The sequence below is a fragment of the Patiria miniata genome, unplaced genomic scaffold, assembly GCF_015706575.1.
Source record: "Patiria miniata isolate m_02_andy unplaced genomic scaffold, ASM1570657v1 HiC_scaffold_29, whole genome shotgun sequence".
Lineage (NCBI taxonomy): Eukaryota > Metazoa > Echinodermata > Asteroidea > Valvatida > Asterinidae > Patiria > Patiria miniata.
In genome coordinates, this window is record NW_024037068.1 from 20,669,616 (window position 1) to 20,957,973 (window position 288,358).

The following is a 288,358-nucleotide window of genomic DNA, read 5'->3' on the forward strand; positions in this document are numbered from 1 at the left end:
GGTCTTTAGGGGCACATCATCCTGAAATCGGCGACATTTTATGTTTCAGTTTGTTTACGTATCCTATTTCAAAGGTCTGGCTGAAAGGAAAATAGCCTTTTGTCGCACTGTTCCTGAACAAAAGTTTACAACGCGTTTTGAGCTAAATTGGCCGCTTTGGAGGACGCAGTATCTCTTTAAGTCGCCATAATTTTGTTCCGCATTATGCCGCAAAACCACGCCAAACTAAACATTACAACAGCAGACGTCGTGCATGGCGGTGCAAACATTAATATGACAGCGGGAACAAGAGTTCAAATGCATGAGTCGGACTTTTTGTAGAGGGTCCAGGAAACAAAGTTTTAAATCTTTATGTCATGTTCAGTAAACCTTCACATTATCACGTGTCTATCACATAAAACGACCCTGGTAAAAGTCCTAAAGGCAAGTGAGACATAGGAGCAAAGGTATACCGAATAGCCAACTTTGAATAAAAATAGACTGTAGTTGTTTACACTATAGTGATGCAATAATGCGGTGTTATAATTTCTCATTTTTTCAGCTCTGGCAGGAGTTTCTACATGTCACTTGGTGGTATGCCTGTCTGTCTGTACGTCCTTAAAATTTGACAAAAGTATGGTGTTCCATAATTATGTGCCATCGGCGTTGCATTTTTCGGCGTCGTATTTTTAAGCTCTGGCAGGGATCATCCTGATCGATTGTATGTAAGACTATCATGCAAGACTTCTTGCAACACGGCCAGCCTGAGCTTACTGTGCACTCGCACTTGCACTGTACAACATTTTTCTCGAACAAGCGGGACGCCGTTTTGTGTAGCGGTTGGACGGTATCCAGAAGGGGAAAATGTCCCCAAAAAGTGGGCAATGTGCGATCTTTGAGCTCTGGCAGGAGCTTCTAAATGTCACTTGGTCATCGGTCGGTCGGATGGTCTGTCTGTCTGTCTCAAAAATTTACCAAAAGTACGGTGTTCCATATGCACCATCGGCGTCGCATTTTTCGCCAGAGCTTATTCTGCACTCGCACTTATTTTCAGCTTCCCTCAAACCCTGACGTTTCCTCCCAATCCTACGTTACCTTTAGGCCAATTTGGGTACCTACGCCTAAACTGATTATTCAAAGGAAATTCATGGAAATATACTTGATTGCATGCATTATAAGTATTATCGCTTGTTCGTCGTTTATGACCCGTGGGCTTAATTTGGTAGTAATATTAGGTTTCCCTAATGACCGTTATATTCATGACCACAATGCTGCTGCACTACGTTGTGTATTCAGGCGGTTAGGTATTCCCATAGAGCAAGGACCCAAGGAGTTCGTACTCCAAGACTTCAAAAGTAAAATGATGGTCGCCGCGCTCGAAAGCTACAATAGAAAGCACCTGGCGCCAGCTTGCTCAGTTGCTCACTACGCTAATCTCGACACAATATAGACCCCGTTCCCACTTGATCCACCAATTGGTGGATCTGATCCACCTTTTGCCAAATTGCCGGATCAGATCCCCCAATTGGTGGATCAGATCCGGCAATTGTGTGTAGTGGGAACGCTAACCGTTATAAGGTGGATCAGGATCAGATCCACCTTTTCTGATCCACCTCTGGACCAGGATACAGATCCCCCAATTGGTGGATCAGATCCGGCAATTGCCGGATCACGATCAGATGGGAACGCAAAAGGTGGATCTGATCCGGCAATTTGACCTGTTAACATCCGCCCGGTGCACGAGTGGCGCGAAAATGTTGCGGTCTCATGAACGAAGAAACACGTTTTCAGGCGTGTAGCTCATGTGAACATTTCCAGCGTATACAACATGCACAATAAACAACCGCTGAACTACGGGCTAGCACCGCGCATGCAAAAGCGCACGTGGTATCCTAAAACTACACTATAGGCCTTATTTTTGTTGCGTGTTCGTCCATTACTAAACCTTTTTCATTCCTGAAATTTTACTTATTTTTCCATCCATAAATGACTCTGAGTCCGCACTCACCAAAAGACTTCACTTTGGCACAGAATCATGGAAAAGCTTACGAGTATGCGATGAGAATAGTGCCGATAACGCGGTACGTACGGAGGTGACAAATCTGAAGTATTGATTATAGAAAATTGGAAAATGATGTCGTAGTACATCATGTGACCGTTTCTAACCAATGAGAAGCTTCAGAACCAGGGAATCCCTTATCGATGCATTGGTTTCTGCCGTGATGTCACACAATGAGCGGCTCTGTTGGATTTCACCTGTTAATTTATGCACGCACGGATCCTCTACGGATCCGTGATTTATGTTGGTGAATTCGCGTAATTTTTGTCTGTGAATTCTGATAGTGCTGTTTGAAAACTGACCCATCCTGGCCTAGCATGCAACCATGCAACAATGGCACTCCCACAGAGCGCGCGTAATTCCGAACTCAGTGACCTTTCGGACCCAACATTTCCGTACGAAAAGGTGGATCAAGCATAAGTGGGAATGCGACTTGCGGTTTCGTTGCGGTAAGATAACGATCACACCAAAATGCCGGATCTTGATCCACCTTTTTCCAATTCAAGTGGGAACGCGGTGTATGATCCGCGCTCACTAATGCCAAAAAAGGAGTTTGCATGGCTTCGTAGACAGTACCATGGTAAATACGTATGCGCAGTTGTCATACATCGCTAAAAATGAATGATTTTGAAGTGTTTGTTCGGAGTTGGCTAATACTGGCTAACAATGTGGTCAACATCACTGAAACAATCATTTCATGAAGAACAAAATGCTCTGTACCTTTAGTGTGAAAACTTGTGAAATTTTCCAAAAAAACACATTTCATCAATGATATATTGCCAATTAAAATGTCTGAAAATACATGAAAACTTATCTGAAAGAAATCCAATTTATCTCCAAATTACAGGGACAGATAACGCTTTTAAGCACCAACAACTGCACATTGCTAACTTGAGTTCATAACTCACATCTAACAACTGCGCAGTTGTAAAAACCTATCTTGTTGTAAAATATATTTTTCAAAAAAGAGCAGCGACGTGACATGACTTATTATGCAGCATATAGGGAGGTTGTTGGTTACCAACTAAAAAGGCGGCGATGATCATCGTGTTCAAAGGCCGCTGGCATTCACGCTTTGAATGGTCGAGGCTTGCGGTCACAGTGCTGTAGCTATAGACATTCCCGAGGGATTGGTATGTTAATGGTCAAAATGTAAATCGCCCAAGAGTTCTGACTCCTTGGGTCCTTGCTCTATGGTATTCCCATACACACCGAACACAAGTGAAACAGTTTCAAACAGCACAGCATCTCCAAGAATGGTTCATTGTTACATTTCTTTGCACTGACATCCTTTTCAGCAAAACAAGAAGACTTCACTTCCATAGAGTCAACGTCTGAAATATTTGTTCAGAATATCTATGCAGCAGCTGACAAATCTCAATGCTTGTAAAGTATAGACTTCATTCACGAATCAGCCATATTAAATTGAAAGCAAGGCGCTAGGTATCAAGTCGTCATTTTTTGGAACTTCCATGTAGAAATGAAACAATGAAACAAACGTTCATTGATTCAAATTAAGACCAGTCTGCTGTGAAGCATCATTAAAAAATGCAGTTAAACATATCCTTACGTTTTTTGTCTCATTTAAAAAAACTGAAAGGGGTTTATATTACGCACGCTTATCATAAAAAAGTCTGGCACCATCCCATTCAATAGTTTACAAATTCTAAATAGATTCAGGGAACACGATCGAAAATAGCTTCTTCATGAATAAGGTATATTACTCCAGTGCCATTACTTTGTGCATGTTATCCACTTCCCGTGCGTAGCATATCGGCTTATATTTTAGTGTTAACAAACACAACGACATTGTCCCGAAAGCTCGCTACTATATATAGAATTATGCTGGAGGGCCCTATATATGCCATAGTATAATGTTTAAAACTACCACATCGATCGCCATGCTGTAGTGTCATGGATACCACATTGGATTACAAATCCGATGGTGTGAGTTCGATTCCCGTTGGATTTTTTTTTAATTTCTTCTTCTTTACTACTTTTTTTTTCTCTTAAACAATTTTGTTAGTCATTTGGAACATTTTTCTTCTACCAATATGTGGTTTGGAGGATATTTTTTCAACGGAAAATAAAGTCCGAGAACCTGACTTGCAACTCAACGTACTTCGAAATACGCCCATGTGTACTGAAAAAAAAAGGCGTACGGAAAAAAATATCGCGTCCCAAATACCCTCTTAAAAAACCATAGCCGGCCTTTAAAGAAATTTAAGGAGCCAAATAATCTGGTTAAATTTACTAGCCGAGCCCCGTAAAATAACCCATCACCATTATTAGCGATCAACCATAGTCCCATAGCCATGCTCATCTCTATATCAATACGTGTGTATATGATGAGTGTCTTTTCTGTTACTTAGCGGCATGCGCATGTAACTCCTCGAAAAATCGTGCGTTAATCGTTTGTATGCATCATGCTTACTTTAGCTTATTCCAACGTCTGCAAAAGCCGGTTTAAGGCACGGCAGAATACAATGAACTACTACAAAATGAACACATCATTCACTGCCATATCACAACCCATGCAAGTAATGTTCTAGGTTTTCTCTGACTCCTCGCCCTTTACCAGTTGTGTAGCTAAGGTGTGTGTGTGTGTGGGGGGGGGGGGAGGCACGTGTGCCCCCACCCACAAATTCCCAGTGCCCCTAGGTTCACCCACAAAAAAACTGAAATTTGTCCTTTTCCTAAGAAGTCTTTTAAAAGTATTTGTTTTTAGATAGAAAAAAGAGAGCCCTTCAGCAACAAAAGAGGTCCAGCCCCCCCCCCCCCCCCCCCGACTTTTCTGGTTAAATTGTTTAGGTCCAAATGCGTGACTTTGTTGATTGCGGTAGACGTGTACGTACACAATGTGCCTGCATTGATTAACAAATACTTCCCGAATTCCGGGCTCCTTTAACTAGAAAACTGTGATAGAAGTTGTTGGCACTCACCAGCGCCAACTGGGGCCAAGTTCGCGCAAGGACTATAGTTGACCAATGGTTAACTAACGTTTGCCCGAACTCTGTCTAGTCGACTGTGGTTGACTACGCTAGTCGACTATTTGGAACCAGCCTACTGGGGTTGGTTGCTTCGCTGGCAACCCATAGCCGCGCGCATTCACAACGCTAGCAGAGAGCCAGGATCCAGAAGTTTTGCGATGACATTTTGACCAGCGTTTGACTAGAGACGTTCGCACTTGGCTCTTAGTGCGCAGGCGTAAGGTACGTCACAAATCAACCACTATAGTCGACTTATGGTCCTTGGCCGAACTTGGCCTGGGCGGTACGGTGTGAAGTGCGCCACCTGTTTGCGAAACCAATTTTTTTTTCAGAATGAACTTCAACTTTTATCAGCAGAGTATTAGTGGTTAAAAGATACATTGTAACTAATACGCGCCCATCCCATCATACTGACTTATATAAGTGTTGTTTGCGAGGATGAGGTTGGGGGAGAATATGGACCGTGGTTGGTTATTCAGAAGGTGTGCATAGTAACCATATCGTTCTCAGGATCAGCATTGCCCCTACCAAGGCAGACCCAACGGTACATGCCGTCACGGAATTCTCGGATACGCCACCAGTAGATGAATGGGTTAATGAGAGAGTTGAGCATCAGTAGGAGGACGGAGAGCTGGTAGAAAACCTTGAGGCTTTGGGGCTGAACGGAATATCTCTTGCGACTGACGTAAAGCATGAAGTTGGCGATGCAGTACGGGATCCAACAAGCGAAGCACGTGACTAAGATAATAGCGAAGGTGATCATCAATCGACGCGTCTGGCTGAGGCGCGCACGGGCCACAGCGTCGTCGGCCCGGACGCCTGTGGTGGATGCGAGCGGTGGAGTGTACCGGGCGATTTGACGGAACACGGCGCAGTAAAATACAGCGGTGATAAGCAGGATGACCAGCGCGATCGACGGTCGCAGCATCCGGGTCACCAGCGGGGTGTGTACCTGAGTGGTGGGGACATAGAGGGCGGCAGAGATGACCCAAATCAGCAGGCAAGCTGCCAGCATGCGACCGCGTGTCACCATGGCATCATAGCGAGCTGGGGGCGTGATGGTCAGAGCTAGGAGTCGATTCACAGCAATCGCTAGGATGCTCAACTCAACGGCACACAGGGACGTGCGCACCAACGACTGCACCACAGGGACCTGGAAATACACTGTGACCTTGTGCAGAAAGATGAAGGTCGGAGCCGCAATGTCGCCGAGCACGAGGTTGAAAGCGAAACCGTAGTACTTGATGCGGAGCTGCTTGGTGGATGCAAATAGCACCACGGCAAGGATGTTACTAACTATGGCTGCGACGCAGACTACCAGCAAAGCAGTGTTGATGGCTTGCAAAGTGTCAACCATGTTGGGGTCTGGTAATCTATAGGCATCCAAAACAAAAAGTAAACGAATGATTGTGAGTATGATTCATAGAATTAGTTTATAGATGAGCAAAAATTACTGATTGGGCATTTTTTTTTCATTCAGAGCGAACGTTAATACTGTGGCGGGGATCTCCCCGGGCCAAACCTAAGTTCGTTGGGATCAAGTCTGACACCTATTAGAGTGTAGCTGATCTTCCCGAACCAAAGCTTTCCCAAGACGACAGACCACTCAAAGCGACCTCAAGGCTGAGGGAGCAGGTCTGTTTTGGAGGGATTATACCGCCGATTACAATGATGATTACTCCCTTAATTGCACAATAAACCAGCAAGAAATACACCTTGACAACAGGATTGTCGGCACAACAAATATGATTGTAATTTATTATACAATAACAAAGAAATATGCACTAATAACTGGGACCTAATTGCGCTGTTCTATTACCAGGGTCACCTAATTATAGTTGGAAGACTACCCACTACTCATATCAGCAGCAACACGGACAGCATCGACAATGCACAATGATGTAAGCAATGCGCTACTAAGTCGGCAACAAGCAACAGTGTAAGCAGTAAACCACAATGTACGTATGCACCAATGTTAACAATACACATCAATGTAAGCAATGCACACCAATGTCTCTCTACAATTCCTTACCGTATAAGGAGATTGACGCGCGCGTCGCGCAGAATGCACCTGGGGCGTTGCGTTGTGAATTTAGAACTATAAAATACTGACTCACTGGTAGTATTGCGCATGCCTACGTGAGTATTATGAACGTTCAACGAATAAAACGGTAAGAGGCACTGGATTTCATGTCCAAATTTCATGTGACATTGGAAAAGTGTTTAAGACCAGCTAGCCATGTCTCAACCTCGTCCCCAGTGCTTACTTTATTTCCAACCACGTTTCCAATAGTAAACCCTGGATAGGAAACTTTCTTGCTGTATCCTAATTGGATACCGCAATTGGCTAGTAATGGATTTTTATCGTGTACTTGGTGCTATATATTCACAACGTGCAGTACGTGTTTTCGCGATCATTCGTCCACGCCCTCTCGAAAATACTAATTTCCTTTCCAATTTGCTCATATTAATATGAAATATGATACTGCATGTTGTCTCGATAAGATCGTAACAGTTTGATTTCAAAAATCGTGTTTTCGTAACTCACGCCGTGCTCGCGCTGCTACGAATTGACTCTGTTTTTACCCCAGACACCGCATACAAAAACAAACGCTAATGTGTAACGCATATCCAGGCACCAGACTGTTTCTCATTTGCATACGTGTGCAAAAATCTTGCACATGCAAATGATCCAATACCAGGGTGAGAGAGCAGGAAGTGGTGGGCGCGTACTGCTCGACACCCTGGGGACGAGGTTGGCCATGTCTTTATCATCCGTTTAAGATCGGCCACGTGACGGGCCCTCGACCAATAGGAATGGGTAAACTGTCTTAGGTAATTATGAATAAACGTTAAAACATTATTGGTTTGAAGTTCCATGCATATTAATAAGCTACTTTATGATGATAGCATACACTTGACGATGGCTGGCCCCACAAGATGCAAGTCAACAGTTTTTGATATATTAAATAATGCAACAGCTATCAGGAGTCAGGTTTGCGTAGCGGTGTACCGGTACTTTCCACGCCCGGGTTCGATTCCTGCCTTTAGGTTCGATTCCTGCCTTTGAGTTGTTAGTCCCTATTTGCTTCCGTGGGTCCTCAGAATATTCTTCTGGGGTTTTCCTCCCAATGTTCCCACATCTAAAACTCTAATTTCTTCACAATGTATTTCTCTTTACTGGGCCTCATGGAAGACCAGTGGATTCCCATGAGTTGGCTACCCAGTTAAAATAACAATTAAAATAAAATAAATAAATAAATATATTTCCATCCGCTGACAAGGATATTGAGACAAAGTGACCAGCGCTTGATTCGCCCCATAACAAGCATACCCCCCCTCAAAACCCCCCAAGAAAAACACATCAAACAAAAACAAAAGCATGGTAAACACTAAAGCTCACACATGATTGTAGTTTGCAGTGACGTCCCACAATGCTACAGCAGTGGCGGATCTAGAGCGGGTTAGGGCTGCAACCTCCGGTTCAGTCACTGACTAATGTCATGATACTCAAATGGGGCCAAAAGTAATACACGCTTTTGGTTCCTAGATACATTCTCCAATTGCCTTAAAATACAGGAAGAGAGCAAAGTAGATTTCAGCCTTTCCCGGGGAAAGTCCTCGGACCCCCATAGCAGGGCTATGATATTTATCCCTTAAAGCAAAACAAAAAAGGGGGACAAGTGTCCGTAAATTGGGCTATAAAGTAGGTGAAGGGTTGCCTAATGTGGGAGACTTCAACGAGTTCAAGGAAATTCCCAAAATTATTGGTAAGAAGACGTTGTGACGTAGACATAATTTGTAAACAACAAATAAATATACCCAAATATGGGAATAAATATATTACACAGCAGGTATTAAAGATTTATGCAAATTAGGCCCCCTTCACAAAAGAATTGTAGGTGTCACCTCTTCTAAACATCTTATCTAGGGCTATACGAATCTATCTGCCAAGTTTGGTGCTTTGGACCGGGGGACGATCTTGTCGAAAATTGGGTCTAAGCTGACTATTAGATTCATTGTAAAGAACCCCACAATATAACACATATCATATAGCGTACAACCTGATCATCGACGTGTACTTGCAAACCTATATGGAGGCATTGGAATTTCTATTCTTACATCAGTGTTTTAAGGCAAATCGCCAAATCGTGGCTACGACGTTTTTAGCGTGCTATTCATGGTGTTAATTTCTACTTACGGTCTTCGTAAAAATGACGGACTTTCTATTAGCAGAACACGCAGCAAAGGATGGTATCTTCGTCTTCGGTGTCGCTGATAATAAATCGACAAACGCTGAGTTTTGATATCAAAAATGTAATCACGGTAGCATAAATAGGTCTAGAATATTTATCATGCACAAAATAATTTATTCTTTAAACAAAATAATGATCAATAATAATAACTTCAAAAATTCAAAGCATAAATTAATTGAAATATTTTAATATATAAATTAATTGATATATTTGTAATATATAATATATTAATGCCCCATCTGGGCATAGGGTACTCTATGTAATAGCCGTATGAAACAAGTACGCTTAAAACAGGCTTGGGGCTTGTTGAGGATAATGTCCCTCGCCTTTGGCTAGGGCTATTGTGAGCGGTGTAAACGTACTTGTTTAAAACTGGCCAACCACAGTTTCATTCCGTCAGTGTATAACATCTTGTTTCTGCGAGTTTCTCTGTCAGAAATTTGTCTGTGCGGTGTACTCATGTCCACGCAGGCCTGCTCATGGTCATAACATGCACATTACGTGCCGTAGGGCCATAGCATAAAATATTTTAAAATACAATGATATTAGAAAATTTATAATGCCTCAGATTTACCTTAAAGGGACACTGCGTCCTGGAACATCCCAATGGGCAACGAATACGCGCTTTGAACGATATGATGTTGATTGGAATTTCGATGGAAAAAAAAAATAAAATTTGGATATAAACATCCACACAACCATATATCCTTTAAAAACAGGGCGTTTTTGTGTGATTCCTGTATTATGCGTGCGAGAACGAATTTCGGGGTCCACTTTTGCGACCCAAAAAAAGTCCAGCGGTTTGGATGCACGGTTCTGTATCACTGGTCTATATTATACTGACTTGATAGTGCTTCGGGCCGTTGGGTTGAAGTGACTTGGCCAAGTAAAAGTATATGCAAAGTCGTGAAATAAAATTTTGTATTTGAACAAATATTAATGTAGTGAGACGTCTTTTACGAGGCACCGTACGATTGGCAAACAGCCCAGAAAAAAATGTATACAAACGCGCACTCAGTGCCGTGAACGCGCGAATATCAACCCTTTTCTGCCTGCGCACCAAAGTGTGCAATTTGGAGGCCTAGTTCACTACACAGCCGTACACTGGCCAGGCGTTCGGGGAACCTGATTAAAATATTAGAACCAAGAATATTAGGAACCTGGATATCTTAGGAACCGGGGCAACTTTAGAAATACAAACTATGTGATTATAATTTATCATTGGCAACGTTATTACAATTTATAGAGCTGGAAGTTGAATCTATAGTTATAAGATTTTTGTAACACTTGTTTTGTGAGTTAGATTGAGATTCAGATCCAGAACTATTGTAATTGATTTTGTAAACAAGTAATCTGTAACAAGTTCATGAGACCAAGCATAATTTGACTCCTCCTGGTGTTTTGATTTTGTCTGTTTGTCTTGGGTTGTTCTTGGCGTCCTTAAATCTAATCAGTTGAGCGGAGACGACCTCCTTAATGGCGTACCGCTACATTAACATGACGTCACTATCCTACACAACATTTGCACCCGTATGTACACCTCATTGACATAAACATCAGATTTAAATTCTTGGGTAGGGGAAATCCCCCCTTTGCTTCCATTTCCAATTAGGGAAGGGTGTCATTGGCATTGGAGTAGCCAGCAGGGGTAAGGGGGAGGGGGTATTTACCCTCCCCAAATATTTTATAAAAACAGCCCTGTTGCATGGAAGTAACCAATTTGTATTAGCGTTTACCCCCTCCCCTCCCCAATAATAGTAAAGAGTGCCCTCTTTGTTAAAAAGAAGGTCCTAAAAATAAAGCGGCCTATTACCAGCGGCCTTTTACGAGTGCCCTTATTGAAATTTCGCACCACCGTTGGCAGTTTTCCACCCTGAAAAGCACCACCTATTGTCTGATAGTGTCTTTTTGATTTTGCGGAGACCAAGTGTCCGCAAAACCGAACTGTTTACCCCTTCATACATATTTGACCTTGGTACGCCTCTGGGTGTCATTGGGCAACACGTTCAGATATTTCACTCTGTCGTTACGCATGTGCAAACATAAAATGACGGCACCATGTGAAGAAAATAGTCCATTTAAAAAGAAAATCACTCTTTGAACGAATTTCAAGAAAATGGAATTATTTCAATAGAAAAAAAACATGACAATACGTCAGCTATACTGTAGGATCATTATTTATTATCCTTTTGATAATTGAACTGCTTTTTGCGAAACCCACCACCTGTGTACATTCAAGCACAATAACATTTCATTTCAGACGGTTACATTTCAAGTGAGTCCGTAAACTTTGTAGTTTGATAATTTGGAGGAAAAACAAAGTGGCTGCTTTTTATGAAAGCGCAGAAAAATATGCGTTATTGACGTTCGTGTATTCAGCCAGAATGGCGGTTCTGTGACGAGTTTTTCTTCCCTATGAAGGCCATCAGGAACGAAATAAAACAAACTATCATTATTCCGAACATCATTTTCCATATGCCACCACCCTTCAATAACCCATGAGTGGGGTGCAGTGGATCGTGGTGCAAAATAGGGACAACTGAAAGATGAACTAAAATGTAGCATCTCTGAATTCAAGTATGAGTCGGGTACTGGCCTGCATGTGGAAATTCTTCATGTGATGAAACCTCTGTATTACTCCCGTGACCATTCAGCCCCGGTATGAAAAGGGCCCCCCGTTGAGCTTGTCCCCTCCCAAGAAGTCCTTTCGTATACCGTCCCAGCTACCGGCCCAGGAGCTGGTCCGGTTGCTAATCAGGAACTCCTCTATCCTGGGGTCTATTGTTTGCAAGTATTGACACATGTAGTATATCCCAGAAGAAACCTGCGTGTGGTTTTCATCTCTCAGCGCGAAACAATAGAACACTTTTGTCGGCACAGATCAAAACCCCTGCCATGTGGTTTCGCGCACAATGGGACCGTAAATTACAAAAAAGTTTGGAAGGATTTTATCTTTAATCCGATAAGTCTGCTATTGTTCTGTTCAGAACGTTCTCCGAAGGGCAATAAATTGATGCGCCTGACTGACTTCAAAACTTCTGGTCAGACAGGACCATGTACTGGACGAGACAGGGCTGAATGGTCACAAATAATGTGTCCGGTAAAATGTCCCGCAAAATGTGTCAAGTCAATTAAAAAGAAAAAAAAGCTATATCAGCTAGGGATTGCCAACCCAGGAAAAGATAGTTATATTGAGTTAACCATGCATCTTTCCACCCGACCCCCCCAACACCGGGTCCCTTTTCTTGACAGTCGTCCTTGGCGTCTGCTGTCACGATGATTGTCACTGGATATCTCTCGTGGCGAAGGTTGGTGGGAAATTGCGCGATGAACTGCCGCCTGTGAAAAAAAGAACAGACAGTTTGAACCATAAGGATACGTCAGACCGATCGGCAACAGAAGTTTAGACTGAAATGTGTGTTAATCAGGTGCTTAGTCATATATGTGCATTCATAAATGCACTAAGAAGCTTGTTTACGTGTTACCTTGAAGAACAAAACACAAGAGGACCTGGGCCCAAGTCCTCGGAGGTGTTCGTGTACAAACCACATGTAAACATGCAAAGTCCAAAGGATTGAATCAAAGAGGACACGGTCCAGGTCTTCGGTAGGGAAATGAATTAACATGTGTGTTAATTCATGTCGCAGTCATGTGCTCTATTAGTTGCTCAGAGGCAGTACCTACTGTAAAGCAGCTCGTATTTGTGTCCATTATATTTGTTGGTCGAACCAGTTATCGAAAGATTCTTCAGAGTTTTATTTGCAAACGTTTGATGCTTGATGTTGATGTCCCGAGGCAAAACCCATTCCCGCGAATTCCCACGTTCCCACAATTCCAAAATAAATGATTTACTTACTCGGAGGGCTCTTAGATTCACGTTTTCCTCGGGAGAAAGGCCAGGGTCGTTGTCAGTATCAGAACAGACTACCAGACCGGCAACCAGGAGGAAAATGATCAGAAATTTCAGGCAGGGCGGTCCCATCGTGGCCGAGCCAATTGTTAGCTGTTTCAAATTCAGAAAGCGTGTTTATTTTCAAAGTCGCGATGTCTGTACCGGTTTGCAGAAAGGCACTGTTGATGCGGCCGTCCAAAAGCGACTAGTAGTATGGAGGCTTTGAAGATGAACTTATATTGGGAAAGAAATTTCATTGTTTGATCGTCGTTTGAATACGTGAGCTCAGTAACCATAAAACAATCAGCTGACATCAGACCGTGCATAATGAGGATGACAGTGGCGCCTTGTTTGACTTGGTTGACATCGGCTTGGCTCGGCTTGGTTCAGGTCGGCTCGGATGTTTTCTTCTCCATTGCTCTCCTTTGGATGTCCAAATTGCATTTTCTGTCTTATCGTTCGAAATGGTATAACGTGTCAGTAACGCCTTACTCACAGAGTATTCTTAGTTTCTAGAGAAATGTGATTGATTAAACAAAATGCGATTCAAATGTCTTTGTTAATCATGATTATACAAATTATACTACCTTTAAAAGGAAACAACTATTTGCTGTGCAATCCAAGCGACATTTTGAGAAATGGTTTTAAAAAAAGTCATAATTCTTTAACGTGCGTCTTTTAATTATTAAGTCATCATGATAACACCGGAAGTATTAAGGTCAATCGTTTTTGTGGGTGGGTTGGGATTAAAGATGTTGCCCAATGTAATATCTACGACCTCACAAAAAAATGTACACGTTCAATTAAGTTCTCGAAAAATCGAAGCATTTTGTCAATTTGTGATCCTTTATTGCCAGTAATTTAACAAACGATGACGATATGGTGACGCTACCAAAAAAATGTTTGTACAAGGTTTCATCTTCATCCCTCGAATCGTTTCTAAGAAATTCCATTGATTTTTTAATTATCACACTTCTTTTGGCGTTTTGAAATCTATTGACATGACCGCCCAGTAACCCTGGAAATAAAGGCCAGCTGCTACCTCACGTGCCCGCCAAAACGATTTCACCGAGGCAAGATTGATCAGAACACAAAATGTGAAATGATTCTTCATTTTTGTGCATCGGCTATGATTGAAACAGACGGGTCACTTTTAAAATTGAAATCACTTATAATTTGATATATGGTGACGTCATGTAAGTCTCGGGATCGGGGTGGATATTCACACCAGGTTTCAAGTAGGAAATGAGAGGGTGAAGTGTCCAAAGGTCGTAGCTGGAAAATGTTTCAATGAATTGTTCTTCCTGCTTTATACTCATGAATATTAATTTACAATGATAAATTGTTCTCAAAATTCAGCAGGTCAACCAAATTATAAAAAGCCCCCCCTAAAAAAAATACAAAAGGGGCGGGGGTTGATCCCTTTTGTATTTTATTCCATTTGAACTTTGTTGCTGCCTTGAAAAACGAAGGACTACATAACTATGAATCTAGTTTTTTGAGGCGTATTTCCTGTGCTGCACATGACTACTCAAAAACAGTATCAGTAGCGATAGTTGTATAATGAAGATTGACGGAGCGTTGGACGTCCTTGCAGTTGATGTAACATATGCTGAACTAAAAATAAACGTTTTGATGTTTTTTGGTCTTTCATAGGCATGATAAACTCTGCATTCAGCTAACAAAAAACAAAAAACACAGTACGTAGCTACACATTATGAAATATAATGATCAGCTGATGCATTTTATAATTTGACCATAGGTAGGCAAACGTCAAAGCAGTCGCTTGACCAACATAAACAAATGTCATGCTACCACCATTTGTTCGACAGTCATGGCTTTTAGGTACTTCCGGTCGAATGACGTCATCATTCTGACATTTTAGAAAGTTATTTATTATATTCCAAAAACTGCGTTGTGGACAATTGTTTCAAAATTTGACAAATGGATTTGAAACTTGAGGAAAAAAGTTGAAATTTGTTGATGCCTCGGCCAAATGTAGTCCTTTAAATTTAAATGGACGACACGGTCTAACTTTTGACGCGTATTTCAGGTGCTACAGATACGGCTGGGGAGTGGATATTAAATCCCGAACGCGGCGTAATCCAGAACACCTAAATTACAGAGAAAAGTACCGATTTCACACCAACATGTATTAATGCGTACTTGTACACTGCCTTCAAGGCATGTAGACATCCTTTTTGAAATCTTCAAAAAAAAATGCGTTTGTGTCGCTTCCGACTTTTCGTTGTCCGTATCTTTGAATGGTTTGAATTTACGGACGCAGTGTCGAGAATAGCTGCCTTATACTTTTCTGTAATTTCGTTCCTTATTGTAAAGGTTTTGTGTGCACATTTTCGTAATGTGGGAAGAAGCCACAGGGGATGAAATATCTTAGTGCGCTCGCGGGGTCATCTCGAACAGTCATTTCGAATTACCGTGCGCCATTTTAAAGATGTGTGCCCGGTGCACTTCAATAAACAAGTTTTTTCTTCTGAAGAATTTATTTTAATGCTTTGTTTTATCAGGCTTTGTTTTATCGAGCCGCTACTTCTAATTTTGTGGAAAAATAATTCAAGAACAAAACGTCAGTGATTATTTTTCGTTTGATTTCTTATTCAAGGGGAAATAACTGTTGCATTGCTATGGAAAATAATACTTGAAACAGAAACATACTTTTTTTGGTTGAGTCTCGATAGTCTTAAGTCCCACTGGTCCGAAGTCCCACTGGTCCGAAGTCCCACTGGTCCGAAGTCCCACTGGTCCGAAGTCCCTCTGGTCCGAAGTCCCACTGGTCCGAAGTCCCACTGGTCCGAAGTCCCACTGGTCCGAAGTCCCACTGGTCCGAAGTCCCACTGGTCCGAAGTCCCACTGGTCCGAAGTCCCACTGGTCCGAAGTCCCACTGGTCCGAAGTCCCACTGGTCCGAAGTCCCATTGGTCCGAAACATACTACTGTGTAGTTCCACTTGTTCAAGTTGACTGACCCTAACCCTAACCCTAACCACCCTAACCCTAATCCTATGGGGTGTCAGACCAATAGGATTTCGGACCAATAGGACTTTGGACCAATGGGACTTCGGACCAATGGGACTTCGGACTATAGAATTAAAATGAGAAAATTACCATTAAAATGAATATTACCGCGTTCTTCGACCAAATTTATTTCTTGAAAGTAGTTACGTTATACGTTCTTTATAACTGGAACGAGTTTAAAAAAAAATGTATGGTGCTTTTCTAGCCTAAATTGGAATATTCCTACTTTGATAGCTTTTGTCAGATGATCTTTCCTCCTTCCGAAATATTCTTCCCGTCAAATTCTCCACGAATTCCAGACAAATTCTCAACGATTCATAATGAAATTCCAAAGAAAGCTAGTTTCATTTCAGATTGCATACTTTTTTTTGTAATTATGTTAGTGTACGAATGCACACGAGGCAATGTTTATGTGTATTTACATTGTTATAACGTTCGAGATCACACAAAGAGTGCGGAGTAATCCCCCAAAAAGCTTTTTTTTTTCTGAAGCCATTACGACCTAAAGTAATGTTGAAAAGATGATAACAAATATGCTTATTGTTTGGACTTGACTTGTACTTATTTTGACATATTAATTTTAGAAACACACTCAGTTTGTTGTTAGAAAACCAAAAGGAAAAGATGTTCGGGATAACTCACTCTCTCCTACTCAAAAATAGAATCAGTATCGATAGACTTCAATATGGAGTTCTACAGTGCTTCTTATGTCCTTGGAGTTAATGCAACGTATTATGCTGGTCTGAAAATAAATGCGTTTTACGGCTTTGTGTCTCTGTGTGTGGGTAATAATAAAATTCTGCTCTGAGCTCTGAGCTTACGAAAGAAGGTTTGTGGCTACACTGTACAAAAAATGGATTTTCTGCATTTTGATACAAGCGAAAAATGGAGAGGTACAATTGCAATCAGTTTGAACGACTGTTCACGACCATTATGTCCGTTTGGCCGATTACGTCCGACAACAGATTTTGACTAGCAATGGCCGATTATGTCCGACGGACGATTATGTCCGACCCATTGTGTCCGACGTCCGATTATGTCCGACCCATTATGTCTGACGGCCGATTTTGTCCGATCCATGATGTCTGACGGCCGATTATGTCCGACCCATTGTGTCCGACGTCCGATTATGTCCGACCCATTATGTCTGACGGCAAATTATGTCCGACCCATTATGTTCGACGGCCGATTATGTCCGACCCATTGTGTCCGACGTCCGATTATGTCCGACCCGTTATGTCCGACGGCCGATTATGTCCGACCCATTGTGTCCGACGATGGGATACGTCCGACCTAATGTATTTAGATGGTCGATTACGCCGGATTCATTCATTTGTGTTCTTACATGATTCAATTATCTTTGGATTGTAACTGCGGATATTTGGCCATAGGGCCATCGCAGATTTGTAATTTGAAAAACTATGAGGTAGAATAGTAATTTATAACTTTTCAAAATGGCTGCCCTTGCTTTCTATAACACCTTTATTTTGTTCATACGACAAAATATGGCCCTATAGCCAAATATCTTTCAAAAGACATACGCTGACTGTGTGCCAAATTCCCTACTTTGATCATCAAATGAACAATTCTATCAGTGTTCCCATTTTGATATTTAATAATTTTCACGTTTTTAAGTTTGATTTTAATACTTCAAACTCTGGTTATTGACATGATTATTATGTAGTTCTTGTTATGTAGTTAAAACCTATTATGTAGTTAGTATGTATTGAAATCTTTAAATACTTCTTGTAGTTGGTGAGATTCTTTGTTTACTTCATCGTCATTCTTTGATAGCTTTCGTCAGATGATCTTTCCTCCTTCCGAAATATTCTTCCCATCAAATTCTCCACAAATTCCAGCCAAATTCACAACAGTTCATAATGAAAATTCCAAAGTCAGCTAGTTTTATTTCAGATTGCATATTTTATTTGCAATTGTGTTAGTGTAAGGATGCACACGAGGCAATGTTTATGTGTATTTACATTGTTATAACGTTCGAGATCACACAAAGAGTGCGGAGTAATCCCAAACAAAAGCTGTTTTTTTTTTCTGAAGCCATAACGACCTAAAGTAATGTTGAAAAGATGATTAAAAATATCCTTATTGTTTGGACTTGACTTGTACTTATTTTGACATATAAATCTTAGAAACACACTCTGTTTGTAGTAAGAACTCCAAAAGGAAAGGCTGTTCGGGATAACTCACTCTCTCCTACTCAAAAATAGAATCAGTATCCATAGACTTCAATATGGAGTTCTACAGTGCTTCTTATGTCCTTGGAGTTAATGCAACAAATTATGCTGGTCTGAAAATAAATGCGTTTTACGGCTTTGTGTCTCTGTGTGTGGGTAATAATAATAAAATTCTGCTCTGAGCTCTGAGCTTACGAAAGAAGGTTTGTGGCTACACTTTACAAAAAATAGATTTTCTGCATTTTGATAGGAGCGAAAAATGGAGAAGTAATTCAGTTTGAACGACTGTTCACGACCATTATGTCCGTTTGGCCGATTACGTCCGACAACAGATTTTGACTAGCAATGGCCGATTATGTCCGACGGACGATTATGTCCGACCCATTGTTTCCGACGGCCGATTATGTCCGACCCATTATGTCTGACGGCCGATTATGTCTGACCCATTATGTCTGACGGCCGATTATGTCCGACCCATTATGTCCGACGGCCGATTATGCCCGACCAATTGTGTCCGACGTCCGATTATGCCCGACCCGTTATGTCCGACGGCCGATTATGTCCGATCCATTGTGTCCGACGATGGGATACGTCCGACCCAATGTATTTAGATGGTCGATTACGCCGGATTCATTCAGTTGTGTTCTTACATGATTCAATTATCTTTGGATTGTAACTGTGGATATTTGGCCATAGTGCCATCGCAGATTTGTTATTTGAAAAACTATGAGGTAGAAGAGAAATTTATAACTTTCAAAATGGCTGCCCTTGTTTTCTATAACACCTTTATTTTTTTCATAGGACAAATGTGCAATGGCCCTATAGCCAAATATCTTTCTCAAGACATACGCTGATTGTGTGCCAAATTCCCTGCTTTGATCATCAAATGAACAGTTCTATCAGTGTTCCCATTTTGATATTTAATAATTTTCACGTTTTTAAGTTTGATTTTAATACTTCAAACCCTGGTTATTGACATGATTATTATGTAGTTCTTGTTATGTAGTTAAAACCTATTATGTAGTTAGTATGTATTGAAGTCTTTAAATACTTCTTGTAGTTGGTGAGATTCTTTGTTTACTTCATCGTCATTCTTTGATAGCTTTTGTCAGATGATCTTTCCTCCTTCCGAAATATTCTTCCCATCAAATTCTCCACAAATTCCAGCCAAATTCACAACAGTTCATAATGAAAATTCCAAAGTCAGCTAGTTTTATTTCAGATTGCATATTTTATTTGCAATTGTGTTAGTGTAAGGATGCACACGAGGCAATGTTTATGTGTATTTACATTGTGATAACGTTCGAGATCACACAAAGAGTGCGGAGTAATCCCAAACAAAAGCTGTTTTTTTTTCTGAAGCCATAACGACCTAAAGTAATGTTGAAAAGATGATAACAAATATGCTTATTGTTTGGACATGAATTGTACTTATTTTGACATATAAATCTTAGAAACACACTCAGTGTGTTGTTAGAAAACCAAAAGGAAAAGATGTTCGGGATAACTCACTGTCTCCTACTCAAAAATAGAATCAGTATCCATAGACTTCAATATGGAGTTCTACAGTGCTTCTTATGTCCTTGGAGTTAATGCAACGTATTATGCTGGTCTGAAAATAAATGCGTTTTACGGCTTTGTGTCTCTGTGTGTGGGTAATAATAATAAAATTCTGCTCTGAGCTCTGAGCTTACGAAAGAAGGTTTGTGGCTACACTGTACAAAAAATAGATTTTCTGCATTTTGATAGGAGCGAATAATGGAGAAGTAATTCAGTTTGAACGACTGTTCACGACCATTATGTCCGTTTGGCCGATTACGTCCGACAACAGATTTTGACTAGCAATGGCCGATTATGTCCGACGGACGATTATGTCCGACCCATTGTTTCCGACGGCCGATTATGTCCGACCCATTATGTCTGACGGCCGATTATGTCTGACCCATTATGTCTGACGGCCGATTATGTCCGACCCATTATGTCCGACGGCCGATTATGCCCGACCAATTGTGTCCGACGTCCGATTATGCCCGACCCGTTATGTCCGACGGCCGATTATGTCCGATCCATTGTGTCCGACGATGGGATACGTCCGACCCAATGTATTTAGATGGTCGATTACGCCGGATTCATTCAGTTGTGTTCTTACATGATTCAATTATCTTTGGATTGTAACTGTGGATATTTGGCCATAGTGCCATCGCAGATTTGTTATTTGAAAAACTATGAGGTAGAAGAGAAATTTATAACTTTCAAAATGGCTGCCCTTGTTTTCTATAACACCTTTATTTTTTTCATAGGACAAATGTGCAATGGCCCTATAGCCAAATATCTTTCTCAAGACATACGCTGATTGTGTGCCAAATTCCCTGCTTTGATCATCAAATGAACAGTTCTATCAGTGTTCCCATTTTGATATTTAATAATTTTCACGTTTTTAAGTTTGATTTTAATACTTCAAACCCTGGTTATTGACATGATTATTATGTAGTTCTTGTTATGTAGTTAAAACCTATTATGTAGTTAGTATGTATTGAAGTCTTTAAATACTTCTTGTAGTTGGTGAGATTCTTTGTTTACTTCATCGTCATTCTTTGATAGCTTTTGTCAGATGATCTTTCCTCCTTCCGAAATATTCTTCCCATCAAATTCTCCACAAATTCCAGCCAAATTCACAACAGTTCATAATGAAAATTCCAAAGTCAGCTAGTTTTATTTCAGATTGCATATTTTATTTGCAATTGTGTTAGTGTAAGGATGCACACGAGACAATATTTATGTGTATTTACATTGTTATAACGTTCGAGATCACACAAAGAGTGCGGAGTAATCCCAAACAAAAGCTGTTTTTTTTTTCTGAAGCCATAACGACCTAAAGTAATGTTGAAAAGATGATAAAAAATATCCTTATTGTTTGGACTTGACTTGTACTTATTTTGACATATAAATCTTAGAAACACACTCTGTTTGTAGTAAGAACTCCAAAAAGAAAGGCTGTTCGGGATAACTCACTCTCTCCTACTCAAATATAGAATCAGTATCGGTAGACTTCAATATGGAGTTGTATACGGTGCTTCTTGGAGTTAATGCAACATATGCTGGTCTAATAATAAATGCATTTTACGGCTTTGTGTCTCGGTGTGGGTAATAATAAAATTCTGCTCTGAGCTCTGAGCTTACGAAAGAATGGTTTGTGGCTACACTGTACAAAAAAATGGATTTTCTGCATTTAGATATGAGCGAAAAATGGAGAGGTACAATTGCAATCAGTTGTAACGACCAAAACAACTCAGAAATTCTTCTAGGGTAATATTGCATGCTTCGTGTGATTAAGTTCAAATGAACAATTAGTCTTCCGAAGTGCTTTAATCAAGATCTATTGGCAAAACAGAAGAATTCCCTGGCCCACATTTGTATTTTACCCCGTGTCAGTAACACCTCACACACATTCTTCTTAGTTTCTAGAGAAATCTGACTGATTAAACAAAATGCAATTCCAATATGTTAGTAAATCATAACAAATATTCTACCAAAGGCATTTAAACGGAAACTATTTGCTGTAAAAATGAGAATTACACGAACATTTCTTTGTGTGCATCGGAGTCGACTTTGCTTAATCGTGACGTCATTTCATTCCCAAATCGGGACTAAATGTCTGATTGGTCAAATGCAGTGTTTTGTAATACAACAACAACGGGACGCGTATCGTGTAACATGATACAGAGCGCGTGACTACAGCCTTTGTTGTTGTGCCTAGGTTGTTTTTATCCATGTCTATGACGCGACAACGAATGAATGACCGAAGACCCGGTATAGAAAGTGCCCGCTGATTGGTGAAAATCTAGAGGTCAAGATGCGGTTATCTTGCATAAATAATCAGCGAATCAGCTCAACAATTATAGACCACGGCTCTGCCTTAAAGGGCTATGCGTTGTGATTCTTTTAAATGCAATCCTTGAAAATGCACTTTACGAATACGTAAAAGGCGATGCTGACCGGCTATATACAAGGGCGTACTGCGCGCGTATTTCATTGGTATTTTGCTGCCATTTTAGTTTTTTATGCCAATTCCAAATTCCATATTCATGAACAAAACTGTGATTTTATTTCAAGCAGAACTCTCTATGTTACGGCTATTTCGGCACACAAAAGTACCAGAACATTTGATTTGTTGCTGTTGTAAAGTTTCTTTTCTTTGGTGATTTGTTGTTGTGTTGGAATATGGCAGTAAGCCAATTAGCAAACATTTCTTACAAATGTTTTCACTGAGCAGATTGGCGGAACACAATTGAACTGAAAACCCCTAAACCGAGAAGTGTCTTCCTGAAATGACATTCATTATCAGTAATGACATTCAGCAACCTCGTCCCCAGGGTGTCGAGCAGTACGCGACCACCACTACCTGCTCTCTGACCCTGGTATTGGATCATTTGCATACATTTTTGCACACGTATGCAAATGAGGAATAGTCTGGTGCCTGCCTGTACGTTACATTAGCGCTTGTTTTTGTATGCGGTGTCTGGGGTGAAAAGACATTAAATTCGTCGCGCCGTAAGTTACGAAAACACGATTGTTCAAGTTCAAATTTTACAGTCTTATCCCGCCAACATGCAATATCACATTTCATACCAATATAAGTAAATTGGAAAGGAAAATAGTATTTTTTTTAGAAGGCGTGGACGTTATAATTACAATGATCGTGAAAACACGTAATGCACGTTGGAAATAACAACACCAACTACACGATATAAATCCATTACTAACTAATTGCGGTATCGAATCAGGATACAGGAAGAAAGTTTCCTATCCAGGGCTTACTATTGGAAACGAAAGGATGCCAGACCTTGTTTAAGTACATTAGAGGATGACGTAAGGTCTTTTTTTCTAGACATGGCCATTTGCATTAGTGTTCATGATGTCATTACTGATGAAATTGAATAGGTATCGAGCAAACTACTGAATAGTTTCAAAGGTGCATCCAACCCCCTTCATGAGTTTTCATCGGCCTGAAATTTTGCAGATTTTGCCGTAAACCTTCCTGAACGATTTTGTGTGTGTGTGATGCTACTGGTTTTGGACATACATGTATTCCATTGTGTGTTAATTCGTGTGTTCTACTAATTTGGGATGGGGGCCGACATAGGCCACCGCCTGCAGGTTCAAACAATTAGTAAATAAGGTTTAATCGGTCATTTTTTTTGCGGCGATTGGATGAGAGCAGCTCAGTTAACCCAGAATTATATCGTATAGCCAACAGTGCAAGACATACTATGCTGTCTTTTAGGAGAGACCCAAAAGGGAAGGGTACATAAACATTACCCTGCTCATTGGGCCAATATGTCATTCCGAATACCATTTCAGCTCCCTGGGGAGTTTATATTTGTTTCACGCATGCGTATGAAGTTAAATGACGTCACTATCCTACAAAATATTTGCACCCGTATGTACACTTCATTAAAATCAACTTCAGATTTAAATTCTTGGGTAGGGGAATCCCCCCTTTGTTCCATTTCTAATTTGGTAAGGGTATCATTGACATATAAGGTATTTACCCTCCCTAAATATTTTGAAGAATCTGCCCTTTTGTATCAAAGTACCCAATTTTCATCAGCGTTTACCCCCTCCCCAAACCCAATATTAGTAAAGAGTTCCCTTGTTTTTAAACAAGTTTCCTTAAAAAAGAAAAGAAAAAAATAAGTGCCGCTTTTTTTTAACCAGCGGCCTTTTAAGAATGCCCTTTTTGGAATTTCGCGCCTACCGTTGACAGTGTTCCACTCTAAAAAACGCCACCTATTGTCTGAAAGTGTACATGATCGACTGTTTGAACAGCGCCCTCATAGGAATATAGTACTGCCCCCACACTTTTTGATTTTGCGGAGACCAAGTGTCCGCAAAAACGAACTTTTAACCCTTAATGGGCCGGGGGCGAAATCCGCCCACCCCCGAGTTTTTCCGCGATAGCCTTTAAACAATTTTTTTCCGCGACCCCTGCTGTTAGGACTTTTTAGCCTCGAGCCTTGCGCATTTTTTGACACCAAAAATATAAAAATCGGACCAGGGGTTGTTGCGCAGTGAAACATTTTTCGGCGCTACGCGCCGTAAAAACTGAATTTTCCCATAGACGTCGTGTACACAGACCAGAATTACCATTCGTGCATATGAATAATTAATTAGCCATAATTCCAAAACACTTTGACCTATAGTCATGACATTTCTTGGGTATGTTCATGAAGAGTTGCTCTATGCATGTACCGAGTTTCAAAATTGTTCGTCACTCGATGGCCAAGATCTTACGGGGGGGGGGATCCGCCCCCCCGGCTGAGAGATGGTCAAAATAACCCGACCCTTTTAGGGTTAACCCCCCCCCCCCCATGACCTCGCTACGGCACTGGGTGTCATTGGGCCACACGCTCTATCGCTACGCATGTGCAAACATAAACTGACGCCACCATTTGAAGAAAATGGTCCATTAACAAAGAAAATCACTCTCAGGACGAATTTCAACAAAACTGAATTCTTTCAATAGAAAACAAAATGACGATACGCCAGCTACACTGTGGAAATAGTTTATCATTATTTATTATCGTTTTGATAATTGAACTGCTTTTCGCGTTACCCACCACCTGTGTACATGCAAGCACAATAACATTTCATTTCAAGTGTGTCCGTAAGCTTTGTAGTTTGATAATTTGGAGGAAAAACATAGTGGCTGCTTTTTATGAAAGCGCAGAAAAATATGCGTTATTGACGTTCGCGTATTCAGCCAGAATGGCGGTTCTGTGACGAGTTTTTCTTCCCTATAAAGGCCATCAGGAACGAAATAAAAATAAAAAAAATTATTCCGAACATCATTTTCCATATGCCACTACCCTTCAATAACCCATGAGTGGGGTGCAGTGGATCGTGGTGCAAAATAGGGACAACTGAAAGATGAACTAAAATGTAGCATCTCTGAATTCAAGTATGAGTCGGGTACTGGCCTGCATGTGGAAATTCTTCATGTGATGAAACCTCTGTATTACTCCCGTGACCATTCAGCCCCGGTATGAAAAGGGCCCCCCGTTGAGCTTGTCCCCTCCCAAGAAGTCCTTTTGTATACTGTCCCAGCTACCGGCCCAGGAGCTGGTCCGGTTGCTAATCAGGAACTCCTCTATCCTGGGGTCTATTGTTTGCAAGTATTGACACATGTAGTATATCCCAGAAGAAACCTGCGTGTGGTTTTCATCTCTCAGCGCGAAACAATAGAACACTTTTGTCGGCACAGATCAAAACCCCTGCCATGTGGTTTCGCGCACAATGGGAGCGTAAATTACAAAAGAGTTTGGAAGGATTTTATCTTTAATCCGATAAGTCTGCTATTGTTCTGTTCAGAACGTTCTCCGAAGGGCAATAAATTGATGCGCCTGACTGACTTCAAAACTTCTGGTCAGACAGGACCATGTACCGGACGAGACAGGGCTGAATGGTCACGAATAATGTGTCCGGTAAAATGTCCCGCAAAATGTGTCAAGTCAATTAAAAAGAAAAAAAAAGCTATATCAGCTAGGGATTGCCAACCAAGGAAAAGATAGTTATATTGAGTTAACAATGCATCTTTCCATCCGAGCGCCACCAACACGGGGCCCCTTTTTTTGGCAGTCGTCCTTGGCGTCTGCTGTCACGATGATTGTCACTGGATGACATCTCTCGTGGCGAAGGTTGGTGGGAAATTGCGCGATGAACTGCCGCCTGTGAAAAAAAGAACAGACAGTTTGAACCATAAGGATACGTCAGACCGATCGGCAACAGAAGTTTAGACTGAAATGTGTGTTAATCAGGTGCTTAGTCATATATGTGCATTCATCAACGCACTAAGAAGCTTGTTTACGTGTTACCTTGAAGAACAAAACACAAGAGGACCTGGGCCCAAGTCCTCGGAAGTGTTCGTGTACAAACCACATGTAAACATGCAAAGTCCAAAGGATTGAATCAAAGAGGACAACCAGTCCAGGTCCTCGGTAGAGAAATGAATTAACATGTGTGTTAATTCATGTCGCAGTCATGTGCTCTATTAGTTGCTCAGAGGCAGTACCTACTGTAAAGCAGCTCGTATGTTTGTGTCCATTATATCTGTTGGTCGAACCAGTTATCGAAAGATTCTTCAGAGTTTTATTTGCGAAAGTTTGATGTTTGATGTTGATGTCCCGAGGCAAAACCCATTCCCGCGAATTCCCACGTTCCCACAATTCCAAAATAAATGATTTACTTACTCGGAGGGCTCTTAGATTCACGTTTTCCTCGGGAGAAAGGCCAGGGTCGTTGTCAGTATCAGAACAGACTACCAGACCGGCAACCAGGAGGAAAATGATCAGAAATTTCAGGCAGGGCGGTCCCATTGTGGCCGTGCCAATTGTTAGCTGTTTCAAATTCAGAAAGCGTTTTTATTTTCAAAGTCGCGATGTCTGTACCGGTTTGCAGAAAGGCACTGTTGATGCGGCCGTCCAAAAGCGACTAGTAGTATGGAGGCTTTGAAGATGAACTTATATTGGGAAAGAAATTTCATTGTTTGATCGTCGTTTGAATACGTGAGCTCAGTGACCATAAAACAATCAGCTGACATCAGACCATGCATAATGAGGATGACAGTGGCGCCTTGTTTGACTTGGTTGACATCGGCTTGGCTTGGCTTGGTTCGGCTCGGCTCCGATGTTTTCTTCTCCATTGCTCTCCTTTGGATGTCCAAATTGTATTTTCCGTCTTATCGTTCGAAATGGTATCCCGTGTCAGTAACGCGTTACTCACAGAGTATTCTTAGTTTCTAGAGAAATGTGATTGATTACACAAAATGCAATTCAAATGACTTTGTTAATCATGATTATACAAATTATACTACCTTTAGAAGGAAACTATTTGCTGTGCAATCCAAGCGACATTTTAAGAAATGGTTTAAAAAAAAACATCTTTCTTTAACGTGAGTCTTGGGCGCCTTGTAATTATAAAGTCATCATGATAACACCGGAAGTATTAAGGTCAATCGTTTTTGTGCTTTGGTTGGGATTAAAGATGTTGCCAAAGATAATATTTACGACCTCATAAAAAATGTACACGTTCAATTCAGTTCTCGAAAAATCGAGGCATTTTGTCAATTTGTGATCCTTTATTGCCTGTAATATAACAAACGTTGACGATATGGTGACGCTACCAAAAAAAATGTTTGTACAAGATTTCATCTTCATCCCTCGAATCGTTTCTAAGAAATGCCATTTATTTTTCCATTATCACACTTCTTTCGGCGTTTTGAAATCTATTGACATGACCGCCCAGTAACCCTGGAAATAAAGGCCAGCTGCTACCTCACGTGCCCGCCAAAATGATTTCACCGAGGTAAAATGTATCAGAACACAAAATGTGAAATGATTCTTCATTTTTGTGCATCGGCTATGATTGAAACAGACGGGTCACTTTTAAAATTGAAATCACTTATAATTTGATATATGGTGACGTCATGTAAGTCTCGGGATCGGGGTTGATATTCACACCAGGTTTTAAGTAGGAAATGTGAGGGTGAGGTGTCCAAAGGTGGTAGCTGGAAAATGTTTCAATGAATCGTTCTTCCTGCTTTATTCTCATGAATATTAATTTGCAATGATAAATTGTTCTCAAAATTCAGCAGGTCAACCAAATTATAAAATGCCCCCCCCCCCAAAAAAAAGGGGGCGGGGGTTGATCCCTTTTGTATTTTATTCCATTTGAACTTTGTTGCTGACTTGAAAAACGAAGGACTACATAACTATGAATCTAGTTTTTTGAGGCGTATTTCCTGTGCTGCACATGACTACTCAAAAATAGTATCAGTAGCGATAGTTGTATAATGAAGTTTGACGGAGCGTTGGACGACCTTGCAGTTGATGTTACATATGCTGATCTAAAAATAAACGTTTTGATGTTTTTTGGTCTTTCATAGGCATAATAAACTCTGCATTCAGCTAACAAAAAACAAAAAACATGGTACGTTGCTACACATTATGAAATATTCATTTTCTGCAAGACGAGAAACATAAAATGTCTGCCAGCCTGATAATAAAAAAACCTGGAGAGTTCGGCCGACAGCATGAATGGAAACCAGGCGGGAAATCCCGGAGGAAGAACGATTTTTTTGTTTTACCGTCAAATGTATAATGTACCGGTAACTATATGTTGGCGTTTTTTGTGACAAACGTAGGGTGACGGGGCACAATACTAGTTTTGTTATAACTTTTTTCAACTAGATTAATTGATCAGCTGATGCATTTTATAATTTGACCATAGGTAGGCAAACGTCAAAGCAGTAGCTTGACTAACATAAACAAATGTCATGATACCACAATTTTGTTGACAGTAATGGATTTTAGGCACTTCCGGTCGAATGACGTCATCATTCTGAAATTAAAGAAAGTTATTTGTTATTTTCCAAAGACTGCATTGTGGACAATTGTTTCAAAATTTGACAGTGGGATTTGAAACTTGAAGAAAAATGTTGAAATTTGTTGATGCCTCGGCCAAATGTAGGCCTTTAAAATTAAATGGACGACATTGTCTAACTTTTGACGCGTATTTCAGGTGCTACAGATACGGCTGGGGAGTGGATATTAAATCCCGAACGCGGCGTAATCCAGAACACCTAAATTACAAAGAAAAGTACCGCTTTAACACCAACATGTATTAATGCGTACTTGTGCACTGACTTCAAGGCATGTAGACATCCTTCTTAAAATCTTTTTAAAAATGCGTCGGTGTCGCTTCCGACTTTTCGTTGTCCGTATCTTTGAATGGTTTGTATTTACGGACGCAGTGTCGAGAATAGCTGCCTTATACTTTTCTGGCAGTTCGTTTCTGATTGTAAAGGTTTTGTATGCACATTATCGAAATGTAAGAAGAAGCCACAGGGGATGAAATATCTTAGTGCTGTCGCGGGGTCATCTCGAACAGTCATTTCGAATTACCGTGCGCCACTTTAAAGATGTGTGCCCGGTGCTCTTCAAAAAACAATTTTGTTCTTCTCTAGAATTTGTTTGAATGTTTTGTTTTATCAGGCTTTGTTTTATCGAGCCGCTAATTCTAATTTTGTGGAAAAATAATTCAAGAACAAAACGCCAGTGTTTATTTTTCGTTAGATGTCTTATTCAAGGGAAAATACCTGTTGCATTGCTATGGAAAATAACACTTAAAACAGAAACATACTTTTGGGGGGGGGGGGGTCAACTCGAATTGGTAAGCGGAGTACATCTGCAAAAATTAAAATGAGAAAATTACCGTTAAAATTAATATTTACCGCGTTTGTGGACCAAAATTCGTCTCGTTAAAGTAGTTACGTTATACGCTCTTTATAACTGGAACGAGTTTTAAAAAAAGGTATGGTGGTTTTCTTAGCCTTACTTATACTATACCTTCTTTGATAGCTTTTGTCAAATGATCATAATGAAAATTCCAAAGTCAGCTAGTTTCATTTCAGATTGCATACTTTTTTTATAAGATGGAATTTTGCTTCGAGGTGATATACATGTAAATCAAACTAGGTTTTGCCCTTCAGCGACGTTTAAACACTGTATACTCAGTGTATACAGATTCAGATTCAGGAGGTCGTGGGTTCGAGTCCCACCCGAGTGATTTTTCAATCTGTCACTCGGGAGGTAACACACTATGAGTATACAGTGTTTAAACGTCGCTGAAGGGCAAAACCTAATACTTTTTTGAAATACTTTTTTATATTTTTTTTTTGCAATAATGTTAGTTTACGAATGCACACGAGGCACTGTTAATGTGAATTACATTGTTATAACGTTCGAGATCACACAAAGAGTGCGGAGTTATCCCGAACAAAGCTGTTTTTGCTGAAGCCATAACGACCTAAAGTAATGTTGAAAAAAAATATGCTTATTGTTTGGACTTGACTTGTACTTATTTTGACATAATCTTAGAAACACATTCAGTTTGAACACCAAAAAGGAAAAGATGTTCGGGATAACTCACTCTCTCCCACTCAAAAATAGAATCCGTATCGGTAGACTTCAATATGGAGTTGTATACGGTGCTTCTTCTACCAAAGGCATTTAAAAGGAAACTATTTGCTGTAAAAATGAGAATTACACGAAAATTTCTTTGTGTGCATCGGAGTCGACTTTGCTTAATCGTGACGTCATTTCATTCCCAAATCAGGACTAAATGTGTGAATGGTCAAATGCAGTGTTTTGTAATACAACAACAACCGGACGCGTATCGTGTAACATGATACAGAGCGCGTGACCACAGACTTTGTTGTTGTGTCTAGGTTGTTTTTATCCATGTCTATGACGCGACAACGAATGAATGACCGAAGACCCGATATAGAAAGTGCCCGCTGATTGGTGAAAATCTAGAGGTCAAGATGCGGTTATCTTGCATAAATAATCAGCGAATCAGCTCAACAATTATAGACCATGGCTCCGCCTTAAAGGGCTATGCGTTGTGATTCTTTTAAATGCAATCCTTGAAAATGCACTTTACGAATACGTAAAAGGTGATTCTGACCGGCTATATACAAGGGCGTACTGCGCTCGTATTTCATTGGTATTTTGCTGCCATTTTAGTTTTTTATGCCAATTCCAAATTCCATATTCATGAGCAAAACTGTGATGTTATTTCAAGCAGAACCCTCTATGTTACGGCTATTTCGGCACAAAAAAGTACCAGAACATTTGATTTGTTGCTGTTGTAAAGTTTCTTTTCTTTGGTGATTTGTTGTTGTGTTGGAATATGGCAGTAAGCCAATTAGCAAACATTTCTCACAAATGTTTTCACTAAGCAGATTGGCGGTACACAATTGAACTGAAAACCCCTCAAAACCGAGCAGTGTCTTCCTGAAATGACATTCATTATTAATGACATTCAGCAACCTCGTCCCAGGGTGTCGAGCAGTACGCGCCCACCACTACTTGCTCTCTGACCCTGGTATTGGATCATTTGCATACATTTTTGCACACGTATGCAAATGAGGAATAGTCTGGTGCTTGCCTGTACGTTACATTAGCGTTTGTTTTTGTATGCGGTGTCTGGGGTGAAAAGACATTAAATTCGTCGCGCCGTAAGTTACGAAAACACGATTGCTTTGGAAGTTCAAATTTTACAGTCTTATCCCGCCAACATGCAATATCACATTTCATACCAATATAAGAAATTGGAAAGGAAAATAGTATTTTTTTAGAAGGCGTGGACGTTATAATTACAATGATCGTGAAAACACGTAATGCACGTTGGAAATAACAACACCAACTACACGATATAAATCCATTACTAACTAATTGCGGTATCGAATCAGGATACAGGAAGAAAGTTTCCTATCCATGGCTTACTATTGGAAACGAGGTTGGAAATAAAGTAAACACTGGGGACGAGGTTGCTAGAACTATGACGCCAGAGTGAATCAACTGTGTGCACGAGAAAGGATGCCAGACCTTGTTTAATTACATTAGAGGATGACGAATGTGGACATGTTCACGATGGAGCTACTTATCACAATGACATTTGAACGGATTCCTTTCTTTCCGTTTTGACGTAAGGTCTTTTTTTTTCTAGACATGGCCATTTGCATTGGTGTTAATGATGTCATTACTGATGAAATTGAATGGGTATTGAGCAAACTACTGAATAGTTTCAAAGGTGTATCCAACCCGCTTCATGAGTTTTCATCGGCCTGAAATTTTGCAGATTTTGCCGTAAACCTCCCTGAACGATTGTGTGTGTGTGTGATGCTACTGGTTTTGGACATACATGTATTCCATTGTGTGTTAATTCGAGTGTTCAACTAATTTGGGATGGGGGCCGACATAGGCCACCGCCTGCAGGTTCAAACAACTAGTAAATAAGGTTTAATCTGTCATTTTTTTTGCGGCGATTGGATGAGAGCAGCTCAGTTAACCCAGAATTATATCGTATAGCCAACAGTGCAAGACATACTATGCTGTCTTTTAGGAGAGATCCTAAAGGGAAGGGTACATAAACATTGCCCTGCTCATTGGGCCAATATGTCATTCCGAATACCATTTCAGCTTCCTGGGGAGTATATATTTGTTTCACGCATGCGTATGAAGTTAAATGACGTCACTATCCCACAAAATATTTGCACCCGTATGTACACTCCATTCAAATCAACTTCAGATTTAAATTCTTGGGTAGGGGAATCCCCCATTTGTTCCATTTCCAATTTGGTAAGGGTATCATTGACATAATAAGGTATTTACCCTCCCTAAATGTTTTGAGGAATCTGCCCTTTTGTATGATAGTACCCAATTTTCATCAGCGTTTACCCCCTCCCCCAACCCAATATTAGTAAAGAGTGCCCTTGTTTTTAAACAAGTATCCTTAAAAAAAAAGGAAAACAATACGTGCCGTTTTTTTTTTACCAGAGGCCTTTTACGAGTGCCCTTTTTGGAATTTCGCGCCTACCGTTGACAGTGTTCCACTCTAAAAAACGCCACCTATTGTCTGAAAGTGTACATGATCGACTGTTTGAACAGCGCCCTCATAGGAATATAGTACTCACCCCCCCCCCCCCCCCCCCCCCCCCCACACACACACACACACACACCCACACACACACTTTTTGATTTTGCGGAGACCAAGTGTCCGGAAAAACGAACTTTTAACCATAAATGGGCGGGGGCGGAATCTGCCCCCCCCCCCTCGACTTTTTCCACGATTGCCTTTAAAAAAATTTTCCGCGACCCGAGCTGTTATGACTTTTTAGCCTCGAGCCTTGCGCATCTTTTGACACCAAAAATATAAAAATCGGACCAGGGGTTGTCGCGCAGCAAAACATTTTTCGGCGCTACGCGCCGTGAAAATTGAATTTTCCCATAGACGTCGTGTACACAGACCAGAAATAACATTCGTACATATGAATAATTAATTAGCCATAATTCCAAAACACTTTGACCTATAGTCATGACATTTCTTGGGTATGTTTATGAAGAGTTGCTCTATGCATGTACCGAGTTTCAAGATTTTTCGTCACTCGATGGCCGAGATCTTAGGGGGGGGGCGAATCCGCCCCCCCCCCGGCTGAGAGATGGTCAAAATAACCCGACCCTTTTAGGGTTCCCCCCCCCCCCATGACCTCGCTACGGCACTGGGTGTCATTGGGCCACACGCTCTATCGCTACGCATGTGCAAACATAAACTGACGCCATCATTTGAAGAAAATGGTCCATTAAAAAAGAAAATCACTCTCAGGACGAATTTCAACAAAACTGAATTCTTTCAACAGAAAACAAAATGACGATACGTCGGCTACACTGTGGAAATAGTTTATCATTATTTATTATCGTTTTTGATAATTGAACTGCTTTTCGCGAAACCCACCACCTGTGTACATGCAAGCACAATAGCATTTCATTTCAAATGAGTCCGTAAGCTTTGTAGTTTGAGGAGGAAAAACATAGTGGCTGCTTTTTATGAAAACGCAGAAAAATATGCGTTATTGACGTTCGTGTATTCAGCCAGAATGCAGGTTCTGTGACGAGTTTTTCTTCCCTATAAAGGCCATCAGGAACGAAATAAAAAAACTATCATTATTCCGAACATCATTTTGCATATGCCACTACCCTTCCATAACCCATGAGTGGGGTGCAGTGGATCGTGTTGCAAAATAGGGACAACTGAAAGATGAACTAAAATGTAGCATCTCTGAATTCCAGTTGAGTCGGGTACTGGCCTGCATGTGGAAATTCTTCATGTGATGAAACCTCTATATTACTTATGTGTCCGGTGAAAAGCAACCAACCCACACCCAACACCGTCTTCTTGACAGTCGTCCTTGGCGTCTGCTGTCACGGTGATTGTCACTGGATATCTCTCGTGGCGAAGGTTGGTGGGAAATTGCGCGATGAACTGCCGCCTGTGAAAAAAAGAACAGACAGTTTGAACCATAAGGATACGTCAGACCGATCGGCAACAGAAGTTTAGACTGAAATGTGTGTTAATCAGGTGCTTAGTCATATATGTGCATTCATAAATGCACTAAGAAGCTTGTTTACGTGTTACCTTGAAGAACAAAACACAAGAGGACCTGGGCCCAAGTCCTCGGAGGTGTTCGTGTACAAACCACATGTAAACATGCAAAGTCCAAAGGATTGAATCAAAGAGGACACGGTCCAGGTCTTCGGTAGGGAAATGAATTAACATGTGTGTTAATTCATGTCGCAGTCATGTGCTCTATTAGTTGCTCAGAGGCAGTACCTACTGTAAAGCAGCTCGTATTTGTGTCCATTATATTTGTTGGTCGAACCAGTTATCGAAAGATTCTTCAGAGTTTTATTTGCAAACGTTTGATGCTTGATGTTGATGTCCCGAGGCAAAACCCATTCCCGCGAATTCCCACGTTCCCACAATTCCAAAATATATGATTTACTTACTCGGAGGCCTCTTAGATTCACGTTTTCCTCGGGAGAATGGCCAGGGTCGTTGTCAGTATCAGAACAGACTACCAGACCGGCAACCAGGAGGAAAATGATCAGAAATTTCAGGCAGGGCGGTCCCATCGTGGCCGAGCCAATTGTTAGCTGTTTCAAATTCAGAAAGCGTGTTTATTTTCAAAGTCGCGATGTCTGTACCGGTTTGCAGAAAGGCACTGTTGATGCGGCCGTCCAAAAGCGACTAGTAGTATGGAGGCTTTGAAGATGAACTTATATTGGAAAGAAATTTCATTGTTTGATCGTCGTTTGAATACGTGAGCTCAGTAACCATAAAACAATCAGCTGACATCAGACCGTGCATAATGAGGATGACAGTGGCGCCTTGTTTGACTTGGTTGACATCGGCTTGGCTCGGCTTGGTTCAGGTCGGCTCGGATGTTTTCTTCTCCATTGCTCTCCTTTGGATGTCCAAATTGTATTTTCTGTCTTATCGTTCGAAATGGTATAACGTGTCAGTAACGCCTTACTCACAGAGTATTCTTAGTTTCTAGAGAAATGTGATTGATTAAACAAAATGCGATTCAAATGTCTTTGTTAATCATGATTATACAAATTATACTACCTTTAAAAGGAAACAACTATTTGCTGTGCAATCCAAGCGACATTTTGAGAAATGGTTTTAAAAAAAGTCATAATTCTTTAACGTGCGTCTTTTAATTATTAAGTCATCATGATAACACCGGAAGTATTAAGGTCAATCGTTTTTGTGGGTGGGTTGGGATTAAAGATGTTGCCCAATGTAATATCTACGACCTCACAAAAAAATGTACACGTTCAATTAAGTTCTCGAAAAATCGAAGCATTTTGTCAATTTGTGATCCTTTATTGCCAGTAATTTAACAAACGATGACGATATGGTGACGCTACCAAAAAAATGTTTGTACAAGGTTTCATCTTCATCCCTCGAATCGTTTCTAAGAAATTCCATTGATTTTTTAATTATCACACTTCTTTTGGCGTTTTGAAATCTATTGACATGACCGCCCAGTAACCCTGGAAATAAAGGCCAGCTGCTACCTCACGTGCCTGATTTCACCGAGGCAAGATTGATCAGAACACAAAATGTGAAATGATTCTTCATTTTTGTGCATCGGCTATGATTGAAACAGACGGGTCACTTTTAAAATTGAAATCACTTATAATTTGATACATGGTGACGTCATGTAAGACTCGGGATCGGGGTTAATATTCACACCAGGTTTCAAGTAGGAAATGAGAGGGTGAAGTGTCCAAAGGTCGTAGCTGGAAAATGTTTCAATGAATTGTTCTTCCTGCTTTATACTCATGAATATTAATTTGCAATGATAAATTGTTCTCAAAATTAAGCAGGTCAACCAAATTATAAAAAGACCCCGCCCCCAAAAAAATATAAAGGGGGCGGGGGTTGATCCCTTTTGTATTTTATTCCATTTGAACTTTGTTGCTGCCTTGAAAAACGAAGGCCTACATAACTATGAATCTAGTTTTTTGAGGCGTATTTCCTGTGCTGCACATGATTACTCAAAAATAGTATCAGTAGCGATAGTTGTATAATGAAGTTTGACGGAGCGTTGGACGTCCTTGCAGTTGATGTAACATATGCTGAACTAAAAAAAAAACGTTTTGATGTTTTTTGGTCTTTCATAGGCATGATAAACTCTGCATTCAGCTAACAAGAAACAAAAAACATGGTACGTAGCTACACATTATGAAATATTCATTTTCTGCGAGACGAGAAACATAAAATGTCTGCCAGCCTGATAATAAAAAAACCCTGGAGAGTTCGGCCGACAGCATGAATGGAAACCAGGCGGGAAATCCCGGGAGGAAGAACGATTTTTTTTTGTTTTACCGTCAAATGTATAATGTAACAATATGTTGGCGTTTTTTGTGACAAACGTAGGGTGACGGGGCACAATACTAGTTTGGTTATAACTTTTTTCAACTAGATTAATTGATCAGCTGATGCATTTTATAATTTGACCATAGGTAGGCAAACGTCAAAACAGTCGCTTGACTAACATAAACAAATGTCATGATACCACCATTTGTTCGACAGTCATGGATTTTAGGCACTTCCGGTCGAATGACGTCATCATTCTGAAATTTTAGAAAGTTAGTTGTTATTTTCCAAAGACTGCGTTGTGGACAATTTTTTTCAAAATTTGACAAATGGATTTTAAACTTGAAGAAAAAGTTGAAATTTGTTGATACCTCGGCCAAATGTAGGCCTTTAAAATTAAATGGAAGACATGGTCTAACTTTTGACGCGTATTTCAGGTGCTACAAATACGGCTGGGGAGTATGCGGCGTAATATAGAACACCTAAATTAAAGAGAAAAATGCACTGACTTCAAGGCACGTAGACATCCTTTTTGAAATCTGAAAAAAAAAATGCGTTCGTGTCGCTTCCGACTTTTCGTTGTCCGTATCTTTGAATGGTTTGTATTAACGGACGAAGTGTCGAGAATAGCTGCCTTATACTTTTCTGTAAGTTCGTTCCTTATTGTAAAGGTTTTGTATGCACATTATCGAAATGTGGGAAGAAAGTCACAGGGGATGAAATATCTGAGTGCGCTAGCGGGGTCATCTTGAACAGTCATTTCGAATTACCGTGCGCCACTTTAAAGATGTGTGCCCAGTGCTCTTCAAAAAACAAATTTGTTGTTCTGAAGAATTTGTTTTAATGCTTTGTTTTACCGCTAATTCTAATTTTGTGAAAAAAAATATTCAAGAACAAAACGTCAGTGATTATTTTTCGTTTGATGTCTTATTCAAGGGGAAATAACTGTTGCATTGCTATGGAAAATAACACTTGAAACAGAAACATACTTTTGGGGGGGGGGTCAAACTCGAATTGGCAAGCGGAGTACATCTTTAGAAATTAAAATGAGAAAATTACCGTTAAAATGCAATTATGTTAGTCCAAGGGCGGATCCAGGGGGGGCCAAAGGGGGCCATGGCCCCCCCCCCCCCCAAAACGAAACCAATTTTTTTTTTTTTATGTGACGTCGCAATAAGGGCAGGCAAAGAGTACACCACCATCTTTTCCTCAAAAAACATAGGTTAAAGTGGTCAGAAATTGCCTCAGATCGCACCACAGAGCATCTAGAATCCAAATTTTTTTCGGGGCCCTTAAGCGGGCCCCGAACCCCACGCCGTAATTGTTTGACCCACTTTTTGGGGGGACCCAAAATTTTTTTTGCCCCCCCAAAATTGTGTTCTGGATCCGCCCTTGTCGAGATCCCACACAGAGTGCTGAGTAATCCCGAACAAAGCTGGTTTTTTTCTGAAGCCATAACGACCTAAAGTAATGTTGAACAGATGATTAAAAAATATGCTTATTGTTTGGACTTGACTTGTACCTATTTTGACATATAGATCCTAGAAACACACTCAGTTTGAACACCAAAAAGGAAAAGATGTTCGGGATAACTCACTCTCTCCTACTCAAAAATAGAATCAGTATCGGTAGACTTCAATATGGAGTTGTATACGGTGCTTCTTGGAGTTAATGCAACATATGCTGGTCTAAAAATAAATGCGTTTTACGGCTTTGTGTCTCTGTGTGGGTAATAATAAAATTCTGCTCTGAGCTCGGAGCTTACGAAAGAATGGTTTGTGCCTACACTTTACAAAAAATGGATTTTCTGCATTTAGATATGAGCGAAAAATGGAGAGGTACAATTGCAATCAGTTTTAACGACCAAAACAACTCAGAAATTCTTCTAAGGTAATATTGCATGCTTCGTGTGATTAAGTTCAAATGAACAATTAGTCTTCCGAAGTGCTTTAATCAAGATCTATTGGCAAAACAGAAGAATTCCCTGGCCCATATTTGTATTTTACCTCGTGTCAGTAACACCTCACACACATTCGTCTTAGTTTCTAGAGCTGAATAAACAAAATGCATTTCCAATTTATTAGTAAATCATAACAAATATTCTACCAAAGGCATTTCAAAGGAAACTATTTTGCTGTAAAAATGAGAATTACACGAACATTTCTTTGCGTGCATCGAAGTCGACTTTGCTTAATCGTGACGTCATTTCATTCCCAAATCAGGACTAAATGTTTGATTGGTCAAATGCTGTGTTTTGTAATACGATGTGGTGACGCTACCAAAAAAATGTTTGTACAAGGTTTCATCTTCATCCCTCGAATCGTTTCTAAGAAATTCCATTTATTTTTTAATTATCACACTTCTTTTGGCGTTTTGAAATCTATTGACATGACCGCCCAGTAACCCTGGAAATAAAGGCCAGCTGCTACCTCACGTGCCCGCCAAAACGATTTCACCGAGGCAAGATTTATCAGAACACAAAATGTGAAATGATTCTTCATTTTTGTGCATCGGCTATGATTGAAACAGACGGGTCACTTTTAAAATTGAAATCACTTATAATTTGATATATGGTGACGTCATGTAAGTCTCGGGATCGGGGTGGATATTCACACCGGGTTTCAAGTAGGAAATGAGAGGGTGAAGTGTCCAAAGATCGTAGCTGAAAAGGTTTCAACGAATTGTTCTTCCTGCTTTATTCTCATGAATATTAATTTGCAATGATAAATTGTTCTCAAAATTCACCAGGTCAACCAAATTATAAAAGCCGCCCCCCCCCATAAAAAAAAGGGGGAGGGGTTGATCCCTTTTGTATTTTACTCCATTTGAACTTTGTTGCTGCCTTGAAAAACGAAGGCCCACAAAACTATGAATCTAGTTTTTTTGAGGCGTATTTCCTGTGCTGCACATGACTACTCAAAAATAGTATCAGTAGCGATAGTTGTATAATGAAGATTGACGGAGCGTTGGACGTCCTTGCAGTTGATGTAACATATGCTGAACTAAAAATAAACGTTTTGATATTTTTTTGGTCTTTCATAGGCATAATAAACTCTGCATTCAGCTAACAAGAAAACCCCCAAAAACATGGTACGTAGCTACACATTATGAAATATTCTTTTTCTGCGAGACGAGAAACATAAAATGTCTGCCAGCCTGATAATAAAAAAAACCTGGAGAGTTCGGCCGACAGCATGAATGGAAACCAGGCGGGACAGCCCGGGAGGAAGAACGATTTTTTTGTTTTACCGTCAAATGTATAATGTAACAATATGTTAGCGTTTTTTGTGACAAACGTAGGGTGACGGGGCACAATACTAGTTTGGTTATAACTTTTTTCAACTAGATTAATTGATCAGCTGATGCATTTTATAATTAAACCATAGGTAGGCAAACGTCACAGCAGTCGCTTGACTAACATAAACAAATGTCATGATACCACCATTTGTTCGACAGTCATGGCTTTTAGGCACTTCCGGTCGAATGACGTCATTATTCTGAAATTTTAGAAAGTTATTTGTTATTTTCCAAAGACTGCGTTGTGGACAATTTTTTTCAAAATTTGACAAATGGATTTTAAACTTGAAGAAAAAGTTGAAATTTGTTGATACCTCGGCCAAATGTAGGCCTTTAAAATTAAATGGACGACATGGTCTAACTTTTGACGCGTATTTCAGGTGCTACAAATACGGCTGGGGAGTATGCGGCGTAATATAGAACACCTAAATTAAAGAGAAAAATGCACTGACTTCAAGGCACGTAGACATCCTTTTTGAAATCTGAAAAAAAAATGCGTTCGTGTCGCTTCCGACTTTCCGTTGTCCGTATCTTTGAATGGTTTGTATTAACGGACGAAGTGTCGAGAATAGCTGCCTTATACTTTTCAGTAAGTTCGTTCCTTATTGTAAAGGTTTTGTATGCACATTATCGAAATGTGGGAAGAAAGTCACAGGGGATGAAATATCTGAGTGCGCTAGCGGGGTCATCTCGAACAGTCATTTCGAATTACCGTGCGCCACTTTAAAGATGTGTGCCCGGTGCTCTTCAAAAACAAATTTGTTGTTCTGAAGAATTTGTTTTAATGCTTTGTTTTACCGCTAATTCTAATTTTGTGAAAAAATTATTCAAGAACAAAACGTCAGTGATTATTTTTCGTTTGATGTCTTATTCAAGGGGAAATAACTGTTGCATTGCTATGGAAAATAACACTTGAAACAGAAACATACTTTTTGGGGGGGGGGGGTCAAACTCGAATTGGCAAGCGGAGTACATCTTTAGAAATTAAAATGAGAAAATTACCGTTAAAATGAATATTTACCGCGTTTTTCGACCAAAATCCATCTCGTTAAAGTAGTTACGTTATACGCTCTTTATAACTGGAACGAGTTTTAAAAAAAAGGTATGGTGGTTTTTTTAGCCTAAATTGGAATGAACCTACTTTGATAGCTTTTGTCAAATGATCTTTCCTCCTTCCGAAATATTCTTCCCGTCAAATTCTCCACAAATTCCCGACAAATTCACAACAGTTCATAATGAAAATTCCAAAGTCAGCTAGTTTCATTTCAGATTGCATACTTTTTTTATAAGATGGAATTTTGCGTCGGGGTGATTTACATGTAAATCAAATTAGGTTTTGCCCTTCAGTGACGTTTAAACACTGTATACTCAGTGTATACAGATTCAGATTCATGAGGTCGTGGGTTCCAATCCCACCCGAGTGATTTTTCCATCTTTCTCTCGGGAGGTAACACACTATGAGTATACAGTGTTTAAACGTCGCTGAAGGGCAAATCCTAATACTTTTTTTATTACTTTTTTATACTTTTGTTTTGCAATTATGTTAGTGTACGAATGCACACGAGGCAATGTTTATGTGTATTGACATTATTATAACGTTCGAGATCCCACACAGAGTGCTGAGTAATCCCGAACAAAGCTTTTTTTTATCTGAAGCCATAACGACCTAAAGTAATGTTGAAAAGATGATAAAAAATATGCTTATTGTTTGGACTTGACTTGTTCTTATTTTGACATATAAATCCTAGAAACACACTCAGTTTGAACACCAAAAAGGAAAAGATGTTCGGGATAACTCACTCTCTCCTACTCAAAAATAGAATCGGTATCGGTAGACTTCAATATGGAGTTGTATACGGTGCTTCTTGGAGTTAATGCAACATGTGCTGGTCTGAAAATAAATGCGTTTTACGGCTTTGTGTCTCTGCGTGGGTAATAATAAAATTCTGCTCTGAGCTCTGAGCTTACGAAAAAATAGTTTGTGGCTACACTGTACAAAAAAATGGATTTTCTGCATTTAGATATGCGCGAAAAATGGAGAGGTACAATTGCAATCAGTTTTAACGACCAAAACAACTCAGAAATTCTTCTAGGGTATTATTGCATGCATCGTGTGATTAAGTTCAAATGAACAATTTGTCTTTCGAAGTTCCTTAATCAAGATCTATTGGCAAAACAGAAGGGTTCCCTGGACCGCATTTGTATTTTACCCCGTGTCAGTAACACCTCACACACATTCGTCTTAGTTTCTAGAGAAATCTGACTGATTAAACAAAATGCAATTCCAATATGTTAGTAAATCATCACAAATATTCTACCAAAGGCATTTAAAAGGAAACTAATTTGATGTAAAAATGAGAATTACACGAACATTTCTTTGTGAGCATCGAAGTCGACTTTGCTTAATCGTGACGTCATTTCATTCCCAAATCAGGACTAAATGTTTGATTGGTCAAATGCTGTGTTTTGTAATACGATATGGTGACGCTACCAAAAAAATGTTTGTACAAGGTTTCATCTTCATCCCTCGAATCGTTTCTAAGAAATTCCATTTATTTTTTAATTATCACACTTCTTTCAGCGTTTTGAAATCTATTGACATGACCGCCCAGTAACCCTGGAAAAAAAGGCCAGATGCTACCTCACGTGCCCGCCAAAACGATTTCACCGAGGCAAGATTTATCAGAACACAAAATGTGAAATGATTCTTCATTTTTGTGCATCGGCTATGATTGAAACAGACGGGTCACTTTTAAAATTGAAATCACTTATAATTTGATATATGGTGACGTCATGTAAGTCTCGGGATCGGGGTGGATATTCACACCAGGTTTCAAGTAGGAAATGAGAGGGTGAAGTGTCCAAATGTCGTAGCTGGAAAATGTTTCAATGAATTGTTCTTCCTGCTTTATACTCATGAATATTAATTTACAATGATAAATTGTTCTCAAAATTCAGCAGGTCAACCAAATTATAAAAAGCCCCCAACCCCAAATATAAAGGGGGCGGGGGTTGATCCCTTTTGTATTTTATTCCATTTGAACTTTGTTGCTGCCTTGAAAAACGAAGGACTACATAACTATGAATCTAGTTTTTTGAGGCGTTTTTCCTGTGCGAAATTCCAAAGAAAGCTAGTTTCATTTCAGATTGCATACTTTTTTTTTGTAATTATGTTAGTGTACGAATGCACACGAGGCAATGTTTATGTGTATTTACATTGTTATAACGTTCGAGATCACACAAAGAGTGCGGAGTAATCCCCCAAAAAGCTTTTTTTTCTGAAGCCATAACGACCTAAAGTAATGTTGAAAAGATGATAACAAATATGCTTATTGTTTGGACTTGACTTGTACTTATTTTGACATATTAATTTTAGAAACACACTCAGTTTGTTGTTAGAAAACCAAAAGGAAAAGATGTTCGGGATAACTCACTCTCTCCTACTCAAAAATAGAATCAGTATCGATAGACTTCAATATGGAGTTCTACAGTGCTTCTTATGTCCTTGGAGTTAATGCAACGTATTATGCTGGTCTGAAAATAAATGCGTTTTACGGCTTTGTGTCTCTGTGTGTGGGTAATAATAAAATTCTGCTCTGAGCTCTGAGCTTACGAAAGAAGGTTTGTGGCTACACTGTACAAAAAATGGATTTTCTGCATTTTGATACAAGCGAAAAATGGAGAGGTACAATTGCAATCAGTTTGAACGACTGTTCACGACCATTATGTCCGTTTGGCCGATTACGTCCGACAACAGATTTTGACTAGCACTGGCCGATTATGTCCGACGGACGATTATGTCCGACCCATTGTGTCCGACGGCCGATTATGTCCGACCCATTGTGTCCGACGTCCGATTATGTCTGACCCATTATGTCTGACGGCCGATTATGTCCGACCCATTATGTCCGACGGCCGATTATGCCCGACCAATTGTGTCCGACGTCCGATTATGCCCGACCCGTTATGTCCGACGTCCGATTATGCCCGACCCGTTATGTCCGACGGCCGATTATGTCCGATCCATTGTGTCCGACGATGGGATATGTCCGACCCAATGTATTTAGATGGTCGATTACGCCGGATTCATTCAGTTGTGTTCTTACATGATTCAATTATCTTTGGATTGTAACTGCGGATATTTGGCCATAGTGCCATCGCAGATTTGTTATTTGAAAAACTATGAGGTAGAAGAGAAATTTATAACTTTCAAAATGGCTGCCCTTGCTTTCTATAACACCTTTATTTTTTTCATAGGACAAATGTGCAATGGCCCTATAGCCAAATATCTTTCTCAAGACATACGCTGATTGTGTGCCAAATTCCCTGCTTTGATCATCAAATGAACAGTTCTATCAGTGTTCCCATTTTGATATTTAATAATTTTCACGTTTTTAAGTTTGATTTTAATACTTCAAACCCTGGTTATTGACATGATTATTATGTAGTTCTTGTTATGTAGTTAAAACCTATTATGTAGTTAGTATGTATTGAAGTCTTTAAATACTTCTTGTAGTTGGTGAGATTCTTTGTTTACTTCATCGTCATTCTTTGATAGCTTTTGTCAGATGATCTTTCCTCCTTCCGAAATATTCTTCCCATCAAATTCTCCACAAATTCCAGCCAAATTCACAACAGTTCATAATGAAAATTCCAAAGTCAGCTAGTTTCATTTCAGATTGCATACCTTTTTTTGCAATTATGTTAGTGTACGAATGCACACGAGGCAATATTTATGTGTATTTACATTGTTATAACGTTCGAGATCACACAAAGAGTGCGGAGTAATCCCAAACAAAAGCTGTTTTTTTTTTCTGAAGCCATAACGACCTAAAGTAATGTTGAAAAGATGATTAAAAATATCCTTATTGTTTGGACTTGACTTGTACTTATTTTGACATATAAATCTTAGAAACACACTCTGTTTGTAGTAAGAACTCCAAAAGGAAAGGCTGTTCGGGATAACTCACTCTCTCCTACTCAAAAATAGAATCAGTATCGGTAGACTTCAATATGGAGTTCTACGGTGCTTCTTACGTCCTTGGAGTTAATGCAACATATGCTGGTCTGAAAATAAATGCGTTTTACGGCTTTGTGTCTCTGTGTGGGTAATAATAAAATTCTGCTCTGAGCTCGGAGCTTACGAAAGAATGGTTTGTGGCTACACACTGTAAAAAGAGGATTTTCTGCAATTAGATATGAGCGAAAAATGGAGAAGTACAATTGCAATCAGTTTGAACGACTGTTCACGACCATTATGTCCGTTTGGCCGATTACGTCCGACAACAGATTTTGACTAGCAATGGCCGATTATGTCCGACGGACGATTGTGTCCGACCCAATGTGTCCGACGTCCGATTATGTCCGACCCATTATGTCTGACGGCCGATTATGTCCGACCCATTATGTCCGACAGCCGATTTTGTCTGACCCATTGTGTCCGACGGCCGATTTTGTCCGACCCATGATGTCTGACGGCCGATTATGTCCGACCCATTATGTCCGACTGCCGATTATGTCTGACCCATTGTGTCCGACGGCCGATTTTGTCCGACCCATGATGTCTGACGGCCGATTATGTCCGACCCATTATGTCCGACTGCCGATTATGTCCGACCCATTGTGTCCGACGTCCGATTATGCCCGACCCGTTATGTCCGACGGCCGATTATGTCCGACCCATTTTGTCCGACGATGGGATACGTCCGACCTAATGTATTTGGATGGTCGATTACGCCGGATTCATTCAGTTGTGTTCTTACATGATTCAATTATCTTTGGATTGTAACTGTGGATATTTGGCCATAGTGCCATCGCAGATTTGTAATTTGAAAAACTATGAGGTAGAATAGTAATTGATAACTCTTCAAAATGGCTGCCCTTGCTTTCTATAACACCTGTATTTTTTTCATACGACAAATGTGCAATGGCCCTAAAGCCAAATATCTTTCTCAAGACATACGCTGACTGTGTGCCAAATTCCCTGCTTTGATCATCAAATGAACAATTCTATCAGTGTTCCCATTTTGATATTTAATTGTTTTGACGTTTTTAAGTTTGATTTTAATACTTCAAACTCTGGTTATTGACATGATTATTATGTAGTTCTTGTTATGTAGTTAAAACCTATTATGTAGTTAGTATGTATTGAAGTCTTTAAATACTTCTTGTAGTTGGTGAGATTCTTTGTTTACTTCATCGTCATTCTTTGATAGCTTTTGTCAGATGATCTTTCCTCCTTCCGAAATATTCTTCCCATCAAATTCTCCACAAATTCCAGGCAAATTCACAACAGTTCATAATGAAAATTCGAAAGTCAGCTAGTTTTATTTCAGATTGCATATTTTTTTTTGCAATTGTGTTAGTGTAAGAATGCACACGAGGCAATGTTTATGTGTATTTACATTGTGATAACGTTCGGGATCACACAAAGAGTGCGGAGTAATCCCAAACAAAAGCTGTTTTTTTCTGAAGCCATAACGACCTAAAGTAATGTTGAAAAGATGATAAAAAAATATGCTTATTGTTTGGACTTGACTTGTACTTATTTTGACATAAATCTTAGAAACACACTCATTTTGTTGTAAGAACACCACAAGGACAAGATGTTCGGGATAACTCACTCTCTGCTACTCAAAAATAGAATCAGTATCGGTAGACTTCAATATGGAGTTGAATACTGTGCTTCTCGGAGTTAATGCAACATATGCTGGACTAAAAATAAATGCGTTTTACGGCTTTGTGTCTCTGTGTGGGTAATAAAAAAATTCTGCTCTGAGCTCTGAGCTAACAAAGGAATGGTTTGTGGCTACACTGTACAAAAAAATGGATTTTTTGCATTAGATATGAGCGACAAATGGAGAGGTACAATTGCAATCAGTTTTAACGACCAAAACAACTCAGAAATTCTTCTAGGGTAATATTGCATGCTTCGTGTGATTAAGTTCAAATGAACAATTAGTCTACCGAAGTGCTTTAATCAAGATCTATTGGCAAAACGGAAGGGTTCCCTGGCCCATATTTGTATTTTACCCCGTGTCAGTAACACCTCACACACATTCTTCTTAGTTTCTAGAGAAATCTGACTGATTAAACAAACTGCAATTCCAATATATTAGTAAATCATAACAAATATTCTACCAAAGGCATTTAAAAGGAAACTATTTGCTGTACAAATGAGAATTACACGAACATTTCTTTGTGTGCATCGAAGTCGACTTTGCTTAATCGTGACGTCATTTTATTCCCAAATCAGGACTAAATGTTTGATTGGTCAAATGCAGTGTTTTGTAATACGATATGGTGACGCTACCAAAAAAATGTTTGTACAAGGTTTCATCTTCATCCCTCGAATCGTTTCTAAGAAATTCCATTTATTTTTTAATTATCACACTTCTTTCGGCGTTTTGAAATCTATTGACATGACCGCCCAGTAACCCTGGAAATAAAGGCCAGCTGCTACCTCACGTGCCCGCCAAAACGATTTCACCGAGGCAAGATTTATCAGAACACAAAATGTGAAATGATTCTTCATTTTTGTGCATCGGCTATGATTGAAACAGACGGGTCACTTTTAAAATTGAAATCACTTATAATTTGATATATGGTGACGTCATGTAAGTCTCGGGATCGGGGTGGAAATTCACACAAGGTTTCAAGTAGGAAATGAGAGGGTGAAGTGTCCAAAGGTCGTAGCTGGAAAATGTTTCAATGAATTGTTCTTCCTGCTTTATACTCATGAATATTAATTTACAATGATAAATTGTTCTCAAAATTCAGCAGGTCAACCAAATTATAAAATTTGGCATGTAGACATCCTTTTTGAAATCCTAAAAAAAATGCGTTCGTGTCGCTTCCGACTTTTCGTTGTCCGTATCTTTGAATGGTTTGTATTTACGGACGTAGTGTCGAGAATAGCTGCCTTATACTTTTCTGTAAGTTCGTTCCTTATTGTAAAGGTTTTGTATGCACATTATCGAAATGTGGGAAGAAGCCACAGGGGATGAAATATCTGAGTGCGCTAGCGGGGTCATCTCGAACAGTCATTTCGAATTACCGTGCGCCACTTTGAAGATGTGTGCCCGGTGCTCTTCAAAAACAATTTTGTTCTTCTGAAGAATTCAGGCTTTATTTTATCGAGCCGCTCATTCTAATTTTGTGGAAAAATAATTCAAGAACAAAATGTCCGTGATTATTTTTCATTTGATGTCTTATTCAAGGGGAAATACCTGTTGCATTGCTATGGAAAATAACACTTTAAACAGAAACATGTTTTTTTGGGCGGGGGGGGGGTCAACTCGAATTGGTAAGCGGAGTACATCTGCAAAAATAAAAATGAGAAAATTACCGTTAAAAATAATATTTACCGCGTTTTTCGACAAAAATTCGTCTCGTTAAAGTAGTTACGTTATACGCTCTTTATAACTGGAACGAGTTTAAAAAAAGGTACGGTGGTTTTCTTAGCCTTACTTGGACTATACCTACTTTGATAGCTTTTGTCAAATGATCTTTCCTCCTTCCGAAATATTCTTTCAAATTCTTTCAATATATATTCAAATTCTCCACAAATTCCGGACAAATTTACAGCAGTTCATAATGAAAATTCCAAAGTCAGCCAGTTTCATTTCAGATTGCATACTTTTTGATAAGATGGAATTTTGCGTCGGAGCGATATACATGTAAATCAAATTAGGTTTTGCCCTTCAGCGACGTTTAAACACTGTATACTCAGTGTATACAGATTCAGATTCAGGAGGTCGTGGGTTCAAGTCCCACCCGAGTGATGTTTCCATCTTTCACTCGGGAGGTAACACACTATGAGTATACAGTGTTTAAACGTCGCTGAAGGACAAAACCTAATACTTTTTAAAAATACTTTTTTATACTTTTTTTGGCAATAATGTTAGTGTACGAATGCACACGAGGCAATATTTATGTGTATTTACATTGTTATAACGTTCGAGATCACACAAAGAGTGCGGAGTAATCCCAAACAAAAGCTGTTTTTTTTTCTGAAGCCATAACGACCTAAAGTAATGTTGAAAAGATGATAAAAAATATCCTTATTGTTTGGACTTGACTTGTACTTATTTTGACATATAAATCTTAGAAACACACTCTGTTTGTAGTAAGAACTCCAAAAGGAAAAGCTGTTCGGGATAACTCACTCTCTCCTACTCAAAAATAGAATCAGTATCGATAGACTTCAATATGGAGTTCTACGGTGCTTCTTACGTCCTTGGAGTTAATGCAACATATGCTGGTTTAAAAATAAATACGTTTTACGGCTTTGTGTCTCTGTGTGGGTAATAATAAAATTCTGCTCTGAGCTCGGAGCTTACGAAAGAATGGTTCGTGGCTACACACTGTAAAAAAAAAAGATTTTCTGCAATTTGATATGAGCGAAAAATGGAGAAGTACAATTGCAATCAGTTTGAACGACTGTTCACGACCATTATGTCCGTTTGGCCGATTACGTCCGACAACAGATTTTGACTAGCACTGGCCGATTATGTCCGACCCATTATGTCCGACGACCGATTATGTCCGACCCATTGTGTCCAACGTCTGATTATATCCGACCCATTTTGTCTGACGGCCGATTATGTCCGACCCATTATGTCCGACGGCCGATTATGTCCGACCCATTGTGTCCGACGACCGATTATGTCCGACCCATTGTGTCTGACTGCCGATTATGTCCGACCCATTGTGTCCGACTGCCGATTATGTCCGACCCATTGTCCGACGGCCGAGAATGCCCGACCTGTTATGTCCGACGGCCGATTATGTCCGATCCATTGTGTCTGACGATGGGATACGCTCAACCTAATGTATTTAGATGGTCGATTACGCCGGATTCATTCAGTTGTGTTCTGACATGATTCAATTATCTTTGGATTGTAACTGCGGATATTTGGGTATAGGGCCATCGCAGATTTGTAATTTGAAAAATAATGAGGTAGAATAGTAAATTATGACTTTTCAAAATGGCTGCCATTGCTTGTTATAACACCTTTTTTCCATATGACAAATGTGCAATGGCCCTATAGCCAAATATCTTTCTCAAGACATTCGCTGACTTTGTGCCAAATTCCCTGCTTTTATCATCAAATGAACAATTCCATCACTCTTCCCATTTTGATATCTAAGTGTTTTCACGTTTTTAAGTTTGATTTTAATACTTCAAACTCTGGTTATTGACATGATTATTATGTAGTTCTTGTTATGTAGTTAAAACCTATTATGTAGTTAGTATGTATTGAAGTCTTTAAATACTTCTTGTAGTTGGTGAGATTCTTTGTTTACTTCATCGTCATTCTTTGATAGCTTTTGTCAGATGATCTTTTCGAAAGTCAGCTAGTTTTATTTCGGATTGCATATTTTTTTGATTAGATAAGATAAATGATGGCTCTATCATATTCAGAGACGCCTCTTCTATAGATTGGCTTGTGAATAAAAAATGTGCGTAAGAACAACACATTGAGTTATTCGATGGTGTCATATTGTGTGGTTTATTTCTTCAATTGAGACGCATGAAAGGGGTCTCAAAAATTGGGTAGAAATAAGAGGGAGAAAACAAGGGAAGTTTCGACCGTAGCCAAGTTTACCCAGGCAGTGGGGTAGGTTAGGTTTTACCTGAGGGCAATAGCGGGAATGCGTTTTCGTCCCTTCGGGGACTTATCAGCCGCTGGATTCAAAAGAATCCGTAGGTATGGGTCAGTGAGTTAAAAGGAACTCACTTGGAAGAAAATGTTCCGTCAAAATTTATCTGATATGTGACACTAATAACATCATTTGGATGAGATTGGTACATCCAAGAGTGACATTAGGATGTCAAAGGTATTGTCGTTCTCAGATAAGTGGGAGACGGGTTGGTATAGCCGAGTTGGGAACAAAGTTTAATCTTTTACTTCAAGCTATTTTTTCGGTAAATTGTTCATTTTGGTGTGCTAATTCTTTCCGTTGGTTAGCTTGGGACAGCCGATGGGGATTTGAGCATGAGTGGGCAAATCGTTTGGCTTTAATTCTTAGTTTTCCCTTTGTGGAAGGAACTAATGGTTTCCCTAGTCATGGTTATTATGATAATAATAATAATTATTATTATTTATAATAAATGGTAAACACAATGAACAAATCTCTTTTTGGAAGAGGTGATGGCTCTGAAAAGAGCCGTTTGTGTTTGATGGAGACCAGAGGTGGTTTAGCGGTGCCGCTTGGCTGAGCAGTTTACGAGCAGTGACGAAATTTTTTGAAACTCGGTACATGCATAGAGCAACTCATCATAAACATACCCAAGAAATTTCATGACTATAGGTTCAAGGGTTAGGGAATAATGGCTAATTAACTATTCATGTATACGAATGGTAATTGTGCTCTGTGTACACGACGTATATGGGAAAGTTAAGTTTTCACTGCGCGTAAGCTATTTTCATGTTTTTGGTATCAACAGATGCGCAAGGCTCGAGCTTAAAAATTCATAAACAGCTCGGGTCGCGGAAAAAAAATTCAAGGCGAATTTCCACCCCCCCCCCGGCCCTTTTAGGGTTAACAGGGTCCTGATTCCGTGTTGCAATCGCACTCAGTGTGGAAATAGAGATTCCTTCATAAAGTGCAAAACATAATAAGGACATTAAAAAGTCACTAACTCCAAAATATTATAACAGCAAACTTTCAGAGTTTACTGGACAACATTTCAAGAAATTTCATGACTAAAGGTTAAAGGGTTTTGGAATTATGGCTAATAGAACGTATGGTAATTGTGCTCTGTGTACACGACGTATATGGGAAAAGTTCAGTTTTCACGGCGCGTAGAAAAATGCCCTAAATTGCTGTAAAAAAAAAATTAAGGGAAAGAAATTAAACAATGAATGAAATGAAAACCAATGACTGTTCATATAGTATCCATTAGACTACATCAGTGACTCCTTCCACTGAGTTGTTATATTCATTATATTATTGCATGTACATGTATTGCCCCATACGCAACAATCATCCACGTGTAGAACCGACTCTGTGGTATAGAAAAAGCTTGCCTCTGGTCAATGCAGTCCTTAGCACGCCCTGGGGATAGGGCGCCCTCATTCGAGCGGTGCTTCACTGGATTTTTTTTTCACTTTCACCCACCGCCCTTTATAACATTAACAGGGTCCTGATTCCGATAAGTGTCGCAATTGCACTCAGTGAGGCAATTGCACTCTATGAAGAGATTTCTTCATAGAGTGCAAAACAAAATAAGGACATTAAAAAGTCACATGTTAGAGTAATTAGAGCCCAAAATAGAGGATGAAATAAATCAGATTTCATAGGACGCCAAAATGTTATGACAGCAAACTTTCAGTGCAGAGTTTACCGGACAAAATTGGGTCAGGGAAAATCAGATTCCTGGTATCCAATTCTGTTCAAATCCAATCTTACTTTTATGAATGAGTGTTTCTATTAAAATACGGCCGCATTGTCACATTATGGGGTAAAGTTAAGATTTGTCTTCTACATTATCAGCAATGTAGACCTACATGAAATTTAAGCAAAATCCTCGATCGGCCGTCGGACACAATGGGTCGGACATAAACGGCCGTCGGACACAATAGGTCGGACATAATCGGCCGTCGGACATAATGGGTCGGACATAATCGGCCGTCGGACACAATGGGTCGGACATAATCGGACGTCGGACACAATTGGTCGGACATACTTGGCCGTCGGACACAATGGGTCGGACATAATCGGCCGTCGGACACAATGGGTCGGACATAATCGCCGTCGGACACAATGGGTCGGACATAATCGGCCGTCGGACACAATGGGTCGGACATAATCGGGCATTGCTCGTCAAAATGTGTTGTCGGACCTAATCGACCAAACGGACATAATGGTCGTGAACATAGTCGTGTGAGTGTCTTTTTTGCTGTTGGTTTGTTTTGACTTCGAAAGCAACTTTCCCGATAATAAGTGTTGCGTTTCTCTAATACTTACGTTCCGCTCCCATTGAGGCATAAATCCGTGCTCGCTATAGTTGGGGTCATGGGTGGACCAGTGGCGTAAATCTGTGCCGGGAACCGGTGGTGGTGGGGGGGGGGGGGTTACCAATATCCAAAGTTTACCCGGCCGTGAAAATTCGAAAAGCAGGGAGGGGGGAGGGGGGCTTGCTGGACACCACTACGTTAGATGGCGCTGTTCATGTTTTACTTTACGCCCCATATCCCTACAACAAAACGGCGCATTTAAAGCTTTTGTACTTTAATTGTCTCCCTTTTTGCAGTACTATTAAAAACATTTTGGTTGTTGGGAAGTTACCAAATACCTCCAAATCAGCCTTTTTTGTTTCTCTCCACGAAAAAGTGGGGGTTGATCGAATATCCCATCCCCCTGGTCAAAAAGTTGGGAGACATATACCCCGGATTTACGCCCCTGCGGATGACCGTACGGCAAAATCTCAAAATTGCCCCGGCCGTGAAAATTCGAAAAGCCGGGTTGGGGGAGGGGGAGAGAATGGCTGGACAACACGTGACAATGTCCATTGTAGAAATGTTCATGAATTACAAACTTGCGCGATAACGTCCCTTTACCTACTGAACATTGACTTTTGTACTGTTTCCTTTTAAAAAAAAAAATTGCAATTTTATTAAAAGAATTATTTATAAATTTGGACCGTTGGAAAGTTACACAAGATAACCTCAAAATTGCCATTTTTTTAAGTTTCTCAACACAAATATCTGAGGGATGATCCAATGCCCCCGGGCAAAATAAGGGGGATATATCCTCCCACCCCGCCCTCCTGGATTTACGCCCATGAGGGTGCAGATCAGTAAATACATTGCCATAGAAACCAAACATTAATACTCTCACTTAAAGAGAGGAATACTCCCAGAAATAATCCAATGAACACTTGATTAAGCCTACCCCCCCCCTTTCGCACAGTTCCATTTTTTGCAATCGCCTGATGGTCATTGGGGGATATTCCCTACAAATATGATCACTCCTTAAAGTAGTCCCGCAGCCCGTTGCCATTTTGAAAAGGATCCCTTCGCCCCATTGCAAACTTGAGCGACTTTCGTGTTCAATCTCATCGCATATTTCTAAGAAATGCAATTCGAAACACCGATTCGGAGCTTGGACCCTGTGGCCTTTTAGGATTTTAGGTCCCTGGACCAAACAGTGATTATTGTAAGAAATTAAACGTCGGTTGTTTTTTTTTCTAATGATGATTTTTTTGGTCTCATTTATTGAATGAGATTCTTTATTTTGTTAATGAGGGTTGCCTTTTCTTTCAGAATGCAATATATTCCTTGACAAGTTGTATTTCTTTTTTCAATGGTCACAATTGCTAAGCAACCCAATTTTGAAAAGCAAAATATTATTCGAAACACTTTCATGTGATGTGTGGCGCGGCCCCACCACCGTATCATTTCTTCTGGCAAGCGGCTTTGACGTTTGTTGTCATGTTGTATTGCCCAAGTCCTCGGTATTTTTCGTGTAATAACTCTTTGGGATAATATCAAAGAAAGGTCCAAACGACAGAATGAAAGAGGACAACATTGGAGGTCCTCGGTAGATCAGACTGATTCGGTGCTTATTAGATGTTTGGTCCTGTGTGTGCATACATACAAGCAGCTTTTTTTCTGCCTGTTACCTTGAGGAACAAAACACAAGAGGACCTCAGCCCAAGTCCTCGGACGTTTTCGTGTACAAACCCCGAGTAGAAAGTGCTGAGTGGATTCAATCACAGAGGGCATCCAGTCCAGGTCCTCGGTAGTAACATGGATTTAACATGTGTTCAGTCATGTGAAGGTTTAACCCTATTAGTTGCTCAGATGCAGTTTTCGTTTAATAACTTGATCAAACCAGTTATCGAACGATTCTCCAGAGTTTTATTTGCAAACTTTTGTCGTTAGATGTTGATGTCCCCGAGGCAAACCCAATCCAGCGAACCCCCAATCTCCCACAATTCCGAAAGAAATGATTTATTTAATTGGAGGGTTCTTAGATTCAAGTTATCTCGGGAGAAAGCCCAGGGCCGTTGTCAGTATCAGAACAGACTACCAGACCGGCAACCAGGAGGAAAATGATCAGAAATTTCAGGCAAGGACTTCCCATCATCATGGCCGTTAATAGTTACCACCATTGTCACATGGACGGAAAAAGGGACGTGTGAGGTTATAAATGGATAGCTTGAATTAGACAAGTTAGGATGAACTGGCGAAAAGACCATAATCATATTGGCAAGGAAGTTATGAAGTTATGTCCTGATGGAATACATTTAGTTCGTTCGGTTTATCTCGCGATTCGCCTCGGTTAGCATCGGTTCGGCTCGGCCCCTTTTAGTATTGGTTCGGCTCGCCCCCCCCCCCCCCCCTCCAAAATAGGATTCTTTCAGTTAAAAAAAAAAGACGACAGCTAGTTTACAGTTCATCATTATTTAATATCCTTTTTTTTTAATAATTAACCTGCTTATCTCAGAACCCAGCACCTTAAGCGTTTAGTGCTACAGTAGTATTTAAGCACATTTTATTTCAGACGAATACATTGCAAATCACTCCGTAAGCTTTGTAATTGTTATCAATTGGAAGAAAAACAAAGCGGCTGCATATAATTATGAAAGCGTATTATATGTTGAAGAGGGTTGAGTATTCTGTCAGAATACAATGCTGTGAGTATTTCTTTTCATTACTGGCCATAAATTACGAGTAGTAGTACTGCCATAAGATGAGTACCAATACTAGTACGGAGATGAATTAATAACACTGGTTTACAGTATGGCCTGCATGTGGAAACTCTTAATGATTGCGATGACACTTATATATTACTCATGTATCTGGAAACACGTTCCACTAAGTCAAGTCAATTAGGAAAGAAAAGTTATATCAGCTAGGAATTGCCGACCCTGTTAAAAGACCGTCGTATTGAATTTGTAATATATCATCAACAGCTGGGAGGTATGCACCATGACCATCTCTTTCCTTCGGTGGGTGCCCTTGACGTTTGTTGTCGTGATGCTTGTCACTGGACATATCTCGTGCCTGTTGGTGCTTGTCTTCCGACTCGGACATCTCTCGTGGCGAAGGTTGGCTGGAAATTGCGCCATGAACTGCCGCCTGTGAAAAGGGGACAAATAGTTTGAACCATTAACTTACGTGAGATATCAATAGGGCCCAAAGGAGCTGTTTTTTTTTATTTCTCGGCAAGTTCCGTGTAAAAACTGTTTTGGATAAAATTATCTAACCCGTCCATTCCAATACCCCTTGTTCCCACGATTCAAAGCAAATGAATAACTTACTTGGCGATTTTTTAGATTCACGTTTTCCTCGGGAGAAAGCCTACGATTGTTGTCAGTATCAGAACAGACTGACAGACGGGCAACCAGGAGGAAAACGATCAGACCTTCCAACCAGGGCCGTCCCATCATGGCCGATCAAATTGTTAGTTGTTTTCAATTTGGAAAGCGTGTATATTTTCAAATTCGCAATGTCTGTATAGCGGTTTACAGAATGGGACTGTTGAGGCGGCCGTCCAAAAAGCGATTAGTAGTATGGAGGCTTTAAAGATGACCTTACGATGGGAATGAAATTTTATTGCTCGAATACAAAGTGACCTCAGTGACCCTAAAACAATTAACTGACATTAGAATATGCATAATCAGGATGACCAGTGAGTTTAGGTTATCCCCTGCCTGTACACGTGGTTGGGCTGTGGTTTATTTCTTCTCAAGCTTTCTGTCATTGTTCCATTCGGAACTATGTTACCATCACTTTCACGGACTGAATTTGTATTTGTATTATTCGGAATGGTTTATTATCATTTGACCATAGCTGCCAAAATCTGAATGGCGGTCAAAGGTACATTAACCCTAACGCTCCTCAATCCTCCTGCCGGTTTTGGATGATTTTAGAGGATTGAGGATGAATGGCAAAAATGTATCGCTTTTTTTGTGGAGGATGCATTACGTCAAGCCAATAGGCCATATCCTGCATTGGTTATGTTCAGTCATGCATAAATCAGCCCTGTGTTTTTCTCGTATTTCATCCGCACTGCTTCTAAACGCCAGTCGCACTGTCTCAAACCATAGCAGTAATTGGCAGAGGATTTTGGAGGATTTTTGAGGCAGTGGTCACCCTCCACAGACTAAATTCAAGAAATAACGGATGATTTTGGAGGATTGAGGCTGAATCCAATTTTTCTTGGTAGCAATTGGAGGATTTTGCAGGATTGAAGTTGCATCCTAGCCAGAGGGCCTAGAGGGTTAGGGTTTTAATTAAAAACATCAAAAAAAATTGAACATGCTTTCCAAAAAGGGGACATGCTCGCTTTTGGATACACTCGTTCGACTCTTCCAGTATCGTATCCAGCTTTGGATGTCAGTGGGCAACCGCAAATCCGCGCCGAAATGTAGACAAGCCGGGGGGGGGGGGGGGCGCATTTTCCAAATGGGGGCGCTCTTCAAAAATGTCCATTATTATACATACTGCAAATTATTTATCCATTTTTACGGCGCATTGTAATGCTTTGAGGGGGGTTTCGTTTTGGGGATTGATGTTACAACTCTTTAACGGTTTATGGAAATAATTGCTGAACAAAAAATTTGTGACAAAAATCAGCCGGGGGGGGGAGCAGAATGCCCCCTCTGCCCCCATTGGATACGACACTGGACTCTTCCTGTTTCTAAGTGATCTGCCCTGATATTCCTACAACAATAGTATGAACAATCAAATGAGTACCAGCAGAATGGATTGGAAGGTGAAATTATCATGGCAGTTTCATTATATTTAAATACAAATGAGCTCAGTCAATATAAAACAATCAAGACCATGAGACCATGCATAATCAGGATGACAATGGCGTTGAGGTTGTTCCAGGCCCGGACTCGGCCACGATGGGACCGCACAGCCTGAAATTTGTGATTGTTGTCCTCCTAGCTGCCGGTCTGGTAGTCTGTTCTGATGCTGACAACAACCATGGTCCTTTTTTTTTTCGAGGAAAACGTGAATCGAAGAAACCTCCAAGTAAATAAATCGTTTAGTTTTGAATTGTGGAATTTTGAAATACGGAAAATCAACATCAAACAACAAATGTTTTCAAATAAAACTCAGGCTGGAGAATCTTTTGATACACATACAAGCTGGTTTACAGCATGGCGCTGCAGCTGAGCAACTGATAGGGCGTGACCATTTCTACCGAGGACCCTGGTTGCCTTATATGATTCAATCCTTTAGACTTTAGACTTATACATGGGATTTGTACACGAAAACTTCCGAAGAATTGGGCCCAGGTCCTCTTTTGTTTTGTTCTTCAGCGTAAAACGAATACAAACTGTGGGGTACTTCTATGAATGCACATACATGACTGATTGGCACTACCGAGGACCTCCAATATTGCCCTCTTTTACTCCCCGTCGTTGGTAATTTGCTTAGATATATCCCATACAGTTTTCACACGGAAAATACCGAGGAATTGGACACAGCTCCTTGGTCCTATTGATATCTCAAGTAACTTTATGGTTCAAACTTTGTGGCCCCTTTTCACAGGGAGCAGTTCATGGCGCAATTTCCAACCAACCTTCGCCACGAGAGATGTCGGAAGACAGGCACCAAACGGCACGAGATATGTCCAGTTTCACGTCCGAATTCGTGAGGTATGAATATGCATTTCAAAACCTGACTGCATAATGAACCCTTCTCAAAAAAAATATATGTCAATTGAGGGCGCACTGATCATTATTAAGATTCACCCTGCTGGCGGGTGACGCACGAAGCGCGGCATCCTGCTAGTGAATATAATATTTTGGTTAGTTCCAGTGAATTATTGTTCTTCTTCTTTTGGCACAGTTGAGCTAAGTAATTCTAACTTCAGACTTCATTCATTTTGTCTGTGACAATGTGCGAGAAAAAAAAAGAATGAAAAGAAAGTATATCACAGCCTCAAAATTACAGCCGATTTGGACCATGATTCGAAGCAGGAGGCAAATTTGACTGCCATTGCAATCCTTATTGTGCATTTCATCATCATGCCAGTTCACGTACTTTATGTATCATTGAACTCACTCTAATATTCCGATGACCTTCAAACGATAACCGTTAATTCCCTTAAATATTATATTTTAATTTATCTAAGTTCATCTCAAAACGCCTCCGTAATATAAATCCCTTTGGAAATCGGATTTATTCACTTTCTGCATAATATAGTTGGACACACACCACGAATTTGAGAACGAATACGTTCACCTTTGTGGTGGAATCTTGCATTGGTTGGCCGCATTATTGAAAGGTCCGACTGAAAATTAAAGCGGTTCCCAAGATGGCGATGGGACGACCCTGCCTGAAAATTCTGATCGTATGCTTCGTGGTTGCCGGTCTGGCAGTCGGTACGGATGCTGACGACGACATATACAACGATGGCATTTTACACGAGGTAAGCGTGAATCTGAAACGCTGTCATTAGCGGCTTAGCAAAAAAAGATACACGTTTTGGTAGATGTTTCCTTAAAAAAAATACACAACTATTTCCCCATTTCTTCATTTGCTTTTACTTTTTCAGAATGCCGTCTACCAACCTGCCGCACGAGAGACGTCTAACGACAACCATCCTGCGGCACGAAAGACGTCTAATGACAATCAACCTGCGGCACGAGAGACGTCTAATGGCCGCCAACGTGAACCTTTAAGTCAAAGACCTGGAAAGAATCGGCCGACAGCAGGAAAAGAAATAAACACGGGCAACCCTGACTTGAGATGGGGATAGGGGTGTTGATAACTGCATCTTGAGATATCAGCAAAAATAGACCCTTTGTCTAACTTTTTTCTTTTCAAACGTCAACTGAATTCTTTTTGCAACTCGGTGCCCAACTTATTCTGTAAACTGTATTCATGTTTGTAGCTCGTAGTTTTTCGACATTGACCAATGGGAAATTCTCAAGAAAATAAGATGACATCAAACATTTTTTTTTAAATCTTGCAAGGTATCAGTTGTAATAAACAATAAAAGCTTCGTCATGGAACCATGCTCTGGGCAAATAGCTCCCTCGATTTGGGTAGCTCCCTCGATTTGGGTAGCTTGGTACTAGATATTTGTCAATGACTCTAAAGCACCTCTTGGTGCATGTTCAAACATAACCTGACACAATTTTGAAGAAAATGGTCCATTAACAAAGAAAATCACTCTCTGGACGAATATCAACAAAACGGAATTATTTGCATATTCTGCTTGACAGAATCATTTTTTTCACCGCCGCCGCCCAGTCCACTCACAAACGTTGCTACATTCAAGCCTCACCCGGGGTAAGAGTTATAATTAAGCAGTAAACAAGTTGTAGATTTAAAACAAGTATAGCAAAGTAGAGAGTAGAGAGTAGATGAAAAATTAGAAAGATCATAATTGCAAAACTGTTGAACAAAATTGCTAGTAATTTATATTTTGTTGACTTGTTTTGACTTTTTGATCCAAAAGTGCTTATGAACGGAATACATGTGCATAGCCTATGCTTTGTCAGTATTAAACAAGTTCGTTTAAAACCAGCTCGGGACCTGGTTGCCGATAATGTCCCTCGCCTTGGGCTGGAGCTATTATCGGCGTCCATTCCCCAACCGGTTTGAAACGGACTTGTTTAAAGCTGGCCAAGTCATTATTCCCTTCATAAACCTTTAAAAAAAACATTGACAGATGACAGAATGTAGAACTCTTGTTAACGTATACCTACCATACGCTTTTGTTTATGTAATCGTAAACCTTATGAACTCATTTGCAATTTAATTGTCTAGAAATAAATGTTTTTATTATGCTCTGTCATCACACGCTCCTACATATGGAGTGCTGAATTCCGAGTTAAGAAGTTCAATTATCAACAGGAACATTTTAAAAAATTAAACAAAAAATACCCAGCGCATGACTGCTGTACGTGTCTTGTGTTATGGCTTGTCCCTGTGTACGATCTAGTGTCATCTTTGTATCTATGTCACTAACTTAATGTCGCGCTGTCACTTGAGAATTAGACCCCTCAGACCAAATTGGGCCGGTACAGATTCACTGACATTGCCTTGTTTTTTTGTTGTTGTTTTTTTTTTCGAGAGAAGAGATTTTTATTCTGTTCTGTTCTGATCGGAATTGATCCGACTTCTTGAACTTATGATTTACTGTGTACGTTTGATAATTAGTTTTAATCTCTGACAGGAGCTTCTAAATGTCACTTGGTGGTCGGTCGGTCAGTCGGATGGTCAGTCTGTCGTCTGTCTGTCTGTGTGGGCGCACTAATTATTTTTAAGATTCACGAAGCGCGGCATCTCGCTAGTGAATATAATATTTTGGTTAGTTCCAGTGAATTATTGTTCTTCTTCTTTTGGCACAGTTGAGCTAAGTAATTCTAACTTCAGACTTCATTCATTTTGTCTGTGACAGTGTGCGAGAAAAAAAAAGAATGAAAAGAAAGTATATCACAGCCTCAAAATTACAGCCGATTTAGACCATGATTCGAAGCAGGAGGCAAATTTGACTGCCATTGCAATCCTTATTGTGCATTTCATCATCATGCCAGTTCACGTACTTTATGTATCATTGAACTCACTCTAATATTCCGATGACCTTCAAACGATAACCGTTAATTCCCTTAAATATTATATTTTAATTTATCTAAGTTCATCTCAAAACGCCTCCGTAATATAAATCCCTTTGGAAATCGGATTTATTCACTTTCTGCATAATAGTTGGAGAGACACCACGAATTTGAGAACGAATACGTTCACCTTTGTTGTGGAATCTTGCATAGGTTGGCCGCATTATTGAAAGGACCGACTGAAAATTAAAGCGGTGACCAAGATGGCGATGGGACGGCCCTGCCTGAAAATTCTGATCGTTTGCTTCGTGGTTGCCGGTCTGGCAGTCGGTACGGATGCTGACGACGACATATACAACGATGGCATTTCGCACGAGGTAAGCGTGAATCTGAAACGCTTCAAATTTCATTCATATCGTGGATTTTTGGTTGGGATTTTGAACCCAATAACAATTTGCTAATGAAAACAAATTGAGCATTGGCTAAGTGTCATGTACTGAACCTTTTGTACAAACACATATCCACCGTCATTTGTGGCAACTTTTGGTATTGAAGTTATTGTGATACTAAGATTTTTGTCAACAGTTTGGCTCATAGCGTGGACATTTGCAATAGCATTAAATATGCCATAATGCACCAAATCACTCTTGAAAATGGCCATGCTGATTGAAAACATAAAGTTAAATGTGACACGAAGGTGGATTTGCAAAGATTTTATACACAATATATCACAGGGGTCCTTTACATGTAATATCAGCAGGTCCAAAACCTTGAGAGTGTTCTCTAAAGTTGTCCTCTAAACTTTGGCCTGTGGCCCTTAATTATTTCTTACAGAAATGTCACATCTAAACTGTATGCCTTTTTGTCCGTGTCCAGCAAAAACAAAGCAAAGCAAAGAAACCACCGCTGATTTTCTTGTTTGCTATTAAGTTAATTTTTCTTCGAAGGAGGAACCTACAACGTCATATACTATTTTGTACCTACTATTAAGTGTTCAGTAATCTGCAGATGATCAGCATAGATATATCAGACTACCATTTCTTGTTCAATGATGCTATAAATTAAACACAAGCAAAGTACATGTCATGTTTCCATGGCTGTGTTCGCGTCTGCTGTCCATTAGCGGCTTAGCAAAAAAAAGAATACACGGTTTTGTAGATGTTTCCTTAAAAAAATGCACATCTATTTTCCTATTTCTTCATTTGCTTTTACTTTATCAGAATGCCGTCTACCAACCTGCCGCACGAGAGACGTCTAACGACAACCATCCTGCGGCAGGAGAGACGTCTAGGCCTAACGATAACCAACATGCAGCAAGAGACAAGTCTAATGGTCGCCTGTGGCACGGGAGACGTCTAATGACAACCAACCTGCCGCACAACTTGCACAAGAGACGTCTAATGGCCGCCAACGTGAACATTTAAGTCAAAGACCTGGAAAAAAATCAGCCAACAGCGGGAATAGGAATAAACATAGGCAGCCCTGACTTGAGATTTAGATGCTGTTAACTGCATACAGAAAAGGCCCCTTGGTGCCCCCCCCCCCACCCTCCTGAAAATTGGACTTCTGTGACGCCATTGCTTAAATTGTAAACAGTATGCGTTGTACCTGCATAATGTTATTGAATAAGTATACTTATTCATTCACAAGACATTTCAACCACCCAAAACGATGATAAAGAGAGCAGTGTGCGTCTTCGTTGTTATTCTTAATCTCTAATATTACGACCGGGTTGAACCCACCAATTAACCATACAATTATTCAGATGACCCTCCAGTGATCAAATTTAATAGCAGAAATTCAGTATATTTGCACGGTCTTCGTTTGATATTAGCATAAAATTACCTTTACGTTTCAATGGTAGATGGTTAAATATGTCAATGGGCGATCAGAATTTTGGGAAGCTCGCTATCGTTTTTTGCATAAATAAACATCTGCAACGATCGTAGAAACAACGTGCAAATTAAGCGGCTATAATGGGACGGCCCTGCCTGAAAGTGGTGATCATTTCTAGCCTAGTCACCGGTCTGGTGGTCTGCACAGATGCTGGTAACGACGCGAGACTTTCCAAAGAAGAGAAATTGACTCTGAAAAACTTCGTGGTAAACAAATCAATAATTTCTTCTTTTTTGTGCGAAACCTATGTCTTTGCGATTTGTTTCCGTTCAAAACTACAGTTTTTTAAACATGTATTTCAGTTTTGATATCACCGTCGTTTCCTTTTTAGTTTTTTGTACCACTTCTTTCCTCCGCTGCGCTATAGGCTACTGCCCGTTTACCATTATTCTGCACAACGGATTTTTCTCTGATGCAGAAAGCGGTTAATGACGCAAAGTATCAAAAAGTTTGCGACACGAGAGACGTCTGACGTAGGCAGACCAGCGACACGACGCACGTCTAATGGCGGCCAACCTGGCAGGAAAAAGCTTCACCTTCGATACCAATACACATTACCGTACGAACACCAGGAGTAGAATATGCTACACCGCCGATGCGCAAATGAGCTCCGTAGTACCAGTCGGTGTTTTCCAAATACGTTTTTCATTGAAATGTTCGCGGTCGCTCGGTCTTTCCGGGTGCAAAAAAAAAATACCAACAGGAAATCCAAGCTCAGAGTTACGGAAATCCAAGCTCAGAATATTTACAGGGCATTAGGTATAATTGCTTATCCTTATATCTTATTCCATCAGGCGACCTCATGGATTTGTTTAAAATTAAGTCTTTGTACGAAAGACGTGAACACCTGGTTCTGAAATTTGCAAAAGTCCGTGCTTATTTCCAATATAGGCACCGCCACCTCCTACCACCAGAACGGAAATCTGTTTATTTGTCAGAGCATACTTTAAGAAACACACGGCAACTAGAAAACCTACGAATAAGAACCCAAAGATACACAAAAACTCACCAGTACCATCAATGGTACAGATGCTGAATTCAGGTTAATCGGATTTCAATCCCTCATGTCAGTGTAGTTCCCTTCATACACCCTCATTTCTGTTGCCCCTCTTGCATCTATCATTATCTCCCTCTTTAAATACATGTGCATGCAGGCCTACCCCATTTTTAAACAATGTCTTCATCTCACTTTCTATTGTTTGAGTAATCTTTAAATTGAACTTAATGTGAATTCTGGGGTGTTCATATTTAATGGGGTATTTATAAACTTGTAATTTCTATCGCAATTTTTGTTAACCAAATTATTTAAATCGTTGACTTTTTACTGATGGTGATGTCTTTTTAATCAAATAAACCAGAGAACTGAATTGAATTGAATTGAATTGAGGAGTTACCTTTTTTCTATCCCTTTTTTTTTTAAATGACCAAAGCTTACTGGATGGACCGTGGGGTGGTGTGGGGGAGGGTTCGTTGCCTTGAAATCGAATCCTTTTGCCTTAAAACCCGTACATGCTTGGTTAAAGGCGAAACAACATCATATCAGACTGATATTGGATAATTAAATAAAGAAAATGTTCAGGACATTCCATCAAATCACATTCATTTTGCAATACATCAGTCATTTCTCTGAAATTGATCGACCCACAAAGGGATCACCTAGCTGTCGCCCCTTGTGTCCGCACTCAGATTGGGGGAAGGCAATATGGAATTTGTTGTCAAAAGTGCACTGAGTGCCTCCTCCAGAAGATGAGCCGCTACGCCCTCAGTGCCCCCTCCTCCCATGTTGTGGGGAGGGAGGGAAGGGTAAACGTCCCAAATCATTTTCCTTATTATCCTTTCGCTAACTGTAGTGCAAAGTTCTTGGTATGATGTTGGATAATGTAAAGGATGATAAGAGCGCAGTAAGTTCGTCTTCGGTGTTTTTATCAATGTGATACATGTACTACGACTGGATTGCATCCGTAAGCCATATAATTATTCACATGACCGAGCAGTGATAAAATTTAATAGTAGCAATTAAGTTTTTTTTTCCACGGTCTCCTTTAAATATTTTTTTACGACAAAATTACACGTACGCTTTAATGGCAGCGGTTCTTCATTTTAGAGGGTGAAATTTCAGGAAGCTTGTTGGTTTGCATTATAAATACCAGCAACGTTCGTAGAAACAACGTGCAATTTTAGCAGCTATAATGGGACGGCCCTGCCTGAAAGTGTTGATCATTTCTATCCTAGTTGCCGGTCTGGTAGTCTGTACAAATGCTGACAACGAGGCGAGACTTTCTAAAGAGGAGAATTTGAATCTGGAAAACTTTTTGGTAAACAAATCGGACTAGTTGTTTTCCCAGTGCTTGTGAACGTAAGCTGTGTCATTTGAAAGCAGTTTTTCAATCATATTTTTATTATTTAAGTTTTTAATACCATTGTTAATTTTGTTTCTCTTGTACCCTTTCTTTTCTCACTGCTCGGCTCTGCACAACGGATTATCTCTGCAGAAAGCGGTACATGACGCCAGTCTCAACAGTCTTGCAACACGAGACACGTCCAAGACATATCAACCCGCTACACGAGAAATCGAAAAACTCGACCGTCGGAGCTCGAGGGTTCGGCCGACAGCAGGAATGGGAACCAGGCGGGACAGCCAGGGAATGGGGATTTGGGAGGAAACTGACGACAGGCATCGAATTATATGTCGTATGAGAACATATGTGTATGGAACATCTTTCGGTTGTCTCTTTTCCTTCGCTTCTCAGACAGTATTCTATGGAATAGGCCTAGGCCTTAATAATTTTGATTTGCCGAGTGATAATGTCAAAGGTAGGAACGCGCGAATATTCAGCAGCCAAAATGGATAGAATCCCTCTTCTTTCATGGATTTTTTGTAGCTTCCATTGCTTACGCCTGCTTCATGTTGAGAAACTTCTGGTTTCTCAACACGAAAAAGTGTGGGGCCATCCCCGGTCAAAAAGTGGGTGTGGGGGATATATACCTCCATCCCAATTGTAGCCCAATTGGGCTGTTCCAGGCCGCAGTGTCCCTTTGAAGTTGCAATGTGGTCAAATTTACGTAGTAAGAGTCAAGAGTGTGTCTATCACTCCAAATCGTTTCTTTGCAACTGCCACCTATAGCTGATTTTTTTTTTTCGATTTGTGTAGGCATATTACCTATCATGTGAATAAACTCGGATTTCAGCATTCACGTTCGTCGTGGTGATTTCTATTTTTAATTCAGTGTTGCATTTTGACATCTTCGTCATCGTTTTACCACAAAATATCCCACAAAAAAATCAAAACCCTGCTTCTATCCACGAGCGGTTTGAAATGTCGCTAACTAGTTGGTACTCCTGTAGTTCCATAAACCTAGTACACAATCGATAAACAGACTTCTGAAATGGGGAGGTTTAAAAAAAGTCGGCATTTCGTGCGTACGTACATTATGAACGGCACTGATAATGAATATAATGCGCATGCATCATTCGGTAACGGAATAGTGCTATGTTAAAAAAAATCCTCCAGAGCCATGCATGAGAATAGAATGTTGAATTTGATTTATCGACGTGATAAAACATAATTTAGGGGAGAAAATCACTTTTGGGGAAAGGTAATGAAAAATAATCCCTCCAGGATTCGAACACGGAACATTATGCATAATTCACAACCACATATTTATGTGAGTACTTTCAACGAGAAAGAACACCATAAACCGGTAACCATGTAGGCTCAAGAGTTATTTGCTGTTACACAAGGAATTAAGCAAATGCAGAACAGAAATAGTAGAAAACTCTATTTGCAATTTGCAAGAGTACGGATGCGAGTACCGTGAGTACGCATGAGTATACGGGTACGATCTGAGTACGAGTATTTTTGTTTTCTTGAGAGCAAAAGTACGAGTTCGAGTAATTTCAAGAGTACGAGTAGAAGTACCAAAAAATATACTCGAGTACGAGTACGAGCACTTCAACACTGGTATGCCCTAATTTTAATCACTCTAGACATGTGGACAATCACAAGGAAGACGTGTTAGGGACATGAAGTCAGCTCAGGTAGCTATCCATCCACCAATTCAGTCCGTGTGTGTGAAGCTGAAAGGTGCTGTCGTGTGTCGGTCGGGTGGCATTTTGCCTGGATTAATTTTACCACAGAAAGGGTGAAAACTGGAACTACCCAAACTTGGGTTGTTCAATAACCAATTGTTTGGGTTAAAATTTATGTTAAATTCAACCAAAAGTTGTAGTCACACAAAACCAAATTAAATTTGGTCTTGAATGACCACAAGTTTTGGTTGAATGTAGCACAAATTCTTACCCAAACAATTGGTTATGGACCAGTTTTCACCCTTTTTTTGGTAAAATTAACCCAGGCAAATTTGTCAGTGATTCATGACCCTGTTTCGGCCTTTATCACTCTCCCAGCTGATGCTGATGTTGCCACTAGCTTTTGATTGCTCGGAATCGTTCACTCACGTTGTTCGAGATGGTCAGCCTAATCTTTGCGCTTCCTCCGACCGATCCTTAGACAATATTAATATCAGTCGAAGCCCACTCGGCAAGTCTTTTCGTGTAGGCCCATCATGGTCAAACCGATGATTTCGCCAGTGCAAGGCCGATAGGCAAGTTTGACGCCGGAAACTTTGACAATACTAATTTTCTTCCAGGTCATCCAGCCGCTGCAATATTGACGTCAGAGAGGGAGGGGGGGGGCAGGAGAGCGATATATGAACACCATCTGATTGGACACTTGGCACAATTCGTGGCAGCAAAATGCTAACAGATATTTGCCAACAATACACGATTTTGTCGGGGAAAGAGGAGTAGACTAGTACCGGTGAACCACTCCTCTTTGGCCACGCTCCTGCATACGATCCACATGAAAGGGTCCAGGGGCGGATCAAGGAATTTTCGCAGGGGGGGGGGGGGTGGTTTCATCGGCAAAACAAAAATCTCAAATGGAGACAGGTTAAGTTCCGGACACATGACCTCTCCTCCGAAAATCAATAGGTAGGGGCGTGCTGTTCAAATCCGACGATTAACACTATAATTATCACAAAATAGTGTAGCCTATGTCAAGCTGGCTCTGTCCGTATTAAAGGCGGACATTATTACCAGTAAAGAAATGTTTGGTGTCAGAGCAGGGGGGGGGGGGGGGGCTGTATTTTTTCATGAATTTCTATGGACATTTTTGTTTGACAGAGCTGGGGGGGGGGGTTGAACCACCTCCCCGCACCCCCCCCCCCCCCGGATCCGCGCCTGGGCGGGTCGACGGCGGATGGGATGCAGATGATCCATTGAATACACCGATAATTGGGAGCGCATGCAGGACTCTCAGTGGGAATGCCCGGGGGGGGGGGGGGATGGGCAGAAAGAGCCCGCCATGGGCCAGTGGCCAGTATCCATGCAGGATGAGTCCAGTGGGAAAATGGGTTGATCCTGGTGGAGGGCGGGGAATTGACCATTTTTTTCCTTTTGGTTGTGAATTTAACAAAAAAGAGGTACTAGGGTAGGATTTTTTTGCAACTCATTTGATATCGATCATTTCCAAATTCCAAACCCTCCTGGTCCCAGAAAGCGAATATTGGAGGAAAAACATTCAATTCTCCCCGAAATGCGTTCTTTGATGGACTTTAATATTCGAGGACTGAGCTGTACGTCAAGCGAAATAACGAGGCTCAGAGTCGACAGTCACATAATATTAGAATGATTGGCAACAATAGCGCCCCCAATCGGTTTGTTGTGTCCCAGAAGAATTGCCCTGGATCAACACTGGTGACCAATGATGCTTCGGTGCGTTTTCAGGTCAGTGCGCCGACGACCAGTTGCGCTTTTCATGGTCTGTTTTTGTTGTGTGCATTGTAATGCGCATGTGATTATTATGGCTTTTGTTAGGGAGTTTTATTGCCAGTTTAGGAGATAAACATCCGTAAATTCGTGGCTATTTTGTCAGCTGGAGAGGTCATGCGGGCATGTATTTCCCAACGTACGACATCTGAGGACTGACTGCCGAGTGTGGTGAGTTTGTTTCCGTAAAATTGTCTTGATTTGTAGCCCCTAAACAAATTGAATTGTTGTTCTTAGTTTTGACTTGAGTCTTGTCGTACATAATGATTAATGATAAACGACTCAGTGCGTGTGCTTTTAATCGACCCCTGAAACTGTGCGGGCTTCATGAAAATTGTCCGAGTACGTCAGGCCATGGAGGATGAAGGAACACTTGCTAGCCCAGTTGGACTCCCTTACCTTCCTTCGTTACAGAGCAATGGTCATGACGGTGGGAATCCAGGGGCATGCCTAGCCCTAGCCCCATAAATGTGGCCTATTTACTGGACATGCTGGACTGCCTCCGTAAACATAGGCCACACATCCACATGTACAAAAATCGTGTCGACTTTGCCAAATTTTGATTTTCACATTTAGGCTTAGTTTGTAGGATTTTTTTTGCTTTAGAAGCATACTCACCCTCTTTATAGGCAGATAGGCTAGTCAGAAAGTGCTGCCTTTTTCAGATGTCTAATTTTTGTGAAATTTCATGTTGTAATTTTGATACGCAAACGTGTAAAATTGAATCTGGAAATTTCACAAAAAATATACATCTGAAAAACAGCCTATTAACCCTCCCTTTGCTTAAGAGGTCACCAATGGTCAAAATTTTCTTCCTCACCTCCTGGCCTACTGTGTACAAACCAATGGGGGTCTTAGAGTTATATTAAATTACTAGAGCGCTAACTCCTCATTCTGCGCGCGGAGACACTTTGAAGCCGTCCTGGGCGCACATTTTGAATTCATTTGCGTGTTTGTAGTAACAAAATGAAATTAGATGGATTGAATTTTGAAAGTGTGCTTTACGTGCAACGCGCAAGTAGAACATACGCAAACAACTTAAGCGCGTCATTGACGGTTAAAAAAACGTGACGGCAAAAAGCATCTGCAGCGAATACGCGCACGCGTTGCGCTGTTTGCGTGGAGCAAAATAACACGCTCATTTGCTGATCGTGCGTTTCGGTTTTGAGCATGTTGGCTTTGATAACGCACCGGTTTGGAATACAAACGCAGATATGCAATTAGCTGTACAAAAACATGAAGTTAGCGCTCTAGTAATTTAATGTAGCTCTATGCCCTCACCCTACTTTTTGTGTATATCGTCCTGCAGTTTTTCAATTTTTATTTAAGTTTTTGTACCCTGTTTATTGCTTTGGCATACACATTGTACAAAATGTATATCTACGTTGTACATCCTTCGTATTGTGGCCATCTTTCCGATTCTTTTCTTTTTTTTTCTTCTGGAATACATGACTTATATTATTATGATGCTGCAGAAAAAAACACTTCAATGGGGCAAGTGGAGGGTCAATAACTCCAAATCTGTCTTTAGAATAATTTTCCCAAACCTTTCCCAAAGGGAAGATACAACGTTTGCAAACATCAAAAAAACGAAATGATCCAATTATCACAAATTACCTTACTGGATTGTTAGGGAATGACAGTCTAAAGCATCCTGTAAAATTGTGGCTCCTGGTGTGCTGACATTTTCAAGAAAAATAGTTTTTTTCCAACGCTGGTCGGCCGACCAGCGCTGGAGAAAACTGACTATTTTCAAAAACTACTCTATAGGCCTATTTCTTATATTAAGTTATTTCACATTTTCTTTGCAATTGATTACTCACCTGTGAATGGGTACAAGCCAGCTAAATTGATACTCTGACGGTACAATTCCCCAAAGTCTATAAATTGCTCCATTTCATCTAAGTGGGGTCAGGGAACCAGACTACGAGAATATTATTGGTTTTCTTGTTTTTTTCAGCAACTACAAGCCAAAAACGTAAAACAAGTCAGTTTAACAATATTTGCTAAAACATGCCTAAATCCTCCAAATGCACTTCTTTCTGAAAATTGCAGCAAAAGCCAGTGTTGTGCATTCCCTTTTAAGATGGAAAGTTCTAATTAAAAAAAAAACACCCAAAAATAGAAAAACGGAGCTTGTAATTTACATGGCATAAAATACAGTTTCTTACTTGGTACTTGGTTGGTTTCCTCCTGAAACATTCTCTAGGGATCTTGACTAGGAGGTCTTTCATTACAAAGAGTACTTGTAAGTGAATTTACAAAGCTCCTTTGTACTTGTTCACAGTCCTGGACATGAAGTTTACATGTAATTTATGTGTAAATAATTGAGCAGTATGATGTATCTATTCTGTCAATCGACCACATGGTGTTATTATTGTGTTTTAATATTTTTAATATGCAGCTGGCGTTGCATGTGGATCAATACTGAACTGAATACATGTGTAGTATACATGTACAGTGTACAATACACATTGTGCGTCTTCTCCCATTTGCATGATTTGACTGCACAGGTGATGGAAAGGCGGTAGCCTGCTCCACACAAGGCTCAAGTGTTGGCTGATTGTGTAAAGGTTAAAGGGAAAATACAACATTTGCAAACATCGAAGAAACAAACTACCAAGTTTTTACGAAATACCTTACTAGGATGTTGGTAAATGACAGTCTTAAGCATCCTGTAAAATTATGGCACCTTGTGTGAAGTCATTTTCAAGAAAATGGTATTTTTGTATACATTTCCAACGGTGGTCGGCCGACCACCGTTGGAAAAACCTAACTATTTTTCAACTACTGCTCCTAATTTACAATTTTTTTCAGTCCAAATGTTGTTTGCTATTGGTTACGTGTTTATGAACGGGTGCAGGCCAGCTAGACTGGTTCCCTTACGTTACAATTTTCCGACATCTATAAATTGATTCATGTTATCTTTAGTGGAGTCAGGGAACCAGACTATTTAAACATTTTTGTTTTTCTTGATTTTTCCAGCATTTTCGAACACAAAACTTCAAACATGTCAGTTAAACAATATTTGATCTATTATACTAACCCCTCAAATAGTTAATTTCTGAAAATTACAGCAAAAGCCAATGATGTACATTCCCTTTAAGGACACCAGTTGCAAAAATAATATTTTGTGCCACTTCAATAAAAAAAAGAAGAAGTTTAATTTAATAAATCTGAAGCAGGTCATTAAAAAACTTAATCTGTCCAAATTTGTATTCAGTAGATGTGCAAATGTATGTTTCTGTGAAAATTGTGAAAATGTAGTCTGTTAATTTTTCTCAACACAATGCAAGGTATCCATTGTAAGTCCTCCCTTTCAAAATATTCATTGATTTGTTTTGACTTGCATTACAAATACACTCTTGTGGAAGGATCCCCTGGGTTTGTCACCCAGGAAAATAATTCTCATGAAAAATGATGAAGGTACAAATAACAGGCATGCAACTTTTCCTCGGATCCACTGACTTCCCGTATTTCACTTTGAATGCACACTGTACAAAGTCTTGTGTGGTTTGGAATTTCCTCGTTTTTTGTCCAAATTCCCATTTGCATGCCTGCAGTAAGCGATTGTAAACCAAACGACATACATTATTGCTTAGTTGGGAGTGCAGTATTGGACAAACTGCTGGTTTTATTCTCACAATGGTTTTGTCCTAACCATCACGAAGAAATTATAATTCCTCTTTTCTTGAAATAACAGCACATACATGTACTAGGCGCAAGAATTTCACAGTCCGCTTGAGACTGCCGGTAGTACGGTATTACAATCAAGTACTAGAAGTAACGGATTGGAATACCATGTATAGGCTACCGGCCAGTACTAACAGTTTTGTGTTTGAATGTTGTCATTACCTTTAAAGGGAATACTTTCATTTGCAAACATCAAAAAATAAAACTACCAAATCATTTTGAAATACCTTGCTGGACTGTTAGTGAATGACAGTGTAAAGCATCCTGTAAAATCATGGCACCTGGTATACTGTCATTTTCAAGAAAAGTGGTATTTTTGTATCAATTTCCAACACTGATCGGCCGACCAGCGTTGGAAAAAACTGGCTTTTTTTTCAAATACTGGCCCTAGTTGACCATCGCACTTGTTTGCAATCGATTACACACCTATGAACGGGTACAAGCCAGCTAGACTGGTTCCCTGACCTTACAATTCCCCAATGTATGTAAACTGCTCTGTTTCTTCTTAAATGGAGTCAGGGAACCAGACTACAGGAAAATGATTGTTTTTCTTGGTTTTTATAGCATTTTCGAACCCAAAACCTCAAAAAAGTCAGTGTGACTATATTTGCTACCGGTATATATTTCCAACCCCCCAATTCCACCCATTTCTGAAAATTACAGCAAAAGCAAATGATGTACTGTATATTCCCTTTAAATGATAGCTGAGCCTGAAAATATTAGCTTTTTATATTGAAAAGGTGCAGGAAAGTTTCGCAAAACAGATCCTAACAGTAGCACTGCATGTAGATTCACCCTTGACCCCATGTGTACAGTGCTTGCACTATGCATGCTAAAAGGGGCACTATAGGTCCTGAAATCCCCGAAAATTTCATGTTTTGGATTGTTTACTTAGCCTATTTCAAACATCTGGTTGAAAGGAATCAGGCAACAAACAGAATGTCCAGGCACCTCTTTCTACAGAAATCTATGAAAGGTACCAAATGTACTGGTACATTGTATGTATGGTATACAATGTATTTCATAGAGCGAGGATTAAAAGTTCCTTGCTCCATGATGATAAATTGTGCGTACACATACATTGTAGCCGTGGTGTAACATGGCACACAATAACCAACAAAGTCATGGATGTGTCTTGTGGGATTGTCCTTTGTGATTTAGATAATAGCAGTGTATGCAGTGGGCACTGTAATACCAGGGAGCTATCAGGACTGTTTATTTTTAGTTTCAGCATGCCAGCACGGTCAAAGCAGGTGCAGCATCACTGAACACCACAGCACGCACTAGCCTTACGCATACCAGCATGCACACACACCTGGGGTACATGTACTTAGGCGGAGTAATTGCAGAATACCCCGCCACTCGTAAATACAACCCTAAATTCTCTGGCTACGAGGTTGGAATCACTGGAAAAGAAACAATTCAAGTCCATTGCCAGCTACGCGGATACTGAGTGGGGGTCCATTATTTGAGAACGAAGCAACACAAAAAGAATGGGAGTTGCTGAAAAAAATTCTAAGTCCAAACCAACCACCCTGTTGGCGGCTACGCGGATACGGAGTGGGAGTCCCCTTGAATATGCTTGAGAAAGAAGCAACGCAAAAGGAATGGGAAATGCTGAAAAAATTCAAAGTCCAAACCAACTACCCTGTTGGCGGCTACACGGATACGGAGTGGGAGTCCCCTTGAATATATGCTTGAGAAAGAAGCAACGCAAAAGGAATGGGAAATGCTGAAAAAATTCAAAGTCCAAACCAACTACCCTGTTGGCAGCTACGCGGTTACGAAGTGGGAGTGCAATGGAGCATGACGCATAGTACACAAGTAGCGCTGAGAATGTTTATTGAGGGCAATCAACCGTGGCCTCGTAGCCGGCTACGAGGTGGATATATCGAGTGGCGGGGTATTCTGCAATTGTGCCCCTTAGGCTGAACAAAAAGTATTTTACATACAGTAATGTCTGAAAAATTATTCAGGTACCAGTAGACTGTACATGTAGGCAAATTATGTCATTTTGTATTTTTTTTTAACATGTACATACTGTATGACTATGAGTGTCTATATATTTTTTATACTTACATTGTTTACTTAAGGGTACATGTACATTTAACCATAGAGCTAGGACAGTTTTCTGTTTAATTAGCCTTTGTTTATTAATTAATCAATAACATATAATACAAACAAACTCGCATAGGGAAGACTTTTTTAATTTTCAAAATATACATACATGTACTCCAGATTAAAATTTTGGCAAACTTTTGGCAATAAAAAGTTTGAAGTCGGCAAAGTTGGCCTAAAATATCCAGGTACATGTACGTCGGTGTAGGTCGGGTTACTGTAAACACCCTACCCTATTTTTGTTTCTGGCCTTATGCAAAAACAATACCGTAGATGTACTATTACATACTTTTGTACGGTATGTGTACACATGTACCAGTGTTTCCCCTGGCTAATGAACTGAGCGAGGTGGTAACAATTCAAGTTGATGATTGAAACGAAATTTATGCAGTCTGCAAACTGAAAAGAATGCAGCACTCACAGAAATGCGCGATGATTCCAAAAACACATCGAAATTGTGAGTTCTTGATACATGGAGGTAAAGGAAAATGCTCCTATATTACACAAAATGAAAATTTTTCAATTGATATTTCCTTTTTGCCAATCTTCACAGCGAGGTGGTGATATTGGCAAAAATTGAGCGAGGTGGTCACTGAAAGTAGCGAGGTGGGCCACCTCACGTTTGAATGGGCAGGGGAAACAGTCATGTACAATGTACTGCCTGAAGTTCACTGCTCATTTCACAGATATTCACATACATTTAACTGACGCAGATGTCACACATACTTAGACCTTTTCACTCTATTTATCAGAAGTTGATTAGGGATTTTCTTATCGGAGATTTTTTTTTATCGGCGAATCGATAAGCCCACCGCCTTGGACAAGGCTACACGGGTCCACCATTTCTGAGTGAAACTGGATCTTTTAGAACATGGTCAGGCAATAATTATTATTATTATGGTCGTGCAATAATTATTATTATTATTATATTGACTGGTGCGATGTGTATGGGTCATGTGTAGATTTTGGATTTTCTGCTCGGTAGAGCCTCTCAACCCAGGACCAGATTGTACCTTGTAGAGTGCCAGACCCTTTAAGGCCTTTTCACACTGTCCAAAATCTCCGGGTTGGAACCGGTTCCAACCCCGAGATTTTTTTCAACCCTTTTCCCACTTCTAAAGTTTCAACCCGGTTCCGACCCGGGTAGAGTGCTCTAGCCGGATCGAAATCAACCCTGGGAGGGACCAGGGTTGAAAATCTCAACCCGGATCGAAATTGCATTTTTCGGCGTGAACCGTGTCGAAAATGATAGTGTGAACCGCCCCGGGTTGAGTCACTCACGGCCGATCCGTGTTGAGTTGAGGCCGACATTTTACCGAAAATCTGACACGCCGAGCATAATATTTCCCTCCACCACTATCGCCGTCACAAACACCGATCCCGAAACAATCGCTCCCTAATTATCATCCAATAATGTATCGGTGTATGGAGCATCCTTTACCGAGTCTGGGCTTGTATTAGGTCCGCAAAATGTACCCCAAAAATGCACATTTCTAATGTTAAATAGAACGAATCGTCTAACAAAATGACCGGAGCCATTTTGGAAATATTGAACACAGCTGCGCTTGTGTCGTACAAAAATCGGACTCCCAAATCGGATTCGTTTACTCTCTTATTATTGGTCAAACCCTCTCACGTGACAGGTCCTTCTCCCAATAGGCATGCGCAATACTACCAATGAGTCCGTATTTCACAGAGTAGTAAATTCACGCTGCACACCGGCCTGTCCGTAACGTAAGCCTCGTGCGTCGCAATGCATTATGGGATTGAGAAAATCATCGCAGCGCCCTGTGCCGAATGCGATCCGTTGTCACGGTCTCACTTCTCCGGCGTGCTAGCTTCTCCAGGTGGATTCGGCGGACAGTTGAGCACATTACAGTGCACATTACATGAGCACGATTCATGCTCATGTGTCCGCTGTGCTTACTTTTCCTCTGGCTGTATTACCAAGCAGTGAGGGACATCCAAGAATGTGTTATGTAACACTTCCCCCATGGTCTTGCAAGCATTCTGATTTGTGTTCCCAGCGTACGTCATGCATGTGTGTGTGTTCATGGAGGAATAATTAAGAACGAACTCCTTGGTCCGTGTTCCTTGCTCGTTCGTGGTCCATTTTGTCTTTATTTTTGCAACCATGCGGCTTAAATAAAATGTGCATTTCAAGTCTTTTTTGGTTATTGGGATTTGACTGGTACCTTGTAACTATGCATACAAATATCCTATGATATTACGTGCACCAGTACAACCCCGAAGAACTCAGCACACAAATAAAGTTGACCAAAAATGTACACCACTGCGCAATTTTGTGCATGCGTGTTGAAGCGAAATTTCCCTTTCGGAGAAGCTAGCACGCCGGAGAAGTGAGACCGTGACACCGTGTCGAGAATTTGTAGTGTGAATTCACAGGGGCCGTAGCCGGATTGAACGTTACACGGTTCACGTAGCGGCCGTTCCCGTAAAGGACAGTGTGAACGTCGCGTCTCTCCGATCCGTGTCGAAAAATACTCGGGCTGAACCGGGTTGGATCCGGGTAGGTTTCAACACGGTTCGAAACGGAGATAGTGTGAAAAGGCCTTAAGTATTTGTACATCAGGTTGCACCTGGAACAACAGAATAACTTGAAAGAATCTAATTGTTTTGCCACCTCCCCCTCCCCCCCCCCCCAAAAAAAAATAAATGATACAATGTTTATTATAACTCCAGGATGACAATTGATACGCGGCTCTTTTCACTATCGTGCAACCATGCATCGTTGATAATAAGACCAAAAACAAACAAACAAAACTAGTCATGATGGTGTACATGTTCCAAAAATAGACCTTTCTATCATTTGGCTTCAGTTCTGATAACAATTTCTGGAGTTTGGATCCGTAGAAAAACTTGACTCCCATTGTTTACTTTGTCAGGACGATTGTTATTTTCGATTTGTGTACAAATATGCAGGTTTCTCAAATCAATTTGGGTGAACAAGTTTTAGGAAAGATTTCCGTATACGAAGTTCACTCAACACCCTGTGTACAAACCCTATGAGATTGGACTGAAAAATTCTAAGTGTTTTCTAAGAAAATGCTTGTATTTTCTCACTGCTCAAATTGACTTTGATGACATGAAATTGCTATCTGGGGGCTTGTTACTGTTAGTCAATACAGAGGAAAATGTGTGAACTTCGTATATATGGAAATCTTTCCCAAGTTTTATTCAGTGAAGCAGATTTTGTTGATACACCATAAATAGCAGGAATGAGATTTTTCAGACTTTTGTCTGAAATCAGGCTTTTTGAATCTGAGAGAAAGACAATTTATCAGTATAGAAAGAAATGCATCTTTTAGACCTTTCATCCAAAAAAAATTGACAGAATCACCCCTGTGTTATGCAGGGTGTTACAATGTACGTGTGTGATTGCTTCTTAAAATTGCATTCCCCATGCTCTTACATGTAAAACAAATTCAATTTTTTCCCCTCTTATTAATTAAAACAGAAAAAATATAAAATTAATTAAAATTTATATTGCCCGGTCTACATGGAAATGATCGAACAATGGTAGCTCTCTGTTGCAGAAAATCGTGTGCTTAGGATGAATGGATGATTGAGCACAATTGATTCCAAAATATACAAGTGAAAAGGTCAAAATTGTTTATTGCCAAGTTGGACCGATGCTGAGCAGTGAGATGAGCTATCCCATCAGTACAGGGTCACTGAGGAGACAGTCTACTGGGTCACCCATTGTTGGGTCACGTCATGCCGCCACTGAACTTTGCACAGGAAGGTTTTCAGCTTGTGTTTTGAAATCAAGAGTGCTCAGTCATGTACATGATGACTGCAGTGGTCAGCTGATAATCCACCCTACATGTGGCATCAGGCGCAACCATGACAGTGGCCAAGTTCACAATATTAACCCTTACTCTCTGAGGGTAGTTTACTGCATGTCAGTTGGTTATGCCAATGCCCTCCAGCTGCAGTTTATTGGCAGATAGTTTTATTTAACAGTGAAGGCTCCAATTGGCAGGAGTTGGAGGCCCTGGAGGGTGCCTGATACTGACCAGCTGGGGGCACTCACTTTGTTATCAGAGGACTCTCATTGTTCTCTGTGGCATGTATTGGAGTGCCTGTCCAGTTACCCTTGAAATGACATGGCAGATATTGGAGGGCCATGCAAAAAACATAGGAGATTTTCTTGAGGCACATATTGGGATGCGTTGGAGGGTCTAGTAGGGTAAGGGTTAATTTAATTAAAATAATTTATCCCTAACCCACCTCAATCCTCCGAAATCCTCATTGCGGTTTTGGAGGACTCTTGATTGAGGATAAATAATGTTTGCGAAAAACAATGAGGATTTTTGATTTTGAGGATTGAAGATGAATGGTGTTTTAAGGCAAAAAAAAGAATAGTTCTGCTTCCGGTTACCCGACCGACCCTATTTTTAGGCTGCGACCCTAAAAATTTTATCGGCAATTCAAAAAAAAAAAAAAGAATAAATAAAAATAAAATCTGTCTTTTCGGTCTTCACAAAATACCTCTCAACAACCCTTTTGCATCCAAAAATGCTTGTATTTATTTGTTTTCTTACTTACATTCGCTTTTTTCAAAAGAAACCTCCGTTATTACAAATTCGCTACGCGATATAACTACATGTACTTCGCAATTCGATGTCACGCACGGTGACAATAATCACGTGGCGACGACTGGTTCCCGCCGCGCCACGCAGGGGCCAATTTAGAAGACATAATGAAAATGCGGTAACCAGTCCATAGCTAGCTATGCGACCAATAGCGTGCTTTCAGTACAGTGCGGGCCACTGTCAACTGGTCGGATTCGACATCGTAAAAATGCCAAGAAAACACCGATGGAGAGAGAACATTTTTGCAAGTTAATTTACAGAATTGATCTAGCTTGTCTGTGTATGTATTTTCTGTGTTCAAGAGTTCATTTTGAGATCGCACTACTCGTATTTGGAGTGATACATGCCGCGTGTTTCCCGAAATTGTTGACCGTTAAAAACAGGTCTGTCGGCCCATGGTGGCCCGTTCGCCACACACGCACGCATCACACACCTCGCAGTTTTGGCCAACTACCTGCGTCTTGACTAGCGTTGTGCATATGGTGCGAACGGCCTGAATTTTCCATTATTTTTTGAAATTATCGAACGTAAATATATTGACAATAATTAAAGGTAGGTTTTACTCACTTTTTGTTGCCATTTCGTGTATAGCTTTCGTAGTGCAATAGAAATAGTTCAGGCTAAAACTTCGCATATAATTGAATACCCCATTCAATCTGCATAAAAAAAATTGGCAAAAAAAAAGAAATTTCCGACCGACCGACCCTATTTTTGAAAGGCATGTAATCGGAAGCAGAACTATTTTTTTTTTTGGCCTAAGCACATGAGGATTTTTGAGGATTGAGGATGAATGGTGTTTTAAGCACATGAGGATTTTTGAGGATTGAGGATGAATGGTGTTTTAAGCACATGAGGATTTTTGAGGATTGAAGATGAATGGTGTTTTAAGCACATGAGGATTTTTGAGGATTGAGGATGAATGGTGTTTTAAGCACATGAGGATTTTTGAGGATTGAAGATGAATGGTGTTTTAAGCACATGAGGATTTTGGAGTCCAGATTGAGGATGAATGGTGTTTGAAGATGAGGAGGATTTTGGAGGATTGAGGGTAATGCATTTTGAGGCAGGACTGTCTGATGATTTTGAATTATTGAGGGGTTGGTTATCCTTCATTTGAACATGAGTGCAAAATTTTGAGATGAGAAGGATATTGGAGGATTGACGATGAATGCATACAATTTAGAAGCAGGACTGTTGGACGATTTTGAAGGATTTAGGCGCTGTTGCAAAATTTCGAAAATTTTTGAGGATTGAGGATGGTTCCTTGCAAAAAGGGCCTTGCAAAAAGGGTTAGGGAATCTTCTACTGTTATCCATGCGTGTCAGCTTTGGATGCCTTCGATACAAACTATGCAAATAGCTGTACCCGGTACATGTTGTACAGAAGCTGTACACAATTTCGAGTTGTCCTTTAGGTTTGTGCACAAACATGGATGCGCTCAGCAGGCATCATTTTTGTATAGCACTGTACTAGTAATATTAATATCTATGGTTCAGCTTCATTTACACATGTTGCATTCATACATTTGTACAGTACACACTATGTACATCTGTTTGTTGTTAACCGTGACCTTGTCCTGTCAAGTGCCATACAGAAAGTCTTATCAAGGTCAACAGTAAATTACAAATTGCATGGAGTGGTGAGTACATGTGTTGTGGACCAATGTACAAAGACTTTGGGCTCAATTTCATGGGCCAATATCAATGGTACCTATGTACATGTACATGTGTGTACATTGTAAGTGAAGGTTGTGCTATGTTCCGGTACACCTTTTACAGTGTAAATAAAACAGGGAAGTTTGCTACTTGTGTGTTTCCCTACTTTTCACTGTCTAGACATGCTCTGGACATTTGTAAATTCTTTGGATTCTGTTCACATGTAAACATGTACATACATACAAATGTAGGCCTACATGTACATGAATGTTCATGCAGGATTCCTACCGTACATGTACCGGTATGTGTGTGTATAATTTTTGTATTAATAATTTTAATATGATTTTTGTACACACCCTAGGGAGTTAGGGTAAACCCCTAACTCCCTAGGGGGTGTGCAAGATAATTTATGTATTAAAATTTGAGGATTCTGGACTGTTAAGGCATGGGCTACCAACTGTACTGATTATCTGAATTTGTTTTTATCTACCTAATCTTCAGGAGAACAGACACATGTGCCAAGGACGCATTATCACTATAGCAAGGACAGTACGGCGCTATCCCGACTGTACGTCACGAGCTGAAGTTTCCCAAGGCGTTGTGGGTACGCTTGTCTTCTCCACGGTGATGCACCCGCTGCCTGCCGGGACGGACTCACCCCCGGAATCATGTTGATGGACCGGTGCCCCCTGACCTCTGGAGGTCAGGAGGTCATGCCACGCCACTTCCACTTGCCCGTTCTCATCGCCTTCTGGGTCATGTACCCGCGGCCGCTGCGCGCCATGTACATCCACCGGCAGGAGTACGCCACGAACGCGGACGACGAGGCGCAGTCCAGCCCCGCGGCCGCAGACATGCGATCCACGCTGTCCTGGGCGGTCAAGTTCCGGACCGCATCCCACCGCAAGACCGTCCAACGGACTGACTACGACGAAATCGCCAACCGCATCGCCAAAGAGGTGGATTTACTTAATCACGGCCAAGTCGGCGAGCTACTCAACCACTACCTGTTTGTGCACGCCAGCTACAACGCGACGCTGAACGGGACCGATGACCAGACCGAACTGAGGCGGATTCAGGGGGAGACTGAGACGAAACTGAGGGAACACCCCGATGTGCAGTGGTTTCACCAGCAGCGGATCCGGCGACGGACAAAACGGAGCTTGCAGTTCCAAGATCCTTCCTATTCCACGCAGTGGCATTTGGTAAGGAGTGTGTGGTTGCAGGAGAAGGGGGGTGGGGGATGCTGATCGAGGTACAGCATTGCCCTTGTAAGGGTATAGGATCATTTGTATTTATCCCAAAGGTACATAAATGAACAAATTATCATCAAAAGCTTACTTGATTGAAGATCATTCTAGTATTAAACACCCTGTGACATTATTCCATCTGGCGTGGTTTCATTTAGAAGAAATCAAGAAAAGTAGGTGATTTCTAAACATCAGTCTTTTTTGACTGATCGTTGAAAATAAAAAGTTCTAAAACAAAATCGTGTTTCGTCATTATCAAAAGGTTGGGCATGGTTTTTCACTGTTTTCTTGAAAGGTGTATTATCCACCGAACTTAAACCTCAACAGGTTAGGTTTTGAACATTCTTCTTCGGATTTTGAGTAACTCGTGTTATTATTGGAAACGAACAAAAAATGCAAATGACACCCATTGATTACTTTTTTCGAGGCGGTTGGTTATTTTTTATATTGATTTGTGTACAAACATGCAGGCTTCTAAAATCAATTCAGACGAACAATTTTTATGCAGGGAAACAGATTTTGTTGATAGTACACCAAAAGTACACATACATGTACATGTAGGTCATGTTGAGCTATCGTACCGGCCGGTAGCTCGACATGAAAATGCCAGAAAATTGTAGTTTTTTACACAGGTCGCAACCCTGTGTAAAGGGGGCCTTAGGCCTATAGATCAGGGATATTGACACACTTCAACAGTAGTTGTTTTTTTTTTTTTTTGGGGGGGGGGTGTCAAATAGTGTCAAAACTGTGATATCATTCAAGGCAGAAACTTCAGTGTTTTTACATCTGCTTCAGCATAAAAAAGTTACCAGAATGTGTTGGTTTTTACTGTGGTTATTTCATTTTGCGTTAGGTGATTCATCTGTTGTTTCCGTACATGACAGTATGAGACAATGAGTAAAAATGTATAGCTCTACCAATGATTTCAATGAGTAAAGTTGTATTTATAATTTGAAGAGAAAAATGCTTACCCGAAGACTGTGTGCCCAAAGTGACATCACAAGCAACAGCGTCCTCAGTTGTCAGGAAAAGCATGTTTACAAATTTAAATGTTTAAAAAAAGTGCGCTTTGCAAAACATTTAACTGAAAATTCAGGATACATCTAGCAGTTTCCATACATTTCAGAGGAATTGATATTTGAAACAAAGATGCTCCAGTTTGATATCGTTTCATGGACCCTTTAAGGTTAACCCTAACCATCCCAAATCCTCCAAAATCCTTTTTGCAAATTGGAGGAATTTGCAGGATTGAGGTTACGTACATGTACGGCAAAAGTGCGGTGCTGATTTTGGAGGATGCACTGTGTCAAGGTCTTGGGCCGGACCTTGTGTTGTTTATGCTCAGCCTAGCATAAATTTAGTCCTTGATTGTACTTGAAATCCTCCGCACTGCTCCAGGATGTCACTGCCTCTGCCTCGGCCTATTGGCAGTCATAGCCGGAGGATTTTGCAGGATTCAGGCAGTGGTCACCTCTCCACGGACCATATTCAACATGTTCAAGAAATAATGGAGGAAGTTGCAGGATTGAGGCTATATTGCTATTTTTCCATGAGGCCAATTGGAGGATTTTCCAGGATTGAGGCTACATCCTGGCATAAAGGCCTAGGGAGTTAGGGTTAATTAAGGACAATCCCTGCAAATGCTGCATTTGCAATTAAGAGAAAATCCCCCAGCCAAACAACACCTGTAGCCAAGTTCTAGGGATTTAGCCATGCCTCATCAAACAGGTTGGCAGGAAAAACCATTCACTTCAGACATGGTGCAGATCTATGCAAACACCAGATGTTTATGTGAGCATTGGGGCATGCTGTGGAGGAGGTTTCATCTGTGCTGGATATCCATGGAGTTTGCACTTACCTTGTATTAAGCCAACAGATACATGTACAGATAATCCTTATCCTCATTTAACAAGCAGCTCCAGGGAGCTGGCAAAACGTGGATGCTAGCATGATGGCAACTTCGGAATAACTGCCAGGACAAAGAGATCAGGGGCAGATTGCAATAACGCAGTCTTAGTCGGCTGGCTAAACCAGTCCAATTTTAGCCGGCTTTTGTTCTTAGACGGTCTTGGTTAAGACACCAAACTTAGCCCATTGCAATAAGCTGGTCGTTACTAAGCCCGCTTAGAGTAATGATTCACAAACAAACATTCCATGGTTACGGGCGCCGGAATACTGGAGAGACTGCACATTTTTTTTCTTTAGGTTTGTGTGATTCATATCATGCGAAATCAAATGTCAATTCCGAAATTTTATATTGAGAAAATTGTATTTGCAGTACAACTCAGTGTCATTACATTTTTCCAGAAGATCCCTTCTATCCCAGAGAATTTCCCTTCAAGCAGTGTTCTGCTTTTTAAAGATTTAATCATCAAACACTCATCAACTGGGAAAAAATATTTTGGGAAAGAATAATTCAACACACCAGTGAATTCCAAAAATCCCAACTATAGACCGTTTTAAGCCAGCCCAACCCAGGCTAACTATTTAAAGACTGTCTTAATACTTAGACCGTGTCATTGCAATGGTCTTACAAAAAGTTTATAGACTGACTGACAGCGAGAGCTTTTAGACTGTCTAATGCGCATAGACAGCTTTAAGACTGGTTATTGCAATCCACCCCTGTACTGGATCCTGCCAATATCCAGGCAATTACATGAACCGGTGCTATTGCATGACATTTATCGTGTACACATAATCGCGTACATTTACAGGTGTTGGCGATCATGATTCTTCTATTTTTATGAAATGTAGTTTATAATGTATAATTTACATATGTACATGTACTCCAGTATATATCCGTACATGTACACATGTAAACAATTTACATGTTTTTTACCTTTTTTTAAAAGATTTTACCAAGACGATGGTAACAACTGAATGTGAATGGGTCAAATCTTATTGGCCTCCACACTTGGACTTTGAACTTGGGAATTTTTTTTAACCAAGATCGACCGCACGTTAAAGGAAGCAATCTGAGCATCTGCTCAGCCGTCCGATCGTCTTAACGTATCACTGTGGAAAATTGTTCGCTAATTGAATGATGCCATGAATTACCGAATGGTACATGTAGGTCTAACATGTGTAATGGTGCCCATAATTTCTACATAATGACTTTCATATAAAAAAAAAAAAAATGAACAGAAATTCAAGTGCCGTGTAATGTATTCGCGCATTCCCTTGCGGTTTAAAGGGAAAATACAACATTTGCAAACATCAAAAAATAAAATTTCCAAATCACTTTGAAATACCTTGCTGGACTGTTAGTGAATGACAGCGTAAAGCATCCTGTAAAATCATGGCACCTGGTATACTGTCATTTTCAAGAAAAGTGGTATTTTTGTATCAATTTCCAACGCTGATCGGCCGATCAGCGTTGGAAAAAACTGGCTTTTTTTTCAAATACTGGCCCCAGTTGACCATCGCACTTGTTTGCAATCGATTACACACCTATGAACGGGTACAAGCCAGCTAGACTGGTTCCCTGACCTTACAATTCCCCAATATATGTAAACTGCTCTGTTTCTTCTTAAATGGAGTCAGGGAACCAGACTACGGGAAAATGATTGTTTTTCTTGGTTTTTATAGCATTTTCGAACCCAAAACCTCAAAAAAGTCAGTGTATCTATATTTGCTATATATTTCCAACCCCCCAATTCCATCCATTTCTGAAAATTACAGCAAAGCAAATGATGTATATTCCCTTTAAACGACTTGCACCGTCCGCATTGGAATTCTCATCTCTGGGGAAAAGTGACCTGGTCACTTTTCCTGGGCCAAACAAAATTGGCCACTAAAAGTGACCACAGCACTTAGCAAGTTCAGTACCCATCGTCTCCTGAAGTGAGCATTACTAAAAAAAAAAGCCTCAATGGGAATACGGCTTTAGTCAATTGCTTGTTACGGTACGGTACGTGTAATTTTTTGCATGCTTAAATGTATGCACACGCTTCACTAATGTATACTGAATTGTTTAATAGGCCTACTGGCACCACTTCGAGTTCCCTTGAGCCAGCTGTACACGGAGTCCACATTGTATTGTACATGACCCACAGCTACTGACATTTTTGAGCAAAGAAAACACAAGGCAGGCCCAGTTTGCTTTGTTTGTCGGGCCAGTCGTTATTATTCCACCACGGATCACTGGTTTCATTATGTTTTTTCAGTCGGAGTTTCTTTGTCATATTCTCGCTTGCCACATGCTCCGTAATTTTAAATAAATTACATGTGTACACACATTTAGCAACAGGTGCTGATGCATACATGTAGTGTACGTTCTTAAAATAGACCAGAAACAAGTGTACAAGAATACATTACAATAATACAACAGGTACCATACTTTGCACAACGGGTACATGTATGTATGTGCCATGTGCATAACAGTTCAGCAATAAATAGGCTATTAAAGGGAATATACATCATTTGCTTTTGCTGTAATTTTCAGAAATGGATGGAATTGGGGGGTTGGAAATATATAGCAAATATAGTTACACTGACTTTTTTGAGGTTTTGGGTTCGAAAATGCTATAAAAACCAAGAAAACAATCCTTTTCCTATAGTCTGGTTCCCTGACTCCATTTAAGAAGAAACAGAGCAGTTTACATACTTTGGGGAATTGTAAGGTCAGGGAACCAGTCTAGCTGGCTTGTACCCGTTCATAGGTGTGTAATCGATTGCAAACAAGTGCGATGGTCAATTGGGGCCAGTATTTGAAAAAAAGCCAGTTTTTTCCAACGCTGATCGGCCGATTTGCGTTGGAAATTGATACAAAAATAGCACTTTTCTTGAAAATGACAGTATACCAGGTGCCATGATTTTACAGGATGCTTTACACTGTCATTCAATAGCAGTCCAGCAAGGTATTTCAAAATGATTTGGTAGTTTTATTTTTTGATGTTTGCAAATGTTGTATTTTCCCTTTAATGGGGCCAGTCACATTTACCATGATTACACTTTATATAAATACACCTACTATAATTGATACATTTTTAAGTATACATGCATTTTGCATTATGAAACATTAAAACCAAACACTGCGTTGATTAAATTTAAGTGTGTACATTTATAATAAAATAATAATAATAACTAATTTATAATAAAATAATAATAATAACTAATTCTTGTAAAGCGCCAAATGCGTTAAAAATTGACGCTCAAGCGCTTTACAAAAAAAAAGATAAACCAGTTAAAATTCAAAAACAATCTACAAACTATATAAAAAAACTTTTGTAGGTGAACATTAGTAAATTGTCTAAAACAGGCAGATACATGTACCGGTACATGTATAACGGACAGACAAAGAACATCAAACAGCGTGACGACCACAACAAAGAGACTAGAAACAAACAGAGTGGGAAACACACACTAGAGGGACAGATGAACAGACAGCAGACAAGACGTGGTGTCCTTGTTGATAAAAGACAGACAAAACTGTTTTAACAGACAGTTAAACTACATACATTCGTACGTACATGTACCGTACATGTACTATGTATTTACATACATGTAGATTGAAGATTGAAGATTTGTTTATTGTCGTCGTGCTTAAAAATTACATGAAAATTGATTTCCCAGTGTACTTGTACATTAACTAAAATCAATACATTGCAAAAAGCAAAACAATTACTATTCACAATACATAATTACATGTACTGTTACTGAAAAACATGGGGGTAGGATACAGAGCAAAGGGTAGTCTTGGTTCTATGTGGCCTTTGCTTTGCATGTTCACCTTCGGACTTAGACAAATATTCCATCAACAGAGGGAGCAATTAACCGTGCAATTTCTAATGACGGGTCTGTAGCAATTAAAGGCACTAATCCTTTATGGAAGGCAAGAATCGATACTCGTTCGATAAACATTGCAGAATCAAAAATGTTTTGATGAGTCATACTGTTGGTGTTATAAACAGTGCCTGGCTCACCATATTGTTGTTTGAGAGCGAATTCAGAGCGTACATGTATACATGTACATGATCATGTGCGTTGTACATGTACATGTAAATCATGTAAACAGTACAATGTACTTGTACATGTATGCCTGAACTTTGGCTATTGGAGCACTTCATACACATGTATACATTGTGTGTGTACACAGGTTTATGTGTAGGCATGTGTTTAATAGCTCCATGCTGTAACCATGTACATGTACCCGGTACATGAACACACAGTGTCAATGACAAATTTCAATGGTACCGATACATGTACATGTGCATACTATGATAATACACGCGTACATGTACACCAAATTGTAGTTTGTACACCCATGCAAACTTGAAGAAAATCAGCGTACTGGTACTAGCAGGCTGGGTTAACATCTGTTGCACTTAACAAACAAAAACCATTAAAAAAAAAAATGCCATACATTTATGTATGCACAAGATGGTACCAGTATACAATAGTAAGATTTTTCTCAATAGTTTCCCATTGTATAGGCCCTTCCATTCAGCAGCCAGCTTTGAGGTGTATTTTTTTAAATTCAGTTTCCAAAATTTTTACAAGAGGTCTTGGGAACTTCGGCACGCTGACCGGAGAAATTCTGAGCACTCTGCACCTAACACTCACAGGCCCATGCTTGGAATTTGTTGGGAAAGGTGTAAAAGTTCCCAAAATTGGATTTGATTGATTTTAATGATAGCAGCTTCTACATTATGTACCTCTGAGGCAGTTTGACCATGCTTGCCAGTGAGTATCTGCATTAGTTTAGGGGAACAAAGTCCAAATTTCCAAATTTCGAGTCTGTATTCACAGTTCGGATCTGAGGAACTGCCCATTAACATGTACACGCCTACTGTAGTTCATGTACCAGTATACAAATATTGAATGCTTCGAGTGGTGTAGTAAAACTAGCCTCCTGAGGTGATCCATGGACCTCGGGAAAATAGAATGGTCCATGGATCACCGAGGGAGGCTAGTTTTACTTTACCACGAGATAAAGCATTCAATATTTGTTTTAGAACACTTCACCCACAGATAATCTGCTTGATTTTAATATTTTAAATTATTTAAATCTGAACACAGTTGAAATAAACTTCAATTTCAATAAAAAAAATTGGTGGAAAATGTATTTCTCTCTTCCAAACTACCCCTTCGCGAAATGTATGAACCCAAGTCTGCGGCGTGCTCTCTTTGGAACAATAGGCGCTACGCGCAACGTGCACACCAGCATCCATTTGCACACAAATACCGCGCCGTGGAAATAGTACTTTGGTTGTTAATGGTATAGTACTTTGGTTGCTACGGGTATAGTACTTTTGAACATGCACAGAAAGATAGCAAAATTAGAAAGTAACATGTGACTCGCTCTCGGCCAATCAAGACACAGAATCTGTGGGTGGGGTGTTATAATACATGACGTGTACCTGCAGTATGTATGTACCGTACTACTTAGCGCTACAACATGTACCGGTACCGTATCACTTGATGGATGCACATGCACACGGTATGGATGGACACAAACAGTTTTCAGCACCGGTACGCAAACAGTATCTTCCTGGTCTTGTACTAGACACAGCTGAAACTCTCAGATTTTGGAATAAATTATTCAACATGTTTAGGGTTTTTCGCTGTGAAGATCTCTTGACTGAATGATTGTTTCAATATCTTGGCTCAAGGGCCGCTGGTACAGATGTGAGAAGCAATAAACTCATAAAAGACATGAAGCCAACTAATCACACCCACAGTTATGCTAGCAACGTCATAGTGGTGGTACTAGGGGGAGACAAGGGGGCATTTCCCCCCACATTTTTTTCTCATTTGCCCCGCCCCCCACGTCTAAAGATTATAATTTCCTTTGCTGTTTAGTATCAGAACTATAGTTGAAAGTAGCAGTCCTACTGATTTGAAAATCACAGGCGTGTGGAAAACGGCACACCTGGATTTCTCCAGGCGTGTGATTTTTCTAGGCGTGTGATTTTTCTAGGCGTGTGATTCTGTGGTCCAAACTGGGACTGAACAATCTGGTATTTGTTTATTTATAATATTCATCTTGGTTTACAGTAAAGCCGTTTCAAGAGCTCACAGAAGTATAATTATGCCGTAAATGTATGCCAAGGTGTGCGGTGCAGAGGGATTCAGGTGTGTCACTTTATTAATTCACACTTCTTGGGAAGCTTTTAGGCCTGTGATGGTGTGGGGGTGCGATCGCACGCCTCAAATCAGAAGGACTGTGAAAGTAGCGAGTGAAATTTTGGAAATCAGATTTATGTTATTGCCACTGCCCCCCCCCACCCTATTTCTTTGCCCCCTCGCTTGCCCCCCCCCCCCCCAAATTGTACTGATAATAAGCAATGCTGTACAGTATGCAATCTACATTGACATACACTGTACATGTAATAATAATAATACCGAAGTCTTATATACATGTAGCGCACGTATCTACCAACAATTAGGTACTCAAGGCGCTGGAAATTATGTCTATTACTAGAGACAGGTAGATGAAATACATGGGAAATATGAGAACCATTATGTAGCACCTTTATAATGGTTTGGTGCTGCGGCGCATTAAGCAGCCACTGCCAGAAACACCGGGGCAAACCCCTTCTCTTAGCGATAAGTGTCACAGGGTTCTTTAACGTGCATTACACAACACACGGGACCTACGGCTTTTCCCATCCGAAGGACGAAGCAATAATGGTAAAGCGCCTTGCTCAGAAGCGCAAGCACCATGTTCCCACGGTCAGGATTCGAACCCATGCACCACGGCACACGAGTCGAACACCATAACCATTGGACCACAGCACCCCACAATAACATGTACAGTCGAGTCTCGTTATAACAAACTCGTTCGGACCTAGCCGAATTGTTTGTTATATCAGAATTTTGTATTAAGAGGAACATCAGTCCCATTCATTGTGCACATAAATGCACAGTCAGGACTAAGGCTTTATGTTTGTTATAACCAGAATTTTGTATTAACAGAGTTTGTACTAACGAGACTCGACTGTACATTGTACCATGGAAATGGTGATCGCTCAGGGAGTATGTACACCTTTCATTACAAATGTTCAACTTGTCCCCTCCTTTTTTGGAGGAGGGGGCAAGTGGTGGGGGGGGGGGGGCAAACCACAAATGGAAACTTTTTTTTAAATGGGTTTGAAATTGACAAGGAACATGTCTTTTTTCCCCATAATATTATTAAGTGAATGATTTTTTTGTTGTCTTTATATCTATTTGCAGCACAACCATGCATCTCCAGGTATGGACATCAATGTGACTGAAGTCTGGAATCATAACATCACCGGCACAGGAGTGGTGGTTGCTGTTATTGATGATGGTAAGCCCATGCGTTTTGAAGAACACATGACTTTTGTTTTATCGAAGCCCGTCACACCAGCATTTAAGTGGGGGAAACTCTTGGTTCTAGACTGAATTTAAGACCATGTTTCCTTGATACAGCTAGTCCAAGAACAGCCGGGGGCAAGTTCGCGCAAGGACTGTAGTTGACCAGTTGTTAACCATAGTTAGACTAACGCTTGCCCGAACTCTGTCTAGTCGATGATAGTCGACTACGCTAGTCCACTATTTGATACCAACCTACTGGGGCTGGTTGCATCACTGGTAACCAATAGCCCAGCGCATTCATAACGTACAACAGAGAGCCAGGACCCAGAAGTTTTGCGATGGCATTTTGACCAGTGTTTGACTAGAGACGTTCGCACGTTGCTATTAGTGCGCAGGCGTAAGGTACATGTACCGGTACGTCACAAATCAACCACTAGTCGACTAATGGTCCTTGCCCGAGCTTGGCCCAGGCTGCTGAGATATTACCGAAACATACATGTACACGTACATGTACTTCACAAGTTCACACTGTCTGGGACACTAGCCTCTTGGTCAATTTTAATTTGCTTAAAATTCTTAATCAAAAACTTAGAGAGGCTTGATATATTTCGTCTTAAGCAGAGACTTCTGCAGAGGCAACTGTTTAAAATTATGTCGCACTTGCAACCAATTTATTGGCTTGAGACCATGGGTGTGTATACATTGTACCTACCGTAATGTATGTTCCCCTGTCCCTATAGTTTCACAGTCCCTATATTCCCCAGTCCCTATGTTCCCCACAGAGTGACCCCATTCATATATCCAGTAGCCCTAACCCTAGAAGAACACTGGGGAACATAGGGACTTGAGAACATTGTGGATTTGGGAACATATATAGGACTGGTAAGCATAGGGACTGGGGAACAAAGGGACTGGGGAATATAGGGACTGGGGAACATATACATGTATAGGACTGGTAAGCATAGGGACTGGGAAACAAAGGGACTGGGGAACATAGGGACTGGGGAACATACATGTATATAGGACTGGTAAACATAGGGACATGGGAACAAAGGGACTGGGGAACATATATAGGGGCTGGGGAACATAGGGACTGAGGAACATAGGGACCGGGGAACATAGGGACTTGAGAACATTGTGGATTTGGGAACATATATATACGGTAGGACTGGTAAGCATAGGGACTGGGAAACAAAGGGACTGTGGAACATAGGGACTGGGGAACATACATGTATATAGGACTGGTAAACATAGGGACATGGGAACAAAGGGACTGGGCAACATGGGGACTGAGGAACATATGGACTGGGGAACATACATGTACATGTAGGGACTGGGGAACAAAGGGACTGGGGAAAATATGGACTGGGGAACAAAGGGACTGGGGAACATAGGGGCTGGGGAACATAGGGACTGAGGAACAAAGGGACTGGTGAACATAGGGACTGAGGAACAAAGGGACTGGAGAACATTATGGACTGGGGAACAAAGGGACTGGGGAACATATGAACTGGGGAACATATGAACTGGGGAACATATGAACTGGGGAACATATGGACTGGGAACATAGGGACTGGGGAACATAGGGACTGGGGAACATCGGGTGGACCCCCAGACAATGACCAGTGGATGCTTGTTGCTGGGACCCAAACCCATTCTTTTACGTTTACCTATACTTCCAAACAACTTAATTGATATGTTTGGACACTCTCCGTGCAGGTCTGGAGTGGAGAAACGAAGACATCTTAGCCAACTACGTAAGTCCCTTCTTTCTATCTTACAGTGTGTACTCCAGTACGACAAAAGAAAATTGAACCTAACCCTCCTCAATCCTCCAAAAATCGACCAGGCAGTTTTGGAGGATTTTTGGGGGATTTAGGCTGAATGGCAGTTGGTATTGGAGGATGCATTGTTTCAAGGTCTTTAGCCGGCCTCAGGTCGACCTTGCAACGACACAGATCAGTCGGCCACTGACTTTTCAGGATCAAGCTGCATCTGAGCTACGACCGTGGGGAACAACTCAGTCGCCGATTTTGTGCGACCTGAGTGTAACTGCGACGATATTAAAACGATCGGCATCAGTTGGCACTAAAAAAAATCAACAGTCGCAAGAGTAGAAAAAATGTCAACTTCTGCAACGTGTTCCGCGACCATCACACAATTTCTCAGTTTTGTGACCTGAGCATTATTTTTCTGCTTGATGCTGACGGTTCCGTCGTGGCGCGAGCAAATCGTGGGTCGACCTGAGGCCGGCTTTAAGCTCTACATGTACCCTGCATTGTACATGTTCTGCCCTGCATATTTGGGGCATTATACTGGATACCATCCACAATGCTTTTGGATATCATTGGCAATGCCTCAACATATTGACAGTGATTGTTGGAGATTTTGAAGGATTGAGGCAGCGGCCACCCCTCCACTGAACAAATTAACGAAATAACAGATGAGTTTGGAGGATTGAGGCAGAATCCAATTTGAACATGGTGGCAGTTGGAGGATTTTGCAGGATTGAGGATGAATCCTAGCCAAAAGGGCCTAGGGGGTTAGGGTTAATAAATGATTACATATATACTTCAGGGTGAGTAAAAAAAACCGAAATCCAAATGTCGGGACCATTGTTTTGTTGAAGTTCTCCGGCTCTGTGTAGCCATTTCAAGGATATGAAAGCTCAATTCTAGTACAAGAATCATTCAAATTACTCATGTACTTTTCAAGTTACGGAATTTTAAACACAACCCCCGTTTTACAGTTCCGTCCACAGATCACAAAAAAGGTGTGCGTTCTTTCAGCAAATCAAAAACAATTTGCACACATCCCTATGTGATTTGTTTTCTTCTTGCTGAAAGAACACTGAATATACAAACTCGTTCGGACCTAGCCAAATTGTTTGTTATATCAGAATTTTGTATTAAGAGGAACATCAGTCCCATTCATTGTGCACATAGATGCACAGTCGGGACTAAGGCTTTATGTTTGTTATAACCAGAATTTTGTAAGAACAGAGTTTGTACTGAGATTCGATTGTCTTTGTTCTTATCCAGAATGCAAAAGGCAGCTGGGACCTGAACAACAATGATCCGGACCCGATGCCCGAGGTTCACAAAGACGACGGGAAGTCACTGAATCGCCACGGGACCCGCTGCGCCGGGGAAATCGCCGCCGTGGCCAACGACAAGTGCGCCGTGGGGGTAGCCTTCAATGCTCAGATATCTGGTGAGAATATTAATTACCATACTTTTCAATGCACACATATCAAGTAAGATTACACTAGTGCACAGATACATGTATCTCGTGAATTTGTCTCCGTTCTATAGTTTTCAATAAGGGAATAAATATGTGCTAGGCCGGTGAGATTTGAAAGTTTGCATGGTGAAGGGTAATAATAAGGTAAGGCTGCATCCGAATCAACTGTCTAGAGCTAGGTCTAGGTCTGTGCCCATTGAAAATACACGGGGACGCGCTGACAATTGACGTAGCCGTAGCTCGGACAATTCGGACACGGCCTAAGTTGTTGCGGTAGCACCATGTGGCAAAATATCTGGTGTGAGTATATGTGTGGTTCTGAAAAGAACCGGAGGGTACTCTTTACAGAACCACACATACTCACAAAAGAGATTTGCTTGGCCGGTGTTAAACAAGTACGTTTTAAACCGGCTAGGGGCCTGGATGCGGATTAACCCTTTCCTTCTCATGGGCGACTTTTGTCGACAAGAAGTACCCCCCTGCTGGTTCCCATGGGCGACTTTAGTCGACCAGGAAACCACACACAAAACACCATTAGCACAGATATATTCACTACCTTTCAGAAAGGCAGCATGTTGATATGTTTGGCCGCCCATACATCAACTATATACCAGCTGAAAGAGTGTTTTCGGATCTTTCTAATGGTGTGGTTTATTCATAGTGTTACCATTACAAAAAAAATGAGAAAAGTGCTTCAGAAGTATCCATGCACAATTTGAGGTATGGAGTGCCATTGGGTCATGTGGTGAAATGGCTTGCAGTTTGATAATTGGGACCAGATGAACAAAAAGGCATAACTTTCTTATATTTACACGTATGGACTTCATTTTTACATCACATAAAAGAGGAAGGTTTAAGGAACAAACTTTACACACAACACCTATGATTTTAATCACTCCTTGGCAGTGAAAATCTGGGTTGAAAAAAGTGAGTTTTCGACTCGTACTCATTTTTTCACGCTCTAGTGATTTCCGCATGACTGAGCAAACAATTTGGTCCTGGGGAGAGCCAAGTCAATAAACAATGTGGGCATGAAAGGGTTACCTTTCGGTCAAAAGTCAAAACAAGTCAAAAATTCACAAATTTCCAATGATTTTGTTCAACAATTTTACTTTTTGTTTTGTGAAACACACCTCTGGCCATGATGTATGTGCCTTATAAAATATCCTTATATGGAAATTAACGTACGCGTACTGCGCGATGTGATGCAGAACACAGTGGTGTTTTACCGATGGTTTAAAACCACCCACGCGATGGGCTCTCGACCAATAGGAATAGATAAACTGTCTCAGGTTTTTTTGATAGGGGCAGATATCATGGAGTGTAATTGATGATATCATTGACTTCAGTGCAAAGATACCTGATGAATATACTGGAAGTTTTTACATGAATTCACAGTGTGTGCAAGAGCAACGCAAGAAAGGTCATTAGACAAACATTAACAAGACATCATGACTAGGCTGACACTACAGCAGACATCAGATTGGATATAGGCAGACCAAAGGGTGCAATAATAAACTAATAAAATAAGTTTAAAGGAAGGGTAGATCATTTGTCATTTGTGCAATTTTGTTTGTTTGAAGCAACAAAAGTGCTCAAAATCTAAAGATGGGTGCTTAACAGCTAACCTGGTGAAATTTTAGCTTCAGTGAATGCTGTGTATTCCGAGAAAATAATATTCTAGGATCTCGATTTCAATTCAAAAGTTGCTGAATCACATTTTGAATTGTGCCCGAAATCAGCGTCCGGATCACGTTCTCATTCAGCCAACTGCAGCTATGCGATGTCACGCACTGAAGCGACAACTAATAGCAACCACGTGCGTGTGTGTCGTGTCAATGCTTGCGCGCACCTTTCACGGATTCGGAGAATTACAAACCAACTACTAACGGAAATTTCCAAAAATGCGTCACTTGATGCATCTTTGGGAATGGCCTTCTTTTATTGTTTTCTTCAAAATGACAGCATGCCAGAAAGAATAGTTTCACAGGGAGATTAGTGCCATTACTATCTTTAAACCAAGTAAGCTTTTCAAAAATAATTTTGTCGGTTACTTTTTGGATAGCTGCAAATGATCTACTCTACCTTTAATAAACTAAACAGTACAATACAATAACTACAATATTTAATGACATTACAGAAATCAATGCTTGTTACAGTACAGAAAGCAACTTGGTATTTGGTTTTTCCGAATATGCATTAATTTCTCCCATCATGTGTCAGACAGGTTTGCTGAATATGCAAATGAGACGTCTGTTTCTGACAAAACAGGTGCACAGGTGACAGCTGGCATTGAGCCCCACACCCCCTTCCCTCCTCCACCCCCAACACTTCATGAAATATTCCTCCAAATAGAAATTGCCGAGAATTAAAGAGCCGATGAAATGAATTTCACACTGAGCTACGTATTGTGTGGCCAATATCCTGATGCGTCTGAACTGTATGATAATAATCATAATGAAGCAGCATCTGGTTGGTTATGAGTGCGTACATTTTTGTGGGCCCCCCCCCCCCCATACCTGGTATGTGCATTTTTCCTCTTATATATGAGCTAGCCCTAATCCTTAAAGGGAATATACAACATTTGCAAACATCGAAAAACAAAACTACAAAGTTTTTGCGAAATTCCTTAATAGGATGTTGGTAAATGACAGTCTAAAGCATCCTGTAAAATTATGGCACCTGGTATACTGTCATTTTCAAGAAAAGTGGTATTTTTGTATCAATTTCCAACGCTGATCGGCCGATCAGCGTTGGAAACAACTGGCTTTTTTTCAAATACTGGCCCCAATTGACCATCGCACTTGTTTGCAGTCGATTACAAACCTATGAACGGGTACGAGCCAGCTAGACTGGTTCCCTGACCTTACAATTCCCCAATGTATGTAAACTGCTCTGTTTCTTCTTATATGGAGTCAGGGAACCAGACTACAGGAAAATGATCGTTTTTCTTGGTTTTTATAACATTTTCGAACCCAAAACCTCAAAAAAGTCAGTGTAACTATATTTGCTTTTTATTTCCAACCCCCCAATTCCATCCATTTCTGAAAATGACAGCAAAAGCAAATGATGTATATTCCCTTTAAAGGGAATATACAACATTTGCAAACATCGAAAAATAAAACTACCAATTTTTACGAAATACCTTACTAGGATGTTGATAAATGGCAGTCTAAAGCATCCTGTAAAATTATGGCACCAGGTGTGAAGTCATTTTCAAGAAAATTGTATTTTTGTATACATTTCCAACGGTGGTCGGCCGACCACCGTTGGAAAAAACAATTTTTCAACTACTGCTTCCAAATTTACCGTACCTTTTTTTCAGTCCAAATTTTGTTTGCTTTTGTTACATGTTCATTAACGGGTGCAGAGCAGCTAGACTTGGTTCCCTTACCTTACAATTTTCTGGCATCTATAAATTGATCCATTTTATCTTTAGTGGAGTCATGGAACCAGACTACTTGAACGTTTTTGTTTTTCTTGGTTTTTCCAGCATTTTCGAACACAAAATTGTAAACATACAATGTATCAGTGTAACAATATTTGATCTATTATACTAACCCCTCAAATAGTTCATTTCTGAAAATTACAGCAAAAGCCAATGATGTACATTCCCTTTAATAAAAACGTCATGGATTTTACCTTTAACCTATTAGTTGGGTTCAACCAGTTTCAGTTACATTTAATCCAGGGAAATCAGTTACAATTGTAAACCATCATATTGTTTTTCTGTTAGTTTGGCATCTGTCTTATACAGGTGTAATACATTCTACTGGTAGGTTAGTAAACATGGTAAAGATTTTGAAAAACCTAACATGCCCTTTTTTAATCTCCTTGTACATGTACTAGAGTTTACATGTACACAATGTACATGTACATACCTGAAAATCAAGTCAAGATACATACATGTACAATACAAGGTTTGTGAAAGTGAAGCCTGCCGCACACTTTTCCAATTTTACTTGGCCATCGAACGCACAGATCAGACAGGTGTGCGCTGAAAAATTGTAACGATCTTACGGTATACCGGGCGATCAAATGAAACCAGTCATGTTTTGATTATTTTTTTTCACATCCAATTTCACCGGATCTGATGTCACCAAAAAGGTGTGCGGGCAGCACTCTGATTCCACCGAAAGGGATATTTATGTTGTTAAGCAATCAAATTCATGAAGGAAGTAACATTGTTAAAAAAAACCCTTACTTTGTACATGTACATATAGCCTACCGGTATGACTTTACATACATGTACATTGTACATGTACATTGCACTTTGCATGTTAGGGCTGTGCCCAATATTCGAATATTCGAATATTCGATCGATTGTCGAATATTCAGATATCTTTTTTTGGATTTGAATATTCGGAGGATATTATGAAGTGAAATAAGCAGCGGAAATTTAACTTTTTATGATGGTAATCTCATTCCAGAGACTAATTTTAAGGTGATTCCTGATGCCTTAAAAGCAGCCGATATGCTTTACAGCAATATGCAGAAATCATCTAAGAATTATGGAATGCATTCTTGATGTGCAAAGTACAGTACAACACCGCTATAACAATTTTTAATGGATCCTTTCATGTTCATTATAGCGGCGCTGTAATAGCATTGAGAAGCTTTTGTAATAAATTATTATATGCAATTTCGTGCATGAACGAAACTGTTTTTGTACATCTATTGTTCATAAAATATCTGCCGTCAGGTAAGACCAAATATTCGAATACTCGATTGCATTTGAGTTTGAATATTCGAAAAGTCAATTATTCGAACTGACTCAGCCCTGTTGCATGTACCGGTAGGCCAATGAGTTTTTTTCACTTGAAAACTTTGTCTTGATAAACGTGTGTGTAATAAAAGTGCATCTTTGAACTTTAAAATGTGCTAATAATAGAACACATGTATATTTAGAAGCAACACAAGTTGTCCAGGCAAGGGCTACAGCATGCCCGGGTACCAGGTCATGTCCAGGCAAGGGCTACAGCATGCCGGGCACCAGGTCATGTCCATATTCTGACTGCCTACATTCAGAGGAAGGAAACAATTTGCATTTTGATCCCGTTTGCGGAACCTGAGCCAGACATGTACCGGTATCATGAGCTCAGTATTCAGAGACATGTACTCGTGACCCAGGTCGCTCAATTTTTATACCCGTGTAGCATGAATTTAGGTTTTATGAAATACGGACTCATTGGTGGTTTTGCGCATGCTCATGCATCTATAATTAGGAGAGGGGACCGGTCACGTGAGAGGGTTTAACCAATAAACGGGAAAAAAGAGTCCGATTTCATACGAGTCCAATTTTCATATGACACCCGTATACCGTTTCAGCTGCGAGTAATATGTAAATTTGTTCTCCTCATGCTACTTTAATGCATATTGTTACACCCAGAACAAGTGATGTTTCTAGCAATTGTACAGACAGAAGTTGTTCGTTTTTTGTTTCATGAAACAGGGACACGAGGGAGCATTAATGTTTATATGTGTAGGTATGTAATACCGGTACATGTACAATGTACATTGTACATGTACATGTATGAAGTTAAATTAACAAATTTCGAATTTTTTGGAGCCCAGTAATAATCATGGCAGATATTCTGGCATGTTTTTAGGTACAAAAGCAACCCAGAAGAAAAACCTTTTTATCAGAGGGTCGTAGATTCCCCAAAAAGGAAAAAAAACAATTCCTGTTTGAATAAAAATAAAAAAAAAACACAAATAGGAAAGTGTGAGAAAACAATTGGATTTGTTGACGAGCACAGACTAGGAGAACCAACTTTAGACAGAAAAAAAAGTATGATCCTTTCTTTTTAATTGACAAATTGGTCAGACTCGTCCATCATAATTCATCAAGTGACTAAAGATTGCTGTGATTACTGTTTATTTATTCAGGTATTCGTCTCTTGGATGGACCAATGACAGACAGTCTAGAGGCCACCGCCTTCAACAAGAACATGCATATTAATGACATCTACAGCTGCAGGTATGGGCTGAGAGGCGGGGACATCCTGGATCATTGCATATTCATAAAAAAAAACTGCATTTGTAACAACATGTGCAATTCCAGGGTCACCCACATGTCTGTGACACAGCTTTTTAAGAGCTCATATATTTAAAATCTTTAGGCATCCATCATCTGGAAATGCTCATGGTCAAGGAGATTACAGACTAGGAGTTTTGGATCATTGCTCTTCCTCATTAATTAGATATCATGGTTAATTTGCTCTGTCACGGACACTGCACATCTTTTTGTAATGCTTTAATTGCCCACATAAGTACATGGTTAAGGTTTGTCTCAAAGTGTTTTGGAACACTTGCCTCACATGGTTAAGGTTTGTCTCAAAGTGTTTTGGAACACTTGCCTCACATGGTTAAGGTTTGTCTCAAAGTGTTTTGGAACACTTGCCTCACATGGATTAAGGTTTGTCTCAAAGTGTTTTGGAACACTTGCCTCACATGGTTAAGGTTTGTCTCAAAGTGTTTTGGAACACTTGCCTCACATGGTTAAGGTTTGTCTCAAAGTGTTTTGGAACACTTGCCTCACATGGTTAAGGTTTGTCTCAACGTGTTTTGGAACACTTGCCTCACATGGTTAAGGTTTGTCTCAACGTGTTTTGGAACATTTGCCTCACATGGTTAAGGTTTGTCTCAAAGTGTTTTGGAACACTTGCCTCACGTGGTTAAGGTTTGTCTCAAAGTGTTTTGGAACACTTGCCTCACATGGTTAAGGTTTGTCTCAACGTGTTTTGGAACACTTGCCTCACATGGTTAAGGTTTGTCTCAACGTGTTTTTTTTTTAACACTTGCCTCACATGGTTAAGGTTTGTCTCAAAGTGTCTTGGAACACTTGCCTCAATAGCTTGCTCAGAAATAGACCAACTGTTGCACATGTTGTATGGCAGCTATCTTCAGGGTGCAGTGCATGTGTTTCATAAAGACACATGTGTACGAGTAGATAGCGTGTTTTGTATAACCGGCATCAGTGTCCTTGTCATTTGATTGGTGGAACTCACATCACGTGACATTCGTTATTACTCCCATTCACGCCGGGTCTCAAAAAGTACTCTCCGCCCATGGGGAATGGGAAATACTATTGAACAGTTAGGATCATTCTTATTCCAAGAAGCAGTACTTGTGCAAATGCATGCCGGTGTGCGCATTCATCGTTGCGTGTAGCGCGTATTGTTCCAAAGAGCCAGCGCTACAGAGTGGGGTTCAAACATTTTCGTGAAGGGGTGGTTTGGAAGAGAGAAATACATTTCCCATCAATTTTGTAGTGAAATAAAAGTTCAAATATGTCAAATGACAAGGATCTATATGTTAGTAATATAAAACAAATATTGAGTGGCTTTAAATTGTGAAATGGGAGGAATATTATCGCTCGGTAACATCTGGACTTTTCCAGTTCACTCGGCTTCGCCTCGTGAAATGGAAAAGTCCAGATTTTACCTTGCGATAATATTCCTCCCATTTCACTCTGAGCCACTCAATATTTGTATACTCCTGTCAGCATTACTGAGCTATTATAACAAATAAGGCCCTCAGAAATGGCTGTCATTGAAAAGGGCCTCTTACCGGTACACAAGAGATTGGCCATGACTCTGTAATGAACATTCAAATCATGAATAAATGCAATTCGCTACACTGGTGAATAGCAGAGCCCAATGCAGAAGTTCACATCCCCAACCGTTAACAACATTCACATTGTTAAGGATTGTCAAATCAAAGTTTGATCTCATTGTGTTATCTCTATAGCTGGGGTCCGGATGATGACGGCAAGACAGTAGACGGCCCCCACCCCTTGGCACAGGTCAGTTAAAGGTTATTTTTCTATTTGCAAAACTGAAAATTAAAGGTATAGTCCATCATTTGTAATGTGTGCATTTTGTTCGTTTGAAGCAACAAAAGTGCTCAAAATCTAAAGAAGGGTGCTGAACAAGTAACCTGATGAAGTTTCAGCTCAGCTTCAGCTGTATATTTCGAGAAAAACAACATTCTAGGATCTCAATTTTGAATTGGGCCTGAATTCAGCGCCAGAGACACGTTCACACTGAGCCGATTGCAGCTACAAAATGTATGCAATGTCACGCACTGGTCAGATGAAATTAAAGCTATCGCGCGCGCGTGTGCGTTATGTTGATGCTTGCGCGCGCTTCGCCGAATAAAAAAACGAACTACTAACAGAAATTTCCAGCGGTGTTTCTTAAGACGCACCGTTGGAGAGGCCTTCTTTCGTTGATTTCTTCAAAATGTCAGCTTGCCAGAAGGAATAATTTCACAGGGGGTTTTAGTCCCCTTACTATCTTTCAACCAAGAATGTTTTTCAACAATAATTACTTTTTGGATAGCTGCAAATGATGGACTCTGGCTTTAAGTTGTTGTGCAAAATTGATGTGCATTTTTTTCTGGTAAATTCACCTAAATTTGTTTAGCTACATGTACACATGTGTGAACATCCATTAGTTCGTGTACTGCTCCAAACCATCCTGTGTGTTACTCACTGTATCGCCCCACACCGCCCAAGCGCTCTATGGTTTTATAGATTCATTGGGGAATATATACAATGTAATACAATACATATGTATTACAATGTAATACAATGTACATGTAATGCATTGTAATACATGTGTACTCTCTGTATCACCCAAAAGAGTCCCATTACTCAATGGTGATATGGATTCAGCAGGGAATAAATACAATGTAATACAAAGTAGTACAATTTAATACTGTGTAATACATTGTAATACATGTGTACTCTCTGTATCACCCAAAACAGCCCCAGCACTCTATGGTCTTATGGATTCACCAGTGAATAAATACAATGTAATACAGTAATAATACAGGTGTAACATAATGTGAAGATTATGTGTATGTCACTTTTTTTCGTGTTCTGTTTCCATATAATCTTAATATTTGTTTTGGTTCACAAATTTGTTTCTGTAGGCTGCCTTGAAGCACGGCGTGACGGCCGGACGCAGAGGCCTTGGCAGCATCTTTGTGGTTGCCAGCGGCAACGGTGGACGCAACGAGGACAACTGTAACTATGACGGCTATGCAAACTCCATGTACACGGTTACCATAGGTCAGCCACAAACCAAAAGTTTAATTTGTTTTTCAAATTCCCGAGAGTGAACTTATTCAAGTATACCAGCCACAACGCACCCTCCGTTCTAGCTCAACATTGCTGCTCAGTACACCGGTCACTCGCACTAAGACTTATGGACATCGTTCCTTCATGCATGCATCACCATCGCTTTGGAACTCTCTCCCACACCATATTAGAACTGTCAATGCCGAAAATGAATTCAAAACACTCCTTAAAACTTACCTGTTCCATTAATTGCTATTAATTGTTGTTTTCTGTGAAGCGCATCGAGACCTTGGTGTGATGCGCCATATAAAAACTGTGTTATTATTATTATTATTATTATCTTATTTTATGTAAATTATATGCGAAGTGAAGTTAGCAAAATTGAACATTTGTGACAAAATTCAACCGGAGTTGAAACTTTGTCATTAGATCAAACGGAGACAATTTTTTGTCTTCTAAAGCTGAAGATAGCCTGCCTTAGGGTCGGTCCACATTTCGAATGGGAAAGAGATTCCAACAAATTGAAACAGTCTTGGTAAACTTTACTGTAGTTGAAACGTTTTCAATTTCTGTGCATTTGTAAATACATTAATATGCAGCATGCTTTCACATGCTGTAATACACAATATTGCGTCTGCAATTGCTATGGTGCTGGATATATTGCCTGGTCAGGTATGGTCAACGATTCTTGATTGATTGCAGCGCCCAGTTTATCAGAGCTCTTCGTGTTATGAAAATGAATGCTTCGTGGATTATTGGTGTGTTATAAAACAAATATTGACTGGCATTATTTAGTCGCTAGTGCACATATATGCCTCGTTAGACCTGGTCATGAGCACAATAAGATTGTACTGCCCTCAGCCTTGGAGAATAGGAATCTCTTGTTGTGGCTGACTGTCTCTTGGGGTTCATAGGTAAATGTACGTTATTCAGGATTTCCGTGGCCTGTTCTCAATTTCCAGGCCTGGAAAAGTCTTGGAAATTTGTAAAAATGACAAAATTTAAGTCATGGAAAAAATCAAGGAATTTTGTAAGGACCAATTTATTTTGAATTCTAAACTTAAATTTAGCATCAGAAATCGGAATAATGTGACAAATTTTGGCATTTTGCTTCCATTGACATGCATGTGTTTGCCAGTCATAGCCAAGTAGTTCGTACAGGTCCGAACTTTGTACCAACATTTTGTTTCCTGCTCATGTACATGTAGGTGCTGTGGATGAGTCTGGTCAGATGCCTTACTACGCGGAGCAGTGTGCTTCCATGCTGGCCGTCACGTTCAGCAGTGGCGCTGCTAACAAACGCAACATTGTAAGTCAAAGTGCCGGCAAGTCCCGCGCGTTTTTGTCCAGTGTGTCTCCGCTTTTTAAGACGAACTGTCCATGCTACTTTTGACTTTCGTTCTTCAAAAATAGTTTTTTTTTTTTAAATTGCTGTTTTTCTTGCAAAATAAAGATTATTCACTTTGGGGCGAGATATTGAATAAGCCATTTCGGAGTTACAAAAATGTACTACTGCGCATGCGCACGTGCACATCCCATGACAACGATTAGTGTCGGGGATAAACAGTTCGCCACACGCGTGCAAAATCATAGCGGGGTACCAACGAAATCAAAGAAAAGTTCTTTTTTTTTGAAGTAGATGCAAAATGTTGATTCAATGATTGTTTTCAACGGCACCATGGTTTAAGATGTTTTATATGCTCCAACTTTTGTGCGAACAAAAATATCCATCTTCTGTTTTACTAGAACAAAATTGCAAAATGTGGATTTGGTTACCACGTCCCCCATAGACTTGAGTGCATTTATCTGCTTTGTTTATCTTCCGACACTAAATCGTTGAGTCTGATGTGCGCACGTGCAGTAGTACATTTTTGTAACTCCGAAATGGCTTATTGGCTCACCTCTCGTTATGGAATGATAACTTCACAATTTTTTCAAACGTATATCTCCTGAGCTGAATTTTCCACAGGTTTTTTTTTTTATAAACCTGCTTCAAATTTATTTTGTTGTTCCTTGAAGCGGCAAAAATATGTTGTTTTTTTTTTTGGAAATGGTGTCCATTACCTTTCCTGACTCGTGGTGACCTCTTGTTTACATTTTGACCCAAGTTGAATCTAGACTTGACCCCGCCATTTGCAGGAAAAGTCAAATTGTCAATGTCACCTTTTTTACCTGAACGCAAACTCCACCAAGGACCCATAATACTTTCGTTCCATTAAAACCTAGCCCTTCAAATATCAATACAAAACCAAGGTTTACCCCCAAAATACCGGTATCTGCTTGTTTTGCAGTCCAGGAACAGTCACCTATGTCAAGGATAATAATAAATAATAGAACTCAAATTGGATCCTGTTTTTTGTTGGTACCGATTTGACCTCCCATTTCGTCATCTCCAAAGGCAGATTCCCTGTGCTGTGGATGATTGGTTATGAATGGGTGGTTGTAGTTTAATGGCCCTGCAGTGTCCTTGCCTGTTAAAGTTTTTACAAAAAAATCCAAAAATAAACGGAGGCACAGGGACATTTGGTGTTTTTTTTTTGTAGTGTGACGTGAAAGTTGATATTGTGTGTAATGGTCTTGAAGTACATGTAGCACTGAAAGGCAGTGTACCATGTGTTAGCATACATGTACAATGGTGGACCTTTCCACCGGAGAACAATGAAGGTCCATGATAGAAAATTGTGTACAGAATCATCTTTTTTTTTCTGGAAAAAAAACAGACGAATTATGTGTGGGTGTGTTGTGGGGCATCTGTTAATGGTGTAAATCGAGGACACACATGTGAAGCATCATCAATGAATTGAGGACAGGAGTCAATTTGAGGTCGCCCTTGATTAGAAAACGTGTACAAAACCGGTGAGAGCTGTAGCAAAAAAAGTTAAGAGTATAAACAAAGGATCGATGAAGAGGAACAATAGAAAATCCTCAATGTACACCATAAACAGACGTGCTGGGGTGGGAGATGTCTGACTGTTTGTGGCGCTGTTCAGATGAATAGGTTAACATGTACATAGTTTTACATGGTGTGCTATTTTGGCAAAAGAAAATTTTGTACGAATGAGATCAATCTGGATTTTTATCTAAAAATCTAAATATAACCACAGTCATGTAATCAGTAAATGGTAGGCTAATGGGCTTAAAATTAATTTGCCAAAAAAATATATGTTATTTTGCTGATAGAAAGAACAACGATACAGTAAATCAAAAGCAGATTATGAAAAAAAAGTATTAACCCTTCCAGATTTGAGCTCGGTTGAAAATGCGTCTTTAGTTTTCTCCATGGACAAAAAATGATGGAAAGCAATGTTTCCGTTGAAAGCCTTCCCTTCCAAAATGTTCATTAAAGGGAAAATACAACATTTGCAAACATCCAAAAATAAAACTACCAAGTTTTTACGAAATACCTTACTAGGATGTTGGTAAATGACAGACAAAAGCATCCTGTAAAATTATGGCACCTGGTGTGAAGTCATTTTCAAGAAAATGGTATTTTTGTATACATTTCCAACGGTGGTCGGCCGACCACCGTTGGAAAAACCTAACAATTTTTCAACTACTGCTTCAAATTTACCATTTTTCAGTCCAAATTTTGTTTGCTATTGGTTACATGTTCGTGAACGGGTGCAGGCCAGCTACACCTGTTCCCTTACTTTAAAATTTTCCGGCATCTATAAATTGATACATTTCATCTTTAGTGGAGTCAGGGAACCAGACTACTTCAACATTTTTGTTTTTCTTGGTTTTTCCAGCATTTGCGAACACAAAACTTCAAACATGTCAGTGTAACAATATTTTGATCTATTATACTAACCCCTCAACTAGTTCATTTCTGAAAATTACAGCAAAACCCAATGATGTACATTCCCTTTAAAATGTTTTGACTTGCACCCGCTTGTGGTGTGATCCCAGTTTGTCACTCAGGAAAAATCATTCGCATTCACGGTCATTTAGGAGCTGTATGTAAAAAAAATGCTATCTTTTTTTGGCGATGGTTTGGGTCAAACCTTCGCAAGGAAATGACGGTAGTTCCTCTTTTCTTGAAAATGAAAGCAAATTAGGCAGAGTAATTTAACAGGATGCTTCATCTAATAGGATATTTCATAGTTCACCAGTTTAGGTTTTGAATGTTTGGAAATGGTATACCTACTTTAACATTGAATTCAGGTAACGACAGACTGGACTTTGGCCAAGGGTACGGGCTGCACGTCCAGCCACACAGGTACCTCAGCCGCTGCACCGTTAGCCGCGGGCATGATAGCTCTGATGCTACAGGCTAAACCCTGCCTGACATGGAGGGATATCCAACACATCATCATCTATACTGCAGTCAAGGTAGGTTGGGGAGCGAGGATCGTAATAGAAAGAGAGAGACTAAGGGCTGAATTACACCATGTGCAAGTATAGGTTTTGTGCGCAAACAAACGAGGGCGCTTTTTTAACACGTTCGAGAGACCAGTGGAGCACGCGTGTATTGGTTCGCTCCCGTACAGTGCGAAGAATGCACAACTTATTTTATTCTGAATGTGCACAAAGCCAAAGGAGTTGAAATTTCATAGCGTCCAAATTTCTCACTACACCGGCCGTAACTTGTAAGACCCATTGTGTCTGTTATAAAATTCTACTGTATCAATTTGACCATCGCGTTTTTCACAGATTGACCAGAAGAACGCGGTCTGGATCACCAACGCCGGTGGCTTCCACCACTCCCACAAGCACGGCTTCGGTCTGATGAGCGCCTGGAGGCTGGTCAACGCGGCCAAGGCCTGGCACACGGTGCCCTGGCTGACGTCGGTGGAGGGGCTTGTCATGACAGAGAACGCCCCCATCCTGGCAGGGAAGACGCTGATGGTTACGCAGAAAGGTGAGCAATCCGGGAACATCCAGTTACCAGTGTTACAGTCGAGGCTGGTTTAGGGCTCTGCACATGAACAGTAGATTGTGCTTTTTGGCTACAGTACTTATGAGAGCCCAAGTGGGCAGGACACATCACGTGCACGTACTGGTTCGGAGCATATGGTGCAAAGTACACAAAGCGACTTTTGTTCTTAAAGCTAGAGTCCATCATTTGCAGCCATCCAAAAAGTAGCTGACGTAATTCTTGTTGAAAAAACATACTTGATTGAAAGATAGTAAGAGGACTAAATTTCCTGTGAAATTATTTTTTCTGGAATGCTGTCATTTTGAAGAAATCAACAAAAGAAGGCCTTTCCAACGGTGCTTCTTAAGACGCACCATAGGAAATTTAAATTAGTAGTTCACTTTGTTTTGCTGCGCAGCGCGTGCAAGCATTGGCACGACGCACACGTGCGCATGGTTGCTATAATTCGTCGGATCAGTGCACGACATCGTGTAGTTGCAATCGGCTCAGTGAGAACATGTCTCGGACGCTGAATTTAGGCCCAATTCAAAACATGATTCCGCAAATTTCGATTTGAAATCGAGATCATAGAACGCTGTTTTTCTCGGAATATACAGCTGAAGCTGAGCTGAAACTTCATCAGGTTAGTTGTTCAATACCCTTCTTTAGATTTTGAGCATGTCTGTTGCTTCAAACGAACAAAATGCACAAGTTACAAATGATGGAGTATACCTTTAATGGACACACATTCATATCGTCTTTGCGTGAGCATCCAGCATAATTAGAAAGGCATTTGAATGTACCTCTCAGTGGTCTTTCCAGCTCTCCATTGGTAACATTTCAGGGGTGTGCGTGGAGACCACGGGCTCCGTGCATGATCAATACATGGCGCTTCTTGACTGCTAAGAGCTGTCATTTTCTCCCTAATCTTCTACCAAGGAACCCCACTGCCGAGCAATGATTTATTACTAAATGAGTAAAATTGTCCTATTTGTTCCTTTTCGCTTCCAGTTTCTAACATCACTGCGGAGAGGAATGAGCTGCGGAGCCTAGAGCACGTCCTGGTGACGGTCTCCCTGTCCCACGACAAGCGCGGCTTGCTGGAGGTTCATCTCATCTGCCCCAGTGGAACCGAGTCGGTCATCGGCGCCCGACGAAAGAAGGACGAGTAAGTTTTTGAGTCCTCCTTGCTTGAGCCTAGCGGAGCTGATGTTTCAGCTCAGAACGGCACTTGCTGGAGATGGCCATGGATAAACAGTGGAGTCCCCTAGCATGTCGCACTTTTGGACAATTCCCCCAACTTTCCTCATGCAATGTTGCCTCACCTCTTTGTTCACAAGCTTCGCTTTGATTCAGTAACATACTGGCACTGTGTGCATGCTGTTGAACATTTTTGTGAACAATTTTAGTGGCATGGAATTCAGTCCGAAATTTAAATATGGTGGTGTCTGGAATTGGGCACAAAATTACGTTGTGCACTTGAACAACTCTCAGAAATTCCCAAGTTGACGTTTAAGAAATTTCTTTTTAAGTTGACAAGTTCTGATAAACCATTATTAATCCACTCACATGTATCCAACTACCTGTTGTCAGAACATTAATTCCCATTTTCAAAGGGTTTACTGTGCCGTTCGAAACAAAATCAGAAAATCGCCCCAGACTGCCACTTCCAAAGAAAATGCTTCATAGTTCAGGGCAGTATCTCAGGATATGTAACAATGTACATGTACAATTTAGATAACAGTTTATCTAACTTATGCCTTTAGTTTTCCCTCGGTTAAAAAAACACCAAAAAAAATTGACAAACTTGGCGAAAACCACCAAACCCAAAAACAAAATGCCGCTTTGTAGCTTGTGGTTTAATTCAAAACAGATATTGACCGGAATTATTCAGTCAGTAGTGTCAGTCTATGTCCCCTTTTGGCCAGCCAGTGACCACGAGTTCCTATTTCCCTTGGCCTTCCGCATCATGAAAAATATCCCCTCTTATGGTCACTCACAATTCGTCGAGGGGCATAGTCAGACACTAGTGACCTCATTACCAGTCAATATAATATAACCGACATACAGATCCTTGTCATTTGATTGGTGGAACTCACATCACGTTTCATTTGTTATTACTGCCATTCATGCCGAGGCTCAAAAAGTACTATCCGCCCATGGGAATGGGAAATACTATGGAACAGTTAGGATCATTCTTGTTTTATGACGCGATATTTGTGTGCAAATGCATGCTGGTGTGCGCGTTCAGCGTTGCGCGTAGCGCGTATTGTTCCAAAGAGCCAGCGCTACAGCGTTGGGTTCAAACATTTTCGTGAAGGGGTGGTTTGGAAGAGAGAAATACATTTTTCACCAATTTGTATTGAAATAAAAGTTCAAATAAAGCAAATGACAAGGATCTATATGTCAGTTACATAAAACAAATATTGAGTGGCTTTAAATTGTGAAATGGGAGGAATATTATCGCTCGGTAAAATCTGGACTTTTCCAGTTCACTCGGCTTCGCCTCGTGAAATGGAAAAGTCCAGATTTTACCTTGCGATAATATTCCTCCCATTCCACGCTGATCCACTCAATATTTGTATACTATTGTCTTGGTTTTGAGTGTGCAGATCCTGGCATTTTGTTCTTATTTCTTGGCTCTGTCCTCAGATCGTCAGAAGGGCTGAAGAGCTGGACCTTCTCCACGGTGAGGTGTTGGGGGGAGAACCCCGTCGGTGAATGGAAGCTGGTCATAATGGATAACCGTAAGTTCCTTGATGAGAACAGATAACGTTTGTTAAGCAGTAATAGGTTACCAGCTGAAATATACAGGGCGAGTCAAAAAAAAAAAGGGGAACCCAAATGTCGGGACTATTGTTTTAGTGAATTTCCGGACGTAGCACTTTGAAAATCTAGGATAAGAAAGCCCAATTCATAAGCTTTCTTTTAGTACAAGAATCATTCAAATCACTCATGTACTTTTCAAGTTACAGAGTTTTAAACACAACCACCATTTTATAGTTCTGTCCACGGATCACAAAAAAAGGTGTGCGTTCTTTCAACGAAACAAAACAAAAAGGAAACATTTGATTATCCCGAATGACCCGGGACCCACATCATTGTGTACGTGCGCAGTTGAAATACCGAACTGGCTTATCGTAAGGAAATACAGACCGACTACATTAAAGTTGTAAAAGTAATTTTTGAGAAAATGACATTTAAAAATTCCGCTGTTGTATTACAGTGCACTAACAGTCAATTAATAAAACAGGATGAAAATAGGTTTTAAAGAACCAAAGTTTGATAGAACCAGAACAATTTGGAAAGGTAGAACAGGACTTACAAATTGACTTTCACCGGAAAACGAACAATCGCCAACCCCTTCAAAAATTGACCACCACTGTTTTGCAAATTGGTACTGTTCAGGTTGATGCTCATTTCGTGGTGACATTGTGCCTCCACTGCAGAAAACTTAGGACCATAACACTAACCACCTTTTTGCAAAAACATTTTTAACAGTGGTTTTATTTTGTCACCAGATCCCGGTAATTTCAACAGCGTTGAAGTGCGCAAAGGCCAGCTGCAGTCCTGGAAGCTGACGTTATATGGCTCCAACATGAATCGGGGGGAAATAGAAAAGAGGAAAATGTGAGTGTATGGCTTTGACCGAAGTCGGTATTTGATGGCTATGTTGTCAGGTTTTTTTTTCATTTGTGTGCTTGACATGACCTAGGACTTCTCGGACAAGACCTATGAATGAAATTTACCTTTATCTAAATCCAGAGAGAATTTGAAATTAACCCTCCTATGCAAACATACATTCTGTGCCAAGTAGTCCTTTCAGTCAAAATCAAACAAGTGACTGTTTTCAACAGTTAAGACTTCCCAGCCTACATAAAGCAGGATCGACTGGCTGGGACTGTTTATGTAACTTGATACAGCTACGCTTTGTCTCGGGTGATTGAAAAACCAGCCGTGACCACAACTTGCCTGCTTTGTCCGTTTGACTAAATTTGACTAGTCACAGTGCTTGCTTGATGTGATCTGACTGCTGGTGACTAGCCTGTGTTAGAAGTATAGCAGGGGAAGTGGATGGAAATTTTGACTGTCTATGACTGTTTAAATAGCAGGAGGGTTAATTGGCGGTAACTGGAGGTTTACATGTACATGGTGTTATACGGTATTATAAGTAATCACTATGTTTTACAAGGTTTTATGAGGTTTTGGAGGTTTTACATGGTTTTCGGAGGTTTTACGGGGTACCTAGGGTTCAACCCTGAGTTTCTACATGTTTAATGTTGCATTCTTCCCCTTACAAATTTCATGTTTGCCTTGCTTTTGGCAGTCTGGTCTCGGAAGCCATGAGTGGTATCTTCCTAGACGCCAACCTCTCCGAGCCCTGCTCATATTACTGGAATACCGGCTATGAGGACGAGAGCCTCTTGTCGTCCCGCGTGATGGAGGTAAGAAGTAGACCATAGAATCACGAGCAGTCGATGGTGGCTTAAATGCAGCTATGCACAGTACATATCGTGAACAACACCCCTGAGCACCAGATGAGGTTCAGGCCCCAAACCACCAACTCCACCTCTGTCTTTTGCCGTCTGCAACACTGCTTTTTTATTTAATGGTATTCTTTTCTTCTTGTCAGGTTCTGCTCTACATGAGCGGCGTGTTCACCCTCATGGCCATCTACTACACTCTGGAGCAAGCCTTCTGCAACGGCGAGGACAAGGACAAAGACAAAAAGGAAGGTGGTGGTGGTGACAGTGAGGACCTCGAGAGAGGACCTCGCGGCGAGGAGAGGACGGGCCTCCTAGAGGAGTATCAGCTGGATACACTGGGCCGGGCCTGCGTTTATCAGGGGAGTTACCCGGGACACGGTAGAAACCTCACAGAGAGGCAATCTGCAGGAGATGATGACGAGGTTCTCGGAGGCAGAGGAAAAGCGAACCTCAGAGATGGAGATGTGCATGTCAGAGATGAAGAGGCGCTTAGGGCTAATGGCAGCGACGGGAGGCCTAGGCAAATCCATCGAGAAATCGGGGATGGGGAGAGTGACCAGGGAACGCCTCACGCGTGTAAGAACGAACAGAGAGAAAGGGTGCCTCAAATGACTTGTTGCTCCTGCGAGGTTCCTCCTGAGGTTCACCCCGCAGTTTCCCAAACTAGAAATCCCAATGTGACATGGAACAACGAGTCCCAGTCCGAGTGTATACGGACGCACTGTCCCAAATGCCGGAAATCCCAAGTGCAATATAACGGAGCGCCCTCACGTAACCGCCACTCTTTGCTCGGAAATTCGAGGGCGAAACCAAACAAGGAGGTGCCTTGCCAGCATGCCTTTCCCTTTGCCAAACGTAGAGAGGTACAGGCCCAGCCAGTGGCCGGGGAAAGGAGGTCAAGCCCCGCTACGGGGAACGTGTCCCGCGATTCGCTATTGGTTGGTTTGAACGGTCGCCAATCGTCATTGGTCGGTTCAGACTCCGACAAGCCTTCTTCACCTAAAACCTCAACTTGTGGACGGTTTTCCGAAAGCGGCGCCAGGAACTCCTCAACAAGACGCCCAGGATCCGAGGCAGTCCAACCCAGTCTAGAATCTTCCTGCTTATTGGACGACGCACCCGACCACCCCTTTACCCAGCCAATCCCGAGTGGCCTTTTATTAAGCGCAGCCAGCGGAGTCAACAATCCCGGTTCGAGGAGGAATTTGATTGGTCCGCCCGTGTGTAACCGCGGTGACAGTTTACCCCAAAATGAACAGCAAACACCAGGCACAAGTGGAGAAAAACAAACTTGCCGAGATTTGACAGCCGTATTACCGTAGGCCTTACCCAAAAAAATATGAAAAAAAGAACACTGGGTTTATATCATTGACCAGTGTACCAATTCGAGCGATTCACAATGCAGTGCGCCACCAAGAGTTTGCCATGGAATGTCCATTTTTCAAGTTTACGGTCGACAAACATGGTCCATTTGAACGAGTGTCAGTAGACAACTTGAGCTAATTTGTCAAAGATTGGGGCATAATGTTCTGCCGCCTTACAAAAAAACAACATATTGATAAATTTTTTTAAAAAGGGCAAACAGATACTCGAATCATACGCTTACGAAACTACTGACCGGAAAATCTAACAATTTCAAATGTCCCGCGCTGCGAATTTGTCGACCATCTCCCACAATGCACTGGCAAAATGAACTCCCCATGGCAAACTCTTGGTGGCGCACTGCATTGTGAATCGCCCAAATTCATTGTAAGGTTCCAATACCTAATCTTAAATTTACATCACCCCGACGCAAATTCCATCTTATGAATAGTTTCATTGCGTTACCCACTGCTACATCAGATTCGAACCAGCCAACCGATCCCAGTAAGCTCGGTGGTCGAGCGGTAAGACGTCTGCACTAGCAAGCAGGAGGTCGTGGGTTCGAGTCCCACCCGAGTGATTTTTTTCCAACTTTCACTCGGGGGTAACACACAGACTATACAGTGTTAATACGTCAGTTAAGGGCAAAACCTAATATTACAAAAGGTGGTGACTGTTCGTTATTACACGTGTAAAAAAAAAAAAGGTTGCTTGTACTCTGTGATTGTTACAACGAGGCTTCACGTCTCCCGCTCTGCCCGGAAGCGGCATTGCCGCCTGTTGGCTGCTCGTGGGAGAGTCCCTCGGATCGCATGCTTCGGGTACAATCAACTGTGGAACAAGACTTGCACACAGTAGCAGTGATGTGTTCACAGAGAAAAGTGAGGCCGATGACCACAGTTTAAATTGAAGGGGGGGGGGGGGCGGGGAGAGGCAGGAACAACCTGCGTCAAATCTTCGTGGAGCTGCCTTTCATTTGAAATAATAAAAATTGGAATTTGAGAACTTATTATAGGCAGCGTGTTGATTACAAGCAACTTAAAGAACTTGTACAGATAAAATAAGACTGTCAAGCTAACAATTGGAATTTTTGTTTTCAATTTGAAACTTGTGCCAAAACAAAGTTATTCTAACTTTTTAAGTAGTGTGTGTTTTTTTATACATTGATGACTATAAAACAAAGTGTGTGGGGAAAACAACCTGACATTTCAAAAGCTCAGCTGTACAACAATATTTTGCAGATTTTCATAGAATCCACTACAAATACATGTACGGTATACATGTATGTAAATTCCCCTGTTAAAAGACTTACAAGGTATAAAATGTCTAATCCTAGGGGAAAAAAAAAAACGTCGATAGTAAAAAGCGACCAAAAAGTGTGGAAGGTATTTTTTTCAGGGATTGCGTTTGAGAGAAATGCCAGCCATAGTAAAAAAAAAAAAATTGTCCTGTGCATTTTTAAACATCTTGTGCATTCTGCAATTTTACGAAAATTGTTTAAAAAAGGCAAACCTAGTCAAAGGTGTGTCCAGAGCGCACAAAATTCTATTCAGTTGATTCGGAATGACTATTCACTGGAAGTCTGTTCATACATGGTCTACATAATGGGCCGGATTTAACCCATATCATTGGCATTACAGGTAATCCTATATGATAGCACTGCCCAGCTCACTTCACAAGCCTCTAGCCAGTGTTTAACACAAAATGACAGTCAAGTAAGATTTGAGGCTTTGCATGGTGGAGATACTAAATAATGAAAGGTTTGCGGAAACACCATGTGGGAATAATTTCTCAACTAAAGAGAATGGTTCTGAAAAGAACCAGAGGTATAAACTCGACGTTCCGTCAGTATGCTCTGACCGTCTCCTGAAGACGGTCAGAGCATACTGACCGGAACGTCGAGTTTATACCTCTGGTTCTTTCCAGAACCATTCTCTTAGTTGAGAAATTATTCGCACATGGTGTTTCCGCAAACCTTTCATTATTTAAAGCTATAGTCCATCATTTGCAGCCATCCGAAAAGTAACTGGCGTAATTATTGTTGAAAAACAAACTTGGTTGAAAGATAGTAAGGGAACTAAACTCCCTGTGAAATTATTCTTTCTGGGAAGCTGTCATTTTGAAGTAATCAACGAAAGAAGGCATTTCCAACGGTGATTCTTAAGAAGCACCGTAGGAAAATTTAAATTAGTAGTTCGTTTTGTTATTCGGCGCAGCGCGCACAAGGTTTGGAACGATGCACACGCGCGCGCGGTTGTTATAATTCGTCGGATCAGTGCGCTACGTCGCGTATAGCTGCAATTCAAAACAATTCAAAACATGATTCAGTAACTTTTGATTTGAAATTGAGATCTTAGAATGCTGTTTTTCTCGGAATATACAGCTGAAGCTTAGCTGAAAATTCATCAGGTTAGTTGCTCAGTATCCTTCATTAGATTTTGAACTCTTTTGTTGCTTCAAACGAACAAAATGCACAAATTACAAATGATGGACTATAGCTTTAAGATGACAGTCACTCAGTGAGTGAGATGGGTACAATGAGGACACTAGTCTGGACCAGCAAGACGTATTATCTATGGATTGCTTGAACACTATGTGCTTTCTGCTGCAAAAAAAAAAGTAGCCCAAGTGCCTGGGTGTCTCAAATTCATTTTTTGAAACTTTCCGCAACCCTAACCTTTCCAACTCCATAAAATTCCATCCCCCATTTTGGGAGATTTTGGTAGGCAAGCCATGAGTACCAAGTCCATTACACTCCACCTATAGCAGTGGTGCATTTGAGGTGGATTTTGGTGGATTTGGTCCTGAAGCATTATGTGATGCAGAAAGAGTGATGGATTTTGGTGGACTTGGTACTGCTCTTAGTAAAACTCAGTAAGGAAATAGCGTTAATGCGTAATACAGCTCATGAAGACGGTAAAAAAGCCTGAAACAAAAGTGCATTGTTGCACTGTCCTTTTTTTTTTTTTTTTGGCCATTCAAGAGGGAATTATGCACTTGTAGTCTATAGGAACGATTAACATACATGATTATTACATGTTCAGCATTTGGTTTTGCCAGGGGCTTACGAGAAATAAATAACAAGCTCTTAGATGGGACTTGGACTAGTGTTGTAGTCGAGTTGCTTGAATCGAGTCCGAGTCTCGAGTCTCTTGGTTCGAATTCGCATAGAGTCTTGAGTCATTTGGTTCAGGTCCGAGTCATGAGTCGTCTTTTGCCAATATGATGACTCAAGTCGAGTCTGAGCAAAATTGCAACCTGAGGCAGACTCGGATCAGTGTCCTGGACTCGCACAACACTGATTCAATCTGATGACCTGCTTCATGGCGCAGAGGTCACTGGTTGGAGTCCAACCCGAGTAAACTTGGACAAACAATTCTCGAAAGCTGTTGGACAACACTGATCACATGTACGTGGATGCTGTGTTTATTTGCAGTGGACAAAACCCAGCATTGAATTTACACAGAAAGTCCATCATATAAATAGCGAGTTTTTTTACAAGAACGAACATGTATTTTAAAAAAGTTTTTAACAAAAGATTGCTGATTGGCTACTAATTTCAAAAATCTGGTCTTTCCTGAATTGTTCTGCCTTTTTTAAAAAATTATGTACAAGGTGCCAATTTTAATGAACTGCAGCACAAAATAGTTTTGTGCTAAACCTTGGCCTTGGTCAATGCTCTCGTCGTTATTCGTCCCGTACGCAGTCAATCGTCGGCGCGGCATATATCCTCAATCGTCGGTCAAAGCTTATGTTTTTCTTTACTTTGCGCTAGATTTCCAGCGCACGACCTCGTATGTGAATACAGATAATGTAGGCAGGGCTAATATGTGGAGTGTCCAATCACACCTTGGTAAATCCGGACGTCATCAAATTATTTGCAGCTATTCGGCCTTTTGCAGACGTGACAGGAACCACAGTTTTTGTGCATTGGTGCCGTGTGCAGAGACACACAATGTGTTCGTGTATGGATTATGTACGGTGCCACGTTTCACTATGCAAGTTTCCACGCAACGATCGACCAATAAGAAAACGACATTTAAGGTCAGCTAAGGCTATTAACATAATGAGCACCACCCCCCCAAAAATTCACACGGACGATTGAACCAAGGCTCGACATCGTCTCCAACTGATTTGCATAAAAATAGTGGCCGCGTGAGGTCGCTGTTTGCGCTGTATTTTTACATGCATGTGCATAACGCGTGAGGATATATGCCGACGATTGACCGCGTACGGGACGAATAACGACGAGAGCATTGACCAAGGCTAGCTAAACCTATGTATTCTACAGTCCAGATATGTAAAGTTTAACATGTGGTCATTCTGTTGTGTCGTAATTAATTAGCAAATTCTGCCTTTCAAGACGTAATGTCCGTGCTCTTCTTTTTTTTCCCCTGACCTGTGAGTGTTTCAATTGAACAAATAAAAATTAAAGCTTTCTAGCTATGGAGGATGTGTGTGACCTCTTGAAAAAAATAAAAGCTTTAATATTTTAGGTTGCTTTTCAATAGCACACAGACAGATCAGTCCTCCCTGCAAGTAGACTGGTTCCCAGTCCCCACATTATTGATTCTATTAAAGTGAGAGAGGGAACCAGTCTGCCCAGCGAGAGCTAAATTATTGACGGGCCATGAATAAGTTATACAGTAATTGATATTCCACTAGACATTGGTCTTTTTTTCAGTCAGTGTCTCATTAAAAGTAAACAACATTTTGCTAGAAAAATAGCAATTTAAATAATTCATTTTGTTAAGGATGATATACTCGAAATAATGGCACGTATAAGCATGCTGTACATGTATACCATGCTAACTGCTTACCAAATACCCTTTAAAAATTTTCCGCCCGAAATGGTTTTATTCGGAAGAAAACAATCATTGGACGTGGTTTATGTGCATACCAAGGGAATCCAAATACAAGCCCCTGACAATTGTTACATTTTCTCTTTAAAAAAAAAATAAATTTACAGCATCCACAGAGCCGAAACTTCAACGGGTTACTTGTTTTTAGCCCTACTCAAGATGTCGAGCAATTGTGTTGTTTGAAGTGAAGAAAATTCACAAAAAAAGAAAAGAAAATAATACTACACATGTACTTTACATTTAATCATAGACAAACATTGTGTGAATAATGAATGATGTGGTTTTCAGCCTTACACAGGGCCTCTGGAAGCATACAGTCAAGTCTCGTTAATACAAACTCGTTCGAACCTAGCCAAATTGTTTGTTATATCAGAATTTTGTATTAAGAGGAACATCAGTCCCATTCCTTGTGCACATAAATACACAGTCGGGACTAAGGCTCTATGTTTGTTATAACCAGAATTTTGTATTAACAGAGTTTGTACTAACGAGAGTCGACTGTATAAACAAAGACAGTGTGTGCAAATGGTTCATTAGCTTACCATACGAACATTTATGACATTAACAAAAATAATAAGTGTGTGATCAGAAAAAAAGAAAGAAATATGCCTGTTCAGCTGTTGCTCATATGATACATGTATGTGAATTAATATGTGTGACAATTTTAAATTATAGCCCGCGTCAAAAAACAGTGCTTGCTGCGGTATTAAAATGTCTATCAATGTAAGGAGCAGAATAATGTTTACCAATTGTCCAAATTTGTTCAGATTTGGAAAATTGTGGCGTTAACTTAGAAAAACATTCAACGTGAGTGTGCGTTTGTTTATGGTGTAAATCGAGGACACACACGTGCAACATCATCAGTGAAACAAGGTCAGAAACTGAATTGAGGACTCCTCGGTTGGAAAACGTTTACAAAACCAATGAGAGCTGTTGCGAAAAAAAGGACACACAAAGGAAAAGGGAAGATGAACAAAAGAAAATCCTCAATTTACACCATAAACAAACGTGTTAGTGTGTGTTTGGTAATGTGGACTTAAAAGCTGCAAGTTTTTTCAAAATTGATAATTTTGTGATTTTTTTTAAGTGACAGTTAGTTTATATGAATTTTTTTTGGGGTATCATAAGTGACATACATGTATATTTATAAGCCAGAAATAACATTTGCCAAAACTTGACTAAATTCAAAGAATTGTCAAACGTTTATGAGATAATGCATTTTTGTTAACACTTATTTATAGACAAATGAAGCAATGAAATATTTCTCACTTACTTTCAATATTGTGATTCCTTTCTTTTTTTTCTTTTTTGTATTGTGATTAAATGTTTTTCTTTACTTTTTCTTTTTTGGGGGAGAAAGTAATGATGACAAATATTACTTAAAATTGTGAATCAATTTTTTTAGCTATAAAAAACTGATTTCGTTTTTTCTATAGCTTCATTTTAATAGTGTCTCTTTTTATTCCTTGGTGGCGGGAAATCATTTACTGTCTTCGCTAGAATTATATTTTATAAGTGTCATACATGTAGATGATGTTTTTGTTGATACAGTAACATCAGTACTATCATGGACAGATTGTATTTAATTTTGGGTTTTTAAATGTAATAAAAACAAACATGAGAAGCATAAGAACGACTTTGTTGTTTATTGGACAGCTTCATTGTATATATACTTACATGCCTATGGCTACTCGTTTAAACAAAGGGCAGATCCAGAACCGAAGTTTAGGGGCAAGGGCTTGAGAATTCTACCTCCATGCTGAAACTTTGTAATGTTTTCCTTAAAGGGAATATACAACATTTGCAAACATCGCAAAATAGAACGACCAAGTTTTTACGAAATACCTTACAGGATGTTGGTAAATGACAGTCTAAAGCATCCTGTAAAATTATGGCACCTGGTGTCGAGTCATTTTCAAGAAAATTGTATTTTTGTATACATTTCCAACGGTGGTCAGCCGACCACCGTCAGGCATGCAACTGGGAAATCACAAAAAAGAGGAAATTCAAATTTTCCCCAGACTTTGTACAGTGTTTTTCTATTTTCAATGGCACACATGGGAAGTAAAAAAAGAGGAAATCAGCTGATCCGAGGAAAAGTTGCATGCCTGCACCGTTGGAAAACCTAACTATTTTTCAACTTCTGCTCCAAATTAACAATTTTTTTTCAGTCCAAATTTTGTTTGCTATTGGTTACATGTTCATGAACGGGTGCAGGCTAGCTAGACTGGTTCCCTTACGTTACAATTTTCAGACATCTATAAATTGATCCATTTTATCTTTAGTGGAGTTAGGGAACCAGACTACTTAAACAGTTTTGTTTTTCTTGGTTTTTCAAGCATTTTCGAACACATAACTTCAAACATGTCAGTTAAACAATATTTGATCTATTATACTAACCCCTCAAATAGTTCATTTCTGAAAATTACAGCAAAAGCCAATGATGTACATTCCTTATAAGGCAGATTAGTTGGCAAAAAAGATTGTTTGTTTTCTTTTCATCAAACGACTTTCTTTTTCTTTTTTGAGTGAGTGAAGAGTCTCTTTTTTATGAGGAGACAACAAAAATTTAGTTAAAGTGTTTATTTTCTACCCCTAGAACTATGCGACTCCGCGAAGTTTGTATGTGGTGGAATTATTGTTGAGAATTTTGTCATCAACTACACGTTCTTAATAATTTGACTGTCAGTAAAGAAATGTGTAGAATGTTGCTGGGCGATGGTAAACTATGCGTCAGCGCAGCAGGTGTACGTACGGCACGTAAAATTCGAGTGGTACCCGGCCACGTGCTTTTAATCCGTGGACTTTTTCACTGAGTGACGGACACCGACGAAGGTGTTTAGCATAACAAATGGATGGTGCCGTTTGTGAAGAAGATGTTTTAATTCCGTCCCAGAAATATGAACTGATGAAGGCAAAATGGCAGATTGTGTTTGGAAGAAACGGCCCAAGATGGTCTGGTGGTGTTTAGTGACGGTTCTCGTTGGGATTTCTGTGCCGTTTGCTGGCGGCTTGTACATAGAGGGAGAAGTAGAAACGTTCGATGTGAGTTGAATTCCCAAGTTATATTACCACACTCAAACACTGTTTATGATGATCGCCTGCGCAATAGGCTAGCACAATGTAGCACAATGTACAAACTACAATGATGTAGCACAATGTAGCACAATGTATCCGGCATGTGTATGACCACGGTAAAACAGTGAATTTCACTATACAGGCATGTCATGTTTATCTGAGGTTTATCAGACGATCAAACATGATAAAGATTATAATTTATAATCTGTTTATAATATAAACAGAAATTTATGTAGAACTTAAATACATGCCACTTCACTTCAGTGGTTGTGTACAATTTACAAAGTCTATGGACATAATGGAGAGTCAGTCAAGAACATTTTCAAAGTATTTTCTAACAAAATTAAAAAACGTTTCTTAGTCCTAAATTCATGTCTTTTCAATTTTGTTTGCAATGACTGATCTTCAGTGAGATGATATGTGATAAAAAAAAGTGGCGTCGGGATGCAACATTCTTTCCTTACAAAAAAACGTTCTCAACTTTCAATCCAGTTACCGACCAGCATACAAAATGGCTATATTAAACCATGGAGCTAGACCATGATGAAACCAACCAATGCTATAACATAATGACACATTTTCCAATGGCTTTAAAAACAGCATTGCAACGTAACATGAATGTCAGACAAGTCGACCGTTGAGACAACTCGACTCGGGACAAGTCGACCGTTGAGACAACTCGACCGTTGAGACAGGTCGACCGTTGAGACAACTCGACTCGGGACAACGCGACTGTTGAGACTGCTCGACTTAATGGAAATGAATACACATGGAGCAGAAAAAGTTGCACAAATCTGTGGCAAGACCGATCACGGGCATGACGGGTGCGGCGCGGGCATACTCGATGTACAGAGGGCGTCGCGTCAGGCCGGTGCGCCCCGCCTGCCCGCGAGGACCGGGCCGGGCCCGGCACGCGGGCACGTCGACCGGCGCGGCAAATGGGCGCACAGGCCCGGCACAAACGATGTCACCGTGCACGGTACGGCACCGTTGACCGACCAGGGATGAGATAAGTGGGCGCACAGGGTTGGCAAAAACGATGTCACCGTGCACGGTAAGGACAAGTTGACCGGCAACTTGTGGGCGCACAGGCCCGGCAAAAACGATGCCATCGTTCACGGTACAGCCACGTTGACCGGGGATGCGCGCACGTGGCCTTGAAAAAAACGAACGATGTGCACGGACAATCACGCTGCGCTATATCGGCTCTGTTATATGCAACAAAAAAAACTCATGTGTCATCACTCCCAAATGGCCATCAGCCGCCGTCAAAATGCCCGGTACTATCCCTAGGTACTAAACTAGGCCCAAAACATGCTAGGCGACTTGTCTCAACGGTCGACTTGTCTTTCCATTTATCGCACATACGGTCGAGATGTCTCAACGGTCGAGTTGTCTCAACGGTCGACTTGTCCCAAGTCGAGTTGTCTCAACGGTCGACTTGTCTGACCCCCCGTAACATAGCCAAATGTTTAATTTGCATTTTCCCTGTTTTTCATCATTCAAAAGATGACATGACAAATATTTTTATTGCGCATTCGAAAAACAAGACCCCGATAGCGTGTCTACGCTCGAAACGTACTTCGCATGTCCAAAGTAAATATTTGATTGTTGGATGGTAGGAAGTATATACTCCAGTCAGGCTTCTTCGGTAGTGAACGGGGCTAGCGGTCAGCATTAGGCATAGCGTTCAAGGGGATTAACGACGGCCGTTAAAATGCCAAGGCGCTGCGTGATATCCCATAACTCACCACAGTGGCCCGGAATATGCTAATTGGGATTAAAACCAGGGGGATTTTCGTGCTAACTCCTTCTATTCCTACCTCCTTGATAAGGCCGAGTAAAAAAAAAAAGGGACAGATTTCCATATACATGTACGAAGTTCACTCAACACCCTGTGTACAAAACCTATGAGATTGGACTGAAAAATTCTAAGTGTTTTCTAAGAAAATGCTTGTATTTTCTCACTGCTCAAATTGACTTTGATGACATGAAATTGCTATCTGGGGGCTTGTTAGTCAATACAGAGGAAAATTAGTGAACTTCGTATACATGTATGTATGGAAATCTTTCCACAAAAAGTAGTTTCTTGTCCAGCCTTTTTTTTTTTTTAAATGAAGGAGGCTGGCCCTTTTTTATAAGCCACTTCGGAGTTACTACTACTGCGCATGCGCACATCAAGATTCGGTCATACTAAAAAGCGTCAACACAGCGTCAACACACTCCAAAGCGTCAACACGGCGTCAACACAGCGTCAACACATCCAAAATGCATTAAAAGTGACAAAAGCAGTATGTAGCCCATATAGTATGGAGAGAAACAAGATTTTGGCTTAAAATCAATAGGTTAAACGTCTGAAAATTGCGATTTTCAGTTCAAGAAAATTGGCTCTCCGTGCCGCTCCGAAATCGGCTGCCATGTTGCCTCAGTGGCAGCGCGGACCATACCATTATGCTAAAGGGTGATAGCGCTGTACAATAAACCTCGGTCCCTCACAGATCAGAGTGCACTGGTGTCCCTCTCTGCAGCAAGGCGCCCTCTGTTGTTTATGACAAGATTACTTGCACACCCCTACTTGAAATGGTGTAGTCCAAGCTTTGTGCGAAGTCAAAATGGTGGACAACGGCCGTGCAAGTGAAGGGTAATTTTTTCGCATGAAAATACTATATTTCTAACAACAAAATGGAAACTCAATTCAATGAAAATTCTCTTTTATTCTATGCTTTACAATTATATACCTTTTCTGTTAATTCAGAATGTGTTTTGGATGTGTTGACGGTGTGTTGACGCTTCTGTCATGTGTTGACGTTGTGTTGACGCTGTGTTGACGCTTTTTAGTGCGACCCTCAAGATTCAACGATTTACTTTTGTGGATAAACAGTTTGCCATACGCGTGCAAAATCATGATCATAGTGGGGTACCAACGAAATCAAAGAAAAGATCTTGTTTTGAAGTTAATGCAAACTTTTGAGTTTTTTTAATGGCTCCATGGATTAAGTTGTTTTGTGTGCTTGTGTGAACAAAAGTTTCCATCTTCTTTTTGATTCGATGAACAATTGCAAAATGTGGATTTGGTTACCACATCCCCCATAGACTTGTGTGCATATTATCTGCTGTATTTATCCACAAAACTAAATCGTTGAATCTGATGTGCGCATGCGCAGTAGTAACTCCGAAGTGGCTTATTCTTTATAGTTTCCCAAGATGGCTTCTATTTCAATATGGCGGATAGAATTCTTCAATGTTCTCGACTAGTAAATACAAAATTGTGTCCATACATTGCCAAAGGAGCCATGTACTGTATTAAAACCTTTCTACGTGTAGCTAAAATTTTGTTGGAAACAAATTAGAAGACAATTGATATTAATGACAATAAAAAGAAAATACACGTGCAAAATATATATTACAATTAGAAAGGAGGAAGCCGGGAAAAAGGAAGCGGGCGGGGACAAAACACATGTTTATTTTTTTATACTGCCTAATTCTATTCTTTTTAATAGGGTTAGCTCCCACCCAACAATCGGTATCGATAATGTACAGACTGATAACCAGTCTACTCGCAAGGTGAATCTCCTTGTGCCAAAAATAAAAATCTTTACTTATCAGAGGGTTGCAGATGCCCCCCCCCCAATATTTTTATTTTTTTTTGGAATAAAGCATGCATGTTGAAAATGTATTGAGAGAAAAAAAAAATCGAATTTGTTGAAGAAAATGGTGCCATTATAAAAACTCATGGGAAATGTAACTTTCAAATTCGTACGCAGTGGTTTGGGGGCAAAACCTGATAGTGATACATACATCACCCCGATGCAAATTCCATCTTATAAATAGTTTAATTGTGGTACCTGCTGCTACCCCTCAAATTCGAACCAGCCAACCGATCCTGCAAGGTCGGTGGTTGAGTGGTTAGACGTCTGCACTAAAAAAGCAGGAGGTCGTGGGTTCGAGTCCCACCCAAGTGATTTTTTTCCCCAACTTTCACTCGGGAGGTAACACACTGAGTATACCTGGGTGTTTATACGTCAGTGAAGGGAAAACCTAATATTAATATTGGTTTGGTACATGTAGTTTAATTTAAAAAAATGTCTTTCATAGGCCTACATGTATGTCCCGTGGATTTCATCTTTCTTTTCCCATTCATGACATGTCTGGAGGATATTTTTTTAGAATTAGAATTCATGTTTGACATCTATTTGGTTGACAAGTGACACATGCCCTCCCCCGTATAACTTTTAACAATTCATTCATTTGCTATATTTTTTCTCTCCAACAGAATTGGATTTTTCTGGCGCGTTTTTGTTTTCTGTCCGATATTGGGAGACTCCGATTCGAAGTGGAATATCCCAAGGTAAGTACATGTACAATGTCGACGGATCACAGAAAACTTGACAACTGTAAAATGCTGACCATTGTTCTTTTTCATTCCTTCAAATACATAGCTCAGGATTTGTAACAGCTGTTGCGTACGAGTATGAGCAAGTTCAGGCAAGGACCATTTGTCGACCAGCGGTTCACGTAACTTACGATGGCACGTTATAGAGTACCAAAACTACCAACTTGCAAACGTCGCCTGTCAAACACTGGTCAAAACCTCATGATCCTGGCTCCCTGCTGTGTATTATGATGCGTGCGGCTGTTGGTAACCAGTGATGGAACGGTTCCAACTACCGGTAGTCATAGTAGACTTGAAGTTCAACCATCCTAGCTGCGTTCCATTGATGTTAGTCAGACATTCCTACTGAACTTGCTCTATACTGTATGGACATTTCTTTTAAGTTTTTCTAAATTGCTATTTTCTACCCCTACAAAATTTGTTCACTTTTGAATAAGACAGATGAAAAGTTCAGTGTATTATATATGGAGTATTGCTAAATTTCAAATCATTTACAGGCTGACAATAATTCAGGCACGTATCTTTGTCATTTATGTGGATTAATTAAGAGGTGCAAAAGCAACCCACAATAAAATCCTTTTTATCAAGGATCGTTACAAAAAATTGCATTACATTGTACATAAATAAACATGGGCCCCTTTTAATTACCTGTGCAGTAGATGCACATGTAGTTCGTGTTTATTTTGACTGTGCATATATTTGCTTACATTGCACAATACTGCACACACTGCCGCATAATGTAATTATTGAGTGATTTATCGTCCGGGCTCTACCGCCCTACCAGACTGCTGTTATTCAATTGCCCCTGGCACCGTGCGTCTGAACCGTATTGTGTGGCAATTAACTGGCAAACAATAATTGACATTTAAATTCATTGTCAAATGGAGCATTTGACATTTAAAAGGAGAAAAACAAGACGGAAAATATCAGTCTGTTTGTAAAATGCACACTTCATACAAATGTATGATGCGTTTGTAAGCAATATATAAGAGATTTAAAGTTAAAATTCAGCCCACAAACGTATATTATTGAACATGTACCGCCCTGAATCCTCCAAAATCCTTTTTGCAAATTGAAGGAATTTGCAGGATTAAGGTTACACCGAAGGATTGTTTTTAACAAAGGGAAGTAAAGTCTGAGTTTTCCTATGAGATCAACTGATTGCGCTAACGCATTTCCATTTAATCGGACAACATGGACAATGGCGCAAATCCAGAGATTGCATCCAATAGAAAACATTAGGTTCTCGTAATGTTTGTACATGTAATTTCAAATCGCTTCAATTGGGAAGCACAAGTACATTGTGTAAATTAGTTGGTACTCATTACGTAGTAATCTATTTCTTTTTTTTCTTCTGTGATTACAGTCATTTGCCACACAAAACCTGATCCTGTATTATGATGAACCGGACCAGTGGCCTGCTGTGTATCCCACAGAATCTGTGGAACTCAAGGTGAGTGCCTTAAAGGTATAGTCCATCATTTGCAGCCATCCGAAAAGTAACTGGCGTAATTATTGTTGAAAAACAAACTTGGTTGAAAGATAGTAAGGGGACTAAACTCCCTGTGAAATTATTCTTTCTGGGAAGCTGTCATTTTGAAGTAATCAACGAAAGAAGGCATTTCCAACGGTGATTCTTAAGAAGCACCGTAGGAAAATTTAAATTAGTAGTTCGTTTTGTTATTCAGCGCAGCGCGCACAAGTATTGGAACGACGCACATGCGCGCGCGGTTGTTATAATTCGTCGGATCAGTGCGCGGCGTCGCGTATAGCTGCAATTCAAAACAATTCAAAACATGATTCAGTAACTTTGGATTTGAAATTGAGATCTTAGAATGCTGTTTTTCTCGGAATGTACAGCTGAAGCTTAGCTGAAACTTCATCAGGTTAGTTGCTCAGTATCCTTCATTAGATTTTGAACTCTTTTGTTGCTTCAAACGAACAAAATGCACAAATTACAAATGATGGACTGTAGCTTTAAGCCGAAATTACACATACCCCACTTTGTCGGGCGATAATGTTGCGCGTTTTTATAAAAGTTTGCCCCCCCTCCCAAAAAAAGGAGTTTTGGTTGGAATAAAGCACGCATGTTAAAAATTTATTGAAAGGAAAAAAAAAAGAATTGCTGCAGAACATGTGGAATGCAACTTTAATGTTCGTACGAAGTTGTTTTGGGGCAAAACCTAATACTGATTTACATCACCCCGACGCCAACCTCGGTGGTCAAGTGGTAAGATGTCTGCACTAGAAAGCAGGAGGTCGTGGGTTCGAGTCCCGCCCGAGTGCATTTTTTTCTTCCAACTTTCACTCGGGAGGTAACACACTGAGTTTACAGAAGAAAAAAGTCAATTCAAAGTGATTTTATCCTATGCAACAAAATGTGTCATACATGTACGTACTGGTATTTCACCTGGAACCTATTAGCCTGAATTGATGTACATGTACGTTGTAAATGATGGACGAAACAATTGCGTGACACAACACATTGCGCGACATAGTCATTTCGACAAAATCGCTTATAAAAGAAATAGGCCTTCATATCTCAGGTTGGGGTTCTTTTTACTTGCCTTCCACCTCTCATATTAAACAAATGCTCTGAAATGTTGAAAGAATGATTGATCAAACCTTCCATTGGTTTTTACTTGTGACTGACTTGCGATTGGGTTTCCCTGTTCGGTGACATGTTGTTCTTCTTTTTATTGCCAATTCTCGTGATGAAAGGCAAAACCCAATATGAAAAATGTATTTCAACGGGATTTAGTATTCTCTCATACCGGAATTCTTGTACAAAGTTTGCTTAGTATTTTGTCATTGTTTGTGGATTATTTACATATTTGCACACACGTCATGCAAGTCTGCATTCTAACACACATGTACGTACATTCATGGACACATGTGACATTTCGCTGTTTATGCATGAACATAATATGTATTAACATTTGTCACTTGTAGAGTACACTTACATTTATTGTACATAAACGCTCAACGCTCATCTGTACTGTACAGATGCTTCAATTTTATATCATCATCGCCATGGTAACTGCAGATCAGTATTGTGCTTTACCGGTATAAATTTTGACACTCCTATTAGATTGATGATACTTGTGCACATTATTACCAAAGCCATTTGGTAAATAGGTGTCTATTGTCACCGTGATGTGTTAAGTTATTGCTCGTGCATGTAAATAAATGACCTACTTGAATTTATGAGGCTTCGCTTCGACCACTTCACGGGGGAGGCGGCTTTATCACCTGTTGCACGCTTTGTAGACGATTCGCCTGCAAACAACTTACAAACAACTACACAACCAATTGTGTAAAAACCTTTTAGTCATGGTCCTCTTATTGTTAAACGTTTTGGAAACAGTTCGGCTGTTAAATGCAACTGAAAAATTTTCGGTAAAAAAATAAATACTTTTGTTCCGCGTACGCCCAGCACCACGAAGTTTTCAGCAGATTTTTGGTAAAGCAAAAAAATTGGATGAATAATTTCTTTTGTAAATCATTGTTAAATAAAGAAACATTAAAATCATTGTTACACAACGAAAGATTGCCGTTTGATTTGAATACATTTTGACCAGAACTATATGTGCCTCTATACTCTTTATAATTACATTGAAACTTGTACAAGACTGGGTTTTTTAATGCATGTACATGTACATGTATGTGTATGATAATAATGTGTGTGGATGTCGATGAATATTACATGTCTACTCATCATTCCAGCCCGTGAAACGCTTAATTGCCTCATCCTGATGGCTTGAGTCTATTGTTGGGTTGACGTGACAACTACAGATGATTAGTTACAGGTGGATTCTTGCGTACAAGGAATGTTCTTAGAATGGGTCGCAATACAGCCATGAAACTCAATCAGGAAAAGCGATTTGGGAGGTTGGGGGGTGAGGGGGAATTTTTTATTTTGATTGTGATACGTTTCATCACAATTATAATCCAAATAATGAAAGGTTTGCGGAAACACCATGTGCGAATAATTTCTCAACTAAGAGAATGGTTCTGAAAAGAACCAGAGGTATAAACTCGACGTTCCAGTCAGTATGCTCTGACCGTCTTCACTCTCCTGAAGACGGTCAGAGCATACTGACCGGAACGTCGAGTTTATACCTCTGGTTCTTTTCAGAACCGTTCTCTTAGTTGAGAAATTATTCGCACATGGTGTTTCCGCAAACCTTTCATTTATATTTAGTATCTCCACCATGCAAAGCCTCAAATCTTACTTAATTATAATTCAGTTTAGGATTATAACTACAATTTATGCACACTGTTGAATTGTCCAAATTGCACCGTTGAATTGTCCAAAATGTATGTCCGACACTCTGCAACTGCCCAAGGACGAACTGAATATTCTTTTTTTCCGTTGGTACTTTGCCCAGACTTGCCTGCAGAAGGAGTCGGTCCTGCAGCCCGAGAACCACCAGGTCATCAACCTGACCACGGCCTACGTCTGGTCTGGCTGCATCGTGACCAAGTTGGACAATGAAGAGCGCATCCGATTCTACGGGGACACGGAGAAGTACGACTGCCGGGCCGGGCGTAGCTTCACCTCCCGGCGGGAGCGCTGGTGGTACGTGGCCCTGGACAACTGCAACTCGACACGGGTAAGTTGTCCATCCAGCCGAAGAACCCTGAACGTTTTGGAAATGTATGGACTTGTTTTTAACCCTAAAAGGGCCGGGTTATTTTGACCATTACTCGGGGGGGGGGGGGGGGGGGGGGGGGGGGATCTCGGCCATCGAGTGACTAACAATTTTGAAACTCAGTACATGCATAGAGCAACTCATCATGAACATACCCAAGAAATTTCAAGACAATAGGTTAAAGGTTTTGGAATTATGGCTAATTAATTATTCATATGTACAAATGGTAATTCTGCTCTGTGTACAAGACGTATATATATGGGAAAATTCAGTTTTCACAGCGCGAAGCACCGGAATTTTTTAATGTTTTTGGTATCAAAAGATGCGCAAGGCTCGAGGCTAAAAAGTCGTAACAGCTCGGGTCACGAAACAAATTATTTTTCAAGGTGATCGCGGAAAAAATCGGCCCTTTAAAAAGTAATAGTGGATATTTATAAAGCACACGTATCCAACAGGACTGGTGCTCAAGGCGCTACATCATTGTTACCCCTGCTCATTCGGCACATAAAACATTCCAAATACCATCTCAGCTCCCTGGGGAGTATACAGCTCCATGCAGCCTGTTAGGCGCAACCTTAAGCTAATTCAATCACAATAACCATCTCTGCCCTCACAGGTACCCATTTACTCCTGGGTGGAGAGAAGCAATGCGTGACAAAGTGCCTTGCCCAAGGGCACGCGAACCATATTGGCAAATTCAGCTACACCAACACAGGGATCAAAATCAACAGTTGACTGTTTTTAACTCAATAAGAATTCCCTCAATTAATTCCACTGTATAGGAATATCCACTTATTCCATAGAAGTGTGGAAAGCCGAAGATCATGTTTACAAAACAGTTTCTTCAATTACGCTAAAACTTTGCATGGGTGGCTAGTGCATAAAAAGCTCGCCTCTCACCTCTGTGGCCCTGGTTCGATTCCCGGCTTGGACCATATGTGAGTAGGTTGTTCGTTGATTCTCTCCTGTGCCACGAGGGTTTTTCTCCGGCCCTCCAGTTTCCTCCCTCCACAAAAAGCAACACTTTCGATCTCAGGCTGTGCTCCGTGGTCAGACATGGGTCGTATGGCGGTAGCCTAAGGCACCTTGACATGCCTTGGACCCGACCACATTGTAGCCGCGTCCTTCGCAATTCAACTTCTCAGCTGCAAGTAAGGATGATAAGCCCCCAAAACATGCAAAATTATTCTATATTCTATTCGTTAGGCATGTATCCCCCCCCCTTCTGAATTTACATTAGTGAAAGGTAAAACCGACTACTGAAATGTACCGTTATGCCTGATTTTCCTCTTCTGTTACCTACAGGGCATGTTTCTCAAGTACAAGATGACCTTCACAAACGGTGACGATTACTGGACCAGACATTTTTCGGCAGATCAATTTGGTACGCACATTTCTTTCTGTATTCAGCTATTTAGGCCCCCTTTACACAGGGCTGTGACCTTTGTTCCACCTGTGAGTGACCAAAAAAATGGCCAGGACGCTCAATAGTCGCCTAAACCCAGAAAATCCTGTTTCTATGTAACTGCTCCAGTGCCTCCCTTGAACCACCAAAACAGCAATTTTCGGGCATTTTCATGTTGAGCTACGAGCGACCAGTGCGTCCACTAAGCCACTTGCCTGCCTCCCCTGTGCTTCCCCTCTGCAACCTATGGCAACCAACGCGATTATAGGCAACATAGGCGACCCCCGAGTTTTGGGCAACCTTTGAGCCTCCTCTGTGCCTCCTCTGTGCCATCATCGGCGACCAACGGCAACTAACGGCGATCACTAGTCGACCATTCAGCCATGCTTTTGCCTCCTAGGCGACCCTTGAGGCACAAGGGAGGCAGAAGCATCGCCCAGATTGACGGTAAAATTTGCAACAGAACGGATCTATTACGTGCGACCATTGGCCGACCATTGTGCATCCATTCTGCAACCACTGCAATGCTTGTGCCTCCCTCCTGGCCAGTTTCATGGTCGCAAGGGAGGCCCAAAAGTCGCAGCCCTGTGTGAAAGGGGTTGCACAGACAAATCTGGGCACGTGATCACTGTACACGCACGGGCGAAGGCATTGTTCACGCTATTGCTATTGTACAAAGCAACTGCCCCATGATGGATAATCTTAAGAAAAGATAGCACAACGCTTTCGTCATTGAAGGGGCCTTCATGATAGAATTTATAGCATGCCCAAATATATATACGAACGGAAAAAGTTAGACCTAGTTTGCGCAAGAACTGTTGTTGACCAATGGTTAACCATCGTTCGACTAAAGTTAGCCCGAACTCTGTCTAGTGGACGATGGTTGACTACGCTAGTCAACTATTTGGAACCAGCCTACCGCGACTGGTTGCGCAACGATTTATAGCTGGTTATCAATAGCAATTTCCATAGCATAGTGCAGAGGGGACCAACTATCAACAAAAATGGGAGAAAACAAAACAATTGCTAAATTTCATTTTCCTTGCACAATTTTTCCATGTTGGTTTACGATTATGTCACTGTTGTCATCATTGTACATGTACAATAACATTGGCAATTATGTAAGATGTCCTAAACTATACACAATCGCTACTATTTGTGTAAATAAAGAGAAACAACAAGCATGACAAGTGTTGAGTAATTGTGCAACCGCCATTTGCTGACGGTCGTTGATATGACAACAGTTCGACTAGAGTCATTCGCACTTCACCTTCAGTGCGCATGCGTTAGGTACGTCACGAACCAACCACTAGTTAACCACTGGTCCTTGCTTGAACTTGCCCATTGCTGCCACGTTAGATCTAAACAGATCGAGTCTGTCAACAATATCTGCGTTGTGTGTAATTCATGGATTTTTTTTTTTGACGTAGACATTGGAAATATGACCAGTAAAGTGATCAATGTGCCCAATTTAAAATAAAATCCATGATATTGAAAAAACTGTGATTTTTTGCCGTTTTGCAATGCCAGGTGCAAAAATAATTCAAATTAGGTTTTTGCCATTCACCGACGTTTAAACACTGTATACTCAGTGTGTTACCTCCCGAGTGAAAGTTGGAAAAAAATCACTCGGGTGGGACTCGAACCCACGACCTCCTGCTTTCTAGTGCAGATGTCTTACCACTCGACCACCGAGCTACGGGGTAACGGGATCGGTTGGCTGGATCGAATCTGAACTATATTTCTTTTCTCCCAACATCCTTCTCAACATTTTGTTTTGCAGGAATTCTCCAAACGGACATCGTGTTCCTGATTCTTTTTGGGTTAATGTTCTTGGTGTCCCTGTACACAGCAAGTAAGTGTATATTAACAGGGTTCGAAATCAACGGTAGCCCGCTAGCCAAATGCTAGTCAAAACAGCGGCGGGCTAGTCAAACTATTCCTTAAGTAGCCCAGCTGGCGAGTCAAAAAAATATTGGGATACAGCAAAGATGAAAGGACAGGAAGAACTAAATCATGAAATTCAGAAAGCAAACCTCTTCAGCTTGTGCCCAATTTCATCCAACTGTTTTAAAAGGTTAAATTATTAGATATGGTTATTAAAAACACTGACAAAATTGCCTCAGAATTGAGCCTGAAAATATGCCATTCAGTTGTATTTTGAGCTAAAAACAAAACGGGCTAGTGAAAATGCCCGCGGCTAGTTAAGAGTCTGTTTCAGTAGCCAAGCTGGCTAGTGAACAAAAAAGTTCAGGTCGAACCCTGTATTAAACACTCTTGACAAACGTCAACGTTTTGGCATCAAAGCCACTATTCATTTTTGCTTGTACATTGTATGCAAAGTCTTGTGTGGTTTGGAATGTCCTTGTTTCTTTTTCAATTTCCAAGTTGCATGCCTGATTTTAACATCACTCCCTTCACAAGTCAGCTGACAACAAAGAAGACAACATGACTCCATAGATTCCTGACAATTATTAACCCTAAAGTACCTGAATCCATCAAAATCCACACCCCTGTTTTGGAGGATTTCGGCGGATCCAGGATACCTCCGTATTGAAAAAGTTGGGGGATTTTGATGGATTCAGGACAGTAAGCCTAGCGGTACTGCAGGATTTTGATGGATTCAGAATACCTCCGTATTGAGCAGTTGGGGGACTTTGATGGACTCAGGATCTCAACAGATTTACTCCCCGGCTAACTGGTGGATTTTGATGGACTCACTGGCCACCAACATTTTTTTTGCATGGCAAAATTGATGGATTTTGGCAGATTCAGGATACTTTCTAGTAAAAATACCCAAGGGATTAGCGTTTAAACCTTTTCTAAACCTTTTCTGTACTTTTGTTCTTGTTTGATCACAGATGGATTGCACTGTCGTCAGTTGCTGCACACCACGTACAAGATGTTCATGACTTGCATTGTCTTTTACAGTAAGGAATTCTTGGATATTGACAAATATGAGCGTCCTGTGTTTTGTTTTGCATGTACACCCCAAAAATACCTTTTAAAAGCGTAATTCGGATGTTTACTTTCTGAAAGTATCATAAGCTAACCGCCCCCAATGCTACAAAATTATTTATTATTATTATTATTATTATTAATCATTTCTGGTAATGAAACCAAGGATTCCTCAAAAGCGCCCTAGGCACTGTAGCTCGCAAGCCTGAAGAAACCTGTGGAGAGAAGACAATGAGAAGAAGTTACAGTTTTAGAGGCGGGAGGAAAAGCCCAGAAGAATATTCAGGGGAAAACCCACGGAATCAGGTAGGGACTGAAAACCCAATCCACATATTGACCCAGGCGGGATTCGAACCCGGGTCACAGCGGTGGAAGGCAAGGAGAGTATCGCTTCGCCAACCTGACTCCCCTACTACTACTAAATACTACTGAGTAGTAACCTATGGTATGCATTTCTTTCCATACAAGTGTGCACAACACACGTAGTATTCTGTGGTATTTGATACTTGATCCCCAACCAGTTAGGGTTAAAATAAGGCTAGCAAACTTTAAGTGTACGAACCGTACTGCACCACTCCCCAGGTGGTGTTGCAAATTTATTTCCAAAACGTGACAAATGCCATTTTGTCATCTTGTAGAATCCAACCCTCCTGTGGCGGCCCAAAACATATTTGACAAAGTTTAATGTTGTTAAATACAACTTCATAACTTAAAAAAGCAAAAAGTGTAGTACTATAAAGAGCTGTTCAGAATCACAATCATGGACATTTTTCACATTTTTCAATGGATATATTGCGTTTTGGAAATAAAGTCTTCAAATAATGGTTTTTTTTACATTTGTATAACGTTATTTTTTTTATTAAATGCATCCCTTCCTGTTTCCTGGGATAGCGCATCACTTACATGTACATATCACGTACATGTACAAATGTATGTGTGTCTACGTCTATGCACGTCCATTTTCGTCCATTTCGCACAAATGTGACTCAAACTTGAATCACATGACTTGTGACTCGGACTCGACCAAAATGACTGGAGACTCAGACTCAACTCTAGTGACCGGACTTTTTTTTTTTTTTTTTTTTTTTTTTTAGGGCACATGTGAATCAAAGGGAGATATCCTCTGTTTGGGTTGAATCTCCTCTTTAAAATGACACCCTGATCATGTCATTACATTCACGGTTGACTGAGCAGTGACCAACTTCATGAAAGGGTCCAACTTAAAGAATTGCGCCACTCTTCATGGTGGAATCTCTTCTTTTTTTTGTGACCGGACTTACAACTCTGGCTGGAGTTCATGGAAGTAAAGGTCGTCAGATATAGAATCGGCAAAAAAAATGCCACAAATGGTTCTGAATAATAATGGACACGTGAGGTAGGGTAGGTAGAGTTCGGACATTTTATGTCTATTTTTCTACTCTTTGTTTTCAGTGATCGCAATGATTCTATTCATCATCTACTACGCGGACTACGCCAGTGACGGAACGCCCCTGAACAACGTCAAGATGGCGGCGCTGGCGTTCATGGCCATTGGAGACGGCGTGTTCCTGCTCATGCTGATCCTCATGGGAAAGGGCTATACCATTACCAGGTAGGGGGTTGAAATACTTTAGACTTAGGATGAGGGGCTGCCATCCCAAGTGTCTGCCATACCTATTTCCCCCTAGTGCTTATGTAGTCTCATGAAATGTAAACCTTTGACCCCCGTTTGTATGTTCGTCAGTCCGTCGGACGTACATAAGTGCCGTTTTAAAGCTTCAATCTTTTGCCTGTCATTATCCGTCAACAGAGGGCGCATCAGTCATTCTGGCAGCGTCAAGATTGCTGTCTTGATGTGCATCTACACCATGCTGTATGCTGCCCTCTTTGTGTACCAGATTGCGGTAAGTATTAAAAAAAAACTTATATCACAAAATTACACTTTTGCTCTGCTATCGCTGACAACTTTGCAATTCTTTAAGTTCTGATTTTAAATGTTGTAAGTTGATATTGACCCCAAATGCCACTATTACACAAAAAACGGTGTGTGAAAAAAAGTGAAAAAAATTCTAATAATTTTGTGTGTGTGTGGGGTAAAGGGGCATAATAAAGGGGCTAGTATGAACTACATGTTGAAATTAAAAATCGCCAACTACACGAAAACTCAGAATTTGTGAAGCCATTTACCCTAAGGTCTGCTGTTGAGATATCAGTGCATCAGATTGTCATGGGCCTTTTCACTCCATAGCCTTTTATAATCTGTTGGATCTCTAGTTTGGATGAACGGATTTCCGTGGCATTTTTACTGAATATACACTAGAGTATATAACTAATATGCTCCAGCAAGATGAAATACTCATGCTTAGTAGTTTTTGAGAAATTAAAAGGTTTGTGCTGGCACAAAGTTTTTTTGGGACGCCCTGTGTAGGAGCGTCTGGTCAGGGAACCAGACTACTGCTGAGACCTAGGTTGATACTAGACCCCGGGTTCAAGGTTCTATTTTTTTCTGATGTGAGGCCATGTCCGAATCACTAAGCTACAGCCATGAATAAGCACGCGCACCTATGGAAGCCACTGGCTAGCGGCTACAGCCACTTCCCATAGACTCGCATGTCATCTCCAGCCGTAGCCACCTGATGCGGATACGGCTTGACCTTTGTGTATATCGCCCTCAGGTGTTTGACCCCGGCGAGGTGTTATACCTCTACGAGAGTCCCGCTGGGTTTGCGTTGATCGGTATCCGTGGCATCTGCTGGCTGTGGTTCATGTACGCCATCTTCTTCACCCTCAAGCACTACCCGGAGAAGAACCTCTTCTACGTTCCCTTCTTCTTGTTCTACACAGCCTGGTAAGATAATACTACCAATACGGTAATCCTTACTTTTAGGACACCTCTATTTTGTACGAGTTCTGTTCAAAACTGACTTTTGCAGATGACTGTCCAGTACCAAAGTGACTTTTGCAGGCTAAAGCAGTCTTTTTTTCTTCAAACTCATGTTAGTTGTAATTTTGAAAGCACTTTCAAAGAAAATGTGACTAAATTCTACCTTTTTTTGCAGTTCGCCATCTTGCTTTTTTAATATATTTTCTGTTTGTCATTGTCATCTTTTACTCCTCATAAATCAAAGCCTGCCCTCTTTCTACAAAATTAAACATGCTGATTCAAGAGGTGTCATTGCCAAATGTTCAAATGTGCCAAGAAATATCAGAATGTCACTTTTGATTGTCATTTAGTCAGCTGTTTTGGTGAGTCTTTAACCTTATATAGGAAAGGGGTCCTAAAGGTAAGGATTACCAATAATACTTGCTAGTGCGTCGATTGTCAGATTGACCTACTGGTATGACGTAACCCATAGAGCTATATTAAATTACTAGAGTGCTAACTCTTCATTCTTGCGCGGGGGGACACTTTGAAGCCGCTCTGGGCGCAGACATTTTGAATTGATGTGCGTGTTTGTTAAACACAATCAAAATAGATGGATTGAATTATAAAAGTGTACTCTAAATGCAACGCGCAAGTACTTACGCAAACAACTTAAGCGCGTCACAACGGTTAAAAAAACGTCACGGCGAAAAGCATCTGCAGCGGAGGGACGCGCACACGTTGCGCTGTTTGCGTAGAGCAAAATGATACGCTCATTTGTTGATCGTGCGTTTTGGTTTTGGGCGTGTCGGCTTCGATGACGCACCGGTGTGGAATACAAACGCAGATATGCAAATAGCCGTACAAAAGCCGTACACAATTTCGAGTTTTCTATAAGTTTGTGCACAAACATGGATGCGCCCATGAGGCATTACTTTGTACATCGAGTTAGCACTCTAGTAATTTAATATAGCTCTATGGGTCAACCTAATTTCAATATCTACACTGTACCAATTGGGTGCTGCGTTAAACTTGACGTATAAGTGTGCAGGAAAGGAAAAGCAGGCTATAAGCAAACTACAGGGGAGGGGGTACAGACAGGACACAACAACCAATCACATGATAGAAGCACAAGGCCATTTCTCAAATGCACATGTGTTATGAGGTCAGCACCCGATTTCATGAAACCCATTGTAACTTACGAAGCATCGCAGCTGGGACGCGTCCTGCGATTTATTTCACAAAGCATGTAGTAAGTACGACGTGTCTTAGGTGTTTTTATAGCAAAATACATTGACTTATATGTATTTATTCAACGCACAGTGAATGGTCGTCTGATTTTCAGCAAAGAGTCATCGGATCTCTTGAAATTTTTGTAAAGTGTAAAACAAAATGCGGATGTATGATGCAGTTTTAAAAGGAAACCAAGCTTACTGTGGATTGTTAGCTACATGTTCTTTGAAGTTTCAACTGCAATATTGCAAGCTAATTCATATTTAGGTTGATGCATATTCCATTTACAACTTAACACACATTGTCTCTGTATTCTAGTCTCGTTTATTTAATTTTTATGGCAAACAAACTTGCTAGGAAAAGACGCTTCTCATTTTGCGATGACCAAAAGACACGTTGTAACTTGAGACATGTTTTAAACCGTTAATAAACTTATGACGCGTTAATCACATTGTGAATCGCAAATTGAGACATGTTACATGTCACAACTCAAGTTGCAACGCGTCGCAGCGCTTCGTGACATCTGCACCCGATTTCACGAAGCGCTGCGACGCGTCGCAACTCGAGTTACGACGTGTAACACGTCGCAACTCGCGACGCGTTGTATCATCCATTTCACGAAAGTTGCGATGTGTTGAATGCGTCGTAAGTTCCTTGACAACAGCTTATAACACGTCGCAAGTTACGACGTGTCTGGTGGTCATCGCAAAATAAAAAGAGTCCCTTTCTTAGCCAGTTTATTGCCATAAACATTACATAAACAAGATTATAATACCGAGGCAATGTGTGTAAAGTTGTAAATAGAAAATTTATGGAATAATTATGAATTAGACTGGAAAATAGTAGTTGAAATTTCAAAGTAGCTATACAGTCCACTGAGAGCTTGTTTTCCTTCAAAATTGCATCGCACGACCGCCATGTTGTTTTACGTTTTAACAAATTTCGAGCTGAGATCCAACGACTCTTTGTTGAATATCAGACGACTATTTACTGTACGCTGACTCAAGACATAAAACAGTCACCGAGTTGTGCCATAAATACACATATGACGCGTCGCACTTACGACGTGTTTTGTGAAATGGATCGCAGGACGCGTCGCAGCTGTGACGCATCGTAGGGATACGATGCGTCGCAGCGCTGCGATGCATCGTAAGTTACGAAGAGTTTGGTGAAATCGGGTGCAGGTGTAGGTCTTCGGTCTACCTGGTAAGAGAGCTTATTAACTCTGTCCAAGTGGCACCTTTGCCTTTAAAGGGAATATACAATATTTGCAAACATCGAAATATAAAACTACCAAGTTTTTATGATATGCCTTACTAGGATGTTGGTAAATGACAGTCTGAAGCATCCTGTAAAATAATGGCACCTGGTGTGAAGTCATTTTCAACAAAATGGTATTTTTGTATAAATTTCCAACGGTGGTCGGCCGATCACCGTTGGAAAAACCTTACTTTTTTTCAACTACTGCTCCAAATTCACCATTTTTTCAGACCAAATCTTGTTTGCTATAAATTGGTTACATGTTCATGAACGGGTGCAAGCTAGACTGGTTCCCTTACCTTACAATTTTCTGGCATCTATAAATTTATCCATTTTACTTTTAGTGGAGTCAGGGAACCAGACTACTCCACCATTCGTGGTTTTCTTGGTTTTTCCTGCATTTTCGAAAACACAAAACTTCAAACATGTCAGTGTAACAATATTTGATCTATTATAGTTACCCCTCAAATAGTTCATTTCTGAAAATTACAGCAAAAGCCAATGATGTACATTCCCTTTAATAACAAAAACTACATTTTTCTATTCTGAATCCTTTGAATCCTTTACTGACAAGAGGGTATTTTTCAAATTAGGTTTTGCCCTTCATTGATTGATATCACCCGACGCAAAACTCCATCTTCTAATTGTTTTGACCAGGTTTGTCTCGACCCCCATCATGATCCTGATAGCGACCTACGTGTTCCCCAAGTGGTGGCGAGAGAAGGTCATGAATGTCATAGAACTGCTGATTGCATTCACCGCACAACTGGCGTTCCTGGTAAGCAAGTTTGACACTCTGCTAAGCAGATGTCCTTACTCTCGCTTACCCTAACTCCCTGGGCATTCTTTTTCATTGCATTCACCGTCCAGCTGGTGTTTAAAACAACTTTGACCCTCTGCTAAGCAGACATCTCACTATCACTAAGGCCCAAAAAAAAAAGTCGGTCTCTGGTCAGACCAAAGTTCCGGAATTGATGCGGCGACGCGTTTTTGTTTTGGTTTTTTTGGTCGGCTTTTTTTTTTTTCAAGCTTGGATTGTACAGACAAGGTGGGTACTATTTTGCTATCGTTGTGTCCTCATATACATTGGTGTCCTCCATCACTTGCCTTCTTGCCTTTGTGGAATTTCCCCATTCCTTGGTGCTCCTTGGTACAAAAAATTGAGGTGGTGCAGCAATAGAGATCGCTGTTGTAGCTACCGCAGAAAATTTGAAAAAAAAAAAAGATTGAGGCGCATGATTAAAATCGAGTTGCTCGCTGACCAGACACCAACTATTTTTTTTTTTTTGGCCTAACCTAATCTCCCTCGGCATTCTTTCTAGGATCTTTCCTCCACAATCCTCCACTAAGAAGGAAACCGTGGGAATTTGTTTGAAAGTGATATTCCAAAGTGAGGTCACAGTGTTGTATACTTTACATTCCTCAGCCCTTCCAAACCATTCAAACCTCCGGATGAAGTTTGAAGGATATGGCGCACTCGTAGATCAGGGAAAATATAATGTTTCTGTGCTCCATATGCATCTTTGTTTATGAGACACAAACGCACTATTCCGTGTTTCACTCACACTCTTGGGATTACAAAATTCTACGTTAGGCCAAAAAAAAAAATATTCGGTCTCTGGTCAGACCAAAGTTCCGGAATTGACGCGGCCATGGGGCTTTTTTCTTTTTTTTGTTCAAGCTTGGATTGTACAGACAATGTGGGGTACTATTTTGCTTTTTGGTGTCCTCATGTACATTGGTGTCCTCCATAATTTGCCTCGGTGCTTTCGATCATTTGCCTTGGTGCAATTTCCCATTCCTTGGTGCTCTTTGGTAAAAAAAAAATTGAGGAGGTGCGGAAGTAGAGGGCGCTGTTGGAACATTTTTGAAGAAAAAAAGATCGATTTGCATGATTAAAATCGACGCGCGCGCTGACCAGAGACCGACTTATTATTTTCTTTGGCCTTTATGCCCTTTTTTCTCTCATTGTGGCTTATTGATGAATAAAAATATAAATTGAAAATATTCAATTACAGATCATAACCAGACCCTCGGCCGCCAATAAGAACTTCCCTTATCACGTGCGGACGTCCCAAATCGGCGTGGTCAACGACCCTTACGGCGGTCCTGCAAACAACGTTGACGGGTTTGCCCACCATGGCTACGGCAACAATGTCATGGAGGGCGAGGGGCAATTGCCCAACTTCACTGAGATGTTTGCTGTCACAGCTGCCTCCAACCGACCGGTCGCAAACGGATACATGGTTAATAATAACGCGGTAAGTTGACTACATGCACAATGTACGTCCCGACCATTGAATGAAGTTGGCCGTTTGAAACAAATCTAGGAGCGACTCCACGTGATAGTTCAATGGACCGATCCAGTAAGCACCGCCCCATGGTGTTCTGACCAATCACAGCCGTGATTTATGTCCGACGTGCGTGCACAAAAGTCCGACATGCGTGCACGCGCGTATGATGCGCGCGGAAGGAACATGCAGCGCGGCATTGGAGAGGAGCACGTGTTAATTTGCCCACGTGCGCACTGGGCGGAGCTTACTGGATCGGTCCATTGATGCCATCACTTGCACTGCAGCGACTCCAGGCTGCAGTCACTGGAAAATTGATACTAAACCCTTGCCCTCTTGGGTATTCTGGGGAGAAACCCTGCTGAATGCAACAAACATGTCACAATGAGAAGCCCGGCCTGTGCAGCCAGATGCATCAGGTCCAAAGTCTCAAGGCCCGGGCCCTCGGAGTCTGTGGTCACCCACTGCAGCAGGATACAACTGTGGCATTGTTCAATGGGACTAGCTCTCATTGTCTCAGAATTGACTGTTTTGATGGCTCAATACAGCAAGGTCCCACAGACTTTAACACCTGATGTACTGTGTTGCGTCTGGCTAATGTTCGCTTGCCTAAAACCAATATCTATTTAGCTTGACTTGAGACATTCCCTATACTACAAGTGGTTCAGCGCAATTTCGAAAACTCCAGACTGAAATTGGTGTCCGTAGGGAATGATAATCCAAGAAATCCATAACTATTTTTTTTTGGGGGGGGGGGGGGTCACCTAGCCTGCAGCCTCGCCTGCTCCCAATTTCATGAAACTTGTCATTGTTGTGATGCAACGCAGGGCTGCAATGCGTCGGATCCCCTACGATGGGTCATATCCCCTACAATGCGTCGTATCCCCTACAATGTGTCGTATCCCTACGATGGGTCATATCCCCTACAATGCGTCGTATCCCCTACAATGTGTCGTATCCCTACGATGGGTCATATCCCCTACAATGCGTCGTATCCCCTACAATGTGTCGTATCCCCTATGATGAGTCGTATCCCCTTCAATGCGTCGTATCCCTTACGATGCATCCTAGGGGGAAGTGTGACACGTCATAGGTTTACTTATAACACAACACAATGACTGTTATCTCTGTTTTCAGTGTAAGAGGCTGTGGGATGATTTGAATGACCCCATACACCGTAACAGTTTCATATGAGAAACTGTCATTTAAAATGTGCATGTTGCTTGTAAACATTCTCTCTGTAGACGAACAATCCAGCAATTGCATCTATGTTTGTAGCCAGTTCTCCCTTGGTAAGACATATATACATTTGACCTATGATTTGGCATTTGACCCACGACCTCTTGAAACCTGTAACTGCCTAACATCACCAACCCTGTAATATGAAAGATGGCCTCGAATTTGGCTTTGGGATACTTTAATATAACAATAAAATGCGGTCAGGTCCTCATGATGCAAAGTGTGCACAACTTTCTTTTGTTTTAAATGTGCATAAATCTTGGTATCTTTCCTTGAGAGCCCGATTCCCTCGGCAATGCCTCAAGATTCAACCCTCCCCCTCCCCCTCCCCCTCCCCCACACCCACTAATGGCTCCTCCAAACTTTCTCTTTACCGACACGTAACGGTTGAGGGGTTACTTGTGCACGGAGCCCATATCGAGTAACAGATGGTCGACTAATCATCTAACCACACATTCACTTTACCCATCAGAGTGGTAACAATGCACCGTCATTGGGTGACCCGGTGTACCCACCGACGTTACCCACGGCCCCACCGCCGGCACCCATACACCAGGGCCCGTACCCTGGCCCTGAAATGGGCAACCAGCAGCTGACGCAACCACCGTCTATTAACCACAGACTCATTTTACCCATCAGAGTGGTTACAAAGCACCGTCATCGGGTGACCCGGTGTACCCATCGATGTTACCCATGGCCCAACCGCCGGCACCCATACACCAGGGCCCGTACTCCGGCCCTGAAATGGGCAACCAGCAGCTGACACAATCACTGTCTACTAACCACAGACTCATTTTACCCATCAGAGTGGTAACAAAGCACCATCATTGGGTGACCCCGTGTACCCACCGACGTTACCCACGGCCCCACCGCCGGCACCCATACACCAGGGCCCGTACCCCGGCCCCGAAATGGGCAACCAGCAGCTGACACAACCACCGTCTATTAACCACAGACTCATTTTACCCATCAGAGTGGTAACAAAGCACCGTCATCAGGTGACCCGGTGTACCCACCGACGTTACCCACGGCCCCCCTGCCGGCACCCATACACCAGGGCCCGTACCCCGGCCCCAAAATGGGCAACCAGCAGCTGACACGACCACCGTCTATTAACCACAGACTCATTTTACCCATCAGAGTGGTAACAAAGCACTGTCATCGGGTGACCCGGTGTACCCACCAACGTTACCCACGGCCCCACCACCGGCACCCATACACCAGGGCCCGTACCCCGGCCCTGAAATGGGCAACCAGCAGCTGACACAACCACCGTCTATTAACCACAGACTCATTTTACCCATCAGAGTGGTAACAAAGCACCGTCACTGGGTGACCCGGTGTACCCACCGACGTTACCCACAGCCCCACTGCCGGCACCCATACACCAGGGCCCGTGCCCTGGCCCCGAAATGGGCAACCAACAGCAGATACAATCACCGTCTATTAACCACAGCCTCATTTTACCCATCAGAGTGGTAACAAAGCACCCTCATCGGGTGACCCGGTGTACCCACCGACGTTACCCACGGCCCCATCGCCGGCACCCATACACCAGGGCCCGTGCCCCGACCCTGAAATGGGCAACCAGCAGCAGATACAATCACCGTCTATTAACCACAGCCTCATTTTACCCATCAGAGTGGTAACAAAGCACCCTCATCGGGTGACCCGGTGTACCCACCGACGTTACCCACAGCCCCACTGCCGGCACCCATACACCAGGGCCCGTGCCCCGGCCCCGAAATGGGCAACCAGCAGCTGACACAATCATCGTCTATTAACCACAGACTCATTTTACCCATCAGAGTGGTAACAAAGCACTGCCATCGGGTGACCCGGTGTACCCACCGACGTTACCCACGTCCCCACCACCGGCACCCATACACCAGGGCCCGTACCCCGGCCCTGAAATGGGCAACCAGCAGCAGATACAATCACCGTCTATTAACCACAGACTCATTTTACCCATCAGAGTGGTAACAAAGCACTGCCATCGGGTGACCCGGTGTACCCACCGACGTTACCCACGTCCCCACCACCGGCACCCATACACCAGGGCCCGTACCCCGGCCCTGAAATGGGCAACCAGCAGCAGATACAATCACCGTCTATTAACCACAGACTCATTTTACCCATCAGAGTGGTAACAAAGCACCGTCATCGGGTGACCCGGTGTACCCACCGACGTTACCCACGTCCCCACCACCGGCACCCATACACCAGGGCCCGTACCTCGGCCCTGAAATGGGCAACCAGCAGCAGATACAATCACCGTCTATTAACCACAGACTCATTTTACCCATCAGAGTGGTAACAAAGCACCGTCATCGGGTGACCCGGTGTACCCACCGACGTTACCCACGTCCCCACCACCGGCACCCATACACCAGGGCCCGTACCCCGGCCCCGAAATGGGCAACCAGCAGCTGACACAATCAACGTCTATTAACCACAGACTCATTTTACCCATCAGAGTGGTAACAAAGCACCGCCATCGGGTGACCCGGTGTACCCACCGACGTTACCCACGTCCCCACCGCCGGCACCCATACACCAGGGCCCGTACCCTGGCCCTGAAATGGGCAACCAGCAGCTGACACAACCACCGTTGTCCATGCTCAGTTACCCACCAAATGGTAGCGAGCCTAATAACCATGCGGTAAGAGGAACGACCGATGTCTGCTTTGAAAGTTGCATGCATGGCTAGTTTGAATAGTCGCTTGCTGGCTGGCAAAACTAAATTGTGTGCAGTTGTTGAAGTAAAGGTAGACACCATTTGCAAAAAAATGATGTGTTTTTGCCGATTTGATGTACAAGAATACGATCAATCTGAAGCAGGTTTTTGAAAAACTAACCTGTCGATAATTCAGCTTAGCAGATATCACAATTTTTTTGAAAACTGAAAACAACTCTTCATTTTCTCAAAGCAACACATAGGTTTCCGTTGAAAGCACGATGGTTTGGTCCTAACCATCATAAGGAAATGATGGTGATTCCTCTTTACTCAATAACGACGGCACACTGGAGGCAACGATTTCACTGGATGCTTGATCCTATTATTTACTTACAAAATCCGTTTCAGTTTCATTTTCTAAAGCTTGTAAATGGTGTCCATTATTTTTATTTGCTTCATATTTTTTTCTGCTTAGCATGCTTAGTGTTGAGGCCCATTCATACTTCACTCGAATGCGAAAACGAAGCGAATTTGACGTCACGAAACATTTGCTGCAAAATTTACAGGAGTTGAAATGTGTCCAACTTTTGCAAACTTGTAGCACGTCAACTTGACATAGCGTCACAAATTGACGTCCGCATTCAATTTCGAGCCGGGTATGAACCGGCCTTGAAGCTGATGTCAGAGTATCGCTCTGTGCATATACTGAGGAGCAGCAGGTGTAACAGCTTTCATATTTGCCTGCATCGCAAGGTTGCATGGATGGTCACTCGCTCACACGCTCGCTTTCAAAGCAAAATCTTTTGGCGATTGTTGTATTGTTCCATGTTTGTTTTGTGTAGTTTTAGGCAGCTAGATGTTGGTGTATTGCACTGTCAAGGGCGGATCCAGAACACATTTTTCTAGTGGATTCTAGATGCTCTGTGGTGCGATCTGAGGCAATTTCTGACCACTTTAACCAATGTTCTTTTGAGGAAAAGATGGTGGTGTACTCATTGCCTGCCTTTATTGCGATGTCACATAAAAAAAAAAAAAATTGGTTTCATTTGGGGGGGGCATGGCCCCCTTTGCCCCCCCCCCCCCCCCCCCCCCCCCCGGATCCGCCACTGTGAACTGTGCATGCATGAATATGCACATGGCACTTTTAAGTTAGTGATAAACCAAGTAACATTATCCATGTTATTTCCACAACCGTATCAATTTGGCAGAATTTGGCAAATTTCAGGCACTTCATCCCAAAGTGATTTCAGACATGTTGGGATTCGTTGTACATGTATATACATTGGCAGTATTACTTACCAAGGGAGTTTCCAAAACCTCGGGTTTGTTTCCAGCTGTGGCTCAAGATATATTGAGAGCATGATTAGGCAAACACCTATGGGTCTATCAATGTCTATACATGTATATGCTGCTTCAGGAGCATGCTGAGTTAAGAAACTTTAGCCTGTTATAAGCACTGTAATACTGCCACGTCGAACTCAATTAAGTTGATATTTTAATTTTTTTTATTTTGGCATGGCAGTAGTACAGTGTTTAGAACTATATTGCTTGGCAAATTGCGTTTGGCACAGCACTGTTCTTTTATAGCTGGCTTTGCAAATAACAATACTCACGTGCAAGTCTCGTATGTAACAGACTCATTTCAATGCATATTGGTGAATTATGTTTGGACTAAAATCAGTGAACAAAATTAGAAGACATTTTTGAGGTGGCACCACGTTTGCGCGCATGCCGTACGTGTTCTTAAAGACAAGACTGGCGCGCATTTTGGTGACCCTTATGGTCGAAGGAGCCCGGAGTGCGTGTGTACTACCTGTAGTCAGGTGGCTTAGGGCCAATTTTTGACAAGATCGTGACCGACTGGTCCAAAGCACCAAACTTGACAGATAGATTGTTACAGCCTTATAGAAGATATTTAGAAGGGGTGACACCTGAATTTTTTTTGGAAAGGGTGCCTAATTTGCATAAATTGTTTATCCCTGCCGGGTAATATATTTATTGCCATATTTGGGTATATTTTTAATTTTTTTATTTTTTGAAAAGTATATTTTGGTGATTCTACTTACACATCCTTACTTCAATAACACTTTCTAAAGCATTTAAGACTGACTGGATAATTATGAGGACATAGTAACGATCCAAAATGGCTACTATTATATCCTAAAGTTTTGCGCATTAACCTTGTCTTCAGATATCATCAAGTAGTCTTGCCAAACCTTAGTATTGATGAGCTTCACAGTCACCAAGTTGCTTACTGACTCAGTTACTCGATTAAAACTCCATGAAAAATCATGTGAACAATGATAACGTGATATTTAGCCCAGAAAACGAAATTGGGCTAAAAAGTAGGTGAGGGGTTGCCTATTAAACGTGGGGACTTGAACAAGTTTGAGGAAATTCCCAAAATTATTGGTAAGAAAACATTTGGACGTAGACATCATTATTTAAAAAAAACAATAACTCTTATTTTGGGGGATTCATCCTTGAACTTGATCAAGTCCCCATATGTTAGGCAACCCTTCGCCTCATTTTAGCCCAATTTACGGATACCTCATTTTCCCCCCTTTTATGTTTTTGTGGGCTAAATATGATATAATTTTTCACATGATTTCCCATTTATTTTGGTTAGGGCAACGCTGCCAGTAAGTAACTTTGTGAATTTAAAGCTCATCAATACTGAGGTTTGGCAAGACTACGTGATGATATCGGAGGAAAAAGGAAATGCGCGCAACTTTAGGGTATAGTGGTAGCCATTTTCGATCTTTATTATGTCCTTATAATCTTCAAGTCTCCGATTTGCTTTAGAAAGTGTTATTGAAGTAAGGATGTGTAAGTAAAATCACCAAAATATACTTTTCAAAAAATAAAAAAATAAACATCTACCCAAGTATGGGAATAAATATATTACACGGCAGGAATTAACGCATTATGCAAATTAGGTCCCCTTCCCAAAAGAATTTCAGGTGTCACCCCTTCTAAATATCTTCTTTGTTAGGGCTATTATAATAAATCTGCCAAGTTTGGTGCTTTGGACCAGTCGGTCACGATTCCGATCGTATGCCACCTGACTACTGAGCGCGACTCGCGCGAGCCTGGTGCCACATCAGGAAATGGCTATCGCTGTATTTGTCTGTGGTTGCGGATCTGTAAATGGGCCCAGAATTGCTAATGCGGGCCAAATCACAATTTGGATGCGTAATAACTAACCTGATGAAGCGTTAGCTCAGTGAACGCTGTATATTTCGAGAAAACAGAACAAACATAAACACAGTGTCCTAGATCTCGATTTCAATTCCAAAGTTGCTGAGTCATATTTTGAATTGCACCCTCGCTCGACACAATCCCGAAATCAGCATTCGGGACATGATTCTCATTCAACCGGTTGTCAAGCATTTACAAATTCACCAAATGGCAAACCCACTACAAATGAGGACTCATGGGTCAGATTCACGGAAATTTCCAAAAATGTGTCACCTGACACATCTTTGGAAAATCCATTTTTAAAAGCCTTTAAATGCACAGGACTTTTGTTAAATATACACTACACGTAGTAGTTTATTTTTTTTAATATCTTTATTTATCATGTGGTTTCTTTTGAGGTGGAGGTTCTTTAAAACACCAGCCAAATTAATGCTCACCATAATAACTAATGCTGTTGTTACATTGTGAGAAAGCTCCTAAAAAAAATGTTTATAATTCAAACATATTCCCACAAAAAGTGCTTCATATAGTCCCCACTGTTGCAGATAATTGTTCAAATCCTATGCAGGCAATAGTTCAGCAAACCCTACATTGAACCTTCAAATTGACCACGTCACCTGCGTTGTCCAGCAACCGACAAGCAACCAAAAACTTTCATATTTAAAGCATCTTATTTTGCCCACATTTAACATTTTAAAAAGTCCATGCGCTTAATTTTTCTTTTGGGAATGCATTTCGTGCAACTTTCTACTCCTCTTAAATGTATGAAAACCATCTGACATCCCGTTTTTGTTAATTTCATTGAAAAGTGTACTTCTTTAAACATTAAAATTAGCCATTCCTTTGTGGAAAACTGAGGGCGCTGTTGCTGTGATGTCATTTCAGGAAGCCACTGTTCAGTTTAGGGGGTTTCTGTTCAGATTGTGAACCCAAAATGTGCTCATTGAAAACATTTGTAAGAAAAGTTGCTCATTGGCTTACTGCCGTGTACCGGTACTGACAACAACGAATCACCAAAGAAAAGACAATTTACAACAGCAAAACATCCAAAATTCTAGCAACGTTTTGTACTGTAATAGCTGTAAATAATTAAGATTTCTGCCCGGAATGACAACCAGGCATGCAACTTGTCCTCGGATCAGCTGATTTCCTTGTTTTTCACTTCTCAAGACTGCCATTACAAATTGAAAAACACTGTACAAATTCTTGTGTAGTTTGGAGTTTCCTCAATTTTCCTAAATTCCTAGTTGCATGCCTGGACAACACACTTTTGCTCATGAATGTGGAAATTAGCATTAGCCTAAAAACAAAAAAGGCTCCAAAATGCCCTTGAAATTAGCAAAACGAAAATGGAGAAATGAGGTTAAATGTGACACAAAGGTGCGTTTTCAAGGATCGCATTAAACAAATTACGTCAATACTGTTAAACTTTTCATATTTTAAAAGATAAACAATGTACATGCAGTGATGCAGAAGACAATTGCTGAAAGTGCATCATGTGTAAACTGAATGTGACATGGTCTGCAGTTTCACATTTCATTGTTTGGATGATTTATGTTACTGGTTCGATTGACGCAAGATTATTTTTCTGTCCCAATTCAGAACAGTAACAGCAGCAACAGTTCCTTCATCAAGAACAACGGATTCATGGACCCTCACTAGATCGTCATGGTAGCACACCTCTCAACCAATCCGCAAGAGCGTGGGTAGCCGTGACAACAGAGTGAGCCAATCAGCTGGGGAGGGGAACCACTCACTGGTATTGTTACACCATACCAACATAGACCTTTATCATGCTGCCACCATTTCAGTCATTCCCTGTATCCAATAACAGCACTGAGTGATAATGTTTTTTGTGCAAAAAGGAACCAGACTATTTTTTGTTCCAGCCTCGCTTTGGTTACCTTGGTTTGAATGGGGAAAAATAAAGATCCTCGCAACATGATAATGGTCTATTGCAGCCAATCAGCAACAAGTACATGTATGGGTATTAAAAGCCGTGTCCAAATTACGTGACTACGGCTTAAAATTACACACGCACCTATGGCAGCAGCTGCGGCTACTTGTCATAGACCTGTGTGCTATTTCCAGCCGTAGCCAAAGAATTCAGACACGGCTTAGATTAGATCAAGAACTATGGCTATGCATAGTTTTTATACTAAACTTTTATTATATAAAAAAAACACATGCTTGTTGAAATTGGTTGAGATAGTCTAGTTGGCTATTTGGAGACAGTCTTACCAATGTTTGCCACATCACTGGTGACCAGCAGCATTACCCATCTGAAATGTACAGGGAGCCAGGAGAAAGAATTTCATGATAAGTCTGGTTCCCAGTCCAAAAGATTTGGACTTTTCTGACAAATCTCGGGCAGGCAGCTCCCACAGCTAAAAAGACAAAACAAACAGGGTAGCATGCATCCTGCCTGTTTCCGAAAATGTCTGAAATTTACCGAAAACATTTTCGCTAACTTTTACAAGAGCTTGGGTGTTTGTTGGCGTATAATAGTTTTTATTTAGATTTACCCCTCCACCCCCCCTCAAAAAAAATGCCGTATTGTTTTTTTTTTTTCATTTTGAATATGTTGAGTTTATTAAAGGGAAAATACAACATTTGCAAACATCAAAAAATAAAACTACCAAATCATTTTGAAATACCTTGCTGGACTGTTAGTGAATGACAGTGTAAAGCATCCTGTAAAATCATGGCACCTGGTATACTGTCATTTTCAAGAAAAGTGGTATTTTTGTATCAATTTCCAACGCTGGTCGGCCGATCAGCGTTGGAAAATACTGGCCCCAATTGACCATCGCACTTGTTTGCAATCGATTACACACCTATGAACGGGTACAAGCCAGCTACACTGGTTCCCTGACCTTACAATTCCCCAATGTATGTAAACTGCTCTGTTTTTTCTTAAATGGAGTCAGGGAACCAGACTACAGGAAAATGATTGTTTTTCTTGCTTTTTATAGCATTTTCGAACCCAAAACCTCAAAAAAGTCAGTGTAACTATATTTGCTATATATTTCCAACCCCCCAATTCCATCCATTTCTGAAAATTACAGCAAAAGCAAATGATGTATATTCCCTTTAATGCATTGCTTGCATTTAAAAATTCCAATGCCATGTATATTACCTAGTAATAAAGCGTCCATTGTAGACTTTGTGCACACGTATGAGGGGCAGTCTTTGCTGCGTCATGTTCGAGTTTCCAATGTGATGGCTACCTGACCTGCGATTTGTCAAACCAGTCATAATCATTTGGTCTGGAAACCAGACTATTTATTTGTCTTTTCACTAGAAGCGTTTGCGCTTAAATTTAAATGCGTAAGTGCAACGTATATTTAACGAAATGATCTATGGTGCATCTTAAGCACCATTTTCTAGCAAAAAAACAAACGAATATTTATCAGGCAAGTTTCCATAGCCCCAAACTACTCAAGTTATTTTGGAAACGTACATTTTTAACTTGCAATACAATGTAAATGATTCTTTGATAGCAATACAAATTTACAGTAGGAGTTTTGTTATGTACATATATGTGGTTTATTTTACTTTTTGTAGTTCACTTTGCTTTTTTTACTTTCATTTTGTATTGAAGATACCAGAAACTGTATAATACACATTGAAGTTTATCGAAACAGGAGACTGAAAAGTCCTACTTTTGCACACGCACCTTACTTTGTAGTATTTTTGTTTTTGTTTTATAAATTTCAGTATCGATATATATTCAGAGGCTGATGGTCCCTTGAGCTAAGGGGCTGAAAATGAAACGAAAAAAAACAAAGTTGAGAATTGCTTGCTGGATTTCATGAGAATCAGAATAATCTTATACAAAATAAAAAGAGAATTTTATCCAAAAGTCAGTGCAAAATTTGTTGACTTTGGAGGTTGGCAAACAAATCAAAGTCAGCAGAAATAATTGGAAACTGAAAAATGCCATCATAACCAAAGATAGAACTAAGATCTTAAATTTCAAAGATAAGAACAAAACGTAGAAACCTCCGTGTAGGAACATAGGTAGTAGAAAAATCAATCTTATAGAAAACAGACTATAATTTATGTTACCCAGTAATTGGAGTGTAAATTTGAGTGTGATTTGAGTGAAAATTGTTAGTAAACACATTTATTCCAGTTGGCTATGATCAATCATTTCATAAATTTATTCTTTAATTAAAAAGAAAACAAATTATGTGAAGATTCTTCATAAAGTTGTTTGCCTGCCACATACTGATTGTAATCAACTGGGGGCATTTATGTTTTTCTTTTTTTTACTTGGTCCCCCTTTCATTTCTTTTTAATAATTTTTGTAAATAATGAACTGTGTGATTGAATTGCTTGATTGACTTGTATTGACAGTTGTTGTAGTTGGTTGATGTGTACATGTACTTAGGGGTCGTTTGCAATGATGGCCTCATGCACATGTAATTGCTAATTTGTGACCTGTTCTGTCAAAATCAGACTTTCTGGGCATAAGGTCAAAAATGAGATTTTTGCATATTGTTAAAATATGTACATTTCCCGTTTAATAGGTGGTTTAATTTTTGAAACCTGTAATTCCTGGGCAAAGTTATGCTACATATTTGGAAGTTCATTGTGTTGAAAACGGAGAAAATGGCCACGAACGTCACAAAACAGACATTTCTTTAACTCAGGCATGCAACTTTTCCTCGGATCAGCTGATTTCCTCTTTTTTTTACTTCCCATGTGAGCCATTAAAAATAGAAAAACACTGTACAAAGTCTTTGAAAGATTTTAAGTTCCTCTTTTTTTGTGACTTCCCAGTTGCATGCCTGTTAACTGATATACCTCAACAAATCATAAAAAATACTATATTTAGAGTTCAAATTAGGGTTTCAAACTTTTATAGTATATTTTAGACATGTTCAGGATTACAAATATGCAAAATTTAGAAAATCGAAAAAAAAAGCACCCCACAGCGTTTTTTGGCCCTATCTGAATTTCAACCTCTGCCCAGAAGCGTCTGCCTTTGAAAGAACAGGTCACATTTGATCTTCTCCAAACTTAGTTTTGGGCATTTATTTCCATGAACCACATCCATCTTATGAACATTCTTCAACCCTAACTCTCAGTCCTCACAGCTTAACCAGGGGTTAGTGGAAGATTTTAGAGGATTAATGTGGCTGTTTTCCTATAAAGTACCTAAGGCCCCCCCCCCCCCCCCAAAAAAGTCTCCAGTTTCTGGTATGGAGCTTGCCCCAAAAGTGGTGCGGCAACGGCTTTTTTTTTTTTTTTTTACTTTATTTTCCTTCAAATGTCGGCTGATGACTGCAAATGGTGCCCGACTAAATTTAGTGCAAAATGTATTGGAGCCCAGAGAGGCCACATAAAGCTTATACCTGATCATAACCCCATGATGGAGACATCATTTTACATTGAAAATTTTTTTTTAAATTTTGCCGACGCGCATGGCTACGGCGACGCGCGCGGAGACTTTTTGGGGGGCCTAAAACATTGATTTTCGAGGATGCATTGTGTTAAGGTCTTAATCTGTACTTAAAAAAAACTGTACTTAACTTGCATTGTGTATGCTTGCAAGTTAGTAGGGACACCAGTAAGATGTCGTCTGAGTATCATCCGGTCAACAGAGCCAGCACGCTATAGACCTTTCTACACGTGGTTGGCAAACTGCACATTTTGCCAACCATGGGTTGCAAAACCATGGAAGGTCCAACACTGCAAAAACGAAGAAGAGTTATAACAGATAACCAAAATATTATTTGATTGTTGGAAATACAACATTGTCAACAAAGCTAAAACGTATTTCCTACACATGCTTTTTTACTGTGTATTGAGGGCGTTATGAGGACTTTTCGTGGAAAAATATGTTGCCAACCACGGCTTCAGTTTATGCGCTTGCGACAGCCCATATAAATGCAATGTTTACAAACAATAGAAAGGTCTATCTCTCCTCAACAACGTCTGATATGCAATGCAGATTTATGCGACTCTGCGCGCCAGCCAGTCGGAGTCGCCTAAAGAAATAGCGATCTTATTTGAAATGTGAACCTATGTGTGAACTAAGCTAATAGGTTACCAAAGACCCGATATAAAAGGTGCCCGCTGAATATTCAGAACCTGGAGGTCAAGACGCAGTCTCGTTTTGCATAATTAATTGCCAGATCTGCACGCATATATCACAGATGCATGTGTGCAAGTGGATAATCCATAGACTAAGGATGATGTGCTTTTGACAAAAATGCTCAAGTAGAAAAATAAGGATCCAAGCTTAATAGATAACCGAGTGCAAAGTCCACATAACTTTTAACAAAAATTATGCTCAGTCATCCTTGGATTATATTGATGTGCATTTTTTTAAAACTTAAGCAGGCATAATCATGCCAGTACATTTGGTGAGACCCTTTCCTATTTGTACATTTTTGGGTAGTATAAAATTGTAAAAATTTCATATTTTATAAACCGGTTTTCCTTCTAAACTTTTAATTTTTTTCCTTCTTGTTAATTTAACACAAAACAACAAAACAAAAGTATTCATGAATTCATGTTGATAAATTTTACATCCTGAATCTTTTTCTATTGTAAAGATGAACCAAAGTGATAATTCGAACAGATATATTTGTGTGTCTCAACAATAGCATAGTTGTGACTGATATGGAACTTGGAAACCGCTTAAAGTGACTGCACGGTGCACGTTCCGTCTTTTACCGCGTGCCGAGTTTCCTTGAAGATAATTTGAAGATAATTCGTTATCCCTCTCGCGCTCAAGGAACATGGAAAATTTAGTATAACATGTCCTTGGTCAATATGCCGCTTGGCATTCAAACTCATGGCATGTTACAGATAACACAATTATTCCGTGTTCCACTCGCGCTTGTAGGACATTCAGTATTACATGTGTAATAGGATACAGAAATAGAATACATGTACATAACAAAGCAATCTGAATTCTTTACTCTTTATGCCATCTAAGACCTATCATGTTTTTTACTTTCAAAGTTTTATTTATTCTACCTTTACATGTATATCTTTGCAGTGCCTTTTGTAAATATCAAGTAGCAATTTGAATCTTTACTACCTTTGTGACATCTTTGAAACGTGTTACATTTTGCTTTATTTGTATCCGTCCAGTGGGTTAACATGCCAGTACTAACTAGCTTTGTATCAGTATTTTCACTTTCCTTGCAAAACGTTCAGTGCTGGTGTTTGTAAAGACTTAAGCCACAAAAGGAGACTTTTTCAAAGTGTCTCAAGGTGGCCAGAACATACAAGTTGAACTTGAAAGTATTCAAAACTTATTCAAAGCTCATCTTAGCTAGCTAGGGCAATCTTGCGACAGAAAATATCCTGGCAAACTGAGTCCACATCTTTACTTCGTATTTGACACTCACTCTCAGCCAATCAGATTCTCTGAATTTTTCCCACACACTGAATATTCAGGTCTGGATCAACTAACTTTGTTACCCAATAGGAGAGCGTTTTACAGGACGGCACAGCGCGCTGCCATTTTATTTGGTAGGTCAGTTCTGGGTCGGCTTTGTAAAGAGCAATCTGATTGGTCAGAAATTATCAGTCCATATTTGGAAGTGTTGGAAATAATGTTGCATCCTGACGCCACTTTTTTTCATCATATAGTTTCTCAATGAAGGTCAGACATTGCAAAGAGGTTTAAAAGACATGAATCTGGGACTGAGAAACATTTACAAGTTTGTAATGGATAATACTTGGAAAATGCACTTGATTCTCCATAGAGTTTGTACACATAAGAAGTGGCATCTAGATACTACATGTACATTGTTTCCAAGATATAGACTTGTTTTGCCAGGGTACCATCTTATGACGTTCATGCATGCGAGTAAGATGACCCTGGCTAGGGAGGATGTCAAATCAGAAAGGTCCATTAATATCCATGCATTGGCAACAATTTATAAACAACAGTATTTATTCCAGCTTTGAGGAGCTATTCATAAATACCTCAGACAGTTTAGCCATTCCTATTAGTCGAGAGCCCGTCACGTGGCCGGTCTTAAACGGATGATAAAGACATGGCTAGCTGGTCTTAAACACTTTTCCAGTGTCGCAATAAAATGTAGACCCCTAAAAATCCAGTGCCTCTTACCGTTTCATTGGTTGAACGTTCACAATCCTCACGTAGGCATGCGCAACACTACCAGCGAGGCAGAATTTTATAGTTCTAAATTCAAAACGCAACGCGCCAGGTGCGTTCTGCTCGACATCGCTCACAACATGCTACGCGCGCGTCAATCTCCATAAAAGGGCTGTTTACATCTTACTCGCCAGCTGAACACTCCATTATTTTGCTAGAGGGATGTTTCAAAAAGCATAAAGTGAATTTGTTGAACAAAATCGGGATGTTTTGAACGAATTATATGATTTTTTCTTACCGAAAAGGTATTTATGAATGGGAATAAATATGTGCTCCGTCGGTATTTATCACTCTGTTTAAGACCACTTAGAGTCTGGGTGCTGATAATTACCCTCGCCTCCGGCTCGGGTAATTATCAGCACCCAGACTCTAAGTGGTCTTAAACAGAGTGATAAAAACCTCCAGAGCACACATTTATTCCCTTATTAAAAACTAGCATTAAAAGCTTCTTTTTCTTAATTGCTTGTTTTTTTTATGTTGATGAAATGTGTTTTATTCCTTGTGTCCTTCATTGTATATATGCATGCTGTTTTCTATAGTAAATATGTACTTTTTTCATTTTGAGATTTCATTTAATTACAACTATGACTTGATCAACTGTGAACATTCCAAAAAAAATTGAGAGTATATGTAGTTTATTTTATGGTGACTTGTACATGTATACATGCTGTATTGTACATGTATTGTAGCATAGCGTGCATCCGTCCTTGCTATAATTATGTGTTAGTGTGCCTTTCTAAATTATTCTTATGTACTGTACATACTGTAAATTATTCTTATGTACTGTACTGTACATGTACATTTACTTTTCATCACGGTATAGAGGTATGATTTCTAGGCTACCACTATCTGTCTATAGATCAGGCATGCAACTTTTCCTCGGATCAGCTGATTTCCTCTTTTTTTACATCCCATGTGTGCCATTGAAAATAGAAAAACACTGTACAAAGTCTGGGGAAAATTTGAATTTCCTCTTTTTTTGTGATTTCCCAATTGCATACCTGATAGATGGGAATCTATTTCTCTATCATGGGTGTATCTTTTCATTGCCTGGGATTCACATGTTTTGTTTAATACTCGGACAATAGCAGCATGTTCACACACTGTATAGCTGACGTGAGGCAATTATTGTGAATACTGCAATTGGCAGCCGTACCATGTTTCTTTCAGTAGTTGTAACCCTGCAGTACTTTGAAATTGATAAGTAATTACAGTCAAAACAAGTCGGGGAACCATTCAGATTTACCACTGATCCAACAGTCAGTAGATCATTTTGTTTGGCCTGGCACCTTGCAGATTTCTGGTACTGATTCAGTCATTTGAGGTTGGATTCCAGTCATAGTCTGGCACGACGTTTTGATACTTCGAGATCGTTCACTTATCAATTTCGATTATTTTGTGGTCATTCACAGTAATCAAATGTTTATTTGAATGCAATATAGATAAATACAACTATGCACTCTTTAACTGTGAGTACTTGTATACGGATGTGTAACGACAATAAATGAACAAACGTTTGGAAACTTTAAACTTTCCACCAGAAAGACCTTTGTTTATTGTAAATTTGTCTTAATTTTTATTGACCGATTCCCAAACACTACAGTGCATGTATGAACCCAAGAGCGTCTCACAATCTTTTTTAACCATTAATTGGCACATGTACCACATTGTATTAGATTGTATTAGATTGTACTCCATTGTACTACATTGTATTACATTGTACTACATTGTACTACATTGTATTACATTGTACTACAATGTATTACATTGTACTACATTGTACTACCGGTACAATGTATTACATTGTACTACAATGTATTACATTGTACTACATTGTACTACATTGTATTAAATTTTATTACATTGTACTACAATGTATTACATTGTACTACATTGTACTACAATGTATTACATTGTACTACATTGTACTACAATGTATTACATTGTACTACATTGTATTACATTGTACTACATTGTGTTTATTCACTGACAATCCATGAAACCATAGAGTGCTCATAAAACAGAGTGCTCAGGAGTAATAGGGCAGTTTGGGGCAGAACAGTCTACAATGACTAATGTTTTTGGGGTTTTTTTTTGCAAAATGGCTGAAGGTTGGACATAATGGTTTATAGGACTTCAAGCTACCCATGAGGCCAAAAATCCTTGTGTCTGTTTTCGATGTGCGTAGTGCGCTGTGTGTTTACCAGCTGCATATCCATGATGCGCATTCTGACGGACGTTGCACACTTTGACGTAATTTAAAAGCTCAAAACAGACAGCATGCAGTAGTTTTGCAAGTAGATAAATCAAGTCTCGATTAAATTAGCTTTGTCAAAGTAAACATTTTATGAAGTAAACGTTGACAAGATTTAACTTCGTAATAAAATTAAAATCAAGGCAGATCCTAGTTTCTTTCAATAAGATTCAGATACAAACTGCTTCCTTTTAGGCCACCCCTAATATGTATTTTTTTACCCCACTACTCCATCGTTTCTTTAAGTTGCAGGCAACAAATCCGATGCGTCATCCATTTCAATCACTACCTCAAGCGTACACAATTTCAACGGATAGCACAATGCGCAATATGAATACACGGATGCATGCGCGTTGCTTATCCAACAACCGATTTTTACGCATCACGCAGAGCACACTAAGCTTAACGCATGACAGACACATGGATTTTCGGCCTAATAAGCAATAATAGGGCATTAAGGCCAAAAAAAAAAATACTCGGTCTCTGGTCAGCACGCGCGTCGATTTTAATCATGCGCGTCAACCTTTTTTTTTTTTTTCAAAGCTTAAAAAAAAAAAAACACCGAAAAAAAACCAACAAAAAACCACGCGTCGCCGCATCAATTCCGGAACTTCAGTCTGACCAGTGACTGACTATTTTTTTTGGGGGGGGCCTAATATGTCCTAAACAAAATTCATGAAACAGACATTTGACAAATTTGTACCAACATTCCCCACACTGTACACGTGGTAACTTTCACTTGCATGTTTTGGGGAGAAACCCAAATTTATTTCTGGTGTTGGGTTGTTTCGGATGTAGTCAAATGGTAGTCCAGAACCAACTGTCCCAAATGACTCCATCAACACAGGGTCAACTTATTTTAAATATCTACAAGTACACACCTAAACCACTCTGTGCACGCTAACACTGTACATTCAGGATGCTCTCTTCAATGGGGTTAGCCCTGTACAAAGCCACAGCTGCATGATTGATTATCTGGACAATTGCTGGCACAATACTTTCGAAACTGAAGATGAGCTCCATGTGAGGCGCATAGCCAGTCGGGTAGAAGGGGGGGGGGCTCATTTTTACCATAAAGTGGACCTTTATACCTTACAGTCGACCTTTATATTGTTGATGTACCCTAACATGGCACGGCCCCCAACGTGGCGCACTTTGATTTTTCACCTGTAGCGCCTAGCTAGAGCAAAAGTTTTAACTGAAATTTCACAGGGAGGGAAATTTCATCAATTTCTAAACACTCCCGTTCATAAATCGCGAGTTTATCCGCCCGTTACAAAGTTAGAAGAAAACATTATTTTGGCGTGATTTTCCGATTTTATTTTGAAGTGCAAAGTGAACCCTTTGGAAATGCCCCCCAAAATAAGAAAAAAAAATTCTTGACAAACATCTGGTTGGGTATGTAAGTAGAGATAGTAATGGTTTATCAGAATTTATCAACTTTACAGAAATTCTCACATGTTAATTTAAAATTTTCCGAGATTTATTTCAGTGCGCCACGTTAAGGAAAACTCGGCCATTTTTTGCCCAATTTCCGGACACCACCGTTTTTCGGATAAAATTTCATGACACCGAAATTGTTCACAGAGGTTAAATAGCAAGCATTAATAATGCCAAAGTACCAGTATTTCACTGCATGAATTTGAGGTTTGTCACCAAAGAGGTTTGGCGACACTACACGAGGAAAGTCAGGTAAACGTCGAAGTGCGCCATGTTGGGGAACACCACTATAGTACTCTCACTGCAATGCCTTCCTGATCTTCAGACAGATCGCCGCAACAAATACATCGCAGACCAGAAGAGCGATAACGTAACGTACGACGTGACGACTAATACATTTCCTGTTGAACTATCCCTGCATAACCAAAGAATTTTTTTTTTCAAAGACAGCGTACACATGCACATTTTGAGTAAAACTGAAATATCAATTGCGAGGAAAAATGTGGACGGGCGGCTGAATCAGTCTTGCTAGCTCAGGTCACATGACACCAGTAGAGTATGGAGAGCCTTCGCATATGCTGCAACAACAAAACAGACATCTTTTGTTCACAATGTCATTTTGCACACTCCATTTGGCAAAAAAGGGAAGTTAACTGTTCAGAAATGTGTGACCCAATTTTACAAAGTGAGTTGTGAGAGTACGGTGAGCATATATGCCAAGTTCTCATGAATTGGGGTGAACAAAACTTGTTTATAATTTGACAGTTAAAGGGTGTGTGCAATGTAATTATTTTATTTGCAAGTGCACCATTTAGCCTTAGGCCAAAAAAAAAAAATAAGTCGGTCTCTGGTCAGCGCGTGCGTCGATTTTAATCATGCGCGTCGATCTTTTTTTTTCCCAAAATGTTCCGTGGTAGCTCCAACAGCGCCCTCTATTTCCGCACCTCCTCAATTTTTTTTACCAAAGAGCACCAAGGAATGGGAAATTGCACCAAGGCAAATGATCGAAAGCACCAAGGCAAATTATGGAGGACACCAATGTACATGAGGACACTAAAAAAGCAAAATAGTACCCCACCTTGTCTGTACAATCCAAGCTTGAAGACAAAAAAAAAAAAAGAAAAAAAAAAAAAGTCGCGTGGCCGCGTCAATTCCTTAACTTTGGTCTGACCAGAGACCAAATATATATTTTTTTGGCCTTATATTCGGGCAGAAATCTCAATGTTACAGCTATTTTAGCGCAAAAAGTTGCCAGAATTTTGAACATTTTACTTTCCTAAATCTTCTTTTCTTTGGTTATATGTTGTGTCAGTTCATGACAGTAAGCCAGTACACGTTTTCAATCAGCAATTTTTGGATTCACAATTTGAACATAAAACCCCTAGACTCAGAACAGTGTCTTCCTGAAATGACATCACAGCAACAGCGCCCTCTCTTGTCCGGAAAATCATCATTGGACAATTTTTAAATTTTTCAAGAAGTGCACTTGTCTATAACATTGACCAAAAAGGGATGTCAAATAGTACTCATACATTTTAAGAGGAGTAAAAAGTTGCACAAAATATGTTCCTCAGAAAAATTTACTTCATGGACCCTTTAAATGACTAGTTGGAAAAATTTAACAAATTTAACGACTAGAACACAATTCTGTAAAATGCCACAGCTAGAGCCAGAGTCACTACCAAGCATTCAGAAATATCGGACTGACCTTTTGGATTCTTATAGAACAGACAATTGTTGGCGCAGGTTTCAGGGTTGGCGTCCCAGACACTCGGCCCGCAGGCACACAATGGCGGCACCTCCAGGCCCATCTGTTCTATCTTCTCCCGCATCATCGCCTTCAGGGCACGGATGTATCTACATGGGATGCAATAAAAGGAGATGTAAAAGGGTTCGAGATAATTTTCGCGATAATAATGCTTGGTTTACAAAACTTGGTATGGACTTTATGTATGAACTCTTTTAATGGTTGAGTACATCATTTGTCATTTGTGCATTTTTTTCGTTTGAAGCAACAAAAGTGCTCAAAATCTAAAGATGGGTGCTCAACAACTAACCTGATGAAGTTTCAGCTCAGTGAATGCTGTGTATTCCGAGAAAAACAGCATTCTAGGATCTCGATTTCAATTCAAAAGTTGCCGGGTCATGTTTTGAATTGCGCCCGAAATCAGCGTCCGGGACACGTTCTCATTTAGTTGACTGCAGCTACGCGATGTCACTAAACTGACGAATAATAGCAACCGCCTGTGTGTGCATCGTGTCATTTTTTTGTGCAAGCTGTAGATTAACCCTCGGTGTGGCCACGTGGTGATAAAATTCTCCACATTTTCCAAATATGGTCATAACTTTTTTTTCAATGGGCCAATAAGGCCAAGATTCAATGTAATCCTCACCCCTACTATACACCACAAGCCTGTAGACTCCCCTTGGCCAGACCCTAACCACTGCAGAGTAAGGAGTGTTGAAAGACAGCAGCCCCAAGAGGCGCCTAATGCCTTTGTGCAGTAGTTGGAGATCTTAGTGGCCAACCCCTTTGTGCCGCCGATCTCTCTGTGTCAACCCCTTGTGCCGCCCAGATCTCAAGAGGTCGTAAACAATCCTGGCCCACACAAAGGCCATGTAACCTGCCTATATCTTGTGCATGAGGGAGTTATTGACCTAGAAACAGTGTGGTGATAAAATTCTCCATGTGGTTTCACGGTGTGATTTTTTTGGTCACTCGGCTCCGAGGGTTAACACACTGATTCACTTTCGTAAAATGCGTCATTTCGTGTCACGCAACTTTTCAAACCAACCGTCCAACCATCCATTACCTGCTTATTTCGGTGCTCTTCTGTCTTTTGTTTCTCTCCCTCTGCATGACCTGTTCCATCTGCTGCTGTTCCTCCCTCTGGCGCTGAAGCACCTCCTCTTCCGTTTCCCCCGTCAGGTGGTTCCTGGGCTCTACCCTTTGGTGGGCATCGGCTTCCGCCCTCCTCCGGTCCCTCTCTTTCTCTTCCTTGAGACTAAATCCAAAACGAATCAAAACTCAGGTCATTTGTTTGTAAAGCCTGTCACATACATACCTTGAAGACTTGTGGTGAAGTTGTGATTGATTTGTGATTGACTTGTGATGACTTGTGATGACTTGTGATTAACTTGCGATAGACTTGCGATTGACTTGTGATTGACCTGTGATTGACTTGTGATTGACTTGTGATGGACTTGTGATGACTTGTGATGACTTGTGATGACTTGTGATTGAGCTGTGATTGACCTGTGATTGACTTGTGATGGACTTGTGATGACTTGTGATGACTTGTGATGACTTGTGATGACTTGTGATTGAGCTGTGATTGACCTGTGATTGAGCTGTGATAGACTTGTGATGGACTTGTGATGACTTGTGATGGACTTGTGATGACTTGTGATCGACTTGTGATGGACTTGGGATGACTTGTGATGGACTTGTGATGGACTTGTGATGGACTTATGAATCTATAATGACTGGTGATGATTTGTGATGACTTGTGATTTGACTTGTAATGGACTTATGATGACTAGATTTGTCTTGTGTTGAGTTGTGATTGACTTGTGATGACTTACAAACTCTGTTATGCCATGGTCAAAAGCCCAATGAATTTTACTCCCTGTGTTGTTTTGGTTGTTTTTGTTTTTGTTGTGATTTTCTTTCTTGCTTATTTTTTGGGCTGCACAGGCTGATTGTTTTACCTCTGAATGTTCTTCTGATGTTCCTTCTTGCGGATGTTTTCTCGCACCTGTTCCCGCTCGATGTCCATGAACAGCCGACGGTACATGGAATACTGGTTGCCAACCTGCAAACACAATTTGTTATTTTTTTATTATTTCCCAGGTACCCACTATCCTACTCCAGGGCACTGGTGCCCTACTTGATTTTGCTGGTCATAGAGAGGCTAGCCGATACAGCTCTTCTTGTTCCTGACTGACTGTCACTTATGATTTAGACTTCCTTGAGTCTAAGCTTGGCCAAAAAGTTTGAGAGACAAAAATTCAAATCTAGCTTTGGTGGGAAAGGCAAGTTTAAGTTATTAAAAATGTCTAAATGGTTCGAATGGAATGAAGTTGTGACCCTTCAGTACAAAATCAATCAGAAGTTGCACAGGCGTATTCTGAGGTTCAGCATTTCACACATGGTGAAAAATGATTGAAAGTCAGATTCAGGGATTAGAAGTATACACTGAAGTTAATTTATAAATTTCGTAAGGATTTCATTAGCGAAACCTCATTAAAAAATTTCTCGACTTTTTGTTTAACTTTCTGAGTCCCGAACATTGGGAACTGACAATACCTATTACTTTTGCTGAATTCTATATTCTGTACATCATTGGAAAGCTTATTCAATTTTCTTCCCAATGATTGCTAAAACCTCAGTTTTCAAGAGTTTGTCCAAATGACTGGTTTTGTGCTGGATGATTAAAAATAGAAACCCCCTTTTTTTTTTTTTTAACAAAACAATACCCTTCTTTTGTTTTCCTCCTTAAGAACACCAGGATGCAGCTCTGGAACGGTCCTTGACATTTTGACATGCTCCTTCTCCCTCCTGTTCGGCTTTGGTCTGACCTCTGACCTCATCTGCATATCATTTGCATATTTATCACAGAGGTCGCCCTGCGCTCTAGTCTTGACACTGCATCTTGCAGATTCTCCTTGACCTGTCACCCCGCGACCTCTCGCCCTACCCAGGTCGCCAGAAAAGGTCACCGTCTTAGGGGCCGGGACCCCGGCCAAGCGGCGCAAAGCGTCCGGGTCATGTGATCCAGAGGGAGGGCGGTTTTCCCCCTCTCCGTAACTGGAGAGTTCGTCGATTGTCTGTTGGGGGATCCTTGTGTCGCTGTCCGTTGTTTCGCTCTCGATATCGTTGACATGTTGTTTGCTTCCTGACTCATCTGCATTTACTGGATCATGTATCTGGGGGGTGGGGGGGTTACAAAAGTAAAAGTTGTTCATCACAAAGATAAACAGAAGGAAAAGCGACTAAGTTCATTTTGAATTATTACATAAAATTCGATTTGAAACCCAAAACTTCCAGAACACTATACACTGTAGCTCTATAACAACTGAGCTATCCAGCACAGTGTTGGCAGTTTCCCCAATAGACCAATCCATTAAGCCACGCTTACTGCACTTGTGGGCAACTTACACATGTACATGTACCTCTCTAATACCAAACTGCATGTTTCAGCCCCGCCTCATACGCACCTGCAAGCATGTCAGACTTTAGACACAAACCACAGCTGTGATTGGTAAGAACACCATGGGGTGGGGCTGAAATGGATCGGTCTATTTGCTAGTGTATCCTGGTAAAGTACAAACAAATGGCACATTATCACGGTATAACTACTACCATTGTACATGTATAACAAGAGAAATTAGTGCTGACCTGTCTGTCCCTTGAGTACTGGCTTCCCCATGTTCCGCCGGGAAGATTGGCCTGTGAAACAAAAGTCAATAAACGAGTAAAGAGGTATGGATTGGGACCAGAACCCTATGTTAGGGAATTGGACTGTAAACTGAGGTACTGTAAACATGAGTGGAGTGCTGTGGCCTCGTGGTTAAGGGCACTGGATTCGTGGTCTGCGGGTAAAGCTGCGGGTTGTGGGTTCGAGTCCAGCCGGGGTCATGGTGCGTGTGCCCTTGAGCAAGGCACTTTGTCACTCATTGCTTCTCTCCACCCAGGAGTAAATGGGTACCTGTGAGGGCAGCGATGGTTATTGTGATTGAATTAGCTTGCTTGCGCCTAACAGGCAGCATCAAGCTGTATACTCCCCAGGGAGCTGAGATGGTATTTGGAATGTTTAATTGGCCCAATGATCAGGGGTAATAATAATACTGTAAGCGCTGTGATTTAGTTTACTAATAACCTTGGGCGTTCTTAAATGCCGATTATTATATTATTATATTATATGACAACATCACAACAGACAACGATCATATGTAATGTACCCAACAAATGCATCCACGTGCTACTACGAAAGCCAGCAGGATGCTAGGTGTTGTGCAACGCAACCTTTACGCTTGTCCAGAGAAGCTGAAGGAGACAGCATACACCAGCCTCGTCCAACCTCATGTCGATTACGCATCCGTAGCATGGGATCCCCACCAGAAAGGACACATCAAAGACATTGAGAAAATCCAGAGGGGGGCTGCCAGATTCATTAAACGCAACTCCATCCGCACTGCAGGCACAGTAACTCAAATACTTTAATAAGGAATTAGGCTGGGACACACCAGAGGATAGGAGACGACAACCAAGACTCATCCTAATGTACAAGATCACCAACAACTTGGTCGACATCCCCAGTGATCGCTATCCAACAGCCAGCAACCCGACGCTCACGCCATACCAACACCAAAGGTAACATCACCCATAGTGCCTGCCTGGACATCCACAAGTTCTCATTTTTTCCACGAACTGTGACAGAGTGGAATGCCCTGGTTGATTCATTAGTCAACGCAACGTCACTGATCAGTTTTAAGCAGCAACTCTAATAAATCCCAACACACCCCCGCACAAGCCTGGCTATTATGCTCGTCATAGAGTCCAGCCAGTATAAGAAGGGAAGCAAAAACACCCGACCAAAAATGCCAGGTACCAGGTTACTTTTTATCTCCAGTTTTCTTACCAAAATCCTTCTTTGCAGATAAAAACGCAACCTACATGTACATGCACTGAAAGGGAGACACAACTTTTGATGACATGCCGATCAAAATTAAAAATTAGCATGCATGAGAGAAAATCCTGACATCATTACCACCTTGACTTTTACTTCCTGTAGCGCCCGAAACCACGCAAGCACTAAATGGTTTTAAGGATCACAAATAAACACAATGTAATACAATGTATTACAATTGGTAATGGGTTTAACAATCCATCATACCTGTGGTTGGCACATCTGCTTGGCAGCCAGGCTGCGCTTGGCCTGCGACACGATGCGATGCACCCGGTGCGATCGTTCTGTCAGCTGACCGCCGTCGACGCGGACAGCCACCTCGGCTTCCGATTCGCTGCCAGACGTCACGTTATCTGAGGAATGACCAATGGCAAGGGCCTCATTGTCATGACGATACAGGCAGCGATCTTTCTTTGGCGTGGAGCGCTCGGCAGCATGGGAGCTCTGCTGGACGACGTTGCTTTGCAGTTCAACCTGGTGCAGAAAACGAAAAATTCCCACAATTAGGGCCGTGCTCTGGTTGAGGCTAATTAATCGAATAATCAAATTATGTGGGGGGGGGGGGGGGAGGCTGGGCTGTGCAGTACACCAAATATTCAATCATCCACTGAACATCCCAATAGTATTTTGTTTAATTCCATTATTCATAAAGTGAGAACAGTTTTGAGATGATGAAAACTGTCCACCGCGTTATTTCAATCGCAAAAAGTTGCGAGGTTTTATTGTTTGTCAAACACCACACTTGTCGAAATCCACTTTACATGTACATGGAATACTTTGAGAGCTTCTATGGGAAATATTTAAGCTGAAATTTCAACTGCCGACCCTAGGCACACTTAAATTGTTCGAGTCCATCAGGTTACCGGAAACCAGCGTTGTAGTCGAGTAATTTTTCCGAGTACCGAGTACTGCTGAGTACTTAGGTTACCGAGTACGAGTACTTCCGAGTGCCAGTACAGGTCTCCGAGTACAAGAACTTGTAGATCCCAGTACAAGAACGAGTACGAGTACTTGTATTTCCGAATACTGCCATGCCGCAATTGGTTCATTGTGCGTAATTGGCCCAGGCCCAGTTAGACTGATATACAGACCAACTCGATCATGGCTTACTCACCAGGAAACTTTGATTTCTCTGCAAGCCTATCAACCATTTCAAACAGAAAATATCAATAAAATAAGGCCATGGTAAGTCAAGCTACACCATTTTTTTTTTAGCACTGCTATTCAAGTACGAGTACTTTGATGATCGAGTACAATGTTGATATGTCGAGTACACGTACATGTACTTTGCTGCCTGATTACGAGTAGGCCCTACTATCATTTCGAGTACGAGTACTACAACACTGCCGGAAACACAGCATTATGTTTTTCTGCCTTTGTAGCAACTTTCTGTGCTGAACAGCTTCCCTGAGTTTGTCCCCATGTTCCCCTACACGGACTCTCACCGCATGGAAGGACTCGTTCAGCAGCTCTTGCTGTTTGACCAGCTGCAGCTGCCGGACCCGCTGTTTAACGTCCCGTCGGAATCGTTCCAGCTTGGCATGCTTCTCTGCCTGAGCCTGCAGGATCCGTTGCTCTTCCTGTTCAGCAGACACCTGAAAGGAAAACAAAATTTATATTTGTAAACACGGATGCTTAAGGCCGAGTAATAAAAAAAGTAGTTTCTCGTCTGGCTTTCTTTAAAAATGAAGGAGGTGGGCGTTTCTTTCCTTTATCCCAAGATTGCGGATTTTCCAATATGGCAGATGGATTCTTCAATTTTCTCGACTATTTTGCTGATGTTTACGAAATTGTGTCCACAGTTGCCATAACCCTTTCTAAATATGTACAATTTGGTTAGAAACAAATAAAAAAGACAAAAATGTGCAAAATATATTGCAAATGTTTGACATAAAAAATTTAAATTTAAAAAAGGAGGTGGCTGGGCAAAAAGGATGGAGACAGGGAAGCCGGACGGGAGACTGGTTACTAGGTCTCGTTCAAATGACATCGTTTCCTACAGACCATCCACATGCGTCGGTATTTTGAACGTCAATTTGCATAACACGCATCGTTTGAGATAGCCTTGGTCAATGCTCTCGTCGTTATTCGGTCAATCATCGGCATAATCACGCGCTATGCACATGCATGTAAAAATACAGCGCGAACAGCGACCTCACGCGGCCACTATTTTTATATGCAAATCAGTTGGGGACGATCGAGAGCCTTGGTTCAATCATTCATCTGAGGTTTTGGGGGTGGTGCTCATTATGTTAATAGCCTTAGCTGACCTTAAATGTCGTTTTCTTATTGGTCGATCGTTGCGTGGAAACTTGCATAGTGAAACGTGGCACCGTACATAATCCATACACGTACACGTTGTGTGTCTCTGCACACGGCACCAATGCACAAAACTGTGGTTCCTGTCACGTCCGCAAAAGGCGAATAGCTGCAAATAATTTGATGACGTCCGGATTTACCAAGGTGTGATTGGACACTCCAGATATTAGCCCCGCCTACACTTATCTGTATTTGCATACGAGGTCGTGCGCTAGAAATCCAGCGCAAAATAAAGAAAAAACATAAGCTTTTGCCGACGATTGAACCAAGGCTCTCGATCGTCCCCAACTGATTTGCAAAAAAAAATAGTGGCCGCATGAGGTCGCTGTTCGCGCTGTATTTTTACATGCATGTGCATAGCGCGTGAGGCCTGGGATATACATGTATGCCGACGATTGACCGCGTACGGGACGAATAACGACGAGAGCATTGACCAAGGCTACGTTTGAGATGATTACTCCTAGAACTATGAGGCTCCACGTAGTGGAGCCTCATAGTTCTAGGAGTATGAGATGATATGTCGTGTAGGCCTATGTAAAGAAAAAGCAGCGTCAGGTTGAAACATTTTTTTCAGGGAAAAAAACTGAAGTAGGCCTAGGCCTAGCTGGAGTTACCCAGCCCTGAGTTTTATCATTGGGTTGTCATTTAGGGCTGGAGCTAGTTTTTCACGTAACCGAGCAGCGTAGGCAGGTCCCAAAAAAAATTGGAAAATGTTCAATTTTGTCCCCGTTACACACTAATTGCAACTGCAACTCACCCCAAACTTGCCTGGAATAACCATTACACAGGTCCTTGAAGTAAAAAACGATCCACGATGAAGATTCAGCCTACAATTGCAGTGAAAAAAGGAGGAATAACCGCTAACCTGACAACCTTGCATGCATGGCCAGGACCGCAATTGGTTTGTGCACAAAAAAAATTGTGTACAATGAATGGCGGTTGGTTACCAGGCTGTCAACTAGTCGTTTTTGCCGGCTGCGCTGGCTGTTGGCGCATGACGTCACGCGGAAGCGTAACACCCGATGACTGTTTCATGCACTAATATGAGGTTTACCACTCGCATCACAGCTGCGGTACTGGAACCGCAACCGATACTAGTGCAATTTTTTTTGGGACCTGCCTACGCTGCTCGGTTACGTGAAAAACTAGGGTAATCCTTATCTTTAGGACACCTCTATTTTTCACAAGTTCTGTTCAAAACTGACTTTGGCAATAGACTGTCCAGTACCAAAGTGACCTTTGCAGGCTAAAGAAATCTTTTATCTTCTGATTAATGTTCTAAAGTTGTAATTTTGAAAGCACTTTCAAAGAAAATGTGACTTTCCTACCTTTTTTGCAGTTTGCCATCTTGGTTTTTGAGTCTGTTTACTGTTTGTCATTGCCGTGTTTTACCCCCTAATTTCCCTCATAAATCAAAGCCCTGCCAGCCTCTTTCCACAAAATTAAACCTGCTGATATATTCAAGAAGGGTCATACTGTTCAGATATAAGACAAGAAATATCAGAATGTCACTTTTGAGTGTCATTTAGTCAGCTGTTTTGGTGAGTCTTGTAACCTTATATAGGAATGGGGTCCTAAAAGTAAGGATTACCAAAACTAGCTCCAGCCTAAATGACAACCCAATGATAAAACTCAGGGCTGGGTAACTCCAGCTAGCCTAGGCCCATTTACTGAGAAAACACTTCGAAATTTTCAAACCACTCTCATAGGTTTTGTGCACAGGGTGACAAGTGATGGCCAGATATGGGAATCTTTCCAAATGTTTACTCTCCATCGCGGCAGACTAAAAACTGCAAAATGTTCATTAACAATTAACATGATTAACATGTATAAATTTGTAATTTTACTCACGACTGCACCACATTTAACCCGGCTATTTTGGGACTCTAACTCGACCCAAGCGCCCACTGGCACAACCTTGGCTGGTCTTCTTGCCAAATTCGTCTGACTTTTACGATAAAAACCGCTGGCTGGCTGCATGTTTTGAGGTTGGGGAATGTGATTTTACGAACAAAACAGATACAATTCAGCCGCCATTAATTTAAGTCAAAAAAGCAGCGGCGCCGTACGTACGGTTCCGGTTTCGAATAATCGATTTTGTACCGTCTCTATTCCGCGCACCGCCCTCTGTTGACATAAAGTCAGCCAAAAGCACGTCTCGCCGGCAAAATCACTGCTGAAACCCCAGTCCCTCTTTGTTTGCCCGGGGTCCGCTCATAAGTCCGACGCCTCAATAGTTCCGACGCCTCATAAGTCCGACAAAATCGCATCCCCTAACCAAATAAAGGCCCATAAGTCCGACGTCTCATAAGTCCGGCGGCCTCCTCATAGCTCCGACGCCTCATAGCTCCGACGCCTCGTAAGTCCGACAAATGAAACGACGCCTCGTTTTTCTGACGTCGGACTCATGAGGCGTCGGACTCATGAGGCGTCGGACTTACGAGGCGTCCGGGCTTATGCTACGGCCCCGTTTGCACAGGCGGGACTCGAACCCGGGTCACAGCGGTGGAAGGCAAGGATCAAGTACCGCTACGCCAGCCTGACTCCCTTTTACGTTAGGTAAATTTACTTTATTTGTTGTTCCTTTATTAAATACAGAATTTTTTGACCCAACCGGATAGTTCAATCCAAGGTTTTAATAGAAAATGAAGGGTGTCGTCCCAACTTATTTGCGCGCGCGTACGTTGAATATAGAAAGAAAAACACCCAAGGTACTTGAAGATGCATTTTCTTTGAAGAAAGTTTGTGGCTTAAAAAAAATCACAAGCCATTGGCATATTATGATCCCCCGGTCGAAAACTGAAGTCGTTTTCAAAAATCAAATCGTCATTGTAAAGAGTAAGAAGTCAGGTTTGCGTAGCCGTTCTTTCCTTGCCTTCCATGATCGATCCACCGCGCTGACCCGGGTTCGATTCCTGTCCTGGTCCACATGTGGATTGGTTTTCAGTCCCTAACTGATGCCGTGGGTTTTCCCCAGACTGTTATTCTGGGTTTTTCCTCCTTCTACCTCTAAAACTGTAGTCATTATTGTCTTCTTTCTTTAGGCTAATATCAGAGCTACAGTGCCCGGCACTTTTGAGCATGGGCGTCGCCAGGATTGTTTTCTGTAGAGAGAGGCAACGCACATTTCGTCATCGGCACCACGAACTGAAACTCACGCGGAAGTGGGTGTTAGTTCGTGGTGCCGATGACGGTTCCCCCCCCCCCCCCCCACAAATCCCTGTACTTTTCCTGCATATTCTCGATTTATCATTTTTCGAGGGTGCATGGACAGGGACATTAGCACCCCAACCAATTAAATTAACTTTTTTGTTTTGTGTTTGTTTTGTTTTGTTTTGTTTTGCTTTTCCGGGAGGGGGGGGGGGGGAAGCGCCCCCTTGCCTCCCACCCCCCGTGACACCCGGCATGCTTTTGAAGAATCCTCGGTTTCATTAGCAGAAATAAATAAGTAAATGATTGAGTCACAGTCTATATTTGTTTAGCAATAAAACAAAAATGAAACGACATCAGCCTAGAAGGAGTTTTAGCCACACATAAATTATTACACTTATTGTTTCGGTTAGTTTAGACATGAGTGGCTTTCGACTTTCACATAAAAGAGTGACGGTTTTAAACATATTTTTTAGAACTTTGACTTCCATTCAGTTACGTTAGAATTGTAGTTCAAAAAGAAAAGCCAAAATCGAAAGGATCCATAAGGATATATAGGTTAAAAAAATCATCATGTCAACAAACAAAAATGTACGTTGTTCATAATAGTTTCTCTTTCCATTGAGATAGCTACCTGCACATTAAACAAATATTGACTTCGATCATTGACTCTGACCGGACCGTGCATAAACATGGCTAATCTGTACTGCAGTTGATGCTACTGAGGACATTATGATACGTTCATTTTATCAACAGCTAGGAGTATATAGGCCTATGAAGTGCGTATTGAGCTATTGACGGCGAGAAAGATTATCTCAGATTGCACGAAATTATGTTATTGCAATGCCATTATTAAATATGGTAAGCGTTTGATCATACAGGCCTGTGTTATAATTGTTGTTTGTGTGTGGTGGGGTCCTGGAACACAAACACTTACCGACGTTCATTGGGTACGTATGCACTGTTGTTTAATACTGTGATGACTTTTTTTGGTGAACTGCAAAATCATTTGCTGGGATGCTCGGATTTCCCAGCTTGCTATCCATCTGCACGATATTACAGCAACAAAGCTATTATCAAAAAAAGAAGGTTTTTTTGTGGCTTGTGGTACAGCCTTGAACGGAGTGCAAACAACCCTAGAAAGGTAGTGAAGCCGTGATCTGTGAAAAGACGTCACTTGTCCCATGGACAGGGAGAAGAATAGGGGCGGGGATTGCCTTTATTTGATCGAGGATTCAACCTTGCCGTATCACAGGTGTGCGTGAGAAGCCGGGCTGCTAGGGGTGCATAGAGGGGCTTTTTGGGCGCATCCAACGGTGACTGGCACACTGGGGTAAATATCCTCAGTGGTGGTATTCTGTGTATTGTAGTCCCGTTTCGGCCGGTGAACGTGTACTGACATCTTCATCCATCAGCACGTATAACAGGAAGCATTGTTTGATTGTGAAAAAATATTATGCAGGCGTCGGATGGAATCGGTACACAAGTTGATATGAACTTCACACGGAAGTTGTCTCTTCATAAATAAAGCAGTCAAGTCTTTAAGCCCGCACCAACCCACCTGGACTTTTTTGGTGGATCTATGGAGGCTTTCCCACTCGAGCGAATGGACAGTTCTGCATATGAATCCTTCTTTTTTTGTCATTCAAATCTCGACGAAATTGTGAGCCTTTTTTCCGTGTGAAATGCGTGGGAGTGTTATTATTTAATATTTCTATTTGCTCAGGTCGAGTTTGCATGCCAGCAAACGGAAGTGTTTTCTTAACCCGGTAGCTGTGAAAATCCCCCCCCCCCCATTTGGAGCTACTCTGGCATGGTAATTTGTGCGGGACACCGTTCATAATGCGACCTTGTTGCATGGATTAAAAATAGGATACCTTGAATTTCAGGTATTTCTATAACCCATATCCACGTCGGCTTGCAGAGTGCGAACCTGGATTTCTGATTCGACAAATCCGATATTTTCTTTCACGCTTTTACACAGTTTGGGATCATAAATCGCGTCAGATGCCGATACGTGCACCCATTGTAGACTCGTGCGAATTGTATCCAGATCATTTTTGCCGAAATCCAGCAAATAATAAGAAGAATCTGGGAAGACAAGGGGATCGTTATTTTTCCACCGGAGCAACATAGTGCAGCTTCTCGGTAAGTTTTCATTCGTTAATTGTTTTTTTGAAACTCCATGTTCAAAACTTATTATAGCAATCAATAACAGTCTGTGTTTCTATTCAATGGAAGAGTGTTCTTTAAACTTTTCTTTCACTGTATATGCAGAACGTGAGACAATGTGATGTTAATAGTGTTTGAGGCATACGGTACTACATATTGAATGCTCATTTTTGTGGGTGTGTTTTGTTTCCTGGAGAACTCAGATGGTTTTGGGGTCGACTGCGAAGATAAAGTAATGGGGATTTGGTACCAAATGTTCCTTTTGGCAAACATCAGCTGTAGACACCAATGAATTGATGGACTGGTAGTTTCTAAAGGATGTCAGACGATTCGAGCGTTTGCAAACTCGACTCCAAGTTTTAAGTCGACTCGGGTAGGCCTACAACGGACGACTGGGCAAAGGGTCGAGTTTTCACAACAGACAAGTTGTCTCAGCGGTCGGGCGAGTTGGTTGGAGTCGAGTTGGCAACTAACGGTCGAGTTGTCTGGATACCTTTGTAAAGAGGTGTCAGACTGGTTCTTTCATGCGCAAATCTATCCCCCGATGAAAAGCGCAGAATGCAGAATCCCGACGCCTTATTATATAGCTTTCATCGAATGGACAACTTTGACTATTTGAAAAACAGTTCAACTTTTTCTTATCCAGGATTCAGGACACATGCAATCCTTCTTACCAAGAACAGTCAGAAAATGGAACAAATTAGCCCAAGATGTCATCAATGCCCCAAACCACAATCAATTTAAATCATTGATTTAGTTAATGCCACTCTCTTAGTTATACTTCCTCGAGGAGTTCTGAAGAGGATAACCACCAAGTACCAAGAACTAAGTACTCACGTAATACAATCACTCAAAATAATGTGCCATCGGACAGGTTTGGGTACTCTCAATGCACATGCAATGTTTTGCGTCACCGACGTTTTTAAACACTGTATACTCAGTGTGTTACCTCCCGAGTGAAAGTTGGAAAAAAATCACTCGGGTGGGACTCGAACCCACGACCTCCTGCTTTCTAGTGCAGATGTCTTACCACTCGACCACCGAGCTAACGGGATCGGTTGGCCGATTTTGAAGGGCAAAACCTAATTTGAATCTTTTTAGTCTTTTAAAAATTAACACAAGCGTCTTAAAGGCACATAGAATGTAAAATGGTTTGCACTTTGTGCATTGTTTGCGTGTGAAGCCACAAATTGCTCAAAATATTACGCTGCTTAACACTATAACCTAACGAAGTGGGCACGTAACCCCCCTTTCTAGTTACGCCTCTGGATTCGCATTCGATCGGCTCCCATGGGTGTTCTTTGCAATGACAGTAGTTAACACTAAAGAACTACTTTAGTGATTGTTTTTCTTTAAACCTCGGAAATATTTCACAGACTTGTGGTTGTGGTTCTATCTTCTCTTTAAGCAAGGTTATAGTCTCATTAAATGAGTAGGTTCGTTCCCAACTTCCCCGTATTTTGCTTGGATACAGAGAGATACCGGCAGATCACAAGGTAGCTGACCCGGCGTGTATCTTCCCTTGTTATGTTATAAGCAGTATTAAATAGCTAGGCCAGGACACAATATATCGATCGCCTTATTGCAATTAGGGGCCGGTTGTAATTACCTTAAACGACCGCATTCCTCCCGATTTATCGAACTCTTGTTGAATTCTTGTTTACACCTGGAGCTCCGGGCCTGACACTGTTAGGAAGAATAAAGCTCCGCGGGTACCCTGGAATCTTATTAGTAAATAATGGCCAGTCCGGGACAAAGTGATCAGTGCGAGAATGGGGTGGATCTTTTGCGTATTGTCCGTGGACAATGGAGTATCGCGAGTGCGAACCACCCTGTAGATGACGGGGACATACAGCAAGAAGTGATTGTGGAATTCAAAAGCCAGGCTATTTGGGTGGGAGTTTCTTCCTACCTGCGGTAATGGGTTGAGTGACCTTGTACATATTGTGCTTATAACATATTGTTCATGTACCCTCACAGGTGTACATCCCATACGTCAAATGAAAGCTTAATTTACACTTTTTCACATTCTAGCTGTTCATATTTTGGGGGTTTAATCCATGACTTTTGGGTGATTTATACCTCCAAAGATTATCACACCTAAAAGATGACCACCACTAGAAGGTGATAACCACTACTGAACAGATGACCACTCCAAAAGATGATCAGCCCTAAAAGATGATCACCCCTAAAGATGATCACCCCTAAAAGATGATCACCCCTAAAAGATGATCACCCCTAATAGATGATCACCCCTAAAAGATGATCACCCTAAAAGATGATCACCCCTAAAAGATGATCACCCCTAAAAGATGATCACCCCTACAAGATGACCACCCCTAAAAGATGATCACCGCTTTAAGATGATCACCCCCAAAAGATGATCACCCCTAAAAGATGATCACCCCTAAAAGATGATCACCCCTAAAAAATGATCATCCCTATGATGATCACCACTAAAACATGATCACCCTTAAAATATGATCACCCCTAAAAGATGACCACCCCCAAAAGATGATCAACCCTAAAAGATGATCAACCCTAAAAGATGATGCATTGAAAAATTGAGCGTATTCCTGGTCAAATATCTTCCCAGATTTCTCAGAAAAACACTCGTTTGCACACTTCACTTCACAAGCTTCACTTGTTTGCACATCTCGGAGTGGCCAACGAGCAATCCAGTTTTTTTTACCTGCAGGTCAGTGGTCTGCACCCATGAGCAGTTTTCGAAATATGTCCCGTTCAACAAGAGGACGCAAATCATGCCTATGTCCCAAGCGGAGGACTTGAGTGACAGGTCATTGAATGGGGTTCTGTTGTCCAAGGGAATGAAAATGGTCAAGTCAGCAAACAGGGCAAAGTGGCGATAAGTGGAGTGCCAATCCCCTGGCGAGATTCTCGTATAACAAGGTGTGTGAATAGGCGTTCTCCTTGGTATACAAGTATCTTCCCACATTCTTGCATATCTGGATGCGTTGTCAAGGTGGTGACTGCTCTATGTACCGACACCCCTATGTTCCAACAACCCGCACATAAGACTGTGTTACTCCCGGTTAGGTTAGCTAGGGTTAGAGTTAGGAATTGGAATATGTGAAGTCGGAACATAAAGGGTGTCGGACATATAACCATCAAGGTAGGGAACGCATGCAGTTTAAGAACGTACGAGGATAGGGGAATTTAATCAATCCAAGGCAGATTATTATGTACTAGACGTTCCGACCCAAACCTGTTTACCATTCCACAGCCACAATGTCAAGTTTACATGCACTCCTTCTTCCCGAACTTTGACAGCAAGGGAGTGGAAAATCAAATTAGGTTTTTGCCCTTCACCGACGTTTAAACACTGTGTACTCGGTGTGTTACCTCCCGAGTGAAAGTTGGAAAAAAATCACTCGGGTGGGACTCGAACCCACGACCTCCTGCTTTCTAGTGCAGATGTCTTACCACTCGACCACCGAGCTAACGGGATCGGTTGACAGTTCAAAGCAGCTCCCCTATCACATCTAAATAGACTGAGCAACCTTCCCTTTTCTAAGTGTTGCTCAAGTTGAGCTGACCAGAGTAACCACAAGGTAAAGGCAACCAGTCCAACTTTTCAATAGACGTCACATTGCAGGTGTCTCAGCTCTCAAGTGTCTCTAGTGTGTCCAGCTAAAAGGCTAAGGTGTCGGGTATCAAAGCAAATTTTTCCTTTTGTTAAAATCGGTCTGCCCTTTTGGGGCCATTTTTCTCTGAAATCCAGGTCTCAGCTAAAGTACGTTTTGCGAACAGATAGGTAATTGGAGGAGTTATCATCATGTACGCCACCATCTCTCGTTGGATCGTCTCCACCAAGGCCTCCCTGCATCTCCTCTCCTTGGCTGCCGTCCTCCTGGGCGCGGTGCTCGTCCTCGCCCACCGATCCAGCTCCCGGCTCCGAGGCGCTAACGCCGCCCAGCCCCGGCCGAGTGGCAGGCCTCTGCCCGGCCCGCGATCCTGGCCCTTAGTCGGCAGCATCCCCGCCATCGTCTGGTACACCAAGCACTACGGTCACCGGGCCTTCACGGAGATCGCCCGGCGACACGGGGCCGTGTTCGGCCTGCGGCTGGCGCCCGGCCAGCTGTTGGTGGTGCTCAATGACCGGAGTAGTATCAGGGAAGCCTTCGTCAAGCAGGCCGCCAGAATGAACAACAGACACCTTCAGGGGCTCGTCAAAGTGTCTTTCCCGGTTCAAGGTAATTGATTTAATTTTAAATTTTGGAATTCAACCAAAGTTCTCTCCTTCAGAAAAACAATTCCTCTGGTGAAATTGCAGTTCTCATTTGAAGGAACCGTAGGTCATCAAGGTGTCTCCAGTTGGGTTTTTTTTTGGCGCAGTTCTTCCTCGGTCTGTGTGTGTGTGTGTGTGTGTGTGTGGGGGGGGGGGGTCAGTGTCGAGACTCCCGCTCTAGCTTCGTCTCCGATTTTGGCTCCCTCAGTGGCTTCAGAATCATTTAGACGCTTTTAATGTTTAACTTCAAACAAAAATTAGATGCTCGAGGAACTGCGGCCTTATACAGGTACTAAAGATTTGGCGTTTTGCATAATTGATTCGGTTTCCCCCGAAATCGGAGATTTAAAAATCTCCTGAAGCAAACCGAAAAACTTCCTTTGTCATCCTTCCTAGCTGGAAAAAGTATGGTCATTCTATGCATTCTCCAAACTCATATAGGCCCGATTTAATGGCGCTGCTACGCACACGAGTTTTTCCCAACAGAGCCTCCGTCTATTTGGTCATTTTGGGGCACGATATTTCTCTTTCACGTCAGGCGAGTTATCAGTTTCCATGAATTGATATGCTAGTATTTATAAAGGGCCTTCTTTCAAATAATTGCAAATTCTAGAATGTTTGCACGTTTATTTTTCTGTTCAAGGGTTCCAGAAGCGCGGCGGCGTCTTCAGGGGTGAACTTCCAAGCAGTGATGTAGTGCCTTGATGCTGGGCCTTGGCCTTAAGGCTGCCTTAAGGCTGGATTTTAGGGCCTTGGCCTTGGCCTCGAGGCTTGAGGGCAAAAGCCTTGGCCTTGGCCTTGGCCTTGGCCTTGAGGGTTCAGGGCCTTGCAATTTTGAGTCAAGGCTCTTCAAGGCCCATAGAGTTTTGCATTTTCCAGATAAATCTGTTCGAAATTTTGCTGTTACCATTTTAATCGTATTACATGTACGATGGAGGAGGGAAGCACCATATAGATTTGTGTGTTAGGCACACTTCCACTTTTATAGCATCACATGTTGTTACCATTGTAGTAGATTTGCTGCAACAATATTCCGTACACTTGTGGGGCTAATGAGATGATCACTTTAATTGCATATAACTATGGAATAGATTTGATTGGTTGTATATGTCTCCCTGATAAGTGCTAAAGATTTGCATGTATCTGTTTTAGATAATGCTGATATTTCTGACCATGTTGGGCCAGCAAATAAAAATTTCCCAAATCAGTTTCTTGGATCCCCCTTTTGTTACACTTGGGAGAATTGTGTGTCAATATAGAAGTAAATCATTATTTTGTTTAGTTAAACCATATTGAAGACCTGAACTTATACGTTAATAGATACAGTGCAGTCATAAAACGGTGTAGGCCTATGCGAGCATGTTGATTGCAATTAAGAAATGTTGTTCTTCGTAACGAGCAATTCGTGATGATAAGGCCGGATCCAGGGGGGTCAAAAGGGGCCACGCCCCCCCCCCCCAAAAAAAAAACGAAACCATTTTTTTTTTTATGTGACGTCGTAATAAAGGCAGGCAATGAGTACACCACCATCTTTTCCTAAATAAACATCGGTTAAAATGGTCAGAAATTGCCTCAAATCGCACCACAGAGCATCTCGAATCCAATTTTTTTTCGGGGCCCTTAAGCGGGCCCCGAAGCCCAAGCCGTAATCTTTTGACCCACTTTTTTTTTGGGGGGGGGGGGGGGGACCAACATTTCTTTGCCCCCCCCCCCCCAATTGTGTTCTGGATCCGCCCTTGCGTGATGATGTGTCACTCATGTGACTATAATTAGTTCTATATCAGTGGTCATTTCATAAAACAGGGCCTTGGCCTTGGCCTTGGCCTTGAGGGTTAAGCCTTGGCCTTGGCCTCGAGGCTTGAGGGTCGAAGCCTTGGCCTTGGCCTTGGCCTTGAGGGTCAAAGCCTTGGCCTTGGCCTTGGCCTTGAGGGTCAAAGCCTTTGCTCCAACACTGCTTCCAAGCTCTATTACATGTGTGATGAAACTTTCGTTGAGTAGCCCTGGAAGCCGATATAAATGTTTTCCAAATTAACTGTTTGTCCATCATTAAAAAAATCATGTTTAAATTAAGGTACAAGACAAAAAAAGTTTACTCTCTGACATTTTGCGAGTGGTTTCTGTTCATTTGGCCTCATTTTGCACGGCACTTCGAGCTCGCGAAAAAAAGCTTGTCTTAATGTCTTAATGTCTTAATATTGTGGTGTGTAAATGGAAAACAAATTGTGTTGTATTTTAACCGAGTTAAGTTGCCACTTTACAGGGTGTTTCAATAAAAAGGAAACCCAACTTTGAAGAACCAGTATGGACAGACTAAACGTTTACTGGCTGTTAAACTGTTATCATCTGAAAGCGTAATCTCTATGCTTTTCAATACCTGGTTTACATTTCCAGGTTCATGCATCACTGAGCGCCACTGTCATGAGATTTTGATGCAAAATTGCAGTTGATTCACTTTCATGTCAAACACAATAGGCGTGGTGTGCATGAGAATAAGTATACAAGAAGGCACGAGTGCATAAAAAGAAACCAAAAAAAAAGAAAGAAAAAAGTCGGGTTGGTTTCATAACTGGATTTTATTGTTTGTCATGAATTTCTCGTTTTGACAAAGCCACGTTCAAAACAACGTGCCCTTTTCCGGAGGGTTTACATTCAAGCCATTTCACAGACATTTTCGTAACAATAGGCACACCGTGCCCAGTGGTTTTCTTTTTCTTGTGAAAGTGAACCAACTGCATTTTTGCATCCAATTTTCAAGACAATGATGCTCACCGATGCATGACTCTGAAAACCTAAACATAGTATCATTGAAAAGCATAGACATTACGCTTTCAGATGATACCAGTTTTATAGCCAGTAAACAGATCGTCGTCCATACTCATTCTTTGAAGTTGGGTTTCCTTTTTTTTTTTAAACACCCTCGTACATCGCAATATAGGCCTATTAATAGAGTTTTTCCCCACCAGTTTTGCGTAATGCTTTTAATGTCCCAACTTTATAGGAGTGAAACAGCTGGGAAGCCTGGGAAATATTCTAACCTAAACTACAATATTATAACTGAGTCCAGAATAACAGTAACTCTTGCCCAATACAGATGTCGACATGGTTGTCATTAAATCACCAAAACTAAAGTCAGCTTCAAAACCCAATGCAATCACCCGAGGGGAATATTTTTTTCGCGAGTACCTTCCTTGCAGCAGAGCCTATACAGAAACTAAAAATACGGAGAAAACTCGGTCCTTTTGTACAATTCAGATCCCGAAATGCCCAAGTGACACTTGACACAAAGGGGGATGGTAATTAATGGAAGGCATTGTCGTTCGTTGACCCGTCGAGCGAGGCCAGGTTGACGGTAGTCACGTTTTCGAAAGCGGTGCCATGGTTCAGCTGATCGGCCAGTACTAGTATTGTCATCTCAATAATAGTTGTAAATAGTAAATGAATGGGCACCAATGATAAATACCCTCACGTTCACAAATCAGGCGAGACTTTCTAATCTCAGAGATGTTCAAGCCACGAAGCCTAACCATCTGCCCCTTGCTGGTCAATTTCTGGGGTCGATTCAATACATTTACGGTAATATTTCTCTTCAAGGATTACCAACCCCTAAAGCAAGTCGTGAAGCCAATTGCTGTTTTTGACAAAAAACAAATCCTTCCATGCACTAGACCACTGGTTTGCAAATGAGCTTTAAAGTCCTGTTCGGAGATGGAGGGCTTCATTTGTTTTTGGATTTTTTTATAATTTCGTCGGCGTAAACGGTTCCTGGCCTATCTGCTTGCATGCAGGCTGCAGTCCTGTGAGGCACCCGTCAACATTTGCATTACTGGGCTAGAGATACTGTAATGTAGATCCTCCAAATGCTGAAATTATTTTGCTGGTCCAAGCCTACAGTCCTCTTTGTTCCTATCTTACCATTGATCCTGATCTTTTTGCAGGCAGCCTGGCTTGGGAGAATGGAGAGATTTGGGCGGCCAGAAGAAAGTTCATCCTGCGAGCTTTCCGCACGCTTGGGTTCAGCAAGAGCGGCATCCTGGGCCAGCGGATCCAGGAGGAAGCTGCGGCGCTCTGCCGAAGCATCGACAAATATGGCGGCTCACCCTTTGACCCCCAGCACCTCTTGGAGTGCGCCACCTCCAACCTGTTCTGCGCCATCGCGCTGGGCGACCGCTACGAGTACGAGAGCCCCACCTTACACTCGCTGGTGCGCAACTCCAAGATAGTGCTGGACAACCTCTCGGCGGTCTCAATCGGCAACTGCCTGCCGTTCCTCTACCACACGCCGGTCTGCCGCGAGTACCGGGACGCCGTGACCGGTCTGACAGACTTCATACGGGACTTGGTCGACCAGCACAAGGTGACCTACAACAACTGCAATCGACCCAGGGACGTGGTGGACCTGTACCTGGCTGAGGTCAGCCGGAGACAGGAGGAAGGGGAGGGGCTTAAGTTTGAGGAGGAGGATGTGTGGAGGAGCATGCTTGACATCCTCATTGCTGGGTCGTTCTCAACGGCCACGCATGTCCTGTGGACGCTGCTGTTTATAACTCAGTACAAGAGTGTCCAGCAAAGGGTAGGCCAACACAGTGTTTAGTTTTTATGAAACCTGTCCATTTTGTCTGCAAAGGTGGATATGCAAACCTTGCCAGTTAATTACCAATCCTGGATTAAATGTGTTTAAGTCATTGCTTTGGAGAGAACAACTTTGGTAAAGCATGACTGGCCTGCACCATTCAAAGTGACATACTCCTTACGTGAAGTGTGGATCTTGTCAAGACGTTTCGGACACTCTCGACTTTTCTGTCATTTTCCATTGATATTCAGCAGTCAAATGATAACGGTCCTGATAGCATCTGCAGAGCATATGAGCGCAAGTCGATCAAGGCATGCAGCATCTGTGGTTCTACTCAGAACCACGCATCTCTATTGGCCGTTTTCAGATCATTGGTAGATACAAAGGGGGAAAAACTTGCGTATTTACCCAAATTTAGCCTAACCATAGCGACCTAGCCAATCAAACTTGTGTTGGTTACTTAATACTTTACACGGTTACTTGTAAACCTCTATCGTTTGTTCCTCCGTTTACCTTAGGAAAAGAAAAGTCCTAGTTGCAAGCTTGAACCGAATGGTATCCGGTTCGTTAGTGAGTTCGTCATACACACGTGTACGCAGACATGATTACAAGCGCCCATTGGCTAAACACTCAAATTGGTCGGTGTCGTATGAAAATCCGACTCCCATGAAAACCCGGGACTCCTTTTCCCTATTGGGTAATCCCTCGCACGTGACCAGTCACTCTCCAAATTATCATACTTACGCATGGGCAATGCTACCAACGAGTCCATATTTCATCGAGTCGGATATTCACGCTACGCCGGTTCCAATCGTGCTATGTCACATCGTGTGCAGTACGTATGGTTAAGTTGAGATGACCTCACATGAACGTTCCAGATAGCTCATCTGAACGTTACATTATCATGACTTGCTCTATCATGGGCCCTGATTTTAGGTTGAATGTTGTTATTGTTACTATCCTATTTAAACAGACACTTGAATTTCAGCAAAACTATAATTTTCTCAACGAAGACTTTCTTTAATCCCGCCAGATTCACGACGAAATAGACAGCGCCATCGGCCGCGACAGGCTACCCTCTCTGGATGACAGCCCCTTGCTGCCGTACACGCGGGCCACGCTGTTCGAGATCCAGCGGTGTCGCATCGCCACCGTCAGCGTGCCCCATCTGGCTAGCGAGGACGCCGCTGTGGGTGGTTGCCTCATCCCAAAAGGCGCCCAGGTCCTGGCCAACTTCTGGGCCTTGCACCACGACCCCCGGGAATGGAAAGAGCCCGAACTGTTCGACCCTTGCAGGTTCCTATCAAAAGACGAGTCGGCCGTTATCATGACGGAGAACTTCATGCCGTTTGGCGTTGGTACGTATATTTCAGAACGAAATACATCTCAAATTAAACTAGTAAGTTCCTACATATCTCAGGTTGAGGTAATGTAGTTTTAAGGTCGCTGAGATACCATTTTTGGACCACTTTTAACGGCTAGTTATTTACAGCGGACATCATTCCAATGCTTTTAGTGAACATTGATGCTAGAAAACGCGGCAAAAACAAATAATAAAACAGTACAGTCGGCAGTTTCAACTCGCCAAATCTTTCGTGCATAACTAATTAACTTTGCTAGTACCCACCGCTCAAACAGGACGCTGGGAAGGGCTAATCTCTTTCAAAAAGCACAGGCCCGCAAAGCATTATGGGGAGGTAACTACCTCATCCAATGCATGTTCATTATGTGCAAAAAAGCGTATCATGCGCAGACGGAAAGCATGACCCGTGATATTGTACAAACATGTTTTATCCAATGAGGGCTCGAGGAAATTACGTCATACATCCACAGGAAATTAGCCCTTCCCAGTGCCCTGTTTGGGCGGTGGGTACGTCCGAAAGCATTAACAAGCACTATAGCGCCCTCTGACAGAGCTTTGCTTATTATTATTATTATTATGATTAATTATTTCTGGTAATGAAACCAAGGATTTCAAAAGCGCCCTAGGCACAGGCCCGCAAGCCTGAAGACACCTGTCGAGAGAAGACAATGAGTCTAAGCAATTACAGTTTTAGAGCTGGGAGGAAAACCAAAGGAATCAGGTTAGGACTGAAAACCCGCAATTCACATTGGCCCAGGCGGGATTCGAACCCGGGTCACAGCGGTGGGAGGCGAGGAAAGTACCGCTACGCCAACCTGATTCCCCGAGTAAATAATAATTACGAGTGAATAATAATCTCCAACGTCGATTTCATCCCCTTGTCTGTCATCCACAGGTCCCCGTATGTGCCCCGGAGAGCAGTTCGCTAAGCACCAGGCCTTCCTCATCTTCGCGTCCATCATGCAGCGATACAGGCTGACAATATCCCCGACAGACCCCACGCCAGACCTGGAGGGGGCGGTGTGCGGACCCGCCTTGCACCCAGAAGCCTTCCGGATCTGCGCCCAGCTGCGATGAGTTACGAGATCACAGTGCTTGTAAATACTTCCAGGTGACCTCACAGCCATTGAAATTGTCGATTGATAGCTTTGATGCGGGACAATTTTGGGACCGAAGGTAATCAGAGTGACCTGCGATTTGCTTGCGCGCAGCGACGTAACCGTCGGCATCAAGCAGAAAAGTAATGCACAGGTCACAAAACTAGGAAATCGTGTGGTTCTCGTGGAATCTCGACACAAAATAATCGCAACCATGCCCACCTCACCCTCAACGCAACGACGATTTCATGGCATAGACGCGATCATGTGACGTCTTCAAAGTGACGGTGCGCGTGCTGATAACAATCAAACGATCTTCCACGGCCACGTCTGTTCATTCAAACTTTTGTCGCACGCTGATTGGCTACGTAATTATAATGAAATAAGATGATTCGGATGAGCGCACGACGTCGTAACTTCGCACAGGTCGACTGCGATTGATTCCTGCCTGTCGTTGAAGTTTGTCTGCTCTTTCGACTGTCGATTTTTTTTTTAGCGCCAACTGATGCCGATCGCCTTCATCGTCGCAGTTACGCTCAGGTTGCCAAAAATCGGCGACTGATTAGCCTATGTTCCCGGCGGTCGTATAGTTCTTGAAAGTCAGTCGCCGAATGTTCTGTGTCGTTGCAAGATCAACATCCTTCAGCAAATATTTCTTGAAAGTGTAATCTTGAAAGTGCCCATCTTGTATTTCGTATAACAAAAACTGAAATCTGAAATTGTTCACCATGAGAAGGGTTTTCACATTCGCATTATATTTAGCCAAAGTAGAAAATCTTGTTGGTGTCTTTATAGGAAGGGTTTAGTTTATTCCTTTTTAGATGTAAACTTATAAACTTCTTAAATCAAGATATCTACATGCTTATCAACCGTTGATGGAAAAACGTGTGGAAGCTGGCAAGTTCATATCTTGTCGTGAATTAACGGAATTATTACGAATTTTCTGAAGCTTCTGTAGTGCTCCGGGAAAACTTCTATTGATGTCAGCGTAGATAGGCCTATACGGCCTTATATAATTGTTGTATTCAAATACCTGAAAATAATGCCATCTTGTTGTTATCCTAAGATGTCATCTGTGATTTCAGTGTAAGACACTTTTAAAGATATTTTTACGTTATGTTGTTAATTTGCATAATTATGTATTTGTGCTGCACATGTACTGAGGTATCCATGTATAATAGGTTTATTTGATTTGAATATATCGAACTCGTTTAATCTATTGGGATTTCGTATGCAGTATTTGTTATTCGGTTATGGTAACAACACAAATTGAATTTTTTTTTTACAATTTTCCTTAAAGGTTAAAACCTGGCAGAGATCTATCGGCGTGATTTGTAAATTTTGTAAGTGATACTGTGTATGTTATGTATTGTGTATAATATCGTTAGTCAATACTTCGTAGCGTTCAACTCTCTATTTTTGGTCGGAGGTAGGCCTTATGATATAAACTTTAAAAAGTTAGGGAAACATCTAAATTCTGTCAAATGTGTTTTTTTACACAAAAAGGTTTCTAAATATATTGAAGCTAGTTGTATGTATAAGAATTATGTACAATAAGCGCCACCTTCAAACCCCATTGTAAATAGGTGGCTAACGCATTGGAGGAACAAATAAAAAGAAAACAGATTCTTACGGAGGCCTAATATTTGGGTGACATGATTATTCATGTTTATGTTTTGGGTGGGGTTTCAAAACAAAGTTCACTCGCATACTTCCAGGTGTCGTAGGCAATGTAGACTCCTGCAAAACCCGTTTATTTTATTGACTGTAATTTTAATGTAGAGTTGACCATTTGCAGCTATTCAACTTGTAACCGAACAAATTATTAATAAAAAGTGTAGGCCCAACTTGATAAAAAATAGTAACGACACTAAACTCCCTGTGAAATTATAACTGTGAGCTCATGAATAAAAGTTTTTCCCTCAAAATATTCTATATTCGAGAGTTCCGAGAGCCATAAAATTGGGGGAATTACAGAGATATGGCAATGAACCTCTGGGCCGGACTTGGGGCTTCCAATTCTGAGCATTTTGGATGCAACTGGGCTCGAAAGTGGCGCTACTTTGCGAAGTTGTGGAGGGATCGTTTTCAAGACGGCTACTTCTCCGCCTTGGGAAAAATAGGGGTGGTCTTCTTTGGGTGAGAATTTCTCGAAAAGGCAATGCATGGTCAACCCACCTGAAAAGAAAATGAAAGATGACATGTTGATCAGCATTTTTCTGTGCAGCTCATATATATACCTGGGAGATTTCTGAGTGTTAAAAAAGAATGTTGAAGTATGGGCATTAGCACTGGTGTCTATAAGTATTTTAATACTCGTGTCTATTGTAGTGGCTGCGACCACTTCCCATAGACTCATGTGTAATTGCAATCCGTAGCCAAGTAATTTCGTACGCGACCTTAACGTCTGTTCAGTGTGAGACATCACGTAGCTCCAATCGGCTGAATGAGAATCATGTCCCGAACGCTGATTTCGGGATTGTGCCACGAGAGGGCGCAATTCAAAATATGACATGGCAACTTCTGAACCGAAATAGAGATCCAGAATATTATGTTTTCTCAAAATATACGACCTTTACAGAGATAAAGCTTCAGTGGGTTAGTTTTTATCAATGTCCGTCTGTAGATTTTGAGTACCTTTGTTGCTTCAATAAAAATGCACAAATGACAAATGGTCCATTCTACCTTTTTAAAGTTTCTCCACCCTTGCTCTTCAGCATATACAATGTTTTCTCTTCTAACGAATTTTTAATCTGTATCTTTTATAAAACGGGGGGAAAACCTTATTTGGATGCAGTACGCTTATATTTTGGTTTGCTTCTGCGCCAATAACGCACGAAAGATACGCTTGAATTATTGTCGGACGGATATTTGTTTACGTGATATGTCTCATTTAAAAGCGACTTGCATTTGTATTGCGAGAAAAAAACAACCTCAGTGTATTTTTGGGGGTAAAACTCAAATATAAACGAGGACAGCAACTTTAGAGGCAACAAACAACATTTGCTTTTTCTGTAATTTTCAGGAATGGATGGATTTGGGGGTTAGAATTTTATAGCAAATATTGCTACACTGACCTGTTTAAAGTTTTGTGCTCATAGGTGCTGGAAACACCAAGAAATAAATGCTGTTCGTGTAGTCTGGTTCCCTAACCCTGCTTTGGCAAAACAAAGCAATAGATGTGAGAGAACTGTCAGGCCAGGAATTAACCAGACTAGCTGGCTCGTACCCGTTCATGAATGTTTAACCGATTGCAAACAAAATGTGGCCTAACTAAATTTGGTAAATTGAGGGCAGTATTTGAAAAAAAGTTTTTTGTAACAATACTAAAATTCCACTTTTCTCGAAAACGACAGCACACCAGGTGCCACTGATTTCACAGGATGTTTGAGAGTATTATTCACTTACATTCTAGTAAGGAATTTCATTTTGGTAGCTTTGTTTCTGATGTTAGTTGCGAATGATGTATATATTACCTTTAAAGGGGCCACAAAATAGAATCATGATAAAAATCTAATCTACTGAAACCAGCAACCGTTGTGGTAAAAGTTGTTCCAATACTTTAGTTGCGACAAACAAGGTTGGGTTTAAAATTCATATTTTTTTTATAACACCGATCAGTTTCTATTCAAGGGTAAAAAAAAAACAGCACTTTGGTTTGAATGTCACTTTTTTTTAGTCGGGTTTCAAAGAACACTTGTCAATCATTATTAGATTGTAATGGAGATTTAATGATAAAGTAAGAGCTACTGTATAAATCCCCTCACCTCAACCACTTTGAAAGTTTGAAAGAATAGGACAAGAACACGTGACATCATGTTAGCATGATTTTGTTTTATTTCTTCACTATTATGAAACATTGACAGTTCTAAGATTATGCAGATTTTGAGGAATATTCTGCGACTGGTATTAACCTGAAGGTGATCTCAAAATTGGTGTCAGAAAAAAAATAATCGTAACATTTCTCTAGATAGATGTTTCATATGAATGTGAGCTTTCCACTGTCTATCGATTTATTTAGTCATTTCACACACAAGAAATCAAGTCAAAAGAAAAGGAAAACAAAATGAAGGAAATGAGAAACGATAAAAGGCGAATAATTTGTCCGAAAACGTTTGAGACGCCGTAGCTCAAAAACTGCTGTTACAGACAGGCTCGTGCTTTACAACAATGGAGACCAATTTGTAATGGTAAAGTGATTTCAGATGGTTAGGCGTACTTGGCATAATCAAAATTATTTAAGCAACGACAACAACGACAACAACAACAACAAAAACAAAAGCAAATGACAGGCCTGTGTGATGAAATGAAACTTTCACAGAGACCTCCTTAATTTTTCTTCTGCGTTCGAATGTTTGTCAAGCAGTCATTATTCCAATGGTGAGATAAGTCACTTCTAAGACTTAGCCACGCAGCAGTACGAGTTGACGCCGTCAACGCAGACGAGATTACGTACGCAAGTTGTTAACGCGCACTCGTCAATGTCTAGACACAGAAAAACAAACAAATACAAATGGAAAGCATTAACTAAGCAATAATTAACAATACGGGAAAACGATTCTTTCAACAATAGTAGATAACAAGTTGGAAACAATATTTTCTGTTCAGTTTTATGCCATTTGGTAATCGTTAGTGCGATTAAAATAATGTATATGGGGCCCACAAATTCCCGAGCAATTCCAACGGACAAAAAACATACAAGATAAACAAAAACAAACACTGGCCGCAGCCAAATTGAAAAAGGGGAAAGAGTAACAAAATAAGACCAAGACTGTTCATGTAAGACGGCTAGAATACAATCTGACACCAGGTGGCGCTGTTGGGGGGGGGGTCTCTTAGGACGTCGAAATGACCATTGCTGCTCATCTTGGCGTGTGCGTTTAGTAACCATAGGGATATTGATGTTATTCTTGTTAGTGTCTTTTTGCAGTTGTTGCTGACGTTTTGGTTGATGTTACGATCTTCGGACAGTTTATTGCAGAACAAGATATTTATTACACGTTTATACCTACGGAACACCTGTGAAAATGTTGGGCAAATAATTCGCTGGGCAAAATATAAGCAACACAATGTGAATAGGCAATTTTGCCCAATAGTTGAACGTGTTAAGTATTCGCCCATCGTTGGTCGAATAATCAACCCTTTTGGCCCAACTTTTACTTGTTAGATTACATTAATGCAGAAAATAAAATAAAATAAAAATTTCTTTGAAATTTGGATGAAATTGGGCCCTATATATTTTGGTATATTTTGCAATGGAGCGCATGCATCATTTTCTTTTTTCAAAATGGCGACGGTGATTATCTTTGGATGGAATTTTCTTTCTAAAGTCATTGGTTAGCCCAACCCCCCCCCCCCCCCCCCCCCCACACACACACACACACACACACTCAAAAAAAAACAATGAACAGAAAATGAAAGAAGATGAAATAAGCTTTAATTTGATAGGTGTCTCAACTAAAGTTGGAGAGTTGTATTTCCCCTGAATTTCGGAAGTGGGCGAATTCATCACTAGGGTCTATGCCAGTTTATTTAATAGTCTGCAACAGTAAGTTGTTTGTGGTGACTATGACAATATGGAAAGCGCCACCAGTATCAGATGGTGACTTTGCCCGCACTGAACAGCGACCTCGTGTGCCAGATGACCCATTCTCCTTTGGCGTTCCCGAAGGGTCGTAGGTCGGCAACTGATATCCCCAATTTACAATGCTTCAGAAATCACAAAGGAATCGATTTGCAGGGACTTTATTTTATAAAGAGGTGCACGGTATCGGTAAAGCATAGATAGAAAAAAGCAAACATTAACGGGAAATGTAAGAGTAAACAAACTTACTAATCTGACACTCCTTTCCTTCGTAGCCAGCCACGCAATCGCATCGGTAGTCATTGATCAAATCGGTGCAAGCGCCACCATTTTGGCACGGCTGCGGGTCACATTCATCGATATCTGCAAAAGAGAACAAACAACGCATCATCACGACGTGTTCGGAGTTGGGCAATGTTGTGTTGTTATCCCTCATTTGCAATTCTTCAGGCGTTACAAAGGAATCGATTTTCATGGACGTTCAGTTAAGGAGAATACACTCGCAAGTGTGGATTCGTAATTCTTAAATTAAGAATCCACACTTGCGAGTGTATTCTTCGACTTAAACTATTGCGTCAACAGAAGTATTGGAAAGAATGTTGCAACCCGATGCCACTTTTTTTTCTTCATATATCGTCTCAATGAAGGTTATTCGTTGCAAAAATGATGATAAGACATGAATCTGGGACTGAGAAATGTTTCAAATTTTGTTAGGAAATACTTGAAATGACTCTCCATAGACTTCGAACACAAGCGCAGAAGTGGCGTCAGGTTGCAACATTTGTCCCTGGCGTGTTTAGCAATGCGTATCGCCACACCCGTACAATCAAGTCATTTTGTGTGTAAAGGCTCCTTACGACAAAATGGATAGTTCAGACGACGATTTCTTTCTGACTTAAGTAGTTTTTGCAGAGACGGCGGCGAATGTGACGGTGAAGATGCAACAGTAATTTTCGGAAAGCAAATTTTCACGCAGACGGTCCTATTCAGGATCATTATGGAGAACAATTGTCCGACGTGTTCAAAGTGTGGATTCGTAATTCCGAATCCACACTTTACTTAAGATTCGTAGATCCGAATCCGCACTTCTAACAATAGTGTGACGTCATAGCAATGATTTTAGTGGTACAAACACATGCCCCTCCATTTTGCATTCATTTTTCAAAGAGGACCATGGTAGAGAATTTAGAGGGAAACAACCCGGTACTGTAAGAGTAAGATTTGAGGCTTTGCATGGTGGAGATACTAAATAATGAAAGGTTTGCGGAAACAAACTAGGCTCAAGGAACACAGAGCACATGGACGGCGAGGGGATTTTGACAAATCGGCCATTGTCAAACATTTCCACATCAACGACCACAAAGTTGATTGGGATGCGGCCGAACTCATCGCACCGATCCAGTTCTGGCATCCAAGACGCATACGGGAAGCCATCGAGATCCACAAGCACAACACAGTTCCGCAAGACATCGGGTTTCACCTCAACGACATCTGGCTCCCACTTCTCCAGACTGATGGGTCTCCTATACCCTAGGTCCTCAGCTACCACCTTAGACTGATGGGTCTCCTATACCCTAGGTCCTCCCTCTACTGACACTGCAACCCTACTGTTCCACTTCAGGGGGCACCAAGCTTGCTCTAGGATCCCGTCTACTTGGCATCCTCACAGGATGCAACTTCACACTTCATTGATTTTGCCTTTTGCTACTTAAGTATTCACTTTCTTAGAGTTTAGGCACTCTCCTGAAGACGGTCACAGCATACTGACCGGAACGTCGAGTTTATACCTCTGGTTCTTTTCAGAACCATTCTCTTAGTTGAGAAATTATTCGCACATGGTGTTTCCGCAAACCTTTCATTACTGTAAGAGTAAACAAACGTACTGATCTGGCAGTCCTTTCCTTCGTAGCCAGCCACGCAATCACATCGGTAGTCATTGATCAAATCGGTGCAGACACCACCATTCTGGCATGGCTGCGAGTCACATTCATTGATATCTGCAAAACGGGATAAAACAGAGGAGCATCACAAGAGGGCGCTTCACCATGTCTCCAATTTTTGAATTTAATGTTTTGTGCCATGATATCTTCGGTCAAACTTTGAAATTTTTTTTAAAAACTTTTTGTTAATTTGTTTTTAATAAAGAAGTACATCTTTTTCCAACCTATCGCCCAAAACTACTACTTCTAGGAAGACCAGATGGCGCTGTGACGAATTATGGCGAATATAAAGGCTTTTGTAAGTATTTGGTTTAATCGCATTCTTTTAACCGGATACTTAGTGATATGGTAGAATTGTTACTGATTGTTATCGTTGTAGGCTTATTAAGGACCTCCCAAAAACTCCCCGGTAGTAATTAAATTGGAAACAAATATGGTTCTTGCGTAGCCAGTTTATTCCAATCAATGGACCAATGGAATACAGTCGATCACGCGACCAAGTTGTTAAGTTAAAAGTACTTTTTTTTTTAATTTTCAGGTAGCGGATACACCGCTTAGAAATAATTTATTCATAGAGATATAATTAAAAACTGGTTCAAGGCAACCACAGGAAATCTACAAAGATGCTTTCGGTTAAAAAAACACTGAATCCCTAATAACAGATTCTTAAGAAACATCTATAGATTTTTTTCATCAAATTTAAATTTATTTTAAGATGTTTTAATCCCCGAGTACATGGTGGCACGTTTCAGACTAACAGTTGTGCAGGCCTCTAGCGACTCGTTTATCCTAAAAACAGTTCAGTTAGGGCCCCCAAAGTCTACGGTTTCTGGTATGGAGCTTGCCCCAAAAGTGGTGCGGCGACGCGGGTTTTTCCCCCTTTACTTTTCTTGCCGCATTGCTTCAAATGTCGGCTGATGTTGCAGATGACGCTTCGATCCCCCTAAAAGGGTCGAGCTTGATGTGACCCCAGTGAGGCCAAAGAGCTTGAGAATTCTGCATCCACTTACGATCACGACTGACACGAACATTCTTGGGGAAATTTGGATAGTCAAGACAAAAATCAGAGAAAATGGTGACGTCAGAGCAACATCGACATCGTGCAAGAGCTGCCAGGCTAGCCATTAGTCTGCTCCCTTACAAATTGCGCTACATAAAAAGCGTTTACAGGCTCCAGATACACGACCATAGCTCCTCAGTCTGGCTTCCAGACGCACAATTACAACACCGTCTGCAAATGGTGCCCGACTAAATTGAGAGCAAAATAAATGGGGCCACATAAAGCTTATACTCGATCTTAACCCCATCTAAAAACACGTTCAAATTGTGCAGCAGCAAGATTCCAGTCAAACCAGTGTGTATGGCGGTTTTGAGACATCATTTTACATAAAAAAAAAACCTTTTAATTTTGCCGACGAGCATGCTCGGCTACGACAACGCGCGCACAAACCAGAACCGGAGACTTTTTTTTTTGCCTAAGGAATCGGCATCAGAGGTATACTTACTGATCTGACACTCCTTTCCTTCGTAGCCAGCCACGCAATCACATCGGTAGTCATTGATCAAATCGGTGCACGCACCACCGTTCTGGCATGGCTTCAGTTGTTCACATTCATTGATATCTGATTATCAATAACAAAAAATCAGGCCGAGTGATTTTTCGAGATCCTTCTTGATTCATTTCCCCCAAATTTGGCATACAAAATGAAACATGAACACTGAAAAAAATGTGTCCTTTTTAATCAATGATTTCTTTCTTATCCATGGCATGAAGTTATCATCATAATTGTATTTTGTTGTAAAAAACAACAACAAATATGTACAGGAAATAAAAGAATTGACGTTGCCATGATTTTACCCATACATGTGGAAAATCAAAGGCAGATATATCTTTCGGGAAACCGGGGGTGGGGATTGATGTTAAGGGGAGGTGGGGGGGGGGGTGAGTCTAAGGTATGACGAAGGCACACCTGTTTGTGTGGGTGGGTAGGCATTACATTCACTGTGTGGACTTCCGAACAAAAGAGGTCCAGATAAACCAGGTATAGAGGCGACGTTGTGTGGACTTGGGCAAGTCCACACAGTGTTTCCCCATTTCTGGAAAACAGGTTTAGAGGCATTTTGGGGTTTAGGTTTATCTGTGACAAAATGAAGAGAAACACTAAAGGGGATCATAGAAAAAAAATGGGTTAAAAGAGTTTTCACAGTGTGAGAAAAATGATTTTTTTTTCACTGGTTTTTCTTAACTACACGAAACCAAGGGAATGTCCACACTTGGTATGTAACGTAAACATGCGTGCGTGGGTGTGTGTGTGTGTGTGGGGGGGGGGGGGGGGGAGTCCGGGGGCATGCCCCGGAAATTGTAAAATCTACAATGCTTTCTCCTCAGCATTCATAAGGCATTTCGAGAACAAATTTAGGATTTTTAGCATTTCATGTATTATTTGTTTTGTCCCATTTTACGCCTATCATAACACGAGGCAGTCAGCGGGGGTGGGGTGGGGTGCATCTTCACCCCCCCCCCCCATCCGCATCACAAAAAAAATAACACTATCCTGAATCAACACTTTTAAGAAAAGTTTCGTCTAAAAAGTGACCCTAACATTGCTATTAATGGGCTGAAATAGTGATTAATACACTCAGCACGTACTGTAGAGATCAGCAAAACTGAGGAACCAAGCAAGCAAAATCACGAGGGGGCGGGCTACAGCCCCCCTCAGGCCCCACGCCCTAGGGGTGCAACCCTGCAACAAATATCCCGTAACTAGTGCTAAAATGCGCATACTTCAAAATTCTTTTAAAAATACTCAGAACTCTCACAGGTATTCAAGCTGCACAGAAAAATGATGATCAATGTGTCATCTTTCATTTTCTTTTCATTTTTGGGTGGGTTGACCATTGACTTTTCGAGATATTCTCACCCAAAGAAGACGACCCCTATTTTCCCCAAAGCGGAAAAGTAGCCATCTTGAAAAACGATCCCTCCACAACATGGCAAAATAGCGCCACTTTCGAGCCCAATAGCATCCAAAATGCTCAGAATTGGAAGCCCCAAGTCCGGGCCAGAGGTTCACTACCATATCTCTTCAATTCCCCAATCTTATGGCTCTCAAAACTCTCTAATATAGAATATTTTGAGGGTATAACTTTTATTCATGAGCTCGGTGGACGGATTTTTGGCCTATTTACAGGTGTGCACCCCTAGACCCGAAAATGTCATGTGACGTGAGTGTTTCGGAGCTCAAGCGCAAGACATTATTTGCAGGTGGTCTACTTACTGATCTCGCAGTCATTTCCCTCGAAGCCATCGGGACACACACAACTGTAGTCTTTGTACAAATCGTTGCAGGTAGCCCCATTCTGACACGGCTGGGAAGCGCAGTCGTCAACGTCTGAAAAAGAATTATTGAAACATGTCCAATGCACGAAACTCAATCAATCACGATAGCTTGTATAGCCTTTTTTGATTGTATCTTTGTTTTTAAATAAACTACAAAAATGCATTAACTGTGATTGTGACCGATTGATACCCACTAGGTTTATATGATCCTTTGCTTTTCATGCATGTTGTTTGTTTCGAATAATTACACCCTTCAGAATCGTTGAAACATTGATGAAACGTTATAACGGGAAAGAAATGGGAATTAGTTAATGCACACATTTCCTCAAAGGTTAAAAAGTCGAGAATGCTTGTTAACAGTAAGCACGTTAGCACATCCATAGAAGATTCATGTTTTGCAATGATCGGCCAGTATCCGCTCCGTTCACAAGTACACCCTCACCGGCAAACAAAGTACAGTTGGGAGGGGGGGGGGGTGACCGACCGACGCCATCTTGCCTGACTGCAATTTTGCCGCGACGCGCGGCCGTACCACTGCGTGTACATATAGTACAAATCCCCTGGTGTACGTGCGTCTCACACAAGGAACGGTGCGCGTCAACCAGCTAAATGTCCCGCCCATGGGACGTCGTTCTAGGTAAAAGAGCGCCCTCTTTGTTGGCGCACGGAGCTCATTGAGTCATCATCTAGTGAATCAACCATTTATTCAATGTATTGTGTTAGACGTTGTCAGGTTGGACGTTGTTATAACGCCTCTGGGTGAAGATGAACGTTCCATGCCTCTCATTATAAGACGCACACACACTGGGCAGCAGCCCTTTGAAGTGTTTGCTAAACGTTTACACGGTGCCTGAAAGTTCTACTATAAGTTAAACTGAGCTTCCCACCTTCACTGTCCCTCTTTCTTCGCCGCTTTGAAATTTGGGGAGAAGCAGAAATCTTTAAATTCCAATTGGAATACCCCTTCAGAAATGATTGTCCCGTAGTAATTGGACCCATGTTATGCAACTGTTGCTGTTACGCGTAAGTGTTTTTTTTATTATTATTATTATTTATTTTTTACTGTCCTTACTTTCAGCAGTTTTCTTGCACACGTAGCCGTATATTTGGCCGCACCAAACGTCTGACCACTGCGAGCCGAAGAATGTGGGATCGATGTGCGCACAGTCCTCGTTGCCAGCGTTGTCGGGTATCCGCGGACTCCAGTTGATGAAGTCCAGCTGGGAAACAAAGGGGAAAAAGGATTCTCGAGGCTCGAATATCGAGGATCAAATATAGACACCACAATAATAGCTAAAAAGGACGTACCTCTATTAGCCTTACTGAGTGTATGGCGGACGTGAAAGACAGACACTTTTTGTAGTGGGTTAACTTCCCTTTCTTTACCAAAATGTTCCACAAGAATGTTTAGAATGTGTTTTGCTGTAAATCAAATTTCAATTACGAACTAAAATCAGCTGTTTGAGGCTTTGATTTTGGAACATGAATAATAATGATGCATTTGTCTCAAAATTTAGCCCAACTTTCTTCTATAGGCCTACAGTAACGTTTCTCCTCTTAAACGAGTTAAAACGTTAACGAACGTTTGCAAAAAGCGTTTATAACGATTTAAAAACTCGCTTTTAGACATGTAGTGTATGAGACAAGTTTACTGTAGCGTCGTTTGACCTACCTGCGTTCCGTCGCTCCACTTAAACACCCCTTCCACCTCTTTATCGGTAAGACCAATCCAAAAACGGCCTCTACTGTAGCCCATGTGATCTGTTCACACAAACAAATCCTTGGTGTTATTCAACAGTACTTACAAGCAATAACAGTCGAAATTATAACAGTGGTTCTGAAACTGATGATAATCAACCAAACTCTGTAGGTTTTTCGTTTTTTTTTTTTTACGAGCAGTTTGATACAATGGGCTCGAAAGTGGCGCTATTTTGCCATGTTGCGGAGAATTAGTTTTACAGAATGGCTACTTTTCCGCTTTGGAAAAGGGAAAAATAGGGCTCGTTTTCTTTTTGAGAATTTCTCGCACAAAAAAATGAAAAGAAAATGAAACATGGCAAGTTGATCAACATTTTTTAGTGCAGCTTAAATACCTGTGACAGCTCTGAGTATTTTTACAAGCATTTTGAAGTATGGGCATTTAGCACTGATGTTTATGGGAATTTTAATACAGGGTACTATAGTTATCACATTTTTGCCATTCGTCTATAATTTCGATAAGCCTTAAAATATCAAGCGATTTATTATGCTTTCCCCTCAAAACGATGGTTGTAGTTTCTTACCGAAAATGAAGTTGCTTTCCTCCTTGCTGTGGATGCTGACGAGGCTTGCCCCGTCCGACTGGCATCTTCCTAGGGCGCCCTCCCACGTTTGCCGATCGCCGAAGTACTCATATTCATCCGAGAAGCGATAGCAGAAGTCTCCATAGTTGTTCCAGCCCGACTTGCAATGGTGGTCTGCGCATTGACACCGGAATGGGAAAAAATCACTTCGCTTACCCTGGATTGGACATTTGGGAGACATCCCCATAGACTTGTGCACAAATTTTTCAAACTTAAATGTGCCCTAACCCAATATTCCCTTGTCCTTTTTCCACGGGGGGCAGCTCGGGTGTCAAAGTCCAAGATTTGTTCACAGGGTGGGGGAAATGAGGGGATGCAGTCTACGCTTACAAAGCCCACCACCAAAGGACATGAGGGCATTGAATGAAGATTAGCACTTGAATACTGAATAAAGACGTTAATCACAGATCTTAAGGAAATGTTGTCCCCCCATTATTTAAATAAGTAACATTGGTCAGTCGAAGGGAGGCGGGTGGTCATCCCCTCGACCTTTTCCCTTGATCAATCCTTGAAAGTGGTATGTACGAGAGAAAGGGACCCCCCAAAATAAAAATATAGTACACCAAATAATTTGTTATGCACAATTAAGTGTTAATTTAAAATATTCTTTCGAATTCATTTAATATGGCTCGCATTTCTTGGCACAAAAAGTCACTGTCGTGATCATCCTTCCTGTGCTATACAATAAAAAGAAATGGTTTATTTTAGAGAAACAATGGCATTGTAAAACATCACATTTAGGGCAGAGTCACACAAGGTAACTTTTAAAGGCATGAGAAGAACAAAACACAGGACCCAATCCATGGCGCTGCTTGGCACAATAACTTGGTTTGCTAGACAATCCCAGTAATCACAGCGAAAGGCACGCTTACCGCAGAAGACAAAGTTGCTTAAATTTGTGACGTATACTTACAATAGAAATTTCCACACGCGCGCAATCGAAATAGTGCTTTAGGTTAGCTCATTTTTGTAAAACAGTAAGCACACATTTTCTTTTAACTGTTAGGCAGGGCTACGAATTTGGAGCCCGGTGTTTAATTATTGTTCAAGGATTTTCTCAAGAACATAACAGAGAATAAAAGCTTTCATGCCGTATTTTTTTCTCCTTGTGGATTCTCTGTAAATTGCCTCGTGTGACATGGCCTTTCGGCATTCAACTGGGTAGGCCTATTTGATAGCAAACTGTTGCAAACAATTAACACAAAACAATTTCCCCTCCCCCCTCAAAAAAAAAACCGTTATAAGCTTAGATCTGGGGCTTTACCTTCTTGGCAGTTTTTGCCAGTGTAACCTGCCTTGCAGTTACACTGGTAACCACCGGTCCCATCGCTTTGACAGACTCCGCCGTTAAGACACGGTTTGTCATCGCAGCTCGAGGCTGTGGAAAGTACATGTACCACAAAACAGTAAAGATAAATAAAAACCACACACAAACCGAAACCCGAGCCAATGCCGATATTTTAGGGGAACCCGACTAGTCCGTTCCTAATTATGCAAATGATCCAGTACCAGGGGAGTGAGCTGCTGGTGGTAACGTGGTGTGTTTGGACTGTATGGGGACGAGGTTTGAATATAGTACGTGTAATTCAAAGCTTCATGGCACGTTGACATACGTGTGATCCTCTTTTTGCAGATGTACCGGTAGTTACGAAAGCACCAGACATCATTCCAGTTGCCTCCGGGTCCGTAGAAGTCGGGGTCCATGTAGGCACAGTCCTCGTAGCCGTAGTTGTCTGGCAGCCCGGGACCCCAGTTGGTGTAGTCACTCTAAAACACAAACAAAAAAAGGAAAGTGAAACATTTTTTTCGAACAAACCTTAATTAAAGGACGAAAGGGGGAGGAGGAGGGGGGGGGGGCGAAGGAAGAGAGAAAACTCGCCTAACAACCCAGAAACAACAAACACATACACACCCTAGCACGTTTGTTTATGGTGTAAATCGAGGATTTTCTTTTGTTTCTCATCCCTTTTCCTTTGTTTGTACTTTAACTTTTTCGCAACAGCTCTCATTTGTTTTGTACAGGTTTTCTAGTCGAGGTCGTCCTTGATTTGGTTCTTGTCCTCGATTCATCGATGATGTTGCACGTGTGTGTCCTCGATTTACACCATAAACAAACGCTAGTGCGTTTTTGCCTGCAATCGCGGACACCCTATTGTCCCTCTTTTGTTTGTAACTGTTTAGGAAGACCTCCCATATGTTTTGTACACATCGCCGAATGGGGGACCCTTCGGGAATTGGGGACCCTATTGTCCTCTATTGTTCAACATCCGCTATTGAATGCGGGCTCCGTTGTTCAACGGAGCCTGCAAGCTCCACAACGTTTGATATTAGTGAATATGCAATATGGAATAGCCATCTATTATGAGTGGATTCGGCGATTAATTATGCAAAACAACACTGCGTCTTGATCTCCAGATTCTGACTATTTTACGGCCGCCCTCTATCGGGTCTCGGTAACCGGTTGTTGTATTTACAAAATTTTTCAGAAAATGGACCAATCAGCAGCTATTATTTTTTTGCACAAAATGACGTCACAATTTCTAGTCGAATTTTAGAGTATCATCCGCGAACAACGGACTACGCGCGCGCCAGCCAATCGCAGTCGACTTTAGAAAGTGTGACGTCATTTCGAGCAGAAACTCTGCCTCAGTTAAAAGGTCAATTTGGCTGCCGTGGTTTTTTTTTTAAAATACAACAACGGGTAATCGATGACCCGATAAAAGGCGCCCGCTGAATGGTCAAGGTGGTGGAGTTGGAAGGGAAGAAAGAACGGCCGGAAGGCTGTTGATGATATGAACAACTGTTGTGGGGGATGGGAAAAGGGGAGAGGATGGAACCTCATTCGACGTAGAGGGCGTTGTTTTCCCTTTTGGATGTCTTTCTTTTAATATTTAACGAATCCTAAAATGGAAAGGGAACGGGTAGTTAAACAACATTATCGACTTGCAGACATTGATCTTAAATCCTTCAATACAAAAAATCGGCATGTAGTTTGAGAGCCATGGATCTCGCTGCACACACCTCCCTCCGGTGTTGAGGTACTCGTACTCGAGTACTATTCGAGTCCTTTTTAATGAGTACGAGTACTTGTACTCGTATGTCAGTTATCGTACTCGAAATGACGATACTCGTACTCGGGCAGCAAAGCACTTGTACTCGAAATGTCGAAATTGTACTCGATCATCAAAGTACCCGTATTCGAATAGCAGTACTCGAGAAAAAAGGCTATAGCTTGACTTAACCACGGCCTTACTGATACTTTCAGTTTGAAATTGTTGATCGGCTTGCGGAGACTCAAAGTTTCCTGATTTCCCTCTGTGCACAGCCGCACAAACACATTCAACAGCTAGCCGTGAGTGGGTCTGTATATCGGTCGGACTGGGCCTAGGCCAATTACAAACAATGAACCATTTGTTATGTACTGGAAATAAGAAATACTCGTACTCGTACTCGTACTCGGAATACAAGTACTCGTACTCGGTAACCTAAGTACTCAGCAGTACTTGGTACTCGGAAAAAAGTGCTCGACTACAACACTGCCTCCCTCCTTTGTATTTATATTTGAGGTATTATTAAGCAAAAGTAAAATGACATATCACCTTGGTTCCGTCAGTCCAGACATAATCACCCTCAGTATCGAAGTCGCTGTATCCCAACCAGTACGTATGACCTACCCGTCGGTTGTCTGGAGTTAAAAACAAAATCACCCTTGAGAGTTGAAGATTTTTACGTATTAGTTTATGGCGTGTGAATTACATGTGTGTGTGTGTTCTTGTGTTTAGATTGCAATGAGTTTGTGTCTGCATTCAATAGGGGACGTTGAACAATAGAGGACAATTGGGTCCCCAATTCTCGAAGGTCCCCAATTTGGCGACCGTGTACAAAACATACAAACAGTACAAACAGAAAAGGGACAATAGGGGGTCCCCGATTGCAGGCAAATTGACAATTGGGTGCGTTAACTACCTACGTATACAGGGCTTTTGAATGCATCCCAATGCCAGATTCACCGCTAGTTAAAGCTATAGTCCATCATTTGCAGCAATCCGAAAAGTAATTGGCGTAATTTTTGTTGAAAAACATACTTGGTTGAAAGATAGTAAGTGGACTAAACTCCCTGTGAAATTATTCTTTCTGGCAAGCTGTCATTTTGAAGTAATCAACGAAAGAAGGCCTTTCCAATGGTGCGTCTTAAGACGCACCATAGGAAAATTTAAATTAGTAGTTCGTTTTGTTATTCGGCGAAGCGCGAGCAAGCATTGGTAGACGCACACGCGCGCACGGCTGCTATAATTCGTCGGATCAGTGCGCTACATCGCGTAGCTGCAATCGGCTCAGTGAGAACGTGCCTCGGACGCTGAATTCAGGCCCAATTCAAAACATGATTCAGCAACTTTTGAATTGAAATTGAGATCCTAGAATGCTGTTTTTCTCGGAATTTACAGCTGAGGCTGAGCTGAAACTTCATCAGGTTTGTTGTTCAGTATCCTTCATTAGATTTTAAACACTTTTGTTGCTTCAAACGAACAAAATGCACAAATTACAAATGATGGACTATAGCTTTAACCGGACCCCATTTTTGAAGTCCAAAAGACAAAGGGGTCAGAGAACCAGACTAGAGCTATCTTGGACACTATCGGACAATAGCTGGCGCTATTCGTAACGGCAATTTTGCAAACAGACACACAATAAGCCATTTGCGAGTTAAACGCTGACTTAATCCAATGCTTTGCATATTTTAACTTTGCATTCTCCCAACCAAAGAGACTGTTACTACATAAGGGCAAGCCTTATGCTAGCAACGCCCAGCTCTGGCATGGTCTGGTGTCTTTGTGCCATTCTCACCCATTGTGAGCGATGTATTGATGCTGAGCGTCTCTTACGTAACTATGCAAGAGCTTGCCCCGAATCATGTGATTAGCAACAGTGTCTTTGGTCTGGAGAATTCAAAGTTAAAATGTGCCAAGCATTCTGTGCAAATCAGTGTACCAGATGTTATTGAAATGTAAATCCCAAAGGGTATAGGTTACTCGCAAATGGCTTATTTCGCGGGCAGGAGGACTGCAGTGACTCGTCAGAAATATAATACAGTTATGTAATCCCTTAAGAATGGAAGTGAGTCTATAGCCATAATAAAGAAAAGGCAATACGTACTATATAGGAACATTTGCTCTTGTGAACTGTGTACGCTGGCCAAGTCGCCACCTTTGGCCTTGCATTTCAATCTGGCCGCCATAAACGTTTCCATATCGGTGCTGTAAAAGTAGCAGTTCCCGTCCAGGCGAAGCCATCCTTGGTCGCAAGCTAAATTCAGCAAAGACAACATTTAACAAAATTAGTAACCATTTTTAGTTAATGAAAAAATATTAAACTCAAGGGCCGTATTTTTACCTATAGAGGGCGCTGTTGAGATGGATTTTTGCCTTAACCTTTCAATGAGGATATGCTTAAAATAAAGCATTTTAAATGCCACGCCGGGGTAAATGGTTTCTTTCGTAGTAGGCAAATGAATTTTATACACTGCATAAAAATTCGAAAGGAGACTTGCAAGCGACTAGTTTTGCTTGCGTTGTGTGGTTAAAAAAGGGCCTCCCAAAAAAACTTAAATAAAAATACGTAGAAGGCCTTACCACCTGCAAGAATATCCTCGGCCGAAGCACCCACAATGATACCTGAAATAGAATTCATGACAGCGGTCAATTAATTTCTGGATAAGTGCGATTGATAGGTTTTCAAAAAGCCATTTGCGAGTGACCTATACCCTTTGGGATTTACATTTGAAAAACATCTGGTACACTGACTTGCTCAGAATGCTTGGAACATTTGAACTTTGAATTCTCCAGACCAAAGACACTGTTGATTATCACATGATTCGGGACAAGCTCTTGCATAGTAACGTAAGAGACGTTCAGCACCAATACATTGTTCACAATGGGAGAGGATGGCACAAAGACACCAGACCATACCGGAGCTGGCGGTTGCTAGCATAAGGCTTGCCCCGAATCACGTGATATAGTAACAGTCTCTTTGGTCGGGAGAATGCAAAGTTAAAACGTGCAAAGCATTGGATTAAGTCAGCGTTCCAGATTTTATTCAAATGTAACTCGCAAATGGCTTATTCCAGACATCCCATGGTAGAAAGCTGCATACCATGCTTACTCCAGGTGAGTCGTACTGTGTCCCATGCCCTTAAACTGCCTTTCAGTACGTGCGTTACCGGATCTTTGCATCTGTTTGACCAATAGTTCGGTCTGTATTGGGTGAAACGCCAGTAAATATGCCTGAAATTGGCTACGCCGACCAAATCACGATTTTCATGCCTTCAAATTCTCCGGTATTAGAGCATTTTGTGGGCCATGAACTTGAGGGTTTGTAAAAAGGAATGATGGAAGCCGTGCACAGGACTGGGAGGTCATCTATTATGTTAGTTTTTTTTTTTAACACAGCCGGTTAAATTGAGTAAAATAGCATTGCCAATGTCAGAGAAAGAAAAAAACAAAAACGTTTACAGCAATGAAAACAGTCCCAAAATATTACATAAGTAAAGACAATCGCTTGCACGCAATGGTCCCCTGATTTAAAAAAAGAAAGAAACAAAGATGTCAGCGGAAATGTGGTCAGTCTTAACAGAGGCTGTCCGCGATGGAACTAGCCTTGGTGCAGGCGTTTGTTTTTTAGTGTCCGTGGTGGTATCTGGCCACTAAAAACAACACCTCGCTGCAAACTGATTTCCACATTGTAGACGCAAGATTTTCTGGTATTTTTTTTTTTAGCCTAACATCTTTAAAAAGGAACCCGTCAGTTTCGCAAAAAAATAAATAATATAAAATAAAAATAAAAAATCTTACATGTCCAGACAGTTTATCCCCACTCAGGCTGATCATCGTTTTTTCTTTAAGTCTAAAACTCCTTTCCCCAGAGAGCTGGGAAATCCGTCCCACCTTCTCCGATATCAACGGCACTCACGCATTCCTTTTTTTTTTAATTCTTGGTGACGTTTAAAAAAGTCAGTCTTAATACAAGGCATATACTTCTTGATAACCGGTTTTTATAAAATTCTTATTTACCCCTCCCATCAAAAATCAAATTTCGAGCAGAGGCTGGCTTTTTTTTAGGTTAAATCATAATGATAATGTAATAACAATGTCGCGCTTGTAGCGCTTTATACCCAAGGTTTCAAAGCGCTTTACGATTAATTTTTCAATCTTGTACCGTCTCAGTCGGTGACTGCTCTATGTTCCGACACCCCATGTTCCGACACCACTATGTTCCGACAACCCGCTCATACTTCCGTTTAGGGTTATTTGCGTTAGGGTTAAGGTTAGGGTTAGAATTAGGAATAGGAATATGTGCAGTCGGAACATAGCGGTGTCGGAACATAGGGGTGTCAGAACAGACATGTAACCATTTCAGTACCACTATAAGAGGTGGTTGATTCAAATGCTGGCTTCGTAGACCTAGGTCTATATTTCTGCTAGTCCCAGATGAAAAAATAGACCTCTTTCTTCGTACTTATCACACTGACTGACTCCCCGACTGACTGACTGACTCACTCACTGTCACATAGTACTTAGCCTGGTTGATGGCTGGTGAACAGAATAGAGCAGTAATTTAGCATTGTCCCTAAATGGGCTCAATCCAGTCCATTGTGTGCACCAGATGCATACAAAGACTTCCAGTGAATAGCCACTCTGAATCAATATAAATATTTCTTTTTGGTGGGCTATGAGACCAGCTTCATGGCCGTGTCGTGTTGTGTACGTGTAGTTTCCTGCACTAATAAGCCAAATCGGTATTCCAACTGCGCATGTGCACAACCAAGTATGACGCGTTGTCACTTCGGGTGAACGCCGCTGATCTGCACACAAGTCAATTGGGGAACGTGTTATTCGAATGATGCATTCTGCGATGGACACTTTATTCGCACAAACTTGGGATATAGGCTACAAAACACCTTTAAAAAAACACTTCCCTGTTCAGACATTTGAAATGCTGTGCTCACTATTAACGAGACAATTTCTTAAATTTTGCTGGTACCCGGTATGATTTTGCATGCTATTAAAACGGCGCATTGTTCAATATACTAAACGGAAAATCGACATGATGTGCACATGCGCAGTTGGAATACCAAACTTGCTGATTATACTTCACTTACCGAGAAGCAGAGCTCCGAAGAGCGCACCGAGAGCAGATCTACACCTTTGCATGTTGAAACTCGTCAACGATCTGGCCGTGCTCTCTCCTTTCCAACCCTGCATTTATTGGATTCTAGAGGCAACTTATCGCCATTGCTATCTGGAATAGTGGGCTAATTTTTGCCTGCGTATTTTCTGAAGTCTTTGCCAAACATTAACCACATTAGATAACTGATGGCGTGTTTACAGTGGCGTTGTTTGCTTCCTGGTGGCAGGTGGTTGATTGAGGTTATCTTTCCACAGAGCTGCTCATTAGGCTCAAGTAATAAGGTTAAAAGCCTCTATAATTGTGTTTTGGCATTCTTGGATAGCGTGCAAGAACAGAAACATGCAAATACATGCACATTTCCTCGCCATCTCCTCAACGCTACTGTTTGGTAGACTTGTCTCTATTTGGTAAACTTGGTACCAGACCGGATTTTGTTGTATTTAGCGAATATTGCAGCAGGTCCAAGTACCTGGCATGCTCGGCCAAGCTGCCGCAGCGGTAGAAGGTGCTTTCATCAAAATGCAGGCCCGGATTACCCAATAGGCACAGAAGGCACTGTGCCTAGGGCCTACGAAAAAATTCGGGGCCTACGAAAATACTGCAGCGTGCCATAAAACACATATAGGCCTATAATAATACCCACACCACAACCACGCGCACAGAAAAGTGTTTACAAAGTTCTAGGGAGTCTCTGAGAATTTTCGATTTCACCAACTGACGCTGTACAGCATGTAGACATACATGCAGGCCCTACGTATACAATTTACACGTAAAGGTTGTCGTTCTGAAGCATGGTGCCAACCATTGGCGTCGATCGGCGGGGGGCGGGGGGGGGGACAAGTTGTTCCCCCAACTGTTTTCGTCCCTGAATATATAATTGTGGTCATGAGACAATTAACATTTTCCATGCTTTTTGAGATAACTGAGGGCCAGGCGCTGTTGGAGTGATGTCATTTCAGGAAGACATTGTTCAGTTCGAATTTCGAACCCAAAAGTTTGTTCATTGAAACAGGTGTGAGAAATGTTTGCTCATTAGCTAATACTGCCATGTACTGACACCGCAACGAATCGCTAGAGAAAAGAAAATCTTTAACAAAAAAAGGATCCAACATTCTGGCAACTTTTGGTGCAGAAATATCTGTAACATTGACCTTTCTGCCTGAAATGACGTCACAATTTTGCCATGAATATGGAAATTCACATCAGCATAAAAACCAAACAGGCACAAAAAAAACCCTTGAAAGCGGCAAAATGAAAATTGACAATGAGAGCTAAAATGAGACACAAAGTTGCATTTGCACGGATTGCATTAAGAAAATTACACTACATAGGCCTATGCCCTTTCAAATGAGGTCCAAACAACAACGCCCTAAAGGCATTAAGAAATTGCGTGGCCTCAGAAAGTGGCAACCTACCCGTAAAAAGACGTCCGATATGATGTAATGTATAGATGCATACCATGGACGTTTGCACGACATATATCTCGCCGTGACACAGATTCCGTGACCCTTTCACCTTTTAGGCTTTGCACTAGACCGGAATCCGTGGACAACGGGTGATACTCGGACTATTGACCTGTCTGCAACTTTATCGATACTGTAATAAACCAACATTGCCATGTGGCAAATCGGCAAAACTGATAAACGAGGACATTAAGATCACGATATCACGCAACCGTTACAGTGTGCTCACGCAGGTTTGCCGACGAGTGCATCTGTTCCTTCTCTTGCGTGGTTCACACATACAAGTTGGCGAATGCAGGTTCTAATGCGAGCGATTCCCGAAGTAGACATGCTGACGATGGTAACGCAAATATTGCCTTGTAAGCAGTTCAGATCGAGTTTGAAAAAGTCGACATCCAGCTCTGGAGACAAGGCCAGACGACATTCAAGCGGCAAAATAGCAAGGCAACAGAAGCTTTATTGACCCTTTGAAATATCTTGTTTAGGACACACGGAATTTAAAGGGAAAATACAACATTTGCAAACATCAAAAAAAAAAAAATACCAAATCATTTTGAAATACCTTGCTGGACTGTTAGTGAATGACAGTGTAAAGCATCCTGTAAAATCATGGCACCTGGTATACTGTCATTTTCAAGAAAAGTGGTATTTTTGTAACAATTTCCAACGCTGGTCGGCCGACCAGCGTTGGAAAAAAACTGGGTTTTTTTGGCAAATACTGGCCCCAATTGACCATCGCACTTGTTTGCAATCGATTACACACCTATGAACGGGTACAACCCAGCTAGACTGGTTCCCTGACCTTACAATTCCCCAATGTATGTAAACTGCTCTGTTTCTTCTGATATGGAGTCACGGAACAAGACTACAGGAAAATGATTGTCTTTCTTGCTTTTTATAGCATTTTCGAACCCAAAACCTCCAAAAAGTCAGTGTAACTATATTTGCTATATATTTCCAACCCCCCAATTCCATCCATTTCTGAAAATTACAGCAAAAGCAAATGATGTATATTCCCTTTAAGTTGGAAACCGATTTGTGACTATTGCTATTTTTTTTAAATTTCAGATCAAACTAGATTCTCTTTCTCTTTTATATACATAATTGCATTCCATTTTATTTTCGTGCAGACAGTCGGCCTACACTCTATTCCGTTTAAATGCTTTCAAGATATTCAGTGTTCAATTTAAATATGACTTGGTGCTTTTTGATTGAGTAAGTTCTCTCTTTTAGATTGGTAGTTCTTGCATTGTGCGTCTGCCAAGTGACTTTCATTTGCTTGTCCGAACAAACCCTTTAGAGGTTAAAAGGACACCGAGTCGGGGAACAGCCCAATTGGGCTACAAAACGCACTTTGAACGAAATGATGTTAATCGGAAAGGACGTATAAAAGTAAGATGTAAACATCCACACAACTATCCTTTAAAAAGTTGACGTTGATGTGCATGTTATTCCTGTGTTATGCGTGTGAGAACGACTTTCGGGTTTCACTTTTGCGACCCCAAAAAGTCGACGGAGCTGTTTGGGCAGCACGGTGCTGTATATCGACACACACACACAACGTGTATATCGTACATTGCCTGAAAACGACAGAAAAAATGTAAACAACCAGGTTTTTCCGTCTTTTCTCGGGAATGGTATTAGGTTGGTTTCCTTTCAACCGGATGTTTGAAATTGGACAAGTAAACCATCCAAAACATGAAATTTTCGGGGACTTCAGGACCTAGTGCCCCTTTAAGCGAGAGGGACACACCTCATGTACATATAATAAAACCTAGACACGACATTTGCTATTATTATATGTCTATGGTTTCCCCACAGCTTCGACTCCACGGGCACGTGCGCGTTCCTTACACTAATTACAACGTGCCATATTTTGACACATTTAACCCTAAAGGGGCCGGGTTATTTTGACCATCTCTCAGCCGGGGGGGGGGGGGGGGCGGATTCCGCCCCCCCCCTAAGATCTCAGCCATCGAGTGACGAAATTTTTTTGAAACTCGGCACATGCATAGAGCAACGCTTCCTAAACATACCCAAGAAATTTCATGACTATATGTCAAAGGGTTTTGGAATTATGGCTTATTAATTATTCATATGTACGAATGGCAATTCTGCTCTGTGTACACGACGTATATGCGAAAATTCAGTTTTCACGGCGCGTAGCGCGGGAAAAATTTTCGCTACGCGGCAACCCGTGGTCCGATTTTTATGTTTTTGGTATCAAAAGATGCGCAAAGCTCGAGGCTAAAAAGTCATAACAGCTCGGTTTTAGAGGCTATCACGGAAAATGTTGAGAGGGGGGGGGGGGCGGATTCCGCCCCCGGCCCCTTTAGGGTTAAATTACACAATTCCAGGGGTTAAGATCGCGCAAGGCATAATGGGAAACAACATGGCGCAGCAAGATCGTACCCATGGGGAACGAGGTTGGTTTCCCCAGTACTTCGCAATATGGCCGACGATATACAAACGTTCTCGCGTACATTACAACACGCGCCGTATCAAGCATTGACGCACTTTTTTGTTCACCTTCACGTATTATGATGTTTCCGCGTTGCTTTTACACAAGCTGTAAAAAGATGAACTATACGACCGTTTAACACAAAAATGATTCACAACGAAGAAAACTGGGCCCATTTTTTGGCTCAGCTGTGCATGACCACAGAATTCCGCGCTTAAATTTTGTGCTAACCGCGCAAGCAAAAGAATTCTGTGCTAACCCGGACCTGTAAGCACAGAATCAGCAATATAGTCAGGTGGCATACGGTCGAATCGTGACCGACTTGTCCAAAGCACCAAACTTGGCAAATAGATTCTCACAGCCGTAAAGAATATATTTAGAAGAGGTGACACCTGAAATTCTTTTGGGAAGGGTGCCTAATTTGCACAAAGCGTTACTCCCTGCTGTGTACTATCTACTCCCATATTTGGGTAGATGTTTATTTTTATTAAGTATATTTTGGGGATTTTACTTACATATCCTTACTTAAATAACATTTTCTAAAGCATATCGGAGACTTGAAGATTATGAGGATATAATAAAGGTCCAAAGTGGCTACCACTATACCGTAAAGTTGCTTTTCCTCAGATATCATCACGTCTTGCCAAACCTCAGTATATGAGCTTCAAATTCACAAAGTTACTTACTGGCAGAGTTATTTCATAACCAAAATAAATGGGAAATCTTGTGGAAAATTATATCATTTTGATATTAAGCCCACAAAAACAAAAAAGGGGGAATGAAGTGTCCGTAAATTGGGCTAAAAATTAGGCGAAGGGTTGCCTAACATGAGGACTTGAGTGCAAGGATGAATATCCCCTAAAATAAGAGTTATTAATGATGTCTACGTCCAAACGTTTTCTTACCAATAATGTTGGTAATTTCCTTGAACTTGTTCCAGTCCCCACGTTAGGCAACCCCTTACCTACTTATTAGCCCAATTTACGGACACCTCGTTTTTCCCCGGTTTTTGTTTTGTTTTCTGGGCTAAATATCACAATGTTGTCATTATTTCACATGATTTTCCATGAAGTTTTTATCGAGTAGCAGCGCCAGTAAGCAACTTGGTGAATTCGAAGCTCATCAATACTAAGGTTTGGCAAGACTACTTGATGATATCTGGAGACAAGGTAAACATACGCAACTTATATGGTATAATAGTAACCATTTTTGATCCTTACTATATGTCCTCGTAATTATCCAGTCAGTCTTAAATGCTTTAGAAAATGTTATTGACGTAAGGATGTGTAAGTAGAATCACCAAAATATACTTTTCAAAAAATAAAAAAAATAAAAACAATATACCCAAATATTGGAATAAATATATTACCCGACAGGGAATAAAGATTTATGCAAATTAGGCACCCTTCCCAAAAGAATTTCACGTGTCACCCCTTCTAAATATCTTCTCTGAGGCTATAACAATCTATATGCCAAGTTTGGTGCTTTGGACCAGCGGTCACGATCAATAAATGGCTCTGAGCCACCTGACTAACAGGTGCGTTATAAAGGTAGATAGCGACCAATCGGACACCAACTCTCGCCTCAGGCAGAGACGACAATAAAGAAATATTACAGTATATGGTATCGGAAGAGTAGCTGACCTCTTTGCTCTGTGACTCGATAACTTTGGACTTTTAACTTCTGTTTTGCAATAACTGTTGCATCCTTCGGTGTTCAAGGCCAGAGGATGTGACAAGTGATAAATAGGTAGATAGCGACCAATCAGTCAAGCAGAATGTGTTATCATATCCGTACAAATCATCCTCCAATAGATATCGCACTATATCTCGCCTCACCGGGACTGTTTAAGACATAGGCAAGAGAGCTATACACGACTTTAAAGCACTTTTTCAAGCTGGAATTGTACAGACAAGGTAGGTACCATTTTGCTTTTTTGTGTCCTCATTATACATTGGCGTCCTCCATAATTTGCCTTGGTGCCCTTTATCATTTGACTTGGTGCAATTTCCCCATTCCTTGGTGCTCCTTGGTACAAAAATTTGAGGAGGTGCGGCAATATGGCGCTGTTGTAGCTTCCGTGTTAATTTGAAGAAGAAAAAAAGATGACGCGCATGATTAAAATCAACGCGCGCGCTGACCAGAGACCGAATTTTGTTTTGTTTTGGGCCTTATATAACTTGTTTACAGACAACAACTGTTGCATGCTTCGGTGTTCAAGGCCAGAGGGTGTGACAAGACTAGTGATGAATAGGTAGATAGCAACCAATCAGTCAAGCAGATGTATTATCATTGTAGCGGCAGCACTTCAGGTGGTATAGCTCCTCAATTCTACTAGTGCTAAAGCTGGGGAGTCGCACAGGTTTCTGATGTGGGTCATAGGTCACAGAAATGCAAGGGTTTCGACAGAAGCCTCATCAGGTTCTACATTTATTTATCATCAATTGGCTCCGTGAAAACTGTGAATAAACCAGAGTAAATCACAAAGTACAATCAAAATTATGTCGAGAGTGTACATTGATTACATGTTTAAGTGTGATTAACATTATCAGAAAGCGGGACTGGGTTTGAGCACACCAAAGTAATCATCTCTATCATATTGCGAATTACTCAGAATTCAGTAGCAAAATTATCATAAAATCATATCCAATTCAAAGACAATACTTCTTGCATGAGACAATATAATCATCAGAAAATAACCTCCTTGCATCTTATTGTGATTATTGATCAGTATCATCGCAGATTTCAGATTCAATCAAGTCAGTGTCGAAAAGATTTAACTACCATGCATGAGGTCGTCCATTGCGTTTTGTTGTTATTTATATGCAGTACACTGTACGTCTACAGAGGGCGCTGTTCCAAAAAGTGTATTCATCAGGATACATTTACAATCATATCCGTACAAATCCGTGTCCTTCACTTCACGGATCATCAGATCGGCTCCAATAGATATCGCACTGTATCTCGCCTCACCGTCACTGTTTTAGACATAGCCAAGAGAGCTATCCACGACTTTAAAGCACTTAAACTTGGAGCATAGGGGTATGCGTGAATGTGCCCTTGGTTCCTTTTCATCAGTTGATGGTCTCCAATAGTCGACTCTACGGTGGCTGCAGAACCGATTTCTTGATCTCCGTAGGAAGTATTTGGTGTTGAAATTGCAAAGGGTATTGGCGAACTTGGAGAATCTGGTTGAGTCTTCTCTGTTTTGTCCTTTGACGACATGATAACAGTACAAGCTGAATTACACGTAGTGCATGTAAAAACTCAAGAGAACAAGCAACAATATACAAGGTCCTCCATTGGCCACTTTAGTCAAACACACTACATTTAGCATACATGTACATGTATAAGGAATTGCAGTCGCAAAATCTCAAACTACCTTTCAATATTAAACTTCCAACAAATGGATTAAACTCTCCAACATGCCTGTAAACATGTTATCATCTGCATGTGTATATGAACATATACCAATCTATTTGCAACACATCAAATTACTGAAAATACATCTGCAAATGTCGCAATACAAATGTTTATACTCGAGCATTTCAACATATCAAATGCAAGAAAACATACTCAATGCAGCAATCACTGTACATGTAAATTATCACAGGGTAATGAAACTAGGCAATTGAATGGCCATGTATTCAACAGTTCACATAATTCCAAGTTCCCAGACGCTCAGAGTTCACAGGAGTTCTGGCTCAGCGAGGGGCTGCTCTTCATCAGATGTCAGATGTCAAATGTGGGCGGGAGTTGCTTGGATGTCAATGCCTACATCAGAGGAGTCTCAAACTCTCAGCATGCCTGGTCATCTGAATGCTGCAGCCTCAGACGAGCAGTGCTGGCATCAAATGGAGAGGAGCGATGATTGCATTTCGCAGCTAGGAGTTTTCACTGTAGCGGCAGCACTTCAGGTGGTATAGCTCCTCAATTCTACTAGTGCTACAGCTGGAGAATCGCACAGGTTTCTGATGTGGGTCATAGGTCACAGAAATGCAAGGTTTCGACAGAAGCATCATCAGGTTCTACATTTATTTATGATCAATTGGCTCCGTGAAAACTGTGAATAAACCAGAGTAAATCACAAAGTACAATCAAAATTATGACGAGAGTGTACATTGATTACATGTTTAAGTGTGATTAACATTATCAGAAAGCGGGACTGGGTTTTAGCACACCAAAGTAATCATCTCTATCATATTGCGAATTACTCAGAATTCAGTAGCAAAATTATCATAAAATCATATCCAATTCAAAGACAATACTTCTTGCATGAGACAATATAATCATCAGAAAGTTACCTCCTTGCATCCTATTGTGATTATTGATCAGTATCATCACAGATTTCAGATTCAATCAAGTCAGTGTCGAAAAGATTTAACTACCATGCATGAGGTCGTCCATTGCGTTTTGTTGCTATTTATATGCAGTACACTGTACGTCAACAAAGGGGGCTGTTCCAAAAAGTGTATTCATCAGGATACATTTACAATCATATCCATACAAATCCGTGTCCTTCACTTCACGGATCATCAGATCGGCTCCAATAGATATCGCACTGTATCTCGCCTCACCGGGACTGTTTTAGACATAGCCAAGAGAGCTATACACGACTTTAAAGCACTTGAACTTGGAGCATAGGGGTATGCGTTCCTTTGGTGTGACCGTGTTGGTTCTTCATGGACTGCTCCTTGGGTCCGTGGATTCTTCTCATTTCAGGGGCGTGACACTCTGGTGGAAACCGACCGACGAACCAAGAACGGTGAGTGGAGTTACACAGATTAACCAATTCCGTTTAGAGCAATCTCGTCCCCAGTGCTTACTTTAATTCCAATCTCGTTTTCAATAGTAAGCACTGGATAGGAAACTTTCTTCCTGTATTAAACGTGTTTAAATATTTTGCACATGCAAATGATTTAATACCAGGGTGAGAGAGCAGGTAATGGTGGGCGTTTACTGCTCGACAACGTAACAGCGAAGAAAGTAAACATAATGAATATATTTGCTGATAAGGTTGGGAGAAAACGGGTGGAGGAAAAGTGGGGGGACAAGGGAAACAAACTTGGGGCATGAAGCTATAATTGGGTAAGAAAGTACTCAACATTTGTACGCAACACATTTACCCAGCAATTTTTTACACTTTTTTTAGAGTGCAGAATGACATGTGTGGTCATTGACCGGCTATTCAAATGCACACTCAGACTGGTGTGCAATCAGTGTCAGAAGTACAGACTCTAACAAAGGACACAAACGTCAATGGAGCTTTTGATTCAAATATAAAACAAACAAACATTGAGGGCCATGTTTCGTTTAATATCATATTGTTAAGTCCTCCGAAAAGGCCCTTTTTGATTCGTGGCTTAATTGTTTGCTTTGCACGGTACGAGCAAGCGAACTGAACACGTAAAGTATATCATTTCTATAATAGTTCATACCCTTCGCTTGATAGCCCATTCAAAAAATCAAGGCAGTATATCTCACCTCGATCGCGAGTATTGTCAGATATAGGCGAGAGAGCTGCGTGACTTTAATGCGCTTGAACTGGAACATAAGGATAATGCGTTCCATTGGTGTGACCGTGTTGGTTCTTCATGGACTGCTCCTTGGGTCCGTGGATTCTGCTCATTTCAGGGGCGCGACATTCTGGTGGACACCGACCGGTGATCCAAGAACGGTACCTGGACTTACACAGATTAACCAATACCATTCAGAGACAGTCTCTTCATTCACGAGGCTCTCTGTTTCGCATGCGTCCATTAATTAATTGTGACTTGTTCAGTGTTGTAGTCGAGGCAACAACCTCCGAGGCCGAGACCAAGGCCGGGGCCATAACCTCCGAGGCCAAGGCCGAAGCCGAGGCCACAACCACGAGGCCGAGGCCAAGGCCAAGGCCGCCACCTCCGAGGCCAAGGCCGAGGCCGAGGCCAGCTATTAAAACACGCAATAAAATATAAATCACTAAAACAAGGCTAAGATTTTGTTGGAGTTTTAACATCTTTTTAGTGTTGAATTCTTTGACTTTTGGAGTGCTTGGCTTACAAAGTTACAGCTTGCAATGTGTTTCCTCTTGTAGGGAGTCCGGCGAATTTTATTTTTTAAAGAAAGAAATCTCAAGTTTTGTATCACCGAAAAGCGAATTACACAACAAAGTCAATGGAGTTTGAATCAGCTTCATAAGTGTTTGCACTTTGGAGATACAACAATTTAAATGGCAAAATTTGGAGTTTCAATTCTGTAAGATTTACATTATTTACTTATAGCATGCTTTATAAATCAAATTTTCCAAACCTATCAAAATGTTTAATAATCATAAGAATCCCCATTAAATAAACAACTTGATTTTTGAATCAGGCTTTTACCACTCATAACCAAAAAGTTACGATCCCCCCCCCCCCGCACTGTCCAGGCACGCGCCGAGCAAACACCGCGATGCGACCAGAAAATGCCAGACGGCCCGCCGTCACGCACGGTCAAAGTATAGTTCCAATCCCGCTCCACACAACGCAGCACACGGAATAAGTGTCCACGCATTATCACTGTTAATACTGCGTGACAGACAAAGTCTGGCAACGACCGATCCCGCTCCACACAACACGGCAAAACGGAACATGCGTGCACGCGTTATTACTGTTACCACGTGCCAGACTACATAAGTCTGGCACCAATCCCATCCGCGTACAATAACATGTGGTAGTAGACTAGTCTGGTTGCAGTGTTGTACACAATTTTCTCGTTTCGCCTCTGTTCCCCGACCTTTAAAAATGATTTGCGGCAAGGTGCGGCAAGCTTTTAATCATTTCTTTCAATAGGCCACTGTTTTAATAAAAGTCTGAACTTTCTGGGTACGAGTGTACTAGTCCGTACCATTTTTTTCCTAGAAAGATATGATAAAAACAGTACCACGAGTGTTGTACAAAATTTTCTCGTTTCGCCTCTGTACCCCGACCTTTAAAAATGATTTGCGGCAATGTGCGGCAAGTTTAATCATGTCTTTTTTATAGGCCACTGTTTCAGTAAAGGTCTGAACTTTCTGGGTACTATCAAGTGTACTAGTCCGTACCATTTTTTTTTCATAAAGATATGATAAAAACTGTTACGATTTATCAAGTATGTTTTGATTTTTACACGGTGATTTAAATGAAAGTTCAGGCTCACACGGTAATGTTTGGCGCAAATGGTCGATATGGAAAGCCCGATTTCAGAATTCGTTTTTCCATCCAAATGAATGCAAAGATCTGAATGAATGTTTTAATAATAGGAGTCAGTATTTCTCGTGGTACCAGGATACTTTTTTGTATTTTTAGAGCCATGTTGATACTTATTACATGTATAAGCACGGTTTGAAATTGACTAATTTTTGCGTGGTTACAGATGTACGGCCAAAACCTCTGGACTCCCTACTTCTTGCCATGATCTTAAAATTCTTCGAAGCCATTGGATTCAAATCGGATGATCCGAGAATTCATGGTCATTTTGATGAACTGAGTGATATCATGTTCCGTGTTGCCGTGTTGTTTGGAGCGGGATTGGCCATTGCCAGACTTTGTCTGGTACCGCGGTATTTTTATCAGTGATAATGCGTGGACACATTCCGTTATGGGCGGCCATTAGGGCAAAAAAGACAATCACAAAATTAAAGTTAAGCAAAAATAAAATTAAATAAAATGCAAACTTAAACAATAACGTACAATTAACAATGAAAATGTAGGACAACAAAACAAAATTGAAACGTAAAAAATAAACATAACAAATAAAATATTCGTGTTAAATGTACAATAAAACACAAATTGAACTAAACCCAACATTACTGTAAGCCCCGCGAAGAATGTAAACCCCAAAATTACTGTAAGTCCCGCGTCGAATGTATTACCCCAATATTACTGTAAGTCCCGGCCCCGGCCGCGACGAATGTATACCCCGAAATTACTGTATTAGTCCCGCGACGAATGTAAACCCCAAAATTACTGTAAGCCCCGCGTCGAATGTAAACCCCAAAATTACTGTAATTCCCGCGACGAATGGATACCCAAAATTACTATAAGTCCCGCGACAAAATTGTAAACCCCAAAATTACTTAAAGCGGGGTACCAGTCTACATTGACTGGTATACAACAACCTATCACTGCAGCGTGGCCGCGCTACATAGACGGTACACGTGCAACTTTTGCGTTTATTTGGAGGCCGAGGGGCCGTAATCATACACGAAGTCACTCAAGTCGGATGGAGGGGATTTGGGGGGGGGGGGGGCAGCCCCCATGATCAATTAATGTTGTCAGATTGGGCATGTTTTTCTTTTTTGAGAAGTGATTTATAGCTGAGAACATAGCAAGGATGGACCGATATGTGCAGGCTAAGTTCAGGGAATAATTTTTATTGTTGGAAAATTGCAAGAAAATTTGCCAATTTGCCGCCGGGAAGTACTATTTAAATGGGAAAAAAAAGAAAAAAAAATGGGTTTTGGGTTTTGTTATAATCATCAGCAGGACTGTTGCTCATTCTTTTGTACTTTTTGGGCTAGGAGTCAAAATGATCCGAGGACCGAAGGCTCTGCGAACATTTTTGATTGAGAATATTTCTGTTGATTTACATTGGTATGGATACCAGTGTAGTTTCATAATTGAGCTGCCCAGAGTGTATTTGTTAGGTTTTTTAATATGTAAAATACGCATTTAGGAAGTTCCGGTTCCGATACAAGGTGGTGGCGGTGGGTGGGTTAACTTGTGGGTTAACTTGGGTGGGTTAACTAAATTATGCCGTCCCACCTGTTGTTTTTGTGACGGATGAAACAGAGGATATTTTGGGGTGCTTTTTCCGAACTTCATGAGCCACCATATGTTTAGTCTTCTATGTATTCACTCCAAAATTGGTCCTCCAAAAAGTGAGTCCAAAAAATTACGGCGTGCGGTTTGAATTTTGGGATTCTAGATGCTCTATGGTGCGATCTGAGGCAATTTCTGACCACTTTTACAATTTTTTTTAGGAAAAGATGGTGGTGTACGCAGTGCCTGCCTTTATAAACATAAAAGTCAAAGACAAGTTGCATCTTTTCATCGGTTAATTTCTCTTAAAGTTCACGAGAATCTCACCTTTTTGACTGAGGAAGAAGGGTTAAATCTTCTTTGTTGTATTCGCGTTTTTCAACTTTGTCTCTGAAATACGCTCTAGGCATTATGTACCTACACTGGTACCGATATCCATACCAGTGTAAAAATCTACAGAATTTTCCCCTACAACTTACACGACTTATAGTCATGCTGGTCGCAAGATAAAGTCAAAAATGTTCATCAGTCCTCAGATCATTTGACTCCTTTCCCAAAAAGTAAAAAGAAAGAAGAACGGCCTTCCTGCTGATGCTGATAAAAAAAACCAATTTTATTCCCCGTTAAATCAACTTTACTTCGCGGCGGCAAATTGGCAATTTTCTTGGAATTTTCCAAAAATTAATATTATTCCCTGAACTTAGCCTGCACTTATCGGTCCATCCTTGCTATGTACTCTATTAATCACTTCTCAAAAAAGAAAATAAATGCCCAATCTGACAATATTAATTGATCATGGTGGCTGCCCCCCCCCCCCCCAATTTCCCCTCCAATCCGACTTGACATGTAACATAGTGGCTTCGTGTAATTACGCCCCTCCAAATAAACGCAAAAGTTGCACGTGTACAGTCCATGTAGCGCGGCCACGCTGCAGTGATAGGCCGTTGTGTACCGGTCCATGTAGACTGGTACCCCGCTTTAAGTAATTTTGGGGTTTAAAATTTTGTCGCGGGACTTACAGTAATTTTGGGGTTTACATTCGTCGCGAGACTTACAGTAATTTTGGGGTATACATTCGACGCGGGACTTACAGTAATTTTGGGGTTTACATTCGACGCGGGACTTACAGTAATTTTGGGTTTAGATTAATGTGTGTTTTATTGTACATTTAACACGAATGTTTTTGTTATGTTTAATTTGTGTTTTTATTTTTTTACGATTCAATTTGTTTTGGGTTTCTTTATTTTGTTGTCGTACATTTTTATTGTTAATTGTACGTTATGGTTTATTATTTTTGCATTTAATTTTATTGTATTTTTGTTTAACTTTAATTTTGTGATTGTCTTTTTTGCCCTAATGGCCGCCCATATTCCGTTGTGTGGAGCGGGATTGGAACTCTGCTTTGCCCGTGCGTAACGCGGTGTTTGCTCGGCGCGCGCCTGGACAGTGCGAAGGTCGGAGGGGGGGGGGGGGTCGTAACTTTTTGGTTATGAGTGTTAAAAACCTGATTCAAAAATCAAGTTGTTGTTTATTTAATGGGGATTCCTATGATATTAAGCATTTTGATAGGTTTTGAAAATAAGATTTATAAAACATGCTAAAAATAAATAATGTAAATCTTACAAAAAAGAAACTCACAATTTGGCCATTTAAATTGTTGTATCTCCAAAGGGCAAACACCTATGAGCCTGATGCAAACGCCATTATTAATGATACAAAACTTGAGATTTCTTTCTTTTAATAATTAAAATTCGACGGACCCCCAACAAGAGGAAACCCATTGCAAGCTGTAAATTTGTAAGCCAGGCACTCCAAAACTCAGTGAATTCAATGTTAAAACTCCAACATAATCTTAGCCTTGTTTTAGTGAGTTATATTTTATTACGTGTTTTGATAGCTGGCCTCGGCCTCGGCCTCGAAGGTGGTGGCCTCGGCCTTGGCCTTGGCCTTACGGTTGTGGCCTTGGCCTCGGTCTTGGCCTCGGAGGTTGTGGTCTCGGCCTCGGCCTCGGCCACGGAGGTTGTGGCCTCGACTACAACACTGCAAAATGTCTATCAAAATGCTTGTTACCACTCTAGGGGAGGTATACCTTGCGCATGCGCACTATAATCATTTTTATGCCCTGATTTGATACTGACTAAACCCCAAGGCTGATGACCTCAATGGAAAATCGCCATTTTCTTAATGTTCTAATTTTTGGTGTGTAGATTGCACGTGTACTTGGACTTACAATCCATCACGACCATTTGTAATTATTTCTTCCATATGCCTACTGTCTCAGGTTGTCGGTATCTTAACTTTGGGATATACGTGTGTTGGAAGTGGTTAACTTAACAATGGGCCTCATTCGAGTCGGCCATATTGGATTGAAAGTTAGGTAAAATCTTAATGTTTTGAATTTGCGAAGAGAAATGAAAGCAAGTTAAAGGGACACTAGGTCCTGGAACAGCCCAATTGATCTACAAAACGCGCTTTGAACGAAATGATGATAATCTGAAATAACTTTTAAAAGCAGGATATCACCACTATCCACACAACTATCCTTTCAAAACTGGGCGTTTTTGTGTTATTCCTGTTTTATGCGTGCGAGAACGAATTTCGGGGTCCACCTTTGCGACCCCATAAATTCGAGTTGTTTGGATGCTAATTGTGATTTCATTCGTACGCGTAAAGTGTTCGCCTTTTGCGGACGTTGAAGAAACCACAATTTTTTGCATTGGTGTTTGGTCACCGCGCGCTGTTCCCGAGACACACAACGTGTACATGTATAGCGTAATTGAGAGAGACACGAACAACGTATTCGTACTCCGTCATGTCCGATGTTAACAAGCGGGGTTTTTTTTCGTCTTTTCTCGGGAACGGTAAGACTTTAGATTGGTTTCCTTTCAACCAGATGTTTGAAATAGGCTAATTAAACAATCCAAAACATTACATTCTCGGGGATTTCAGGACCTAGTGCCCCTTTAATTCCAGTCTGCTTCAAAGAATAATTTGAAATTTGTAATTTAACATTCCCCAATGTTTAAATCCATATTTAAACCCCCAAAAATGACATAAAATAAAGCTGCATTGTGCCTGCATAAATAGTCTGGCGCCATTCATTACACTATTAATAATTAATGAAATAGGGAACTCGACAAAAATGGCCAACTCGTGAATAAGGCCCACGCCATGGCGAGTAAGCATGGCTGGTTTCATTGACAGCTGGTGCCATTTCCAGTCGAAGGCTGAGAATCGATGACTGTGTGTAACTGCAGGTTGAATTTGTCAGTGTATTATTCTTGGTATGTTATATCTGTGAAGATCGGGCACAGATGCCAACAATGAGCTGCGTCAACGAATCTTTAAAACGACAAAAGTAACCCTCAGGGTAAAGGTATTAACTAGGATCCTTATTGAAAAAACGAATAAAAAATTGTCAACAACTTTCAATGCAATAGTCAAGTTTGCTATTAAGGACCAAAGTTCATTGCTTTGGGGTCCAAAAATACCCATCATCTGCGTCACTCCGATGGCGCCACAATTCTTTGCGGCATTGTGCCTTCCTAGCCTCTCCGAAAGCCGATAAAAGACAGGTATTCACTTCAGTTGTCTCACATTCCATATAGGTTCTGCCAACTATTCATGCGTGTGGAATTCTGTGGCATTGTAGTCTGTTGCATGGAATTCGTTGAGGGGGAGGGGTAGCGGATTCCACCCCGGCCCTTTTAGGGTTAAAGGGGCTCCTAAAAGTTTTGGAAAACGAATGCTCTGTGGTGCAATCTAAGGCGATTCCTGTCCACTTTTATACGACTTTTTTAGAAAAAGTTTCTTGAGATTATAAAGACAATTTATTTCATTATTTTGTTTACAATATAGTGTTGCTCTTACAGCGTTTCTACCGTACTGAAAAGTTGGGAACTCTGTATTTTTATCTCCATTTTTGTTCCATTTAATTCTGCATGACATTGCATGTAAATATTATTGTTGCAAGGCTGCTTTCTTACATTTAGTAAATTCCTTCGTGTATGTTTTGTTTTATTTTCCCAGCCCTTTAATACTGCACTGTGATGAAAATAGGTAGTCGGGCAGCCAGAGGGGTGTGAGCCGTGTTTTGGTGGATATAATGCTTTTGTGTATAACCAAGGAGGTCATACTATAAAAGAATTTGCATGATGACATCTTCAGTAAGGGTTGAGCAATTTTTGATATCGTTTAGTTATTGAGTGATTGGGCAAAGTTTTGATGTGGATCACTTGTAGAATTGTTCGTATAAATCTTCTTTGTTTCTATTTTTCTGGACTGCAATTTTCTCCATAAGTTTTCTCCTCAATTGTTCAACGTGTAACTTTGAATCAACGTCATCCCTGACCCCAAGAAGTGCATATAACTCTGACGTCACGATGACGTCATCGGGTATCAAATTACAAGCGATTTTAGTTGAAAAAGTTACCAACTCCTTTCACTTATAACTCTTGAACAAAATAATCAATGATTTTTGTATTTTGTAATCAGATAGATCATTGATTATTAATTGATTATTTTTTTGTCGTGTACGTGAAGTCGCTCAACCTTTATACTTCCGGGGCTACAGCAAGGTCAAAGTTAGGTGAATTCAAATGTAGAAATCTCTTCCAAACGGTTTATTGCCAGATAATGATACGACCTATTCTGAACTGAAAAAAGATGTTACGTCATTATGACATCATCAGGTATTAAATTACAATTAAGAGATTTACTTTCAACATTTTAAAAACTTTCCTTGAACTCTAACTTTTCACATGATTGGAGTACCATTCTCACAATTATGCGATCAGTTAGACAGTGTCTGAAGCAATATTTTGAATTCCCGGGTAATTAGTTGTTTGACCTTTACTTCCAGTTTTACTGGAAATGAAACTGAATATAACTTGAAATTGGAAGCCTTTTAGATTAATATAGAAATAATCAGTGAGGAATGTCAAACACTCACGATCCTGACAGGATCGGTTTCAATCCCTTCACTGCTCAGAACCATGCCCAAATATTTGATCTTTTGTTGGGCAAAAACACATTTTGTTGGCTGTAATTTAAGACCAGAGTTACGAAGACGATCAAACACCTGCTTCAAATGATGTAAATGTTCTGCAAATGTATATTTGAGAAGATTATTACATCATCTAGATAACACAGCACAAATGTCCAATTTAGACCTCTCAACACTTCTTGCATAGCTCTTTGGAATGTGGCAGGGGCAGAGTGCAAACCTTATGGAAGTACCTGGAAATCATACAGAGAATCTTGCGTAATGAACCGAGCCTTGGTTTTGGATGATTCTTCAAGTTCTATTTGCCAATATCCAGCTGCTAGGTCTAGAGTTGAAAAATACTGTGGTTTCATGATGCCTAGGCTATCAAGTGCATCAGATATGTTCGGTAATGGAAAATTATCCATAATACTGATCTTATTTAGCTTACTACACAAAAACGATATGAACCCTGCTCTTTCTTTGGTACCATACATACTGGGAAACTCCATGGGCTAGTCGATTCTCTAATAGTGCCTTCGTTCAACATACTCTTGACATGTTTTTGTATTTCCTGTTGGATGTGAGGTGGTTGTCTATAGGGCCGAGACTTAATCGAGGGGTGATCTCCTGTGTTAATAGTATGTTTTACTCCTAAATATCGGCCTCTAGGTCCTCCATCAACTTGGAAAATGTCAGAATAATCTGATAGTAGCCGAGTTATCGCAGCTGTTTCTGAATTAGACATGTGATCTGTGTTCAACATGACTTTGGAGAGAATTTCTTCCGTCTGTTTTCCAGAAATCACTGTTTTATCACAACAAGCTTCACTCAAACTTGGATTGTTACTGTCAGAAGAAGTTTTAACTTCTGCAACGTATGCCTCATGTTCCTTAAGATCTATCGTTGTCATTGGTACTAACTCACAGGGATCGATTAAATTGAACGTTCCCAGTTTGGTACGTGGATACAAAGTAATTGGATCTTCAGAAATATTCATGACCAATACATTTGCTTGACCCTTGACATTTGTAACATGACTTGCGATGCGTGCCACCATTACACCTAGTGACGTAATATGTCTACCTCCAAGGCATAAACCAACAGTGTTTACAGGAAGTTGATTTGAAACTTTTGCACAAACTACGGTTTGAGAGCGTGGTGGGATTGTTTGCTTCTTAAGAACACGCAACTGGTTTTTCTTAGTAAGTCGTAGTTTACGTGACCTATAATCTATGTTAGAACACTGTTCGCTTAGAAAATGTGAACCAAGGATCATATGTGAGGTAAGACTACACACAACATGGAATTCTATTTGAAAACGGGTGTCACACATAGCCATTGGTAAGGTAATAAACCCTGTAATGTCTAAGTCAGAATTATTAGCCGTTTTAGCACTCATCAAACGTGGTTTTTGGATTAAATGGTGCATGGCAGGCAGATGTTTTAAAAGCCAGTCATTATCGATAAGATTAATGGAAGCACCAGTATCAATAAGGGCTTCAACTTGTACATGATAAATCTTTACATCAATTGTACTTGAAGAACTTTAACACAATCAGAATTACTCTTTACTTGTGAATTCACAAGGCCTTCTTTTTGTTTGTCAGAGGCTTCCCCACCTGCCGGTGTTTGAACTTTTGTAAGTTTTGCCATTAACAGGTGGGCTACTTAGTTTAAAGGATTACCTAAGACATAGAAAGGAGCTCGGCAATACCGACATTTGTGACCTGTGCGACCACATCTGTGACAAGTGAATGGATAACGATTGGATTGCTGAGGATTAGCTCTACCAGGTGAAATTGGTTTATTTGGACTTTGTTCCTTTTGCTGTTCCAACCGTTCCAACCGTTCCAACCTATCCAACCTATCCAACCTATTCGCAATTTAATTCATGGTTACTGTAAGGGATTGCAGAGTGGAATGGATGGCATTTACGGAAACACTAGGATTAGTTTCATTTGCTTTCAATCTATCCGGCTCGTGAGCCGTTTGTTGCACAGAGATAGCCAGTCTAGCATTATCAGGAGCATCATGGAATGATTTCGGTTGTTTGGAAAATACAAATGCTCGAATGGATGGTAATAATCCACGTACAAATATGGAAAGACACTCTGCACTTGATTTCTTAACTTGTTGACACATGTGCATAATATCTGAAGCATAATCATCCAATGTTCGGAAGGTAGTTGTTGTCGTTCAAGCAATTTTGTTTTAACTTGCCACACCCAAGAGTCACCTTGAGAATGTTTCTTCAAAATCTTTTGGATACTCTCTACTGAATTTTTGTCTTCATTCGGCACACTTTCTAGAAAAAATCGGGCGTGGCCAAATATTCGAGACTGTAAAGACAAGACTTTTTTGGCATCTGCAAAATCTCTTAATGAGGCCAAAGTCCTAAATCTAGAAATAAATTCGTCTACGTCCTCTTTGGGAAGACCTGACTAATTTAGTCCAGAAGAGGCTAAATCATATTTGGTGCCCGACATTGTTGGTTTTTCTTCTAGATCGACTTCCATAAACATTGAAGGATTGATACTTGAACACAGAAATCAAATGAAACTAATTTGGACAATCCGCCACTTTATATCATTTACTGTATAATTCTACAACTGTGTCCAGTATAACCTTTAATACTTTATTTACAAAAGAAAATGAAACCTACGAAACTGATGCCACTTTGAAAAAAAAAAAAAAATTACCGTGCCCGGCAAGGGCAGCTGACCGGGGCGTTGGCCGTCAGAGTCCGGAATAAAGGACCGGGAAAGCTCGGTGTAGGAACACGGAGTTGGTGCGGATCTTCCACCATTTCTTATGATGCTTGTGATGTAGCGAATTAGGAATTTATAAGAACAGACATTGGACAACTCAAATCCAAACACAGGAAACTTAAACTCTGCTTCCAAATAATTTAATAGGACTACAGAAAATGGTACAGAAAGTCATGACGGAGCCAACGCCCTGAAGCCAACTGCAACGAACAATGAATACGGGCGTGCTTAGCCACACAAGATTAGGAGGGTATTAGAAGAATTTATATTATAAGAGCGCACGTCTGGTATTACATAAGAGCGCCACGTCCGTTATTACATAAGAGCGCCACAACAGTATATAATATGCAACGTGCATCTGTAGTCTGGCTCCATGCATACAGTAACCACGTGTATTGGCTGAACGAGGAACAAGGTCAGGCCACGTGTTCGTCTTGCCGCATTATCGAAGCACCCGTTGGAAACTGATCTTCGTTGTGTCCTCTTGATTGTTCGTTTTTCACCAATTCAACGCCTTAAAACTACAGTTTTCAGTGCATGAATATACCTTCATACCGTAGGTTTTCTGTTATTTACATAATATTCTCTGGATATCGACAAAATGAGTCTTTTTGCAGTTCATGTTTTTTGGACCATGGTGTAGAGGGCACTGGTCAAGATGGCGGACGTGTTTTTGTGAGTGTCGAGCTGATCGAGAATAAAAGTCAAGAAAGGAGAGGACCGTAAACGGTTTGGTGGGAATAGTGTATGGTATATTAAGTACTAGGACCCCATATCTCATTTACGATGGGAAGAAATACAAGAGGAAAGTCAAACAGCGAGGATGGTGGCGGATTGAAAAAATCGCCCGTGGTCAAACGTAAAATCCAACATGGCGACTCGCTGAGTGAACTGAATAAACACGATAGTAGAGAGGATACTACGACCACTAAAGGGGATGTTGTGGCTACGGACTGTAATCTATGTGCAGAAGAAATAAATGATGAAGTTCAGAAATCTGTCATGTGTCAAAAATGCTGCTTGTGGACGCATCAGACCTGTGCAAGCTTAAATAATCAAGAGATGAAGGCCCTTGACAAGGGGAGACACAATCTCATGTGGTTTTGTAACTCGTGCACTGCCGATGTCGTGAAACTACTGAGAGGCGAAGCAAGGCAGACCACAGCAGGCACCATTCCAGACAGCACAAGCTTGGCAGAGGTAATTAAGAAGCTTGATAACGTTGCTGAGACAATGCACAAGATGGCTGAATTAATGAACAAAAGGGAAAGCAGCCTTGATAACGTTGTGGAAACTAAAGTCAATCTGTACATGGAAGAACAAAAAGATAGGGAAAAAAGAGGTTGTAACATAATACTGCACAGTATTCCCGAGTCTACCGATGAAGACACAGAAGCGAGGAAGCAGTACGACTGCAACAAGGCGACAGAAGTCCTGGAGTACCTTGGCATAGAAAACTCAAATGAGAGTATGAAACCAGTCAGATTGGGAAAGAAGCTAGACCCAAGTAAACCTAGACTACTTCGAGTCACCTTGGAGAGCATAGAAATCAAGAAACAAGCACTCTCAAAAGCTAAGAGCCTGAAAAGCAGTAAACATGATGACCTTTCCAAGATATTTATATCACCGGACCAAACCCCAAAGGAAAGAGAAACCAACAAGTGTTTGAGAGAACAATTGAAAGCCAGAAGGGACAATGGTGAAGAGGTCATGATACGAAATGGAAAGATAGTGGAAAGTAACAGAGGTTCCTTTCGTGGGCAGAGTCAGAGGGACGTTCTTCCCAGCTTGCCAGGAGCATCTGGTGGGACGTAAAGCAGACGCCATTTTAAGACAACTAAGCACCACTGCACCAGCACAAAGCACAAGCACAGATTCCCTGCAGAAGTCGAGAGGAACAACTGCGGTAAGGGATTTTGGAAGAGATAAACAGAAGCCGAGTGAGCTACCTGAACAATTTTCTACAACTCAGCACGGGAAAAATCCCAAGAAACAGTTGAAGAAACAAATTGGATCATCGCAACCCCTGCAAACGCCAAGTAGGCCTTCAGCAAGAAAGGAGGTGAATGCGAATGTACATGTAGATCCAACCGAACCTATTTCACCTATTGCACCACACAGCACAAATAGCACTATGTGGAAAGCACCACCAGCAGAGAAAGAAACAAACTTTAGTAGACCAAGATTTCTTTTGGACTGCTACTATACAAATGCCAACAGCATTTTAAACAAGAGAGGAGAGTTTATTACTATGACGGACCTTTTGAAACCAAAAATTATTGGTATATCGGAGTCATGGTGTGACAGTACAGTTTTAGACGGTGAGATTTCCCTGGACGACTACGTACTTATCAGAAAGGACAAGTCGGTATCATCGGGAGGAGGTGTGTTACTTTACGTGCATAAATCGCTGCAAGTAATACCATGTGAAGATTTAAATGACTCTGAATTCGAAAGCTCAGCTTGGTGCGAGGTTAAGTTAAATCAGAATGACATCCTACTAGTCGGAGTCTGTTACCGTAGCCCCAGCAGTACTGATGAAAACAACGAGAAATTACTAGAACTACTAAAGATAGTAGGAGAAAAGAAGAGGAGCCACTTACTTATAATTGGCGATTTCAACTTCCCACAAATAAACTGGGAAACAAGTGAAGTAAGGACGGGTGAACAACACCCAGCCAGCCATTTCTTTGACACAACGCAGGATTTGTACCTCATTCAACATGTCAACTTGCCTACCAGACACAGAGACGGTCAACAGTCCTCAATCCTGGACTTGCTTTTCTCAAACGAAGAGTACATGGTTGAAAATCTTAGAGATGTAGCTCCGATGGGAAAGAGTGACCATGTTGGCTTAACGTGGACTTACGTATGCAGCTCTGACATCACGTCAAGGGAAGAGGAGAACGGAGGAAGACTAAACTTCAACAAGGCAGACTATGTCAGCATGAGGGACTACTTTGGAGCAGTTGAATGGGAACAGAAGATGGAAGACATGAACTGTGAAGAGGCATGGCAGTATTTAAAGCAAGAATACAACCAGGCAGTCCAGGAAAATGTACCGAGGACAAAACCAAAAACGAAGAGTAAACCCCCATGGCTTCGTTCACATGTCACAAAGTCTGTCAAAAAGAAACATAGATTGTACCAGAGGTACAGGAGATCAAAGGCATACCATGATTATGAAAAGTACAAGAAACAAAGCAACAAGACAAGAAGCATAGTGAGGAAAGCACAAGCAGAGCACGAAGAGCGGCTTATGAAAGAATTGAAGAAAATGCCAAAAGCTTTTTACAGCTACGTGAGACAAAACCAGAAAGTTAAAGTTGGAGCTTCCGAGCTGGAAACAGTAGACGGAAATCTGACAAAAACTGATAAAGAATCAGCAGAGGAGCTATCAAGATTCTTCCAGTCGGTGTACACCCTAGAGCCAGATGGGGAGATCCCAGAACTTTCAAGGGTAGTTGACATCATCCTGGATGACTTGAACTTCACCTACGACGACATCAAAGCAAAACTTGACAAATTAAAACCAGACAAGTGCCCAGGGCCAGACCAGATTCACCCCAAAGTACTCAGAGAATGCAGTGAGGAGCTGTCATTACCATTGTACCATGTCTACAGAAAGTCACTTGACAGTGGAGAACTACCTAAAGACTGGAAAACAGCCAGGGTAACCCCTATCTTCAAAAAGGGATCTAGGACAAAATCTGGTAATTACAGGCCAGTTAGCCTGACATGCATTCCCTGCAAGGTAATGGAGTCATTAATCAAGGACAAGATGACTGAGTTCGTACAACATTATGAGATACTATCTGACAGGCAGCACGGATTCACCCAGGGTAAATCATGTTTGACAAACCTGCTTGAAACACTAGAAACGGTTACCCATGACTTAGATGAGGGCAGCGGAGTAGACATCATCTTCTTGGACTACCAAAAAACCTTCGACTCAGTCCCACATAGACGACTACTAGGAAAACTGTCTACATATGGAATTGAAGGAAAGATAGCCAAGTGGATTGAGGGATTTCTAGTTGACAGATCTCAGGTAGCAGCAGTAAGGAATGCTGAATCAAGTCATGCAGACGTTGCAAGCGGAGTTCCTCAAGGATCGGTGCTAGGACCGCTTCTTTTCATCCTGTAAATCAACGACTTACCTGGAACAGTAAAATCAAATGTTCAGATGTTCGCCGATGATACTGTTCACGATAAAGTCACCGGAAGACGCAGTCAAACTACAAAGTGATATCGATGCACTGCTGAACTGGTCCATGGCTCCTACGGTTTAACGCAGACAAATGCAAAACCATGCATATGGGAAACAACAACCCAGGATGTATCTACCAGATGGGAGATACCAAACTACAAGAAAGAGATCAAGAAAAAGACTTGGGAGTGTATATCTGCAACAACTGTAAGTCGTCTGTTCAGTGTGCAAAGTCTGCCCAGAAAGCGATGAATAGCCTCAGAGTTATCAAGAGAACCTTCAAGCATATAACCAAGGATAGTTTTGCTGTATTGTACAAAACATACATAAGGCTTCATCTTGAATACTGCGTCCAAGCATGGAACCCAGGGCTGCGGAAAGATATCCACACATTGGAGAAGGTGCAAAGAAGAGCAACCAAACTGGTTCCTGCTGTAAGACATCTTAGCTATCCAGACATGCTAGAGGCACTCGACTTGTACAGCCTAGAACAAAGGAGAACAAGAGGCGACCTTATAGAAGTGTTCAAGATTTTCAACGGATTTGACAAAACAGAACCAACAAGATTCTTCAAAATCTCCAACACAAGAGAAACAAGAGGACACAACATGAAGATCTTTAAGAGTGGGATGAACAAAGCTCTGAGATGCAGGCAAGACTTCTTCTCCCAGAGAGTAGTCAACACTTGGAACGATCTACCAAGTTATGTTGTGAATGCCAAGACCACAAATTCTTTCAAACATGAGCTCGACGAGTACTGGAAGAGATATGGGGTCATAAAGGCTTATAAAGCCTAATACTTATTCCCATTAAATCGTAAGTGTAAGTGTAAGTGTAAGCATATTAGTCCCGAGAGGGGTGATTTGTGCATGGTTTGCGTTATCTCGCCTTCATAGTACGTATCATATTAATAAGTGGTTTGCTTATCAAATCTTGTATTCATACCATTGATAATGTGCTAAACAAAACATGAATACTTCTTACATTAATACTTCATTCAGCTGAACGGTTTTTCACTTCAAAACTTGTGTTGTGTACGTGTACATGCATATTCTAGATACTGTGTTCGGCAGCTACAATCCTGGCCAAATCTCGCTGGGCCCCCAAGCCCCCGGCCCCCGTTCAATGTTGTCTCTCATTGCGCGGTGTGTGCTCCATCGGCTGGAGAGAACAACATTGACCGGGGGAGCGGGGGAGTGGGTGACCGTGGCAGGCTCAGGAAGTGTCCCAACCATTTTGGCCGGGATTGTAGAATCCCCCATATTGTGTGAAATGGTCCGGTCCTATTTCAAATAGAGACATCTCTTTTAAAATACAGATATCTCTATTTCTGGATTAAATGTTATATTTGCACGCCATAGTTAACTTGTTGAGCAAACTGCCCCTTGCTGCAACGTTGCATACCCTTCACTTCATGCTTCCGATCACCCATAAAAGATTCTGCGACCCATGTCTTAAATTCTTAATTCATCTTGGGCTTTAGCTTCAAATTTTAAGATTTTGACGTTCTGTGATTTTTACTCAACATTTTAATGTAGCATTTCTTTTAGAGAAAGCCAACGTCCAATGGACTCTTTAGTGAGTGTTAATATTTAATTTATTCATTTTATTTCGATATTTGAGACAGCTGCAAGGCTGAAGCCGAAATGGAGACGATGCCAAAAATGAGGGGAAAAAATGCCACAATAAGATAACAGTGTAAAAAATCCCATACGAAACAGGTTGGCAAGAAACTGATATGAGACTAAATTAAAAAGTAAAACAATATTTCTACAAAATGAGTAATTATACAAAAAACGCAACATAAAGACTAGCATATAAATACGTCATAAAACATATGCATATGTGACACAATATTTCTCAGTTGGCACTTATTATATAGGTCAGCTGTCGTGGTACATTAGCATGCTTCAATCTTAAAAATAACAGTTTTACCATGATGGAAATGGTTGCAAACATTTTAAAAATTATTTGACGACACTGCAACACAAGTCTAGTTTTAGTGTATTATTACAGTGTAAACGAATCCACATCATTTTCACATAGGGCCAGTAAAAAATGTGACCAAGTTGTGACTAAACAAAAAAAAAGTGACTAAACAAATCGTTCAAAAATGTGTGGCTCGCTCCTTTTAAAAATAACATAAGTATATTATAACTGTAAACATTTCACGTAATTGGCATACTCTGTACTGACAGGTTATATTTATTTAAATAGAAATACATGTACCACAAAATGCAGCTGGTCACTAAATTATAATTTACAGATACGTATTTATAAATACAATGAACAATGGAGGTTTACCTACCCACATAAATGAACGAAAACGTGCAAAGGAAAACAGACAAAAATCACTATCGTCATTTCCGCAAAAAATGACTTGACTTGTTCCTCAGATACAAAACAAAAAGTCGACAGTAAAAATATTGTATCAGTCTTGACTCAAAGTATTACAATTTCATTTGTATTTGAACACCTGTGTGTAATTTCTGGTTGTCACTCAGCTTAAAAAAACCCCTTCAAAGCATGGGCAGTTGTAAAAACGGTCCATAATGTTTGTTCAAGAAATGTATCTCTTTTATTTACCCTTGTCTGATCTAAGATATTTATCGGGTGGAGGTTCACGTTTACTCGATCGCATGTGACCCGGTGCACCGAGGCCAACATTGCCAGCATGGTTTCTATTGACCCCGGCGGGACACTGAAGATAGTCTGCTCCAACTGCAGCACCACATACCTGAGTAAATCATATCGTTGTACAGACTACAGCGAAGTAGAGGACTGGCAGACGGGTATCGGCAGTACAACATTTACCGCTGACCCAGGGATGGAAGATTTTTACATCAGGTATAAATCTTGCTTCCCCCCCCCAAAAAAAGATCTTTTAATACGAAAAACTCAACAACACTAGCATGAAAAGTTGCAAGATAAATTTATCATTTATCGTTCGAGCCCACACAGACTGACACCACGACAGTGCGATTGGTGTGGTCCAATGGTTACGGTGTTGGACTCGTGTGCCGTGGTACATGGGTTCCTGACCGTGGGAACATGGTGGTTGTGCTCTTTAGCAAGGCACTTTACCATTATTGCTTCGTCCTTCGGATGGGACGTAAAGCCGTGGATCTCGTGTGTTGTGTAATGCACATTAAAGAAGCTAGTAACACTCATCGCTAAGAGAAGGGGTTTGCCCCGGTGTTTCTTGCAGTGGCTGCAACATGCGCCGCAGCACCTTGTACACCCTTATCAGGTGCTACATAATGGGTCTCATATTTCTCATAAACTACATTTAGTTGTCTTTGATAATAGACATAATTTCCAGCGCCTTGAGTACTTAATTGTTAGTAGATACGTGCGCTATATAAGACTCCGGTATTATATTATTATTATTATCTTTGATCGTGACATCAACATTGCAAGGTACATGTCAATTTCTTTGCACACGAAATTCTGGACTATTGTTAACGAGGCTTCGCATCGCCTGCTTCGCGGGGAGTAATGAGGCGGCTACGCCTGTCGCCCTCTTCGCAGTTAAAACCAATCAATCACGTGCAGTTGAAACCAATCAAGTTTCAAAAAAATGCCACTTGCACTTGTAATGTGGACTTGACATAACGTCTTGAGCTCCCACATCCTGTGGAAATCTTTTGTTCACATGAAATGGCGTAGTCAAGGGGGATGGGGGTCGGATGACCGTTGAATAAAACCTGTCTACCTTTCAGCACGGATGCAACATCCATTCCCCCACTTCCCCCCCCCCCAGCCCCGCCTTTAGTGGCGCGTGTTACCCTACTGTGCACGGTAACAACTCCTGTTAACTCGTACACACAATCATACTCTTAGCGCTTTATACATGAGAAACCTATTGCTGGTTTCGACAGGTCTGACAGGCTTTATTTTGGGTTCTTACAGCTACGACAATTGCTGTTGGATTACTCTTAATAATGGCGGTTGGACGCGTTACGACGCTCTAGCCCACGTAGACCTCAATCCCTACAACGGTGTGATCAACTCCTCCCCAAACACTTCGATGTCGACAATTCGTGTGCAGCATGGATGCTCGCAAGAATTACACATTCCAGGTAAGCATTCTATAATTCTTCGTCGACAGGACGCCAATTGCATTATTAATCGTACAGGCAGAGAAAAAGGTCTTAGACATATATTCGTTAGGGTTGTTGTCTTTAATAAGGGTATTGGAGTGTGATTAAGCAGTAGCATCAGGGGTGTAAGGAGGCTTAATAATCCCCCCATATTTTACGAATGCCCTTTTTTACGAGTGGCTTTTTTGCAAACGTCCTGCGAACGTCGGCAATTGTGCCGCAATGAAGAGCACCATATACTGTCCGACAGTGACCAAACTAGCCTTGACCAAGGCTATCTTTTCCCATACGAGCTTGTTCCCGCTACCGCACACCGCGCGCGCCGCGACACAATTACTAGCGTTTACTATACCGTTAGCCCAAACGACCCATGCGTGTGCTTTGTGTGCATGTACGTACGCCCCACACACACTTCCGCAAACAGCCGTACAGTAAGTCGAGGCGGAAGATACCGCCTCGACTTACTGTGCGGCTGTTTGCGGAAGTGTTTTGGGGGCGTACGTACTTGCATACAAAGCACACGCAAGGGTCGTTGGGGCTAACGGTATAGTACAACATTGTGTCGCTGCGCGCGCGGTGTGCGGTAGCGGGAAACTCGCTCGTATGGGAACAAGCTTGCTCGTATGGGAACAAGCTCGCTCGTATGGGAACAAGCTCGCTCGTATGGGAACAAGCTCGCTCGTATGGGAACAAGCTCGCTCGTATGGGAACAAGCTCGCTCGTATGGGAACAAGCTGATAGCCTTGGTGAAGGCTACGACCAAACGTGACTTCGCTCGTACCCTAGACTTGACTCAAGTCGGAATTGCTTTACGTTGGTATCTCAAAAAAAAGGAGCAAAATCACTCAGTTTACGTCTTTCCAGATGCCCGACAAAGTACACTTCAGCGCGTATTCCACTTCAGTGCCGTATAACAATGCGCACACACTGTATGTACATTGTACAACACGCGTATTACTCGTGCATGTGTGTGCATGTATTGCAGAGCATCTGCATACATGTGGTGCAAAAGTGGGTTGTTGCATCACTTGAAAATAACATGTACGTTTTTAACATGTGGTCCGGATTCGACGCATGAGGGCGCGCGTTATGTACTGTAAGGACATATTCGATATGCGCTGTGAGGGGTGCACTGAACCAATTCAAGCTCCATTGAAAACAGTGTAAAATCAACAAAGTTCAGGGCCAAATAACATACAAGCCGACATCACTGGGGTTTCTCAAACAAAAATTAAATTATTGTCTTGTACTTCATCTTTTCATTTCTTTTCAATTTTGGGTAGACTAGCCGATTACATTTTTAAACTTTCACACAAAACAAAATCACCTCCCGGAAAGTGATAGTTCCCAAGCCTGCATGTAGCCGTTTTACAAGTTGCATCCTTCCACTTTCTCAGGCAAATAGGACCCATTTTTCAAGCGTTATTTTACCAAGCCTGCCCTCAGATGGAAGCCCAAAAACCAGGGAGTTGATCTTGGGATACATTTACACAATTTCACCATTTTAAAGCCAAATGGTCCCCGTTTTCAAAAGAAACTGTGGGGTCACTTTTTATGCTAATCAGCTCGCGTAGAAATTCTCACTTGAATTAGTTGACTGCACCCTGAGTGGATTTACTATATAGGCACAGACCGAGCGCAACCCAGACTACTCGTACCCCCGCCCTAGCCCTGCAAACAGGACGCTGGGAAGGGCTGATGAATTTAAGCTCTGATGGATAGATTTTGCGAGACCTGTCAGACGCAGTTTTATAGCCTATATATATCGTTTTGTGGGCGGGGGGGGGGGGGGGATGCGCTACCGGGGGTGGATCCACAATTTTTTAAAGGGTGGAGGCCTGAAATGTAAACCTTTTTTTGTTCTCCAAACGTCAACGTTTTTTGGGGGGCCTAGTGCCATATTTTCAATGGGGAGCGCTGATAAAGGTTTATTTCGAAAAAGTATTGCGTGATTTTGAAAATTATTATATTTTTTTTACACTTTAAAACCTGGAACGAACGGGCTTCCGTACGAACGGGCTTCCGTAAGTATTAAAGTTTTCAATGTCATAATAATAGTGACGTAACTCATCATTCAGTTACAGACCCGGATGATGACGTGGCGAGATGTCGCTGGTCGGAGGGATCTGCGGAAAGAGGGGGGGTGACCACCATGCCTCATACAACTCTAGATACGGTAAATTCCCACAACACCTTAACATTTGTTCCATTTTTCAATTTGTTTAAAATCTTACTCTGTTCTTTTCCGGTTCCAAGACTTTAGGGAAATTCGTGACCCTTGTTTTGCACCCCTTTAACCTGTGTAATATGCACCCCTATTGCTACGCTACAATGAAATCCCCCAACAGTGAGATATGGACCACGCACGCCCCGTCGCGTATCATTCATTACTTGAATTCGGGTTAAAAAATAGTGCCCATGTCACATGAAAATCCGACTGCTATGAAAACCGGACCCTTTTGCCCTATTATTGGTTAATCCCTCGCACGTGACATTGTCACTCTCCCGAAACGATCCTAAAAATAGCATAGTATCGTACTCACGCGTGCGCAGTACTACCAATGAGTCACATTTCATGGAGTCGGATATTCACGCTACACCGGATCTTATTCACCAGGCACAAACTCATGGATGGCCATTGCTGTCTTTAAATTATTTAGTTTTCCCCCTGTCATTGCCTTCAAGTTGTCTTTGACCCCTTCGGCGTTATTGAGTTTTGATTTTACTAAATAGCTAACAGCAATTGCATAATTCCGTATCATCAAGTACTCGGAAAGTGAGACTGAAATCTATTATAATACTATCATGGAGCGGCAACACCCAACACCAATGTACTGGCATTCACTTTTAAATCAAAATTGTGCTATGCGCATGCCGGTGATGAGCGGACAAAAATGTTACAGTAGCAATTTTCACACAATTATTTTAACACAACCACCGAAAACAATCACATAGGGATGTGTGTGAATTGTTTTCATTTTGCTGAAAGAACGCACACTTATTTTTGTGTGATCCGTGGACAGAACTTTAAAACGGTGGCTGTGTTTAAGATTCCGTAATTTTAAGATAAAGAGCGCATACGTGATTTGAATGATTTTTTTGTACCGAAAGAAAGCTTATAAATTGGCTTTCACATCCTGGATTTTGAAAGTGCTACATGCAGAAATTCACTAAAACAATGGTCCCTACATTGGGTTTCGTCTTTTGTGACTCACCCTGTATTTCTACCTGACTCACTCTCTGAGAATTATGCCATATCGTGGATGCAGCTTGCTTTGTGACACGTTGCGAACTATCATTGAACCCAGGTTTCTTAGAGTCATTTTAATTTGACAGGTACCGTGCCCGTTATCGATGGACTGTTTGATGAGTCCGACAATTACACATCTTTGCCTTAAAAAGTTATATCTAACATATAAAGAAGTAAATTACTCAGCGTATAACTCACGTTACGACTACACCTCAATATGAGACGTGACAGATATGTGTCTGATTGATCATGAAAGTTGCGTGTGATGGTCCTGGTTTCAAAAGCCCGTTTAGGCCCTCAAAGGGACACGGCGCGGCGTCCGGGAATACGCCCAATTGGGCTACAAAACGCGTTTTGAACAAAATGATGTTAATCGGAAAGATCATTTAGAAGTTGTATATAAACATTCACACAACTATCCTTTAAAAAACTGGGCGGTTTTGTAGTATTCTTTGTGTTATTCGTGCGAGAACGACTTTCGGGGTCCACTTTTTCAACCCCCAAAAGTCGGCTGTTCGTGCAAGTTGCGTTTCCAGCCGTAAGGGTTCAACTTTTGTGGACGTGTAAAAAAAAATCGCATTTTGTGCATCTGTGATTGGTCACCGCTGTTCGTGAGCGCGGTGCTGTGTACGTGTGTAATACTAGACACACACAGCGTGGATCGTACATTGTATAAAAACGGCAGGAAACACGTATCATACTCCGTCGAGTCCGATGTAAACAAGTCGGGTTTTATTTTCGTCTTTTCTCAGGAACGGTAAGATATTAGGTTGTTTCCTTTCAACCATATGTTTGAAACAGGATAAGTTAACATTAAAAAAAAAAAACTTTTCTGGGATTTCAGGACGCAGTGCCCCTTTAATAATATTCCATGACGTAACTACATTATTAAAAGCGCAAAACAAGATGCTCCCTCTATCGATAAACAATACCAATGCAAAGCTCATAAAATGAAACGCGTGATGGGAATAAAATCAACAAGTAACGAATTGTACCACGACTAGGGACTACTGTGTCCTGGGATCCCTCCAATCTTTGGTAATTTGATAGCATATTGACTCAATACCAGACCAAAAACCTGGATACACCAGTGCTGTGAGCTCCGTGCACAAGTACCCCTTCAACGGCCAGAAAAAAATAGTTAGGGGAGACCTAGACTGGTTCCCGGTCCATCCATTACATGAACACACTTCGCTTTTACGGTCCCTGTCTTTGGAATAGCATTGACCAATCAATTAAGCTTTCTGTTATGTTATTGTTTCAGTATGGAAATGAATGTAATATTGAATTGAAATAAAAAATCCACTGCGTATTTGGAATGATCCAAAGTTATTGGGGGCGGGGATTAGTCTGGGAGACTTCGTGCATAGTCGGGATAAATGTGTCGTGCGGACTTTGCGCGCGAACCAGTACAGTATTCCCACACGAGGTGTATGGTCCACAGTCCGCAACGTATTGCGTATGTGAAACAAGACGCCTCTCAACAAAACATCGTGTCTTGCTCAATCTTTTTGTATTTTTGTTTATCTCGGCAAAGGAAACCTGTGTCTTGGCCCTCGGTTCATCCTTGTCGATTGGGTGGTATGCCGTTACAATTAACGTGGAGGACTTCGCCTCAGCATCCTCAACGACACCCAAGAGCAGTGTTCCTCTTCAGTTCCTGATCCAAGTTTACTACAGCCCCGACCCCTGCTCCGATAAGCCATCATTCGTAGCCCCGACACCGGAGGACGGTGCGTGTTATGGGATCGCACCGGGAATGGAGTTGAGCTTTCCAATCCGAGCAGCACGCGGCATCACTGCTGAGTGAGTACGACATAGATATCATAACAAGACCCAGTCACATACCCAGGGTTTTTCTTTCACGATTCAAAACCACGGTTCCATACAACACCAGGGGCTGTTCTTTTTTTCATTTTGGGCCGATATTCAGATGCAACAATTAATTGTATAAGTTATTTTTAAGTAGATGTTCTCTCATCCACCCTTATGTTTTAGTAGATGTTCTCTCATCCACCCTCCCCTGCATCTTTCCACACCTTTCCCACCTTATCCTCCTTTTGTGTTTCTTCTTTCATCCCTGCATGTTTGTGTGCACCCCCATGTTAATGTATGTACCTCTGTCATTTCTGTTTTAGCCTCTGAAGAAGAACTTGCTAAGTTCGCAACGTCAGGCCACATTAACTTTTAGATTTATATATTTCAGGTCCACCCAGTCAGTAAGCAGTTTGCAGCAGTCTTACTTTTTTCAAGTTATTTTTAAAGTGCCTTTTAAAGTGACTCTGTGGCACTCTATATCACTATTACCATAGATTACCAAACACATTATATCATTGCAAAGTCATTGTATTGCTTACATTTATTAAAACACCATTCCAATATAAGGTGCTTGACAACCTGCAACGTATATCCACTAAATCTCTTCCTACCAAAAGTATTTTGTGCACACAAAAATATCCACCACCGAATGTCCTGTTTGAGGGTTTGTAGACGAATAGGTTGAAGTACCCTCAAAAATGTTGATTGTGAACAAAATCATATCTTATTACCAAGAGATACATTTTAAGAATAAGTTTTCTCTTCATTTTTTTTTTAATTGCAGGATAGTCCTGTTTCAAAAAGTCTCGCCTTCAAACTTGGAAACCTCTGCAATCTCCTATTTCAACAATTCTGCCGGACCGGATGAATATTTTACGACAGTGACATGGACACCGACTGAGAGTCAAATAGGCCGACATGTGGTGTGCTTCTCCGCCTTAGACGAAAACAGGTAAGATGAGAACAAGTAAGAACATAAAGGGTGAGTAAAAAAAAAAGAGAAACCCAAATGTCGGACCATTGCTTTAGTGAAGTACTGCATGTAGCACTTTCAAAATCTAGAAAATGAACGCCCAATTCATAAGCTTTCTTTTAGTAGAAGAGTCATTGAAATCACATCTAATAGTTGATTATGAAATGGCTTTCCAGTCATTATAAATGTTTGGGTGCCACATATTTTTTTAATATGAAATATTATTTTTGGGTTTGGGTTCCGCTTTTATTGACTCACCCTGTATTTGGACATACGGTCGTTTAACCTATCATGCAATATAGAGAGGAAAGAGTCGGAAATTGCAATATGCTTTCTTTATTATTGTTATTGAAGAGGATAAAACATAAACTGCCTCGTTTGTTTTAAAATCATATGTGTGAAAGTAGCCAATTTGAAATGTGATGAAACATTTCGACGGCTTGCTGCCGAGTGCCCGTCCCAAATTATTGTATCCATTAATGTTTTCTGACCAAAATAAATGTCTTGCCTCATTTTTCAGCCGCACCAGTCCTACGAGATGTGTAAACCTCAGAGTGGAAGGTATGCAAGTTGATTTCTTTTTAGGCCATCAGCCTCGGTCCAAAATTTTGGCCACCGGTATCAAATGAGGGGAATAATCGTCATAGCGATTTTTGGCAAGGTTCACACCTCCAGGGTTGGAAAATATGTGATAGCATTGCAGCAGTGGCAGCTTTTTGGATGTTATCACTTTTTTTTCAAAATGTCCTTAAAAATGCTTGTTACCACTCTAGGGGCGGTATACCTTGCGCATGCACACTGTAATCATTCATGCCCTGATTTGATACCGGCCAAACCCCCAGGCTGATGGCCTATTTGGTTTGTCCAATAGTGTTAGCCTAGTGTCTTCCTTGCTATCTCAATGACTAACTGAATGACTGGCTGGCTGACTCCCCGACTGACTCCCGACTGCCTGGCTAGCTGGCTGGCTGGCTGGCTGGCTGGCTGGCTTGCTCCCCAGCTGGCTGGCTGGCTGGCTCCCCTGCTCCCCAGCTGGCTGGCTGGCTGGCTGGCTCCCCAGCTGGCTGGCCGGCTGGCTTGCTCCCCAGCTGGCTGGCTGGCTGGCTAGCTTGCTCCCCAGCTGGCCGGCTGGCTTGCTCCCCAGCTGGCTGGCTGGCTGGCTAGCTTGCTCCCCAGCTGGCTGGCTGGCTGGCTGGCTCCCCAGCTGGCTGGCCGGCTGGCTGGCTCCCCAGCTGGCTGGCTGGCTGGCTGGCTCCCCAGCTGGCTGGCCGGCTGGCTTGCTCCCAAGCTGGCTGGCTGGCTGGCTTGCTCCCCAGCTGGCTGGCTGGCTGACCGACCTTGTAAATTATACACATGTACCAATCTTACTGAAAAGAAAAGGAGGGACCCGTGTGCGTTGAGATATTAGAGTAGCCCGCTCACTATTAGCCTTTCACCAAAGGCCATCGTGGCTTAACTTGCCCGCATTAGACAAAGCGGCGAAGCCGCGAAGCGTCTACAGATGGAGACCACACACGCGGGTGACGAAGCCACAAGGGCCTTCTCTATCTTGTCGAGAAATTCTAATGTTTTTCTTTACAATCTCGATTTTTGCTACCCCAAAAGGGTAGCAAAATTGCAACCAATCATCAGCCTTTTAGTGCGTGCGTGGCTACTACCCGGACGCGTCGACACGCCCGGATGCCTGCACAAAATTTAAAAACAAAAAATGCGAGTCTAGTTTTCCACGAGATCGTGACCGTGTAAATGTTCTTATATTAACTTATTTTAAATTTACTAATTAATTTCAAGAAATTATTTGAGTGTATGAACTTATTTTTCATCTGAACTTACAGTTACATGCTCTTACGTTAGTACTCACCCTTCTTTTAAAAGTGGAAGCGACCAGGCAAAATCCGCGTTGTGATAGGTTAACCTTCAGCACTCCTCTTATTTGCATAAAAACTATGAATTATTCAACAAAATCAAGTTGGGAAAGGCCTCGTGGTTTTGCCACTCGTGCGTGCTGACTTAATCCTTGCTCCAGTCGCTTCGGGTCTTCGGAACTCCGCCGCTCTAAGCCACGATGGCATTGGCGAAAGGCTAGCTCACTATGAAAAAGACACCAATGTCGAAACTTGATAGCCATGTGTCGTACCACTTGTACGCTAAAGCAGTTCACATATTGGTCAATTGTTCTTTAATTGATGCTTGAACACTTAGATAAAACGGATGAAGTGTTCGAGATGATAAGTACGTAATAACCCGAGATAAGTGTGATTCGACTGCGGTTGTTAAACCAGCGCATAATTCATATTATACGTGATGATTTCATAAGATTTCTGCAATTTTGTGAACATCTGAATTACTTTTGTGTGGTTTCTCGTTTCAGATGATGCCCCTACGGCAATTCGGGCTTCACTTGATCCATCAGAGTCAGATCTGTGGCGTCTCGAGTTGATGTTTAGTCATAACGTGAGTAGTACTCTAACTTGATATTTCGATCTGTGATGTTACTTTTTTCCACAAGCCAGCTTACGGAATGTCACATATGTGTACTTGCACAGGCCTACTCTCGGCGCTCTAAACCTAATTGAAATTTACGGATCATCTGCGAGATCATCTGTGATTGTCACGGTCATTGGCGGTGAAGTATTTACAAATACCGTCGTAGCAGTTGGGGTCTTGTCATTATAGCTATTAATTCATTGAATGTTCTGTTATTTTTTTCCTATACATGTCTTTCTTTGATTTCTCTCAATGTATATTCTTCTTGAAAATTGATTTCATTTCAAGTTGTGGTTGAATAAAAATAAATGTTACTTTGAAATCGAAATTGAAAACAAATACGTTGATATGGACACTATACCCTTTAGCGTACCGCAAGGTCGCAGAGAATAAACAGGGTAAAGGTCATGATCAATTACCTTCGTCTGATCTTTTCTCATCTGCTGTGGTGGCCTTTCTTTCCACGCCACTATCTGCAGGTTAGCCTGCCCACAAGCTCGGCCTTCGTCAGGATCTACCTGAATGGTAGTCTGGTCTACTCGGTTGATGTGTCTCTGTTGTCAAACGCCAGCTTGATCGCCAAAGAAGACACATTCCAGATCTTCCTTCCCTCGGCCAATCTGACGATGGGGCAGTCCTATTACGTAATGTTGGACGGTGGCGTCGCGGTTGGACCAGAGCCATGCCCGATATCGTCCAAGGCTATGGTTATCGGTACGAAAGGGGAAAAGTATCGTCAATCATGGATCCTCAACACAAGGATGAACGAATCATCTGAGCCAAGTTGTGTACAAAGTGCACGGAACGTCTACATGCGTGATATGCCGCGTCCGCGCAAAGAGCAACGCATAGAACATGTAGAACAATACGCGCACATTGAATCCCCGACCTATAGGAAATCTCGTTGAGTCGCGCGCCGAGTATCGCATACGCGCACGCACGACACACTTGGGCCGTATCGCGCATGTTACCGCAAAAATACCTGAGACCTAATGACGTAATGGCTTTGTTTACATATGCGCTTTCCTATGGGAGCGAAGTCAAGACGCCAGACAGGAAGTCGTTTATCGTTGTGTAAAGGATCCGTGCGTCAGTGCTTGGCAAAACTGTGACATTTTATCGTTTAAAGGTTCAGGACACTGAGACATGTTTAATACGCATGTCCATTCCGCCGAACAGCATGAACATATTCAGACACTTTGACAAGTTTGATTCGATTTTGTTTTGATTGGACTGTTTCAAAATTCCAAATGCACCATCCAATTTCCTGACACATGAGGGCGCTTTTGGCACATTATCTACGGTTTAGGCCATTATAAGTCCACGCATAAAACTTTAATGGCCGCAGCATACGTAGTTTCGCAAATGTCATCTGAAATACTAGAGAATTCTGACAGCATACGGGTCATCTGTAGAGTACCAGTTATCAACCACAATATTGCTCAAAGGGAACATACATTTTTGTGCATAATGTTTTCGAAATACCTGACTGTCATGCATGCTGATTCAACACAAGGGCGGATCCAGAACACAATTTTGAGGGGGGCCCAAAAAATTTTGTCCCCCAAAAAAGTGGGTCAAAAAAATTACGGCGTGGGGATCGGGGCCCACTTAAGGGCCGCGAAAAAAATGTTGGATTCCAGATGCTCGGTGGTGCAATCTGAGGCAATTTCTGACCACTTTAACCAATGTTTTTTTTAGCCTAGACGGTGGTGTACTCATTGCCTGCCTTTATTGCGACGTCACATAAAAACAAAATGGTTTTGCTCCCCCCCCCCCCCCCGATCCGCCCTTGAATCAACAACGAAATACTACAGCAGAAAATGTCAAATAGCAAACCCCACTCAAATTCAAGCAGTTATGTTGATACATGCTCGATGCACCGAATTGTTTGCCTTCGGTGAAATCACGATTTCGGTCATGGATATGGCAATTTGCCTCCGCATAATAAAAGGCCCCGACGAAACCTTAATTCCGGCAATATAAAGATTGCATATCATTAAAGGCTCCGTGTAAAAAAAATCATTTATATGTGCCCCTTACTGGCGGGCTCAAAAAGTAATACTTATGAAGGGTACATGTTGCTGCATTGGAATAGTCGATTCAGTAAAATTGATAACAAATGTTGACTCAAGTTTCCTTTTTTCTCTTTCAGAAGTAACCACAGTTGTGCCTACCCATTCAAGTGCTGAAACAACCCTTTCCGATACAACAGGTAAAGCTAGTAAACGTTACATTTGCTTTTGCTCATGTTTCTCTTACATCACCTGCACATTATGAGTAAAGCTAAAGAGTTGACATTGATAGCAATTTACCAATTTTGTTCTGTAAAAGCAGCCACGTCAGTTACTACAGATTCATAAGTAAACAAAATAAAGTTGTATTAAATCATACTCATGTTTGCATTATAACACCCCTGCAAATCAAGCAGTAAAATGTTGACATTGATAGCAAATGACCGGTTTATTTTCTCTCTGTAGAAGAAGCCACATCAGTAACTACAGATTCATCTGATGATACAACCCTTGAATCAACAACACTTTCAACTACTGAAGGTAGAATAACCGTAGCAATTGGATTATAAAATAATCAGCGTAACGGCTATTTCTTTAAACTGTACACAATTGGGATTTTCTTTAAAATAACATTAATGCTGTGTCTTTTATAACAACCCTGCAAAATATGTTGACATTGATATTAATTGACCATTTGTTGCTCTGTAGAAGAGTGACATCAGTAACAACAGATTCAGAAGATGATACAACCCTTGATTCAAAACCACTTTTAACCACTGAAAGAAAAAAAAGGAACGTAGCAATTGGATTTGAAAAACAAACTGTCGGGAGGTTGTTTACAATAATACTCATCATAACACCTGCAAATTGAACAGTTATAAATGCTGACACTGATAGCAATTAGGCCAAATCATTTTCTTTTCTCTGTAGAAGCAGCAACATCAGTAACTACAGATTCAGAAGATGATACAACTCTTGAATCAACAACACTTTCAACTACTGAAGGTAAAAAATAACCGTAGTAATTGGATTATAAAATTACCACTAAAGAAGGTAAAACTCTTTTAACTGTTAAATCAAAGTAGCAGTACGGTCATTTCTTGGAAAAGCAAACAATCGGTGGCCTGTAAAGACTAATGCTCATGTTTTGATCGTAACATCTAGCAATTTAAGCAGTATATCAATTGATCATTTTGTTTTCTGAAGAAGCAGCCACATCAGTAACAACAGATTCAACTGATGATACAACCTTTGACTCAACAACACTTTCTTCTATTGACGGTGAAATAAGTGTAGCGATAGAGGGTATGCACGGCCGTTAGCCCACGGTTAACTTATATGCGAGATTTGACCTCAGTGAGGTCAAATTGTGCAACTCTTTATAGCCTCTGATGATGTCATATGCATGGACCTTATTGGACTTTAAAAAATTGAGAAATACCCATTTCTTTAAAAAGTACAATCGGGAGACTGTATAAACTAATTCTCATGTTTCTATTATAGCACCTGCAAAATCAGCCTAGAAATGCTGACATTGATAGCAATTGACCAAGGTTTTTCTTTTTCTCTGTAAGCATCCACATCAGTAACTACAGATTCACAAGATGATACAACTCTTGAATCAACTACACTTTCAACCACTGAAGGTAAAATAAACGTAGCATTGGATTAAATTAAACAATCTGGAGGTTGTTTAAAATAATGACCATGTTTCTGTTGTAACACCTCCTCTAAATTAAACAGTAAAATGCTGACACTGATAGCAATTAGGCCAAATCATGTTCTTTTCTCTGTAGAAGCAGCAACATCAGTAACTAAAGATTCAGAAGATGATACAACTCTTGAATCAACAACACTTTCAACTACTGAAGGTAAAATACACGTAGCAATTGGATTTTAAACATCCGGGAACGGCAATTTCTTTTAAAAAAGTAAACAATCGGGAGGTTGTTTAATATAATACTCAGTTGACCAAAGTTTTCATTTCTCCATAGAAGCATCCACATCAGTAACTACAGATTCAGCTGATGATACAACCCTTGAATCAACAACACTTTCAACTACTGAAGGTAAAATAACCGTAGCAATTGGATTATAACATAATCAGCGTATTGGCTATTTCTTAAAACTGTAAACAATTGGGATGTTCTTTAAAATAACATTAATGCTGTGTCTTTTATAACAACCCTGCAAAATAAGCAGTTAAATGTTGACATTGATATTAATTGACCATTTGTTGCTCTGTACAAGAGTGACATCAGTAACAACAGATTCAGAAGATGATACAACCCCAAACACTTTTAACTTCTGAAAGAAAAAAAAGGAACGTAGCAATTGGATTTGAAAAACAAACTGTCGGGAGGTTGTTTACAATAATACTCATCATAACACCTGCAAATTGAACAGTTATAAATGCTGACACTGATAGAAATTGAGCCAAATCATTTCCTTTTCTCTGTAGAAGCAGCAACATCAGTAACTACAGATTCAGAAGATGATACAACTCTTGAATCAACAACACTTTCAACTACTGAAGGTAAAATACACGTAGCAATTGGATTTTAAACATCCGGGAACGGCAATTTCTTTTAAAAACGTAAACAATTGGGAGGTTTCGTTTCGGTTTGCGGCAACACCATGTGGTAATAACTACTGCTTAGAAGATATTAGTTCTGAGAAGAACTTGTCCTGCTTATTATCAACTTTGCTAAGTAGTTTTTTTGTTCTGTTTAGAACAGTCCAAATCAGTCGTTGAAAGTGTTGTTGATTCAAGAGTTGTATCATCTTCTGAATCTGTAGTTACTGATGTTGCTGCTTCTACAGAGAAAAGAAAATGATTTGGCCTAATTGTTAGAACAATTTAGACCAATTGGGAGGTTGTTTAATATACTCAGTTGACCAAAGTTTTCATTTCTCCATAGAAGCATCCACGTCAGTGACACCAGATTCAGCTGATGATACAACCCTTGAATCAACAACACTTTCAACTACTGAAGGTAAAATAACCGTAGTAATTGGATTATAAAATAATCAGCGTAACGGCTATTTCTTTAATCTGTAAACAATTGGGATGTTCTTTAAAATAACATTAATTCTGTGTCTTTTATAACAACCCTGCAAAATAAGCAGTTAAATGTTGACATTGATATTAATTGACCCTTGATTCAAAAACACTTTTAACTACTGAAAGAAAAAAAAGGAACGTAGCAATTGGATTTGAAAAACAAACTGTTGGGAGGTTGTTCACAATAATACTCATCATAACACCTGCAAATTGAACAGTTATAAATGCTGACACTGCTAGCAATTAGGCCAAATCATTTTCTTTTCTCTGTAGAAGCAGCAACATCAGTAACTACAGATTCAGAAGATGATACAACTCTTGAATCAACAACACTTTCAACTACTGAAGGTAAAATACACGTAGCAATTGGATTTTAAACATCCGGGACCGGAAATTTCTTTTAAAAAAGTAAACAATTGGGAGGTTGTTTAATATAATACTCAGTTGACCAAAGTTTTCATTTCTCCATAGAAGCATCCACGTCAGTGACACCAGATTCAGCTGATGATACAACCCTTGAATCAACAACACTTTTAACTACTGAAGGTAGAATAACCGTAGTAATTGGATTATAACATAATCAGCGTAACGGCTATTTCTTTAATCTGTAAACAATTGGGATGTTCTTTAAAATAACATTAATGCTGTGTCTTTTATAACAACCCTGCAAAATAAGCAGTTAAATGTTGACATTGATATTAATTGACCCTTGATTCAAAAACACTTTTAACTACTGAAAGAAAAAAAAGGAACGTAGCAATTGGATTTGAAAAACAAACTGTCGGGAGGTTGTTTACAATAATACTCATCATAACACCTGCAAATTGAACAGTTATAAATGCTGACACTGATAGCAATTAGGCCAAATCATTTTCTTTTCTCTGTAGAAGCAGCAACATCAGTAACTACAGGTTCAGAAGATGATACAACCCTTGAATCAACAACACTTTCAACTACTGAAGGTAAAATACACGTAGCAATTGGATTTTAAACATCCGGGAACGGCAATTTTTTTTTAAAAAGTAAACAATTGGGAGGTTGTATAATATAATACTCAGTTGACCAAAGTTTTCATTTCTCTATAGAAGCATCCACGTCAGTGACACCAGATTCAGCTGATGATACAACCCTTGAATCAACAACACTTTCAACTACTGAAGGTAAAATACACGTAGCAATTGGAATTTAAATATCCGGGAACGGCAATTTCTTCTAAAAAAGTAAACAATTGGGAGGTTGTTTAATATAATACTCAGTTGACCAAAGTTTTCATTTCTCCATAGAAGCATCCACGTCAGTGACACCAGATTCAGCTGATGATACAACCCTTGAATCAACAACACTTTCAACTACTGAAGAAAAAAATAACTGACCTGTATAAAATAATGTACATTTTTCTGTTATTACACACCATGCAAATTCAGCATTGAAATGCTGACGTTGGTAGCAATTGACCAAAGTTTTTCATTTTCTCTGTAGAAGCGGCCACATCAGTTACCACAGATTCAGAGGATGATACAACCATCGAATCAACAACACCTTTAACCACTAAAGAAGGTAGAACTCTTTCAACTGTTAAATCAAAGTAGCAGTACGGTCATTTCTTGGGAAAGCAAACAATCGGTGGCCTGTAAAGACTAATGCTCATGTTCCGATCATAACATCTAGCAATTTAAGCAGTATATCAATTGATCATTTTGTTCCCTGAAGAAGCAGCCACATCAGTAACAAAAGATTCAACTGATGATACTACCTTCGACTCAACAACACTTTCTTCTATTGGCGGTGAAATAAGTGTAGCGATAGAGGGTATGCACGGCCGTTAGCCCACGGTTAACTTATATGCGAGATTTGACCTCAGTGAGGTCAAATTGTGCAACTCTCTATAGCCTCTGATGATGTCATATGCATGGACCTTATTGGACTTTAAAAAAATTGAGAAATACCCATTTCTTTAAAAAGTAAACAATCGGGAGACTGTATAACTAATTCTCATGTTTCTATTATAAAACCTGCAAAATCAGCCTAGAAATGATGACATTGATAGCAATTGACCAACGTTTTTCTTTTTCCCTGCAAGCATCCACATCAGTAACTACAGATTCACAAGATGATACAACTCTTGAATCAACTACAATTTCAACCACTGAAGGTAAAATAAACGTAGCATTGGATTAACGTAAACAATCTGGAGGTTGTTTAAAATAATGATCATGTTTCTGTTGCAACACCCTGTAAATTAAACAGTAAAATGCTGACATTGATAGCAATTGACCATTTTGTTTTCTTTAGGAGCAGCCACATCAGTAACTACAGATGCAGCTGATGATACAACTCTTGAATCAACAACACATTCAACTACTGAAGGTACAATTAACGTACCTTGCCACAGTTTCATTTTATTATCGCTGGGACAACTTGACTAAGCATGCTCGATGTTTAAGACGCCATTTAAGATATCAATAATTGAATGTTTTGTTACATGAAATAAGTATGCCGTTTTCATTTGTTTTCTGTTTAATGTCAGTTTCCTCGACACTTGCTTCAGATCAGCCATCAAGCGTTTCAATGAGTGATTCACCAATGCCGTCTACTATGCAAGGTACTTATATAAAAACTACGTATGTAACGTTATACCATACCAACATCACCGTGACGCTGAAGACGAAAATGACAATGTCGACGACCATGACTCTAGGACAACCATCACGGCCTCAACAACAGACATAATCAGCAAGTTGTATACAATTATACTCGTGTTTCCATTATAAAGCCCCCTTGCAAATTCAGCTGTGAAATGCTGACATTGAAAGAGATTGAGGGAATGTTTTTTTTCTGTCTGTAGAAGCATCCACGTCAGTAACTACAGATTCAGAAGACGAAACATGCCCTGAATCAACAACACTTTCAACTACTGAAGGTAAAATACACGTAGCAATTGGATTTAGACAAAAAAAGCAGGAAACGACAATTTGTTGAAAAAAGGTTGTTTAAAATAATACTCAATTGACGAACGTTGTCATTTCTCTATAGAAGCAGCCACAACAGTGACAACAGGTTCAGCTGACGATGCAACTCTGGAATCAACAACACGTGTAACGACTGAAGGTAAACGAAATGTTGCAATTGCAATAAAACAAAAATAGAGAAAAGCTAATTTCTTTAAAAAGTACATAATCGAGGGGTTGTATAAAATAATGTTAATTATTTTATTATAACACACCATGCAACTTAAGCAGTGAAATGCTGACATTGATAGCAATTGACCAATTGTTTTCTTTCTTTTTCTGTAGAAGCAGCCACATCAGTAACTGCAGATTCAGCTGATGATACAACTCTTGAATCAACAACACTTTCAACTACTGAAGGTAAAACTCTTTCAACAACTAAAAGTAGTAGTACGGCCATTTTTTGGAAAAGCAAACAATTGGGGGCCTGTACAGACTGATACAACCTTTGACTCAACAACACTTTCAACTATTGACGGTTGAATAAATGTAGCAAATGGATTATACAAAAATAGATAAATGCCCATATCTTTGAATAGTATATAATCAGGTGCTTGTTTAAACTAATGCTAATGTTTCTATTACAACACCCCCTGCAAAATCAACATAGAAATGCTGACATTGATAGCAGCTGACCAACGTTTTTTTCTTTTTCTGCGTAGAAGCAGCCACATCAGTAACTACAGATTCACAAGATGATACTATCCTTGAATCAACTACACTTTCAACTACTGAAGGTTTTAAAACGTAGCAATTGGATTTAAAAATTAAATTAAAAATCTTTAAAAAATTAAACAATCGGGAGGTTGTTTAAATTAAGTGATGCGATCAAGCTAAATGAGTCGTTTGTCGGGACCTTTCGTTTCGAGATTCAGGCCACAATAGGGCCACTTCATCACATCACTTCCGTCTCTTAGTGTTCCGACTTCCATTATTTTCCAACTAAAGATGGTATCAGCATGCAGTCTTCACAGCAGTGATGCTGAGATTGTGCTCTTTTCGAATCTGTAAAAAAAAAAACCAAATTGATCAGGGTCGACAAACGAGTCATTTAGCTTGATCGCATGATATTATGTTTATGTTTCTATCAAAACACCTTCTGCAAATTAGGCAGTAAAAGGCTGACATTGATAGAAATTGACCAAAGATTGTTTTCTTTTTCTCTGTAGAAGCAACTACGGATTCAGAAGATGATGCAATTCTTGAATCAACGACACTTTCTACTGACGAAGGTACAAAAAAACCGTATCAATTGGTGTTTCAAAATATAGGGGAATTGACACTTTTTAAAAAGTCAACAATCGGGAGGTTGTATAAATTAATGCTCATGTTTCAATTTGAACACCACCTGCAAATACAGCAGTCAAATGCCGACATTGATATCAATTTACTATTTTTTCTCTAAAGACACAGCCACATCAGTAACTATAGATCGTAAATACAAAGTCGGCCATTTCTTTCATAAGTTAACAATTATAAGTTTCTGCAGAAACTTGTATAAACTAATGCTCATGTTTCCATTATTACACCACCTGCAAAATTCAGCAGTGCAGTACTAACATTTTTAGGGATTGACCATTTTTTTTCTCTCTGAAGAAGCAGCCACATCAGTAACTACCGATTCAGCTGATGGTACAACCCCTGAATCAACAACAAAAACTGAAGGTAAAATATACGTAGCGATTGGATAAAACAAAACTTTGGGGAACGGTCATTCTTTGAAAAGTTAACAATCGGGAGGTTGTTTGAAATAATACTCATGTTTCTATCATAACACCTACAAATTAAACAGCGAAATGCTGACATTGATAGCAATTTTTCTTTTTCTCTGTAGAAGCATCCACGTCAGTGACACCAGATTCAGCTGATGATACAACCCTTGAATCAACAGCACTTTCAACTACAGGAGGTAAAATAAACGTAGCAATTGCGTTCAAAAACTAGAACTATATATAATGCACACTGGAAATCAATTTTCATGTTTTTTACGTGACGAGTATAATAAATTGAATTGAATTGAATTGAATTGAATTGAACTATGCATCTGATCGATGAATAGAACATAGGGCTTTTCCGCGTTATGTTTTTTATGAGTTTATGTTTTTTTGTATGTATGCAGTCAGGTAAATTATATCCAAGAACATATAGTTACACTACTTATAGTTCTCCAGATATAGGACTTTGAAACTACTTGGTACTTGGTACTTGGTTTTAGTTTTCTCCTGAAACATCCTCAATGTACAAAGTAACCACTAACTCATCTCCAGAATACATTTCAAGCTCACTGGATCTTACAGCACCAGCACGAAGAAACTTAGGCTCCAAAGGCAACCTACGTATTCCTCGCACTGCAAAGAAAGCAGGAGATAAGGCCCTCACTGTGGCGGGTCCAAGAATCTGGAACTCCATCCCACAATCAGTTCGATGCTGCACCTCAATACATATGTTTAAATCCTCACTTAAAACCTACCTGTTCACTTGATTCATGTTAATGTTCTTTTTTTGGTTTTTCCTATTATCAGAGGCGTCCTTGGTTGCGCTTTGTAACCTTTGGAAAAGGCGCTTTATAAATGTTATTATTATTATTATTATTATTCCCCCTCTAGTGTCATATTATCTCTCACTTATGATGAGCGAGAAAACAAGTTTTTTTTTCATTTATTTTTTTGCTGTCAGATATGACATCCATAAGTGGATTGGATCCACCAATCTTGACAACAGATACACCAAAAGACACCACTACTGCAGGTAACTGATCCCTGTTGAATGAAAAATACAACTAATGCAGTTTACTTACCCGAGATTATTCTTTATCGAGTCTTTATCGTTTGTTCCAGCTTGCTCACTGACAGAATTGAGTTGTCCACAAGGGATGTTTGACCCCGAGTATTGTGAATGCGTCTGTCCTCTTGCCATTTCGGGAATAAATTGCCAAGGTATGGTTTTCGGTATGACGAATTTACGTAAATAGCTTTCTATTTGAAACTGCTACTTACGTTGCTAGAATATACACATAATTTTAGACATTTACATCTGTGAATTTATTTTGGCAAAAGCTACACATAACGTAATGTATCCAGCATCTAAGACTGAAATTTTAGAAAGAGGTTTATCTAATTTTGCTAAGTGTCCATTAATTATTTGTTACAGCGTCAGAAAAAAAATCCTGAAAGCCCGATTTTATTTATTTTTTGAACCAAGCGACTTGGGTGAGTCAAAAAAAGCGGAACCCAAACCCCCAAAATATATTTCATATTTTAAAAAAATATGTAGCACCAAAAATAATAATGACTGGAAAGCCAACTTCATAAGCTACTTTTAGATTAAAAAAAAACATTCTGAAATTGCTCAATCCGTTCAAAGAATATCACCATTTAAACACAACAACCCTAAAACCTTTCTCGTTCAAAAAAAGAGCAATTTATTGTGTGTTTTGACTGTTTGGAACAACAAAGAAAATGACACAGAATACTTGTTTCAACAACTGTCACCAACTGTAGTGCAGAATATCTTTATTAACAACCCAAGTTAGGCAAACAATATAATTTATAAAATCTACTTGTTTTAAAAGACGGGCCTTCAAAAAGACTTTGTTGAATATTTAAACGTTTAAACTGAGATTTCATAGCTGGTGATGTTTAAAGACAATTGTGACGACGATTCTTGAAATCGCATTTTCTTTTTTTGGACGAGACAAGTTTTAGGGCCATTGTGTTTAAATGGTGATATTCTTTGAACGGATTGACCAATTTCAGTAATTTTTTCATCTAAAAGTAGCTTATGAAATTGGCTTTCCAGTCATAATTATGTTTGGAGCTACATATTTTTTAAACATGAAATATAATTTTTGGGGTTTGGGTTCCGCTTTTTTTTGACTCACCCTTAGTATTTTTTTTACAACTCCGTCTCCACAGAGCCGAGTCCGTGTTTAGATCCGAGTGTCTGCCCGGCTGACGGGGAGTATTGTGTTGCTGATATGAACAGTCGTCTGGGGTACAAGTGTGTTTGTGATGCGTTAAGTGGATACTTTGAAGAACAGGCTGGTTCTTGTACAAGTAAGTCCTGAAAACACCAAATAAAATATGATTTGTTTTGGCTTTATCCGTGATCCTTAAACAGTTGAAAAAAAAAAATTTGAGGAAAGAATGCACAATCAGCCAGGGGATGGCCCCCTCCCCCCCCCCCCAAAAAAAGAAAACTAGCCTATTTTGTTTATATGACGTCGCAATAAAGACAGGCAGTGAATACACCACCATCTTTTCCTAAAAATAAAATATGGTTAAAGTGGTCGGAAATTGCCTCACATCGCACCACAGAGCACCTAGAATCCACACAAAAAAACCGGGGCCCTTAAGCGAGCCCCCAACCCCACTCCGTAATTTTTTAACGCACTTTTTGGGGCACCAACATTATTTTGCCCCCCCCCCCCCAAATTAAAATAGTGATCTGGATCCACCCTTGGTGATCGAGGGACCATCAATATTGCAAGATCCATGAAATAACCGGGCTGTATTCATTTCTATCTAATGTCTTTCAATGTTCTAATGTTATTCAATAGAAGATTTTTTTAAACATTCAAAATTGTCCACGTTTTTTCTGACAACTGAGGGCGCTGCTGCTCTGATGTCATTTCAAGAAGACACTGTTCAGTTTAGGGGTTTTCCGTTCAAATGTGAACCCAAAAATCTTCTCATTGAAAACACTTGTGAGAACAGTTTTGCTCATAGGGTTACTGCCACGTAGGCCCCTACTCAGCGAATCACCAAAGAATAGAAATTCACGACAGCAGATATTGGAAATTCTGGCAAGTTTGTGTGCTGAAACTGGCTATAACATTAAGGTTTCTGCCTGAAATGACATCACACTTTTGCTCCTGAATATGGATATTCAGATAAACATAAAAAGGCACCAAAATACCCTTGACAATGGCAAAACGAAAATTGAAAATAAGGTTAATTGGGACACAAGGTGCATTTTCAAGGATTTCATTAAAAAAAATATTATTGAATGGCCTATTTAATAAAATGGAGGGGAAAAGCCGCCAAATTACCTGCCACGTAATACGGACTATATTTGTCCCCAGTGAAGGTTCCCTTGTGGTACTGCTGTCAACTGCAAAGTGCGCGCAACTTTGTTTTTGCTCAGTTTGGAGTCAAGCAGGTTTGTTACAACTGATAATGTAGTAGCAACTGATAATGTATCACCAACCGATAATGTCACACAAATTGACCGATACTGTATCACTAACCGATAATGTAACAGAAATTGACTGATAGTGTAGTAAATGTTACTACACTATCGGTCAATTTTTGTTACATTATCGGTTAAGACCGATAATGTAACAACAATCGACTGATAAGTAAATGTTATACTACACTATCGGTAAATTTTTGTTTTTTGTTACATTATCGGTTAAGACGGATAATGTAACAACAATCGACTGATAGTGTAGTACATTTTTACTACACTATCGGTCAATTTCTGTTACATTATCGGTTATAGTATCGGTCAACTTGTGTGACATTATCGGTTGGTGAAACATTATCTGTTGGTTACTAAATTATCAGTTGTAACAAGGTTATCTTGGGTAATAACACTCCTTTCACTATTTCACAATTTGGTGATGGCACATGGGCAAGTCGTATCGTGTCGTGGCATTGAGAAATGAAAGAAGCTTAGTGCGTCATGAAATTACGTTTGAAGGGAACTTTTTAAGACATGTTCATTAAAATTATCTCAAAAGTTAAGTTGTCAATTGAAATGTATATGAGGTGTCCGTAAAGTTTAGGGTTTCCATCTTGTTTGTGTCCATCAGTTTTACTTGAAACTTAAGCCTTTTAAAAGACGCATTGGTGCACGCACAAAAAAAACCCCAATATATTATCTGGTTGTCTCTATACAGGGACAGTCGTGCGCATATTTAGACTGAGAGTGTTCGGTGTCAATGATGTGCCCATCAATTTCCGTTCATCCTTCATAAATCCTGGCTCATCTGCCAGTAGAGAAAATTTGGAAATCGGTCAAAAGCTGGTAAGTAACTATATTCCAAATTGAGTAAATTGCGAACCTCCTGCTAAGCAAATTCACTCCCTTACGATTGTCAGCATTTAACTGAGAATATTACGAATGTACTAAGCAATCCTGGTACAGGCGGTCCCAAATGAACACAAAATTAAATTCATTTCGGGCGATTTACAATGCAGTGCGCCACCAAGAGTTTGCCATGAAGAGTCAGTTTTTAAAGTTTACGGTCGATAAAACATGGCCCATTTGAATGAGTGTCAGTAGACAACTTGAGCTTATTCGTTATAGATTGAGGCATATTCGAAACTAATGACCGGAAAAAACGAACAATTTCAAATGTCCCGGGCTGCGAATTGGTCGACCATCTCCCACAATGCACTGGAAACAAACTGAATTCTCCTTGACAAACCCTTGGTGGCGCACTCTATTGTAAATCGCCCGAATTGATAAAGAATGGCTATTGCACTCGACTCCAAGTCTTTTCATTCATTACGATCATGGAAGCCGGGTTTAACCCATTCATTTGCGTAACGAAGTAATCCTATTTGATAGGCTCATAGGTTCTAGTCAGTCAGTCAGTCAGTCAGTCAATCGGGGAGTTGGTCAGTCCGTCAATGAATCAGTCAGTGAGAAAGGTGAAAAGAGGACACTACGCTAACCTCTATGACCAGACTCTCTTTGAGCGATGGTGTACATGCAGACAATGCATTTATGATGCATACAAAGCACGGGAAGCGACTGTTGTAAAAGACGATTATTGGAGTTGCTTGAACTCGAGCAAAACGTGTGGACGATTTCCTAAAATGTTCCGTAATTCAAAATGTTGCGGTTCGAACTGTTTCAGAAATCGTTCGCACGGTTTAGGAAAATAGCTCGCACGATTTATCCACTTGATTGTTGTCACTATGTCCCTTCCTGTGCTTTATACCTCGGAGAGTTGTATTATCCAGATTTGTTGGAAGTGAGGGTATTTGATTACTGTGGAGGCTATGGTAATATACTTAATGGTACATGTGCACCAATTAAGTGACAGTGAAGTGCAATAAGGAAGTGAGGAGTAGAGTAAGGGTGGAAATCTCTTTTGTTTTTCACTTTGTAGCTTTTGTTCATACTAAGAGGACACCCTCAAACATCATCTGTGCGAAGTGTCATCGGGATACTTATCGTCAGTGGTGGCAGTGTGATTATGGAGTTCGCAGCGTTTTTTGATAATAATGTACCCGTTGACGAGATCCCATCAGTAGAGACCATCCAGAATTCCATACAAGACGCCAGCAGACTGGATGATAACGAGGACAATCTGGAGATAGACACGCAATATGTAACCACAAGCCGTAAGCATTTACACGATTTTTTACTATTTCTAAGAGTTGGACAAACAATTAATTGATCAGCGTATGTTGGACAGGCGAGGTTACGTCCGTTGGGAAATTAATACTTGTACATGAAAAACACATTTTATGTGCTCCGTGCACAAGTACCCCATCAACGATCAGAAAAGGAGAGTTGGGGTGACCTAGACTGGTTCCCGATCCATCCACTGCGTATTTCGAATGTATATCCAAAGTTATTGGAGGCGGGGATTAGTCTCGGAGACCATCGCAAGTTGAATTCGAACGTATTCACGCGCCGACGACGCCTGACGCTCACACGAAGACGCGGTGGCTTATAGCTTTTGCACATTCGCGCGCGAACCAGTACAGTACAGTACGCGCACGCTGTCCACGGAGCTCTCAAAATAGGCCGCGCGCCCTCTTTGTCGGCGCACCAGCCCATCCGGTTCGTTAGTGTGACGTCACCTCCAGCACTTTCTGCACGATTGAAACCGGAAGTTAACGCAGCTCTAGCGTTTGTAGCCAATGGGCGCTATTAATCAGTGGTGCGCGGGCGTGTATGACGTTTTTACTAACGAACCGGATAGACAAGAATTGTCACGATTCCTTCTTTTCTCTGCAAAGCTCCAAATCCACTTTTGCTTGAAACAGATACCTCTTTTGCTTATTAGAGTCGGCATCAACCTGCCCTGCTGACTACTGTGGTAACGGTGGAACGTGTGAGGTGACCGGTCTCTACCCAGTATTTGCCTTCAACTGTAGGTATGTATATTCATGCGGATTATCTTCTCTATATTGTTATTGTTGAAATTGACTTCAGTTACCTTTCCTCTCTACTAATCTAAAATTTACTTTTATGTACAGTTGTCCTGCCTCACTTACTGGCGACCGCTGCGAGATGGAAATCTATGACACGCCACAAACCAGCGCTCTTCCAGGTATTTTATTGCAATTTTAAGTTATCCACATAATGCTCAGCTCGCTGACTTATATTTGAGATATCACACTTCCCGCATGTCATGGCTAACTGGCATCAGGCTGTAAATCTTTTAAGAAAGGCGGAATTATAATAACAAGCTTGGTTTTTAATTTAAAACTCCATGCGGTTTGCAGTACAACCTGAGTTGTGCAACCAACAATCCTCAACCCGTTTCGGTGAAGTATCAACCCGTATCGTTGTCAGTTGATAGATCCAAGTTTCCACCGTTGATAACCTAAAGCTGAGTATTTTTTAAAAACTTGTTAACTTGCAATTGTTGAATTTCTCACCCCATTTTTGGTGTTGACCGTGTGATTACAATAATTCTCCTCCTAGTTATAATTGGTCTGGCAGTCGCAGTCCTGATGATTATCGTAGTCATGACTTTGTGTATGATTGTCACGATTCGTCTGCGCTCTCAAGTCGAGAAATATCACCCTGGTGGTCGAGGCCTCAACCGAAGACGGAGTGAGGACTGGATTCCAGTCTTCCATCCTTCTGTGGTACGCATGCGTAGAGCCGAGATGCCATATCGCCCAGATGACTACAGTAGAGACCTGCCTCGTGTTATGCATTCATTTGGAGGCATTCATGAGAGTACCATGGAGCAACTGCAGCAGGCCGTGGGGAGGTCACCATTCATGCAACAGGTGAACAGCCTATTCTAACTCACTTCTTGTCGGTCTTCACCCCTTCCGCGTCATTTTACCCCATAACCTACCCGACCTTGCCTTATAGGAGGCGTAACTTGGATCAAATTTGCAGGAAGGACCTTATTTTCTGTAGGGGACACTCAGAGGAGTTCGGAACTTTAAGGCACAAGGATGGGGTTCAAGCAAGTGGAGGGACGTGCATCTACCACCCATCCCCTATATTAAATAACACCACTGGAAATTTGCCAATCAAAAAAATTACAGTCCTATAAGTTACTATGCTGAGCGTGTCACAAGCTGAAGTGGCTTTTTACGCGGTTTATGTTTATTTTTCAAGAAAACCTTGTTTGTCGCGATTGGCTGTTTAATATAACGTCCCGTGGAAATCGAATAGCTTCATCTATTAGTCTGACAGTGACCAATACATCATCTCAAGTCTAAATAATCAACCGCAGCCCCTCCCATCCCACCATCTATAGCAAAGTGTTATAGTATCCCCCATAGAGCCATTTAATATAGCTCTATGGTATCCCCCTACCTCATACCATCATGTACATTGTCATGTAGTCAGTTTTTGTCATTTATAGGTTTCCCGTCCAATTTCGAAACTGGCTTTTGTTTTTCAATCGTACAAAAAAATTAATTAAAATTCGAAATTGCATAAAACGGACAAACGTTTTCACACTCGGGTCAATTTAGCGAGAGGTGAAAATATTTCAGGGTATTTTCATGCACCTGTTAAAAGTAGGCAGCACGTTGCTTAAATTCTGCATTTAATTACGTTAGCTTTTGATTTCAGTCCCGCTCCGGAATTCAATTGTGTTCATTTTTGTTTCAATGAAAGCTTTGCATGACTGAATGAGCAAGGTGTGCAATTGGATGGGAAACCTATACTACATCTGTATCTAAAACATTGATTAAACACAATTATTGGAGAATGACATTAGGCCTACGACTATACGTTTTACTTTAAATTGGAAATTACCACACAAAAAAGTCCATAGAATGCAGCGGATTTAGTTTCAAATTTCTACATGAAAAAATTGTTTTCTGACAAATGAAGGATAGCCTAAGTGAAATAAAATGACAAATGGTAGACAAAGTTCATTGTATGTATGCTACTTCAAAGTTCTTCAGCTTACTGATTTTATCCAATCAATTAAAGTTTCCATTAGGTTTTTTTTTATTATTTTTTTTTTCTTCACAGGACCCCGAAAACCACTTTTCACGAAGTGCACATGCGCCGTACGACTCTTCCGACTATTTCCAGTATTAGATCAAGGACAAGACAAGGTGGAGCACACGGTGTTCACGATTGAAGTTAAAGGGAATATACAACATTTGCAAACATTAAAAAACAAAACTACTCAATTATTATGAAATACCTTACTGGACTGTTTAAGTGAAGACAGTCTAAAACATCCTGTAAAATCATGGCACCTGGTGTGCTGTCATTTTCAAGAAAAGTGCTATTTCTGTACAATTTCCAACGCTGTCATTTTTTTTCTCAAAATAATGCCCCCAATTTACTGTATTTAGTTAGTACACATTTTGTTTGCAATAGATAACACACATAATGAACGGGTACAAGCCAGCTAAACTTCAAACAAGTCAGTGTAACAAATTTGCCATAAAATACTGACCCCCAAAACATCCATTTCTTAAAATTACAGCAAAAGCAAATGTCGTATATTCCCTTTAAGACGAAGAAATAACCGAGGCTTTTTGGTAATTCAATACGAGTGATTCGCAGTACGTTTTGGATTTCCCGCACATATTTTTTCTGATTATTATTATTTTTTTTATTTTTGGGTTTTTTTTCCGGAACATTTCCGGGAAAAGGTTGAAATGCCTGAGATCTAATGTGTTAACGTTCATTAGGCCAAAAAAAAAATACTCGGTCTCTGGTCAGCGCGCGCGTCGATTTTAATCATGCGCGTCAACCTTTTTTTTTCTTCAAATTAACACGGAAGCTACAACAGCGCCCTCTATTGCCGCACCTCCTCAAATTTTTGTACCAAGGAGCACCAAGGAATGGGGAAATTGCACCAAGGCAAATGATAAAGGGCACCAACGCAAATTATGGAGAACACCAATGTATAATGAGGACACAAAAAGCAAAATAGTACCCACCTTGTCTGTACAATTCTAGCTTGAAAAAAAAAAAAAACGCGTCGCCGCATCATTTGCGGAACTTCGGTCTGACCAGAGACCGATTTTTAATTTTTTTTTGGCCTAACAAAGGGCCGGAGGGTTTTTTGTGGGCTGGGGTGTATGTGTTTTAAAATATTTTATTTATTTGTTTATTTTTTATTATTATTATTATTATTTTTTTGGGGGGGGTCTTTTCTTTGAACTGCACAGTTGTCATCCTACACTTTATGTTATCATGCAGTTGCTCACCTGTCTTATCAATGTTTACGTTCAATACCACAAAAACACAGTTGATTGAAAACGAATGTACATGGGATACAAAGGTGTGTTAAGGATGTCATGAAAAATGTATCTATATTTAATATAGATACCCATGTAATACATGGGTAGTGCATGGGTCTTTAAGAGTGGTTTTTACCCCTCAGCCGAGAGGCTCGAGGGGTATTGTCATCGCCTAGGGCGTCCGTTCGTCCGTCCGGACGTATGGCTGTACGTCCGTCCGTCCGTCCGGGCAGCTTAGTTTCCGGATGATAACTTGAGTTAGAAATGTTGTTTGGGGTTGTAACTTCGGTAGGGGATTGCCCTTGAGAGTAGGCAAGTTGGGATTGGTTTTGAGGTCAAAAGGTCAAAGGTCAAGGTCACCGTGGTGAGTTAAAGGTAAACGATTTCCGGATGATAACTTGAGTTAGAAATGAGATTTTGGTGTCTAACTTTGGTAGAGGGTTGCCCTTGGGAGTAGGCAATTTGGGATTGGTTTGGGGGTCAAAAGGTCAAAGGTCAAGGTTACCGTGGTGAGTTAAATGTTAATGGTTTCCGGATGATAACTTGAGTTAGAAATGAGATTTTGATGTCTAACTTTGGTAGAGGGTTGCCCTTGGGAGTAGGCAAGTTAAGATTGGTTTTGGGGTCAAAAGGTCAAAGGTCAAGGTCACCGTGATGAGTTAAAGTTAAATGGTTTCCGGATGATAATTTGAGTTAGAAATGAAATTTTGGTGCCTAACTTCGGTAGGGGATTTCCCATTGGTACAGGCATGTTGGGACTGGTTCTGGGGTCAAAGGCCAAAGGTCAAGGTCACCATGTTGAGTTAAGAAAATAAGATTTTGAAATAAGATTTTGATGTCTAACTTTGGTAGGGGGTTGCCCTTGGAAGTAGGCAAGTTGGGATTGGTTTTGGGGTCAAAAGGTCAAAGGTCAAGGTCACCGTGGTGAGTTAAATGTAAATGGTTTCCGGATGATAACTTGAGTTAGAAATGAGATTTTGGTGTCTAACTTTGGTAGAGGGTTGCCCTTAGGAGTAGGCAAGTTGGGATTGGTTTTGGGGTCAAAAGGTCAAAGGTCAAGGTCACCGTGATGAGTTAAAGGTAAATGGTTTCCGGATGATAACTTTAGTTAGATATGAGATTTTGGTGTCTGACTTAGGTAGGGGGTTGCCCTTGGGTACAGGCAAGTTGGGATTGGTTTTGGGGTCAAAAGGTCAAAGGTCAAGGTCACCGTGGTGAGCTTAATGTAAATGGTTCCGAATGATAATTTGAGTTAGAAATGACATTTTGGCGTCTAACTTCGGTAGGGGGTTTCCCATTGGTACATGCATGTTGGGACTGGTTCTGGGGTCAAAGGCCAAAGGTCAAGGTCACCACGTTGAGTTAAAGGTTAATGGTTTCCGGATGATAACTTGACTCTGGCTGAGGGGTTTCAACAGCAACGCAGTTATTTTTTGCTTTTATTGTAAGATTGTAGCTTTTGTACTCGATTAGACATATAAAAGGTGTTGATTTTGCAAAACTAAGAATGGAAAGGGAATGCTTCATTTTTTTTCCGGTTACTTTGTCACTTCTAGCATAACAATGCGCAGGATAGATTCTTAAAATTTGTTCCACATCATTAGGCTTTATTGTGAATTTCATACATGAACATAGTTTATTTTAAATAACCGAAATACAGATCCCTGTCATTTAATTTGTGGAACTTTCATCACGTGACATATTCGTTATTACTCCAATTCACGCTGGGGCTCCAAAGGTCCCATTCGCCCAATTGGAATGGAAAATACTATTAAATAGTTAAGATAGGATCATTCTTGTTCCATGACGCGGTATTTGTGTGCAAATCATTGATCTCCAATAGAAGGACTAATGGAGATCAATGGTGCGTAGCGCGTATTGTTCCAAATAGCCAGCGCTACCAAGTTGGGTTCAAACATTTTTCGTGAAGGGGTGGTTTGGAAGAGAGAAATACATTTTCCACAAATTTTGTATTGAGATAAAAGTTCAAATATATCAAATTTCAAGGATCTACATGTCAGTTATTTAAAAGAAATATTGAGTGGCTCAGAGTGAAATGGGAGGAATATTATCGCTCGGTAAAATCTGGACTTTTCCAGTTCACTCGGCTTCGCCTCGTGAAATGAAAAAAGTCCAGATTTTACCTGGCGATGATATTCCTCCCATTTCACTCTGAGGCACTCAATATTTGTATATTATGGGTGAAGTACAACTCACCAATGTCGCGCAGTAATTATTTCGACATGGATGAGCTGGGGAAGATTTGCTTTGTATTGAAAACTATTAATGTTACTCGCTTTTGTGGGAATGTGTTGTAGTCATTTGAATTCCATACGTGCATTGCTTAATCATTCAATGAATTTGCCGAAACGTTGACGAATTGAAGTGCTATATTCGTGAATAACTCTGCACTCAAAATTTTATCTTCTGAAATTAACAATGAAACCCAACAATGTTGTGGAACGAAATCAAAGCATCTTTCCATTAAATTTGATTGAAAGAAGTGTTAAAAGTAACCAGGAAATCTACTGAAGTTATTTAAACATCACGAACATATTTTTTTTCAGAATTACAAGTTGATAAAAATGCAACATAAGTATTTATCGTTTAAACAATATGATAAATACATAACAGATAACCATATATATAATGTAGTGCCTTTTGCGCCAATCTCCATAAAAGGAGTTATTTACGATGCTCGCGAGCTGGACACTCCATTATATAACTAGATGGGTGTGTCGGAAACCATGAAGTGAAATTGTTGAACATGGCAGGTAAATACAACCTATTTTTATACCCGGAAATACCCGAGCGCTCAGTCCGAGAGTGTTGACGAAATGCATTCGGTAAACTTTGGACAGTTTCGGAAACGGGAGGAATTCCTTCCGTTTTTGTCACGTGACCGTGGCGGATACCTGACCTAAGATTCATTAGAAATAATCAGAACCTTTTGGTCTGGCAACTAGACTACGTGGACAGGACACACCGTGTGAGCGTACTGGTTTGCGCAAGTGTAGCGCGAAGTACGCACGACTATTTTCATTCTGAATGTGCACAAAGCAAGAGTGTCTTCGCGTGAGCGTCAGGCGTCGGTTGTCAATGCGTTCAAATGTCACTTCGAGTGGTCTCTCCCAACTCTCCCTTCCTTACCGTTGAGGGGGTACGTGTGCACGCGCTGATTTCTTCACACACTTAAAGCCCGAGTCCATCATTTGCAGCTATCCAAAAAGTAACCGGCGTAATTATTGTTGAAAAACATACTGGTTGAAAGATAGTAAGGGGACTAAACTCCCTGTGAAATTATCCTTTCTGGCAAGCTCTCATTTTGAAGAAATCAACGAAAGAAGGCATTTCCAACGGTGCTTCTTAAGAAGCACCGTAGGAAAATTTAAATTAGTTGTTCGTTTTGTTATTCGGCGCAGCGCGCACAAGCATTGGAACGACGCACAGGGGCGCGCGGTTGCTATAATTCGTTGGATCAGTGCGCAACATCGCGTAAAGCTGCAATTCAAAACAATTTGAAACATGATTTAGCAACTTTTGATTTTAAATTGAGATCCTAGAATGCTGTTTTTCTCGGAATATGAAGCTGAAGCTGAGCTGAAACCTCATCAAGTAAGTTGTTCAGTATCCTTCATTAGATTTTGAACACTTTTGTTGCTTCAAACGAACAAAATGCACTAATTACAAATGATGGACTAAAGCTTTAAGCTATGCGCGCGTGAATCAGAATACGCGTCACATTTCGGTACGTACTCATTGACTTCTCTCACTGAAGCTCTGAAACCAATTCGTTGATTGAAAATGAATGTAAATAACTATTGGTTTATGGTGTATTTAAGGATGTCATTTAAACAAAAAAAAGGTATGTTACATGGGAGTTTTAAGGGTGATATTCCATTTAATGTTAGGTTGTAGCTTTTGTACACAGATACAAATTGGTGCAGGTCTGGGGATCATACGGATGGAAAAGAGGAATACTTCGTTTCTTTTACTATAAAGGTTTTCCCTGCATTTAAATGAATTACAAAAGACGATTTTGCTTTTTTAATCCAAAGCCGATCTCCACGAATTTGGTGAAACTAGACGAATTACGCAGTGCTATATATTCCTGAATTAAACTGCATTTACAAATTTCGAATTTAAATTGCCTATTGGCCGTAACAATGTAGTGGAACGAAATAATAGGGTATCTTGCCATCAAATTTACATCATAAATTATGAGACTTTAAATAGAGTTGTATTTACCGGGAAAACCTTTATTAGCACATTCTTTTTTACACGGAACGTATGATTAATGAATATATGATATGCAGAGTGGGTCAAAAGAAAGTGACCTGGATTAATGTTTTAATGTTTTTTTCCCTTAAAAGCAATTCAATTTGATACATTAATAAAGCATGTATTAAACAAGCGTGTTCTTTCATCCACTCATGTGGAAAACAGAAATACTTAATGTATTAATCAGGTTGAACGTTTTACTAAAAGAACCCTTAGTAACAGCTGTCCTCGGAATGCTGAATGCGTTGAAGCTACTCACCTGATAGAGAACCAGAGATTACACACTTGCATTCATTTTAATAATTTGAGTCAAGACTGAAACATTATTTTTATGTCAGATTTTGTGTTTTGAATATGAGGAACAAATCAAGACTGTTTCTGAAACGATGAATGTGGTATTTGTCTGTTTTCTCTGTTCTTGTGCAAGTTTTCGTTCAACCAAGGAGGTAGAAAAAAACACGCTTCGTTGTATTTTAAGATATTCAATGCGTATCGGTAAGTAATTAGTAGTAGGCAGCTGAATTTTGTGGTGTTTAAGGATATTTTTTTTTTGTAAATAGAGCGAGCCACGTATTGTATGCTTTCAGTCAATCCGGGCGTTTTCGCAGGTTCCCGCTTGATCAAGAGCATAGAAAGTCACAGTTGTCAACAACTCAACAGAGCGTAGCGCGCGCGTACCGTCGAACACGGAACACGCTGCGCGCATGCAGCGCGCAGAAGGCCAGGTATACGTGCACTGTTGTTAATTACAGTGGCAGCTTCAAAACGTTTGATGTAAACGAAACAGACAGTGTCTTGAATTGTGCTTCTTGCGGATCAAGTCAGCCTGATGTAAATAATAATAATAATATTGGATGGCTTGTTTTCGGTGGATACAAGAATATATTGCACTCGCTATGACAATATTGCACTCGTCTTCGACTCGTGCAATATTGTCATAGCTCGTGCAATATATTCTTGTGTCCACCTCAAAGCCATTCAATATTATATAAATATTTAGTGTATGCGCTTTGATGGCTGTTACTTTAATTGCATCAAAGGGACAAAAATGGTAGTTCAACTTTATAGGATAATAAAAATGTAGAAATAAATGTCTGCAAACGAAATAGAAAACTATAAAACCAAATAATGTGTGTGACGCAAAAAAATGGTTTGCTCAGACTTTTAAAAACCTTGCGATTTGAATGTGTGATGATGAAAATACACTTTTGTTGATTTTGGCCGTGAAAACCTGAAATTTGTATTCTGTAGAAATACAGTTATTTCGCTTTATAGTTAAAATAGTCAATTAAATGCATAATGATAATAATAATATAATTTTCCGTGTCTTTCTCGATGTTGATTTGTTGTGACTTCCAAAGTCACTACCTCGATAAGAAGTGTTGCGTTTCTTGAAGTTCCGCCCTCATAGCGGCGTAAATCCGTATCGGCTAAACAGTTAAAACGCTGTGCAAAACGGGTTGATATGTAAACGGGTTGATATGTAGAGTTTTAAGGGTGATATTCCATTTAATGTTAGGTTGTAGCTTTTGTACACAGATACAAATTGGTGCAGGTCTGGGGATCATACGGATGGAAAAGAGGAATACTTCGTTTCTTTTACTATAAAGGTTTTCCCTGCATTTAAATGAATTACAAAAGACGACTTTGCTTTTTCAATCCAAAGCCGATCTCCACGAATTTGGTGAAACTAGACGAATTACGCAGTGCTATATATTCCTGAATTAAACTGTATTTACAAATTTCGAATTTAAATTGCCTATTGGCCGTAACAATGTAGTGGAACGAAATAATAGGGTATCTTGCCATCAAATTTATATCATAAATTATGAGACTTTAAATAGAGTTGTATTTACAGGGAAAACCTTTATTAGCACATTCTTTTTTACCCGGAACGTATGATTAATGAATATATGATATGCAGAGTGGGTCAAAAGAAAGTGACCTGGATTAATGTTTTAATGTTTTTTTCCCTTAAAAGCAATTCAATTTGATACATTAATAAAGCATGTATTAAACAAGCGTGTTCTTTCATCCACTCATGTGGAAAACAGAAATACTTAATGTATTAATCAGGTTGAACGTTTTACTAAAAGAACCCTTAGTAACAGCTGTCCTCGGAATGCTGAATGCGTTGAAGCTACTCACCTGATAGAGAACCAGAGATTACACACTTGCATTCATTTTAATAATTTGAGTCAAGACTGAAACATTATTTTTATGTCAGATTTTGTGTTTTGAATATGAGGAACAAATCAAGACTGTTTCTGAAACGATGAATGTGATATTTGTCTGTTTTCTCTGTTCTTGTGCAAGTTTTCGTTCAACCAAGGAGGTAGAAAAAACACGCTTCGTTGTATTTTAAGATATTCAATGCGTATCGGTAAGTAATTAGGCAGCTGAATTTTGTGGTGTTTAAGGATATTTTTTTTTTGTAAATAGAGCGAGCCACGTATTGTATGCTTTCAGTCAATCCGGGCGTTTTCGCAGGTTCCCGCTTGATCAAGAGCATAGAAAGTCACAGTTGTCAACCACTCAACAGAGCGTAGCGCGCGCGTACCGTCGAACACGGAACACGCTGCGCGCATGCAGCGCGCAGAAGGCCAGGTATACGCGCACTGTTATTAATTACAGTGGCAGCTTCAAAACGTTTGATGTAAACGAAACAGACAGTGTCTTGAATTGTGCTTCTTGCGGATCAAGTCAGCCTGATATAAATAATAATAAGAAAATTGGATGGCTTGTTTTCGGTGGATACAAGAATATATTGCACGAGCTATGACAATATTGTACGAGTCGAAGACGAGTGCAATATTGTCATAGCGAGTGCAATATATTCTTGTATCCACCTCAAAGCCATCCAATATTATATAAATATTTAGTGTATGCGCTTTAATGGCTGTTACGTTAATTGCATCAAAGGGACAACAAATGGTAGTTCAACTGTATAGGATAATAAAAATGTAGAAATAAATGTTTGCAAACGAAATAGAAAACTATAAAACCAAATAATGTGTATGACGCAAAAAAAATGGTTTGCTCAGACTTTAAAAAACGTTGCGAATTTGAATGTGTGATGATGAAATACACTTTTGTTGATTTTGGCCGTGAAAACCTGAAATTTATATTCTGTAGAAATACAGTTATTTCGCTTTATAGTTATTAGCACCCAATTAAATGCATAATGATAATAATAATATACTTTTCCTTGTCTTTCTCGATGTTGATTTGTTGTGACTTCCAAAGTCACTACCTCGATAAGAAGTGTTGCGTTTCTTGAAGTTCCGCCCCCATAGCGGCGTAAATCCGTATCGGCTTAACAGTTAAAACGCTGTGCAAAACTGGTTGATATGTAGACCAGTCAACTCGTGCGCAAATTCTTCCCAATAGTTGGTCAATTTTTTACGCAAATCAACCCACAATGAGGTAATTCCAAACCTATGTTGGGTGAAATTACACTTGCCCAACAGTGTTTTACCCAACTTTTTTTGCAGTGCAGTTGAAAAGATGGGGGACGACCACACGGCAAAATCCCAAAATTGGCCCAGACGTGAAAATTCGAAAAGCCGGGGTGGGGGAGGGGGGGGGGGTTTGCTGGACAACACGTGATACTAGGGGGTGCTGTTCATTATAAAAATGCACATGTATTGCAAACTAGCGCGATTACGTCCCTTAACCTTACATAAAAACCGTGCATTGAAAGCTTTTGGCCTGTTCTCCGTTTTACTTTTAAGACATTTTTATAAATGTATTCATTTAACAAGATGACCTCAAGATGTGCATTTTTTCCGTTTCTCAACACAAACATGGGGGGGGGGGATGCTCCAATGCCCTCCCCGGTCAAAAAGAAGGGGGTTTATCCTCCCAACCCCATCCCTGAATTTACGCCCATGAGGGTGCAGCCCAGTAAATAAATTATCATAGACATCAATGATTAATACTCTCACTTCAATAAAATAGGGAAAGAACTCCCAACTCTCTGAGGTGTCCATAATATCTATTCAATTACAGCTTGTTTTACACTCTTTCACTTTATTACATTTTTTTGTATTGACTGATGGTTATTATATAGGTGATACTCCCTTCCAATATTGATCACTCTTAATGCGAACCGTGTACAGGACTTTTGCAATTCACAGCGACCCCTCTTGTCTAGAGCCACAGAGCCTGAAAGTAAAAGGTCACGCAGCGAGCTGCCGGTCCCCTGCCCCACGGCCCGCCTATGGACATTTTACATTGGGTTGCCCTTTTACCTTCTATACACAAGGGCGGATCCAGGGGGGGGGGGGGCAAAGGGGGCCATGCCCCCCCCCCCCCAAAAAAAAAAACGAAACCAATTTTTTTTTTTTAATGTGACATCGCAATAAAGGCAGGCAATGAGTACACCACCATCTTTTCCTCAAAATAAATTGGTTAAAGTGGTCAGAAATTGCCTCAGATCGCACCACACAGCATCTAGAATCCAAAATTTTTTTCACGGCCCTTAAGCGGGCCCCAAACCCCACGCCGTAATTTTTTAGACCAACTTTTTTGGGGGACCAAAACATTTTTGGGCCCCCCAAAAAAATTGTGTTCTGGATCCGCCCTTGTCTATACATTTTGGCAGAATGATTTCTAACTGCAACCACCTCAAGAAACACTCTTATTGGAATTTGATCTTGGTATTCTACAAGTTAAATTGAGGAAAACTCAGCTGCAGATGAGTAAAACCGAACTTTCCTTTACGACCTTCAATTCACATCCTGTATTGTCATTTTAAGGGCTTTTGTGCAGATCGTGGGTGCAGTCCTCTCAACAGTCAGTTTCATATTTGTTCGTAAATACTAATGAGATATTTAAGTTTATTCACACAATTTCAAAACCCTAAAAGACATCTTGGTCTTCTAGTTCTATTTCACTTTCAGTTTTCACCTAATTTCGGATAATTATTCTCATCTACGTACACCGATTTAGGGGTACGCGCGCGTAAGTTGCACTAGTCCGCATGTGTTTTAGATTTTCGGAAGTGAGCGGTCAATTGTTGGCACGATATTTCTCTTTCATGTCAGGCGATTTATCAGTTTCCTTAAATTGATATGCAAGTATAAATTTTACAAAGACTTTTTCCGATGGTGATTTTCTTAAAGAATCAATGTTCCAAAAATAATTGCAAATTCTGTAAATTTTGCACATTCATTTTCCTATTCAATCAAAAGTTCGGAAAGCGCCCCACCAGGGATGAACTTTCAGGCCCTATATTGTTGGTTTGATCTTCGACTATTCTAGGCCGCGCCTGGAATAGACAACCATCTCGAAGTCCATGTCTGGCACGATCTTTGTCCAATATCAAACTACATGTCCATAATAATTACAACTGCAATCACAGCAAATGGAATAGAAAACTCGATGGTGAGGCTAAATTTGTAGAGTGGCTTTAATTTTTGAAAGTAGCGTCACAAAAAATAAAGTAATCCTGCCAATTTTATTTTTTATAGTTTATTTATTAGTATTTATTTCAATCATATGATACCGGATATTTCATACAATACCGATCCGCATTTGAAAAATACCTGTTTTGTCGATATATTACACACAATGACCGATCGGCCTTGAACTAGAAGTACAATACAAGGCTGCATATGCTCCGATACAATGCGGAATCTAATGTGGGCACAATCAGTCATTCGATCTTTCGGTTTATTTTTTAAAGTACTACTTGTACAATGGACAGTTTTTTTTATATAATAAATATTATAAATCATTGATATTGTTTATTGCTCGGCTGTGCAGCTTTAAAATATGTTATTTTTTCTCTGTTGATGATGGGGCGCGCGCTACTTCCGCATTTCTGTTTGTCTCCACAACAGTCTGATACCCAGCTCATTGGTTTACTCCCGCCTTTGGATGGAGTAAGCTAACAGCGCGCGACATGGGGCACCAGACCACTGACCGGCTGTGCGCTAACCTCCCACGCGTTATTCTCTCCCTGGTCCGGTTGTCACCGATCCGATAAAGACCTATTCATAATCAGCCGTATATGTGTATTCAGTGCAAGTGGGCTGCTCTATGCAGCAGTGTGTACTGATCTACTATCAGTACAGGAAACCACACCACACACGTGTACTTGCTGGGGTCTGCCTTGTGTCGTACGTTACATTGGTAAGTAGAATCATGTACATGTAAATGTAATATTATATGTCACAGCGGTCATTGATCAGTGGTATTTACTTGCTCCCTGGCGCTGAGTGTGAATAATCGTAGCGCTGCGCTGCCCCCTCCATGGTATAATTCATTGCGTGACATGTTGAATCATTGTTCAATATGGTTGAATGTACTCGTTCAGTGGTAAAATGTACATTATGTATGCACTTATTGTGGGAGGGCTGCATGCACGTGCTAGCAAGGCCCCTGGTGCGACCCATACACGGAATTATTACATGCATGGACCTTCCTCCATGTCACTATTATCGTGTTGTCTGGTCGTCTGGTACCAGCATGTTCAATGACTGGCCTCATCAACACATGGAGGTATATGATCAACATCACCGCGTGCCCCACATATTTCCTCAATTCGTCATCGTTTTCACCTTCTTGTGTGGAGCATGGAGCTATAGCTCCATGTGTGGAGTCAGCACCAGACTATGGGACGTATCTTGATTGCAAAAAACGAAAATGCAAAACAAATTCAGGCCAACTTTACTCACTCTACAGTTTATTAGCAAACAAAATACGGAAAGATTCCCATATTTTGCCATCACTAATTTTTCCCTTCAGTGACCTACCAGCCATCGATAATAATCCTTGGAAAATATTGAAGTATTTAGTGAGAAAACACCTCGAAATTTTCAGACCAGTCTCATAGGGTTTGTGCACAGGGTGACAAATGATGGCCAGATGTGGGAATCTTTCCCAAAATTTTTCAAAAACATCACGAAGCAAAGACAATTAAGGTCCACAGTATTTCACCAGCCAAGTTTTAAGTCTCAATTCATTTTTTTAAGGAGACTTTCTTCAATATTTTGCACTTGAAGTGAAGCCAAGTGATTTCAATTTGAAGACGAGACTGATCGATACATGTCCAACTAGAAACGATTAACCTCTTAAGTAGTCTGATGGCTAGTCTGGTGGCAGACTATGAAGAGATGTGTAGCTCTAATTAATACAGGTGTAGCATGAATTTAGGTTTAGTGAAATACGGACTCATTGGTGGTATTGCGCATGCTCATGCATAGGTAAATGGGAGAGAGACCGGTCACGTGAGAGGGTTTAACCAATAAAAGGGGAAAAGAGTCCGATTTTCATACGAGTCCGATTTTCATATGACACCGGTCTCAAATGTTTTTTTTTATTTTTTTTTTTTTTATACAGTTGATTGATGCAGTATTAAAGGGGTGTTGGACTGGTTGTTTCACGTGCCAGCTTATTTTCTTGTGTTGCATCCTTTCAGTATACCTTTAAGTTTTGGACACTCATACAAAGAATTGCGAGTCCTAAATTTTCAGATTAGGTCAGCCATGAAGGAATAAGAACATGGGTCAGCACATGCAGATTTATGCAAAATAATCTCTACTCCAGGTTTTAGCAAAACTTTGATCGGGGATGTGTGCATGTGGACGTGTACAGATAACTTATGAACCTCAAAAGTAGCTTCCATAACAAATATCAAGTGAAAAAGGTCTAGATTTCAAATTAAGAAAACACAACTTTTCAGAAAAATTAACATGATGTATTGATGTGTGGCTCACAGCCTGGAGGAAGTTCCGTATTTGAGACACATTAATGAGGCTAGCAAGAATGTAGACGGTCGTATTTCAGAAAAACAAACATTATACAAATCTGGTGATATGATCTAGGAGATTAATGTTAGAAATGTGGACTTGGCATCTAAGTATTACAAAATTGACACACTTGACATGTCCAGTACAAAAAATATAAGATTGTGTCAAACGCCAATGTTTTGTCATACTTAAGCCAGTATTTTGTCATTAGTCTATTATGTATCATAAATCTATTTTCTTTCATTGCTTTTTTTTAAAATTAAATTAATATTGTGACTATCGCTATACAGGTCCTCAGATCGGTTGAACTTTTTGATATTTTTTCTCTGAATGCGGCCGTTCACTCAATGGGTTGACTCGTAGTTGACCCCTGGTTGGACCCTGGCATATTTAATTCACAGAGCAGTGAACGTTGCAATGAAAGTTTGAAGCAGATGTAAGCAAGCGAAGTATATATTCCAAACTGCTATTCTTTTACATAGTTACAGAGGTACAAATGTCATACTGATCTTTAAAATTCCGTCTGGGTTCGGAGTGCCCATAACCTCAGGATCGTTTTAGATAACACCGTGTCGCACCACATCAATGTGCATTTTTTTTTTTACCGAACGAACGCTTTTTTAGAACTGTGTAAAATCAGATAAACTGCTTACAATAACAGAGTAGTATGTAGTAAAGTCTGTCGCGAGCCAATGTGGCCCACCGGGCTGGCGTTTATCTCCGATTCAGTAGCACAAGATAACACAGAATTATTTCTACTCCCCTGGATGGGATGCCAGTCCATCGGAGGTTACTCCCCAGCTATAAGCCGGTACCCATTTATACTTCTGTGTGGAGAGAGGTATTAGTGGGGGTGAAGTGGCTTGCTCAAGGACACCCTGATCATGAGTCACGAACCCTAACCACTAGGCCACACACTCCCTACAATAACAACGGGAGTGGATGGAAGGAAATAACAATTAAAAAACATCCTATCGAGTTGGTGTCTATAAATAGTTCCTGACCACCAAAAGATCAGACGTAATTACTTTTCTGTCCAACTGTTTGGTGTATTGCATGTAGACTTCAGTCAGCGGGCTAACTATTTTCATGTTTTCACTATTTCCTCTTTTGAACATGATCATCAGACTCTCTGCTTGAGATGGATAATTGAATCACAGAGGTATCTACTTCATTATCGCACAACGTTTGATTGATTCCAGTTGGATTTTTCAAGTTAATTTGTGAACAGTATTGCACAGTTGAACAGTTGATTTTGATGGGCAGAATCGCGTACACGGGGATCACTAATTTTCCCTGCATTGACCTATCAGCCATCAGAAAGCAATAACATGGCCTAAAAGACAAATTTTGCAGGGAAAATATTGAAGCATTTACTGAGAAAACACTTGGAATCTTTCAGACCTGTCATAGCGTTTGTGCACAGCATGTCAAGTGATGTCCAGCTATGGAACTCTTTCCGATTTACTTATTCATCTTTTTTTTTTTTTGTAGGGGTGTTTTTTGTGTTTTTGTTCTGTTGTTTTTTGACATACATGAAGATGCATACAACTAAACCTAGATATGCATGGGGTAAATTTACCATGGGAAACCATTCATTCTAAGCAGCTCTTTTTTAAACTGTACTCAATGTTGGTTAAAACTATGTCTGTCACCGGGTTGAAAAGCAGTGCAGACCAGTACTGCTTGGGCCCAACGTGGGGCATGGAGTTTTTATCTAGGGTTGTTGTTTTTTATCAGAGTCCGTGGACATAATATTTCCAGTATTTGGCGTGTCTCACACGGCAAACAAATTGTGTAAATAAGATTTTTTTTTCCCATCATTTTTTCATAAAATGAAACGGTTCCCCTGTCACAAGGAAGGTAGTGTATACCTACCAGCATGTTTCGAAGAAAACCTCCTTTGCAGTTCTCGATTGACAAGTTAAATTTACATGATAAAGACCCGCCCCCTTGCGAGAAGTACATGTATCCCAATCAGATCAGACATGTTGTGCATGACTGCACGTATGCAACTTGAAATCAGTGGTTGCGCTTGAATAGAGAACGGTTTATTATGCCGTATACTTTGTTATTTATATTTGCGCTTAAAAGAGCTATTGTATCGTGGTGTAACTACTTTGGAACATGATGGCCATATACGTATTCATAGCTCTGGAAGCCTTTTTCGTAAACGGCCTGGGTAATTTAGGCTTAAGTCTGTCCCAAGCACCCTCGACGTTCCTCTTTAATTTCATTCTGATTTATCCTAGCAAATAACGTCAGTGCGTAAATAATAAAACACGGATAAAGGTATTTTGTTTTCAGAGACAGTAGTCGTTGTTGTTATGTGCCGTCAACTTTCAACAAGCAAGAAGTTAATCCCTGTTGTGTAAGATGTCCACGTTACACCACACGATACGGGGGAAATAGGGGCCTGCGCATTCGTCTGTCGGATAGAAACTGGCACGGAGTCAAATATGGCGTCAATGGTCTATAAATAATAAACACCAATCGTGCTATGCAAGTTTTGAGCAATCGAGAGCCTCGAGTCACTGAATCGAATTGAATTGGAGGTTTTTATTGTTCATACCATTCTGGCAGTGTCTTACAATTTTCAATATGACAGAAATCATTTTTAAAAGACTATTTATACACACATTAAAAATAGAAATATTCTAAAAAGACTATTTCTACATACATTTGCATTAAAAATTGAAATATTCTAGCACATCAATCTGGGTATACCGATGAAGATTATGCCCATTGAGCTCCATGCTTGTGCCTATAATGCCCAATCCAATGGCGCAAGTGGCTGATTAGGCCTATCCCTTCCTTTTAATACGACATCTGTATTTCCAATTATATTGTATTGGAAACACAGGTGTCGTAAGAGTGTGGGTGGCTATCCTAACGATCATTTTGGATTGATCCTGTACTTGGTGATGTTATTTCCAACGTGAATTGCTTGTTTTTTACGTTCATTGCCTTATTATTACGTCAAAAAAACAGTCCTGCTTAAAATCCAATGTTTCATGCAATGCTGCATGTTGGTTGGGTAAGAGGTATATTACAACTAAAATACAGTGATAATTTTTATCATGATCTGACGCCAAGACAAATTGATCCAGCCTATACCCCAAACACTGATTTAAAGCACTGCCGGGGACCAGACTATTCCGTCCCTCGTTATAACGGGCAAGATTTTTGGACTTGCAGATGATCATGGTACCAGGGTGAGGAAGCATAGTTTAAACATGAAAGGACCGTAAAAAGGACCGATGTGTTTGCTGCCACAAAAGTCTTAAAAGTCTCCATCGGCAAGCTACAGAAATGGTCGTTCGCTCTATTTCTGTGAGCTCTCAAACAGCTGTACTAATCAGCAGTCCGGGGTACATGTATAGAACTATAGATGTTTACGGCTTTTTGTTTGAACGGCTTTTTGTTTGAACTCAAGTCATCTAATCGCAAGGAACAACGGTTCCTTTAAAACAAAACAAAATCGCTCTCACTGTATAGCGCCCTCTAGTTTCATTTTATGAGTACTCAGTGAAAAGAAATTTATGACTGTGTCATTTTACTGCACCTGAGTGTTTATTCTGTTTATTTGTTAGCTCGAGGCAACCGATTCGAAGCAGCCATGGAGCTGCTGAACTTCCTACTGCTTACAATAACCTCATTCCTGGGATGGTGCGCCCTCTACCGTGCCCTGTGCTTCCTCCGGCCTCATAAGTCCAACGAGTGGAATTCTCGGCTCGTGGTGATCATACATGCTGTCACCATCCTCGTCATGGCTTCCACATTTGGGTTTTTCTACAACCCCTGGCCGTTTACTCATCCAGGTAAGACTAAGAGAGGAGTCTCTGTGAGTCATCAAAACTTGGTTTCAAGTTTGCCGTGAGCAGGTGTGACATGTAATTCTGTCCCCCCTGGTAAACGTGTCCCCCGGACAAATTTACCGTCCCGTGACCCGGTAAATCTGTCCGGGGACACTTTTACTTAGGTAGATCTGTCCCCCTCCAGGTAAATATGTCCCCCTGCCCAACGATGAAAGTGTCTCCCCCCCCCCCCCGGTAAATGTGTCCCCATGCAACCAGCACCAACGCGCGCCAGTACATGCTGCAAGATATGTGGCAGTGATTATCACATCTTTATATAATGTGTATCCCGCTACAATGGAAATTCATCCAATAGGACATTTCTAAAAAATTTCGTTACGCGCTATGATGGGAACGCAGACCAATCCAAGTAGGCGTAATATCAATGAGACGAGTGCCATCGCCATGCATCGCCGCATTTTCACTGAACTCCGAATCGAAACATTGTGTTCATGTCTAAGAAAGAAACCGAATTAAGCATTTTCATCTCCATGGAGGGCGGACTAAAAGTCCAAAATGTACACCTTGTAGAGTGAATTCATAAAAACAATCTAGAGAACTGGCCTATTTGCGTTGCAAAACTAGGGGGACAGAATTACCTGGAGGGGGACAAAATTACCTGGAGGGGGACAGAATTACCTGCACTGTAAAAACACCTAGTTAGATTTGACTAGAAAACAGTCGAACTTGCACCCAGCTGAATGCAGCAAGGGTCAGCTGGGTGCAACTTGGACTGATTTCTAGTCAAATTTAACTAGAGTGTTTTTAGAGTGTGGAGGGGGACAGAATTAACGGGCCGGGGAGGACACTTTTACCTAGGTAATTCTGTCCCCCGGACAGTTTTACCGGGGGACAGAATTACCGTCCACACCGGTTTTTAATGTCACGGCAAACTTCAAGTTATTGCTGAACTCGGTAGCCAGCCCTCCAATCTTCAAAAGCCCCTGGTATGGAGCTTGTTTTTTTCCCCTACTTTTTTTTCCTTCAAATGTCGGCTGATGTTGCAGATGATGACGCTTCGATCCCCTTAAAGCTCTCAAAAATATCCTTCAGGGTGGAGCTTGAGGTGACCTCAGTAAAGCCGTAAGGCCATAAGGCTTGAGAATTCTGCACCCACTTACGATCTCGACCGACACGAACATTCTTCGGGAAATTTGGATCAGAGAAAACGGTAACGTCAGATCATACAGCGACATCAACATCGTGCCTGTGATGCAGGCTGGTCATTAGTCTGCTCCCTATATTGCGCTAATTAAAAAGTGTTTACAGGTTCCAAATACACGACCATCGCTTCCACACACACGTCTGGCTTCCACACACACAATAACAAAAATACAACACCGTCTGCAAATGGTGCCCAACTATTCTGTGCAAAATATATGGGAGCCCAGAATGGCCACATAAAGCTTATACTCGATCGTAACCACATCTAAAAACGTTAGAATTATGCAGCAGCAGGATTCCAGTCGAACCAGTGAGTTTGGCGGTTTTGAGAAATTATCTTACGTTGGAAAAAAACCTTTTTTAATTTTGCCGACGCGCATGGCAACGGCGACGAGCACGCATACCAGAAACCAGAGACTTAGGGCCATCGTGTTTATTGTTAGCGCAGTGGCTGCTGCCTGACCTACAATATATTATACAATATGCAAATAGAATCCTAGCTTAGCATATGAAGATTCTACCAAATGTGATGTGTAGTCTTTCTCACAGGATTCTACCAAATGTGATGTGTAGTCTTTCTCACAGGTTTTTCACATTTTTTTGCTCAGCTAGCACCGAAATTAGCTTACAAATATTTCCTGTTTGGCAGGCTCACTAAACTCGGCCGCTGATCGTGATGACGGTGATAGTGCTGATGCTGGTGATTGTGATAATGGTGATGAAGTTCGTGAAGTGTACAGCAAGCCGATTTTGAAATCACTTTATTTCTAAAAAATATCAGTTTTCTCTGGGGAAGGGTTGTGTTTTTGGATATTTTTTTAAGGGAAGGGCTCATAAAAAGCACTTTGTTCATGTTTTGATCACGCGGTTTCTTCTTGATTTTCTTCTACCAGGTGGCAAATCGAACTCCTACGAGATAAGTACAATGGTGGTATGCAACGGCTATTTCGTGTACGATTTCCTCAGGAGTATTCTTTACGACACTAAGCACAACACAGCCATGATCGTGCACCATCTGGTCTGTATTATGTTCACCAGCGCGTCACTGGTATCCGGCCTCTCTGGCACGGAAATTGGCTTCAGTTTGTTCCTGGCTGAACTGACCAACCCCATGTTGCAGATACGCTGGCTCATGCGCAACGCAGGCATCACGGGGGGATCCTGTACGAGTTGAACCAGCTCTTGTTCCTCGTGGCCTTTGCTTTAATCCGTGTGGGGATCGGTTCCTACTGGGTCTACCACTACCTGCTTCACCCTCTGCCCCATCCGTTCTTCAAGTTGGGAGGGGTCTTGCTTTATGTTGTCAGCATAATATTCATGGCGCAAATAATGGTGGTGGTTTATAATAAATTTTCGCACTCCGGTCGCAAAGGAGGAACGGAGGATCTACCGGCTCTTGATAAAACGAAGATATGATTAATAAGTTCTACATTTTACTGTGAAAACATTTTGACAACTCTGTTCAAGGAAGCCGTTTTTAACAATAACACTTTTCTATCAAAGTTGATTTTTGGCTGTTCGAACCTATCCGCTCCGTTCACAAGTACCCCCTCACCGGCAAAGACAGTACAGATGGGGGTGACCGACCGACGCCATCTTGCCTGACTGCAATTCATTTGCCGCGGAGCGCGGCCACTGCGTGTACATAGTACAAATCCCCTGGTGTACTTGCGTCCCACACAAGGAACGGTGCGCGGCAACCAGCGAAATGTCCCGCCCATGGGACGTCGTTGCTGGGTAAAAGGGCGTCCTCTTTCGTCGGCGCACGGAGCCCATACGGACTTCACTATTGACCTGAACCTCGTCTATGCATGGGCCAATTTCATAGAGCTGCTTATGTTATTCCTATGTTACTTTAAAGGGAATATACATCATTTGCTTTTGCTGTAATTTTCAGAAATGGATGGAATTGGGGGGTTGGAAATATATAGCAAATATAGTTACACTGACTTTTTTGAGGTTTTGGGTTCGAAAATGCTATAAAAACCAAGAAAAACAATCATTTTCCTGTAGTCTGGTTCCCTGACTCCATTTAAGAAGAAACAGAGCAGTTTACATACATTGGGGAATTGTAAGGTCAGGGAACCAGTCTAGCTGGCTTGTACCCGTTCATAGGTGTGTAATCGATTGCAAACAAGTGCGATGGTCAACTGGGGCCAGTATTTGAAAAAAGGCCAGTTTTTTTCCAACGCTGATCGGCCAATCAGCGTTGGAAATTGATACAAAAATACCACTTTTCTTGAAAATGACAGTATACCAGGTGCCATGATTTTACAGGATGCTTTACACTGTCATTCACTAACAGTCCAGCAAGGTATTTCAAAATAATTTGGTAGTTTTATTTTTTGATGTTTGCAAATGTTGTATTTTCCCTTTAAGTATTTTTTTTTTCAAACTTGGTCACTGTCTTTTTTGACTCGCCCTATGAGCATGATGTGATTCGTTTACACTATGATAATAAAGTGAAACTTGACTTGGGCTACTGAGTATGTTAGACAATTTATTTTATTTCAAGCACATAAATGTTTTACTCCCCGAAACGGCGTGTTACAGTGTCATCAAATAGTATTTTTTTAAATTGTTGTAATTTGTAAAACTATAATTGTTTTTTTTTTTAAATTGAAGCATGTCAGTGCACCACGGCAGCTGATTAATATAATAATTGCCGACTAAGAAATATTGTTTCACAAAGTCATAATTTGTTGTTATATTTTTTGAATTATTTTTCCTACATGACGTATTTATATGCTAGTGTTTATGGTTTTTTTTATACTGTAACTCATTTTGTTAAGATGCAGTGACTCTGACATGTAACTTTTTAAAATATTTATTTACTTCCTAATATAGTTTAATTGAAGGTTCCTTTCGACCTGTTTTGAATGGGACAGAGTTTTACACTGTTATACTACCGTGGCCTTTTTGAAATCTTGGTTTCGTCTTCATCTTCGGTTTTAGCCTTGCAACATTTCAAGTTTTCAAATAAAATACGTAAATTAAATGTTAAAACTTGTGAGAGAGTCAATTAGACGTCGGCTTTCTCCAGAAGAAATGCTGGATTAAAATGTTGAGCCGAAATTATCAAACGTCAAGGTCTCCAAATTTGAAGCGAAAACCCAAACTTGAGATGAAGTCAAAATTTAAGAAATGGGTCGCAGAATCTTTTGTGGGTGATCGCAAGTATGAAGTGAAGGGGCAGTGAGCTCAAGAACTTGTAATTGTGTGCATCACAAACTATGGCGTGCAAATTTAACGTTTAATCCCGAAATAGAGATATCTGTGTTTTAATAGAGATATCTCTATTTCAAATAGAGACATCAGTATTTCAAATAGAGATATTCTGTTGCTAATAGAGATATATCTATTTCTAATATAGACATCTCAAATTTCCGGATTAAATGTCAGCTTTGCACGCCAAAGCGGCCATAGCCAATCGTCCCATCATGCAGTGCAACATAAACTTTCATCTCGCATTTCCGGTATGGCTGCTTTTTGTAGAAGGAGCCATGTTGAGTTGTTCATGTGCGCTCAGTGCTCGGTGTAAGATTTTTTTTCATTAAACAGTTTAACCGAATTTTGAAAAGCGTGGTGAAGACAATCGGATTTTATTCATTGTGTCGCTTGCACAGCTACTGATGGTCAGCTTTATTGAATGTAATCATTTCATGCACGTGGTCCAGTGGCCTGACGTCTTTGATCCCAGTGCGAACATTTCGCCACGACTAAAATAATATCAAGCGGTGATATTCAGGTTTCTTTTTTCATTTCAGAAAATCAACCGATTCAAAAGTGGGCTTTTTTCTCCATATCACATCTGAAATTCCCAATTCGGAATATCATCACCGACGAACTCATCATTCTATCTGTGGGTTGCATAGTCTAGTAAACGGAGATAAACAGTTTGTGTCTGCTGAATTTCCCGAACTGAATATTTTAGTTTGATTACTGCTAAAGTATCATTCAGCCCGAAATAATTACCTTAAGGGTATGATTGTGAATCATGGACGATAATTCATGCAGCATCTGTTATCACCGTTTTGAATAAAAACGATTAAAATTTCTTTTCTCGCGTTACACAAAGGACCATGCAAATGCCTTTTGGCGTTTTGATTCCCGTAGGCCCTATTCCCGTCAACAAATATTTCCAAGAAAGTATTAAAAAAGTTAAAATAATCAGACTTTTGGCTTACATTATTTTATTCTATTATCTATTATTTACGGCTCATGTACAGAAAGCCCGTAAACGTTATTGTACTGTGTTTTACTTGGCATAAAATATATAACGATAAGTGCATCAGTAGCAATGTGCAGCATTGGCTATATGTCCGCCTCAACCTCGTTCCCAGTGCTTATTTTATTTCCAACCTCGTTGCCAATAAGCCCTGTGTAGGAAAATGTCTTCCTGTGTCCATTTGATACCGCAATAAGCCATTTGCGAGTAACTTATACCCTTTGTGATTTACATTTCAAAAACATCTGGTACACTGACTTGCTCAGAATGCTTGGCACATTTTAACTTTGAATACTCCAGACCAAAGACACTGTTGCTAATCACATGATTCGGGGCAAGCTCTTGCATGGTTACGTAAGAGACGCTCAGCACCAATACATTGTTCACAATGGGTGAGAATGGCACAAAGACACCAGACCATTCTGGGGCTG

At 40.8% G+C, this 288,358-nt stretch overlaps 11 protein-coding genes, 2 long non-coding RNA genes and 1 pseudogene across 18 annotated transcripts; 9 read left to right on the forward strand and 5 right to left on the reverse strand.

The window, feature by feature from the left end:
• Positions 1-5,503: 5,503 nt before the first annotated feature.
• On the reverse strand, positions 5,504-6,385 carry LOC119735251 (beta-4C adrenergic receptor-like). Its single transcript, XM_038208956.1, has one exon. The coding sequence runs from the start codon at positions 6,383-6,385 to the stop codon at positions 5,504-5,506; it is 882 nt and encodes a 293-aa protein (XP_038064884.1).
• Positions 6,386-55,419: 49,034 nt separating this feature from the next.
• Positions 55,420-56,508, reverse strand: LOC119735528. The gene is made up of 2 exons (XM_038209265.1): positions 56,264-56,508; positions 55,420-56,081 (listed from the first exon to the last, which is right to left on the reverse strand). Exons 1-2 carry the CDS (start codon positions 56,390-56,392, stop codon positions 55,851-55,853), a joined length of 360 nt encoding a protein of 119 aa, XP_038065193.1. The 5' UTR covers positions 56,393-56,508; the 3' UTR covers positions 55,420-55,850.
• A 2,662-nt stretch (positions 56,509-59,170) lies between these two features.
• On the forward strand, positions 59,171-59,900 carry LOC119735420. The gene is made up of 2 exons (XM_038209122.1): positions 59,171-59,391; positions 59,518-59,900. The coding sequence occupies exons 1-2, from the start codon at positions 59,278-59,280 to the stop codon at positions 59,719-59,721; spliced, it is 318 nt and encodes a 105-aa protein (XP_038065050.1). The 5' UTR covers positions 59,171-59,277; the 3' UTR covers positions 59,722-59,900.
• Positions 59,901-61,681: 1,781 nt separating this feature from the next.
• LOC119735374 lies at positions 61,682-64,745 on the forward strand. Its single transcript, XM_038209072.1, has 2 exons — positions 61,682-61,902; positions 62,746-64,745. Exons 1-2 carry the CDS (start codon positions 61,789-61,791, stop codon positions 62,947-62,949), a joined length of 318 nt encoding a protein of 105 aa, XP_038065000.1. The 5' UTR covers positions 61,682-61,788; the 3' UTR covers positions 62,950-64,745.
• A 4,466-nt stretch (positions 64,746-69,211) lies between these two features.
• LOC119735674 (proprotein convertase subtilisin/kexin type 7-like) lies at positions 69,212-115,030 on the forward strand. The gene is made up of 16 exons (XM_038209481.1): positions 69,212-69,422; positions 81,838-82,541; positions 91,764-91,860; positions 93,588-93,625; positions 94,910-95,081; positions 101,001-101,091; positions 102,864-102,918; positions 104,052-104,190; positions 105,408-105,508; positions 108,364-108,531; positions 108,853-109,060; positions 110,069-110,225; positions 111,710-111,804; positions 112,579-112,687; positions 113,385-113,502; positions 113,691-115,030. The coding sequence occupies exons 2-16, from the start codon at positions 82,005-82,007 to the stop codon at positions 114,864-114,866; spliced, it is 3,261 nt and encodes a 1,086-aa protein (XP_038065409.1). The 5' UTR covers positions 69,212-69,422; positions 81,838-82,004; the 3' UTR covers positions 114,867-115,030.
• A 3,477-nt stretch (positions 115,031-118,507) lies between these two features.
• LOC119736074 lies at positions 118,508-121,398 on the reverse strand. The gene is made up of 2 exons (XR_005272270.1): positions 119,183-121,398; positions 118,508-118,567 (listed from the first exon to the last, which is right to left on the reverse strand). It is a non-coding gene; the product is annotated as an uncharacterized LOC119736074 (long non-coding RNA).
• A 1,206-nt stretch (positions 121,399-122,604) lies between these two features.
• On the forward strand, positions 122,605-152,870 carry LOC119735775 (transmembrane protein 145-like). 5 transcript variants are annotated; one of them, XM_038209697.1, is made up of 14 exons: positions 122,605-122,813; positions 127,120-127,194; positions 128,606-128,692; positions 131,631-131,855; positions 133,200-133,278; positions 135,083-135,154; positions 136,161-136,229; positions 137,689-137,848; positions 138,047-138,140; positions 138,912-139,084; positions 142,250-142,370; positions 143,611-143,853; positions 147,599-147,784; positions 152,603-152,870. In XM_038209697.1, exons 1-14 carry the CDS (start codon positions 122,688-122,690, stop codon positions 152,660-152,662), a joined length of 1,770 nt encoding a protein of 589 aa, XP_038065625.1. In that variant the 5' UTR covers positions 122,605-122,687; the 3' UTR covers positions 152,663-152,870. The 5 variants fall into 5 exon arrangements, with proteins under 5 accessions (XP_038065625.1, XP_038065626.1, XP_038065627.1 ...); XM_038209698.1 differs by lacking the exon at positions 147,599-147,784 and adding an exon at positions 145,128-145,175 and having other exon boundaries at positions 152,603-152,867; XM_038209699.1 differs by lacking the exon at positions 147,599-147,784 and having other exon boundaries at positions 152,603-152,867.
• Positions 152,871-163,017: 10,147 nt separating this feature from the next.
• Positions 163,018-173,910, reverse strand: LOC119735652 (trichohyalin-like). The gene is made up of 9 exons (XM_038209446.1): positions 173,706-173,910; positions 170,981-171,130; positions 169,743-170,009; positions 168,245-168,295; positions 167,323-167,772; positions 166,555-166,658; positions 165,657-165,848; positions 164,552-164,700; positions 163,018-163,421 (listed from the first exon to the last, which is right to left on the reverse strand). Exons 1-9 carry the CDS (start codon positions 173,832-173,834, stop codon positions 163,372-163,374), a joined length of 1,542 nt encoding a protein of 513 aa, XP_038065374.1. The 5' UTR covers positions 173,835-173,910; the 3' UTR covers positions 163,018-163,371.
• A 2,310-nt stretch (positions 173,911-176,220) lies between these two features.
• On the forward strand, positions 176,221-190,325 carry LOC119735651 (cytochrome P450 2U1-like). Of its 2 annotated transcripts, none has more exons than XM_038209444.1 (5): positions 176,221-177,152; positions 180,919-181,390; positions 185,361-185,995; positions 187,029-187,353; positions 188,254-190,325. In XM_038209444.1, the coding sequence occupies exons 2-5, from the start codon at positions 180,973-180,975 to the stop codon at positions 188,433-188,435; spliced, it is 1,560 nt and encodes a 519-aa protein (XP_038065372.1). In that variant the 5' UTR covers positions 176,221-177,152; positions 180,919-180,972; the 3' UTR covers positions 188,436-190,325. The 2 variants fall into 2 exon arrangements, with proteins under 2 accessions (XP_038065372.1, XP_038065373.1); XM_038209445.1 differs by lacking the exon at positions 176,221-177,152 and adding an exon at positions 179,824-180,309.
• Positions 190,326-192,270: 1,945 nt separating this feature from the next.
• LOC119735387 (fibropellin-1-like) lies at positions 192,271-207,389 on the reverse strand. The gene is made up of 12 exons (XM_038209085.1): positions 207,292-207,389; positions 206,816-206,965; positions 205,261-205,346; positions 203,275-203,428; positions 202,926-203,039; positions 201,602-201,775; positions 200,992-201,080; positions 200,392-200,539; positions 199,258-199,371; positions 197,485-197,601; positions 194,289-194,402; positions 192,271-192,940 (listed from the first exon to the last, which is right to left on the reverse strand). Exons 1-12 carry the CDS (start codon positions 207,347-207,349, stop codon positions 192,852-192,854), a joined length of 1,407 nt encoding a protein of 468 aa, XP_038065013.1. The 5' UTR covers positions 207,350-207,389; the 3' UTR covers positions 192,271-192,851.
• A 27,208-nt stretch (positions 207,390-234,597) lies between these two features.
• LOC119735252 lies at positions 234,598-235,293 on the forward strand. Its single transcript, XM_038208957.1, has one exon. It carries the CDS (start codon positions 234,598-234,600, stop codon positions 235,291-235,293), a length of 696 nt encoding a protein of 231 aa, XP_038064885.1.
• A 1,877-nt stretch (positions 235,294-237,170) lies between these two features.
• LOC119735253 lies at positions 237,171-248,035 on the forward strand. The gene is made up of 8 exons (XM_038208958.1): positions 237,171-237,343; positions 238,409-238,578; positions 242,602-242,606; positions 243,387-243,655; positions 244,452-244,619; positions 245,161-245,201; positions 247,012-247,094; positions 247,607-248,035. Exons 1-8 carry the CDS (start codon positions 237,171-237,173, stop codon positions 248,033-248,035), a joined length of 1,338 nt encoding a protein of 445 aa, XP_038064886.1.
• Positions 248,036-251,149: 3,114 nt separating this feature from the next.
• Positions 251,150-252,752, forward strand: LOC119735615. Its single transcript, XR_005272193.1, has 5 exons — positions 251,150-251,211; positions 251,604-251,678; positions 252,064-252,138; positions 252,480-252,554; positions 252,678-252,752. It is a non-coding gene; the product is annotated as an uncharacterized LOC119735615 (long non-coding RNA).
• Positions 252,753-276,866: 24,114 nt separating this feature from the next.
• On the forward strand, positions 276,867-285,272 carry LOC119736081 (annotated as a pseudogene).
• Positions 285,273-288,358: the final 3,086 nt, after the last annotated feature.

Bases quoted from the DNA above. Each gene is read 5' to 3' on its own strand.
- LOC119735374 (XM_038209072.1), top strand. From the start codon at position 61,789: ATGGCGATGGGACGGCCCTGCCTGAAAATTCTGATCGTTTGCTTCGTG. The intron at 61,903-62,745 runs GTAAGCGTGAAT...TTACTTTATCAG, and splicing joins ACGATGGCATTTCGCACGAG to AATGCCGTCTACCAACCTGC.
- LOC119735528 (XM_038209265.1), bottom strand. From the start codon at position 56,392: ATGATGGGACGGCCCTGGTTGGAAGGTCTGATCGTTTTCCTCCTGGTT. The intron at 56,082-56,263 runs GTAAGTTATTCA...CCCTTTTCACAG, and splicing joins TGAATCTAAAAAATCGCCAA to GCGGCAGTTCATGGCGCAAT.
- LOC119735251 (XM_038208956.1), bottom strand. From the start codon at position 6,385: ATGGTTGACACTTTGCAAGCCATCAACACTGCTTTGCTGGTAGTCTGC.
- LOC119735420 (XM_038209122.1), top strand. From the start codon at position 59,278: ATGGCGATGGGACGACCCTGCCTGAAAATTCTGATCGTATGCTTCGTG. The intron at 59,392-59,517 runs GTAAGCGTGAAT...TTACTTTTTCAG, and splicing joins ACGATGGCATTTTACACGAG to AATGCCGTCTACCAACCTGC.
- LOC119735253 (XM_038208958.1), top strand. From the start codon at position 237,171: ATGGTTTCTATTGACCCCGGCGGGACACTGAAGATAGTCTGCTCCAAC. The intron at 244,620-245,160 runs GTAAGATGAGAA...CTCATTTTTCAG, and splicing joins TCCGCCTTAGACGAAAACAG to CCGCACCAGTCCTACGAGAT. The intron at 247,095-247,606 runs GTGAGTAGTACT...CACTATCTGCAG, and splicing joins AGTTGATGTTTAGTCATAAC to GTTAGCCTGCCCACAAGCTC.
- LOC119735674 (XM_038209481.1), top strand. From the start codon at position 82,005: ATGTTGATGGACCGGTGCCCCCTGACCTCTGGAGGTCAGGAGGTCATG. The intron at 109,061-110,068 runs GTGAGCAATCCG...TTTCGCTTCCAG, and splicing joins GCTGATGGTTACGCAGAAAG to TTTCTAACATCACTGCGGAG. The intron at 110,226-111,709 runs GTAAGTTTTTGA...CTCTGTCCTCAG, and splicing joins GCCCGACGAAAGAAGGACGA to ATCGTCAGAAGGGCTGAAGA.
- LOC119735252 (XM_038208957.1), top strand. From the start codon at position 234,598: ATGCATATGGGAAACAACAACCCAGGATGTATCTACCAGATGGGAGAT.
- LOC119735651 (XM_038209444.1), top strand. From the start codon at position 180,973: ATGTACGCCACCATCTCTCGTTGGATCGTCTCCACCAAGGCCTCCCTG. The intron at 185,996-187,028 runs GTAGGCCAACAC...TAATCCCGCCAG, and splicing joins ACAAGAGTGTCCAGCAAAGG to ATTCACGACGAAATAGACAG. The intron at 187,354-188,253 runs GTACGTATATTT...TGTCATCCACAG, and splicing joins CTTCATGCCGTTTGGCGTTG to GTCCCCGTATGTGCCCCGGA.
- LOC119735387 (XM_038209085.1), bottom strand. From the start codon at position 207,349: ATGAATTCTATTTCAGGTATCATTGTGGGTGCTTCGGCCGAGGATATT. The intron at 203,429-205,260 runs GTGATATGTCAT...TTTGTGTTTTAG, and splicing joins TCTGGACTGACGGAACCAAG to AGTGACTACACCAACTGGGG. The intron at 203,040-203,274 runs GTATGTCAACGT...TACTTTCCACAG, and splicing joins CTGCAAAAAGAGGATCACAC to CCTCGAGCTGCGATGACAAA.
- LOC119735775 (XM_038209695.1), top strand. From the start codon at position 122,688: ATGGCAGATTGTGTTTGGAAGAAACGGCCCAAGATGGTCTGGTGGTGT. The intron at 131,856-133,199 runs GTAAGTTGTCCA...TGTTACCTACAG, and splicing joins ACAACTGCAACTCGACACGG to GGCATGTTTCTCAAGTACAA. The intron at 135,155-136,160 runs GTAAGTGTATAT...GTTTGATCACAG, and splicing joins GGTGTCCCTGTACACAGCAA to ATGGATTGCACTGTCGTCAG.
- LOC119735652 (XM_038209446.1), bottom strand. From the start codon at position 173,834: ATGCAGCCAGCCAGCGGTTTTTATCGTAAAAGTCAGACGAATTTGGCA. The intron at 170,010-170,980 runs GTGAGAGTCCGT...TTTCTGCACCAG, and splicing joins TGAACGAGTCCTTCCATGCG to GTTGAACTGCAAAGCAACGT. The intron at 164,701-165,656 runs GTAATGGATGGT...CATCCCATGTAG, and splicing joins AAGAGCACCGAAATAAGCAG to ATACATCCGTGCCCTGAAGG.